The sequence below is a fragment of the Hemiscyllium ocellatum genome, chromosome 8, assembly GCF_020745735.1.
Source record: "Hemiscyllium ocellatum isolate sHemOce1 chromosome 8, sHemOce1.pat.X.cur, whole genome shotgun sequence".
In the NCBI taxonomy this organism is placed as follows: Eukaryota; Metazoa; Chordata; class Chondrichthyes; order Orectolobiformes; family Hemiscylliidae; genus Hemiscyllium; species Hemiscyllium ocellatum.
In genome coordinates this window covers 59,496,732-59,785,089 of record NC_083408.1, presented here as the reverse complement: position 1 = coordinate 59,785,089, position 288,358 = coordinate 59,496,732, and the positions used below count along the sequence as shown (strand labels likewise).

Below are 288,358 nucleotides of genomic sequence, written 5' to 3'. Positions count from 1 at the left end.
AACCACCTCAATTCAGAATGGTGTCCAATGCCCCCACACTACTGTTGCTTTGGAAAGGATGGCACAGACCCCTCTTAAATTCAATGATGTCAAAAATCCGGGGGTTGGGACTGAGATAAAGTGGGGGGAGGGGAAATGAGGAAGCTGGAGAAATGTACATTTATCCCGTGTGGTTGGAGGGTTCCTAGGCGGAAGATGAGGTGCTCTTCCTCCAGGTGTCGTGTGGCCAGGGTCTGGCGGAGATAAGGTGGGGGGAGGGGAAATGAGGAGCTCAGTCCCAACCACCGGACTCAGCTCCGCCCTCTTGACCTGCAATCTTCTTCCCGACCTCTCCGCCCCACCCCCTCTCCAGCCTATCACCTTCACCCTCACCTCCTTCCACCTATCATATTCCCAGCACCCCCCCCCACCTTTTATCTCAGCCCGCTTGGCACACCAGCCTCATTCCTGAAGAAGGGCTTATGCCTGAAACATTGATTCTCCTACTCCTCAGATGCTGCCTGGCCTGCTGCGCTTTTCCAGTGTCACACTTTTCAATTCTGGTCTTCAGCATCTGCAGTCCTCACTTTTTCCTAGTTGTTGTTATCACTGGACAAATCAGATGCCAAGTTGAAATCTGGGTTAATAGAACATATTTTGTTGAGAGTTTCTTATGCTTTTTAGGAGGTGGAATTTCATTGAAATACAAATGCACAATGCTTCAGATTTACATTTAATAATAAAATAGGTTATAATGCAAGACGTGAAGACAGGATGAAGCAAACTACGTAAAATGTGTGTGTAAAGATGTCACATGGTAAAACAAAACACCATTCCATTTATCCTAACAACATTCTATTAAAGTATTCAAATCCAGAGTGAATTCCCTTCTCTATCCCTCACAGGGTTTGATTTAGCTTTGGTTTCAATTCCAAGTGAGAATCAAAAAGTCTCTTTCTTGATTTGTCACGTAACTGAGGTTGGTCGTCTCAGCTTCAGCCTTTCCTGGTTTTAACCGAAGCTCCTCGCATGAGGTAACCTCTTTGTTAACAGCCCTAAACGATGCCCATTTCTCAGGAACAACTATTTAACACCTTCAGCTTCAGCCAGGATTTATGCAAAATGCTGATTGAAACTAAAAGACGTCCCCGAAACAAAATAATCAAACCTTATCTACCTAAACTAAAAACCTCATGCTCCACTGTTTACTTTATTTGTTCTTAAAACCTTCCTATTAGCTTCCCCAAACAACCTCTCTCAGGCTGTATAAAAATAAAGTCACCGTAGCTACAGAAATGTCTACAAGTTAATCATTAAACCTTTCAGACACACAGAAGACCCGTATAGCCACAAGTTCAAAATTCAAAAATCCAAAAAAGTTATTATAATATGTAAAAATCATGTGAAATTAACACAAGAAAGCCAGTCCCATAGAGTGGTTGAGTTACCTCCATCTAAGTATAATGTAATTGAGGAAGTATTGAGTTATTACATTCATATGCTAACTGAGCAGCATTCAGTAATAGAATTGTGAATTAAACTTAAACAGCATCTGTAAACTTGTTTGCAGTCCTTCATTCATTTCTATAGCCAAGCCTATTTGTCCATTTGATTCCTAAAGCTCCCTACTGAAAGAAACAATTGACAGATTACTCTTTAAATCCTTGGTACATGCTGACAAAATAGATTGCAATCTGGAATGCTCAACATCGAGTAGTCAGCCTGAACTCTGGTGCAGTATTATCCAGTATTATCATCATGATTTCTCCCCAGTTATCAAAAACTGCAAATGAAGTGTAAAAGTTTGCAACTGCAATCTTTTATGGTTTGAAACTAACATAGAGATATCAGGTGCATATTTGAATTGTTTAGATGGGCAGACAGGTTCCAAATGAGTATGAAATGAATGGACAAAATTAGCATTAGAAAAATCAGGGAGAAGCCTGAGGTGAATCTTGCATTGGAATAAGCTGAGAAGTTGATGTGCTATGACCCAAATGATTTGATTTGTTTTATTGCTATCACATGGGCAGCACAGTGGTCAACACTGCTGCCTCATAGCACCAGCGACCTGGGTTCAATTCCCACCTTAGGCAACTGTCTGTGTGGAGTTTGCACATTCTCCCCGTGTCAGCGCAGGTTTCCTCTGGGTGATCCGGTTTCTTCCCACAGACCAAAAGATGTGCAGGTTAGGTGAATTGGCCATGCTAAATTGCCCGTAGTGTTTGGTGTAGGGGAATGGGTCTGGGTGGGTTTCTCTTCGGAGGGTCGGTGTGGACTTGTTGGGCCGAAGGGCCTGTTTCCACACTGTAAGTAATCTAAAACAAAACATCATCTAATCTACATCTGTCTATGTTGACATGTACTGAAATACAGTAAAAGTTGTTTTGTGTGCTGACCAGAAAAGTCATACCTTATGTCAGTTTATCAATTTAATAGAACAGAATACAGAATATAATGTTACAGCTACAGAGAAGGTGCAGAGAAAGATCAACTCTAATATTTGAGAGGTCTGTTTATAATAATGGAATACAATCTAAATTTTGACTTCAGTTCTAATTGTCAAATTATAACAGGCGTGGAAGCACCAGATGGACAGCAAGCACGATGAATATGTTGATGATGTATTTCATAATGTATGTGATAACATAATTAACATCAACAGAATCATGTGGTCAGACAGTGAAAAGAGAGGAATGGAAGAACTGTGCGAGAGAGCTGTAAACTCTGTTCTACAGTATATATAGTATATGGTATTTATTCTACAGTAGTGTGTGAACAAAATAGTTTATTGGAACTTCTGACATCAGACAATATTCATTCTTAGGTTAGAAATGTTTCAGACTCAGAGTAGCAATAATCTTGTGTAATTGGGCAGCCTCAAGCGGTTAATCTTTGAAAAAAATTAATAAAGTAAGTTTCAGTAAAACCTGTTGCTTTTAAAGATCATACAGAGTTACAGTCATAGAGGTCCACAGCATGGAAAAACACCCTTTAGCCCATTAAGTCTGTGCCAGTCAAAAACTACCATGTAAATATTCTAAACACATTTTTCAGCTCTTGGCCCATAGCTTTGTATGCCTTGGCATCACAAGTGTATATATCAAACCTCTGGCCGAACATTTTTTAAGTAAAAAAGAAAGAATAATATAAAAAGGTTTCAGAGGGCAATGACAAAATGTTACAAAAATGGAAAGCTGTGTGTAGTTGCAGTTTTAATTCTCAAAATATAAAATATTTTTGTAAATCTTTACCATCCGAGACATGACTGTCAAATTATGTAACCATTTAGGAACCAGCACCTTTTTTTTGAGATCTCAGGTATTTCCTAAGAATAAAATCACAAGATTCCATGGTTTGAATGCACAAACTAAATACATGTACAACACACAGAACTCATACTCTGATATTCAGAATTAACATGAATTAAATATGTCAACAGACAAATTGTGATCGATCATCCCACACAGCAGATCAATTAGCAGATGTAGCCAAGATAGATCCAATAGATTTCTCTGTAATCCACCAAGGCAACAGTGACTGGGTCACAAAATTCTTATTAAAACCTTTGCTTGGATCTTCTGGTCTGCAGACAATTGGAGATTCAAAGGCCATGCAAAGTGTGAAAGATGCACATCATGAACTTCTGATGTATTGACAATGCAGTAATTGCCTGTGAAGATTTAGAAGTTTGATATATACACTTGTGATGTCAAGGCATACAAGGCTATGGGCCAAGTGCTGAAAAATAGGTTTAGAATAGTTAAATGCTAGTTTTTGATTGGCACAGGCTTAATGGGCTAAAGGGTGTTTTTCCATGCTGTGGACCTCTATGACTGTGACTCTGTATGATACTTTAAAAGCAACAAGTTCTATTGAAATTTACTTTATTAATTTTTTCAAAAGTTAATCTCTTGAGGCTGTTCTATTACACAAGATTATTACTACTCTGAGTCTGAAACATGTCTAACCTAAGAATGACTATTTGTCTGATGTCAGGAGTTCCAATAAACTATTTTGTTCACATATTATTGTAGAATAGAATAGAACATACTATACATAATATAGAACAAAATATTACAGAATACAGTTTACAGGGAATTTGCCTAGGAAGTTTAAACTCTGGTGGGCAATTACCCAGCACCTGGAACCCTCCAAAAAGTTCCCAACATCTAGAGCTAGCGACTTTGGAGATTTTGACTTACTGAATAGCTGCCTGGAAAAGTTAGCAGGAATTCCTGGCTAAGTATGAAGCTGACACCCCAATCACACACAACTGGCAGGAATACAAAACACTTCTATTTGTTTTTAAATGAGTAAATTCTCATTTTAAAACAACACAGTCAAAATGTCATATCACTTCTTTTCTTATTCATATCTCTTTTTGTTGTTTCAAGAATGATTTTTGTATGAGATATTTTTCATGTTCAAATAGAAGAGTTTATATTCTGGTTGGATTCAAGCTCTGCACAGTGAAATCTTTCATTTTCTCTTGAGCCTATTTTGAATTCTCTGGTTTAATTATTTCTGAGTGATGTTCACAACATTCTTGATTTGGACTTATATTTTCCATTCCAAATTTTTTTGTCTCTCCCACAATTCATAAACTTCATTTGTTCAATCATTTTTGGATTTTAAACAATCTTTTGGGAACTTGCTGACTTGTTTGGATTCCTGCTGTTGTGTCCTATATTTTACATTGGCAATCACTCTTTATTTGATGTTAGTTGTCATTGGCCTTTCAATCCCACTTTGTGGTCTCAGTCCTCACTAGTGAAAGGCCTTATTAGGCAACATAGCAAGCATTTATAAATCTTCCTTACTGTTAGGGCGGCACGGTGGCATAGTGGTTAGCACTGCTGCCTCACAGCGCCAGGGACCTGGGTTCAATTCCTGCCTCAGGCGACTGACTGTGTGGAGTTTGCACATTCTCCCCGTGTCTGCGTGGGTTTCCTCCGGGTGCTCCGGTTTCCTCCCACAGTCCAAAAGATGTGCGGGTCAGGTGAATTGGCCATGCTAAATTGCCCGTAGTGTTAGGTAAGGGGTATATGTAGAGGTATGGGTGGGTTGCGCTTCGGCGGGTCGGTGTGGACTTGTTGGGCCGAAGGGCCTGTTTCCACACTGTAAATAATCTAATCTAATCTAATCTATTACTGATGTGGACACTCATCAATGCTTTTGCATGAGTTTTTTTTTAAATCTGGATTACAAATCAGGAGAGTTTATACTCACAGAAATAACTTTCAGAATTGTGGAATGCCTTCCTAGATAATGGAAAATTGTACTGTTAGCTAAATCATTTCTCAATATACAATCAATATTTTTAACAGTTGATTTAGGAACAGTCTCAACTAGACAAGAGCCCTTTATCACAGCACAATTTAAATGCACTTTATGCAATTGGAAAGGCATATATTTTCTATAAAAACCCTATAATAATAATTTTGATTCCATGAACTTTCAGAAGGAAGGCCTAATCTTTGCTCACTGTAAGTTCAGAGCTGAATCAATATTTCTCAGGATAGCAATCTTTCTATTTCTAGGCTCTTTTGGATAAAGTTGGAGTGACATGCTCTTCAAATATAAACCAATCAATTACCCATGGTGAAAATACTAAATACAAAAGATTTCTCACAAGCTTCACTTTCTCCTGCAGATTTCTGTATGGAAATTATTATCATTTTCACCAGTGCTATTGATTCAACATGAATTTGCTTTCCCTCCTGGCGAATCAATAGCTACTAATGGAGGCCTTAGTAGCTGACCATATCTTGGTTGTGGTAGCAGCCCATGTGATGACAAGAGCTGATGTGTTGGGTCTGGGGATAGGACTTGGGAAAAAGTGTTGAGGCCTTACAATTATTGAACTTGACATTGAGTCCTGAAACTTCAGGGTCCCCAAATGGAAAATGAGATGCCGTTCTTGAACACTGCAGCAGCTCCAAGACAGAAATGTTGGCCAGGGGCCATGCAGGTGTGTTAAAGTGACAGGCAAACGGAAGCTCAGTGTCATTTTTACAGGCAGGATGCAAATAGCTTACATTTCGTCTCCCCGGTGTGGAGGCGATCACATTATAATCTGTGGATACAATGGTATCAGCCCTGATTTGCACCACGTACTGATGCTCCTCCCAGATCCATACTTGCCCAACCTGAATGTTCACAGGCAAGAACAAGAGTTCGAGACTCAGCCCTCCCCTGATTGGCTTATTCGCACAGGGCTAAAAGTCCACTTGAAAAATAGCATTCTCAACCGTGACGAGTAGAATCCAGCATAAACCATTGTCAAATATACTGAACAAGCTCATTTTCCAGGACTATCTTACTTTGTATGTTTGAATTTAAATCTCTCTATGAGAATAGTTGCAGGAACTGTTCAGAAAGTAAATGACTTGGAATAGATCAATAGATCAATGTTGCTGCTTACTGGAAACGTTCAGGTGTGTGTCTATTGTTAGCGTACAAACAATTTAACCAGGAGCTCTTTCAGGCACAGATTTCTCAATTTGGAAAGATAATTAATGGGCAGGCTAACGTGTGACTGGACAAGACGCAATTGCTGGGGCCAAGGTAATGGTTGATAGTTTTTCAGTAAATAACTATCTTTCCACCGTGAAAAACAATACTGGAAAGTCCACTGAGTCGATGGTGATGAGAAAGTTGTGCCTGCGAGTTAGTTTTTGATGCGGTTCTAAAAACCTTGTTTAACCTTGAGGCATTTAGTGACCGAATTAATGTTATTTTCTCTCAAATTTGCCCTCCGGCTTGTATTTTCACTTTAAAGTTGTGTAGATTCAGTTATGTGCGCTCAGCTTCCATCAGATTTGGGAAAATGGCAGCGAAACTGAAGAAAGCTTAACGTTGTGATTTTTAAAAATGATTTTTTTACAACCATTTTTGTAATCTGCAAGGTGGTAAGGAGAATATCCAAACAGTTTTGAAAAGCAAGAGCTAAGTGAAGAGCAGAATAAATCATGGGTCGTCAAGCGTTACTTTGAAGTGATGCGTAACCTCAGGACCAGGGCGCTGTTGAACTGGACAAACCACTCGGTGTATTTCTGCTTTCAGATACTCCATGTTCCAGGTTTGATGATTTACTTGATCAATTTCTACAGAGTTAATCATTAAGCTCTTTAGGGAGCTACAGTCCAAGGACACATCGCAATTTACGTTTCCAATTTGTTTTTTTTAAGAGAGCTCTCTATTTGAACGACATTAAGTGATAGCATTGTTGGGGGTACCCCGCTGTCTGTGGAAGAAAGTTTTCTTTTCCCGGTTTCAGTGCTGCTCAGTGATTTACCTCCAGCTCCTGCTGCCCGAATCCGGGAAAGAAGATTGGACAGACATGGCGCAATCTGCCGCATTCACCATCCTAGTCTTACTGCTCCTACAGTTCATCCCATATCTCAAGTGTTCAAAACTGTCTGACCTAAAAATATGTGGAGATCCTGAATGTGAAAGTAAGTGATCTACTGTACAGTCGATGTTAAATCAAAATAAGACGTTTGGTTTCCAAGATTGATAGAAATTTGAAAGCCACTAGATAAATTTTAGAAGCTTCCGGCAAGAAATAACCGCGTGACAGTTCGCGTCCATATTATAAAAGGGATGTTATGACAAAATTTCTGACCGACCTTCTCTTATATGTGTTCTATTTGAGTCAATAACGAAGCAGAAGGGTAAAAACAAGTTTAAAATTAAATTCCATAGCCACCAGGATGTTCATTTACAAGTATTATTGGCTTCTTCCTCATTAAATTTACCTTTTATTGATTTGAATTCAAATTGATTTGAATTTGTGCTTTGGTCTTTGCCCATTTTGTTTAGCTCAATTAGAAGTAGAGCTATCTTTTTATATACCACATATATAAGACAGTAAAAAGTAGGAACTGGAGTCCGCTGGTTGAGTCCTTCAAGCCTGCTCCACCATTCAACAAGATCAGGCCTGTTCTGACTTGCCTCACATGTACTTCCCAGCAGTTTTCCCATAACCCCTGATTAAAAATCAGCTTTAAATATACATCAGGCCGTTGCCCCCACAGCTCCCCATGGCAACGAGTTCCAAACACTCTCGACCCTCTAACAGAAGAAATTCCTACTGAGTCTTAAGTTGGTGCCCCTTTATTCTGAGACCATGTCCTCTTGTCTGAGACACTCCCAATGAGGGGAAACATTCTCTCAGCATTTACTTGGTCAAAAGCCCTTAGGAATCATTAATATGCCACTTTGCTGTCTCCTTTCAGTGTCTAAGACAGAGATTCCCATAATGTGGCTTGGGCCCCCCCCCCCAGTGGAGTCATGAGCTGAAATTTTGAGCTGTACTCTCATAACATGTCCCTGAACTCTCAAAGGTGTACTGAAGGGTCAAGACAAGTTTCATGCCTCAAACTGCAGTCATGTGGGACCAATTTAGAGGAGGACTCGTCTAAAAGTCAAAGACTTGACTATTTCTAATCAAAAACATGTTTTGTCCAAACTTTTCATCTTGTACTCATCAGGAAAATTCACAAGAAATGCAATGAAAAGGAAAACAACATTTTTTTTCATACTAAGAGAGTGCTAATTAGCAAGTGGACTCTGAAAGGTAACAGGTTGTCATGGAGAGTGTTCCTGTCAGATAATGACAATTAACTGCCGAGTTTTGTTTACATTTTGAACGTGTAGCTTTACTCTGATTGCAAGGCATTGCCCTTATAAATGATCCAAAGAATTACTGCCAACTGTTTGTTGAGTTGTCACATATACATTATGTGTACATGTTCTTTCTATCTGCAAATTTGGGGAGGCAATGGCGTAGTGGTATTGCCACTGAACTAGCAAGCCAGAGATATAGGTAATGTTTTAATACCCTGGGATAGAATCCCACCATGGTATCTGAATTCAATAAAATCTTGAATTAGAAGTCTAACAATGATCATAAAACCATAGTCAATTGTAAAAATGGGAAGGAAACTCCTATGCTTATTTGGTTTGGCCTATATGTGACTTCAGACCCACAGCAATGTGGTTAATTCTTAATTGCCCTCTAAACTGGCCTAAGAAGGCATTCAGTTGCGTCAAGCACTAAAATGATCTTAAAAAAGAAACAAACCTGGTCGGATCATCTGGCACTGACCTTGATACTGGAAATGACAATGGCAAACTCAATCTTGTCAACTCTGAATCACATCCTTACCAATATTTGAGGTCTTATGCCCAAACTTGGGTGATCTGACTCTTGGGTGATATGGTGATAAACAGTTAAGAGGGAATTGCCCTGAGAATCCTCAACATTGACTCTGGACCTCTATGAAGTCTCACAGCATCAGATCAAACATGGACCAGAAAATCTCCTGCTGATTACTACATATCACCTTTCTCATCTGACAAATCTGTACTTGACCATGTTGAGCACCATTGTGGTGTTCAATGTCCATTACCAAAAGTAGCTTGGCAGTAGCACTACTGAGTGAGCTGGTCAAGTCCTGAAAGACATAGCTGTTAAACTGGATCTATGACAGGTGGTCAGAGAGAACAACATACTTGACCTTATCCTCACCAGTTTGCCGACTGAAGAATCGTTTGTCCATCACTCAGGAGTGACAACCTCAGGGATCACCTCCACCTGCTTGTGGAGACAAAGTCCAACCCTTACATTGAGGACAACCTCCAATGTGTTGGGTGACATAACACTGTGCAAAATTGGATAGACTTTGATTGAGCAGCTGAAGACTGGACATCCATTTGGCACTGTGGGCCATCAGCCGCAAATCACACTCCGATACAACTTGAACCTCATGGCTCGGCATATTCCCTCACTCTACTATTACCAACAAGTCAAGGGATCAATCCTGATTAAATAAAGAAAGCTGGAGAGCATGACAGAAGCAGCACAAAGAATACCTAAAAATGAGAGGTCAACTTGATGAAGCTAAAAACAGGGCTACTTGCATGGCAAACAGTCCTGGCTGCAATTGATAGACAGAGTTAAGCCATTACACAATCATTGGATCAGATTACATTCTGCAGTCCTGCCACATCCAGTCATGAATAATGGTGAACAATTAAACAACTAACTAGAGGAAGAGACTCCACAAAAACCCCCATCCTCAATCATGGGGGAGCCCAGCACATCAATGCCAATTATAATGATGAATCTTCGGCCAGAAGTCCCAAGTGGATAATTCATCTCTGCCTCCTCCAGTGATCCCCAAAATCACTAGTGCCAGTCCTCAGCCAATTCAATTCACTCCACATGATATCAAGAATGTCTGGAGGCACTGGATATTGCAAAGGTATGGGTCCTGATAAAGCTTCAACAATAATACTGAAGACTAAGATGATTGACCTCAACAACCACAGCCATCTTTCTTTGTGTCAGGTATGACTCTAGCGAGAAGCAAGTTTTTCCTGAATTGTGGATATACCTACACCTTATGGACTGCAAAGGTTCAAGAAGGCAGCTCAGTCCCACCTTTTCAAGGAAACGATGGATGCACAGTAAATGGCCCAGCATGGCTCATGTCCCATGGATAAATTTTTAAAAAGAGAGAGCTCCCTTTTCCAAAATGCTTAGTTGAGAAATCTGGCTGTTGCAACCCAACCTTCTCTGCTCAATAAATGCATTGCAATTCCTAGAGTTCCATGTATGATAAGATTTCCTTTCTTAGCATCCTTATAAACATGATCTGAGTCATTTGGCCACTCTGCAAGCTTGATGCTAAAATAAGTTGCATCAGAGCCATCATGTTAGCTAATGCCCTTGATCAGCTTAGATTAGATTCCCTACAGAGTGGAAACAAGCCCTTCAGCCCAACATGTTCACACCGACCCTCCAAAGAGTAACCCACCCAGACCCATTTCCTTCCGACTAATGCACCTAACACCATTGGCAATTTATCATGGTCAATTCACCTGACTTGCACACCTTTGGACTCTGGGAGGAAACCCACCCAGACACAGGGAGAATGTGCAAACTCCACACAGATAGTTGCCCAAGGCTGGAATTGAACCTGGGATCCTAGTACTATGAGGCAGCAGTGCTAATCACTGAGCCACCGTACATTGTGCATTTGGTCTTGATCCTAAAAAGTATACAGTCTACTCTAAATAGGATATCTCAAAAGTTTCAGCACAGGATCCTGCAGTCAAGCCAAAAAGACAATCTACCTATCACACAAACATAGTAAGTCAATTTGAGCTCCAATACATGCAAATCCCAAAACGTCTTATCTAAATTTTGATTGGACCATTTTTGTGACGCAGTTCAAGCGTGCAAAAAATTATGCTGACAACCCAATTTAAGATTGTCAGTCAAGATTATAATGTGGCACGTCTGTGCATACTGAAAGCTACATACTTAATATACAGGGGCCTATTATTTGCAAACTGAAAGAACAAATGTGCATCACTACACCTGTTCCAATTCAACAATATAGATGATAGCCATTCTCTGTTACCTTGCTCAGGCACAGCCTAGACCAATCAATGTCAACGTGACTGTTTCAAAATTTAAATACCGTGTAGCAGTTAAATGTCAGTCGTCATCTAATTGGTGCATTCTCCATGGTAATGCCTTTACCAATCAGATTCCAATTGTGAAGTAATCGGCATATCCTATCATACAGTGTATATGTTGTTTCCCCTGTATATTGATTTTTCAAGTGAATTGCTTTGATCTGTGCAAGATTGAAACCTTCAACAAATGTGTCCATTATCTGCAACACTCAAGTTCAGAATTCCACAACACTGATGCTAGGGATTAGCTCCTAATATTTTCTCCACATCATGCCCATTATTGAATCTCTGCTTTTGTCCCTTGATGACTAAAACAGAAGGTCAGACTAAAGGTGTAAGAACTTCTTTCTCTTTCCAAGCAAGGGTGAGTTTCCTTGAAACTTCTCTTGCTATCTTGCTGTAATTTAGGACTAGAACCTGATTTTACAAATAAAGAGTTCACTGCAGTTAAGATAGCATTGAGAGAGAGAAATCAAATGAAAATGTATTATCTATGTGAGGGCTGATTCTAATACTCTGAGCTTGGTTACATCTAACTAATTTGGCTTTCGAGTTCAGTATACTATTTTAGTTGCTGCAATGTAGTGCTTAGATATGTTGACATTTAAGTTTATGAGAGATGAGTGGAAATGCTAGTGAATAAGTAATTTGGAGGCTCAGGCTACTACTCCGGAGACATTCATTCAAATTCTATCATGGTTCCTGGTGGAATATAAATTCATTCAATATATCTGCAATTTAAAGCTAGTCTTTATACTTGTGACAATGATTGACTGTAGCAAAATTCCGTCTGGTTCACTAATATCCTTTAGTGAAAGAAACTTCACTAAAGATCTAGATGAAGGAACTTAGCATTCTGGCTAAGTTTGCAGGTGATACAAAGATAGCTCGAGGCTCAGGTAGCATTTGGGATGCAGGAAGGCTGCAGAAGGACTTGGACAGGGTTAGGAGAGTCCACAAAGAAGGGACAGATGGAATACAATGTGGGAAAGTGTGATGCCATGCAGTTTAGTAAGAAGAATCGAAGCATGGACTATTTTCTAAGTGGGGAGAAAATTCAGAAGTCTGAAGTGCAAAGAGATTTGGGAGTTCTAGTCTAGGATTCTCTCAAGGTAAACTTGCAGGTTTAGTCAGTAGTTAGGAAGGCAAATGCAATGTTGGCATTTATTTTGAGAGGACTTGAATGTAAAAGCAGGGATGTAATGCTGAGGCTCTATAAAATTTAGAATATTATGCACACTTTTGGGTCCCACATCTCAAGAAGGATGCCTTGGCTCTGGAGTTGGTTCAGAGGAGGTTAACGGAAATGGTCCCAAGAATGATAAGTTTAACTTATGAGGAACATTTGAGTACTCTGGAACTATACTCGATGGAGTTTAGAAGGATGAGAGGGGGATCTATTTGAAACTTACAGAATACTGAATGGCCTGGACAGAGTAGATGTTGGGAAAATGTTTCCATTGGTAGGAGAGACTAGGACCCTTTGAGTAAAGGGGAGACCTTTTAGAATGGAGATAAGGAGAAATGTCTTCAGCCAGAGAGTGGTGAATCTATGGATTTCACTGCCACAGAAGCCTGTGGAGACCAGGTCATTGAGTGTATTTAAGACAAAATAGATAGGTTTTTGTTTGTCAAAGGCATCAAGGGTTTCAGGGAGAATGTGGGGTTGAGAAACATATCAACCATGATTGTTTGGCAGAGCAGACTCAATGGGCTGAATGGCCTAATTTTTGCTCCTATGTCTTGTGGTCTTATACATGGTCTGGCCTCCAAATGACTATGGACCACAGTAATGTGGTTGATTTGTAACTGCCCCCTGAAATATCTCAACTAAATTACTCCATTTAGGGATCGCCAAAAATTTCTGGCTTTATCAGTGATACGCACATTCCTGTGAAATAACTGAAGAATGGCCTGGACAGAATAGATGTTGGGAAGATGTTTCCATTGATAGGAGAGACGAGGCCCCGAGGGCCCACCCTTAGAGTAAAGGGAAGACCTTTAAAAAAGGAGATCAGGAGAAATTTCTTCAGCCAGAGAGTGGGCGGCATGTTGGCTCAGTGGTTAGCACTGTTGCCTCACAGCACCAGGGACCTGGGTTTGATTCCAGCCTCAGGGCAACTGTCTGTGTGAAGTTTGCACATTCTCCCAGTGTTTGTGTGGATTTCCTCTGGTTTCCTCCCACAATCCAAAGATATGCAGGTCAGGTGAATTGGCTGTGCTAAATTGTCTGTTGTGTTAGGTGCATTAGTCAGGGGTAAATATAGGGTAGGGGAATGGGTCTGGGTGGGTCACTCTTCGGAAGATCCATGTGGACTAGTTGGGCCGAAGGTCCTGTTTCCATAATGTAGGGAAACTAATCTATTAAAAGAAATGCTTCTCCCTGAACTTGGCTGTTGTGGGGCTATTTGTAATTTATTTTTTACCATGTTTTTTTCAAGTCTGTTTAATGCTTTACATTTGCATTCCCTCCATAATGTGCCTTTTTACTGTTACATATTTAGATTTGTCTATCCACCAATGCATCCCTAAATAACTTGTACTGCCAAAGTTGCATCTACAAGTTCAACTATGCTTACTAGTTTTGTACACCCACATGTACTGACAACACAAATTGACTACTTTCACTTCTCTATAAAGATTTCTTGTGTTAAGGTCTTTTACTTTAATTTTGTGATCATAGGCCATGTAATGGAATAAGTTTACTAAATTAATGACATGACCATTACAAAATTAACAATTTAAACAATGAGTTATCTTTAATATACCAAAAGAAACAACTATTTATGGTCTACAGGGGACTTTTGTGTCTTTTTAAGGTTTTGGTCTAATCTGCTCTTGATGTTATTACAGGATACCTTAGTCGAGTAAAGGCTACAGTGGACTACATTGGTCACGACTGTAGATTCCTTAGTTTCAAGTCTGGAGACTCAATATTTGTTTATTTTAAGTTGACTGGGAAAAAAGATGATTTATGGGCTGGAAGTGTAAGTATTGTCTTTTGTGGTGTAATACTTTGTTTCAAAATATATTCATGTTCCATTTTTGTAGAATTGATTTGTTTCATTATATTCCTACCTCATGGGACAATTGATAATAATTTGCGATATTGTGCATGCCTCACCACTTCCACGGTTAACCAACTCCAGACTGACAGCAACATTCATATATAAAGACATACTAAAATCTCCCAAGTAGTTCACGGAACTGACAAAATTGACACCGAGCCAAAGAGGTAAATAATAGGATAGATGAGAAAATATTCAGCTGAGGAGGTAGGTTTAAAGAACGGAGCGATGGAGAGGTTGGCAGTTCCATGGCAATGCATGTCTGCCAATGGTGGGGTAAAAGTAATGAGGATTGCTCAACAGGTCAGAACTCAACCAGGACATTGTTTGTAGAAAGCTGGAGAAGGTAACAAATATAGACAAAATGAGGTAATGCAATGATTTTTTAACAGGAATGACAAATTTAAAATCAAGGCAGTGTTGGATCCAATGGCTGGTAGGAAAGTAAGCTGTGAAGGAGATACAAAAAGTTATGAAGAGACACAAGAGGCAAACATGATCTTGTAAAGTGTGAGGTTGTTCACTTTGGCAAGAAGAATAAAAAAGAAAGATGTAATTTAAATTGAGCGAAACTGCAAATGCTTTAGCACAGCAGGATCTGGATGTCCTTGTACATGATTCACAAAAAGTTCACATGCAGGTACAGCAAGTAATTAGCTGAAAATGTGTTGCTGGTTAATGCACAGCGGGTTAGGCAGCATCCAAGGAACAGGAAATTCGACGTTTCGGGCCAGAGCCCTTCATCAAGCTCTGGCCCGAAATGTCAAATTTCCTGTTCCTTGGATGCTGCCTAACCTGCTGTGCTTTAACCAGCAACACATTTTCAGCTCTGATCTCCAGCATCTGCAGACCTCACTTTTTACAGCAAGTAATTAGGAAGGAAACTGTCATGTTGACTTTTATTGAAATGAGGTGGTGTTTAAAAATATGGAAGTCTTGCTAGAACTTGATGAGCATTGACATTGGTGATACCACACCGAGAGTACTGTGGTCTCTTCCTTAAGGAACAATTAAGAGTGTACTTGAAATGTACTTGAATGCATTTGAGATGTTTCAGAGAAGGTTCCCTGTGCTGATTTTTGGGGATGAGGGGCTTGTCTTATGGGCAAAGTTGAAAAAAATTGGACCTGTACTTGCTGGAATTCTAAAAAAAAAAGAGAAGTGATCTTATTTTAATAATATATTTGAAAAATTATAAGATTCTGAAATCACCTGACGGGGTAGTTGCTGAGAGGATGTTTTCCTTTGTGAGAATACCTAGAGCTAAGTAGCACAGATTCTGTAAAATCTTCCTTTAAGCCAGAAATGAGAAGAAAATCATCTGAGTTGTTAATCTTTGGATTATCTCCCCACTGAGTAGTGGAGGCTGGGTATTTGAGTTTAATCAAGACTGATCTTTGCTCAGGAAGAGAGTTGAGGATTGTGCGGCAGTGGGAAGTCAAGATTAATGTCACAATCGAATTAGCCATGATCTTACTAAACGGCCTCTTCCCCCTGCCATTTTCTTATGATTTTACAGAAAGATAGAAGACCATGAGGACAGTTTTATAACAGTCACCTATTGAAGATAACCTGATGGATGTGATTTTCAGGAACAGATATGTAGAGGAGCAATGGAAATAAGCTGTGTTACGTAGGTTGGCATCAGAAATCTCCAATACCTATTCCTCTGATTCAGTCCTCTTGTGCATTCCCTTCTTTGATGACCTTTCTGAAAGGAACCACCCCAGCCTCTGGAAAAAAGCCCGACACCTTCAGTTTCAACTTTACATTCTCCCACTCCAATTGTTTTGCAATGTACAGACCCTATTTTCACTCCCTTAAATCCAATGGATTCTTATTTGAACAAAGTCTATGATTGGTTTAGCCCTTGCATGACTAAATCTGATTAAACCTCATCAAACATTTGCACGCTCTGCTTTCCTCTACCAAAACTGCTCACTTGTGAAGTCTGTAATGCAAACAAAACTCTTGGCTTCTTGTCATCATGAAAAACTATCTCCTGAAAGCCCTCTCTCATGCTCCTTCAAGTACCATGGGCAGAATCTTACCAGGCCCTGAATAACATAGGTGATGACAAGAGATCTGGGAGGATTTCGTGAGACGTCAAGCAAAGCCTATCGTGACATTGGGAACAAAATGTTGCATTTTCCAACAGAGTTTGGGGTACCAAGACATGATTTTCATTAGGCATCAGTGAGGTGCCTTTTAAGAAGGAATTCTTGTTTATATTTACCTCATTAAATGCACATCTCACCTCATTAGTATACAGACGCTTACCATGAGAAAACAAGATGGTGAGAACTCTCGACAGTGATATCTGAGCATGTACCTGGTGATTTGACTGGCTGCCTTCTCCTCTGGATCTCCGTTGGACACCTGGCAACAGCAGCACAAGGCACTCTCCAGGGCATAAGCCCATCCACTGATACTAGCAACTGAGATCTCCCAGATCTGTTAGGACCCCTTGGGGCCTCTCCATATTTTTTAGATTAGTGTGGACACTAAGTCCACATCGATCCTCCAAAGAGCAACCCACCCAGACGCATTTCCCTCCGACTAATGCACCTAACACCATGGGCAATTTAGCATGACCAATTCACCTGCCTTGCACATCTTTGGACTGTGAGAGGAAACCCACACAGACAATGGGAGAACGTGCAAACTCCACACAGATAGTTGCCCGAGACTGGAATTGAACCTGGGATCCTGGTGCTCTGAGGCAGCAGTGCTAACCACTGAGCCATCGTGCCACTCCAATTCACTTAGAGTGATGCTTCTACACTTTAAAGCTTCGGAACTCACCAGCAGCTAGCACTGAAAGACTGCTCAAGGACACACTACCATAGCGACAGGCATCCCAACTCAGAGATTGGACCAGTCTGTAACTCAGAGTATCTTACTTACTCTTTGTGCTCGCTCACTTTGAAACTATTTAGATGTCCATGGCCTCCTTGCCTTGCCTTTTCTTGTGAAGAGAAATCCCAAAAATTGTCATTTGGCCAAAACATGGTACGGTTCCCCCAATCTTTTCTCATCCTCATGTTAAAATTCCTGCCTGGTTTTGCTCTGTAACCAATTCCAGCCCTTCAGGAACTCTGCATTTACACAATCCTGGCTATTGGTGTTTCATGTGCTTCTTTTGCCCACCATTGATGACCATGCCTTCAAAAAGTAAAACTGTGAGCTTTCAAATTCCACCACTGAATCTTGTCGCCTCTCTACCAGTCTGCCCTGCTTTAAGATGGTCCTTAATACATTTTGACAAAGACTTTAAACACCTGTTCCAATATCTCCTTTGGCTCATTGTCAATTTTTATTTGATCATGTTCCCCTGAAAGTATATTGCTTCATTAAAGACACTACATAACCCCAAGTTGTGTTTGTTAAACACAATGAACGTAATGGAATTAATTGTTGCATTGCTTGCCTATTCAGTGGATTTATATAGTCCCAAGACCATAAAAAAAAGTACTCCCTTCTTTATGCAATGCTTTCAGTAACTAGAAATGAGTTGCTTTGTGTTCATCAAGTTTGTTAAGTATGAACCTAAGTTTTTGTATGTAGTGCATCGTGGAAAAAGAGTTTCGTCAACATTGTTTAGTTTTTTTTATCACTCAGAGTACGTACAGTTTTCCAACAGTCAGGTGTTTAAAATTAAAAACAAAATATGCTTCGCAAACTCAGGCAGTCTTGCATTATCTATGGAGGGAGAAACAGAGTTGGTGTTTTGAATCCAATACAACTTCTTCAGAACTGGACTTGAAACATTAACCTCCACAGATGCTGCCATAGATGCTGAATTTCCCAGTACTTTCTGATTTTATTTCAGCACTTCAGCATCTGCAATGTTTTGCCTTTGTCTTAATGCAAACCTTTATGACTTTCTTCAGTTAACTTGTAATGACTTTCTTCTATTTTAGATAGGAAAACAGTTTGGGTATTTTCCAAAAGATGCAGTACAAGTTGAAGATGTATTAGTGTCAACTGAAATAGAACTACCAACCAAGGTAATCAGTGAATGAATGTACTCAAGTCTAGCTTTATGTTTGCTGCATTAAACATTTCATGACAATATCCTCCTGCAAAGTTTTCAAATGTTAATTTTTAGATCCACCCAAATGACACTGAATCATGCCAGAACATGGTTTAGTCCAGAGCAGAAATATTTGTAAAGTGAGTTTTGAGAAGATTTGTAGCTCAGGTCAAGATTTTAGATGTAGGTTTGCTCGCTGAGCTGAAAGTTTAATTTCCAGACGTTTTGTTATCTTACTAGGTAACATCTTCAGTGGACCTCATGTGAAGCAATGCTGAAAATTCCTGCTTTCTATTTATATGTTTGGGTTTTTTTTGGTTGGTAATGTCATTTCCTGTGGTGATGTTATTTCCTATGATGAAGTCACTTCCTGTTCCTTTTCTCGGGGGTGGTAGATGAGATCTAACTCGATGTGTTTGTTGATAGAGTTCCGGTTGGAATGCCATGCTTCTAGGAATTCTCGTGCATGTCTATGTTTGGCTTGTCCTAGGATGGATGTATTGTCCCAATCGAAGTGGTGTCCTTCCTCACCTGTTTCTGGATGTGTTTTAGAAACCCTAGCCACTCTCCCCTACATCAAAGACATCTCGGAAATGACTGCCAGACTACTTAGACCCCTTGGCATCATGGTAGCCCACAAACCCACCAACACACTAAAACAGCAGCTAATGAACTTGAAAGACCCTATACAGACAATGAGCTAAACTAATGTCATTTACAAAATACTGTGCAAGGACTATAACAAACACTACATTGGACAAACAGGCAGAAAACTAGCCACCAGGATATATGAACACCAACTAGCCGCAAAAAGACATTACCCTCTCTCACTAGTATCCTCACATACGGATGAGGAAGGACACCACTTCGACTGGGACAATACATCCATCCTAGGACAAGCAAAACAAAGACATGCACGAGAATTCCTAGAAGCATGGCATTCCAACCGGAACTCTACCAACAAACACATCAAGTTAGACCCCATCTACCACCCCCTGAGAAAAGGAACTGGAAGTGACTTCATTACAGGACGTAACATCACCACAGGAAATGACATCACCAACCAAAAAAACCCAGACATATAAATAGAAAGCTGGAATTTTCAGCACTGCGTCGCATGGGGTCCACTGAAGATGATACCTAGTAAGGTAACGAAACGTCTGGAAATTATACTTACAGCTCAGCGAGCAAACGTACATCCAATATTTGTAAAGTATTACGTTGGAATGAAAAAAAAGCTAATTCTGAACAGTCAATCTGAAAACTGTAGGCAGGACTTCCTCAGCGAACTCACAGTAACAAATGTGTTTCACATCAGATCTATCTTTTATTGTAATACAAACTAAAATGTATATTTTTTTTCTGATTATTGCTAACTTTCATTTTAACTTTCATTTTCAATTCTTTAATATAAGCTATAGTTAGAACTTTATTCAGAATATTCTTCTCAAAGTAAGCTTTCTATACTAGAATTTCTTAATCTTCTCTTTATCATCAAGGTATTTATTCCATTGTCAATGCCTACATCTAAATTAAAACAACCCACAGAATAAGCACAGAAGAACAAAACGTTATGCATGGATCCTAAATCAGGGTTATAAACCTAAGACTATGAATGTTTTGTTTTTCCCCAGGAAAGTGACTTCCTTTGTCTTGATGGTGGTGATTATTACATCGAAAGTGAAGAAATTGATTCAGTTAGTGATGAATATGGGGAAAATTCAAATTCAGAAGAAATAAAATCCATATTAGGACATGAGTCTGAGTTCAACATAAACAGCCAGGATTACAAAGGTAATTCTGCTAAAGATGAACTTGTGGACAATTTAATTAATCTTTATAAAGAGCAATTTCAAAGAAGGCATCATGCTGCAGATGATGCTGTTTTAGAGATGACACCTAGTAACGAACAAATTCAACCAAGTCTAGCAACTGATGTGATTGGACAAGTCAATGAGTTTCATTCACCAGCTGATAACCTGAATCAATTAAATGAAGCAAGTGCCTCCATACACACAGATAACAATGAATTAAAATCAGAAACAGGTCCTGAATCTGTGTACAGTGAACACATTGCCCCAGAAAGTGAATTTTCAGAGCAGGAGATCAGAGAAAAACCTGCTATCACATCTGAAAGAAACGAAGAATCTAAATTTCTGCAAGAAGCATCCAGTTGGTTTGGATCTAGAATTAGTGGGTGGTTTGGTTCAAAAAGCAATCTGGATAAAAAGCCTGTGGAACAGATAAACTCCTTTAAAAGTCGAAAAATTGCATTAGGCGATGCTGAAGATACTCCAGCATCTGAAGCAATGGATGATCGAATTAATGAGCATTTCAAGGACAAAGAAAACCTTGGTTCTGAAACGTCATCCTGGATTGGTGATTTGTCCAAATTGTTCAGCTTCACTAGTGATTCACCAAAAGATGCTTTATCCAGTGATGATGATAAAAGTAGAGAAGAGCTTGAAAATATAAATTCATTTTCTGTTGATGATTCAATAGTCCCAAGTAAAAGTGAGATACCTAACCTGGAAAACAAAATGCCTGACCTTTCAGTTCCAAGTGAAATAAAGCTACAATCTAGTAGTTCAGAGAAAGTATCAAAAGACACCAGCAGAGCTACTCACAATTTAATGGATAATGATCAGTTGATATTTAATTTTACGAACAAAGCATGGGCTGGTCAAACTGGTACAGCTGAGAATTCAGACATATCCAAAGAAACAGAAAATGTTGGAGTAAAGAATCCAACAGATAAAGATGGATCAAAAACATGGTGGTTTGACTTTAATACTGCAAGGAAAACATTTAGATTTAATGAAAACAATGGAGAGCAGACTTCCAAGACATCAGAAGGAACACAAGACAGTGCTGTTAACAAAGATTCTATAAGAGGCACTGATAGATCAAAAACATCACCATGGTATCATTTTGGTTTGAGTGAGACATTCGGTTTTGGTCAAGGCAATGAGGATCAGTTGGCTTCCAATTTGCAAGAAGAAACAAAGCAATGTATCACCGAAAGCAACAAACACACAATGAATAGTGAATCTGAAGTTTGTTCTCCCATACTTGTAGTGGATCAAGCTCCAAGAGAAGGAGAGGCATTGATTGCTGATTCATTAACAAATGAAGAACCAAGCCACTATCCAGAAATGAATCTCTGTAAAATGGAGAGTGGTATTAATTGCCACTCTGAAGGATTGCAGCAGACTGCAAAGGAACCTGGGGTAATAAAAAGTGAAAACACTCAAAAGGTACATTCTACAAATAGTTTAGAAAATAGTTTCAGATTTGATGGCACAGCATCAAAGCTTAAAGATATTTGGAAACTAGAAGTTCAAAATCTACAAGAGCAACATTCAATGATGGATTCAAAATTGGTAGGAGATAATAAACCTTTGACTCAGGAAAGTATCCATAAAGAACAATATCTGCAAGAACATTTAAAAATTCTTTCAGTAGTTAAACAATCTGACTCAGATTATATGAGGTCAATGACACATAAAGATCTACAAACTAAAGAAACGTCACACAGTAAACACAATTTTTTGCACAGCCAGGATCTAATTTCATCAATAGGAGAATTTGGTGTTGAAAGTAAAGATCAAGCTTTAGAATTTGGACTGCATAAGGAAGAACAACATTTAACATTGGATCCTGAATTGCCGCCTACTGGAGATCGAAGTTCAGAAAGTACAGTCACAAACTCCGCAAAACCTTCAGCACTGGACAAATTACAGGCTGAAGAAACTTTACAACATAATTTAGTTTCTGAATCGGAATCAAATTTACTTCTTTCAAATGCTGCTAATTCTGTGTCACAGAATACCTTACAGAATAAAGACAATTTTTCACAGGAAAACAAATTAGTAAAGTCGGCCTCCCAACAAATTACTGTGACTGATAGGGATCAATATCCAGAAAAAGAATTGCCTCATGAACAACTAATCTCACAACGGCAACATATTGAATCAACCATGGAACTGGAACAGCTTGGTATTCCAGATGAAAATAAGCTATTATCCCATACGCAAACTTTTAATGAACAGCAAACTTTAAATTCTGAATTTGATGAACTTACTACCTCTGGTCAAGATATTCCTTCTTCACAGAATGAATTGGGGAACAAAGAATGCATCACAGAAGGAAAGCATATAACATCAGCAAAGCAGGAAATTTTAGATAATTATAATCCTTTATCACAGAATGAAAAACAAGCTTTAGAGGAAAGGCATCCATCAAGTTTGGTTGATAAGAAGATCACAGTTATAAATACCTATGGACCTTCCTTAAAAGAACAAATGTGTGATGAAACCCAGAGAGTACTGTCTCTTCAGCCAGCTTCAGGTCCTACTCACACTTTGCCACAGGAAGAATTTTACAGTGGTAGCAACACCTTGCAACAACAAGCCCCAGTATCAGACTCTGAATCCAGTCAGTTTACTTTGGATCATGGTGAAGCTGAATTACAGCACTGTTTGCATGAAGAAGAGCATGTCTTCAAAGAGTGTCTGCCCGTAAAACCTGAATCTAATCAGGCTGCTCTAGATATTGAGAAATCCCTTTTACTGAAAAAATGTGATGGACAAGACTTGCAAGAATACCAAATAAGTTGTACTCCTGAATCTAACTGGCTTTCTGTCTCAGATCATAGTAAAAATGCATTGTCTGAAAAATTGCATGTGCATGAGGAAATTCTCCAGGCAAGCATTTTGACACTTCAACAGTCTGAAAAACATATTGATTCAGATAAAGATAGAGTTCTGTTAAATGAAAAAATGAATGATAAACACCATGCCTTACAGACACAATGTATAATTTCAGATTTAGCATTAAAACCGCTTACTACAATAGATAATACAGAATCCTTATTGCAAGACAAAAAACAAACTTTATCAGATCAGTTATCAAGTTCACAAGTTGAAGAGCTCACTGTTTCAAATGATGGCAAGACCTTGAAACAGGAAAACCCTTTCCATCAACAAAACAACATGGGAGATAAAATAACTTTAGAATCAGGAGAACAATCCGTTGTTTTACATTCCACAGAGGATTTGTCACAAGAAGAAACAGAAGTAACCAAAGTTAATAGTAACACAACCTTACATAGTGAAAAAAGAAACAAGATGCATAAAACTAATGTGGAACTTGTGAATTCACTGCTTTCTGAGAATATGAATCTCACTGGAGTAAGTTTCAGTAGGGCTAAGGACACTGATACTAAAGTTGAACCACAACTGATTATCAAGGAAACAAGGACAGTTGAAACAAATGACAACCATAGAGAGATTAAGAATACAATAAGTGAAAAAGCAACACAACCATTGATTGATCCTATAACCCCAAACTTGTGGGAAGAAAAAACATTGAGTGATTCTGAAGAGCTGTCAGATATCTCCACTTCTAAAAGTCTATATACAAGTCAGTTAAGCACAACAGTTATGCCTAATCCAGATGGTGACAATGAAAATATAAATCCAGCTATTTCTGCAAGTGCTGAAAATGAACATAGAACAAGACATGTGACTGATGAAGAAATAACAATAGTGAAAGATGTTGAATTCAGTGATGACCAAACCAGCAGTTCCTCATTCTGGGGAAGGCAGTCACCTTTAGAAGAAGTAAATAAACCATTTGAGAATCTCAGAGTAAAGCATACATCATCTGACATCTTAAACCTAAATAATAATCTTAAATTATTAAAACAGCAAATGGGTATTGCTCATCTGCAGCATTTGGAAAGATGTTTTGATAAAACAAAGCTCTTATGGTTGGAAGAAATTCTTGAACAGCTAGAGAATGAGAATTGCAATAATGGTTTTAATAACATTCTCCAAAAAGTAAACACTTTTGAAGATAGTTTCTGGCAAAACAAAGACTTCACATGTGACAAGAATGATGCAAACATTGAATATATAATGATTGAAAGACAACATGATGAAGATACAGGGATGTTTCAAAAGCTACAAGATATCCTAACTGCCATCAAAATGAAATGCACCTCAAATATCTCTAGTTCAAGCACCATTGAAGGTATTGGATAATAAGTTAATGGGAATGATGCAATTTCCAACATACATCTTTGTATGTTTTTTTTAAGGAAAAGAGATCAAATACTTTTCAAATGTATGTTTAATTTATATTTTGGAAAATTTTATTTGCACATTGTTAGCACTGTAAAAGGGCCACGCATCAATTCCAGTTGAGGAAAAACACAATCACGTGCAGTGTTCCATCACTGTGCCCTAACCACTGTATCACTCTCACCTACAATAGTGATTTTTCTTTTCAGTTTCTCAAATCAGGCATTCTTGCATCTTTTTGTGTAATTTACATTGCTAGGAAGGTGATGGTGTAATGGTTCTGTCACTGGACTAGTAAATTCAGAGCTCCAGTAATCCTCAGGGGATAATAAAGCTGTAGATGCTGGAGATCTGAAAACTAAAACAAAACCAGAAAGTGTTGGAGAAACACAGAAGGTCTGGCAATATCAGTGGAGAGAAAAACAGATTTAGCATTTAGAGTCTAGTAATCAGGTCACCAGTCCAGTGATGAAGAGTCATTGGACTTGAAGCATTAACTTTGTTTTTCTCCCCACAGATGCTGGCAGATGTGTTGAGTTTCTCCAACACTTTATCATTTTGTTTGTTTTAATCCTCTGGTGACATATATTGAATCTCATCATGGTGATGAAATTTGAATTCAGTAAAACAAAATCTGGAATTCAAAGCAAATTGAATGGTGATGATGTAACCATTAACCTAAAAACACATCTAATGCACTCAATTTCTTTATGAAAGGAAATTGATCTGGCCTATGGACCTTTAACAATGTGGTTGACTCTTCGCAAGCACTCATTGTATGTAAACACTACAATGGAACGGACCACCTGGCATTGACCTAGATACAGGAAAGAACAATAGCAAATCCAGCTGTCTTGACCGTGCAAAATTCTCCTTATTAATATCTTGGGCCCTGTTGACTTAGTCAAGCTACACCGTGACATGTCACATTCACGCAATGATACCTTACGGACATTATCAAAGACACCACCATCTCTGGTTATGCCCTGACACAGCAGAAAGATAGACTGACCAAAGGTAGTGGCACAGTCTGGAGGAAGTTATCCTGGAAGTTCTCAATGTTGACTATTGAAACCATGAAGTCTCATGACATCAGGTCAATAAACCATGGTCAGTTAATCTTCCTTCTGATTACCACGAACAAACCTCCTCCATGGATGAATCAATACTTCTCCATGTTGCACACCACTTTAGAGGAAACTGGGGGTGGCAATGGCACAAAATGCACTCTGGATGAGGGACTTCAGTGTCTATTGGTAGCTCAGTTGTCCCACTACACACTGAATTAACAGAGTCCCATACAATGTTGCAGCGAGACCAGGTATGCAGCTGTTGCTGACTAAACTTTCAAGAGGGAAAAACATACTTGACCTGATCCTCACCAATCTGCCACTGCAGATTGACAGTATCCTTGAAGTGTCAATCATAGAGTACTTGTGGAGATAGAGTCCCGTCCTCACATCAAGGATATTCTCTATTACATTAAAGTCAGAAGTACATGACACCAGGTTAGAGTCCATGTGATATCAAGAAATGGCTGAAGGCACTGGATACTGCAAGGGTTTGGGCCCTGACAACATTTGGATAATGCTACTGTACACTGGTGTTCCAGACCTAGCCAGGCCCCTAGCCAAGCAGTTCCAGTACCACTGAAACACTAACAATGTGGAAAATTGTCTAGGAATTGTCCATGTACATAAAAAGCAAGACAAATCCAACCCAGCCAATCACACAAGCACATTTTTAAGCATTAATCAGACACAGGAAATTTGAGAAGAAAATTCCCCTACCATTTTTCCAGGACTTGATGGGAATGCTGTCTTTGTAAGCACAACCAAGATTAGCTCGCTGAATCCAGGCTAGCAATTGGAACCTGGACGTTCATCCTTATTGCTTGCTAACACTACATCCTAAGCTTTGGGCATGACATGCTTAATGACTTACTGCAGTCCAAAGCTACCTGCAAATATTTGAGTTTTTATATTATTCATGAAATTCAAGTTGTTGTTCATTGCACTGTGAAAAGATTAATACATGGTCTCAGAACAAACAGCCATTCTATAAACAGTGTGAGTTACACTTGCCCATAGAAAAAGCAATAGGTACAACAAAATGCTTATTTTGAAATATATTACATTCCTTCTCTCTTAAATATATAATATATTAAATGTAAAGGTACATAAGTTCCCAGAATGCAGTATAACTAAATCATACCTGAACATTCAGCAGATTAGTTTGCGAACTCATTTTACTATAATTAAAATTACTGCCAGAGTAATTTACATGTTTGAAGAATGTTCTTTCCTAAACAACAGTATGTGTTTCACAAAATACTATTAATTGACAATCAATCATGGAAAGAACACTCTTTTATTCTTTCTTCTTATAAACTTTTTAAATTAGTATCCTTCCATTTCCATTAGCTTGTCTCTGCTCACTTAGCATCTCTGACTGTGCCAAGCCTGAACTTTGATTTTGACTATTAGTCTGCATAATAGTTGGGATTGTGACATTGATTGATTTTAATCAAAAACCCTGATGAACTTTGCTGTGCTGTTGGATTCTATTATCCCCACAACTCTCAGTTCCTTTGTGACTCATTTTCTTTTTGACTTTCCCTTAGAGCTTTTTGAGGAAATGGGATTTTTGGAGGTTTTCCATGCTCTCTTTTGTCAGTTTTCCTCTTTTAAGCAAAAGATCTACTGTCACTGACTCTGATGGAGTCTGTCTATAATATGAATGCTAGTCTCCTTACAACAATTCCAATCACAAACTTCTTATCATCTCAATTGCTTTTCACCACTACCTTCTGACCAAGCATTAGCTGTCTGTAAGTTTCACACCAGGCATATTATGACACATCTTCACTTCATCTTGCTTTTCTCTTATTTTGCTATGAGACTTAAACAAACTAAACTTGGTCCTGGAAATGTGTTTAAACACTCAGTCATAGTGAGCAATCTCTTGCAGATGCGGGGAATCGTTTTAAGAGATCAGAAAATTGTCCAGTCGGTGCTGAAGAGACACGTTGTCTAGTTGATCCTAGCAAATACTAGCAAATGCTTCTATTTGACTGAGCTGCTGACTGAAAATCTTTAATATTGTACTGATGGTTCATTTATTATTTTTACTCAAAAACCATTTTATACTCTTTTAGCACTTCCTCATTAATGATCATTCACTTACCAATGCTTACCATCACGAACATATATCAGTTTAAACATATTTTCTTAACTATTGCTGGAAAAAAACACTATGTGAGGATGGGGTATCTTAAACTTGAGCATATTCTGGAAACTACATGCAATATACAGGCTTCTGTTCTTTGCAAAAATAAAGCACACAACATGCACCTGTTTCCACTCACTGAAATAACTGATGGCCATTCTCTGGTCAATCAGAGTCAACCTGCCTGGTTTAAAAGTTAAACAAAACTTGGCAGTTAACTGTCATGTAGTCGTCTAACTGGGGCATTCCTCATATCAACACCTCTACCAATCAGAGTCCACTTGCCAACCAATCAGCATTCTTCTCTTATAAAAGATAAATCTTTCCACTCTACTTTGATATTTGTTGTGAATTGGCATGATAACTGCATGATGAAAACATTTGGGATTTTTTATATTATTTATTCAAGGGATGTGGAATTTACTATCTGGGTCAGCATTATTGCTCTTCTTTAGTTATCCTACAGTAGATCATGGTGAGTTGCATTTTGAACTGTTGTAGTCCACACAATACCCTTAGTATTGCTGCATTTTGGAAAGGCAAATCAGGTCTCGACTTTTATACTTATTGATATGGTCATGGGTGTGTTGCTGAAGAAAGAGACCTTGGAATGCAGGTTCGTAGTACCTTGAAAGTGAAGTCTCAGGTAGATAGAATAGTGAAGAAGGCTTTTGGTGTGTTGCCTTTATAGGTCAGTGCATTAAATATAGGAGTTGGGATGTCATGTTGTGGCTGTACAGGACATTGGTTAGGCCACTTTTGGAATACTGCATGCATTTCTAATCTGCTATAGGAAAGATACTGTGAAACTTGAACAGGTTTAGAAAAGAGTTACAAGTATGTTGCCAGGATTTGAGGGTTTGAGCTACAGGGAGAGGTTTAATAGGCTGGGGTTATTTTCCTTGGAACATTGGAGGATGAGAGGTGACCATACAGATGTTTATAAATTCACGTGAAGCATGGATAGGGTAAATAGACAAGGTCTTTTCCCCGGTGTGGGGGCATCCAAAACTAAAGGGATTGGTTTAAGGTGAGAGGGGAAGGATTTAAAAGGGACCTAAGGTGCAATGTTTTCATGCAGAGGGTGGTACATGTTTGGAATGATCTGCCAGAAGAAGTGGTGGAGGTTGGTACGATGACAACATTTAAAAGGCTTGGATTGGGTATATGAATAGGAAGGGTTTAGAGAGATTTGGGCCAAGTGCTGGCAAATGGGACTAGACTAATTTAGCATATCTGGTCAGCAGGGACAAGTTGGATCGCAGGGTCTGTTTCCATGCTGTACATCTCTAAGACTCTACTATGCTGCCTGACCTGCTGTGCTTTTCCAGCAACACATTTTTAAGCTCTGATCTCCAGCATCTGCAGTCCTCACTTTCTACTGTTGGGAAGACAGATTCAGGATTTTGATAGAGCAAAATTCAAGTAACAGCAATATATTTTTAACTCATGATGGTGACTCGCCTCTATTATTTCCAATGGCAAATAGCAGTAGGCATTATCGTATTTTACACTAACAGTAACTTGAACTAACACTAGAATAATATTATTGGAATAACCTCGTCGGTTTCACACAAGTTTTGATTAATGGACTATGAATTTTTATATTCTTCTGAGATAACAGACAGTGCTTCTGCTGTATCAATGAAGAAACAAGTTGTAAATCTCAGACTTTAAGTCTTATTGCCTACATTATTATTATGTGGAGGTGCTGGTGTTGGACTGGGGTGGACAGAGTTAAAAATCACACATCACCAGGTTAAAGTCCAACAGGTTTAATTGGAAGTACTAGCTTCCAGAGCATTGCTCCTTCACTAGTTGAGCAGGGTCATAAGACACAGAATTTATAGCAAAAGATCACAATGTCATGCTATTAAAATGATATATTGAATAATTTGAACAATTTGCAGGAAACATTGGTTAGATACACCGCAAAAGCATAGGCTTTACTGCGATGAGAAAAACATTTACTTTATTCTCATCTCCTATTTTATTCATTTTCTGCCAAATGTGAAACCTTGGCTTGGAATTACATCAGTCCTGTTTGTTAAGTTTGAATTCCCCTATTGCTCTTAATAACATAAGTCTCTTCAACTAAGTACAGAGAAGTTAAACGTGATGTGTACATTGTGCAATCTTTCAAATTGCTCAAACTTCCTCAGAATTAAGTTTAGGTATTCCAAAGATGCGTTACAATGTTCTCCAGTCCTTAATTTCTCAACTAAAATACAATAGAAAATTTCTACCCAGCCTCGTAATCATCTTTCTGTTGTGTATTGAACTGAGATAAGATTCATGAGGGGATTTACAGTAAGCAGTCGTGACACAAACAATTTCATTTACATTTTCCAACATAAAAGGCAATCTAGCAAGCTTAGAACTTGCAATATACCACACACATATTTTAAATAACACCATATTCAGGAGAATGTATTGGTCTCTTGTGGTTGTAAAATACAATGGAGCAGTGATGTGCAATGCAGTGGTGTCTCACAGGTCTAATTCTAAACGTACATGCATATCAATATTGCCAAGTAGACAATTGTTTCCTTGTTCGATGGGAGGCAAGTCAGAAATGGCATTTCCCAGTCTTTTCTAAAGCTGGGTTTGGTGTGGCTCAATGTCATACTTTGTGGTAATGCTCTTTGATGTGACTTGAGATGTTTTGTTATGCTAAAAGTGTCAATGAATTTACGTTGATTTTGCTGATGCAATGGTAAAAATCCAAAGTGCCCTGCTTGATCTCTCAGCCCAAAGATGATGCATCAATTTAGAGACAAACGGAGAGAAAATTCAAAGTATAGAGAATAAACAGTCTTTGAAAGAAAATGGAAATGTTATATTAGCATAATTAAGTTTTCATGAATTAAAATAGGAGTTTTTAGATGTCACTTTTATGTTATCATGCTTCCTACAATAATTGATCCTCCCCAATTTTCCAGTGTTTGAAAAACAATGCATTAATTTGAACTGTTTTGTTTGTCTCAACATTTCTAATCCAAAAATAATATTTATCCCTAATTCATGATGTGCATCACAATCTCTGCTAGCATTTTTGATATCAGTTTTCAGGCCTTCAAAATCAGAGTAATTTCTTCATACCACTACAAAATACTAGAGACAACAAGCACTTTAAATCTTTATTTTACAGATGCTTTCAGTTCTGGAGATATTTTGAAGGCTGGTGTTACAAATAATGAGCCAATTTCAGATATTCCTCGTGAGAATGGTCAAACTAACAAAAATATCCAGGAGCAGAAGACAACCAAAGATATTACTTCAGAAGTTACAGAGACACCAACATTGGAAATGCCTCTGTTAAACTTATCAGAAAAAATACCATATTTGGAGAAAGCAGCTGTCAAAACTATGATGGAAACTAAGTTAGGAAATAAAATACAGAAAAAGTCACATGATATTAAGACAGAGGAAAGAATTTATGACAAAATAGAAGAGAAAATGGTATCCTCATCTTTGAATAAAGATTTTGAGCTTAAAAAATCATCAGGAATCATCAATTCAAAAATCAAAGTTGCAAGTGAAAATAATAATGGTAAGCGTAAAGAATGAAACCTGTTGGTGTACATGATTTTATATGAAGTCTAAATACAATTTGAATTATTTTGCTTTATTATTTAATTTTGTTCTTAACAGAATATAAGCCGAGTGTCAAGAATATTGATTTCCACAAAGTAGCCAGTGTGTTTGACCTTGATTTCCAGGCTATCCAGATAGCAACTGACCAGTTCATCAACAATGTAAGTAACACTTCATATCGTGATGCACAAAGAGCTGGGGCTACAACTTCAGTGCTTCTGTTGCATATTGTTTCATTCAAATATATGTATATTTAATTTCCGTTAATTTTAGAACTTACAAGTTTTTGTTTTTTATTCCCCTCTCTCTACTCACCTTTCCTATTTTGCTTTATACTTGAGTAAGATGCTACTGACACAGTAACTTATTCAGTTGCTCACCTATCACATCTGAGCCTTGGCATTTACCAACAAAACCATTCAAATCTAATCTGTCCACACAACGTCCAAAAACATGGCAAATGTTAAAGGTTTGAGGAGCATCTGAAAACAAGGGATTCAAGAGAGGCAGTGATTTAGGGAGAAAATTCTAGTGTTTATGATCAAGGCATTCGACAGCATGGCTACTGAGGGTGGAACAATTAACATTAAGTTGTGCAAGAGACTAGAATTGAAGATATTTCCACATGTTTTTAGAGCTGAAGAGGTTTAAAATCAGTGTTTATGGATTGCAAAACAACCAGTCAAGAGAACATTGAAGTAGTCAAGTTTCAAGATGACAAAAGCATAAATCAGCGTTTTGACAGTAGATGTGCTGAAGGGGCAGGGAAATGCAATAAATTGGAGCTGTAGGTATTGCCTTTGCAATAGAGTATCATCTTATTTAACCCTGAGCACTTGTTCAATCTCATATCCATTCCATCACCAAGACCATAATTCTTAAAGGATTAGGGAAAATTTATTTATTTCAAGTATTGTGGACTTTGGAATTTGTTTTCAGCAAGTCTATCACATGACTGGTGATAACTACTGGCTTTGCTGTAAATTCCGGCTGAAGCTGTTTTCTTGTTCTTGTTTTATCTGGTTCAGTTGGAAGGAAGCATACTAAGAAGCAGTTACTCAGCTGGTCTTTCCAATTTCTGAAAAAAATACTCTTCAGTTAAGGGTGACACTTATTTGGCCTTTTGAAAGAGTGATTGAATAAACATCACAAGATTGAGTATAGCTGAAAAAAGACAATTTTTTGTCAAAGCATTGTGAATTAGTTATGTTGTGTGAGCACTGGTGGGTTGGCATGTAGTCTCTGTTCACCAGTTAGTAATGAATGACAGATAACTGTTAAGTTTTGTCTGAATTGTAAACAAGGCATTGACTGGTGAATTCTCCATGACAATGCCTCTACCAATAAGAGGCCACATGCCAACCTACCAGTGCTAATACAGCATAACACGTTTTTCCCTTGACTTTGGACAAATTTTTGAGGATTGGTGAATACTTCGCCCTGAGAAATAAGCTGGAGAATGGCTGTTGTTCTATTTTATTGAAATGGGCAGTGGCTTTCCATCTGTAAAGAATGTATGAAGCTTCCAATACACTCAAGTGAGGTCAAATGATAATTCTTAATAATAATTGGTTGTTAGCATTTTCAGCATTATGTAAAAAATGCTGTCCAGTTGCAGAGGTGTATCTAATATTAGGCACCTATTGCACACTCAGCTACCTTCTTCCAGCCCCAGCTCCCTCCCATTTATCTCTCCACCCCCGAGGCTTCCAGCCTCATTCCTGATGACCGGCTCCAGCCCAAAACGTCGATTTTCCTGCTCCTTGGATGCTGCCTGACCTGCTGTGTTTTTCCCTCAACACACTTTCGACTCTAATCTCCAGCATCTGCAGATCTCACTATCTCCTAGTATTGTGTTTACCAAGTGTAGGTGGCTGACTACGGTCATAACCCCGCTTATTGCAAACAGCCAAAGGGCTATGTTGCTTGATACGATTTGCCAGTCTTCAGGACACATAGCATAGCATCTCACCAGCACTGAAATTTACAAATTACTTATCTATGTGAATGGGCATAATACTTATTGGCTTGGCAGCAACATCCAGTTACCTTGCTACTATATAACAGCAATGTGTCAATATTAGTGCAGGTGTATCTAATATTAGGCAATATTGTGAGTTTGTTGCTGGAAAAGCACAGCAGGTCAGGCAGCATCCGAGGAGCAGGTAAAATCGACGCCTGGATAAAATTCCACCCTTTATCTTTTTCAAAATTAACCCACAGGCCAAAGTGTTTTTATTCCAGAAACCAATTACCACACAAAAATCTGTTTTTAATTTTTACCTGAGCTATTTTCCTAAACAATGTGGTCAGCGATGTTATTACACCCTTCTGGAGCAGGTGGGACTTGAACCTGCGCCTCGGTCCAGGGATAGGGACATTACCACCAAGGCACAAGCGGGCCTGCACTTCTACATTACTATGTATGTCAATTATCCATTCTAAATTCATTCATGGTACGTGAGCATCAACCAGCATTTATTGGCCATCCCCAATTCCCCACTGGGTAATTCAGAATCAACCATATCGCTGAGTCTGGAGTCACATGTAGGAAAGAAATCAACTGTCCTAGAATTAGATAGCATTTTAGAACAATTGACAGCATCCCGCTTCCTTCCTCCCCACCACCCTCCCATGCCCCCTTGGGTTGGTTCTAAATATCAAATTTTTTTATTGAATTCTCATTTCATTATCTGCCATTGTGGGATTTAAACTCATCTACTGTAACATTAATTTATTAATTCATATTTATGGCACCAATATTTGTTTGAACCATGACAGAGAAAATATATTTGTGTTAATCCTGGAAAAAAGTATTTTTATTTTATGTTATGGTGAATGGAGTATTTGGACTAGAGCACTGATGCATTCCTGTGACCTCACTCATGCATTTCTTCAACTTGCCCTCACTCATGCCCCTCCCTACTCTGCCTTTCCCCCTTTCGTAACCCCTCTCTCTGACCCCATCACTACCTACCTCAGCTACTCCCTCTCTAAACTCCCTCACTCTCCATCAAACTGCCTTCTCCTTTTCAACTGTCACCACCCCAACAATCCCACCCCTTTCTCCAAACACCTCTACCCCCTCTTCAAACTCCCTACCCTCTCTTTCTCCTTCCCTGCTATTACTCCCTCCAAATTCTCCTTCATCTGACCTTCTATCCTTCCCTGCCTGTCCCCTTCCTTTTCTCTTCAGAATCAACCATATTGCTGAGTCTGGAGTCACTCCCTTGATCCTTTCTCCTTCCCCTTTTCTCTCCCCTCCCCCTCCACTTTTAGCCCTTGTCTCCCTCCCAATTTTTCATCTTTCTTCCTCCCCAACCCCACTCACTTTACCCTATTTCCTCACTCCCTTTATACCCTTTCCTCCTTCTTTCCCCCACTCCATCTCCTCTCCCATCCCCTCTACTCCATCCATTCCCTCTACTCCATCCATTCCCTCCAGTTTTCCACCTCCCCAGCTTCCCTTGACCCCTTCCATCCTCTACCCTCCTCTTCTTTCACCCTTTTCCAGTATCACCTTCACTCACACTCCCCTTTCCTTATCCCTTTCTCACTTCGCTTTCCCGTTACTTCCACCTGCACCAATTTCTTCCCCTTCCCATTTTTTCCATCCCACTTCCGGATCCCCACCCTTTTCTTCCCTCTTCCCATCCCATCTCACTCACCACTCAACATTTCCTCCCCATCATATCCCCCGTCTCCTCATCCCCTTTTCCCTATCACCGCCACACCACACCTCCACTCTCCTGAGGAAGGATCACCGGACCCAAAACATTAACTCTGATTTCTCTCTAGAGGCTGATAGACCTGCTGAGCATTTCCAGTCATTTCTTTTTGATCAATGATTTACAGCATCTGCAGGTATTCAGTTTTTATTTCTCATCCCATCCCTATCATACGCTATCCTCCCCAACCAATGTTTTTTTTCAGATTCCCTACATTTCCGCTCCTCCTTCTCCTCCAGCTGAACCTTCTCCCTGTGCCCCCCTCACCATTCCCCATCCCCCTCTCTACAGTCTCCCTCCCCACACTCCCTCTTCTCTCCCACAGCCTTCTCCACCACTCCTACCCCACGCCCCCTCTTCTCTCTACAGTCCTCTCCTCCCCCTCACCCACATTGTCTCCCCTCCTGCCCCTCACAACCTCCTCTCCCCCACACCCCCTCCCCTCGCCGAATCCTTTCCCCAACACCCCTCTCCCGACATCTCTCCTCACTGTCCTTACCTCCCCACCCTCCGAAACCCTCCCACCTCCGCCTCCTCACCCCCAGCCCCACATCTGCCCCTCCCCCCTCCCTATATCCCATTCCCATCCTCTCCCTTACCCCCCTCCCTTCCCATGCCACCTACTCCTTCCTCCCCATCCACTGCCCCCTCACCCACCTTCCCTCATGCCCCCCTCCCTTCTATCTACACACCCCTAACACACCACACCCATGTCCCATCCCCTACTCACCACCATCCCATGCCCACACCCCCTACCCACACCCCTTACCCTTTACTCACCACCTCCAAATGCCCTCTCCACCCCACCCCTCCATGCTCACCAATCTCCCATGCCATTCCCCAACCTATCACACCCCCAGGCCGCCTCCACCCTCCCCACCCGCCCCCCACACCCCCTCATTCCCCTTACCCACACCATGCCCCCTTCCCCTACCTACCATCCCCATACCCACTACCCCATGCCCTCTACACACCACCCTCATTCCCCACATACCCCCTCCACCCCACCCCCATGCTCCTTCCCTCCTCCCCATCACCTTCCCATGCCCTCTTCACCCTTCCCACCACATCCCATGTTCTCTCCACAGCACCCGCATGCCCCCTCCCTTCCCCATGCTCCCTCCACCTCCTCTCCCTCACCCACCTACTTCCACATCCCCCACCTGCTATGCCAACACCCCTTCCCTGCATCCCCTCTCCTTCAAACTCCTCCATACCCCCCTCCACTGCCACACATTTTACCCCGCCCTCCTCTCCACTGCCACATCCCATCACTCTGCCCCCTTCACCATCACACCCCCTCGCCCTACCACCCCTCCACTGACACACCCTGCCCCCCTCCACCGCCACATCCCCTCGCCCGACCCCCTCTACCGCCACATACCCTTGCCCTGCCTCCCTTTCACTGCCACACCCTGCCCTTCCCACCGCCCCACCCCTTCACCTACCCCTCCCACAGCCACCACCCCACACCCACTCACTCCACCGCGCCCCCTCACCCACACCCCTCTCCGCCATCACCACCCCTCGCCCTGCCCCCCTCCGCCGCCACCCCCCCTCGACATGCCCCCCTTCACCGCCACCCCCCCGCCCTGCCCCCTCTCCACCCCCTCACCCACCCTCTTCTTCACCGCCAGCCCCCCGCCCTGCCCCCTCTCCACCCTCTCACCCACCCTCTTCTTCACCGCCAGCCCCCCGCCCCCTCCCCACCCCACCCCACCCCATCACCCACCCTCTCCTTCACAGCCACCCCCCCTGCCCTGCCCCCTCTCCACCCCCTCACCCACCCTCTTCTTCACCGCCAGCCACCCGCCCTGCCCCCTCCCCACCCCCTCCTTCACCGCCACCCCCGTCCTGCCCCCTCTCCATCCCCTCACCCGCCCCTCCTCCACTGCCACACCCCCTCACCCGCCCCCTCCTTCACTGCCACCCCCCCGCACTGCCTCCTCTCCACCCCCTCACCTCCTCCACCCCCACACCTCCTCACCCGCCCCCTACTCCACCCCCTCACCCGCCCCCTCCTCCACCGCCACCCCCCCCGCCCTGCCCCCTCTCCACCCCCTCACCCGCCCCCTCCTCTACCGCCACCCCCCCTGCCCTGCCCCCTCTTCACCTCCTCACCCACGCTCTCCTTCACCACCAACCCCCCGCCCTGCCCCCTCTCCACCCCCTCACCCGCCCCCTCCTCTACCGCCACCCCCCTGCCCTGCCCCCTCTTCACCTCCTCACCCACGCTCTCCTTCACCACCAACCCCTCGCCCTGCCCCCTCTCCACCCCCTCACCCACTCTCCTTCACCGCCACCCCTCCGCCCTGCCCCCTCTCCATCCTTCACCCGCCCCCTCACCCACCACCCCGCCGCCACACCCACCACCACACCCCCTCACCCGCCCCTTCACCCACCGCCACACCCCCTCACCCACTCCTTCACCCACCGCCACACCCCTTCACCCACCGCCACACCCCCACCCACACACTCCACCGCCACACCCCCACCCACACACCCTGTCCGCCGCCACCACCCATTGCCCTGCCTCTCCTTCACCGCCATCCCTCACCCTGCCACTCCTTCACCGCCACCCCCCCCGCCCTGCCCCCTCTCCATCACCGCCACCCCTCCGCCCTGCCCCCTCTCCATCACCGCCACCCCTCCGCCCTGCCCCCTCTCCATCACCGCCACCCCTCCGCCCTGCCCCCTCTCCATCACCGCCACCCCTCCGCCCTGCCCCCTCTCCATCACCGCCACCCCTCCGCCCTGCCCCCTCTCCATCACCGCCACCCCTCCACCCTGCCCCCTCTCCACCCCCTCACCCACCCCCTCCTCCACTGCCACAGCCCCTCACCCGCCCCCTCCTCCACCGCCACCCCCCCCACCCTGCTCCCTCTCCACCCCCTCACCCACACTCTCCTTCACCGTCAACCCCCCACCCTGCCCCCTCTCCACCCTTCACCTGCCCCCTCACCCGCCGCCACACCCCCCTCTCCCGCCCCCTCACCCGCCACCACACCCCCCTCTCCCGCCCCCTCACCCACCACACCCCCCTCTCCCGCCCCCTCACCCACCGCCACACCCCTTCACCCACCACCATGCCCCCTCACCCACCCACTCCACCGCCACCCCCCCACACCCTCTCCGCCGCCACCACCCATCGCCCTGCCACTCCTTCACTGCCACCCCCCCCGCCCCTCACCCACTTCCACACCCCCTCACACGTCCCCTCTCCCGCCCCCTCACCCACTGCCACACCCCCGGCCAGCCCCCTCTCCACCCCCTCACCCACCCTCTCCACCCCCTCACCCACCCTCTCCTTCACCGCCACAGCCCCCGCCCTTCACCCACCCCCCTCCACCGACATACCCCTTCCCGACCCACCCCCTTCTCCTCCACAACCACATTCCCCCCTCCCACTCTCTACCCCCATTCCCCCCCCCACACCTTCTAACCCCTCACTCACTCACTCACTCCCCCAATCTATTCTCATTCTCCATCATATCCTCCTGCTCTCCACGAGAGCGGAAGTTGTTTCCCAGTAATGACCTTCGACTCGGATATGTAAAGGGAGGCCGCTGTCTTTTAAAGATGGCGTTCGGCCCAGAGGGCCCGGCCTGACGGAGAGACAGAGAGAGTGCGCGCGCGAGGGACGGCAGTTGGAGGAGGCCGTGATTCCAGCAGCTGGCTGGGGAACGGACCCCGGTATTTATATTGTGATGTCATCCCGGCACAGGCCGTGTTTGGGAATTACAATAGTATTCTACCACCCCCCCCCCCCCCCCAACACAGTCTGGCTCACCTTGGGAATTACAGTAATATACTCCCCAGTTCAGTCAGTGTTACCCCCAAGGGTTACAATAACATCATCCGATGCCACCTTGGCAATTGCAGTAATACCTCAGCAGTATATCCGATCTTGTTCTTGGAATAATAATAATTCCCCAAGTACAGTCTGGTGTTCTTCAAGGAATTCCAGTAATGTGCAGTCATGTAACCTCAAATTGCAGTAATAACATCCAGTATGATCAGCACTATCCTAGGAATTGCAGTAATGCCTCTTGTTGGAGTCAGGGAAACCCAATTATATGTTCTGTTATATTCAGTGTCATCACAGGAGGTTATCATATCTTTGTTTATCTAGAGAAAAGAGTCTTGACCAGCTGAGTCTTTCCTGATAAGTATAACATCTCATTTCTACATTATCTTATTGATTCTTTACTTGCACCTTTTCTGACTTCTGCATGTCCTTTTTAATCGTACAGAAAGCAGAATTATTTAGTGGTCCAAAGTATTATGTGACCAGTTCTTTCTTTCTTCTCCCCTCGCCATATATAGTATAAAGCAATTACTCTTTTAAAATTCTGTCTTTTTTGAAATAAGTGGTTCAGTGCTTTGTTAAGTTCTTTGATGAGCCGATTAAAATGTGTTCCCATTTTTCGTGATTTGTTATCCCCTGATCCAAATCCCTCGCTTATATTTCGATAGTTATTTCCAAGTGGTATGGGATTCTTCTTGCACTCCTATGTATTGAAGTTTGTTGCAGCCGTCCTCACAGCTCACAAATTAATCTCACAGCTCAATTTGGTGTAAGCGTGCAAAGTTTTAAAACTCGTTTCTAATTCTTAAGTCCAGTACTTTTGGGTAAATGATGACCAACTATGGTCCCTCAGCCAAACCTTGTGGATATTATTTCCTGCCTTTTGCTTGACTGTGTAATTGCCTTTAACTCATTTGCAAGCATAATTGTGTATAGAGCAATGGTACCTTTCACAAGTGGGCTTGCTGCAGTCTGACATGGTTTATCCTATTTGGTCCTCATTTTACCAATTTCTCACCTGTGGCTCCCAAGTTGTTTTTAGCATGTGAGAGCAGCAACATCCCAGTAAACTACTTTGGTAGACCAAGACCTGGAGAGAGCACAGGTTTCCTAATCCTAGCTGTTTAGAATTTGTTTAGCCTGGTTTAACTCTGTAATGCATTTTCATGGTGTTCAAAAGAAGGTCACTTTAAACTTCTATTAAGAGTTCTGGGGAAACCAAATACTAATCTGGCACAACCAAATGAAAATCAACGCAGCTTCCTTTGAATGTAAGCAAACATCGAAAAGCAGAGAGAAAGCACAGAAAGAGCAACTCAACAGATTAGTCATTTGCATTGTCCAGTCATATACCTGTTGAACCACTGCCAAACCAGCATGTCACCATTGCCCTTAAAGGAAAATAAGGGTATTACCAACAGAATGTGACAACGATAATGTCATGCCTTCTGGTATTGTTGATAATATTATCCTGGCTGACATCTCTTCCACTGGTACATTTGATTACATCACTTTCTTTGTTGATGCATGTAACAGCTTGTCCATTAATTTTGTTCATATTGTTATTACTCTCAACTGTTAAGCTGACAAATATTTCTGGCAGTGATCTCTGGCTATGATTTGAGTAATGATACTGATTTGGGTATTACCAGTTGTGGGTGTTTGGTAATATTACTGCTACTATAGATCACATCATTGCTGTTACTTTTGTTAATATATTTGATTTGACTGTCAAATTGCTGTCACTATTATCTTCTCCATTTAGTATAGATAATATTATCCACAGTCTGGGTATTACTGTTACTGATGCTTACTTAAACCTTGCCCCGTCTCTGAGTGATACTTTTTTTTTCAGTTCTACCTGAAGGTGATGGATGCATTGTCTGAAGATGCTGAAGCTATTTTGAACCTTCATGGTACTTACACCGAGTTGTTCCTGATTCCAGCTCTGGTGGGGTTTGTTACCACATTGCTGTTTATACAAAGGATCTGCCGAGCAGTAAGTATGTTTGTTTCAAATTACAGTTACTTATTTTACAAAACTTACTTCACAAAATAAATGCATCAATATACTCTAGAGACGATGATGTTTGTGTGATGCTTGTATTGAACTACATATTAACTGATAGTATATTGCTTTCTTTTCAGATCAAAAGCAGAAGGTACTTCGGTAAGTCACGTCAGTTTTATATATTACATCCTGATGCTGTGAGTTTACATTTGTAATCTAATCAGTTTATCTTTAAGTTTCATTATATTTTGAATTTTTTTTAGGGAGAGAAAAACAACTTGCAGGGACAGTTTCTCAGCTGCTTGATGAAAAATGTAAATTTCTCGAAAGACTAAGTGATTGCACACAAAAGGTATGTGCAGTAGTTTCTACTACTTCAGTTGTCCTATTGTTTGTTACCAGCTGCTGAATTGTAACTTTCACTATTACTAATAAAAAAGCTGGTCAGTTGAAAATCTGCTCATTTTAGTGTAAAGTCTATTTGGAGAACTAATGCATTTTTAACCTAATTTATTACAATTTAATATCCAGAATTGATTGAACTGCCACGATTTTTTTTATTTGTACAAAAATAAATTAAGATCTATCTTTATTAATTATTTATCTATAGTTTAAAACAATTGTTCTCATTTTCAGTACAAAGAATTTGAATCATCTGTAAAGAATGCTGCTGACTTAAAAGAATCAACAGAAACAACAACTTTACAGCTTCAGGTAAGAATATTGTGAGTTAGAGTTTCAGGAAAAATATTTGAATAAGATGGCCAGAAGATTGAGGATGAGTGAAATTTAAAATTATCTTTAGAGCTATAATCCAAAAATATATTGTCAAGTATATGTGGATCTGTTCTATGTTCTACTGTATATGAGTCCAAAAGGATTGATTCTGAGGAGCACCCACTATATTGTCATATGGACTTGTGGGGAGAACAGCTTTGGGTTTTGGAGGAGTGAGATCTAACATCCAAGTTCTCCTCATAGTCACTGTAACTGACAGTTGTAAACTTCACCCTATTTTGTGAACACTAGCAAGGTATTAATGGCGCTGCCAGTGAAAGAAAAGACACAACCTGATCAAGATACCCAATATCAGGGTGTTCCACAGAGCTACCCTCCTGTTAGTAACCCCACCAAGTGAACTCCTCTCACCGTCACTCTCAAGTAGCCTGGATTCCTCGTCAATGCTAGAGATCTTCCAGTGTGCATTGTCAGCAACTACACTTCCAATGACAGCTGCATAACCCTGATTGGTTGGTGACTTGAGGGTAGGGGAGGAATGGTGGAATTTTTTCCCCCGGAGGGATCCTGTGGAAGACGTGGTGTTGCCTAGTTGAGCATTTGAGACTTTCCAAAGAGGGCAGTGTGTGTTTAACAGATCAACATCCATGTTTTGAATTAAACAGTAGAAGACTTTTCAGAGATTTACAAAAGCTTCATTGTAAATTTATAGTTTAACTCAAATACCAGTTTAATTATTCTCTTCTCTATTCTTTCTTCATCCAGAAGCCAATTCCACGAGAGAACAACTCAGCTCTATCTTTTTAAATAAATCAAACAACCAGATTAAGGAAAAAAAACAAACTACCCGCCAAGAATATTGTATTATTAATCAAAAACTGAAAACAGGGGTAAATCTGAGGGGGGGGGGGGGTAGGTGTTGGGAAACTAAATCAAAATACTGTTGGATAGGGGGGGAGCTAATATATCCCAGATCCCACAGTGGCCACTTTAGAATCCAGCTGTTTTTAAAGGCATTTTCTAATCAGCTCATTCAGGCATGTAATTACACACTTTTGGAGCAGGTTGAACTTGAATCTGGGTCTTCTGGCCTAGAGGCTGCAACACCCCCACTTTGTCTCACAAGTCTTCCCTAGCTGTAGATATTTATAATCAGCCTGGTCAGATGTGTAATGAGGGAACTCGGGATTTTTGGCTCAAAGGTAGAGACACTCCCACAGCACAACAAAAGCACCAACTCTCTTTTTCTGAAATAAAGAAACCCACCACCAAACTAGCCAATCACCAGTGAACTACCACGAGGGACTCTGTAAAAATAACAGGAAAAAAAAAAGGGGACGAAAGCAAAATAGTGTTGGAGGGGGAGATAATGCACCCCAGCCCCCTCAATGCCCAGTTAATAACCCAGTTTTCATTTTCCAAACTTAGCCCAACGTTAGAAATTCTATCCTAGTTTATAGATATTGTTACTGAATCTTGTGCAGATATTTAATGATATGCCTCTGGAGCGGGTGGGAATTGATCTTAGTCTACTACCACTGTGCCACAAGTACCCTAATTTTTCTTTTTTGTGTGACTATTGATTTATTTTGATCTACAAAGATTAATTTCATGTAGATATTTACTAATAACCCTGCTTGAAGATGTTATTGTACAGCTCTGGAGTAGGTGGGACTTGAATTCAGGCCATCTGATTCAGAGATAGGGATACTATCACTGCCCTTACGAACCAGCTCGTTTTTTTTTAAATCAGCCTGTTCAGATATGTTATGGCACAGCATTGGTGTAGATGGGACTTGAGCCCAATTCTTCTAACCCAGTGGTAGGAACATTATAATTACATTATTAGAGCCCTCCAGAACCCAGTTCTTTAGATATTTTATAATCAGCATGTTCACAGATGTTATTGCATCCCAGTGATGCCTTTCAATAACTGTGTTGACAATGTCAACTTTTGTCATCAGTGATGCAGCTCTTTCCCTTCAGTGTAATATTAGCATTAAACAGCTTTCATTATGCTCACCACTACAGTGTTCTAAACCAAACATTCTGACTTGATCATAATTTGAAGTATATCTCTTAGATTGTTTTGCATATTTAACATTATCACACCCTTCTGACTACTTAATTTTTTTTTCCTTTGTGTTTCTCATTTCACAATTGAACTATTTACTGCCAACTAATTCCCTTTTTCAAGAATCATGTATTTCAGACCATACCAATAATTATCAAAGAGAAAGATATAAAGTGGGAGTTGACCGTGATTAGTTTGTAATTTCAAATATTTGATTAGGAATTCCAGCATCAAGTGCAGATTTTTAATATGGGGATTTTAAAATAATCAGTCTTCCCTGTTGCCATTTTATAAAATTAATTTTACAACTGCTGATCCAGCTTAGAACAGACTCCGTTTTATGTGTTGGATGTTTGTATGAGGGGAAGAAGAAGGTTGCAATCTTGCTACATCAAAAGAAAATCTGATCCAATTAGAGTTTTTATGCTTTTCTAAATTAGGTTAAAATGTCCTTATTCTTGATTTCAGATGGTGGCAAAAGGGTGTTAAAATAGCTTTGAGGGGCTAAGTTTTTTTTTCGCAGTTGAATTTTTCTGTCCAGGTGAGATGGTGTTTAAGATCACTTCATTTGTAAAACTTTTTCTTAGGACGCATATGCTAAGTTGGATAAGTCAAATGGCAATCTTAGACAAACCATTGATCAGCTCACACAGGACCTAGAAGAAGAAAAGCAAACCAGATCCCAGTGCAGCAATTTGGTATGTAGTAACTGAGCAGTTCCACTTTTTTTTATTTTAATCTATTGTTAACTATTATAACTAGCTAACAGCTGCATAAAAGTGTTGTTAAATGTATGAAGAAAGCTGGAAGTATAGGTCCTCTCTAGTTTTAATTGCAAGTTTACTGATTGCAGATTACAGAAATCAGAGCAAATTTAACTACCCTAGAAAATGAAGCACAGAACCTTCAAGTCCAAATTGAAGAGGTAAGGCATACAACACACGATTGAGTAATGCTGATTTGTTTACAATGAGACAGAAAATAATTCAATGTCTGTTTGTATTTTAAGACTACAAATGAATTAAAAGCAATTCAGATTAACAACTCCAAGCATCAGGAATCCTTCCAAACTGCGCAAGAAGAGAATTATCATCTTAAACAAAGCAAAGAACAGGTATGGCTGAAATATTTCACTCAAACATTTTATATCCTGCAAAGTATAAAATGTATCTGTTTGACCTTCATTTCTTCAAGGATGCTAACTGATATTGTGTATAGAATAACAATGAGCTATGGCAGTGATAATCTAATGATGATTAACTAGAGATAAGTTTAATAATAATTAAAGAAGGTTTAGTATGATTTGTTTGAATATTTTTTACCCTTTTATGTTGTAATATTTTTATTTCTTTGACCATCTTGCAGCATAAACTGTGTTTCATACAAAATGAGAACCAATGAAGCGTTCTCCAAGCTTCTCACCATCTTATGCAGCATCTAATAGCTAAGAGATATTGAAGTTAACTTTTGCAAACCGTTTTCTTTCTCCCTTTCCATAGGACAGTGCCTAGTTTTCAATTTCCAGTTTTTGATAAGTGTCCTGATTTAAGATTCGGAATTTATTTTGTATAATCATGGCTATTCATTTGTAACTAAGTTCACTAGATTGTATTTTTGAATATCAAAAGTTACAATGTTTTCTTTCCAGCATTGTCTAATAACAGTTTGTCACTGTATATTTTATTTCTTCTCAGTTCAATTTTTTAAGCCTTTGTGCAGTTTTGTGCTGGACTTGTGGATCTGGATGCTAGTTCACTTTTATATTCTATTTTATAACTAAGTGGATAATTGTATTTGTTATAACTGAGATGCAGGTTCTTGATAGGATCAAATGTTTTGAATGTATTGATTATACCCCACTATGTAGCGGGTGTCTTACAAGCCATTCTCATAATTGTATTCTGTAGCTATTGCAAGAATCAGAAGGATGGGAGGAGCGGTACAGTGAACGTTCTGAACAAATTAAATTATGCGAGAAGACACAGAAGGATATTCGGAGAGTTTTTGCAAGTAAAGAGAATGAGGTGAAGGTAAGGTCTTGTTCCTATTAAATCAAGTAATAATGCAAGCAGTTCTTAAAAATATTCATTTCTGGTTTTTCTTTATTTACAGACTCTGACAAGCTGCCTTCTAAAGATGAAATTATGGAATGTGTCTGAGGAGGAAAGTCCTGCTGAAGGTAAAAGCTAGGGCAAAATGGATCTAAACCTGAAAGTGGGGAGCGCTTAGCTAGTGATTCAGTGAATTAATATTAGGTCTAATTGAAGAGGTTTTTTTAAAAAGAAAAGCTAAATCTAGTTGTTGGTGTGTTTGCTGGTACCAATAATAGTCTGGAAAAAGAAGATTTAAAAAAAAAGAACAGAAGACCATACAGCCCATTCAAGCCTGATCTGCCATTCAGACTTAGAACTTTGATTTCTCAGGTAATCAAGGGAGGCAGAGAAAATCAGCCTATCTCCAGTTTAAATATTTTCAATGATGGTGCATCTGTAGCTCTCAAGTTAGAGCCTTCCAAAGATTCACAACACTTTGGAAAATATTTCTCCACATCTCACTGTACTAGTTCTGCCATCTTTAGTGACTTATGCTCATAAATCTCTCTCTGCTCCTGCACATCTTTTACTATAGTGCCCTCTTTATAATGTATCCTTTTTGTTATTTATACCAAATGAATTACTTCATATGTATCTTCATTGAATTTTATTTGCTACCCACCCATCTGCCTAGTTCACCAACTTGTCCATGTTGTTTTGTAGCATTACACCACCCTCACAGTTTACAATGTTTCCAACTTCTGTACCATTGCAAACTTGGGTATTGACTTCAGCACATCAAGAGATATATTAACATAAAGCAGGAACATAAATGGTTCTGTAACCTGACCCTTGGGGAATGCCACCTCAAACCTTCCTCCAGCCTGAAAAATATCCTTTAACTCTGTCTTCCTTTCCTTCAACTGATTTTGTATCCACATTGCTATTGTCCCTTTACTCCACAAGCTATACTTTTTCTCACAACTCTGTATACTACTGTATTGAATACCTTTTGAAAGTCCATGTAATCACGTCAACAGCATTACCCTTATTGTGGGCTCCTCAAAAATCTGCAGAATTTCTTTATTGTTGAGATTGTTCTGATAATTCAGAAATTACCCTGGTACTAAACCCCCAGCCATTCATTGAAAGTAGCTATTTCTCAAAATATGGGGTAATAATTGTTTAGCTGTTTTATTTCTTTTGTAGTGTTATTTGCTTAGAGCATCAATTAATAAGTTTGTTTGTTTGTTTGTTTGTTTTAATACAAATGATGCAAATCTCTTGCTGAAGTTCAGGTGCTTTCCTACATATGTCCTTATTCGGAAGCAGTGATATTGACTGGAAAAATAGGGAGAAGTTTTGGGAGTTTGAACAGACCTCCAAAGTAGAGTTTAAAAATACATAAGGATTAATTGTGATTTACTTCTTCCAAAAAAAAATCTTGTTATATACAACGTGTGTCATAAAAAACACTTCAACACTTTAATAACTCATATTTAATAACTACTTACACAACCCTCTTTTGCCCACTGCTTTCCTTCTCCTTGCTAACCCTCTCACTTGCCACTGCACTCCACACTGATCTTACTCACTCCATTCTCCTGTTTGCTGAACCATCAGCTTACCATTTCCCTCACTGACCCTTTGGCGTGCTGCTTCCCTCTCTGAACCGTTGTGAGCAAGGGCTTAAGAGATGGATAACAAAAGCAAGGAAGTGCAAGTGGGAGGGAAGGAGAAAGTGGCACAGGCAGCTCGTGGGAAATTTGTGAGGGAAGTGGTGAGTAAAGAAGACAGGGAAGGCGAGTATAGGAAGGGCACTAAACATGAGGATGGTAGTGAGTAGGAGAATTAGTGAGCAGATTAATGGCAGCAAGCTGATAGCTCAGTGAAAGGCTACAGCAAAGCCACATTCAGGCCACAGATGACTCAAGGGCCAGATTCTGAATAGTACTGCTGAATAGAATAAAGTTATATCATTTTTATCTTTTGAACACTGTCCTAAGTTCTGATTGAAGGAGCTGGATCAACTAATTCTGGTTAAGGACCTTTCCACTAACATGTCACACTTTCACTTAGCATGTGTGCTTCCAGGTTGATTGGTGTTAAATTTCATGGCCCTTTTTATCCTAAGTTTTGGATTCTCTGAAGGCTAACTTGTTTGTCTAAAACATGTTTTTTTTTGTGTATTAGAAATGTCAGAAGAACAACAAAAGGAAAAAATTGAAAAATTGATTTATTTTGCGAAGGTAAGTTACAGTTTGCGGTATAATCTCTATGCTATGTCACTTGTTTTCATACTTTCTAATAAGATATTCCTGGGCAATATTCGATCTTTCTGATGCTCCACATAATGTACTTGCTTTGAAATGTGTGATTAAGCCTGTTAAGTTTTACAGTATGCCAACATATCCTAATATTCTTTGTACTACTGGAGAGATAGTGATTCTCGTGGAAAAATGAAACAGCTGGTACCATTGACTGTTTGTTCAATATACAGAACAACCTCAGTTAGCCGAACTTCAGTTATCCTGTAAAAACGTCATCTGCTATCTGAACTCTCAACTATCCAAACAAAATACTCCCCGCCCATCTTGTTCAGACAATCAAGGTTGTTCTGTGCTGTATTTTGGAGAAATGAACTGGAGTGCTACTGCACTGCTGCTTCCATTCAACAAAACATGGAAAAGAAAATTCGCATAACTTAGCTTAGCCCTTTCTTGTCCCTAGTTAATTTATAAAGTATTTTTAATATATAAAAAACATTGTCTTCGATATATCACCGAACCACAATTTTACACAAACGGAAGCAGAGTGAAATCTTGTGGAGATGTAAAGGGTCTCTGCCACTGGCTGAAGTGTTGCAAGAGCCCTGAGCACAGCTTTTCAGGAAGGTTTGCCACATTTTGTTCCATTCAGGCACTTGACAGGCCAGCAGCAGGCTCTGCGCAGAATCAGGAGCAAGTGGGGAATGATCTGTCTTCCAAGAGCAACAAGTCAATCAGCAGCAAGGTCCCCTCCCCACCCCAAAGCCCCTATGCTTAAATTCAAGAAAGATAAGAGTGTAGGCAGTTAGTCCAGGTGTCTTCTGTGGCTATCCCCATTTCAAACAGGTATGCTGTTTTGGAAAACGTAGGGGGTGATGGATTCTCAGGGGAACGTAGCACAAACAGCTACGTTTCTGGTATTGAGACTGGCTCTAATGCAACGAGGGGTATGTTGTGTTCCAAGAGATCAGTTGTGTTGGGGACTTTCTAGTCTGAGGTACAGACAGACGTTTCTGTGGCCAGCAGCGAAAAGTCAGAATGGTGTGTTGCGTCCTTTGTGCCAGGATCAAGGATGTCTCCGAGAGAGTGCAAAATGTCCTCACGGGGGAGAGGGGCCAGCAGGAGGTCATTGTACACATTGGAACCAACAACATGGGAAGGGAAAAGGTTGAGATTCTGAAGGGGGATTTCAGAGAGTTAGGCAGGAATTTAAAAAGGAGGTCTTCGAGAGTAGTAATATCTGGATTATTCCCGATGCTACGAGCTAGTGAGGGTAGGAATAGGAGGATAGAGCAAATGAATGCATGGCTGAGGAGCTGGTGTATGGGAGAAGGATTTGCATTTTTGGATCAATGGAATCTCTTTTGGGGTAGAAGTGACCTGTACAAGAAGGACGAATTTCACCTAAATTGGAAGGGGACTAATATACTGGCAAGGAGAGTTGCTTGAGCTGCTCGGGAGGATTTAAACTAGTAAGGTGGGGGGTGTGGGACTGTCCAAATCTGTCCACCATCCGCAAGGCACAAGTTGGGAATGTGATGGAATACTGTTAAATTGCCTTGAAGCACCAGCAGTAATCAGAAAAAACACACACATACCATCTGAAACAAAGCAGCCCACTTGATTCGCACCCATTCAGCACCTCAAACTTCATTCCCTTCACCACCAGAGTACTGTGGCAGCAGTGTGTGTACTATCTACAAAATGAGCTCACCAAAGCTCCTTTAACTGTGCCTTCAAAACATGTGATCTTGATCACCCAGAAGAAATATGGGGAATTCATCACCTGTAGGTGTCCCTTCCACTTACCATCCTGAGTTGGAAAAATCTCACTTTAATTTCTTCCACTGTGTCAAAAACCTGTGGCAAATCTCATCCGACTGCAGTGATTCAAAGTGATGTCTGATCATCATCTGAATAAGGACAGTCTAGAATGGGCAATAGCTGCTAGCCTTTATGGTCACACTGTCATTTCAAGAATGAATATAAAAAATATACCTAAAGTAATTGATCAAGCACAGGAGACCACCATTCAGCTCATCAGGCCCGTGAGAATGAAAATTCTCCCAATATAATTTGCTGATACCGATTTGCCAGAAATTAGCCACTTAAAATAAGATAAGCTTTAAAACTCCATTGTGGCAATGTGATGTTTGTAACTATTGTTTTGAAATACTTTTAAATCTCTTTTAGTTAAATGCTGATTTGAAGTCAGCGGAAGATGAAAGAAATCAGATTTACAGCAAGTTATCTGATGAAATCAAAGCCAAGCAAGAGCTGATGGGTAAATACAAGAACTTGAGACTTTCATCTATTCATTGTAGAATATTACTATATCATGCAATCTGCTTCTGAAAAACAGACACATCGGTACATGGTTGGAAAGTTCCATTCCAGTGTTTGGTTTTTATTTGAGGAATTTTCTTAAGCAACATTTTTATTTCCTTATAACCAGTTTGAGGTTTCCCCCATTCGAGGTTTAGTACATAGCACAGTACAAGCCATTCACCCCTCTATGTTGTGTTGACCTTTTATCCTACTCTAAGGCTAAACTAACCTATATGCTCTTCATTTTCCTATCATCCATGTGCCTATCCAAGTATCGCTTAAATGTTCCTCAAGTATCTGACCCTACTACCACTGCTGGCAGTGCATTCCACACACCCTCCTCTGCACCCTCTCTAATGCTTCCAAATCCTTCCTATAATGAGGTGACCAGAACTGAACACAATATTCCAGGTGTGGTCTAACCAGAGGTTTATTGACCTGCAGCATAGCCTTGCGGCTCTTAAGCTCAGTTCCCCTGCTGATGATATGCCTTCTTAACAACCTTTTCAACTTGGGTGGCAACTTTTGAGAGATCTGTGGATATGGACCCCCAGACCCCTTTATTTCTCCACACTGCAAAGAATCCTGCCTTTAACCCTCTAATCTGCATTCACATTTGACCTTCCAAAATGAATCCGTTCACACTTTTCCAGGTTGAACTCCATCTGCCACTTATTAGCCCAGTTCTGCATCCTGTCAATGTCCCGTTGCAACCTACAACAGCCCTCCATACTATCTATCACTCCCAACAACTTTCATGTCATTGGCAAGCTTACGAACCCACCCTCCACTTCCTCATCCAATTCATTTATAAAAATCACAGAGAGGACAGGACAGATTCCTGCAGAGCACCACTGGTCACCAAGCTCTAGGCTAAGTATTTTCCATCAAGTACTACTCTCTCTGTCTTCTATGGGCAAGCCAATTCTATATCCAGACAGACAGGTTTCCCTGTATCCCATGCCTCCTTACTTTCTGAATGAGCCTACCATGGGAAACCTTCTCAAACGCCTTGCTAAATACATATACACAATATCCACTGCTCCACCTTCATCAATGCATTTTGTCACATCCTCAAAGCATTCAATAAGGCCCTCACAAAGCCATGCTAACTATCTCTAATCAAGCTATGCTTTTCCAAATAATCATAAATTTTATCTGTAAGAATCCTCTCCAGTAATTTGCCCACGACCAATGTAAGACTGACTGGTCTGTAATTCCCGGAGTTATCCCAATTCCAGGTCGTTGAACCTCAAGCTGAGCTACACATCTTCTCTAAAATCGCTTATCCCTATTCCCTTTCTTGAACAAGGGAATAACATTTGCCACCCTCCAACAATCTGGCAGTACTGAAGTGGACAGTGAGGACACAAAGATCATTGCCAAAGGCGCAGCAGTCTCTCTCGTCGCATCCTATAGTAACCTTTGGTATCTCCTGTCTGTCCCAGGGATCTTATCTATTCTCATGTTTTTTAAAATTTCTAGCTCATCCTTCTTAACGTCAGCTTGTTTCACAACGTTCTCACAAATGATAAGGTCCCTCTCCTATTTGAATACTGAAGCAAGTATTCATTAAGGACCTCCCCTACCTCCTCTGACTCAATCCCACCCTCCTACACCAGCTCTGCAGCCACGTGTTCAGCTGCATTCGCTCTCTGTTCCCTCTACTTTCCTTGATTGGCCCTACCCTCACTGTGGCCATCCTCTTGTTCCTCACATAAATGTAGAACGCCTTAGGGTTTTCGTTAATCCTACCCACCAAGGCTTTTTCATACCCCCTTCTCGCTCTCCTAATTCCATTCTTCAGTTCCTTGTTGGCTACCTTGTAACCCTCTCGCGCCCTGTCTGATCCTTGCCTCCTCAACCTTAAGTTTCCTTCTTCCTCTTGACTAGATGTTCCACATCTCTTGTCATCCAAGGTTTTTCACCCTATCATCCCTTCCTTGCCTCAGTGGAACAAACCTATTTAGTACTTGCAGCAAGTGCTCCCTAAACAACCTCCACATTTCTGTCATGCATTTCCCTGTAACTCCCCCTCCCCCAGTTAAATATTTTCCCATCCCGTCTGCACCTGTCCCTCTCCATGATTATAGTAAAGGTCAGGCAGTTATGATCGCTATCACCGAAATGCTGACCCACCAAGAGATCTCACACCAGATCTGGTTTGTTGCCAAGCACCAGATCCAATGTGGCCTCCCCTCTAGTCGGCCCATCTACATATTGAGTCAGGAACCTTTTCTTGGCACACCTGACAAAGTCTGCTCCATCCAAACTATTGACCGTAAGGAGGTTCCAATCAATATTATGGAAGTTGAAGTCACCCATGACGACAACTCTGTTACTTCTGCACATTTCCAAAACTGCCTCCCAATCTGCTCCTCTGTGTCTCTGTTACTATTGGGGGGTTCTATAGAAAGCTCCCAATAAAGTAACTGCTCTTTCCCACCTATAATGACTCAGTAGACAAACCCCCTTTGACAACCTCCCTTTCTGCAGCTATTATGCAAAACTGATTAGCAATGCCACTCCCCCACACTTTAACTTCTCTCCTTATTCCTTTTGAAATACCTAAACCCCTGGACATCCAACAACCACTCCTGCCCCCGTGATATCCAAGTCTCCATTATGGCTACAGCATTGTAGCTCCAAGTACTGAACCATGCTCCAAGTTTATCACACTTATTCCTGCCACTTCTTGCCTTAAAATTGACAGACTTCAACCCATCACACTGACTGTGACTTTGCTCTATCAATTATCTATCCTTCCTCTCAGACTCTCCGCATATTGATTCTGCATGTTCACCAGATACTCCATCCTCTGATCCCTAGCTCTGGTTCCAATCCGCTTGCCAAACTAGTTTTAACCTTCCCAAAGTGCGCTAGCAAATTTCCCGCCCAGGATATTGGTGTCCCTCTAGTTCAGGTGCAACCTATCCTCCTTGTACAGGTCGCATTTTCCCCTGAAGATATCCCAACGATCCAAATATCGCAATCCCACCCTCCTACACCAGCTCTGCAGCCACGTGTTCAGCTGCACTCGCTCTCTGTTCCCAGCCTTACTAGTCCATGGCACTGGTAGCAATCTTGAGATTACTCCTCTTCTCGTCCTGCCGTTTTAGCTTCCAACATAACTCCCTATATTCACTTTTCAGGTCCTCATCCCTTTTCCTAGCTATGTCATTGGTACCGATGTGTACCACGACTTCCGGCTGCTCACGTTCCCCCTTAAGAATCCTGTAGACTCAGTCCGAGACATCTCTGACCCTGGCTCCCAGGAGGCAACGTACCATCTGGGAGTCTTGACAGGAGATTCTGTGGTCCTGTGCTATTCCTCTCACCGTTGAATCTCCTATCACTATCACTCTCGTATGCCCCCCGCTTCCCTTCTGAGCCACAGAGCCAGATTAGTGCTGCAGATGTGGCTGCTGTGGTTTTCCCCTGGTAGGTAAACCCCCTACATCTCCAAAAACAAAAGTGTCCAAAGCGGTATACTTATTATTGAGGGGAATGACCCCAGAGGATTCCTGCACTGACAGCCTATTCCCTTTCCCTCTATCATTTTTCAAGATTTCCATTTCTACGTGTATGGAATGAGCTACCAGAGGAAGTAGTGGAGGCTAGTACAATTGCAACATTTAAAAGGCATCTGGATAGGTATATGAATAGGAAGGGTTTGGAGGGATATGGGCCAGGTGCTGGCAGGTCGGACTAGATTGGGTTGGAATATCTGATCAGCACAGATATTGGACCGAAGGGTCTGTTTCCGTGCTGGACATCTCTATGACTCTAAATCTTACAGGTTTGTCAGGCGTGACAAAGCCAATCTGAATCAGCCCAATTTTACCATGCAGTTCCAAGTACTCTGCAATTTTATCCTCAATAATGGACTCTAAAATCTTAATAACAACTGAGGTCAGGCTAACTGGCCTCTAATTTGCCATCTTGTGCCTCCTTCACCTCTTAAACAAGGGTTCTGCATTAGCCATTTTTCAGTTCTCTGGGACCCTCCCTGACTCCAGTGATCCCTGAAAGACGGAAACACTTAGTAGAAAAAATAGTGAACGTTGTGAGGAACAGAGAAATTAAAGCGCTAAAATAAATTGAGGAGCCATAAAGGCCAATAGCATTTTGAGTTTTATAAATAGAGACATAGAGCAAAAAAGTGTAAGTTCTCTCATTGGTTAAACGGTTCTGTGCCTTACAGAAGGACTTTAGAGCAAGAGGTAGTGCACAGTGAAAATAATGGGACCAGGAGTGAGGAGGAACTTGATGTACTGAGACGGTTTCCCCATTTCTATGAAGATATTTAATCGAACTAATTAAAATAATGAACGTTTGAGTTATGGTGACTGAGAAAATATTGTTTTTGACCGGTGGAGTGTCAATGATTTGGATCATCACTTTAAGTTAGATTCTAATTTGGAAAAAGTTAGTAGAAATTTCCAAGAGCTATTGGAGTATATAACTTTTGCCACGGGTAGTAGTTGAGGCAGAAACCTGTGTGTTTTATGAGAGAAATGATTAAACACATGAAGCATGGATAGAATGTTAAGACAATTGGATTATTCTTGTTATAGCAAAGAGTCAGTGAATGGCCTGTTTCTGTGATTTTAAAATGTTATTGTTCTCTGGCTCGTCGTCTTTCAACAAACAACCAGTTTCACTTGGATGCCATGTACTGTTGCTTTACTGTCCCTTTGCTAGCAGTCTCTCTGCACGTTTCCAAAATACAAATTTCTAGTTTCAATGTGCTTACATTGGCACATGGTATGCTATTTTACATTGTGTTTCTTTTTGTTAATACCTTCACTCTTCCTATGCTTAATATTTTTCCTAATCCATAATTCTCCTGAAAATTCTCTTCTGTGACTATTTTGTGTTATGGCTGCTGTCAAACAAAATACAACTGAACTTATAATGTCATCAGGAAGCTTTTTCTTTCCATTTGGCAGAGCGAATTGAAAAACTTCAATTAGAACATACTTCTATACAAAATGAGACAACTCAGTTTGAGACTGAATACAAGACCATTCAGCAGAAGTTAAAGATCATGACAGAATTATACCATGAGAAAGAGATGGAACTTCAAAGGTACATAGTATGATTCAGGTAGAATTTAAATGAAAATGAGTCATGTAGAAATATAGTTACATTTGGGTATCAATTAGTCTCAGAAAATTTGGTTGTATTTAGTAATATGATGCTGATTTTGATGCTTACACTTGGTCCTGATCTTAACTTTGAGAAGAGAGGGGGAATAAGGTGAAATCCAGATCATTTATTAATGTGAGGGGAAAAACATGAGGAAACATTGCTTTCTATTCACAAGCATGTATGTTCAACAACAATAGTTATGGCCTGATAAAAGTTGTTTCTTCATGTAATGAGATCATGTCTGGTCAATTGAGGTGTGGAAAATAAGAAAATGCTGATTAAAAATGGAAGTTAATCGAGTTATTCTTCAACAATTTATGTTTGAATTTTGTTTTCGTAAGAACGCAAGTCCAGTTGTCATCAGTGCTTTCTAGCCCGTTATAATTTAGGAGGCAATATTCAATCTGTAAAGTTCTGTTTTTCATCTACTAAATATCCTGATGTTGTCTGGTTAGAGTTGATACTTAGAGAGACACCGTTTCCTTACACTTAATATAAACCCTTTCAGAAACTGAAAATCCCCAATGAAAATTCCTAAATCAATAAATTCCAAAATATTAACGCAGCTACTGATCGCACTAAGCCATCACCGTGAGGCATTTGTAATTGTTTTTATTCTTAAATGAACCGGTAGAAGGTTGTAAGCCTGTGAATAATTTCTCATGATTGTTTTGGGTTGCATTGTACATAGAAATCTGACATTAGAGGAGCATCAGCGTCTACAGAAGGAAGAGAAGCTTTCTGAAGTCGATGAAAAGATTAATCAAGCAACTGAGGAACTCAGTATTTATAGGTAATTGGCATTTTCAGTTGTTATTTAATACCTCATTTCAGTTTATTTCCCATACCAATACAGTTCTTGCTTTCTTTTCAGGCAACGTGCTAAAGATCTTGAAGAAGAATTAGTTAAAACTATACAGTCGTATAAAAATCAAGTACGTAAAACAAAATTATTGATCAATTTTCATTAGTTTCAGTTTTTTTTTAAAAATCTTCAATAATGTACCACCATTAAGATCCCCTGCTTCTAAAGCCCTCAGCACATATTTATAATTAATCCCATTCTGTATTCTTTATAATTCCAGTTCATCCAAAAGCCTGCTGGCTATATCCTATGTTGCACAAAGGAATAGATTCTTGGTTTGTGCCAAGGTAGAAGCCAAAGCAGGAGAGACTGGCTGAAGTGCTGTTTCTCATTCTCTTGGTTGTTTTGCTGAGATTGGATCAGGTGTTTGGCTGCCTGTTGGTAGCCAAGCATTCGGGCTCATTTAAAACCATTAGGTCATTTGGAATAGTCCCTCAGATGGCATTGCCAGGTACCAACATTCCAGACAAATCTTCAGACTCTTCCTGCAGTTGAAGAGAGCGCTTTCCCTCCATCCCCACAATGATAGTCTGGCTGGTAAAAGCCATTTTTAAGATTTTTAAAGATTGGGAAGAAGTACTGTTGTTTTGCAGAGTCTCTGTTTTACTTCTATGATCAACTGTTGTTCTATTCAAGCTGAACAACCTGAGATGGTTCTCCATCTTTGAGAGTTGTAAGGTCAGTGAACCTCAGTTTTGGTGCATGAGTCCACACTGCACTTTGCAAGGTAGATGGTCCTGATGTTTGTTCTCGTTCTTGCAAGGAATATTCAGCTCAAATCTCAGTTATCCATTACACTAGTGCTAACTGATTTTTATAGTTTCTAATGTTTAAAACCTGTTCTGGTTTTGTAGTCTCTATAACTGTAACATTTTCTACCTCTGCTTGAACTCTATTCCTCCAACTTTGGTCATGTACATCCTTCTTCCACCACCCTCCTGACTCCACCTTCCATTCAGCCCATGCCTTCAGTCATTTTGTACCTATTCTGTATAATTTAGTTTCAGATTCTCTATGCCTGTCCTACTTGCCTCACACACACTTGACACACTTTAAACAACACATCCCCTCCCATTCCACCTAATACTCATTCTTTGGCTTGATATTGACTAATCTGATTACACTTCTGAAAGATATTTGAGATACTTTTTCTATGTTTAAGGTGCTATATTAATGTGAACTGTGCATTAAAAATGTACATGATTTTCCTATTATCAAAAGCAAAGACATAATATTCAATGTTTTGCTTGTTAAATTGAAGTTTATGAAATCTTACCTGTTAATGTCAATGGATATAATCATGTTGTCACTTAGGGCTTCATCATTTTGTTGAACAGACTTCAATTAAACAATTTCATTTGTGTTTACAGATTGTATCTCATGAAAAGAAAGCACATGATAATTGGGTGAGTTTTGGATGCAAGATGGCGGTACTGATTGTTTAAATTTCAGATGTATCAGTTTGTCTGATACAATTTAAATATTTTGCATTGGTTGTAAGCTGACGTGTGACATCTTGGGTTTGTGAAAGATGTTAGATCAATGCAAGTTTCTTTATTCTTTTGTACTTTCTTTCCAGCTGTCACATTTTTTTTTAATCCTCCTTTTCTCCCAGCATAATTATCGTAACTGAATATATCAACATTTATCATTTAATGTTCCTGTCGCAAACTTCTCAGAGTAGTTGGTAGTTATGTGTAGTAGATGTCTTTGTGCAGCACATTCCTGAAATTCCTTTCCTGTTTTACCATTCCCTTATATAGGGAAAAAAGGGTTAAATTAATCAACTGATCATGGACAATTTATTTATTTTGGGAAAATATTCAATTGCCTATAAGTATACAAGTGAACCGAATGGCTTTCATGACAGTCGATAGTCCCTTACTGAGGCTAAATCCAGATTTATTGATTAAATTCAAATTCCACCAGTTGCCAAGGTAGGATTTAAATCTATGTTCCCAGACATTGGCCGGTGCCTTTAGATTATAATCCAGCGGCTTTACCATATGCTGTTGCCTCTGAGAATTATTATAGCTATTCTGTATCAAAGTGATTTCATCTATGCTGGTCAAAGCATAGATTTCATCTATGACCCATTCTAGGAACCTAGTTACAAGATGTTCTATGATTTTATTTTGATTGCTACTATATAATATTTCTCATTAAAAGTATGAAATCATTGTTGGAAGTGACATGCTTGTGAAATTACTTAGCATGCTTATCTGGGTTGGTCAGTGAGGCCAATATCCCAGTGGAATATAGAGAACCAATAAAGGCTAATATTTGCATTATCTATACTTGGAACATTTTAGAATAAATACTTTTATTTGTAGCTGTCCGCTCGTGAAGCAGATCGAGAGCTTGGCAATATTAAGAGAGAGAACATTCACCTTCGCCAAAAGTAAGTTGATATCTGTTCCAAAATATTTCAACATGATCCAAAATGAGTTGTTTAATTTTATGTGATAACAATATTTCTCTAATGTTTATGAATATTGCTATCTCAAGCTCAAAAATGAGATTTGTTTTGATAAATAGATGTTGCTGTTTTTTTAAAAAAAATTAATATAGATTACTACTGCAGGTACTTTCAATGTTATAACCCATATGGATACAAACAGATATCTTGTTTGAAAATGAATTTGCAAGACAGGAAACGACTGCAATATTTGAAAATTTATTGGGTCCGAGAGTACCTTCAGAGTTTATGGTTTTTATCCTTTTATTTTGGTGGGTAGAGGATATAGAAACTGATTCCATCAGTTAAAACATTTTTCCCCTAAACCTTTTAGGTCTACGAAAATGTATCTCCAGATTCTCTTTCCTAAGTCAGTTCTACTTCAGAAAACAAAATTGTAGTTCCAGGATTTTTCCTGCAGGCTTCTGAACCTAGCAGTCAGCTGAAATTGGGTCAGAAGTTTGCTTTGAAGAGGAAATGACCACCTGAGTGGTTGCCCTGAGGATAATTACACTCAGTGGCCAGTGAAAGACAGGGATCAGGCCTGTGAAACTGGAGGGCTAATGAGAGGTTCTTTGGCTTGAAAGGAACTGCAGGCTACATTGGAGGCAAATAAGGAAGCAAGCACTTTAAAATGGAGCTGTGCTCTCTACAACTTCTTTAAAGTTAAAGTTTTTGCAGCCAGATAATCACTGAGAGGTGCGGGGCAGTCTGAGCTGCTGTATTATAGACAGAGAACCCCTTACCTACCACTAGGTGACTGAATCCAAGTGGTTCAACCAACCCCCGTCACCTGCAGAAACCTGAAGGCAAACTTGAAAAGAAAATAGTTTGATCACATTATACTTGTTTGAAAGCTGTTTTTGCCAGTTATTTTGAAGAGAGAAGTATAGATTTTGGATTTTTTGCATAATCCTAAATATTGAAAACATTTGTATATTCATTCATCCCTTTTTGCAGTATTGATGTACTGACATGATGCAGTGTTCATTCTTTTCCTGGCTGTGGGTCACATTGCTGCAGATTATATTGCATTACTTATAGCTGACCATGTACTTGAAAGATCCTTAAATAATATATTGCCAGAAAAAACTGTTGTGCACAAAGTGTTTGCTCCCATATTGCCATAACAACGACAATCATAAACATTGGATACATTACTTCCTGACACTTAAGTAGGAGATCTGTTCTTGTAACAAACAAAGGAAAATGTCCCCAGCTTTTGGTGACTTCTCACACAGGAAGTTAGTCAGTAAAATTCGAGTGCATGCGATTGAGAATTAGTTCACAGACAGAAAGTAGGAATAAAAAGATCATTCTTAGAATGTTACTATTGGGGTACCACAGCTGTTCACAATCTGATTTGGATGTGGGAATCAATTGTAATATTTCTAGATTTCCTGATGACACCAAACGGGAGGGAATGAAAGATTTGAAGCGGATGCAAAGGGGCTTCAAGAGGACTTGGACAGGCTAAGTGAATAGACTAGAACATGGCAGATGGAATATAATGTAGATAAGTATGAAGTTATTCACTTGATAGAGAACATAAAGAATATTTCTTAAATGGTAAGAGTTTGGGAAGTGCTATGTCATAAGGGAGCTGAATGTCTTTGTCTGTAAATCACTAAAAGCTAGCAGGCAGGTGTAGCAAGTAATAGGAATGCAATCTGTATGTTTCCATTCATTTCAGGGGATTTAATTACAGATTTAAACAACATACACTTTTTGCAGTGTATTGAGCTTGGTAAGACCTCGCCTGGAATATTGTGTGGGGCTTTGAACTCCCTATTTAATAACTTGACTGGTGAATCTAGAACAGGCAATGTAATCTCAAGTTAACAGCCAGGCTCTTTAAGACAGATAGGAAATGTCTTCACTCAAAGTAGTGAATCTTTTGAATTCTTTACCACAAGAGGGTTGTGAAAGCAAAATCATTGGGCTTATTCAAATCAGAGACTGATAGGTGTCTGGAGCCGAAAGATATTAAGAGATCGAGAGATAATGTGGGAAAGTGGAAATTAAAGACCTGCCTTGACCTAATTGAATGGTAATGCTGGCTTGATGGGCTGAATAGACTATTCATTTTCTTGTGTTCTAAAAGTAGTACTTTGAAATAACCCCCCTGACCCCCGCCCCCCAATAGTTAATGCAGAAATGTGACCCAACTGATCTATGCAGGAATAAATGCTCTGCACAAGCATCTTCCCATCTTACTATTACTAGTATATCAGGATATGTGTTCCTTAGATTCCTTTCCACTTTGTATTTAGTTAGCCCACCTTTTAATATATTTGTTATTGATTTTCACATGGTAACAAGTTCCACATTATCACCACTCTGTAATTTTATTAGTAACTAATTTATATTTATGACCCTTAAATTTGCACTTCTCTGTCTTGTCTAATTCCATTGTAATTTTAAAGATTTCTATTATGTCACCAGTCTGCCGCCTTTATGCAAGTGAAGAGGGACTCTGCCTTTTCAAAGTTAAAAATCACACAACATCGGGTTATAGTCTAGCAGGTTTATGTGGATGTATTAGCTTTTGGAGCGCTGCTCACTGGGCAGGATTATAAGATACAGAATTTAAAGCAAAAGATCAGTGTCATGCAACTGATACACTATATTGCACAAATCTAGATTGCTGTTAAGATTTTCATCTTTTAGAATGGGTTGCAGGTTTTGATTCATTTAATATGTAAAATCCCAGAACTTCTTTCAAGTCACATTCCTGAGATAACTTAAGGTTTAATTTAAAAAATGACATCTCAGCTCAGACAATGCATTAGAGATGTGATGTTAGAATCTGTCAGAGCTCTGCTCAGAAAGCTAGTACATCCAAATAAACCTGTTGGACTATAACCTGGTGTTGTGATTTTTAACTTTCTCCAGTCCAACACCAGCACCACCTCATCGTGTCTGCCTGTTCAGTCATTTCAGATCATGATTCCCTCCGTTTTAGTTTCATCCTTGTGATTCTTTTGTATTTACAACCTCCCAAGGGAAAGTTCTTCAAAAAAAGTTATTTACAGATTCTAGAGTATAAAACATGGTCATCAAGTGGTGATTAGTATTGCTTGCAATTTAGTGGAAATTAGTGTAGGATCTAAAACACTTCTTTGGGGTCTGCATTTAATCTCTACAATCCTCTTGATGGTCTAATAGTAAAAATGATTTGGAGGTGCAGAAAATCAGAAGAAGCAGCACTTCAAAAGCTAGTGCTTCCAAATAAATCTGTTGGACTATAACCTGGTGTTGTGTGATTTTTAAGTTATTAAAAATGATGAATGGATGTATGTAGAAAAGAATAGACTTTACATTAGAATAAAAAGTTATCCCATAGGGTCTTGTCTTAGCTCTGGGCCAGAAGGTCCAGGTCCAGGTTCAAGCCCCAATTGTCACAGAGGTGTGGGACATGTTAAGACAAGTTGATTCAAATAACTAAAAGTCGATCTTTGTGCCAGCTTTAGGTGTAAAGTATGTTTTCATTTTACAGGATAACTGAAGCGGAATTCAAAATGGACATAGCATTGAAAGGTCCACTTGTCAATGATGCACCTGGAAGGCCAGCATTATTAAGTTCTTCAACACTTGTACCACCTTACAGAGGTACCTTTTAACTTTTTTTTCAGGACTAGTGAACATTACAAATTAGGAGAAGTTCAAAGCTGATCTAAATGTGGTCTCAACTTTCCTACATTCCAGTAATACATAAGTCATTACTCATACTCTGCCGTTTAAAAATATTCAACAGCCCTGACTCCACTGCTCTTTGAAGGGAAATCCAAAGTTTCATGACGTTCTGAGAAAAAAATATTTTTGTATCCCTCAAATCAGCAGTAACCTACACGTCCCAACACAAACACATGTTAGTGTGAGAGAGAAGGAGATTATGTGTATGTGCAGGAGTGGATGTATGAGAGGAAAGTCACTGACTAGGGAAGGGCACAAGGACGAGGGGTGCGAGGGTAGACAGAAGAGTGATGAGTGTGGGTGAGGGGTCAGAGTATAGGTGTTAGGGGAAGGGCAAATGTGATTGAGTTGAGCAAGAACAGGGACAAAAGAGGGGCAAGAGTGCAAGAGAGACTCTCAGCAAATAATGAGTTTAGCTGAGAGAGGGAGAGTATGAGAGTGCATTGATGTGATAGAGGGTATGGGAGGCAAGGCCATTGACTACTGTTGATTTATTCAGATTGTTGATTGACAAGTGTGTCAAAGTGTACTGAAGGTAGACAGAAAAATGGACGTGAAGCCTCAATCAGATAAGCCACAGTCTTCTTGCAGAATAAGCTCAAATGGCTGAATGGCCTCTGCTGCTACTAATTTGTACATTCTTCTGATGTATATTCAAGAGACGTCACTTCTGTGAGTTAGTTTATTTATTACACTGTTTTGATTTGTCTACGTCTTAATTAAAACCAGAACTCTCTTGATTTCATGAATGGAAATTAGCGGTGTTTAGTACTTTGCGTATTGCATTGCAGGAAGTTCTCCGTATGGTTCTTCTCCAGTGGGTCGACCTGGCTCTGATTCCGTGGGCTTTCTGTCACCTCCATTGATAGATGGACCTTTAAGGTTTTCACCTTTGTTTCCTGGAAGACCAGATTTCAAAAGTAATATTATCCATCATAATAGTTCAGACTAAGTACTGAGCACTCCAATTGTAATTTTTGTTTAGCTTTCTGAATAGTAAAGTAAATGTACAAGTACTCTCGTGAACAACAATATGTGTAAAGAAATTGTTTTGGAATGCAAATTAATTTACAAGATGCAATTCTATAGTGTGTACAGTGTTTTATTTGTTAAGAATTATTAGCCACAATATCTAAAATTTATTCTAATTCGTTTTGGTGTATCTTTTTGTCTATAGCACAAGGTCCATCAGTCCATGCCTCAAATGAAAATGCAGATTCAGTCTCTGACCAATTGTCTGATCACCATGGTCCGCAGTCAGATAGTGGTTCGCTGTCCCCTGTGTGGGAAAGAGAACGGAAGCTCTTGGAGATACCATCAGGTATATAAGGATTTTATAAAGAATTTTTGTCTTATAATCTGGGTAATATCAGGCATCAAACAAGGGATATATATTCTGGAAGTTTATGTGAACCAGTAGAATTACACACTTACACTTATCTATTCTAGTTATAAAATAATACTGAAGCCATCATTTTAGTATAACACAAATGAATTGAGGAAATAAAGTAAGTTATAAACAAACTGAGAAATTTGTGGGAAGAAAATATATTTATGATTGAAATCGATCAAAATCCAAAAACTCTCCATCATTAATACTTCTAAAATTTAAATTTCAATAGGCCTAAACAATTACTTTGACAAACGGATTCTTAACAGTGAAATAAAAACAGAGTGCGGTGGATGCTTGAGATTTGAAATAAGAATTGACAGTGCTGAAGAAACTCAGCACGTCTGGCAGCACCTGTGGAGACACAAACTGAGTTAACATTTCGAGCCCACGTGACATTTCTGACTTTTTACAACTTCTTTGTATTGGACTTGCAATGTTAACTTTTTGTGTTTCTCTCTCTGTAAATGTTGCAAGATCTGAGTTTCTCCAGCATTTTCTGTTTTTATTTCAGATTTCCAATATCAGCAATATTTTGCTTTTATTTAAATCCAATCTTCATTCCCCCAATGAAAAAAGTATTAGAGCAAACTGGCTGAAAAATGCAGGCATTACAAAGTCTAAATAACAGTGAAAGAAGATGTACTTTAATGTTTAAACCATATCATAAATTTATTAGTTAATTTTTAAAAATGTAAAATACTAAATCTAATTCTGGTATTTGTGCACTCATTTAATTTCTAAATTTAATCTTTGCATTCCATTTGTTCATTTTGGGAAGAAGATAATCATATTTTATAGGTTTTTTTTATTGTTTTCTAAACCTTTCCTATTTGGCAAGGTTAGTTGGTTCACACCTTCATCATTTCACTAATCCCTTAAAAGTTAAATGAAAGGTTAAGTTCTTTCAATCAGTCACATGGCAGTCTTGCTTTGATCATTCCACATCATGTTTTATCAAAGTTTATCAAACTATTGTACTGCTACAATAGGGTGCTGAATGTACTTTCTATCCTCTCCATGTGTATGTATGGTGTGTATTGTGTAGTGTTTGCAATTTGCTAATTTCTCTTAGTACTAAAGAGAAATAAATTAGTCACAGGAAAGAGTAGAAAATCAATGAGGATACCATTACATTTGTAATTGTCCTGATATAATAAAGTTATTTATAAATTAAGTTTTATCATAACTTTTCATTTTGAACAGGTGAATGCTCAACGCTGGAAAGTAGCATGGAAATTTCAAATTCTGCTCCAGGGAATCAGACACAAGTCCATGCAAGTCTACTTCATGTATTATTACTGTCTTACTTTTTATGCTCTTCTCTCCCCATTGCTTCTTACCTTTTAAATGTCACCAAGAGCACAAACCATGTATCCAACTGAGAAAATCCCACAACTTCCAACAAGCTTTGTATTTTTAACTTGATTACACAGCTCATTTTACTTCATTTTTAGATTTATTATTACAGATTAAATAAAGTGTGATCTTTTCTGCAGGGTACATCAAGTATATCTATAAACCAAACCCTTCCTACTGAACCTGACTTTGGAGTTAGACCTGGTTTTGCAGCTACTTCTGCTAAGCAAATACCTTCCTTACCTTTTGATCCACGGGGTCACTTCCTGCCCAGGGGAATTCCACTTCGTCCACGTATTGGAATCTATGGTCTTCCAGAACGTATCCCTCTAAGAGCATTTGGTTTACCACCTCATCCTGCCATGGGAAGTAAGTATACTCATCTATTTATCCATTTGGTGACAGTATAAAATAAAATTATTTGTAAACATTCATCTCGGGTGCTGAAAAATCATCTAAAAAGCAGGTGAACTATCTTTAGATGATTGTATTAATTTTATTTAAGTGGGACTAGTTTGGTTTTGGAACATGGTTGACGTTAACTAGTTGGACCAAAGGGTCTGTTTCCATACTGTATGACTCTATGACTATAACCATCTTCTGTAGGTGAGGCTTGAGTGGCAGAACAAACTCCATTATAGCCAAGACACATTTCCCCCTGTACGTACAGAAATTTATGATCCCGAGCCTCCAGATAAAAGTGCAGTGGAGATAACCATAATTTTGTTAATCCACAATTTACTCATGCTTTCCTGCAACAGATAATTGGGCCTTCATCTAAATTCCAGAGGTGAGGTAAAGTCATTGCCCTTGTCAACATGGTAATAGTTAATCTGAGTGCATCATCAAGGATCCTCAGAAAAAGATGATGATTGTGCTTACTAGAGCTCAATTATCCTATTTCCAGGATGTGACTGCTGAGTTTGTCAGGGTACAGTCCTAAGACAAAGTATCTTTGCTTCATCAATGATCTTCCTCAATCCATAAAGTCAGAAGTAGAAATGTTCTCTAATGATGGCAAGCTTTTCAGCACTGTTTGTGTCCATCTGCATTAAGACCTGGACAACATTCAAGCTTAAGCTGTTAAACAGCAAGCAACATTCATGCCACAACTGCCAGACAAAGACTGTCACTAGCAATAGAGAATCTAACTGTCTCTCCTTACCATTCAGTGACATGTTCATTGCTGAATCCCCCACCATCTATATCCTGCGGATTATCATTGACCAGAAGTTGAACTGCACTAACCATATAAATACTGTGGCTACAACAGCAAATCAGCATTCTAAGGTGTGTAACTCCGTTCCTGATTCCCCAAAGTCTGTTTGCCATATATAAAGGCACAAGTTAAGAGAATGATGGAATATTCCCTACTTTCCTGGATGAGTGTGTTTCCAACAATACTGAAAGCTTGCTTGATTGGTACCTTATTAACTACTTTAAACATTCATTCCTTCTACCACTGATACTCAGTAGCGATAATGTGTAACTCAAGGCTCTTTCAACAGCAGTTTCCAAAACCCATGACCTTTACCATGTAGAAGAATAAGTATAGGCAATGCATGGAAGTAACATCTAAGTTCAGTTTCAAATTACACACCATCCTGACCTGGAACAAATTACCATCCAATCACTGTCGCTCAGTCAAAATCCTAGAACTCCCTCTCTAACAGTACTGTGGATTTTTCTAAATGTCACAGACTTCAAAAAATGAGCTCACCATCACCTTCTCCAAAGCAGTTGAAGAGAAGAAAAAATATACTGGCCTAGTTAATAATGCTCGAACAAATAAAGAATCAAATTAAAAGCTGTAGAACACAAATTCTGTGTTCACAAAATAAATGAATTCCGTGTCAAATTTCTATAGACTTATTGGGTGCTTCATTAGAGGACCGCCTTCCTAAAGCTGGCAGTTGGACCTGTTATTGGAATCATAGAATCCCTACAGTGTGGAAACAGGCCTTTCGGTCCAACAAGTCCACACCGACCCTCCGAAGAGTAACCTACCCAGACCCATTTCCCCCTATCCTATGTTTACCCTGAACTAATGCACCTAACCTACACATCCCTGAACACTACGGGCAATGTAACACTGCCAATTCACCTAACACCCACATATTTGGACTGTGGGAGGAAGTCGGAGCACCCAGAGGAAGCCCACACAGACATGGGAAGATTTTGTTTGTGGATCAAAAGGTGTGTAAGGATCCTAGGGACAAATTAAAGGCAATCCAACAAAAATGGAGAATTACATATGGAAACTATTTCCTGAATGGAGCAAATTGCTAAAATCTAGAGTATTGTAACTTTGTTTATCAAAACTAAATTCAGTAAGTGCTGCTATTAATTTAAGTTGCAATCAAGTTGAACGTATTGTGAGAGCAAAATGGCCCACTTTATCTATCTTGGCCATGAATTTCAGCTGACAGTCTAGGACCTGACCTAATTGGCTGTTGTTAAATTTAGCATTGCTTGTTGATAATTTTGGACCACTATGATGATCATCCTTGGGCATATCGCTACAGCCAATGTGGATCTAAAGCTACATATTTTGAGGGTTTTAATGTTGGAATTGTCTTTGCCCAAAAAATTTGAATTGGAATTTATTTATTATAGTTTAACTCTTGTGTTGCCCATGTACATTTGGGCAATTTGAATAAAACATATATTCTGTTGGGATGCTGATCCCTTTTAAGAGCTATAGGTGAATTGTTTTAAAATTTTTAAAAAATCAGCTTATAGCTTTCAGCAAGTTATTATATGACCAAACTACCTCCTGAGATAAATAATAAGGTGGAGGGGGGGCAGGGGGGTGGAAATGACATAGAGGTTAATTATAGAGATTGTGATTATGGTTTTGTTTCAAGCAGAATTAAATTCTATCTGCAGAAACTAATAGTATTTCTGAGGGGACAGAACTAAGCTGGAATGCAACGAAACCCACTCTGGAGATGGAGAGTCCATAGACATGAGGTGCTCAAGGGACGCTGGAGAGAGTTGATTAGCTGAAAGTTAGTGGAAGGAGTCCAATAAAGTTCATAACCTGGAGGACAGCAGGAATGCTGAAAATTCTTGAGAGCTATAGCATTTTAGTCTCAGATGTAAAGGAACTTTCAACAACTTGATAAGTAACCAAATACACTCTGGGGAAATAATTAGGCTAAAGTTGAGGTTCTGTTGAGAATTTAAGTGTAAAGTATAAGCCTATTTCACATGTTTCTTATACAATAGAATTAATTTGTTTTGAAATGTGGAACCTGCTGGCTTCATTCCTTTAGTAAACATTTGACGTTTTTCAGATTCCCAAATGTACAACATTGCTGGTCTCAACTAAGGTGCTAACATTCTATCAGGCTTTGAACTGTACTGGGCCTTCCAGAGAATATCTTCTAAAGAATCCAAGCTGTTTTTGACATTTTTGGTCATCTTGATAAGAAGTGGTATACATCCTGTATGGAAAATTTGTTAAATGTTCAGGATAATTTTTATTGCCTCTTTTATGTTTTTTTTCCCAGAACATAAGGAATCTAGTGAGCAGATATATTTCCTTTCTGGATTTAATACACATGTGAACATTGTGCAAGCTTTAAGGGAGTGTTTTGCTTTGGGAAAGGGGTTTCTCCAGTTCTTCACTAGGTCTAGGGTGTTTCGATATAGCAAGCACTATTTTAATAAGCTGCTTCTTCTCTGCCACAATAACTTACCTCAATTGCATCTTGTTAATCAGTTTGCAGGTGACACCAAAATTGGTGGTACAGTGAGAAAGGTTATCTCAGAATATGTGACCCTGATCAAATGGGCCAAGGAGTTTGTTTCAAATAAATGTGAGGTGTTGCATTTTGTTAATTGTAGGGCCTTGGGGAATGTTACCAAACAAAGAGGTTTAGCGGTCCAGGTGCACAGTTCCTTGAAAGTGGAGCTACCTTCTTCATAACCCTGTTTAGTGGTGTTTGACATGCTTGCCTTCATTGCATCCCAACTTTTACACTTAATGTACTGACCAGTGTTGCAGCTGTATAGGACACTTGTGAGGCCACAAGCCAACATTCTTAATGTTCTGGTCTCCCAGCTATTGGAAAGACGTTGTTAAAATTGAAATGGTTCAGAAAAGATTTACAAGGATGTTGCCAGAATTGGAGAGTTTGAGGTATAGGAAGATGTTCAATAGGCTGGGGCTTTTTTACCCTTGGAATGTAAGAAGCTGAGGGCTGACCTTAGAGGTTTATAAAATCACAAGGGGAATGAATAGGATGAAGAGCCAGTCTTTCTCACAGGATAGAGGAGTCCAGAGGTTTAATGTGAGACTGGAAAGATTTTAAAAGGGACCTGAAAGGCAAGTTTTTCAGGGTGGCATGTGTATGGGGGTACAATTATAAAATGTAAAACATTTTAAAAACATCTGAATAGGGACATGATAGGAAGGGTTATCAGCTAAATATTTTGGATATCTGATCAGCACAGACATATTGGACTGATAAATTGATTGAAACACTCAACTGTTTTAGTCAAGGGTTGGATCAGTAAAAGTGAAAAGTTGTACAATCTTGAGTTTAATGAGGTATGATGACTTACATTAATATCTGGGAGTAGTTACTGAAATCTCTTGAATACTTCACAGCACAAATGCAATCACATTACCCATATTGAACAAGTTTTATTTTAGGCTGTCAAGTTATGTTCGCCTGAATGTAAAGTCTTTTGTCCAAGAAACTATAACATACTGTGGTTTTGTTCTCTTAGACAGTGAAATACAGGGGACTTACTAATTTCTCAAAAGATAGCACCCTATTAACAACTTTGATTTGGACTCATACTAGAACACTTCTCTGCACCTTAGAATTGTCATCTCTCATTTAAGGTGATTTTTTTTTAAACCTTGTTCTTTTTTTGCCAAGTGAACAACTTTATATTTTCCTACATTGCACTCAACTTGTACCTACTTGGTGTAGTCTGCAAATGTAGCTATTTGTGGCTTTGCTCCCTATGTAGGTTGTAATACTTCAATCAAGCAAAATCTGTTAATATACTAGAAATTAGATAGAAACGGTCTTCCTGGAGGAGAGTGTTCAACTTTCCCAATTGGTCATTGAAAGCAATAACCAGTTAACTGGCTGAATAAAATGCAAAACTAATTGAGAATAACTTATCTGTACTTTTTTTTTAGTGAGAGATCCAGTACAGGCAGGAGTAAATCATCTCCCACTGCCTCAGCCTACATTTCTTCCACCAAGACAACTTTTAGATGTACCAAGTGGTCTTCTCCCATCTCGACAGCCTGTACCCAAGTCTTCTGCACCAGAACACCCATCACAAAAATGAATTGGGTGAGGGAAATAAAAACCTCTAGCCATCTTGAGTCAAATGTACATTAAAGATGTGAATTATAAATAATTGGTTAATATTTAATATGGACTTTCCAATTTGGAATAAAGGCACATTCTGACATAAGTGCTGTTTACAAGTTGCACACCTCAGGAGACTTCATGAAATTTTAAACTTTTACTGTGCACTTAGCTTGCCATTGTACAGTAGTTTACCATGCATTATTAACAGCATTGTATGCTGTAGTTGTGTGGAATTTATAAGTGCTCTGATTTTTTTTTAAAGCAACAGTATTTGAAGTGCAAGAGATCTTAACCAGAAAATACCATGTGTTGAAAAGTGATGCTGTGCTTAGTTCCATTGATGTAAATGCAGATTTATACTCTTAATATAAGAAGGAATGTTTGAAGAACATTTAGAATATAAAAGTTTATTGTAAAATACTGAAAATAAGACAAGTGCTTGATTTAAACAACTTTTTAGATGTGTAATTTTTCATACAGACATCTATACATTGGAATGAAGGTAATCAGTTATGGGATTTTACAACTTTGACTAGTTCTACAAATCACCTTTTCTGCTTGAACTCGTTTGACATTTCAAAGCTACTTCACATTGAATGAAAATTTGTCACTTACTACAGTTTATCTAAAGCCAACTCTGGTATTCCTAGACAAATTCTAGAAGTTATAGCTAGTTTCCATCATAGCCATTTGAAGCACTTTCAACTATTGATTAGTTTGTTGAATGGCAAATAATGGAACATTTGTCTTTTTAAAGAGGTGATTTTTCACATCCTAGGAATAAAATATATAATAGGTTTTTGTGGCATAGTAGAATATCTACCTCTGGGCTAGAAGGTCTGGGTTCAAGTCCCACCTACCACCAGAAGTGGGTCATAGACTGACTGAACAAGTGAAGTCAAATGACTATAGGCAACATTGAAGAAACCCACCCTTGTGTGCCATTTCTGTGGCGGTCAAAATTTATATGCATGTATCACATCTTTGCACTGGGAGCGTCAGTGCAGGACATCAAATAGATTAAAAGTAAATTGTAAAGAGTGAAGTGGAAAAAGCAAGTTGTTTAATAATTTAGTTAGGTTAGTGCTATTTTCTTTATTGCCAATTCTAAAGATCACTTGTTTAAAACTCAGTGATATTGATAGACTAAAGGGCTAAATGTTAAAAACTCAATCTGAAATGGGTGGTGGAGAAACAGTAAGCAGTGCTTCAAGTCACTGCCTTTGCAACCTTTAAATCAATGTGCTATCCCACCTAGTTATACTCAGTCAGGTGGGAATATAAGAGTTCAATAATGGCCTGAAAAATGTCTGCTGAACAAAGCCATGTGGAGAGGGAAGAACAACTGTTGGATGAACTTAGGGTTCAGCTAACAAAAGCCAAAGTTCAAAAGCAAAAACAATTCTCCACCCCTAACTAAGACCTTAAATCTGCTTCAGTAGCAAGTATGAAGATATAGTAAACCTATCAAAAGTTACTTGTTAAACACCAATGCAATAGGTTAGATAAGAGTTAAGCAATCTCAAAGTTTGACAGTAAAACACATCTATTTTAGTGGTTAATCAGGAAGAGGATCCATGAATACTCAAACCATGGTGGAGGTGCAAAATGATTTTGTTCAAACAAAAAATTGCTCACTGGATTAACTTAACTGTAAATAGGACCTTACACCAGTTTGCAAATCAATGCAAGTTGCATTGTACAGCTGAAGTGTACTGGATATATCAGAGTCCCAACATCAATTTCTTCCCCCCACAAAGTTGTTAATTTGCACACAATGTGAGCATCACTAGGTCTGCCAACATTTGTGGCCATAATTGCTCTTAAAAAAGGTAGAGAGGGAGAGTCATGACTTCTGTAGTCCAGGTGGCATAGCTACACCAAAAAAGGCGCATTAGGAAAGGCTGTCCAATAGTTAATCTGGAATGAAGGAACAGTATCAAGTGGAACACAAAAGCAGGGAACAAAAGAATTAGCACCACTGGAACACCCCATCCAAATTCTAAATCCATGTTATTCTTGATTTAAAGAATTACCTCATTCCCCATGTTCTATGCTTAAAAAATGCATTTTACGTCCATACATACTCAAGTCCCTCAGTAGCTTCCAGTGCCATTTTTCCCCCTTTCCTTCACCTAGTTAAAAGGACTACACCACATTGTTTTCAAACTCAAAACAGGCAAGCTATTTAAAGAGTTTAAATGCTAGAAGTCTTCAAAAAGATGGAATTTTTTCCTATCAGCAAAATTTTAAAGTAATGGAATGTGTGGCATAATAGCTCATTAGTGATGGAGGGTGACACTAATAGCACAGGTTCAATTTACACTAAAGTCACCATGAAGGTCCTACCTTCATGACATGGTGACATTCAGGTTAAAATTCACTAGTCATCTCTCTCCCTATGGAGGTCATCTGGGACAAATTCAACTTTATCTTTATCTAGTTATGGTAAAAACCCACCAGGAATACAATTTTCTATTTGATGTGCAAATATTTCAGGAAGCATTAGAGATTTCCAGCAAAAAAAAACATGGTTTAAGGAATAGGAATCAATTGTTATAGCTTGTAACCATACATTTACTGTATTATTTGCAGTAAAGTATGCAAAAGGCTAAAAACATTTGAAAACCAAATGTATTTTACTGTCAGCACATGCATTTTTTGCCATGTGCACATGATATAGCTCAACTTTATTGTAAATTCCCAAAACTTTAGCACTAAACATTAAGTAATTTGAATGCTTTATTGATAGATTAAACAATAAACAGTCAACACAAACTTAAACATTAATTTAACATTCAACTGCTTTCCTCACATTTTCTGTCAGTATTTCATATGATCTCATTCAATGATAAAATCTCACCACATCTGGCATTTTCATACATTGCACCAGTGGATCCACTCTACAGATGTACATATAAAATCCGCATGGTAAGTGCATTAATCACTGGAGACATGCAACATAATGCACACCTGTCAAAATGCATCATTGACACAAGATGGTAAAACCATTTGAAACAACCACTCACACTTTCTTCATAAATAGAATCTTGACATATGTTGCATACAGTAAATTTGTTTTACAAGCTTATACAAAGCAGCCAGGTCACAGCACTGCTGGGCAGCATGATGGCCACACTGAGTAATACTGGCTGTCCTTACATTAAATGCACAACATTCGTACCACTTAAAACTGGGGTCAGGTGCTAGTCTCACAGAGACCACGACTGTACCCGCGGTTGCCCTGAACATTGCGGCTTTTAAAGCCTCTTGCTTTAACAAGATTTAAGTTATCCTAGTGGAATGTTCTCAAAATCATAGCAGCAGCTCATAGCTTTGTTAGAACTGATTTTTTTGTATTCACTATTCACAGTGAACCAGGTGCACGTTCGTTTAAGAGCTGTAAAGTTGTTGACTGAGCCACAGCACAGCTGTGTACCGCAGGTCGAAAATTCGACCTTTTAAACTCGTAGGTTCTGGCTGACCAGCCATTGGCCTGCCCCTGCCAGCATGTGGGCACTTCTTCATTCTGTTTTCTTTGGCAGTTGACACAGGCGCTGACAGAGAAAATCCAGTGACTCTTGCCACATCTACTTCTAAACCAATACCAACTACATTTACAGATTAAGCAGGATACACACTTTATATATAACTAATACTAATTAACAGCACATGTAAATGTTAAGTTATTGAAAATGCAGGGCCCTCTAATACACAAGTTTGAAATGCTAAATGCCTTCACTGAAGCGCTGCATTTCCTTGTAAAAATAACGAGCGGTCTCACTGAAAACATAAAGAATTTCATTTTTCATTACTGGATGCCACCGCTTTCCCAAACCTAAGGATACTTCTTCAATGAGATTATGCATAGGATCCCCATCCAGGGGAGTCATCGCAGCATCAAAATTAATGCTCTCCTCAGTGACTTCCAGGACATGCAGTCCTGGTCCACGAAGCCGAGCGATAGCAATGAGATTGTGGGCCCAAACAACATATCCTAGATTGTAAATTGAAAACAAAAAAGTTACTGAGTTTGAAAATGCAAAAAAGTTACAAGTTAAAGGCTGCAAGTTTATCCAAAAATTTACTGATTTCCAAAGAGAAACCCAAGTTGTAGTTTCAGAGTTCCAATATTCTTGAAACTAATTTACCTTACAAAAATACTGCTGCAAACATCCTTCCACAAGCTTTTACGGAGTTCAAATTCAAAGCAGTTACTAATGCACTACCCAACTGAAAAAGGTGTTCGACTCATTAATCCAGTTAATTGTGACCATATGGTTACAAAAATTCCATTATTCAGCATGACTGAGTTATGATAAAAGATGCTATGTGAAATGTCAATAGTGCAGTGTCCATAACATATAGGTAACATTAGGTAAAGTGTGAGTCAGGCAGAATGCTCAAAAGCCAGTGCTATAATCTCCAAGAATCTACATTACTTCATCTTAATGAGCAGTTATGAGTGCAGCATACATGACAATACTCAGATGTGACTTTACATTGAATTTGACATTGCTTTTGACTTTCCTTTCGTGGTTATGCATTCTATAACCTCAGCCTCAACATGCAAAATTGTTTGATTCCAACACCAAACATGCACATTCAAGTCAAAAAGGAAATGTATTCAATTCACTAATATTAATACAATGAAATAATCAAAAGGATTGCTTACCATGGATTGAGAGGTGAGAGAGTTTTCTACACTTCCATGCCAAAATTACCATGGGGTCTTCATTTCGGTCACTGCCGACATCTGGAAAACCATTGATGCCTTGCTCTACATCCTTTATTAGGAGGAGGTGGGTAAGGGATTTGTTATACTGCTGGGTTATGAGATCTACCACATCACCTGAAATACCATTAGTTGAGCTGTCAAAATGAATTCTCTCTAAAGGTATACTCGGCTTCAGAATTCTTAGTAAAATGTCATTCCTGACATTAAAAGCCATGATGTAAACATGAAGATTTGCACAGTGCCTGGTAAGCACCTTCCAATCTGCATCTTGTGGCATGTTATCTAAAACATGTACGTTGGACATCAAGAGAGACAACCTATGCAAAGGCACATGGTTGCTGTTGGCGAGTACTCGTGTCACATCAGCAGTAAAATCGCAGAAATCCAATGCAAGCGATCGCAGGTTTAAAAAGCGCTCCAGCTCAACTGCCTCAACAACTGGGGATTTGTTAATAAAATGGGTATCCAGGAGACTCAGGTGTTCAATGCAATTGGCACTGGACTGAGGCAAGGCTGCTAATGTTGTGGGAGTTACTACCTCCATCATAAACCCAAGGGAGAGCCATTTCAGATGTTTGGAATTTCCCAATAGCTCTTCAATCAATTGTTGGATTCTGCAATAAACAAAAGCATTACATTTGCTACATTTCTAGGTATTGCCAACAATTAGATTTGCAAATCCAAAGCCCCAGAACCATTTAAAAACTCTGTTCAAAAGAGGCTGTTTGGGACAGAATGCACATCATATTGGAAACAGCATGAACAAACAGGAAAGCCATGCAGCTCATAACTGGCGACTGTACATTTGCTTAATAAATGCCATTTAATACTAATTTGTAGCCAATTCTATTTAACTTTGGATTTTAAGACTACAGTTCAACATAAATGAACTTATTCTATTATTAATCTGATGGTCAGATTACTACACATTTAGGTTGTAGTTTCCAGATATGGAACTTTCCTGTGTCTCAGTAATCCAGTTTAAATTAATTGTTTTCCATTTTATGGAAAATAATCTGCAGTTATAAACTCACTATGTTTTAATGGCTTCTCTAAAGAGAAGAAGAATTGCCCCATTTGGGAACTCCCTTTGCTTTACCATTCACTTTAATGATGTTCCTTTGGAGAGTATATAAATAATAGAAATTTTAAAATATACTCTGGGCAAGTTAGAAATTGAGAAGCTTTAGTTAATCAAAAAAAAGTGTGACGTTAATTGAAACAATACCAGACAGTGCAAGAGCTGAGAATGCAGCTTCAAACTAGTCATTAAAAACTGTTTAAACAAAGATGAACAGGAAATTAAAAAGTCATAATATTTTAATTCAAAATTTCCCATGCATGGTTCTTATTCAAAACTCAAATTAAGTGATTTGTTGTTTTAAAAAATTCCCAGAATGCAATGTATGATTTCCTGAGACACTTCTTTGGAGTTGGACAATTTTCAGCTGCAATCTCAAAACAAAGTGATTCATTTATTTCCATTGTGATACTTACCAGTAGAAAGAAAATGGCAGTTACAGTTACAAAAATGTTAGCAGGGTCATCTTTTCAAACTGAAACCAGATCATACCTGGTTTTAGGGAGTTATTTCAAAAAAAGTATAGAGCACAGATCAATACTCTTCTCGGGGAATGAACTGCTTAAAACATACCATTAATTCTTGAATTGTTCTCCTTTCAAATCCACCCATGTTATCTTGTGACTAGATAAACTAATCTATCACTACCAAGTGCCTACAAAAGCTACCAATTTGCAGTTAAAGTTCTTACAAGGCACTAACAGCCCAAATACTGCTTCAGGTGCTTTTCCAACTACTTGGAGAAATGCCTTTTCTGCTCAAACACCAAAGCAAAAAAAAAGGCCACAGGAAGAATGGGTACAAATCCCACTATATTATTTGTCAAGTCAACAAGTTACATAAGGCAACCAACCAAGCCAGGCTTCCAATGAAATGCAAGTTCCCACAAAATCTTAAAACTACCAGGGTTAAATGCTCTGCTGTACTACACAATTGCCATCCATGTTACTTCTAATACAACCACTCACTGCAGACATGCAAATATGCAATTCAATCTATGCCACACACCCTGAAACTAACCATAGCAACAAAACTACACAATAGCCCTTTTGATCAAAGGTTTGCTTCTCAGCCTCTAAACTATTCCAAAATAATTACTCCACAATTCCCAACCAATTCTCTTTTACTTCAAGTCTATAATTTAAAATGCTGTGAAGTGAAACATCGCATGGTATCAAGCCCAAAACTAACATTTTAATTTGCAAACAATTTTGTCTGTACTTCCCAACCTGCATTTTTTTTTGAAACCATGCCAAAGAAATGATATTGCACTTGGGTATTTCATTCTTTCAAAATGACGTTTTGCTTCAATAGACACCTGAAAATATGCTAGCAAACTAATTTTCAAACCCCCTCCTTTCATGGAGGGGTAACTTTTAATATAGTAATAAATTTGTTTCTGTATCAATATCCCTTTAATACATTATATCCCAGCAAACCTTACCTTTAATAAAGGGACAAAAATTCCACTGGTATGAGAACTATATTTTTAATAAATATTGGACCAGCAGAATAGATTCTTTAGCATACCGAAGAACCTATGGCTGCAGATGGAAGGGGGTGGGGTGGAAAGAAGAGAAGAGGGGAAAAAATTATCTGCTCAGATTTTGAGTTAAGTATCGATCTAAAAAATATAGAGATGAGGAAAAAAAAAGAAATTTGAAGACAGAAAATGTTAAGAAAAAAACATGTTAAACATTAAACAGAGAGAAAGTGTAGGGAAGGGAAAAATATAAAAAAAATGTTATCCAGAAAGTCAAGTTCTTTCCATTAATTGCATATTAATATTTCTAAATTTAATCCAATCATTTTATATAAAATGCAAGTGATTTTGTGTTAAGCATAGAATTAACATTCATTTTATTATTTAAAATATTGGTTAAGTGGTTCTACTTGTGGTAAGAGTATAAATTGTTAATACTTTTGGCATTTTTCATGAGAAAATGTTTATTAGAAATAAAGCCATTGATACATTCACAATTTGGCAGAGAGGGTTTAATGGGAAACAAGATTTGATTCTACAGCATAGTCCAAGGTAATAAGAGGACCAGAGAGTAATTTCTTTTTTGTAATTTCATGTCTATTTGAAACCGAAAGAGTTACTAAAGACGCAAGTGCAAAAGCAAACCATCTTCCTATTTAAACCAAAAAAATCAGAACATTTGGACGACTGATACCAATACTTACTATGTATTTAGTTCCCACTAACTTTCAAATTTAATTGGCTATTCTTATAAAGAAAGGTTAATTACATGGCACAATGTATAAATTCCTGGGCAATAAAAATTGTTCAGTTCAGTGGCTTTAGGGAACTTAAAGTTAGTCAACCCAGAGGTAGAAACAGAAGATGTCAATTCAAATTCTTGGCTCAATAGTAGTCATTTGACATATTCCTATCTCATTCACCAAATACTAGATAAACGAAAGTATACTTTCGTTTCACTGTCCACTAAGAATTCAACCTATACTAAAAGCAACCCTTCCTCAGATTAAATCCACCTCATGATCCTGATCTGCCATGTAATAATCGCATCTAATTCTAAAAGTGAACAAAATCTGTCATCCACATCTTTGGAAATAAATAATGGCGCAATCTACTTTGATTGGCTTAAGTAGCCATTTGTCGGAGCTAAAAAGGAGCACGCACAACTGGAAGTCAATGCTAAATAACACTCTGCAAAAGGAAAAATCTTTATTTCAACCAAAGCTGTGACAAGTGACTACCTACCAAATTGAGTATTGTGGCAGTCAACAGTGCATGTTATCACCATTGAAGTTTGAAAAAAGTAATCTCCTTCCATTATACTCTGATCTACAAAACTTTCACCTTAACTATGCTTTCTACTTCTCATATTCCAGAATGTTTCTGATCTGTCTTGTTCATCCTGTGTGTAAAAGGGTGTTTCAGTTCAAGGAATATAGTTTAAGATTGATTACTAATTCAATGATCTATTTTTGGCCATATTACAGGACAAGTTGGTCATTAAATATTTAGTTTTCTTGTTAACTGATGAAACCAAGAGTATCATTTGAAGGTAAAATAAAAATCAGTCAAGCATGAACCATCTTTGATATTAAAAAAAAAATCGATCATAATCCAAATGAGATGACTTGTGGATTGTGGAGTTTCATTTCCAGCACACTATTCACAGCAGGGTGGTGATAAGCATTTGGACATAGGGTATTATGGAATCACTGACTGCATGTTTCTTAGAATTATGCACACAGGGTAGCTTGAGAAAGTTCAAAAGTTAAAGTTGTACTCCCAAGGCGTTCTCTAATCAATGGAGAATACAAGGTACTAACTACATTGAAAAAGGGAAGATGATGGCCTGGTGGTATTATTGCTGGACTGCTATTCCAGAGACCCAGAAGTGATTGGGGACCAGAGTTCAAATGTTGTCACAGATGGTGAAATTTGAATTCAATTTTTTTTTAAAATTGTGAAATTGGAGTCTAATGACCATGAATCCATTGTCAATCATTGGGAAAATCCATCTGATCCATAATGCCCTTTAAAAGGAAACTCTCATCCTTATATGGCCTGGCCTACACATGGCTCCAGATCCACAGCAATATGGTTAACTCAACTGCCCCTAAGACAATTCAAGATGGGCAATAAATGCTGCCTAGTCAGTCAGCAACATCTTCAGCCCATGAAGAAGAAAAAAAAAGACCAGCATGTATCTTTCAGTTTACCTGTACATTTACAGGAATTCTACTCAAAACAAGATTACCAGCTTAAAACATTGACCTTCTTTCTCTGCACAAATGCTACAAGATTTGCAGAGTATATCCTTGCATTGCTTTACTTCAGACTTCCAGCGGGCACAGCATTTGCTCATGACAATATTTATCTGTGGTGTACTATCATCTGGGAGGATCCTTGTATTGATTGTTTAGAGAAGACATTTCAAAACAAAATAGGCTGAAGCAAATCAATTCAGTGGCTCTCAATATAGAGTCCCAACCCTTGGAAAGGATTAGCAGTAGGAGATTCTTTTAAATAGAAAAAGAGATAGTCTAAGGTACAAGAATAGAAAGGGCAGTACAACTAGCCTAAATGACAATGGACAAAGTGTTAATATTTGAAAAAAAAGGACTTGACTCAATTACACAGGGAGAAAGTGAGGACTGCAGCTGCTGGAGATCAGAGTGGGGCCTAGGAAAGCACAGTAGGTCAAGGAATGAGCCCTATGAAGGGCTCTTACCCGAAACGTCGATTCTCCTGCCCCTTGGATGCTGCTTGACTTGCTGTGCTTTCCCAGACCCCACTCTCGGCTCAATTACTGAGAAAGCCTCATGGAAAGTGTCTGCGAGGGAATATTATTAAAATCGGGTTTACACAAAGCTTACAAAACCACTTGGGTTAAACTGTGGTCCTGGAACTTAGAACATTAAACTGGGCACGTGATAATGGGCGCAAAGAGGAAAACGTGTGTGGGGGTGGTGAGGGGTGAGTATTAACTTCAAAAGCATTACACTATCACTGTACACACTCCATTCACATCTTCAGCCCAATCTGTCCTGCTATAAGACCATAACACATCAAGTCCACTCCATTTAATAATGGCCGATGGGCATTTCAACTCCGCTTACCCGCATTCTCCCCGTAGTCCTTAATTCCTTGTGACATCAAGAATTTATCAATCTCGGCATTGAAGCCATTTAGCGTCCCGGCCTCCACTGCACTGCGCGGCAATGAATTCCACAGGCCCACCACTCTCTGGCTGAAGAAATGTCTCCGCATTTCTGTTCTGAATTCACTCCATCTAATTCTAAGGCTGTGCCCATAGGTCCTAGTCTCTTCACCTAACGGAAACAATTTCTGAACGTCCACACTTTCCAAGCCATGTATTATCTTGTAAGTTTCTATTAGATCTCTCCTTAACCTTCTAAGCTCCAAAGAATACAATCCCAGGATCCTCAGCTGTTCCTCGTACACTAGACCTGCCATTCCAGGGATCACCCATGTGAATCTCCGCGGGACGCGCTCTAGTGCCAGTATATCCCTCCTGAGGTGTGGGGCCCAAAACTGGACACAAATGGGTCCTAACCAGAGCTTTATAAAGGCTTTAAAAGCACGTCACTGCTTTTATATTCCAACCTTCTTGAGATAAATGACATCATTGCATTCGCTTTCTTAATCACAGATTCATCCTGTATGTTTAGCTTTAGAGAATCCTCGACTAGCACTGCCAGATCCCTTTGGACTTTGGCTTTATGAATTTTCTCACCATTTAGAAAGTAGTCCATGCTTGTATTCTTTTTTCCAAAGTGCAAGACCTCGCATTTGCTCACGTTGAATTTCATCAGCCATTTCCTGGACCACTCTCCCAAACTGTCTAAATCCTTCTGCAGCCTCCCCACTTCCTCAGTACTACCTGCCTGTCCACCTAACTTCACATCATCGACAAACTTCGCTAGAATGCCCCCACTCCCTTCATCCAGATCATCCATCAGGCTAAAAGGTTACATGCAATGAATCGAGCAACATTACTTGTGGGCAGCACAGTGGTTAGCACTGCTGCCTCACAGCGCCAGAGACCCGGGTTCAATTCCCACCTCAGGCGACTGTGTGGAGTTTGCACATTCTCCCAGTGTCTGCGGGGGTTTTCTCTGGGTACTCTGGTTTACTCCCATAGTCCAAAGATGTGCGGGTCAGGTGAATTGGCCATGCTAAATTGCCCCTAGTGTTAGGTAATGGGTAACGTGGGGGTATGGGTGGGTTGCGCTTCAGCGGGTTGGTGTGGACTTGTTGGGCCGAAGGGCCTGTTTCCACACTAAGTAATCTAATCTAAATAACTTCACAACGAATTCCTCTCTCTGGAATTATGCAAAGTAAAGATGACGGTGGAAAAGCAGAGGACCCACAAACTATCCCAGTGTTTGTTATAAATGGAGAAAAGCTTTTCGCAGGCGATGCCATTCCCTGGTCTTGAACTCTTTCCTCATTCCTGATGAAGGGCTTATGCCCGAAATGTCGAATCTCCTGTTCCTTGGATGCTGCCTGACCTGCTGCGCTTTTCCAGCATCACATTTTCAGCTCTGATCTCCAGCATCTGCAGACCTCACTGTCTCCTCTTTCCTAATTCCCCGACTACTCCCTTCCTCGTGTTTGACGGTTCGCTGGAATGACTGTGACCAACCCGACTCTGTTCCCTCACACATCCCCCACACCCCAAGCCCCAGAGTTTTGCCCGGACACCTACTCGTGCGGCTGCTTCTCCCCCTGCTCCTGCAGGTAGATGTCCCCGAAAACGCTCAGCTTTTGCAGGTTGCGATTGCTCCGGATACTCCTCAAGACGCACACCATCTCGTCCACGTAGGCCTTGAGGGTGACCAGCTCCCCGGCACCCAGCTCCGCCGCACTCTCAGAGCCGCTGCCCTCGAACTCCACCCGCAGCTCCCGCACGAACGAGCCGCACTTCTTCATGAGGAAGTCAAGGCGGCAGCGCTCGGCCTCTGAGCCGCGCAGGCGGAGCCGCAGCTCGGGCCACAGAGACGGGTAGAAGAGGCACTCTCGCCACCTGGAGCAGACGGACGAGGCCCGAAGCCGGTCCCAGGGGGGCAGGAAGGAGAAGATGTGAACGATGACTTCGCACGGCAGAATCTCGGCCACGGCCGCCGCCGCCCCGCACAGAGCCATCGCCCAGGCTGGATGCCTGCTTTAGTGCTGCAGTGGCTGCTGCCTCCGGCTGTGTCTGTCCCTGCGCTCAGCAGCCCAGGCCACAGAGCCGCCTCCTCTCATCCCTCTCGCTGCCGCAGGCCTCCAGCGCTGCCGCCGATGTTTTTATCTCCGCCCGCGGCTTTGGGCCTTCCACCGGAAGTGGGCCGGGAACTTCCACAGCGCGGGGAGGGCAGGGGGGGGGGGTGTTTGCCTGGTGGAGCCGGCCCTTCACACTTTGATCGTCAAAAAGTCGCGAAAGCCTATCGCAAATGTAAATAGTGTGTGTGTGTTTGACAGCTGCGTTCCCGGGGCTTCGATTCCAGGTGAAGGTGAAGCTGCAGTGATGTCGACGATGGGGGTTCCATCCCCTCCCGGTAAGAGAGTGATCTGGCCCGAACCTGTTTACAGCCTCCCGGCTGCGGCCCGGTGACGTCACCCCTCCTCCAGGGGCCCTCTGTTGTTGACATTTTTTTTGAAAAAGCCCAGAAGTTTCTGTCGGGCAGGAGGAGGGGGGGGGGGAAAGAAGAAGAAAACTCCCACCTTCATTCGAACACAAGGCGCTGCAAAAAAGGGGGAGAATTTTATTTTTGACGGGTCTGGAGTGGCGGAGAAGAGTCGATGTTTCGGTCCGTGCCCTGAGACACGAACGTTTGGACGGCAACTTCTAGCATTTTCTATTTTAATCTCAGGTTTCCAGCGGCCGCAGTATTTTCATTCTCTGTAACGCACCCCCCCCCCCTCTCGCAAATGTGTCCCCCTTGGTTACCGAATGCGTAGATAACCCCCTAATGTTTTACATCAGAATTATTTTTAGATTTTGATACACCTCAGCCCTAACAGTGTAGGGTTTAGCCAGACAGAGAGCTTCCACTTTTCAACACTGGACGTCCCGCCTCCCGGGGGGGGTGATGGACAATGGAAGAACTCCCCATCTCCAACACAACTCGGCTGTGATTCGGCCTGAAAGCCGAGGCGAACACTTTGGCCGCTGGTCAGCAACCCCACGGTGGGCAGTCCGGATGGACTGACTGTAAAAACACCCCATTAATTAAACCGCTCTCTGTCTCTTAAACTGTCCCGGGTGCCACATGATCACCTGGAAAACTGTAATTATTGTCTTCAGAAATAGTCAGGAAGGTGGAAAACTGGAGAAATAAACGTTTTGAAGAGTCAATTTTAAGAATTGATTAACAATTTAATTCATAAGTGGCCGACTGTCCCAAATTAATGGCCTGAGTAAAGAAGTTGTATTTGGCGTCTGTTATTTGAAGGACATATGTGTCTTCATTCTTGTTATTTTGCCCACTATTAATATCAGTAATGTGAGAAATGAAAAAAGTGCTTCTTACAAGTAAGAATATTAAATGACTTGCATCAAACTGTCCTATCTTCAAATTATGCTATATGTATGATTTATTGAAGATAATTGCTACCAGTGTAACAACATGGTATGCAGTTTGATGTTTAGACTTAAAGGGTAATGATATATTAACATGAAGCATACTTTTCCTATTCCATCATAGCAGTGTAGCATTTGTATGTAGATTTGTCCATCTACAGAAATGATAGTGCTAGTCTTCCATGCATTACTGCTTAAGTAACAAAAGCCACACAATGGCTAGCTGCCAATGTTTAGATGTTACAAGTTGGTACTTGTGCCATATTCATCAGAATATTCTTAGCAGTCCTTTTTAAAAAATAAAAGTTGTTCAGAAACACTGTTGAAAAGCTGGAGAGGGTGGAGATTCTGAATGTAGGTTTGCTTGCTGAGCTGGAAGGTTTGTTTTCGGACGTTTCGTCACCATACTAGGTAACATCATCAGTGAGCCTCCGGAAGAAGCACTGGTGACATGGCCTACTTGTGGAGATTTTCAGCTAAATAATTCTAACAAATAATTTGCAGAATTGCATCATCCTGTGCCTCAGGAGATTAAATTATTGTTAAATTTGTCAATTGATATTATTCAAGAAAAAAATTGAGGTGGCCAAAGGGACTGACAGAAGTGGATTTTGTGTGAGCTGAACTGAGAATAAGGAAAAATTTGAAAATCTTTCAGTCTATGTTTTAACTCTCTATTGAATATATACTACACTTGCAATCAAGTGCTGAAGCTATATCTACTAGACATAAGAATACAACAAATAGGAGCAGGCCATACAACTATTTTGCAATCAATTAAGATTTTGCACTTTAATAAAAAAAACATGTATATAGCTATTAAACTTTTATACAATGGATTAGCTACCTCTGTCAAATTGTTCAGGATAGTTTAATTAAAATGGTGTATGTAAATATGTAATGAAGATTTATAAAAAGATTATTTGGAATCTAAAGTAGAAGTAAATTTTTTAGTTCTGTGGATGTGGCTTTAAGGATCAGAAACCCTTTTTTTAGCAGTGAGTTCAAACAGCATATCCAAGAAATCATGTGACTTCAGGTAAATGACTAAAACTACATGGTGAAAAAAATGCTGCAGTGTTCACTTAGTTGAACTTTTGTGGCCATAGAGAGCCTAGAGGCCAGGTTATAGTGTATCCAGTGTTTTGTGATTTTTGACCTAGCCTAAAGGCTAGAAGTGAGTGAAGTTCAGAAGAAAAGATCCATATAAACAAATGGCAGTTTAGTTCTGGCAGTCTTCAGACTGTCAGCACTGGAAAGAGGTCACAAGGTGTTTTAGTAGTCCAAGTAGACAGGGCTGGAGAAAAGCCCATGGCTTTTCTTAGAGTTCAGTTAAAAAAAAATTACTGACTTAGCCAGTACCTACGGGTTTCTCGGAGAGAGGAAGAGAATCACATCTGGTGAATGTGCACATAGTCACCAAAATGAAAATGCTTGCAACCTCAACAATTGAGGAAAAAAATTAAAGTGAAGTTAGGAGTGAAACTTCATTGGCATTGAGTTCTTGTAAAGGATATTGCTGGGAGAAAGGGCTAGTTTTTTAAATGTTTATGGTAAGATATTTCCAAACTATCATATAGAAATATAGCTTTTCTATATTTTGTGAAATAAATTTGCATTCTTACACTAAATGCATAGTAGCAGCTTCATAAGAATATGATCAGGAGTAAAAGGAGGCAAACTTGAAATTTATATCACTGCTAGAATTAACTAAGATTCAGTTAAAAACATTTTTTTAAACTTTCAATTAGAAGCAAAAAGAGATGAAAGAAGAAACAGAAGAAAATGAAAGGAAAAGAACAAAGGAAGGGAAAGAGAATTACGAACAGGAAAGTTTGAATTGGAAATTGAGAAGAAAGAAATAAAAAGAGGAAATTAAATTTTAAAAAACTGGAATACCAAAAAGAGGAAATTAAGAGAACATGACTTGTCTCTCAAAAAACTTGGAGTTGAGTGCGATGCTGGAAAGCACAGCAGGTCAGGCAGCATCTGAGGAGCAGGAAAATTTATGTTTTGGGCAAAAGCCCTTCATCAAAAAGCTTGGACTAGAGTGAATTATGCTGAATGGGAAAGGTACAAAGACCAACAAAAGGACCACACAGCAGCTTCCATAGTAAAGATTTCACTCGTTCTCAAATTCTTTTCTTGCCTTTAGTGCTCAAAATCACTAATTCTACAACATTTCACCTTTATCTTGCAAACTCTCCACATATCTCTAATAGTTCTAAACTTGAGTTGATGAATTTAACCCTGAGATGCTAATGAGAAAATGCTAAGGAGAAAAATCCTGGATTTTCCTGATTCTGTTGTGACAGACCTCAGGTTCAAAGAATTTCACAGGAGAAGTATCTGCAAAAAAAAGGGAGATGAGTTAGAAATTCATTATTTGATACTATCTTTGTAAAATTAAGTAGAAAGGATAAAGGTAAAGAGAAGGCTAACATATTTAGCCTCACTTCTTTATTAGAAATGCAATATACATCCTGAAATAAGAGAGCTGGACGTACCAAACTGCCTGTTCAGAAATCAAAAGATCACCAATATCTGAGCGTTATTTTTAAAAGACAAAATGTTAAGGATATAGACTTTAAATATAAAGTCTATAAATGCCTGCTGATGAGAAATGTGCGGTAGTCCATCAGAATGTAATTTCATGAGTATCGAAATTCAGTTTTAGAGTGGCTCATCAAATTTCACGTCACTTAGTCATTAGGAAGATGCAGGTTAAAATACTAACATTTTTATTGGTCAGGTTTACTTAAAATTAAAGTTAACTTATGTCATACATATCACGCAGTCAAAACAACAATTAATTAAATCTGCACCTTTAATTATCATACCAGCTTTCAAAGAACCATTTAGCAGAACCTCTATCTGTGGCCCCAATTAGGAGTCAATATCTTTTCTTAATTATGGATGTTACAACAAGATTTCTTGAAGCAGTGACTTTGAAAACAATATTGCAAAAATGGCAGCAGAAAAGTTTGTCCAAATTTGTTTACAAAATGTGAATTACCCAATTAAATAAAATTTGAATACTGAACTGATTCCTTGTTTTATATATATATATTCAAACTGATAATGATTTGAGAATAAAACAATTTATGTCTCCAGCTTATCAGTCACAATTTCAAGGAGCATTGGAAATGTAGCATAAAATATAAAAGACCACGGTTAGAGCTTATTGAGAATGTTCTAGTAATTGGAATAAAGGAATTCCCCTGATAGAATTTACTATTAGGGATACTCCTAATGAGTCCAGAAAGTTAAGTTCTTTTGAATTGATATACATGATTGGAGATAAGAAAAGCTTATGAATAAGTTCAGAAACTACACTTCAGATCTATCCTTTTTCATTGGACCCAAAACGTTAACTTTGATTACTCTCCACAGGTGATGCCAGACCTGCAGAGATTTTCCCACAATTTATGTGTTTGTTTGTGATATCCAGCAGCTGCAGTTCTTTAAGTTTTTTTTGTCTCGGACCCAAAACTGTTTGATCAGTTTCAAAGAGCCAAACTGATCTTAAAGAAAGCTAAAGGTGAAGTTGCCGAAGCATGTGAAACATTTGGACCACCCCATAGGAAGACGGTCATGTAGCACTTAGAGAATCAAAAATAAGGGATATCTTCACTTTTCCTGTACCAGAGACAAAATGCAAAATTTTACAATATATTACGAGTGGATTTTATCAGAAGTTTGTTACAAATTTTAGCACTGTGGTGATTCTATTCATTTGTTTTAAAAAAGGCAGGAAATCTGAGATTTCATGAGGAAATTTGAGGAATGTCAGAATGCTTATGACAGTTTGAAAGTGATACTGACTACTCCATCAATTTTACCGGCACCAAAATAAGATATGTCATTCAAACTAGTTGTTGACACCAGCAACATTGGTGTTGGTGCAATGCTGTTATACAAGGATGAAATGGGGATCAAATCACCAGTCAGTTTTCTAGAAAATTAAATTTATGCCAACAGATTCAATGGTGGACAAAGAAATGTTGAACCTGGTTTTTACTCTGCAATATTTTGAAGTCTTCAAATCCAAAAACTTATTTATCTGGACCATAATCCTATAGTTTACTGAGATTTTATACCAAGATTTGAAACTGTTGTTGGAATTTAAAGTTGAAGCAGTATAATTTGAAAATAATCGGCATCTTAAGAAAAGGCAATATTGTAGTGGATGCTTGATCAAATGCAAATATAAAAGAAAATAATTCTCATTAAAAATGGTCTTGTGCAGAATATAATTGCTATGAAAGTACTGTGTAGTTCAATATAAATATATCATTACTGTCAGAAGTAAAATGCTAATAGCAAGAGTGAGTCTTAATACAAAATTAAAATGTTCCTTAAAGGTCCCTTTCCTTGTTTTTATGGAAGAGGTGTGACAATGGTTTGCAATACATTATTTGGTAACTTGGAATCTAAAGTAGAAATAAATGAGTTTCTGATTTTTAGTTCTGTGAATGTGACTTTTTAAGGGGAACATCCATTTTAAAAAGTGTATTAAAACAGCATTTTTCTTTTATTTGCTTGTAGGATATAGGCAACCTTGACAGGCCAGCATTTATTGCCCATCTCTAGTTGCCCTTGAGAAGATGGTAGTAGACCACCTTCTCGAACTGCCTCGGTCCATGTGTTGTAGGTACATCAACAGGAATGTTAGGGAGAGAATGCCAGGATTTTGACACAGCAACAGTAAAGAAATAGTGCTAAACTTTCAAGTCAAGATGGTGAGTGGCTTGAAGCGAACTTGCTGGTGGTAGTGTTCTCAGTGAATTATGCGACCTAAGCTAAATGATTAAACAAGTTACCGAGAGTAATAACTACTCAAATGTTCACTTAGTTAAGCTTTTGTGACCTATAGAAAGAGAGGTCGGGGGTAGAGTAACTGCAGTTTGGAAGAAAAGCTCCATATGAGCAAAACGTTAGTTATGTTTTGGCAGTGCTCAGGCAGTCAGAGCTGAAAATAAGACTTAAGCTGTTTCAATAGTCCAACTACATAGGCCTGGAAAATATTTTGAGTGCTTCATACAGTTCAGTGAGAAACGTTGGCGAGTTAGTCTGTTTCTGCGTGTCTTTTTAGGAAAAATGGAGAAAATCGCATCTGATGAATGTGCAGAAAGTCACCAAAAGGAAATACTTGTAACATCATCAGTTGAGTAGCAAACTTTCAATTGTATATAGGAGTAATATTTCACTTGAATTGAATATCTGTCAAGAATATTGCTGGGAAAAAAGGTTAAGCCTTTTTTAAAGGTATAAGATCTTTCTGATCTATGGCTTTTTATTTTCTTTTATGTAATCATAGATCACAGAATCCCTGCAGTATGGAAACAGGCCATGTGGCCCAACAAGTCCACACCAATCCTTCGAACAGTAACCCACCCAGATCCATTCCCCAACATTTCCCCTGGCTAATGCACCTAACCTACCCATAGCTGAATGCTATGGGCAATTTAGCATGGCCAATTCACCTAACCTGCACATCTTTGGACTGTGGGAGGAAACCAGAACACCCAGAGGAAACAAACACAAACACAGGAAGACTGCAAATTCCACACAGACAGTTGCCCGAGGCTGGAATCAAACCCAAGTCCCTAGCACTATGAGGTAATAATGCTAACCACTGAGCTACCATGACATATTATTCATAAGTGGATTCCAGGGTGTCTATATTTCTTCCTGCCTTGACCAAGACTATTAAACATACTGCAACCCCACTTCTTCAGCACAATCGAGAAATCATATGTAGAATCTTCTAGTGAGTACAGTTTTTTATGAAACCAGATAAACTATATTCAGAACACTTGTGAAGAAGGTTCACTGAACTTGAAACATTAAGTCTGCTTTCTGTCCACAGATGCTGCCAGATTTGTTGTGTTTTTCCAGCAATTTCTCTTTTTGTTTCTGTTCCAACATGCGCAGTTCTTTGTTTCTTTTTATCCATTATCAGATCAGTGTCTGATATCTCATAAATGGGACACTGAGCTATTTAAGAAAAAAAACTGGTTAAAGATGTAGGCTTTAAGAATCAACCGAGACAGAAGAAAGAACATTTATGAAGAGATTTCAAGAGCTGAAGGACGAGACAGCTTAAAGCACAGCCATTAATGAAAGGTTTAAAAAAAATTAGGGATAGCAAGAGGCCAGAAGAGGAGGATCACAGAGAGTTGTGGGGATGGTAGGGGTTAGAGAGATAGGGAGGTATGAGGAGATGGAATATTTTGAACATAACAACATGAAATTTAGATTTGAGGCTTTGCTGTTGAACCTATCAGTGGAAGCCAGTGAACTCAGGGATTTTGGTAAATAATACTTTAAGTTTTAAAATAAGCAGATGGAATGACAGTACAAGTTGGAGTGTCGAATTAATTTCATACCTTGGATCTACGATGACACATATCTAGATTAAGACTGGCAAATTATCCAGACATTTCTAAAGTTTAGTATTGAATTGGTAGTTTACAAATGCTGTGAAAGCAGCATGAATCTTCAGATTTTCTAGTGACAGCAGCACCACACTTAGCTGTCAACAACATCAACCAAATACATTACATCTCACATGGACTGTGATGACCTGCTTACTCATCATCATCTTTCATAAATCCCTCACTGTTTCAGATTTGTCACAATGCCTGTCTAAAATTGGTGAGCAGTCCCATCTTTCATCAAATATTGACAGGATTGAAGCCACTGTTTTCAGACTTTGCCACAAAATCTGTTCTCTGGCTAACTTCACCTTGACTGAAGAGAGTGAACAAGATTGTTAGCAACCTACTTAATTGTGGAATCATTCTTAACATTAAGATGGCTTCCACCTCCAATTCTATTAGCATTACTGCCTACTTCTGTAATTTCACTTCTGTTTCTCCATGCTTCAGCTCTTCAGCTGTTGAAACGTGCCTTTGTTACCAACAGACTTGACCATTTGCGTGCACTTCTGATTTCCCAAAATTACACACTCCATAATTTCTGCAACATACAAGTGGCATGGTGGCACTGCTGCTTCACAGTGCCAGAGACCTGGGTTCATTGCCCGCCTCTGGTGAATGTCTGTGGAGTTTGCACATTCTCCCCGTGTCTGCATGGGTTTCCTCTAGATGCTCCGGTTTCCTCCCACAGTCCAAAAATGTGCAGGTTAGGTGAATTGGCCAAGTTAAATTGCCCATAGTGTTAGATGAAGGGGTAAATGTAGGGGAATGGGTCTGGGTGGGTTGCGCTTTGGCGGGTCGGTGTGGACTTGTTGGGCCGAAGGGCCTGTTTCCACACTGTAAGTAATCTAATCTAATCTATCTAAATTTCTGTTGCATTAGGTTGCCTTATGCATCATCTCTGTACCTGCAGATTTTGTTAGCTCAAAATCAACATCATCATCCTTCTATTCAAACTCTTCTTTGGACTTGCCCCTCCATATTGTTGTATAAGGTAATGATTCTGGAAGTGTTCCTGTTGAAGTTGCCTTAGGTTCCGTCAATCTGATTATGTCATACAGTCTTTGTGTAGAGAAGAAGCATCTTAGAACGAGATAACAATGGAGACAGGTGAATCATCTCAGGTCCCTGTTTGCCTTTGACTAATTATGCGTAATTAGTTCACATAACACATATCTTTTGCAATTGTGTAACAAACTATATCTTGTGGAGTAAAACAAGTGTCTCTCTTTAAGATTAAATAGTTCCCACTGCGCATTAGGTAGGCACCTGGACTCAGTAGAAAAAATGATGTTCCCTTGAGATTTTGATTTTTGTTAGGGAAATCTATACTAATTCTGTTGTATTTGGTTTTGAATATCGTATATAGGAGGCTTGGTAGCTGTACTACACCCTAAGTACAAGCTACCAATATTTGACATGATGATCAGTAGCAGGAATAGTTGCATAAATACTTCAAGGTAACAAAAGAGGAAAAACAAAGTTAGCTTGGCAAGGAAGTGAGTAAAACACTAGTCACACTGGGAAGTTACAATGCCCTTATGGAAGAAGTATCTGTAGGAGCAGTTAAGAGCTGTGTGAATAATGCTTGAAATCCTTGCAGCAAGGGAGAAAACCTTTAAAATAACAGCACAAAGAACCAGGCTGGAGAAAAGGTTAAAAAGACAGACAACACTGTTCAAATTAAGCATCACCACCAATGTAAACAGGCACAAAAAGGCATGGTTCCATTAAATAATATGAGGGCCAGTGCTGGGTCCTCTACTTTTTGTCATTTACATAAATGATTTGGATGCGAGCATAAGAGGTACAGTTAGTAAGTTTGCAGATGACACCAAAATTGTAGGTGTAGTGGACACGAAGAGGGTTACCTCAGATTACAACAGGATCTTGACCAGATGGGCCAATGGGCTGAGAAGTGGCAGATGAAGTTTAATTCAGATAAATGCGAGGTGCTGCATTTTGGGAAAGCAAATCTTAGCAGGACTTATACACTTAATGGTAAGGTCCTAGGGTGTGTTGCTGAACAAAGAGACCTTGGAGTGCAGGTTTATAGCTCCTTGAAAGTGGAGTCACAGGAAGATAGGATAGTGAAGAAGGCATTTGGTATGCTTTCCTTTATTGATCAGAGTATTGAGTACAGGAGTTGGGAGGTCATGTTGTGGCTGTACAAGACATTGGTTAGGCCACTGTTGGAATATTGCGTGAAATTCTGGTCTCCTTCCTATTAGAAAGATATTGTGAAACATGAAAGGGTTCAGAAAAGATTTACAAGGGTGTTGCCATGGTTGGAGGATTTGAGCTATAGGAAGAGGTTGAACAGGCTGGGGCTATTTTCCCTCGAGCATCGGAGCCTCAGGGGTGACTTTATACAGGTTTACAAAATTATGAGGGGCATGGATAGGATAAATGTCTCTTCCCTGGGGTCAGCGAGTCCAGAACTAGAGGGCATAGGTTTGGGGTGAGAGGGGAAAGATATATAAGAGACCTAAGGGGCAACTTTTTCACGCAGAGAGTGGTACATGTATGGAATAAGCTGCCAGAGGATGTGGTGGAGGTTGGTACAATCGCAACATTTAAGAGGCATTTGGATGGGTATATGAATAGGAAGGGTTTGGAGGGATATGGGCCGGGTGCTGGCAGGTGGGACTAGATTGGGTTGGGATATCTGGTTGGCATGGATGGGTTGGACTGAAGGGTCTGTTTCCATGCTGTACATCTCTACGACTCTATTCCAAAGCTGTGCTATCAGGAAAGTTGCAGAGTACATTTAAGGCAACAAAAGTGCAATTTAAAAGATTTCAAACATGAATGAATGGAGATAGAATAATTTAAACAATGTGATAGACTCAGGAAACTCATAACTTAAAGTTTATTTTAAAAATTTTGCAAAGGGTCGTAAATTATGTTTTAAACTGTGAAAGATGGGATAATATCATTTTGCCCATGATAGAACCGAAAACTTTCATCTTGCCTCCATAAGATGAGAAAACCTCCAGAGGTTGGGACACCTCCATTTTTGTTATGGCCAGTAATCAGTAGAGATACAATAGTGCCCTATACGTAATTTTAAGCTATATTGGAAGAATATCACAAGCATTATCCCATAAAAGAATTCAAAATACTTACGGATAACGAAAGTATTATAAAATTTTCTATTATACAGAATTTATATGTTTGAAGAGACTTGAAGGTAAGCAAATTAAAACAACATTTAAAGTAAGATTACAAGCTAGAACACTATTATGAAGTATCTCCTGAAAATTTTATAACTTTGATGTAAACAGAATAAAGTAACATTTATATACCATAGAATTTAAAATGGCTTTAAAGTAATCCAAATAAATGGTCATATTAAAAAATGTTAGAAGAAATAATACTGCCATCAGGGTTAAATGTTGGATGGGCCAAATGGAACTCAGCTTTAGACAACCTGGAGAAAACAGTTATTACACAGAATTCCTTCAAAATTAAATACTAAATCTCAAGACGAACAGGTAAGTATACTATTGTCTTCTGCAGGTACTATATCAGATAATATTATGAATCGAGATGGGACACGCCTCATTTAGAAGAAGTTCGAACTGTTCTGATAACTTCTAACAGTTTCTAACAGCTCAATCTGAGAACAAATTGAAAGGGTGAGATATTGCAAAAGAGTATTGCATCCAGGTAGATCCATAAATAATTAATGCTCTCCAGATTAGTGGAGAACTGTGACTACTTTGAAATCAGAATTTATCAGAGGCAGAGTTATTGTTGGAATTACTGATGAGTGTTCGTCAGAATTACTATAGCTCAAAGAAGATTGTACTTTGGAGAACTCTATCCAAATTGTGCTAGAAGTTGAAACCTGGAAGACCAAAAGACAACCCCCGAGAGAAGAAGGACAATGTTACTACAGCAGGCCAACAGAGCCTATCCACTTTACAAGATATGAACATTCTACAGACACATTTGACAATTGTCATCATTAGTACTTGAAACAAATCCTTACAATAACAAGCAGTGCCCAACTGTGACAAACGAATATCACAGATGTAAACCTAGAAAAGATGTCTCACCTAGAAAAAGTGTAGTGGTAGGACAAAATTTCAGAGCAGCAGAAAGCCAAATGCTTACTCATATAAAAAAAGGTTAGAAAATTAAGAATATATTTCTCTGTGAGACTACATAGCTCCCTTTGAAAAGATACCCACAGCATTCCTAGGGGAAACTGGTGATCCAACTGATTCAAATTTGACATAACGGATGCATGTCAATGGACAACTATTAATTTTATGCTTGATAAAGGTACAATTTTGTTGTCCTATCAAATCAAATGCCATGACTAATGAAACCTTAGCTGCAGCCCTCACAGCAAAGGTTTAATAATTCTAAACAGTTAACGGTATGCCACAAAGAACACTGTAATGCAAAGATCATAGAATCTCAACAGTATGAAAGCAGACCATTAGGCACATCAAGACCACACTGACCCTCTAAGAGCATCCCACCCAAACTTGTTAAAACATTTTCTACTCCTATTAGCACTGAAGACAGAAGACAACACTTAGCATAGATTGGCAGAAGAAGCAAGTACTGAGAACAAGAGTGAGCAGCACAGGTCACAAGCTCATTGACAAATCTTGAATTGAAATTGTTTAGCCATCGTAATAGCCTATTGAAGGACCTGATACAACAGATTTAATTTTGATACTGTTGGAGCACTCGTTAATGTTTCATCATTTTCATTTTTTCTTTTATAAATTTTGGTTTGGATGTCTACATGAGTTCTGATTACAGATAGTAATAAGGTTTTAAATTCTTCTAAAAGAATAATTTCTCTGTATTCCTCAGCCTTTAATATTGTTATCCACCTATCAAATTTGTTTGTCCAAGTAGTTTTAAAGGTGGAGGTATGTTAAAGCCTTCGCTGATTTTTCGTTATTTTTATTCTTTTTTGTGTTTTGGTTTGGAGCTGTGAATTGTGAGCTAACGATGACTTTTGGACTGTGAGTAACAGCTTCTGTTAAAATGAAAACAGACCAATATTTGTTGATTCATGAGGCCATACCTAAAGTTAATTGCAGGTTGGTTCTGCAGACACTTCATCACCATGGAATAAAAACAGAGAACAAAATTTGGCTATTAATGAGATCAGGACCTGGGAATTGGTTGAAGCAAGTTTGGAAAAAACCTAAGATGGCTGATGTCAAATGGAAACTGGGTCCTCATGGAGGAGACAGACAGTCTGTCAGGGAGTGGTCAGCATTTAAATTGGGGTTTTCAGACTGCTTTCTTGATGCTACAACATGAAGATTTGAAAGTTCTCTGACTAACCTTCAATGAGCTATTCTTGGAAGCTCAGAGAATAGAAAACTAAGTTATAAGTATTAATGTCTTTATCTGAATGGACTGTTAAGGTTACTGACATATTCATAAAGTCAACCAAGAAATCATCATTTAATTCTGTGAAAACAAAGGTTTTGGGGTTTAAAGTATAGACCAGTTATATTACTCTGTTGCTTACTTTAGTTCCACTGAAGTTATTGTATTGTTAATAAGTAAGATACAAACTCATTTGAGAATTGATTATTCACAAAGTCTGGGAGTAGTTATTCAAAAATCTAGTTCGGAGCAATTAGGGTCAATTTTGAGGGTCATTGAAGGTTTTAATTTTACAGAGTTAAAAATCACACAACACCAGGTTATAGTCCAACAGATTTAATTGGAAACACTAGCTTTCGGAGTGCTGCTTTTTAATCAGGTGGTTAAAGGTGCAGCGCTCTGAAAGCTAATGCTTCCAATTAAACCTGTTGGACTACAACCTGGTGTTGTGTGATTTTTAACTTTGTACACCCCAATCCAACACTGGCATTTCCAAATCATTAATTTTACTGTGTTGCGAATACAGAGTTAGAAAGGTTGATGTGGGTCAGCAGTCTGTCTCTGTGTCATAATAATCTGGAAGGTTGAACTAACACCAGTTCAAGAGCAATATTTCAATTGTCCATCTTCCAAAGAATTATCAGTATCAGTCACAAAGGTAATGCTAAGTAATCAGCAATCCCCTAGTGACACAACTAAGGTTGGAAAATTGTTTAGTTCACCAGTAAGACATCTATGAGGCAAATGAATATATCCAACCTACTCAACAGGTAGTAGTATAGAGATTGGAGATTGAGAGATTACAAATTCATCAGACTGAGAGTAAAAATTTGCTTGAACACTCCATGAAACCAATTGTTCCTGGTTCAGGTGATGCGTATGAAGATATTACCTGGTCTAAAAATTCAGGATACTATCAGGAAGAAAATATTTGTTTCAACAGAGCATCAGTTTTCCATAATGGACACACATGAGATCAAAGCTTCCTCGTGGAAATTATGAGACAACAAAGAGAATTGTGAATCCTCTGGACCCTTTAATTTGTGGAGTTAGAAATATGTGGGAAGAACATAGGTTAATAGTAAGTGTAGAAGTATTTATAGACTTTAATGTACAACATTTAACCATGGGAGTAGAACAGCTCGGAGGAAGTGTTGTCTGAGGTAACGGCTCTGAAAGAGTTAACACTAAAGCTGCACAGTCTTTGGATAGAAAGAAGAGGGATCTTAGAGTGCTTGTCCACAGATCCATAAAGGTGGCTGGACAGATTAACAGAGTGGTTAAGGAGGGAGATGGTACATTTGTCTTTATCAATCCTGACACAGATTATAAGAGCGGGGGAGTTATGTTACAGCTGCACAAACCTTTGGTTGACCACGGCTGGAGAACTCTGTGCAGTTCTAGGAAGACATGATTACATTGGAGAGGGTGCAGAGGGGATTTACCAGAATCTTGTCCATTTGAAGCATTTTAGCTGCAAAGAGACTAGATAAACTTGGGTTGTTTTCTTTAGAACAGACAAGGTTGAGGGGGGGCATGATTGAGATATAAGATTATGAGGAGCATGGACAAGGTGGAGAGGAAGCAGCTGTTCCCCTGAGTTGAAGGTTTAACAGGGATTTCAGGAAGGTTTTGTTTTCCACCCAGAGGGTGGTGAGAATCAGAAATTTATTGCCAACGAGGGCAGTGGAGGGAAACCTCATAACTTTTAAAGTATGTGGATGAGCATGTGACATGTTACAACATTTAAGTCAAGTGCTGGAAAATGGCAATAGTGGAGATTGAATCTGTGCCAACCTATCAGCTGAAGGGCCTCTTTACTGTATGACTCCATGCATCTCTCTCTCCGACTCTATGAGGTTGCAATGAGGACAGCTATGCCATCTCTTGCTCCTGATAGTCCTTATAATTATGCCAGGTTAGGAAATGCAACATGAATCTATTCCTATCTTCCAATAAACTATATTTTGTTAAGACAGTTGTCTTTTCTGATTGAGACACAATCATGGTTTATCATCTGGTGTGAGTTTGCCTCCAACAACAGTGCACCAAACCACATCTATTGCAGATTTTGTTTGGTGTACTTTGCTGACACTGGCAACAGTGCTGGCTGCATCTAAAGCATGTTATTGCTGTGGCCTGCACTATACCTTCATACTGGTGTCCATCCTTATGTATCATGTCAATGGTATGGCCCTTTTTCTTGTCCAAAAGGTCTTTCCTAAAGACTTTAATTGGGGTAGAGATGGTGTCTAATGTAATGAGTCTTTCCTTTGAAACGATTATACTCATGCACTTTGCTACAACATCTTCCAATAAATTGATCAATAAACTCTTAGGGTTTCTATCTGTATGATATGAGTTAGATTTTCTAATTCTCAAGTTAATTCTTACCTTGACTAGTCTTCAAGAACTTTCCAAATCTGTCCCGGGTCTTTCTTGTAGTCTTTGGAACGACCAGATGCCTTAAGCTAAAGGCAATCAATATTTTAAAAGTTTTTTTTCCTCAGGATCATCTGTCACTTGATCTGTAAAGTGGAACTACATTTGTTGTTTGCACAGTTACAATTCAGTAAAGGTGTTACTGGATGTCCATCCATAATTAGATTTTTGCAATCCATGATTCAGCTTTTAAAAGGATAGACTATATCTTTAAGTCAATAAAAGTAAAAACAAATGCTCCTTGCCTTTGTGTCAGCAGAAATTAAAAGTGATTTTTCTATAAGAGCCAAATTCTGCAGTTGCAACAGTTGATCAATATTACTTTTGTATCATCTTTCAGGAAAAAAAAGGTGTTCTAGGTTTGCAGCTTTCTGGAGTGTATAACACTGCCTCCACTCAAACATGAACTAGAGCTTCTTAAAAGTGTTTAATTGAGGCTTGATTAAACTTGAAAGATTTAATTAAACTTTAAAGAATTTACATCCCAACCAATGCAAGTAATCTGTCTTTCTTGGCAATCGATACCTTAACTACAGTTCTGTGTTATTGACTATACTCATACAAACTAATACTGCTGAAGTATGAGGAACTATCCCCCCTTTGTCCAAATTCTCCATTGTAGTCCGTTTGGTCTTCATTAGTTTCCCAAATAGCTACCACCAAGATACTGGAGTCCTGTATGGACAAACCTCTGCTGCTGGTGTGAGTTCACATCCAACAAGGTATTTCATCAATGCAGTAATGTTTAGGTTAGTTCATGTAACACAAGCACCTGGGCGGGGATAATGTTTTTGAAGAATCTAACAGACATTTATTACAACTATTATATTAGAAATATTATTCTTACAATACACAAGGGTCTGGTCTAACATTAAACTGGTAGAATACAGCAGGAAACTATGCTTCCTATCACTCTATCACAACCACAAATGATCGATTATGATCAATAATAGAAGCCTCCCTCTGTAATTCCCTCCAAACCTATAACCCTCTGAGGTACCAATGTTGGTTCATTAGCTCTAGAACAGAACTTTTAATGGCCACTTTACCGAGCAGATGCGGTGGCCTTCAAGGATTTTATCCAATAATCAGAGATTTCAGGACCAGCTACCGTCTTTTCAATTTAAAGTCTGGAACTGATTTATTTGGATTTTTGGGCCAGTTTTCTACTCAGTGTTGGACCTACAGTTCCTTTTCAGTTGGGTTTGTTATTTGAGCAGTGTACTCAAGCAAGTTTTAAGGTTCATGAATAAATAATAAATTATTAATTTGCTAACGAGCGAACTGCTGCAGTCAGTAGTAAACATTCTGTTTTTGTTTACTCTCAGGCTAATCAAGATTACGCTGACAGACGTAGTTTCGACAGTTCCTGTATAGCCTTGTAGAGAGTACAGGCGGGCGGGGTAAGAGGGGGCTCGGCCTCATGCGGGCGGTGCTTCCTGTCGGGCTCCCGGCTGTTGTGCGTTCATAGGGAATGGCGGAGAAGTTACCGGGTCTCGGCCTCTACCTTAGTCCCGGCAATATGCTGCTGGCCGGCGGTAACACGGACGCAGAGAAGGTGAGGTTAGGACCGAGCATCGAGCGGCTGAGGTTCGACCTCCGGCAATAGTGGGCGGGCGGCTGGGCCGGGCCCCAAGCCCCTTGTTTAAATTCAAGCCTGACTTGCAACGATAGGACAGAAAAAAATTTAATCACATGACCCAGTCTTTCCAAGTAAAATACTGCATGATTTGTATGTACCCAATAAGCACTGACTTAGATTGTTTTCCTCCCTTTAAAGTTGCAGGCAAATGGAAAATCATTTGAAAATGTAGAACTTGGGGACGTGAATATGAAAAAGCAAAAGCTTCCTCGAAGGATCATTCACTTTGCTAGTGGCGAAACTATGGAGGAGTACAGCACGGATGAGGAGGACCAGGAAGATGAAAAGAAAGACTTATTGCCTATGATTGATACTGTAAGGTTGAAGTTAATTGAGTTCCTAATCTAATTCACAAACGACTTCAGCGTCTAATGCTTAATGTGAAACATTTTATTCACAGAGCACACTTCCTTGGGGTCCATTTCTGTGGTTTTACATGCTAAGATTTGCTACAGGTACACTGTCAGGTATGATCTACATCTATGTTATAACGGACTACAATGTTGATTTGTTTGAACAATACATACAAGTTTCACTATTTGAAATCCACATTTACAACTTCCTCAATTTAAGGATTACAAAAAAACCCTTGCGAGTGATTTACTTAGCTAATCAAAAATTATGACACAGGAGGAAGTAATGTAACATAAATATAACTTTTTAAAAAATTTGCGGTTCAACTGCAAACAAACTTTCCAGTAGACTTACTAATTGACTCTGGGTTTAAGTTTGCATTTCTACACTCAACTCCTGATGTTCAATGCTAGAGTGAGGTGGCAAGCTGATTCATTACCTCAGTTGAACAAGGGAGATGTTAATAGGATCACTTTACGTGCAAGTCATTGATGGTATGTAGGTTTGTTTTGTATTTCAATACCTTTTGCTATATTCAGTGCACGTGAACCGACTGTAAAATTGGTCAGTGTTCTGGTGGCTCGCCACAACTCAAGCAGTATTAGAGATTGAGCATACCTTATCTGTATCTCTATGTATTGCTCTTCAAGCTTTGTTTATTAGACTTAGGGAGGGGGCAAGGTAAATCAGTATCTTTTTAAAAGGTATTGTTTTATAAAAATTATGAAAGGACTTAAGTGACCAAGAAGAAAAATGGAATTAATGACAATACCTTGCGAGTACCAATGCTGCAAAATTGATAGGTTAATTTTTAAACAAAAATGTTCTTTTTTGTAGTACTTGCTTTTATCTTCTCTCCAGAGTTTTTACAAGTGCAAGTCTAAGCTGTTTTGTCAGGGAGAGTAAAGCAGTCAAGCCTTATAGCAGAAGTCATTGGTATTCAATGGGAAAGGGAATGGTAATTAATATTATTCCACCTTCTCTAGAAGCACCAAAGGCAAATGCAGAGCCTGGAGGTCAGGAAGGGAAGGAATACAAATAGAACAATGATTCTGCAGAATGTTAGGCATTGTTAGCATCCAGGCAGGTTTTATTGTTTGGAGGAAAAGTTGACTAAAATGAAAAAAAAAACCTAGGCAAGTATTATGGATAGAAAAATTAAACATCCATAGAGAAAGAAAGAACTACATAAACCAGCTTCTTAAAAGATGTTCCTACATGCCAAGGTTTGCAGTTTAACAAAGCAGCTCACCCCATCTTCTAAAAGGTATTTGGGGATAGACAGTAAACGTTGGCCCAGTCATTAATTCTCATTCCCTTGAACAAATTAAAAACAAACTGACTGAAGCAGTAGGAGACTCTGCAAGATTCATTGTATGCTGGTAGGGAAAATAAAGTTAGTTGGACAGGATCAGGCTGCAACAGTGTATCAACTTTGACATTCTTCATTGAGTATTAATGCCATGACCTCCAAAATCCCTTAAGTTCTTCAGAGATGAGATAAATGACAATCTTTGAAATAATGGCTGAAGGTTCAAGATTAAATGGTGGAGAAACATGAAATCTAGACTTCAATCATAGCAAAATAGTGGAAGCAAGATTAGTTGAAAAGATAATGGGCTTTTGGCACTATCTTGTTCACCATAAATTAAGCTATTACTAACAGGCTTCTTTTTTTTTATATAAAGTTTGTGACTTCTTGGGAGAAAAGTTAGCTTCACTTTTTGGTATAAATGCTCCAAAGTACCAATATGCTATTGACGAGTACTACAGGATAAAAAAGGAGGTAAGTGGATTGCATATGTTTGTTCAATAAGTTAAATTCAGCAAGCCATTTCACTTGTTTTATAAATGAACAATAGGCAAATTAATTCTTTATAAACTCAGGAAATTATCTTAGACTAGACTCTTTGATTTCTAATATTTAGTGTGCTTTGTCAACTAGACCATTTAATATATTGACTTAAATTTTACAAGGATAATTGAATTTGCTTTCTAGTGCGAGTATGCTGTGATTCAAATCTCTTTAAATATGCAAGAGCCAGATGTTTGAAAAAATTGAATCATCATTCGACCATTAATACCTACAGACAGGAAAGCAGGAATAGTACACTGATGTAATGAAACATCCATCTTATCCAATTTTGTGAAATCATTGCTTTTCCAAGTGATCCTTTATCATGGAAGCAGCATATTTTCCACAAACTATTTGCAAATTAAAATATCTCTGCCATGTAATTGAGATTGATGTTTCATGCATTGTCAGAGGAAGATCAATACATAAGCAAGCATGTATGACATGTATTTCTGCCCAGTTACTGCAGTTGCCAAGTCAGGAATTGGAAGTGATTTGTGTAGATGCCATAAAATCAGACTGACTGTGGGCTTTGCAAGCTGATGTGGTGAACAAGTTCATGAGGTCAGCTATGAGAAGTTTTTTTTTGTGTGGAGTTAACAAAGTTCGCAAGTGTTTGTGCAATAGGCAATTAAATTAGTCAGTACCCAGTTCTTTAGATGCATTTATAGATGTCAAAAGAATACAGAGTATCCCCTGTAGTAGAACAGCATGCTAGACCTGCTATTAAAGTTCAGCAACATGAAATTGACCCACAGGTAATCGTGCCTGTAACAGGAGAGGATAGCATGGAACTGGCATAAAAGTATAGAAGTTAGAAAGTTATTTATAGGATAAGTTTGTAAAAGGATCTTCTTTAGTTAGGCAAATTACTTCTTCAGCTAGTCTTGTTAATGCATGTAAATGTTACAGGAGGAGGAGGAAGAGGAAGAAAATAAAATGTCAGAAGAAGCTGAAAAGAATTACCAAGAGCAAATGGAACAGCAGCAAGAGATGGTTAGTGCACATGATGGTCTGCCAGTAGTTAATGCATCATTTGTGAATGTCAGCTTTGAAATGGAAAGCGATCCTACCATTATAACAGAAACTAAACAAAAAAGTGATCCTATTCCAACCTAGAGGAAATTATCCTACAGAAGATGATGCAAGGGTTCAGCGCTGACTTATCCTGAAAAGCAGCTATGCCTTAATTCACTGAAAATGCAGTTGTGCCTTGCGATCTTTCTTCTAATTTTGGTTTTCATATCATGCATCTGCTGTAATTAACTGTTAATACTAGAAACAATATTGTATTGTTTAACCTACATAATTGCATTATTTATTTTAGTTCTTTATAAATAAGGAAAGATCACTTTTGTATACTACACAACTTTAATAAAAATTTGACTATTTATCATTTACAAACTCAGTACAAGAGTCAGTTGTATTAATAGAATCATGAATCATCCAGATCAGCACTACCATCATTGTCATTTGCAACAAGAACTTCTCTGTTTTCATAAGTCCAAAAACCATTCAGATCAATTAGAATACTGCTGACGGTGTCTCCTTGTCCACTGCTTATTAAATCTTGAAGGGTGATTTTATATGGATCTTTGGGTTTAACCATGTCAAAGATTTCATCCTGTAAAAACAAAGTTTTCAGTATAACCTTTTGCTTTTATGATAGATATTTTAGTTTTATTTGTTTTCTGAAAAAATCTTGACAATCTAGGCATAAGAAATAAAGCCATTTGACCTTCCAAGTTTGCTACCCTTCAAGAGGAACATAGCTAATTACGTATCTAGCCCCATTGCTGTTAGTACCTTTTTAAAGGGGGAAGATTATGGCCTAGTGATATTATTGCGAGACAAGTAATCCACAGATCCAGATCGTGGTCTGGGTACAAAGTTGGAATTCCACAAAAATCTAGAATTAGGAATCTAATAATGACCATTAAATCATTGTCAACGGTGGGACAAACCTATTTGGTTTAGTGATGTCCTTTAGGGAAGGAAACTGCCATACACACCTGGTCTGGCCGATCTGTGGATGAGTTTAAAAAAATGCTTTCAGGATAGAACATTTCAAAGATTCAACCCTATCAAAGAAAAAATGTATTTATCTCAGGCCTGAATGATCAATGTTATTATTTTAGGTATGAAAGCCCATGTTCTAGATTACCAAGCTAGGGTAACTTTTCCTATCTATCCCAGTCACTTTACATGCTTAACTCAAGGCAAGTAAGCATAGTCAATTTAATCTCTCCTCCGGACAATCCATTCATCTCAAACTAAGCTAGTGAACTTTTGCCGCAGCTTGGATATTAGCACAAAAGTGTCACACTTGTGTGGAGACAAGCAAAAGACTTCTTCCTGCTGCAGAGGGGCCTGGAGCCATTGACTGATTAGTGTGCTTCAGGAGGCTCTCTACCTTCCTGAATTGGGCAATAGGTCAAAAGGGGCCACTCTAGGAAAACAGCTCACGCTTGTAGCTCATTGTGAATGGAGATTTAGAACCTCCCCTACAAAAACGGTCATGACATAGGTCCCAAAACCTATAGAAAAAATTAATTTCTTCCTTTTGTGCTATTTTACAATGGAGGATTGGGAAAGAGACATTGCAACAAAATATTTAATGTTTTGGAATCCAATATTTCTTAATGCACTAAGAGACATAAGCTATATTGAAGAGATACTTTTGCAGATAAAAAAAGTACTACTTTAACTTAAGCATTATAAACAAACCATCTACTCCTGCCTTCTTCTTTAATGCTGAATCAAAAAGGACAAATTAAGATGAGCTGGAAACTTGTTCCTTGAACAATGTTTGGAGTTTTCAGCATTTTTGATTATTTTTTAAATCCAGGCCAGAATATACAGATGTGCCTTCTCCACAATGTGTCTTAAGACAAAAACTGAAATAGGTAACCTCAATTTATTACTCATGGCCTTTGTTCGATTATTATTTCTTGTTCTATTTTGTCCTATCTCTGCAGTAGGTTTAACTCCACAGCATCATAGCTGCAATCATTATTTAACTTGGAAAGGGGTTTGCACAGTTCTGTTGGATCAGAAATTCATATCCAGAGAATCAGAATAATGAAAATAATGGGATTTTATGCTGTAGTGCAAGATTAAGTTAGCTGTACTATTTACTTGGAAATGCCATAAAGTACTGGCTGTACAGCAGCAGCAAGAATAATTTATTCCAGTCACATTTCAATATTATAGCAGAACTGAAATTTTGTTACACACACAACACAGGACATCCTCTGCTATAACTTTTGTCTACAAACTATATAGCATAAAATCGATCACACTTCTTTGATAATAGACAATAGGTGCAGGAGTAGGCCATTCTGCCCTTCGAGCTTGCACCACCATTCAATATGATCATGGCCGATCATCCTTAATCAGTATCCTGTTCCTGCCTTATCTCCATAACCTTAGATTCCATAATCCTTAAGCGCTCTATCCAACTCTTTCTTAAATGAATCCAGAGACTGGGCCTCCACTGCCCTCTGGGGCAGAGCATTCCACACAGCCACCACTCTCTGGGTGAAGAAGTTTCTCCTCATCTCTGTCCTAAATGGTCTACCCTGTATTTCTAAGCTGTATCCTCTGGTTCGGCACTCACCCATCAGCGGAAACATGTTTCCAGCCTCCAGAGTGTCCAATCCTTTAATAATCTTATATGTCTCAATCATGTTTCCCCTTTAGTCTTCTAAACTCAAGGGTATACAAGCCCAGTCGCTCCAGTCTTTCAGTGTAAGGTAATCTCGCCATTCCAGAAATTGACCTAGTGAACCTCTGCTGCACTCCCTCAATAGCCAGAATGTCTGTCCTCAAATTTGGAGACCAAAACTGCACACAGTACTCCAGGTGTGATCTCACCAGGGCCCTGTACAGCTGCAGAAGAACCTCTTTGCTTCTATACTCAATTCCTCTTGTTGTGAAGGCCAGCATGCTATTAGCCTTTATTCACTACATGCTGCACCTGCGTGCTTACCTTCATTGACTGGTGTACAAGAACACCCAGATCTCTCTGTACTGCTCCTTTACCTAAATTGATTCCATTTTAGGTAGTAATCTGCCTTCCTGTTCTTGCCACCAAAGTGGATAACCATACATTTATCCACATTAAATTTGGAAATCAAGTAGAACAGTAATATTGGACTCCGATAACTTCACCTCATGCCTATTGATGCTGTCAGACCTGCTGAGATTTTACAGCACTTTGTTTTTATTATAGACTATACGTGGCTGTACAATGGAAACTCAACATTTTCCCTCCAAAGTAGCTGTATTTGTAAAGTATTCCTAAACATCAAAATGTCTTCTGATGTTGCAAGATACCTTAACATCCTGAAAGGAAACTGGCTCCTGCCCATGAAGTTTCATTTGCTCTTGTATAGCCTGTATAAACAAAAAATACAGAACTACAGTAAGATTTAATTGAATTACAAAGAATTAGTGCTTGCCTGTATGTTAAGATTAGGTTAGCAAATGAACAAAATATCCTGTCTTAACAGAACATTCCACCTTTCAGGAAAGTCCTATTACAGCATGCTAGAATACACTTCAGTGGATAGTTGATAGATAATATGGGTAAAAGTTCCAAGCAAACTTTTATAATTGATGGGTTGCCATTCCAGCCCTCCTTCACAAATGCAGAATCATAAGATAACTTTACCCTTCTCAATGGTATCATACTTACAAACATAAGTTTGGAAAAGACTGAATTAAACTGGGACTTTCTTGGTCTTAGTTCAATATTATCAAAATTAAAATTGTGTTTTTAAAAAAATTCACATGCACAGCTGATATTAACGAAAAAAACAGATCAAAAATTGTAAACGAGTAATTGCAGAAGCATGATTACATGTTTGATTATTTTAGATATCCAAGTATTAGATAGTGAAAACTACCGTATATACTTACGAGTTGATCTCATGAAAAAAATCAACTCTCTATAAATTTTCAAATTTTCCAGATATCTTGTATAAAAGTTGACCTTAGTTCTTCACTGTTAACAGATCAACATGAGAGCCAAGGTATTGTTCTGGACATAAACATTATGAGGAAATTGATTTTTTATGCAATTGTTTTGATGTACAATTCATACCAACAGTAGGCTACGGATTTCTTCAGTCCATTACTGAACAAGCGCTATAATAGTATAATACAAAGTTTATCACACCATTTCTTCCACAGACAAGTCTATATGCATTTACTTCACTATAATTACCGTGCAGCTACCAACAATTTCTCAGGCTACAATGATGAGACTGTATGAGAGTTATATGTCTAATTTTTAAAAAAATCAGAAATAACAGCTTAAAATGTTAATTGAAAAACTAAAACAGTAAACAAGAGAAAATGGAGGGACATGGAAGAAGTTGGCACAAAAGTTTAAGAAACAACAGCCAGAGTCAGGTGACAACCTTCCTTTGTGTGAAGTTCAGCTGAATTCAGTTCCCCTGTATTACTCGTGGAATTACTGTAATTCATCATGCTTTTTTTCTTTATTCGTTTAGAGATCAATTGGGCTTTGCAAATTACAAGTATGTAGTATTTTCAGCCCCTCAAAAGTAGTATCCATGTAACAGTCAACCCCATAAATTTAAGCTTAAAAGTAGTCTAAAAAAAACCGACTCTTACACAAGTATATACAGCATATTAACGAGATATCATTGGACCACACAAAATCTGTTACATTAATTAGCAGGACACAATTGAGAAACTGGATGACTGCATCTTTTTTTAAACCTCAAAAAGAACTTGAGTGTTGAAATGTACACAAGATTGATGGAATAAAAGTACATTGTCTGCTGGTTGCAAGGATCCTCTATGCTACTGCTACTATTACTGCAACACCATCAGTGTAATGCCTTTAGCATACTAAAAGTGTACAAATGCTTTCAAACAGAAAATGGATAGCAAGCTATATGAGGCGATATTAGGGCTAGTACAGTAGATTTTCAGAAGCATCTTATGGAGGAAGAGGGATAGAAGTGTTTAGAGGGGAATTCCAGAACTGGGGTGCTTGTTATTTGAAGCCATAGGTATCAATTAAAATCAGGAGGTAACTAATAGGCCAGAATTGGAGAAGTGCAGCTTTTTTAGAGGGTTGTAGGGCTGGACCAGATTAAAAAGAGGGCTTTGAAAACAATTTCAAAATTAATATGTGACTTAACCAGGAGTTTAAGTAGAGCAGCAAGTACAGCAGTGATGGGTGAACAAAATTTGCTGTGTTTTAACACCGGTTTTGAATGGCCCAAGTTTTAGAGAGGGTAGAATGTTGGGGAAGAAGTGAAGCTGATAAGGAGAGCATTGGACTAGTTAACTTTAGACCGGCAAAGGCACTGATATAATTTCAGCAGCATTTGAGCCAAAGCATGGTTGGAATCAGGTGGTATTATAGAGTCAGTGCTCAGCAGGGCCAGTAAATGGTGCAGTAATTGTTCAGAATCACAAAAATCTGATCCAAGTTTGTAAACAGTTTGGTTCTGCCTCCGTCAGTTGTCAGGCAGACAGCTGGTGCCAGTAGTTATGGAACAGATTTTGCAGCAAAAACAAAGTGATCTTACCTACATTTCATTCAAGGAAATTTCAGCTTATCACATATGAATGTCAAACACGTAATGACAATTTAAAGACAACACAGAGTGGTCATGTGAAGTGGTAAAATGAGTTGAAGTAATTTTAATCTAATTCCCAGTAAGCATATGCCGACAATACATATGCTTGTTCCTAACAGGATACTAGTAAATGATGTTCATTAAGCCCACAGAATGGCTGAAACAGTAAACAGAAATAGCATTATGCCAGTATGGCACACAGTTTGAGCTTTTCAAGATACTGCAGAGACATTTTTTTTGGAAGAGTTTTGTTATGCATCAGCACTTGATAGGGCAATGCTCGATACAGACATGCCTGAAATAAAAGCTCCAATTCTAGCACTAACATCTTTCACCTTGATAAAGAATTCACCAATATTCAAGCAGAAAATCTAACGATTTTGAAATATGCACATTGAATTCAATAAAACTTCAAAACTAGAACTAATACTCACCCTGAAGAAGAAGTTTAGGGAAAAAACATTAAGGTAACCCTTATTTTCCATATCTAGTAATTTAAAGATATATTGGAGAGCAGCAGGTTCCTTTCGGTTTTCCAAAGCAAGAACAAAATCCAAATAGGTCTTGTAATCCTTAAGACAAGATGTCAGAAAAATCAATTTCAAAAGAATGGATGTGTTTTTATTTCAAAATGTTCTTGACATTCTAGATTGCTAAAATAATGAATGACCAGTTTTTTAAATTCACAAAATAAAACACTACTAGCAATATTGGTGTTTATGTGGAGAGCAATAATCAGTCACTTCTTGCCATATACATTTTATTCTCTGTTTATAATTACCACTGTGGAACATGAAAGGGAACCATTTTAAAACCAGTTTTTGAAAGGATTGCTGCATGTTTTGAAAAGCAAATAACACAGCACTCACAGTGATAGAAGAAATGTAAAGTCTCCTAATACACAAAGCATTTGGAGTAAGGTAGACAAACTGACGGCACAAATCAAAGTCAGAAGGACTTTAACCCAGGGAGGATTTGCTGGGGTGGGGTGGGCCTCAACGAGAGGTTATTAAAATTTCCAAAACCAGTATAAGACAAAGTGTCAAAAGGGTCAGGAATCTAACTTCAGGCACATCAGATAAGGAAACATCTATGAGAGGGTGCAGTCAACATAGGACTGAGGGTGTTGTACTGAATGCACACAGTACACAAAACAAGATAAATCTGCTTGCAAAACAGATTGAAATTGGCAGATATGTTGTTGTGGGTATCACAGATGTGGTTGCAAGGGGATTAGGGCTAGGAACTAAATATCCAAGGATACATGTTCTATTGAAAGGATAAGCAGATCGGCAGAGGAGTGGAATTGCCTTGTTAATAAGAAAGGAAATTAAATCGATATCAAGAAGTGATATTGAATAAGAGGGCACAGAATCTGTAAGGGAATTTCACAAATGAAGAGCTTGATGGTTATGTACAGGCCTTCTAGCAGTATTCAGGATGTGGGGAAGAAAACAAATGATTTGAAAAAGGTATGTAAAAAAGGCACTATTATATTAATTATGGAGGACTTCAATAGGAAAACCAAGTAAACAGAGTCAAGAAAAGGAATTTGTGGAATGTCTACAAGATGTCTTTTTGGAGCAGCTTGTAGTCGAGCCCATAAGGGAAAAAAGGTATTTCTGGATTTGTAAAGATGCAGATTTGATTAGGGAGCTGAAAGTGAAGGAAACCTTAGGGCACAATGACCATAATATGATATAATTCACTTTGCAGTCTGAGAGAGAGAAGCTGTCATGAAATTACAGTTGAATAAAAATCACTACAAAGACATGGAGGAGCTGGCTAAAGTTGATTTGAAAGGAAGCCTAACTCGAGAAGACATGGCAGGGGTTTCTGCAGGTAGTTCTGGAGGCACACCAGAAATTCAATCCAAGGAAGAACAAACATATTATTGATTTGATTTATGACTGTTAGGTGTACTGAGGTACAGTGACAAGTGTGGCCTTACATGCTATTTAGGTAAATCGTACTGTACGAGTGCATCAGGATAACAGAACAGAGTACAGGATACAATGTTACAATGCCAAGAAGGTGCAGAAGAGATCACTATTAACATTAAAGAGGTCCTCAAAAGTCTGATAACAGCAGTGAAGAAGCTGTTCTTGAATCAGTTTGTACGCATATATAAACCTTTTTATCCTCGGCCCAACAGAAGAGGGTGGAAAAGTATATAACCAGGGTGGGAGGGGTCTTTGATTACTTTGGTTGCTTTCCCGATGCAGCACGAAGTATAGATAAAGTCAGTGGATGGGAGATTGGTTTGCATGATGGATTGGGCTGTGATCACAACTCTGTGGTTTCCCTTGGTCTTGGGAAGAGCAGTTGCTATGCTATGCTGTGCCCCCTGAGGAAGTAGAGGCATTGCTATATTTGCTTGACCGTACTGTCAATGTGGGTGGACCAGGACAGATTGTTGGTGATAGTCATGAACATTAAGTTCTAAAGAGTGACAATCTCCACCTCAGCACTGCTAATGCAAATAGGGGCATGCCCTCCACTCTGGTTCCTGAAGTCATTGACCAGTTCTTTCATTTTGCTGATGTTGACAGTCATCTTTACAGCATGCTGTTAAGCAGTCACCCAATATCTTTCCTGTACATAGTTTCATCATTGACATCTGAACTACAAATGGAGTTGGTGCAGAATTTGGCCACACAGTCATGTGTATAAAGAGTTCAGTAGGGGGCTGTGTATGTAGCCTTGCAGAACATCAGTGCTGAGGACGATCATGGAGAAGATGTTGTCACCAATCCTTATTACTGTGGTCTGTTGATCAGAAAGTCGAGAATCCATTTACAGAGTGAGGAACAGAGACCTAGATCCCCAAGTTTGGAGAGGAGTTTGTTTGGAATTATGGTGTTGAAGGCAGAGTTGTAGTCAATCAGTAGGAGCCTAATATTGGTATCCTTGTTGTCCAAATGTTCCAGGGATGGTCAAGGAGATGGTGTCTGCTGTGGATCTGTTGTGCCAGGAGGCGATTTGCAAGGGAACAGACAATCTCAGAGGCTGGAGTTGATGTGAGCCAAGGGGAGGACGAGGCAACCATGGCTGACAAGGGCAGTCAGGGACAGCATAAAAGCAAAAGAAAAAGCAAACACTACAGTGAAGATTACTGCAAAGCCAGAGGAATAGGAAGCTTTTAAAAAAGCAATTGAGAATAACTAAAAAAAAACAATAAAAGGACAGAAGATGAAATATGAGAGTATGCTAGCTAGTGATATAAAAGATGATTGCAAGAGTGTTTTTAGATATGTAAACGGCAAGAACGAGGCAAGGAAATTGGACCACTACAAAACGAGAGCTGGAGAAGTAACAATGGGGAACAAAGAAGTGATAGAGGAACTGAATAGGTCATTCACATTAGTTTACACAGTGGAAGACACCAGGAACATACCAGAACTTCAAGAGTCAGGGGACAGAGGTGAGGGTAGTGACCATACTAAGGAGAAAGTGCTACAGAAACTGAAAAGTCTGAAAGGTGGATAAATCAGCTGAACTGGATGAACTACACCACAGAGTTCTGAAGGAGATAGCTAAGGAGATTGTAAAGGCACTGGTGGTGATCTTGCAGAAATCAGCAGAGTCAGGCTCCTGGAGGACTGGAAAATGGCTAATGTAACACTTCTGTTTAAGAAGGGAGGGTGGCTGGGGGGTCTGACCTCAGTCAGATTTGCATCCATTATTAAGGAGGAGATTGCAGAGTATTTGGAAGTTCACAGTAAAATAGACCGAGTCAGCATAGTTTCGTCAAGGGGAGGTCATGTCTGACAAATTTGTTAAAATTCTTCGAGGAGGTGACAAGTTCGACAAAGGATGTTCAATGGATATGGTCTATTTGAATTTTCAGAAGGCCTTTGACAAGGTGCCACACAGGAGGCTGTTAAATAAGATAAGAATCCATGATATTACGGTCAAGGTACTCACATGGATACAGGATTGGCTGACTGTCAGAGGGCAGTGAATAGGGATAAAGGGGTCTTTTTCAGGATGGCATCCAGTGACTGGGGAATTTTGTGTCCTTATTTAAAAATCTTTAACTAGTGACAACTCCAAGAAGTTCCAGTGTACTACCCCAGTTACACTTCAAACAAACCTTTTTTCTTATTCGAGCATAAAACAGGCAAAGATGAATCAGTATTGGCACAATAAAACTTGTATGATAATATTAAAATACTACATAGGAGGGAATTTAACCAGCTGCACATTCTTTGCTCCACAGGGCAAGACTATCATTTGTTTATAATTATTTATCTTCTACCAGTTCAGTCAACAAAATTACTTGGCTTAAAGCAAGAGTAGAGTTTAATTAATATTTCCTAAGAAATGAACAAAGAGCTTTATATGAGAATTTACTAAATTAAGTCTTGGCTAAGCAGTTAAAACTGCACAGCAAGTCTAATCCTTAATCTGATGTGCCCAAAATCACTAATATAGCCATGAGAAAACATTTAGACTTTGATTGCCACAAAAACTCTTTCAAAAATAGTATCTCAATTGATTGAACAGAACATTTAGTTAAAAGAAGGTAAAATTAAATTCCAATACAGTTTCTTAACTTTACAAGAGATTGATTGTTGCAGGTGAATTATTTGTAGGCAATTACCATTTCTCCATCATACGTTAGGCACTCCTGAAAAACCCTATCCAAAAACACACCCGTAAGAGTTCCAGTACCATAACGCGATAACTCTTCTTTGCTGAGCATTCCATTGTGATCTTTATCTAGATTTAAGTACTGACCTAAGAAATAAAAATGATCACACTGTAAACCATGCACCATAACGGATATGCCACACAAGTTATGAAGGATCATAATAGTATGCATTCAACACATACCATATACTCTCAATGCAGAAGGTGCAGAAAACCAATTTGATTCTTGACTTTCCTTAGACAGCTCCTCATCTCTGAGCTACAAATATAAACACACACAGGCAAAATCACTTTTGTTCCATTGCTATCGGTGGATCATAGTTAAACATTCAAAAACTTTCTCCGATGGCCAATTACCTCCAACAAATCATCCAAGAAGCTGCAGGCCAAAATATCTTGGATTTTTATCTTACCTAGAGTAGTATCAAAGATATGAAAGTCAGGTTAGTTTGAATCATCATGCCAGCACAAATACAGGGAGATACAGTCCTCTATTGTAAAAGGTGAAGTGCAAGTCACATTTTCTGGCAACTTCAAATCCGATTAAATCAATCTGATGGTTCAGACTGCCACATCTGAATTAAGTTCAGGTAGTCTCAACCCAATTTCCAGCAGTGTGGAACTTGTGCTGATAATTCAACATAAACTGGTAATTTTTTTTTAAAAATGACTAAAGGGAAAAAAGGTAGAAATGTATTCAGTTCCTTTAGCTCTTTAGAAGCTGAATTACATTACTGGAAATTTTGCTTGATGATCACTGAACCATATCTTAAAAATTGCTCACTGCCAGCAATATATATCAAAAGCATTTCCCATAACATATAGTCTTACTCCTGAAAAACAAAATGGCAAATTTTTATGAATAAAATCTTTATATTCTGATAAATGATACAAAACCCGTTTATTTAAGATTAAATCTTATGGAAATATCGAGTAGGATGTTAAAACTTAATTAAGATTTATATAGGTAAAAACAATGACTGCAGATGCTGGAAACCAGATTCTGGATCAGTGGTGCTGGAAGAGCACAGCAGTTCAGGCAGCATCTGAGGAGCAGTAAAATCGACGTTTCAGGCAAAAGCCCTTCATCAGGAATACAGGCAGAGAACCTGAAAGGTGGAGAGATAAGTAAGAGGAGGGTGGGGGTGGGGAGGAAGTAGCATAGAGTCTTCAGGGAAGAGGAAATGACCTGGGAGTTGCAATGGGAGAGGGACTCCCTGAGATAAGATTTATTTATGACGCTTTGTGTAACAACAATCTTTCTTAAAAATAAGTACTTCACTTTTCTCCATAATCAGTGGAAATCATTTTACCAGTCGCTTGAAAACTGAAATAAGTTGCTAACTTGTTTTTAAAAAAATTACATGAAACTCCATTTCCCAATATTAAAAATTAGTAATTAGTTATCTTATGAATAAACAAATGAATTATTAAAACAAATGACATTCAGGTAACAACACAACTATCAAAACATTAAATTATTAATTTATGTATAAAACCTACAGACTGAATTTAGGAGAATGTTAATTTCAGCAATTCAATAGCTCCGAACTTTCATTCAAAAGCTTTTCACTTGAATTATCAATCGGGATTGATGTGAATCCCATATGCTCTTGACAAGTAGGTTTCAGCAGATTTTACTCAACAGGGCATTGCTGTAACAGCTTGGAGCTTTATCTCCCCATCAGGAATAAGAAAATAAGACACACACTCTCAACTAATCACAACAACCAAACAGAAGCCAGCTGCTATCTAAAATACATAAGACTAGAAGCATAGCCATAAAGAACAAAATGTTTATATTGCCAAGACATGATAAAATGTTACAGGGTTTATGACTTGGTGAGGAAATATCCACTTGCCTGTTCGGAGTGGGTCGAGAAAGAAAAAGAACTTTCTAACAGCAGTGCACACATAGAATGAATAGAAGGACTTTTCTAAGCCATCAAGCTGTGGTAAAGTTGGAATCAACTCCAAAATGTAATTTTCCAAATCCTGTTGACATAATTTAATGTGAAGTTAAGGTATCACAGAACACAACAAGATGGAAGTGTGATAGAAATTGTCAGATTTGAACGTAAGGTAGGATACTTACAGATTCACGAAGATATCCTTGACCAGCTACATCATATAAACTCAGACCTATCCTTGTTTGATGCAGCCAAACTAAAATTTAAATAGATTTAGTATGGTTGTTTTATAACTAAGATTATGTAAAAACAATATAAATTTATCTATTAGTTTGCATAAGATTCCGCTACCTTTTCTCATGACATAGTTGAAGAACTGCATTATGGAGATCCTTCCATATGCATCATTGTGCAAGAGTTTTGCGAAGATCTTAGCTGCAAAAAACTGCCTATTGGATAACATTAAAATGCAAGTAGTGATAGCAAAAATATCACGTAAAAATGTTCACTAAAATTGTATTGAAAGGGAACACCACAGAATCAACATTTAAAATAGTTTTTAATAAAATACATGATTAAGCAATGCCAAGCAATTGACAATGTTTTTTCTTTCCTGAATTACTGCTGTAACTTGGCACAAAGATTGTTATTTTTAGTCTGACAACACAGTGCCAAGAGACATTTTGGGGACTTACATGAGCAATCCAAATCAAGAACAACATAGGAATTAGAAGCAGGTGTAAGCAATCCAGCCCTTCAAGCCCACTCTGGTATTTAACATGATCATGGCTGATCTTATCCTGATCATAGCTCCACTTTCCTGCCTGCTCCCTATAGCTCTTTATCCTGCTTTTCATCAGAAACATATTTATTTATTTCTTGAATTGATTGATTCTGCCCTTATTCAGCACAAGTATGGTTGGGGAAGGGAACAAAATATCAATTACACACAATAAAATTGCACACATCTTCAAAATAATCAGGCAGAAATCTTGGGCTACTGAAAACATGAAGCGAGATGATACTGTTGAGGGAATTCTGCTATATAGATATAATTACTGTTTAGCAAACTTGTTAATTCACTTATGTTCTTAATATAGGTTAAGATGGGCCAATTTTGAGAACAGTTCAATGATCTACATTGTTCATCAAAGAAACACACCAGAATAGTTTTTATTGCATAATTCATTACATGCATTGGATTTAACAATCAGTAAGAAAATGGTCTTATTAATATGAAGAGATTTTCTTCAACTTCATCGGAAATGATGCTAATAAATGGCACTTACTTGCATTTCTGTCCAGCTTTCTCTTTGACCTCCAGAAAGTTTTCATAATTTATCATTGCTTCCTCTCCTATCAGGGGAGGGGTTTGATGTTTGTCTAGCAAAAACCACAAATTCTATAAAACAAAATAAGAAAGGAATATTATGCATACAGATTGACATTGGACTAAATAACTGAGACTCAAAGTGTCCTTTAGAAATCCATAGTAGAAGTAGAAGAAGAACTAACAAGCTCCTTGTTGCATTAGGCAGATTTCACTGCCAAAATAATGTTGGTGTGCATCATTGTCCCTAAAACACATCACAATGATAAAATACTTGGCAGAGTTTATGTCAGCAATTTAAATGATGATTCTCACATCTGCTGTGGCTTGAACACGTTCAGAAACCAATTGGTTCAAAGATTCACGCACCTTGCACAATGTATCAGAAATTGCTTTGGCTCCTCTCAGCTTGAAACACAAAATTAAGGCACAGGAGAGTAACCAATGATTTGAGTCCTGATATAACAATCACACAAAAGCAAAATGAAAACGAAATTAAAATTGCAATTTGTAAGCCAGCTTATGACAGCTAGGGGTGAAAGATAGTGCTAACCAGTTTGAGGTTCAGTGGTATTCTTGATTCTTGTTTGGTCTGTTCCCTATCTCTACTTGGTTGCCTGTATCCGCAATAACTTTAGATTTCACGGAGTTTCTGCTGTTGCATTCAGAAGCAAAATGTTTTATTAATTTTTATTTCAAATATATGTTAAAGAAATAAAACTGCTTTGACATTTGTTTTAATAACACAAGGTGTCATGAAGACTCAGATTTCACCTCATGAATACTGTCAAAGTGGCTTCCTTTTCAAAAGGACAATTCACTACTTTGGACACCCAATAAAATCTTTCATATAAGAGAAATAGCAAACCTTGTTTTAACCTGCACCGTATGAATTGGCACTCTCTATAAACTGGCATAAACTATATACCTCAAATTCCATAAAGTATATTGTATTATTCTGTCAAGTTATTAAACTTGTGAAAAATTATTTACCTCAATGTAAATATACTGTACTTTTTGTTCATTCAAGTTGCCACACAAAATCTAAACAGTTGATTCAGTTTCGAGTCAATTTCGCCTTAAACACTGCAATCTACCTGGATGGCCAAGTACTCAGATGAGGTTGTGATTAAGAAGGCTCTCTCCACTCAGTTTTATTGAAGGCAAAGTTGCATTATCATTTAAGTGATTTATGTTGTAAATAAAAGTAAAACAGTGAGTGTACACACCCGGCCTTACTTTTTTTTATTACTTAATGCATGTTTTGACAGTGTGTGTGGACCTCTTGATTGTCCGAAATATTTGATCAACTGGCACACCTCTGGTTCCTTAGGTGCCGGTTAATAAAAAGTTTGCTGTATTTTCTTTCCAAAATTTTCTCTTCCTACCCAATTGAACAACAGGATGCAGATAAAGCAGATTTATAGTTGCTATTAAAGAATACACCAGTCTATTTTGTAAATAATTCTCCCTTCTTCCAAGACTCCATACATTCCCATCCATCTACGGATATAACTGCTGAAATCGAAGTTGTAAGAAAGTCAGATCATTTTAATCTTTTTTTCTTAAATGCAAGGAATTTACCCATTCCTCAAAAAAAGTCTCAACTTGATATTAGTTTTCATTTAATAAATTATCTAATTTACATTTTTATTTTAATTTTACAAAATTCCATTGATGCTTCATTAATAACAACATTTATTTACAAAATCATCATTAACATAAAATATCCCAAGGGAATTACAAAGGAATTATAAAACAATAGCACCAGGGAGATAAGAGGACAGGTGACTAAAAACTTGTCAAACATTTGGTCAGAGACAGATTTTAAAGTGCACCTTAATGAGCAAAAGTGAGATAGAGCAGCAAAAGAGCTGAAACAGAATCAAATAAATCCAGATATCTTGCAAGGTTGTGGGGACTCAAGGAAATTATAGAAAAAAGGTTAGCCATAGAAAACAAGGATGAGAATTTTAACATCAATGCCTTACTTAAATGGGATCCAGTTTGGGAGTGGTCCAATATGGGAGTGATATCTGAAAATCTTATCAAGCAATAGTCATGTCCCTACCTCTGGACCAGAAGGGTAAATGTTCAAGTCTCACTTCAGGATGCCATAGCCACAGAATGGTGACATAACACATCAAACTGGTTAATAAAAAAAAAGTCATTATGTTAGGGTTTTAGGCACAGTGGTAGTGTCCCTGCTTATGATCTGAAGACGTAGGTTCAGGTCCCACCTGCCCCAGAGTGTGTCATAACACGTTTACTAAAAATAAATACAGTAGTAATGTTCGACGAGCACTGGTGGGAGTTATGACAAGGACAAGGTTTTAGTTTGTGTTTTGCAGAGGTTAGAACATGGGAGCTGGCTGGAATTGCATTAGAGGAGTTAAGTTTTGACATTCTGAAAGAATAGATAACATTTCTGCACATGAGAAAGTAAGGCAGAGGTAAGGTCTAAGGGAAAACTGGGCAGTCTTTGTGATAGAACAGATGCATGATTAGAAGCTGATCTCGGGCAAAAAATATGACATTAAGACTGCCAATTGTCTGGTTTAGCCTCAAAGTTGTCAGGGAGAGGGACAATCAGTGACAATTAGGAGGATAAGAAAGGAACCTGGCAAGTACAGTCCTGTCCAGCTGGATGATAATGAAAATACATTAGAAAAGATGCAAGGTTTGTGAAGCACTACGCAGGACAAACAGGAAGTTAGCCACCAGGAAACACGAACACCAGCTAGCCACAAAAAGACACGACCCTCTCTCCCTCATAGCCCTACACACGGATGAAAAAAAAACACTATTTCGACTTGGACAACACATCCATCCTGAGTCAGGCTAAGCAAAGACATGCCAGAGAATTCCTAGAGGCCTGGCACTCCAACCACAACGCCATAAACAAACACACAAATCTAGATGCCATCTATCAACCCCTCAGAAAACAAACAGGAAGTGACATCACCACAAACCCCAGGAACCCCATCCAGGACAAACACAAATAGAAAGCAGGAGACAACAGCTTCGCTTCACTTGGAGGTCGCCACTGATGATGTTACCTAGCCAGGTAATGAAACGTCTGGATATCAAATCTACACCCTATTAGAAAAGATGGTATGATCAATAGTGTCAAAGGCTGCACACAAAACAAGAAGGACGATGGGGTTGGATTACTTTCGCTAGTCATATAGAACATCTGTTGACTTTAATAGGAACTGCTCAAATCCTATGGCATGGCAGAAACTCAATTGGAGGGATGCAACAGATCTGTGAAAAATAGGTGTGGAGTTGGAAGATAGCAACAATTTAAGGAGTGTGGAGAGGAAAGGTTACTTAGAAACAGGGCACTAATTAAGATGGATGTAGGGACTGAGTTTAATTTTTTTGAGCCAAAATGTGATGATGGCAAAGTTAAAAGAGAGAGGAACCGCACTTGAGGAGTAAGAAGAGTAAACAACAATTAAGGAGGGGTTGGGAAGGGAAGTTGGGAAGTAGTTCTAGTAGAGTAAGGTCAATACAGTAGAACAGGTGTCTAACGGACAAGATGAACCTTGAACGACCGTGATGGGAAATTGCCAAGAAATTACAGAAAGATACATGTTAGGATATAGGTGAAAACCTTCCAGGAAATTTGTCCTTTTGGACTTTGGGAAGGAAGAAAGTAGCAGTGGGAAGTGATAAGATACTCTCAATGCTAGCAAAAAAACATTCATGAACTTATTGTATGTACTGGAGGCAAGAGTGAAGGAGACAAAGGAAAGGGGTTTAAGAATACAGTTTGCAGTTGAAGAAAGGAGCCAAAAAACGTGGTGCTGGAAAAGCACAGCTAATGAGGCAGCATCCGAGGAGCAGGAGAGTTGACATCTTGAGCATAAGCTCTTCATCAGGAGTGAGGAAAGAAGCCAAGGGATTACCTTTGTAATCCTGCAGTTTACACAGCAATACATGATTGTTCTTTATATGGTCTTGTCAAGTATGGTCATGAATGGCTAAAGCAGTTATCAATTGCCATATTCATTCAAGTTTGTATGTATTATACTTAAGGGTGAAAATGGCCAAGATAAAAAATTAGTAATGGTGTTAGTGAAGCATTGAAGACAGAGATGGGAGCAAGTGAGCAGATCAGTGCCTACTGAAATGTTATGGTGAACAAAAGGTCATATGATTGAGAATTTGAAAGTACAGCTTAGAGATATTTCTTCCAAGGCACAGACACCAAAATAAGTAGGATTTAGGGGAAAAAGGAGGAGGTGAATAGATAGCAATTCAAGGAATTGATCAGAATTGCCTTATGAAAGGTAGGTATTATGGGAGCAGCAGGATCATGATATAACAAAGTAAAGAGGATTGCCATAAATACAGACTGAGGATGAATGTGAATAGAGCTAAGGGACGATAAGAAGGGAGGGAGCAGGATTAATTACGATCGAAGTTGAAATCACCAAGGATGAGTGGTTGCTCAGCACAAAAGCTGCTGGAGGAAAGTAATGAAGATAGCTTGGTGACAAAATTGGTATGGTATTTAGGTAGGTAGTAGAAAACAATGATCTAAAGATCGGTCTGAAAAAACACAGCATGTCTGGCAGCATCTTTGGAGAGAGACCCAGCGCTAATGTTTTGACTCCAGTATGACAATTTTACAGGTATTAAGAAGGGTGTGATCATCCCTCAGCTCTATTTTAGTCAATGGTATGATGTTGTTGCCATTGTCCACAATAAGTTCATGATTCTGAGGGCCTTGATCACCAGTGAAAACACATTTTACAGAGAGATACAGAAAGAGGCAGTCATAACAGATAGGTTCGCAGGATCAAAAGTGAGAGTCATAGCTTGGATGAGGGAGAAGATGGACAGGCTGCAACAATGGGCTGGGCAGAAAGATCATCAAGAGAATGGGATGGACTGATGGAGTACATAAATGGGCCACTTCTGTGGATTGGTAGAGAAACAGAGGGAAGATGTTCGCTTGTATAAGAGGGGAGTGTCAATCCTGGGAATAGAGACAAGATATGACAAGGTTAAAAGTACTGAAGGGTTACTACAGAAATATGGATGGAAAAAAGTAGACCTATAAAAAGAGAAAAACGAAAGGAATGACAAATTACAGGAGGGAAGGGTGTTGGAGAGGTAAGAAAATAAAGTTAAAAAAGGAGAGAAAATGAAACATAGGAAGTGAGCTTAGGTGCAGAGTGGAAAGCAAAACTTGCATATAAATGGATACTGGGGAAAACTCAGTTATGTAGCTCTGGTTACATAATCAACCTGATGATTGCTCTGTCCTAGTAAAATGAAAAGAGTCAAGTCCAATGTTAAAATCAGAAGTCCCATCACGTAGAAACACACACCCACAGGTAACACTGGTTAGCCAATAAACAAATAAAGCAAGTAACTACACCATCTGTCAGTTGTTTAAGTGAAGATTTCCACCCATTTCCTTGCTTTCTTGTTGATAAAATACACTTAATATTGTTGAATAGCGAAAACAAATGCAGAGATCAGATAACGATCACATTACAGACACAATCCCACTAGCTAGTTATTGAGGTAACATGCAGCAGCATACAATGTTACTGCAACACCAGAGTTAAAATTTTCAATAGTTTTTTATGATAGTCCAACCAGATAAAAACTTGGGTTTTCAGACCTGTAGCTCTTCATTATCCAACAATTCTCTACTCTTCCTTTGAAGAAATACTGCCCTGGATTCTTCCCTTAATTTCTGCAACAGAATTTCATCTTCTGCTGGAAGCTGATACAGAATTGAAAGAAAAGTTTATTAAAATACCTACAGACAGCAATAGGTTGTTTAATTATAATTTTTTTATCCTACAAAACATCAGCAGATAAAATACCAAAGGCAGAGTAAAACACAATTAAAGTTACCAATTCTGATGCATTCTAAAAGAACATTGCTATTTTTGCAGGAATTTACCCTGCATATTGTGGCTGTTCATTAATAAAATTTAACATCATTCTGATCCAGATTTTGATTTAACTCAATACATTTGAGTATGTATTTTGACTAACTGCAGAACATAATTATTTGATTTTGCCTTTTGAGATGACTCTTCATTTTCTTTTTGTCCATTTTCTTTCTTGGTTCAAAATCATTCACTGATCAAATAAAGTGCCAGGATAATTAATTCCCTTTATCCCTTCTCTGAAGATCCTTACTCAACTGCAAGGATGCTAATTTATTTTGGGAACCATTGCAGGGCTATCCACATATTGTTATAATAGATGACAAGCCACCATTGATGTTTGATGGATATGTGCCTTTCAAATAAAACCCTGTAGGTAGCACAGTGGCTCCCTTACAACACCAGGGACCTGGGTTTGATTTCAGCGTTTCAGCCTTGGGTGACTGTCTTTCTGGAGTTTGCATATTTTCCCCATTTCTGCCTGGTTTGGGGGGCGGGGGGGGAAGAAGAGGTAGAGGTGGAGGTGGTTTCAACCAGGTGTTTTAGTTTCCTCCCACCGTCCAATGATGTGCAGATTAGATGGACTGACAATGATTAATGTAGGGTCACGGGGATAGGTTAGGGTCTGTACAAATTTAATGGGCCAAATAAAATCCCTACAGTTCAGAAAGATGCTATGATTCTATTTAACAAGAGCTGACAATTCAAAAGGTTATTGAATATTAAGCAGGCTATGGAATATAAAAAACTACTGCTGAGTTCATTATGCACTTAAAACCACAAAAGAATTGTAGTGCTGATTTTGAGTTTACATTGGCATCCACGATCAACAATACAAATTAATTGTTAATTAATCTTTGCTGAGAAACTGGATAGAATCTACATTCACAGCGATGCTGAACAACAATTTGAAAACAAAATATGGAGTGTGTTGGGGAAAATTAAATCTTATGCCAAATCATTTAAAGCAAAGTCGTCAGGCGAGAAGACCTTGAGCAATTAACTAGCTTTTACTCAGTCATGGGGAAATTACATCTTCATTCGGAGAAGAAGTCTGACGCAATTCCAGTGAAATACAGAATGTTAGAAGTTGTATAGTAAAATACAAACCCACTGCCCATCAATTATGCAACCCACGGGCAGTTGTAAAGTTCACATATATTATGCAGACCTACATTTCTTAATGTCTACAAAACTGAATGTTATCTTACACCGCAGGTTCAGCAAGGCAAGAACAACCAATACGGGACATAGAGAAGCAATACATCATTCTATGAAGCAGAACTATCTAATGTCCAGAGCAGCAGAAACAGTTTGCAGCTGCAAGGTCAAGTTTAAAAAAAAATGAGCAAGCAACATTTTACTGCAAAAATTGCTTTGTGACAAAAATGGCTTCCATACAATTTTGGTCAAATTCTTCCACAGAGTGGAATATACAGCCACATCTGTATCAAGGTAATTTATTCTTATTAGGTCTTCTTACTTCAATTCATACATGAGGAGGAGACTGGAAATGCTGTTTTAAAAACTAATGCATCCCTTGAAGATTCCACATGGAACCACATAATTCAATGCGTTATTGAATCATGAAACTCAGGTAAATTGTAGATTTATCTTTGGCGGATTTGGAGGTATTTTACCACATTTGGGGAAAAAAAAAGTCAAAGCACCAGCAGTTTTAGGAAGCACATGGTAAAGGGAGTGAGGGGGGGTGGAAAGAGGGACAGAGAGAGGGACACAGAGAGAACCTGCACAGTTACTGCCTTTGCTGTTTTTGAATTCATGTATCACTGGACATAAGAGTGCATCTGGGAAAATTAACAGAGTGAATTTCACAATTAATCTTGGAGGAACCTGTTTGGCAAAGTTCACAACACAAAATCAGATAAGTTAATCGTTGTTTTAAGTCTGTCCAATAGTAAGGCTGCAGTAGTGAGTACAGTGGGTTATTTCTTGATTATATGTTTTGTGGAGATAAGTCTCTTGATTAAACTTAAAATATAAGCCATAACTATTAATTTAACTTGGTGCAGCGTTATGTAGAGGAATAAGACAGTGTTATTTTCTGGGTTTGTAGATTGTGAAGGAGCAAAAATGGCCTTTGCAGTGATATGTACTTCTTGTCAGATGTGGGAGTTTAAAGAGTGTTTAAGGGTTACTGGATTATATCTGCCATAAATACTGTTGGATGCGAAACTTATCAGACCGAATGGATCAGTTGGAGAAACAGTTAGAAGCGATGAGGAACTTGCAACAGCAACAGTATGTGATGGATGGCAGGTATAGGAAGGGGGGAAAGTCTCAGATACAGTCACATAGATGGGTTAACTCCAGGAAGGGTAAGAGAGGTAGGCACCTAAGGCAGGAGTCTTTTGTGGATATACCCATTTCAAACAGGTATGCTGTTTTGGAAAATGTAGGGGGTGATGGATTCTCAGGGGAACGTAGCACTAACAACTAAGTTTCTGGTATTGAGACTGGCTCTAATGCAACGAGGGGTACGTCGGCTTCCAAGAGATCAATTGTGTTAGGGGATTCTATAGTCCGAGGAACAGACAGACATTTCTGTGGCCAGCAAAGAAAAAGCAGAATGGTGTGTTGTTTCCCTGATGCCAGGATAAAGGATGTCTCAGAGAGGGTGCAGAATGTTCTCATGGGGGAAGAGGTGCCAGCAAGAGGTCATTGTCCACATTAGAGCCAACGATATAAGAAGGGAATTCTGAAGGGAGATTACAGAGAGTTAAGTAGAAATTTAAAAAGGAGGTCCTCAAGGGTAGTAATATTTGGATTACTCCCAGTGCTACGAGCTAGTGAGGGCAGGAATAGGAGGATAGAGCAGATGAACGTATGGCTGAGGAGCTGGTGTATGGGAGAAAGAATCACATTTTTGGATCATTGGAATCTCTTTTGGGGTAGAAGTGACCTGTACAAGTAGGATGGATTGCACCTAAATTAGAAGTGAACTAATATACTGGCAGGAATTTGCTCGAACCGCTCAGGAGGATTTAAACTAGTAAGGTTGGGTGGTGGTGGTGGGACCCAGGGAGATAGTGAAGAAAGAGATCAATCTGACACTGGTACAGTTGAGAACAGAAATGAGTCAAACAGTCAGGGCAGGCAGGGACAAGGTAGAACGAATAAATTAAACTGCATTTATTTCAATGCAAGGGGTCTAACAGGGAAGACAGATGAACTCAGAGCATGGTTAGGAACATGGGACTGGAATATCATAGCAATTACAGAAACACGGCTTAGGGATGGGCAGGACTGGCAGCTTAACGTTACTGGATACAAATGCTACAGGAAGGATAGAAAGGGAGGCAAGAGAGGAGGGGTGAGGCATTTTTAATAAGGGATAGTATTACAGCTGTGTTGAGTGAGGATATTCCCGGAAATTCATCCAGGGAAGTTATTTGGGTGGAACAGAGAAATAAGAAAGGGATGATCACCTTATTGGGATTGTATTATAGAGGAATTTCTTAAGAGCGTACAAGACAATTTTCTGATTCAGTATGAAAAGGTACTACTAGAGGAGGTGCAAAACTTGACCTACTCTTGGGAAATAAGGCAGGGCAGGTGACGGAGGTGTCAGTGGGGAGCACTTTGGGGCCAGCGACCATAATTCTATTCGTTTTAAAATCGTGATGGAAAAGGATAGACCAGATCTAAAAGTTGAACTTCTAAATTGGAGAAAGACCAATTTTGATGGTATTAGGCAAGAACTTTCAAAGCTGATTGGAGGCAGATGTTCGCAGGTAAAGGGACGGCTGGAAAACGTGAAGCCTTCAGAAATGAGATAACAAGAATCCAGAGAAGGTATATTCCTGTCAGGGTGAAAAGGAAGGCTGGTAAGTATAGAGAATGCTGGATGACTAAAGAAATTGAGGGTTTGGTTAAGAAAAAGAAGGAAGCATATGTCAGGTGTGGACAGGATAGATCGAGTGAATCCTTAGAAGAGTATAAATGAAGTAAGAATATACTTAAGAAGGAAATCAGGAGGGCAAAAAGGGGACATGAGATAGCTTTGGCAAACAGAATTAAGGAGAATCCAAAGGGTATTAAAGGACAAAAGGTTAACTAGGGAGAGAATAGGGCCCCTCAAAGATCAGCAAGGTGGCCTTTGCGTGGAGCCACAGAAATAGGGGAGATACTAAATGGATATTTTGCATCAGCATTTACTGTGGAAAAGGATATGGAAAACATAGACTGTAGGGAAATAGATGATGACATCTTGCAAAATGCCCAGATTACAGAGGAGGAAGCGTTGGATGTCTTGAAAAGGGTAAAGGTGGATAAATCTCCTGGACCTGATCAGGTGTACCCCAGAACTCTGTGGGAAGCCAGAGAAGTGATTGCTGGGCCTCTTGCTGAGATATTTGTATCATCAATACTCACAGGTGAGGTGCCCGAAGACTGGAGGTTGGCAAACGTGGTGCCACTGTTTAAGAAGGGCGGAAAAGACAAGCCAGAGAATGATAGACCGATGAGCCTGACATCGGTGGTGGGCAAGTTGTTGGAGGGAATCTTGAGGGATAGAATGTACATGTACTTGGAAAGGCAAGGACGATTAAGGAGAGTCAACATGGCTTTGTGCGTGGGAAATCATGTCTCACAAACTTGATTGAGTTTTTTGAAGAAGTAACAAAGTGGATTGATGAGGGCAGAGCAGTAAATGTGATCTATGTGGACTTCAGTAAGGTTCCCCATGGGAGACTGATTAGCAAGGTTAGATCTCATGGAATACAGGGAGAACTAGCCATTTGGATACAGAACTGGATCAAAGGTAAAGACAGAGGGTGGTGGTGGAGAGTTGTCTTTCAGACTGGAGGCCTGTGACCAGTGGAGTGCCACAAGGATCCGTGCTGGGTCCTCTACTTTTCGCCATTTACATAAATGATTTGGATGTGAGCTTAAGAGGTACAGTTAGTAAGTTTGCAGATGACACCAAAATTGGAGGTGTAGTGGACAGCAAAGAGGGTTACAACAGGATCTTAACCAGATGGGCCAATGGGCTGGGAAGTGGCAGATGGAGTTTAATTCAGATAAATGCGAGGTGCTGCATTTTTGGAAAGCAAATCTTAGCAGGACTTATATACTTAATGGTAAGGTCTTAGGGAGTGTTGCTGAACAAAGAGACCTTGGAGTGCAGGTTCATAGCTCCTTGAAAGTCGAGTCGCAGGTAGATATGATAGTGAAGAAGGCGTTTAGTATGCTTTCCTTTATTGGTCAGAGTATTGAATACAGGAGTTGGGAGGTCACGTTGCGGTTGTACAGGACATTGGTTAGGCCACTGCTGGAATATTGCATGCAATTCTGGTCTCCTTCCTATTGGAAAGATGTTGTGAAACTCGAAAGGGTTCAGAAAAGATTTACAAGGATGTTGCCAGGGTTGGAGGATTTGAGCTATAGGGAGAGGTTGAACAGGCTGGGGCTGTTTTCCCTGGAGCGTCGGAGGCTGAGGGGTGACCTTATAGAGGTTTACAAAATTATGAGGGGCATGGATAGGATAAATAGGCAAAGTCTTATTTCCTGGGATCAGGGAGTCCAGAACTAGAGGGCATAGGTTTAGGATGAGAGGGGAAAGATGTAAAAAAAGAGACCTAAGGGACAACTTTTTCATGCAGAGGGTGGGACGTGTATGGAATGAGCTGCCAGAGGAAGTGGTGGAGGTTGCGACAATTACAACATTTAAGAGGCATTTGGATGGGTATATGAAGAGGAAGGGTTTGGAGGGATATGGGCCAGGTGCTGGCAGGTGGGGCTAGATTGGGTTGGGATATCTGGTCGGCATAGATAGGTTGGACCGAAGGGTCTGTTTTCTGTTTTCTCTATGACTCTATGACTTCAACCAATTGTCTCTCCAGAGGAGGAAATGAGGTAAACAATTTTACCATGTTGTCTGATTTTGACTGCTGTGCAGTGACACCTGCTGGAAACCAAGTAGAGCATTAGCCAAAACAAGGACCGATTGGGATATCGTCCGCAGTTGAGTAGTCAACACAAACCGTTCAGGTCACACATCAGTAATGACCACTTGAGAAGACCACAGATGGAAACTGATTGGCACTCTTGAAATTTTACCCTTAGAGTCCCGCTTTGAGAAAATAAATGGGAAATTAAAGTTTTCTAGAGAATTAAAAACTTCACCAGAATAAAAAGGCTTTCAGTTATTACTAGAACCATAAAATGGAATTAAAGGAAACCTTAAAATTTATTTTTGAGACCACCAGAGATTTAACAAATGAGATTAATTTTACAGCTTTTACATAGTAAAAAGTGTTATTTATTTGTCAATTGAAAAAAAAAGAGACCTACCCTATAATAAAATCTCGGGATGCTTTTGTAAGATAGGTTGTTCTTTTTCCTGCCCCCTCTCCATTCAACATAATACTTGGTGAAGAGATCCATCTCATTGTCCTTTGGTTCTTGGTCAGATGTTTTAGCTGTTTTATTTGAAATTGGATAGAACCATTAATATCTTTTCCAGGAAGGATCATGTCATGAACTTCAAAACGTTTTGCTTTATCAACAATCATTTTCAATGCATCCAAGAAGCAGCAAGATATAGCTCTTGGGGTGAAAGGGATCAAGGGTTATGGAGAGAAAGCAGAATTAGGTTATTGAGTTGGATGATCAGCCATGATAGTGATAAATGGCGGAGCAGACTTGAAGGGCCGAATGGCCTCCCCCGCCTCTATCTTCTATATTTCTATGTTGCTATGTTTTTAATGTCATATCTAACTGTAGAGTCATACAGCACAGAAACAGACCCTTTGGTCCAGTTCATCCATGCCGACCAAGTTTGCCAAACTAGTCCCATTTACCTGGATATGGCCCACATGCCTGCAAACCTTTCTATTCACATACCTGTCTACATACCTTTTAAGTGTTGTGAATATACCTGCGTCTACCACTTCCTCTGACAGTTCATTCCACATATGAACCACTTATGTATGAAAATGTTGGCCCTAAAGGTCTCTTAAATCTTTCTCCTCTCACTTTAAAATTATGCCCTCTAGTTTTTAAACCCCGCTATCCTACGGAAAAGACCTTTAGTGTTCACCTCACTCCAGTGAAAAATGTCCCAGCCGATCTAGCCTCTGTTCAACTCAAACCGTCCAGTCCCAGCAACTTCCTTGTAAATGTTTCTGCATCCTCTTTCATTTAATGCTTCCTATAGCAAGGCAACCAGAAAAGGACACAGTACTCCAGGTGAGGTCACACCAATGTCCTGTACAACCTCATCAATACATCCCAACTCCTATACTTAAAGGTCTGAGCAATGAAGGCAAGCACTCCAAAAGCCTTCTTTACCACCCAAATTATCTATGACACACTTTGTTCTTTAAAAATTATCTAAATTCTTAGGTCTCTCTGTTCGGCAACACTCCCCAGCATCCTACCATTAACTGTGTCAGTCCTGCCCTTGTTCATCTTATCAAAATGCAACCCTCACACTTCTCCAAATTAAATTCCATCTGCCATTTCTCAGCCCATTGGCCCAATTGATCACGATCCCTTTGTCATCTTACATAACCTTCTTCATTGTCTAGCATCCCACCAACTTTGGTGTCATCCATAAACTTGCTAACCATGCTTCCTAAATTCTCATCCAAATCATTCATACAAAATGATGAACAATAGTGGACCCAGTTCTAATCCCGACAGAACACCACTGGTTACATGTCCCCGCCCAAAAAAAACACCCCACCACCACCACCCTCTGTCTCCTACCTTCAAGCCAATTTTGCATCCAATTGACAAGCTCTCCATGAACCTCATGTGATCTAATTTTATTAGTTAGCCTACCATGCAGAACCTTGTCAAAGGCTTCACTAATGTCCACACACTTAACATTTACCACTCTGCCCTCATCTATCTTCTTGAGCACATCCTCAAAAAAAAAGACAGACGATTTGCTAAAAAACAGCAAGCAAACCAGAGAGTACTGTCCCTCAGGGATCAGTAAGAGAACCACTGCTTCATTTTATATATCATTGCATTGCAACTACACAGACCCATTCCCTAACCAATATTTACCCCAAAAATGCACCTAACCTACACATCCTTGAACACTATGGGCAATTTAGCACATCCAATTCACCTAACCTGCAAATCGTTGGACTGTGGGAGGAAACCTGAGCACCCAGAGGAAACCCACACAGACACAGGGAGAATGTGCAAACTCCACATTAACAGTCGCCCGAGGCTGGAATTTAACCCGGGTCCCTGGCACTGTGAGGCAGTAGTGCTAACCACTGAGCCATTGTGCTGCACCATATCTAGAAGGACAAGAGCAGCAGATTCATGGGAACACCACAAGCTTCATGTTCCCCTTTAAGCCACTCACTATTCTCACTTAAAAATATCTCATCATTCCTTCACTGTTGCTGGATCAAAGTCTTGGAATGTCCTCTCTAATGGCATTGTGGGTCAACCCACAGCAGGTGGACTGCAGCGGTTCAAGAAGGCAGCTCACCACCACCTTCTCAAGGGCAACTAGGAACATGGAATAAATGCTGGCCAGCCAACGATGCTCACATCCCACAAGTGAATAAAAAAAAAATCTTCACACAGTTGTGCAATTGTTCCTTCAGTCAGGATCTAGCTGCAGTGTTTATCCTCCATGTATTCTGAGGGGAGATTTAGTAGAGGTAATCAAAAATCACAGAGTTTAGGTAATGCAAATAAAGAAAAACTTTTTTTTACAGTGACAGAAGGTTTCATAACTAGAGAACAAACATTTCATGTAATTGCCAAACAAATCAGAGGTGAGGTAAGTGAAGTTTTGTTTTGCTGTGAGCTATAATGATATGGAATGCACTGCCTAAAAGGGTCTTGGACGTAGGTTCAACAACATCTTTCGAAGGAGAATTGGATAAATACTACAAGAGGGTGAACAATGTCGCTTCTTCCTCAGGCAGCTGAGGACGTTTGACACGACGGCAAATACTCTTGCCAACTTTTATAGGTGCACCATCAAGAGCACTCTGTCTGGATGTATCACTACCCAGCATGGCAACTGTACCATTCAAGATCGGAAATGGTTACAGAGAGTGATGAACTCGGCCCGGACAATCACAAAGGCCAACCTCCCATCAATAGAATCCATCTAGGCCTGCGACAAGGAAAGGCCGCCAGCATTCGCAAAGATCCATCCCACCCTGGCAACGTTTTTCTACAATCTCTCCCATCGGGGAGAAGATACAGAAGCCTGAACACACGCACCAGCCGGTTTCGAAACAGTTTCTACCCTATTGTTGTTAGAATACTGAATGGACTCACGAACTCTTGACATGTACGTGTGTTTTTGTTTTATCTTATCTATGCTACTTAACTCTGTGATCCGCCTGTACTGCTCGCAAGGCAAAGCTTTTTACTGTCCCTTGGTACATGTGACAATAAATTCAATTCAATTCAATGGAGATAATTTCAAGGATAGGAGAAAGAACACAAGGATGGGATTAATTGAATAGCCTAAGCAGTAGACATAAGCACAATGTCTTTCCTTCCAGGATTTATGATTATACACAATGTCCTGTCAGCCTGATCAGAAGATTAGACCAGCTAAAATAACAGGATTTGTGCTTTTTAACCAGAAGAAACTAGTATTAGCTTGAATGATTATCTTCAAGCAAACAGAATTCCAACTCCCAATGCACTGTAGTGTCCTGTTGATGATTCAGAACAATTGCACAATCATCTGCAGCATCCTGAATTCTGGACAACTACTTGCCTTGAATCACCTCTGTTTAAATTCTGGAGCCTTGATTTTAAACTAATATGTGTCTCCTTTAGTATCAATGGAAGTGTGTAAATACTGTGGACGTTGATGACGAGAGAGAGAAAATATTAAGTCATTAATTTAGCAGCAACTGGATTAGCCAGCAGCTAAAAATTACATTCAAAAGCTTTCAGATGGCTCAAAGGAGACCTGACTGGGGTCAGATGCAAGTATAGTTACTCCCTAAAGGAGATTAAGTTACTTCAGTAAAATGTCTAAACCAGGACTGTTCCAGTTACAACACAGCAGAATCAAAAACTGAGAAAGTCAAATATCTTAACAGTATGAATTGACAAAGCCAAAAGTTTCATAGTCCAAAGATTGGAACTAAGAATATAGGTAAAGGGCTTCTCTGGATTTTGATTAACAGTAAATCTACAATGCTGGGGATTAAGTAGGACTTTTATTTAACCATGTGTTTTGAAGGCTTTCAAACGGTTTTATATGTAGATAAATTGTTTTTATTTATTTGATTTATTTTGTGTGCAACTTCTGTTGTATTGTTAAAACCAAATCTGCAGTCTTTTTGTACTATGTTTCTATGGAAGACCACCATTTAGAAGACAGAATCAAAATATTATCTATCATGGCATACTTCATTCTGGAATCACCATGATAACATTAGTTATGTTCATAACAATAAGCGGATAACAGGCCTGTTCATCAACTGATGCTGCTTGAAGTATTATGAGACTTTACAGAGGTGATTCTGTTTCAAAGTCAATATGAATTTGAACTAGGATTTCCAATTCTGATTGTATGCAAAGACTGGGTAAATTCCATAAGGAGAAAAGATAAAGTTACCAAAAAGAGCGCAAGTTTAAGAACAGAGATAGAGAAACAATTGGAATTGGAGGAATAGAATTAAATTCTGCTTAGTGTTGCAAAGTTGGTATGTAGACTTGTAAAATGGGGGGTGGGGGGAAAATAAAGTGCTTGTTCCCTTTAAAAGATGATGCCCACACCAATTTCCATGCATAGTGATTTAAGAAAAAAAATGAATGTTTAAACACAAGTTTAAAATTCAGGTACAGAGAGCTCCTGAATTCAAACATTTTGTATCAAACAGCCAAGAAGCATTTTTAGCAAGCCAACAAGTCTTTTCAAAATTAGCCAATTTAAACCAAGTTCTTAGATGTTAAAAATATATCAAAAATTTAAATCTGACGGTGTTGACAATCTTGAACCAAAGTGATTGTAAAGAATAAGGTTATCAAGACTATAAAGGGGAGTCCAAAGCTTAAAAATCACACAACACCAGGTTATAGTCCAGCGGGTTGAATTGGAAGCACTAGCTATCTGAGCACTGCTCCTTCATCAGGTGGTTGCTAGCGCTTCCAATTCAACCCGCTGGACTATAACCTGGTGTTGTGTGATTTTTAACTTTCTGCACCCCAGTCCAACACTGGCATCTCCAAATCATTATAAAGAAGAGGGTATTTTTGAAAATCGGTGGGAGCCAACTGAAGAGATAATAACTTCCAGCTCTCATAAAATGCACTATCTTTCCATAACAGACACCATGGCATGTTTAGCTACTATTCCAGACAACAGAATTGACAGAGTACAGTCCTGTCACAAGAATTCGACAGAGAGAGGAGTTTCAGAAAAAGTATCAGCAAAGAGGGTGAGAAGCGTTTTGGAAGACACACTGTGTGTGAACTTTGAGAAACTAAGTTTTAATTTATTGTTTTCTTATTACTTGGATTTATATAAGTGGGACCTGTGTTATTGAAACAGCTTACCAGTAGAATTCAGTTCAGTTCAGGAATAGATAGAGAGGAATTGCTCAGTTGTTAGTGGTTCCATTCATTTGTTCATTGTTGTAGTTAGATAAATAAGTTCTTATTAGCTGATTGTAGAGTGAGTGAAAGGATTTCATTTCATTTAACCTCTTCTTTATAACAGATTGCGGGAGGAATGAGAGGGAGGTTATACCTCTTGTCACACTTCTTTTAGATTACGAGGTAAGGCAATCTTCTCTGGCTGTTTCGGTTTAATTATCAGAGGGGCTCGACCTTTTCCCCTTCGTAACATTAGAGGGGCGTGGATTAATAAAGGATAGTCAGCATAGCTTTGTCAGAGAGAGAGATCATGTCTAACAAATTTGCTTGAATTTTTCAAGGTGACTAGGTGTGTAGCTAAGGGTAATGCAGTTGCTGTAGTCCACATAAAACTTACTGATCATCTTCTACATTCATGATCCAGACATGAATGTAGAAGAATGATCAGTAAGTTTGTAGATAATAAAAAATAGTGTAAATAGTAAGGATGAAAGTCTTAGATTACAGGATGATATAAACAGGTTGGTCAGATGGGCTGAGCAAGTGGAGTCTAATCCTGGAAAGTATGAAGTGTCACATTTTGGGAAGACTAACAAGACAAGGAAGTATAATAGTAGGACAACATGAAGTACAGAGAATCAGAGGGATCTTGGTGTGCATGTCCAACAATCTTTCAAGGCAGTAGAACAGGTAGATGGGGCAGTTAAGAAGGTATATGAGATATTTGCCTTTATTAGTCAAGGCACTGAATGCAAGAGCAAGGAAATTATGATGACCTGTGTGTATCATTAGTTAAGTCACATCTTGACTACTGTGCACTGCTCTGTTCATTTCTCTATAGGAAGAATGTGACTGCAATAGGAAGTGGGCAAAGGAGATTCACCAAGATGTTGCCTGGTTTGGAGTGTTTCAGCCATGACGAGAAACTAGATGTGCTGGGGTTGTTTTCCTTGGAGCAGAAAAAGATGAAGGGGTGGGCGGCGAAGACCTGATCGGGTTGTACAAAGTTATGAGCAGAATACATAGCGCAGAAGACGTTAGAACTCGGGCTACAAAAGGAGCAGCAGGTACGTACCTGAAAGTCACCCCTTAAAAGGGTGACAGAGGCAGGAACCATCAAGCGATTTAAAGTGTGTTTAAAATATCATCTTATTCAAGCCTAGAGGGAAATGGGATTACAGTAGATATATGTTTGATCACCTACGCGGACACGATAGGCTGAAGGGTTTCTTTCCATGATGCAAATTTAACATTTTATCTGAACATGCAGCTCCCCAAAAGGAACTCCGAATCTATTTAACAGAACTTGCTGGAAATATTCAACAGTATTCCTGGAGAGAGACACAGAGCTAACATTTCGGATCTGTGGAGTTGGGGACGGACTCACGTTTCTGGGAGGCCACAACAGCCAAGCTATCCTTCAGCGTCCGTTTCCAGTCGCGAGACGGTGCCTCGGAATCGACCCCAGCAACCGCCATCCTGGCTCCAGCGTCTCCCTCCGCCCGTCACACCATTCTTCCCGATTCCCTGATCCCTGACCCCTGACCCTATCAGCCCGACCAATCCACGTCCTTGTGCTGTCACGGGGAGGGCGGGGCCTGGGGAAGGGGGGAACGATTGAGAAGTGGGCGCGTGGCCTGGCGGTTTGTGGCTTGAGCAGCGTTTTCAGGTTTTTGTATGGCCTTCAAGACGATACATTTGGACACTAATTAGCCCCGAAGGGCAACTGGTTGGGAGAGCACCATTTCCTTTTATATTGAAGCCATGCCGCAGAACGGAAGTGTCCTTTAGTCTGAGATTGCAGTGAGAAGCCCTTTGCCTTTACTGCTCAGCATGTTGGTTCAGCCTCTCGGCAGCTTGGCACCCCGTTTGCAGCGGGTCCTCTGCTCTCCCCGGGCACACCAAGCTGTGTGCAGCCTCTTCCCATCTTGTGGTGTCCCGCAGCTACACACTTCAAAGAGTTTAATGTCGTCTGAGTTCAAACAGAGTGATGCGAACCAGAGGAAAACATCAAAAGCTCAACTAGAAAGAATTCACCGTGCTGACACCGGCTCTTCGTTTTCTGTATTTACAGCTGGGGCAGCCAGAAAAAGAGCAGAGTCCGCAAAAAGCCAAATGGGCCTCGAATTGGCCGAGACCTCAACAGTGACAAAAGTTGGGAAGTCGTTAGTTCCACTGAAGCCTTTAAATGTAGATGATTGGAAGAAATTGAAAACGGAATCGCCCAATAAAACTCGTTTTGAAGTAAGCATGATGGAAAAACTGCTGTCTGCTCGTGCTGATATTGATGTGGCTAAATCGCTTTTAGTTTTTGTTACAATGGAAAATGGTACTGTTGAGTATGAACTCCTTCTGAAGTATTTGGCACTGTGTGTCCAACAGCAGCAGCTGACTGAGATACTTGATTTGTATGGCATGATGAAAACTAGATTCAAAATATTAGACATTGGAGCTTACAGCCTCTTCATCAGTGGTTTTAGCAAGACAGATCGCTGGAGGGAGGCTGTGATGTTTTTAGATTCAATTAAAAAAATGGTTACCCCATCACCAAGAAATTATGGGGATATTGTTATTTCTGCACTCGAGCATAAAGAAGTAGAAACTGCATGGATGTTGTTTAAAGAAATGGAAAACAAAAACTTAAAACCAACTGAGAACACATTGCAAACATTTTTTGATTATGGCAAGTCATTCTGTGATGATCAGTATGAAAATAAGATTATGTATATCCTCTTCTACCTGAGAGATAATCAGATATACCCTGGGAAAGGTTTAATGCAAAGTATCCATTCATGGTTTGAAAGGTAAATATTTATTTACTATGTATGCCATTTGATAAATTTTGATTTATGTTTAACACAATGCTATGAATTACCTATCTAGGTTACATTTTTCTCGCCAACACTTATGGTTGTGAGATTTCAACAGATAATTAGGACGTGTTTGCTTATTTATAGGATCCCTCGTGTGCCATGTGTTGAATTTTGTTAGTTTCCTGGATTTCATGTCTTAAATATTATTTTTAACAATTGGATCATATGGAATATCTTCACAATTAATTGTTACTGTTGCCTTTTTGTAAGAATAGGTGTCTGTTGTATCTTTTAGCTTACCAACCTATTTCAAAATTAGATCAACAACTTTGGTCAAGATAGCATTGTGGTTATGAAAAGAAACTCTATCAACCTGTTTGTCTCCAGAGGCCTGTATACTAACACTACTCACAAGATCCTAACATTGTGATTATGCATCTGTGTGATAGTGGCGCACGAATGTGATCATTGAATCTGAGGTGGAACTCGAGCCTAAACCAGTTTGTAACACCATCTAGCCTTGCAATTATATATTGGTACTGAAAAGTTGTTGTTCTCATTGATTCATTCCATTAATTGGTTTGTTTGATTTACTGTGTAAAACTTTTTTTTTGTGGGATGTTCGGCACTTAACTAATTGTTTATACTAATTAATCCTAAAACATCAAAATAAAATGTTGAAGCTCCATCAATATTGCTCAATTGGTGTCTGATGAAATGGCTCCATTTAAAAATCACTGCCTATTCGTTACTGCAAGTCCCCAATCTCAATAGTATTGTATCTGAATGCTTTCATATCGATTACCATAAAATGGCTTGACACAATTACATTGCTTGAAATGTGATTATTTGGTTGACTATAAAGTGTAAGATATGTGCATCAGAGAATATCGCATAGAGATATCAATTTCAATTGCATCGGTAATCGGTATATCAACTTCGTTTGTATTGCAATGATCATTGTCATTTAAGCAAATGTTAGGATAGTGCGAGCAAAATCTTTCTTGAGATGGCTACTTTGCAATAAAAATCACTTTAAATTTAACCCTTTTGATTTTGCTGTTAATACTTGTTACATCTTGATTTCAGCATCCCAGGCAAACAATGGGAAGGGCATGAAACGGCTATATTGCACAGGTATGTTTTTGTATTTGAAAATATTCAAAATATTCTTTTACCTCAACTGTTTAAATTAAACATCTCAAGTATGTGCTGCTTATTCTTGTGAATTTTGTTTTTAAAAAAATACAATTAAAATAAAATTCCCAATATTTATGTAGTCTCTCAACTCTTTTTTAATGAGTTATGACCTCAGCTGAGGTGAACCTGGATATTGTCATAATTACAAGGTCGGTAGTCTTATGTGGACCCAGGGAACTTTACTTGTACAGGGTGTACAGCTAGAAAGATTAAAAAGGAAGTAGCAACAATAGACAGCATACCCATTCTCTCTCAGCAGAAAGTCATCTCCTGCAGTCGCCTTTTGTTTTACCATTCCAGTGATTTTTATACAAACCAAAAGGTTAAAAACAAACTGCAGTACTGGTCTTGGTGTGTGAACTAATGTTTCATGAAGATCACAGCTTGGGAAAGCCACCAAACGCCCTAAACAGTAGATAAAGAGCAGAAAATAATTTTCTCACTCTCACTTACTCATTCACTCACACTCTGGATGCAACTGGCTAGCCACCATCCTATTCACTGTAGCATAGGAGGTTGAGGGGTGACCTTTATAGAGATGCTTAAAATCATGAGGGACATTGAAATAACTGCACAGAGGCTGATATCCCATCACCAAGTCACCCTTTATTTACTTGTGCACAATACACTGGTTAAGCCAACCAGCTCGGAGTTAGTTGCCTAAATCTCTTGGTTATATCTCTTGTAGGCAGGTGCAACATACAGTGAAAAACCCCAAGTGAAAATAACTTTATTAAAATTCGGCCACCAGGAAAGAAACCCATGTTGCTAATGAACCAGTGACAAACAAAGTCCACAACAAGCTATGCTTACATAGGGGGGTGGCTACAGACTAAATCAAAATAGAATTGGAGGGGGAAATAAACTTCATTCCCCATGTTGCCCACCTCTCCAAGTGTATTGGTAGACACGGTGTGTTCCATCTCCAGGGCCACCCAGACCTGAACATAAATGTGGTAGACAGGAAGGTGGTCCGCCATACCAACCCACCATTTCCCCCTCCCCACTCCATGGCCTGCTGCTCTGGACATGTTAATGGCCAGCCTGGCCAGACCTCTGAGCAGACCCACAAGTAGATCCTTGACCTGCCCTCTCCCCCCTGTAGCAGGTGATCTCTTGGTTATATATTTTTTTTCCTTTTTTCTCTTGTTGTTTCTTCACTGCATGAAAAAACACAAGTGCAGAAAATGTTACTCATGTTCTGACACCAGGAAGAGAAAGCACCTAAGTGGCCAGTGACAAGTAGTGCTCTTTAGCGGCAATGTCCATATGATCAGAAAAGTAAAGGGTAGGGATTAAATCAAAATAGAGTCAGAGGGGGAAATAAAACACTTCACGCCTCATGGTGCTCACCTCTCCATGAAGACCTCCAAGGGTATTGATAGACACCACGTGCTCCTTCTCTAGGGACACTTTGGCTCAAACCGAACCATAGAATAAGGGCAGGCAATCGGCCATAACGACTCCCTCCACGGCCCGCTGCCTGGACCTGTTTATGGCCAGGCCCAGGAGCAGACCCACCAGGAGATCCTCTGACCTGCTCTCTTCCCTCTGCACTGGGTGATCTCTTGAGGGGTTTTTTTTTGAGGAGATTCTAATCTCCTGTTTATTCTTAAATTCTATTTTTTTTTCTCCACACTACCACTAACAGCAGTATTGCTTGCTTTTCCCCAGCACCCATGTTGTGTGTGTGTGTGTGTGTGTGTAGGTGTAAGACACAGTGAATGAATGAGTGCATAAAACTTTTCATATTCCACCAGTAGGAAGAAGGAAACACCCAAATGGCCAGTGATGAGCATTGCCCTTCTCAACACGGGCAATGCTGGGTGTTCAAAAATGTGGAGGGGTGGGGGTGCAGGGATTACAGCAAAATAGAGTTGGAGGGGGAAATAGAACACTTCACCGTGCGGTGCCTACCTTTACCTGAAAATCTCAAGGTTGTTGGTAGATGCTGTGCGCTCCTTCTCCAGGGCCATCTGGGCCCAAGCATAACTGTGGAATAGGGGTAGGCAATCAGCCATAACAATTCTGTCCACTGCCCACTGCCTGGACCTGTTTATGGCCAGCCTGCCCAGGCTGAGGACCAGACCCACGAGAAGATCCTCTGACCTGCCCTCTCCACTCTAAACCGGGTGATCACTTTGGTTATATATTGTTAACCATAACAAATGATAAACAGTTAACATGAACAGCCATATACGAGAAACAGCAATATACAGGGAAACAGACGGCAAAGCCAGACCCCCAAACCCCACCATACAACCAGTTCACAGTGAAATGAGATAACCTTGAGTCTCACCTTACATTATCAAGAACGAAACAATGATCATGATCACATACAGACAGTCCGATAAACCGAACAATAAAACCGTATATCCATCATAGACACTGTACATCTATCATAGGCAACTCAGCAACCCCCTGTCCTTCCCACCTTCAGGCTGATCTCTTGGTTTTTTTTTACTTTATTAACCAGTACAAGTTACAACCAAACAGTTAACAATGAACAGCAGTTTAGAAGAAACAGCAATTTACAAGGGAAAAGGGTGACAAAGCCGGACCCCAAACCCCACTGTATGACCAGTTCATAGGGAAAAGAGGACGAACCTTGAGTCCCACCTTATGTAAAAAAGGAAACCATAAATGCAATCACACAGACAATCTGAGAAACCGAACAATAAAACAGTGCATATATTCACAGACACCCCTGGCAATCCTGCCTCCTAAACCCCCAAAAAACCTTCAGGCGGATCTCTTGGGGTTTCTTTTTCTTTTTTAAATATTTTGTTAAATGGGTACAAGTTACAAACAAGCAATTCACATTAACAGCCCTATATAGGAAACCGGAGAAAGTGAGGACTGCAAATGTTGGAGATCAGAATCGAGAGTGTGGTGCTGGCACAGTAGGCCGTGCAGCATCCAAGGAGTGGGAGTTTCGATGTTTCGGGCGTAAGCCCTTCATAAGGAATGAGGCTTGTGGGCCGGGGGGCTGAGAGATAAATGGAAGAAGGGTAGGGTTGGAGGGGGGAAGGTAGCTGAGAATGCTAGGTAGATGAAGGTGTTAGGTCGGAGAGGAGGATGGAGTGGATAGATGGGAAAGGTGATGGACAGGTCGAGAGGATGGTGCCAAGTTGGAGGCTTGGGACTGGGATAATGTGGGGGCAAGGGGAAGTGAGGAATGAGGTGAAATCAACATTGATCCCTTGTGGTTCCAGGGTCCCAAAGCAACACGCATTGTGACCGTGAACATTTCTTCTGTTGCCTCTGGGCTCACTTTTTCAATCAAGACTCCTGCCCACCCATCAAGGACCCCTTCTCCCACCTCCAACACACCCCATCCACCCAGGGCCACTTCCTTGAGCACTCTGGAATGTAGATTATCAGCCTTCAATCCCATCAATTTCTTCAAAACAATTTCTCGACTAACATGGATTTGCTTCAGTTCTTGCCTCTCAGCAAACGCTGTGATCCCCATAATTTCTAATATGTTATTCATAATTTTGCTTTGTAAAAGCAAAGAATGAATTGAATTTGTCAGCCATTTCTTTGTTCCCCATTATAAATTCCCCATTTCCATTTGTAAGGGACCTCAGTAGTTTTCATCAATCTCTTTCTCTTTACATACCTATAGAAATGTTGAAAATCAGATTTTTTTCTTTCCTGCAAGCTCACTCTCGTACTCCCTTTTTCCCTTTTTAGTCAATCCTATGGTCTTCTTTTGCTTAATTCTAACTTATTCTCAATCCTCAGATATAATTTTTTTCTTGCTAATTTGTATGCCACTTATTTTTTTGCTTCTAATAATCTCTCATCATCAGCTTCCCTCAAAATCCATGGTTTGACCACTATTCTCTTTGCAGCCTTGCACTAGAAAGGAATAAAAAAAGGTTCTCATTCACCCATTCACTCTTAGTGGATAGGCAATAGCAAATACTCAGTCATTCATTTCTGTTTCATTTCCCAGTCCATCATAGCTAACTCATGCCTTATACCATTTTAAGATTCAGGACCCTAGTCTCAGAATCAACTATCTCACTGTCAGTTTTGATGAAGAATTCTGTTATGGTCACTCAACCCAAGGAGTCCCTTGATAACTACATTACCAATTATTTCTTTCTCCTTGCATGATACTCCATCCAAGATGGCTTGTTTTCTAGTTGATTCCTCAATGTATTGGTCCAAAAAAAATCTCTCATCCATTTCAGGAATTTCTCCTCTACAGTATTTGATTTTAATTTGAAAATAGATTAAACAAGTCACCCATAATTAGAGATTTTCCTTTACTGTATGCATCAGTGATTTTCTGTTTAGTGGCATTCCCAAAATCACCAGTACAGGTTGGTCTATATCCTACTCCATTAATTACTTATTTTGCCCCTTAAATTTCTCAGTTCTGTCCACACAAATTCTAAATTGTCTGAGCTAATATCTTTCTTCAACATTATGTTCATATCCTCTTTAAACAGTAATGTAATTCCACTGCCTTTTTCCCTTTTTGTCTGTGTTTCATAAATAGTGAATATCGCTGTTGTTCAGTTCCCATTCCTGGTCACTTTATGGCTGTGTTGAATTGAATTGGCTTTATTGTCACATACTTAAATGAGTATAGTGAAAAGTTTACAAGTCACTATTTACAGATTCTCGAGTACAAATTGTTAGGAAAAAAATTAGAAAAATAAAGAAATAAAAAGTGCAGCATTACAGATCTTCAAAGGCACAATATCATAAGAATAAATTTAAAAAGTAAAGAAATAAAAAAAGCTCAAAAACAATCCTTCTATTATAATATAATAAATAAAATTTTAAGAAGAGAGAATTTAAGACAGAGTCCACTTTAACCATTTTGTGGCTGTGGGTTTGAGGACCCACCCCTCCTGTTGAAATCCTGGCTGGACTCACCACAATGCTGAAGCAAATGCAGCATAGAGTCATAACCTGACTGAAGTCACCATATGGAGACCCATGCTGGCGATGACAAAAACAGCCACCAAAGCTGCTGAAAGGATGCTCAGGCCAGTGGTGCCGTGAGACCCAGACCAATCATGCCACCGCAAGGGTGATACAGAAGCCCGACGAAAATCTAAGCCATTGGAACCCCAGGCCCAGTCACGAGGAACAGCTGGATCCAAACCACATCCACTGCAGCAGCCTCCTAGAACCTCCTTCCTTAACAGAAGCCGCCAAAAGAAGGCGAGTTAAACTTCCTGGTGGGGGGGAAAGAAAATTACAAAGTGGGGGAAAAAAATGGAGAATAGATTAGGCCAGGAGCCTGAATACTTCCTACTCCCATATCCTACACAGTGTTTCCATAATCCTGACTGTCATACCTGTTTTTATTTATTTGTGTAACTAGTTTATCCATTTCATGTTGAATGCTCCATGTGTCCAGGTGCAAAACCTTAAAACTTGTCTTTTTAACATTATTTGATCCATTCCCTTCATTTTCATTGTGTCTCATTTGATCCTGGCTTTTGATTTCTTTGCCAACCACATTTCTTATATCTTTTTGTTCTTGTTCTTGATTTCCCTTTTTTTGACTCCTTGCAGTAGTTCCCATTTCCCTGCCAGTTTAGCTTGAACTCTCCCCAACCACTTTAGCAAATACTCACCCAGGGCATAAGTCCTGATCCCACCCATGTGTAACCTGTCCAGCTTGTACTTGTCTTACCTCCCCCACAACTGTTCTCTGTAGACAAAATGACATTAACAAGAGCACGTAATTTTAAAGTGAAAGACACGAAAATGTTGTTCACCCAGAGAATGGTGGGGATTTGGAATATACTGCCTGAAAGGTAAATGAGATGTGAAACCTCAACTGTTTCAAAAGTAGTTGGATGAGCACTTGAAATGTAATAACATTCAAGGCTGTGGGCCAAGTGCAGGAAGTTGGGACTAGTGTGGTAGAAGTATATTTTTGGCAGTACAAACTGCCAAAGGGTCTCTTCCAGACTGTAGGCTTCTGTGGTATGATTTCAATGTGGCAAAGACTCACCAAAATTGAAGCAAACTTCTTGTTTTGAGAGAGCCCATAGTCAGAGAGAGTTGTTCTCTCTTTAGTGACTTTATTAATTACATTGCCAAAAAGTATGGCAAAACATCGCACGAAATGAAAAGCTTTGAAATGTCGACTCTCCTGCTCCTTGGATGCTGCCTGACCTTGCCAGACTTTTTGACTCTGATCTCCAGCATTTACAGTCCTCACTTTCTCCTTATTAATTACATGGCCAATCCATCTCCATTTAAGTGAATCAACATTGTAGGCGTGTTAGGTAAAAACAATGACTGCAGATGCTGGAAACCAGATTCTGGATTAGTGGTGCTGGAAAAGCACAGCAGTTCAGGCAGCATCCGAGGAGCAGTAAAATCGACATTTCGGGCAAAAGCCCTTCATCAGAAATACATGCAGAGGGCCTGAAGGGTGGAGAGATAAATGAGAGGGGGGTGGGGGTGGGGAGAAAGTAGCATTGAGTACAATGGGTGAGTGGGGGAGTGGATGAAGGTGGTAGGTCAGGGAGGAGGACCTCCTTCTTTAGAATCTGCAACTTCCCTTCCCATGTGGTTAAAGATGCCCTCCAATGCATCTCGTCCACATCCCGCACCTCAGACCCCACCCCTCCAACCGTAACAAGGACAGAACACCCCTGGTGCTCACCTTCCACCCTACCAACCTTCACATAAACCAAATCATCCGACGACATTTCCGTCACCTCCAAATGGACCCCACCACCAGGGATATATTTCCCTTCCCACTCCTTTCCGCCTCCCGTAAAGACCGTTCCTTCCGTGACTACCTGGTCAGGTCCACGCTCCACGCCCCCCCCCCCCCCACAACCCACCCTTCCATCCTGGCACCTTCCCCTGTCACTGCAGGAATTACAAAACCTGCGCCCTTACCTCCTCCCTCATCTCCATCCAAGGCCCTAAAGAAGCCTTCCACATCCATCAAAGTTTTACCTGCACATCCACCAATATTATTTATTGTATCTGTTGCTCTCGATGCAGTCTCCTCTACACTGGGGAGACTGGACGCCTCCTAGCAGAGCGCTTTAGGGAACATCTCCGGGACAACCGCACCAATCAACCACACCACCCTGTGGCCCAACATTTCAACTCCTCCTCCCACTCTGCCGAGAATGTGGTGGTCCTGGGCCTCCTTCACTGCCGCTCCCTCGCCACCCGACGCCTGGAGGAAGAACGCCTCATCTTCTGCCTCGGTACACTTCAATCCCAGGGCATCAATGTGGACTTCAACTGTTTCCTCATTTTCCCTTCCCCCACCTCACCCCAGTCCCAAACTTCCAGCTCAGCACTGTCCCCATGACTTGTCCTACCTGCCTATCTTCTTTTCCACCTATCCACTCCACCCTCCTCCCTGACCTATCACCTTCATCACCTCCCCCACTCACCTACTCTATGCTATTTTCTCCCCACCCCCACCCTCCTTTCATTTATCTCTTCACCCTTCAGGCACTTCTGTAGAATTGCTGTGGACAGCTCTGCCTAACAGCAAAGGCATACTGGAGTTTTTTGCCATCCCTGCCCAATTTATGTGGTGGAATTATTAGTTTGAAACCTTAGAGAACACACATTTGTTAATATTTGGGAGTGGGAAGGATGCCAAAGGTGCGGGACTGGCAAGACAATATCGATGAACTCGAAAATCGTGGTTGGAGGATAAATCTCCAAATTGTCGGACTCCCTGAAGGTGAGGAAGGTGAGCAGCCAGTCAACTTCTTTGAAAGCTGGCTGTGGAAGTTTTTGGGTCTTCACATCGAGTCCAGCTGGCTGCAAATTGAAAGGGCTTATTGGGTTACAGTGCACAGGTCAGGGCCAGTGCAGAGCCCACACTTCCATTCATATAAGGACAAGCAAAAGGTGATAAAAGCTACTAGATTACTTGGAAATGATCCGCAGGCACTACTGTACAAAGGGTCAAAAATCATGTTTTTCCAGGATTTCTCGGCAGCTTTAATTCGAAAGAGGAATTCCTTCGATGAAGTTAAAAAGACGCTGAGGAACCTGGGCATCCAGTGCTCCATGAGGTACCCCGCAGTGCTCCATTTCAGGACTCAGTTTATACGCTTGATTCAGCGAAAAAAGCTAAAAATATTGTAGACACTTTAAAATAGACGGACTGGCCTGAAGAATACGGTTAATGTTTGTTCTCTTTTCCTTCTTTCCCCATGTTTTCCCTTTTTTTATTCCTTTCTTTCTCCTTAACAATTTCTTTTTTGGAAAGGGGGAAAAAATCTTGAATAAGTTGTTCCTTTTTTTTAATAACTGGATTTTCTGATGGGAATTTTTGTGGATGTTCTTTGTTGTCTCCCCTTTTTAGTTTGTTCCGTTTCTCTTTTAGTCATAAGTAGGGGTGACATGAAGCCAGGGATGGGTGGATTGTTCATCCTGACTTTGTCTTTTTTCTATTGATATAAGGATCGTCTCCTTGTTTTTTTTTTCTGGCCTAAGGCTGGGGCGCAGTCCAGGTTTGAAGGAGCTGTGAAGGAGGGGATGGGTAGGGTGAGTGCCCCCTATGGGCAGAGGGAAGAGCCTTCCATTCAAGGTTTTTTAGTTGGTTTTCTTTGTAGTAATAGTTGTTTATAATTATGATAGAGTAGTTTTTGTATATATAATTCTTCTACTCTGAGTCTTTATTTACTTGTGCTCGGCGCTTTGTAAGCAAGGTTCTCCCTCCCAAGGGTTCAAGGGTCTCTGAAAGGGGATACAGCTAAGTGTCTTGGTAAATTATGCACCTGGAACATCAAGGGAAGTCATTTACCTGTTAAAAGGAAAAAAAGTGCTTTCTATCCTTAAGAGGGAAAGGGTTGATATCACTTTGTTGCAGGAAATCCATCTTGATGATGGGGAACACCTGAAATTACAACAGGGGGGTTATGACTGAGTATTCTTTCATCCTTTACTACTAAAAGTAGGGAAGTGGCAGTACTTATCCAGAAAAATCTTCCTTTCACATTATTAGAGCAGGTGCAAAATGAGCAGGGACGGTATGTATACTGAAAGCCCTGATACATGGGGAGGAATATATCTACTGTCTTCCGGCACATCCCCTCAAATTTTTGATTAGTGTCTTCTCTAAGCTGTGTGCTTTTTGAACATAGCACATTTTTTAAGGGGGGGAGCGGATTTTAATTGTCTTTTGGATCCAACAGTGGACAGGTTGCCTTGTGGGCCCCCAACTATTTCTTAACAGGCCAAGCAGGTGGCTGACTTATGCGAGGAGTTAGGGTTGGTGGATATTTGGAAATGTCTCCACCCTACCAGCAGGGACTTCATCATTTTTTCAAACCCACATAAATGTCACGCAAGGATTAATCTTTTTCTGGCTCCTTTGGCCCTTCTGGATTCGATTATGGGTTGTAAAATTGGGAATATAGCTATCTTTGATCACGCGGCAGTATATTTGGAGGTTAAGGCCAAGAATGAGGGGCTAGATTTGCAACACTAATGTTTTCTCCTTAATGTTTCCAAATTTTTGGAATACATTTTGAAGGAGTTTCATGAACTCCTGACTATCAACTCAGGCATGGCTAGTAATCCCTCTGTGCTATGGGAGACCGCTACAGGCCTTTGCTACAGGATTAGCTATTTCCTGTTCGGCTAGCTGGAGACAACAGAAGGAGAAACAGTAGTGTCTACTTGATATGTGGTAGAAAGCCGCCGAGGCAGCACATTTTGCGCGGCCTCTGGTGACTAAGCTACAGTGGATCACGGCCCTCCGGGCTGCCTTGAATTCAATACTGACACAAACCGCAAAGAAAGAATTTGCTTTTGCAAGACAAAGGCTGTTCGAATATGTGGATAGGCCAGGGAAGTATGCTCCCCAATCCATTACTACAATCAGAGACAGCGTTGGGGTCCTTACATACAATGCTAAGAAGATTAATGAGGCTTTTCAGATCTTTTACTCTGAATTGTATTGGTCTGAAGTTTGCGAGGACAGGAGGGCTAAAATGAAGAACCTGGATCTCCCAGGGCTAACCTTGGAACAGGCCTCTCTCCTTAATGCCCCGTTGACAATTCAGGAAATACAGGAGGCAGCTAAGCAACTTCATAGTGTGAAAGCGCCTGGCCCTGATGCTCTCCCGGGTGAGTTTTATAAGGAGTTTATAGGGATTCTGTCAGGGTCGATGTTGGAGATGCTCAATCACTCCAATATGCATGAATGTCTACCACCATCTTTGAGAGAAGCTAATATTTCCTCAATTCTTAAGAAGGGGAAGTTTCTTGAGACCAATCTCTCTATTAAATTCAGATTTCAAGATCCTGATGCTGAGATTAGAAAAGGTGTTCCCCATATTGTTAAAGAGGACCAGACAGGCTTTATGAGGGGCCGTAGGTCCTCTCGTTATATTAAAAGGTTGCTGAATATGGCCCAAGTTTGTCACCAACGATTAATTCAGGGGTTGGTAATTTCCTTAGATGCAGAGAAAGCATTTGACCGGGTGGAATGGCCGTATCTTTTTTATGTCTTAGAACAGTTTGGGTTGGGTGGGGTCTTTGCTAGGTGGGTGGAGATTTTATATCGCCACACTCTGACCACAGTCATCACCAATAGGGTGAAGTCTGGGAATTTTAGGATTGGTAGATGTAGTCGGCAAGGCTGCCCCCTCTCACCATTGTTGTTTATGTTGGTGATAGAGCCGCTAGCAGAGGCTATTCGTCAGAACGTCCACATAATCATTCTGGAAGTGGGAGCGAGGGCACTCAAGATTACATTGTATGTCCTTCTATTTGATACAATGTAGCAATTCATTTGGGGCTATTTCAGGATATAAGATTAACTTCGCAAAATCGGAGGCTATGCCTTTGGGGAACCTTAAGGATGTGCCAGAAGTGGAATGTGGCCCTAAGTTCCCTTTTAAGTGGTCACGGGCAGGGTTCCAATACCTAGGCATTTTTATTACCCCCAAGTTTAATCTGATATTTTGGACTAACTTTGCTCACTTGCTCGACAATATTAGGCAAGATCTCCAGAGATGGGAGGCTGTTCCAATTTTATGGCTGGGCCAAATATCTCTCACTAAGATGAATGTTCTTCCTTGCTTGCTTTATCCCATGCATATGCTCCCTATAATGTTTCCCAAGCCAATGGTGCGGAAGCTTATGGATGATTTGGTTCCTTTGTCTGGCATTGTGGGCGGTCCCTCATCAAACTTACTAAATTGCAATTGCCTCAAGGAGGGGGAGGAGTTGATTTCCCAGACATCAGGAGGTATCAGTTGAGTTACCTGCTGTCCTTTGTCTGCAATTGGGTAGGTAACGATCCGGGTTCAATATGGCTGGATATCGAGGCCTCCCAGGCAAAGTGCCCTCTTATTAACCTGTTGTTCATGGATAAAATGAGGATAAGATAAGATATGGACCACTGCCAGAACCCCATTGTAATTAGTACAGTCAAGGCATGGAGGGTGATGCGGCAGAGTGAGGGTTGCTTAACCAAGACTTCGTCACTTACGCCTTTAGTTGGCATGCCAGGGTTCTGACCAGGGATGATGGGTTCAAACTATGGGCAGCGAGAGGAATTTCTAGTTTGGGAGACTTGTTTGAGGGGGAGGTTATGATGTCTTTCGAGCAAGTGAGCTGCAAATATGGGTTGCCCAACAGAGATTTTTTCCGTTTTTTTCAGGTTAGGGATTTCATCCAGAAGAAAATTACGCTTCTCACTAAGCCCAATAAAGAGAGGTTGCTGCTACATTCCACAAGCACCCTTTTGGTTAGTGCCCTCTATCACCTACTGGGTGGCAAGGCCTGGCAGGATATTAACCGGTTATGTGAGGTCTGGGAGCAACAGCTAGCATTGAGATCTCCTCTGAAACATGGGAGAACGTATGGGAGAATGCTCGACAGATCTCAATCTGTAATAGGACATGCACTATGCATTTAAAAGTTCTGTACAGAGTTAATCTGGCACCAGACCATCTGGTGAAATTTAAAAAAGGGGCATCTTCAGTGTGCCCCAAATGTAAAATAAGTGTAGGTACTCTTATCCATTGCTACGTTTGCTAATAAATATATTTACAAAAAAAAATCAAAAAAATGAAAGAAATTTCCATATCTCAGATGAAACTCAATAGAGGGCACTGCGTAAGTTAACAACTCCATTTCCAGTCAGATTCAAACTCCTCTCACTCATTTGTGGGCCTCTGTCTCATTTCTATATTATTCAACATTTAGAACTGAAAACTATCACATCCTTAATTTTTAACACACTCTTGGAGAAATTCAGTCTAATTACCTATTACTAACTTGCCTGTGAAGTGAACAGTATTGTTCATATCCCAGATCTGATCTTGTATTTTCATGTCAAGGTATGCAAATAGGTATAGAACTTGAATAATGTTGGAAACAAAATGACACATTTGGCCAAAGCTTTTCAGCTTGTGCTCATCGGGATATTTTGTGAAAATACCCAGTGTGAGGGGGACCACATTTACCATATGAGAAGAACATCCGAATTGATTGGGAGAGGTGTTGCCATAGAAAAAGTGATGGATTCTCAGGGGAATGTAGCACGAACAGCCAAGTTTCTGGTATTAAGACTGGCTCTAATGTAATGAGGGATATGTCGGGTTCCAAGAGATTGATTGTGTTAGGGGACTCACTAGTCCGAGGTACAGACAGATGTTTCTGTGGCCAGCAGAGAAAAATCAAAGTGGTGTGTTGCTTCCCTGGGCCAGGATCAAGGATGTCTCAGAGAGGGTGCTCAAGGGGGAGAGGGGCCAGCAGGAGGTCATTGTACACATTGGAACCAATGACATAGGAAGGGAAAAGGTTGAGATTCTGAAAGGAGATTACAGAGAGTTAGGCAGGAATTTAAAAAGGGAGTCCTCGAGAATAGTAGTATCTGGATTACTCTCGATGCTACGAGCTAGTGAGGGCAGAAATAGAAGGATAGAACAGATGAATGCATGGCTGAGGAGCTGGTATGGGGGAGAAGGATTCACATATTTGGATCATTGGAATCTCTTTTGGGGTAGAAGTGACCTGTACAAGAAGAACGGATTGCAGCTCAATTGGAAGGGGACTAATATAGTGGCAGAGAGATGTGCTCAAGCTGCTCAGGAGGATTTAAACTAATAAGTTGGAGGATTGGGATCCAGGGATATAGTGAGGAAAGAGATCAATCTGAGACTGGTACAGTTGAGAACAGAAGCGAATCAAACAGTCAGGACAGGCAGGGACAAAGCAGGGAACAAGGTAGGACTCATGAGCTAATCTGTATTTATTTCAATGCAAGGGGCCTAACAGGGAAGGCAGATGAACTCAGGGCATGGATAGGAACATGGGACTGGGATATCATAGCAGTTACAGAAACATGGCTCAGGGATGGGCAGGACTGGCAGCTTAATGTTCCAGGATACAAATGTTTCAGGAAGGATAGAAAGGGAGGCAAGACAGGAGGGGGAGTGGCGTTTTTGATAAGGGATGGCATTACAGCTGTACTGAGGGAGGATATTCTCAGAAATACATCCAGGGAAGTTATTTGGGTGGAACTGAGAAATAAGAAAGGGATGATCACCATATTGGGATTGTATTATAGACCCCCTAATAGTCAGAGGGAAATTGAGAAACAAATTTGTAAGGAGAACTCAGTTATCTGTAAGAATAATAGGATGGTTATGATTGGGGATTGTAACTTTCCAAACATAGACTGGGACTGCCATAGTGTTAAGGGTTTAAATGGAGAATAATTTAAGTGTGTAGAAGAAAAATTTCCCTAGTTATGAATGAACCACTAGGGAAGGTGCAAAACTTGACCTACTCTTAGGAAATAAGGCAGTGCAGGTGACTGAGGTGTCAGTGGGAGGGCACTTTGGGGCTAGCGACCATAATTCTATTAATTTTAAAATAGTGATCGAAAAGGATAGACCAGATCTAAAAGTTGAAGTTCTAAATTGGTGGAAGGCCAATTTTGATGGTATTAGGCAAGAACTTTCAAAAGCTGATTGGGGGCAGATGTTCACAGGTAAAGGGACGGCTGGAAAATGGGAAGCCTTCAGAAATGAGATAACGAGAGTCCAGAGAAAGTAAATTCCTGTTTGGGTGAAAGGGAAGGCAAGTAGATATGGGGAATGCTGGATGACTAAAGAAATTGAGGATTTGGTTAAGAAAAAGAAGGCAGCATATGTCAGGTATAGACAGGATAGATTGAATTAATCCTTAGAAGATTATAAAGGAAGTAGGAGTATACTTAAGAGGGAAATCAGGAGGGCAAAAAAAGGGACATGAAATAGCTTTGGCAAATAGAGTTAAGGAGAATCCAAAGGGTTTTTACAAATACATTAAGGTCAAAAGGATAACTAGGGAGAGAATAGGGCCCCTCAAAGATCAGATTTTGTGTGGAGCCGCAGAAAATGGGGGAGATACTAATTGAGTGTTTTACCTGGTTTTACTTGTTTTATTCAGTTAAAACAGTTGCAGTGTGTGTATATGGTCTTTCTATTTGTGAATAAGATATTATTGTAGTGGTGGTCTGAAAACCATCTCCGCTTTACTTTGAGATATGTAACTCCATCTGAATAAGCAGATGAACTTCTCTTTGACGTCTCGTCTGAAAGATAAAATTAAATGAAAAAATGTAAGGATCGAGTCTCCAGTTTAACATAGTTGAAATTCACTATATAGTAACTCTTTATCATTTGAGTTACTTCTGAAACTATCTGCCAATTACAGCCATCAATGCAATCTGACAACGGCTTTTGAATCAACATTTCCCACTGTGTTCAGTTCGTAATCTAAATTTATGAAGAAGAAACAGCAATGTACTGTCATGATAATGCCTTGTGATTTCTCATGATCAAATAGTAAAGCATATTCACAGAGAACTTGAAACAGGCACTTTGTTTGTCTTTTTGTTAAAAGAGATGTGTCCATGTGAAATAAGGTAGGTAGAAATCCCCCATTTCTATGCATTCCACTGCACCAAATATTCTGCATTTTGCTCTAAGGATTTCTGTATCTATCGAATTGTAATGTTGCCTCTTTGCAGAAGTCTACACAAAGTTGTTTTCATATACTGCAATTAAGCCTGTTGCAGAAGACAATTTGGCAAGTTATGAAATCCTGAGCATATGTAGAATTGCTACACAGACCAATTGTTGCATTATAGTTTTCTGTAAATTCTACAACTGGTAGTGAAAATGCTAGGAACTAAACAATGATGCACCTCTTACTACAAATTGTGACTTTTCCCAATATTTTATTATAGTTTTGTAACTCGTTTCTTAGTGACTGCATATGAAACTGATTTGATTTGAATTCTTTTTCCAGTGGAAAATGCCCTGTATGCAACACATTACTGGAATCAATTCAGCTGAGTGTGGAAGAATATCACTTATTAAGAGAGTGTGTGATGAATGAAATTATTCAAGGGACAGATACATTTAAAAAGACAACTCCTCAGGTAAGCAGTGTCATTTGCTTCATACAATCATAGAATGCCACAGTGTGGTACAGGCCATTTGGCCCAACAACTCCACACTAACTCTTCAAAGAATAATCCACCCCAAACCATTCCCCTACCCTATTATTCTACATTTACCCCTGACCAATGCACCTAAACTACACATCCCTGAACACTGGGCAATTTAGCATGGCCAATTCACTTAACCTGTACATCTTTTGGGAGGAAACCCAGGAAACACAGGGAGAATGTGCAAACTCCACACAGACAGTCGCCCAAGGCTGGAATCGAAACTGGGTCTTTGGTGCTGTGAGGCAGCATGCTAACCACTGAGCCACCTGGTTTCAAGGTTGTGTTTGCAAGCTATAAGCATTTACAGATGCTGTCTGTTCAGTTAAAGAATTATTTGGCTCGGCTTAAGTTTTAATTATTGTAAGATTGATTTTGTGCTTTGGCAGAGCTGCAAATAACTTCAGATATTTGCTTCACTCTCAATCACCAAAAGATGCGCAGAGAGGTTTGACACGTACATTTCTGGGTGCTTTATTAGTGCTCCCTAAAAGTTTGGTTGGAGTAAGTAGCATGTTCAGCATAGTTTTCACCATCCCATAACTTGCATCACAAATATTAAGAGTTTCAAAATAATAATTTACACTATTTTTGCCTGCTTTGAATAAAGTTTACTTCCCAAATGTATTACAAAGCCAGTATAGTTTGAATGGAATTACTATTTAAGTGTGTCATAGAGGTAGGACTTAAGTAATATCTTCAAGGAGTTTTCATAGAGTCTTAGTAAAATAACTCCAGAGGTTATGGCTTAGATGGCTGAAGTGGAGCACTAAAATTGTGGATTCACAGGAGTCCACAATAGGAAGAGTGCAGACGGTTTGGAGGAGTTACAGAAATAGGGAGAATCAGGACAATGGATGAATTGAAAACAAGGATGATTATTATAAAATCAATATTGGTAGTCCAATAAATCAGTATGTATGGGTGATGGGTTGGATAAGACTTGGTCTAAGTTAAGATATGGGTAGCAGATTTATAACAGCGGAATGGGAAGCTGGCCAGAGAGAAACAAGTGGATAGCCAGAGACTTCTACCCCTGACGGAAATGTCTATCATGAGGGGGCAGAATTTTAAGGTTTTGGGGAGATATCAGAGGTAGGTTCTTTACTCAGAGTGGTGGGTGAGTGAAAGTGGGTGTAGAATCAGATACATTAGGGACATGTAAGCCATTCTTGGATAGGTACATGGAAGTTAGTAAAATGAAAGGTATGTAGGTTAGTCTGATCTTAGAGTAGGATAGAAGAATGGTACAACATAAAGGGTCGAAGGGCCTGTACTGTGCTGATCATCAAATCTAGAGATAGCGTAGGCAAGCCTACATTTCAGAAATATGTGGACTGGAATATAGTTGGAAACAGGTGATGAAAATAGGCAGTCTTGGTAAAGGAATAGAAATGCGAATTCAGTCAGTTACAATATGTTCAGTTATAACAAGAATCATTCCCACCTCTGACCTAGTATTAACAAAGCTCCCCTGCAAGTGACATTATCATTTGTCCACATATCCGATACAGCTGCAACCTATGTACTGGTACCCCTAGTTTGTAAAATTTTTAAATTGGCAGTCAAATCTATTTTTTAAGAGCATTATTATGTCACCAATCTTAGAAGCTGCCAAACTAACTCCGAGCAAAGTCTGTTTGCCTCTGTTGAGCAAATGCTATCTTTTCCTGTTTTGTACCTGCAATAATTTATCAGCAAAAGGATGGGCCAATGGGCTGAGAAGTGGCAGATGGAGTTTAATTCAGATAAATGCGAGGTGCTGCATTTTGGGAAAGCAAATCTTAGCAGGACTTATATACTTAATGGTAAGGTCCGAGGGAGTGTTGCTGAACAAAGAGACCTTGGAGTGTAGGTTCATCGCTCCTTGAAAGTGGAGTCACAGATAGATCAGATTGTGAAGAAGGCATTTGGTATGCTTTCCTTTATTGGTCAGAGTATTGAGTACAGGAATTGAGAGGTCATGTAGTGGCTGTACAGGACATTGGTTAGGCCACTGTTGGAATATTGTGTGCAATTCTGGTCTCCTTCCTATCAGAAAGATGTTGTGAATCTCGAAAGGGTTCAGAAATGATTTACAAGGATGTAGACAGGGTTGGAGGATTTGAGCTATAGGGAGAGGCTGTTTTCCCTGGAGCGTCGGAGGCTGAGGGGTGACCTTATAGAGGTTTACAAAATTATGAGGGGCATGCATAGGAGAAAATAGACAAAGTCTTTTCCCTGGGATGGGGGAGTCCAGAACTAGAGGGCATAGGTTTAGGGTAAGGGGGAAAAGATATAAAAGAGACCTAAGGGGCAACATTTTCACACAGAGGGTGGTACGTGTATGGAATGAGCTGCCAGAGGAAGTGGTGGAGGCTAGTACAATTGCAACATTTAAAAGGCATCTGGATGGTTATATGAATAGGAAGGGTTTGGAGGGATATGGGCCGGGTGCTGGCAGGTGGGACTAGATTGGGTTGGGATATCTAATCGGCATGGACAAGTTGGACTGAAGGGTCAGTTTCTCTGCTGTACATCTCTATGACTCTACTTTCGTTTATAGTTTAAACAGATCTTCTAACAGAAGATTACTTAACAAATCTAAGCAGATATTAATATTACAATATTTTAAAAATTATTTTAAAATATTGACTTTTTGGAGAAAATGGTTTCAATTAACACTAAAGACTTCAGTGAAGACTTGTAGCTCCCCCAATGAAAGGCAACCTCGATATGAAATTGAGGGTTTGGTTAAGAAAATGAAGGAAGCAAATGTCAAGTATAGACAGGATAGATCGAGTGAATCCTTTGAAGACTATAAAGGCAGTATAAGTATACTTAAGAGGGAAATCAGGAGGGCAAAAAGGGGACATGAGATAGTTTTGGCAAATAGAATTAAGGAGAATCCAAAGGGTTTTTACAAATATATTAAGGACAAAAGGGTAACTAGGGACAGAATAGGGCCCCTCAAAGACGGCCTTTGTGTGGAGCCGCAGAAAATGGGGGAGATACTAAATGAGTATTTTGCATCAGTATTTACTGTGGAAAAGGATATACAAAATATAGAATATAGGGAAATAGATGGTGACAGCTTGAAAGATATCCATTTTACAGAGGAGGAAGTGCTGGATGTCTTGAAACGCATAAACATGGATAAAACCCCAGGACCTGATCAGGTGTACCTAGAACTCTGTGGGAAGCTAGAGAAGTGATTGCTGAGCCTCTTGCTGAGATATTTGTATCATTGATAGTCAGAGGTGAGGTGCCGGAAGACTGGATGTTGGCGAACGTGGTGCCATTGTTTAAGAAGGGTGGTAAGGACAAGCCTGGGAACTATAGACCAGTCAGCCTGACGTCGGTGGTGGGCATCTATTTGCAAAGGCAAGGACTGAGTAGGGGTAGTCAACATGGCTTTGTGCATGGGAAATCATGTCTTACAACCTTGATTGAGTTTTTTGGAGAAGTAACAAAGTGGATTGATGAGGGCAGAGCAGTAGATGTGATCTATATGGACTTCAGTAAGGCGTTCGACAAGGTTCCCCATGGGAGATTGATTAGTAAGGTTCGATCTCATGGAATACAGGGAGAACTAGCCATTTGGATACAAAACTGGCTCAAAGGTAGAAGACAGAGGGTGGTGGTGGAGGGTTGTTTTTCATACTGGAGGCCTGTGACCAGTGGAGTGCCACAAGGTTCGGTGCTGGGTCTACTACTTTTGTTAATTTACATAAATGATTTGGATACGAGCATAAGAAGTACAGTTAGTAAGTTTGCAGATGACGCCAAAATTGGAGGTGTAGTGGACAGCGAAGAAGGTTACCTCCGATTACAACAGGATCTTGATCAGATTGGCCAATGGACTGAGAAGTGGCAAATGGAGTTTAATTCAGATAAATGCGAGGTGCTGCATTTTGGGAAAGCAAATCTTAGCAGGACTTATACACTTAATGGTAAGGTCCTAGGGAGTGTTGCTGAACAAAGAGACCTTGGAGTGCAGGTTCATAGCTCCTTGAAAGTGGCATTGCAGGTAGATAGGATAGTGAGGAAGGCGGTTAGTTTGCTTTCCTTTATTGGTCGGAGTATTGAGTACAGGAGTTGGGAGGTCATGTTGTGGCTGTGCAGGACATTAGTTAGGCCACTATTGGAATATTGCATGCAATTCTGATCTCCTTTTTATCGGAAAGATGTTATGAAACTTGAAAGGGTTCAGAAAAGATTTACAAGGATGTTACAAGGGTTGGAGGATTTGAGCTATATGGAAAGGCTGAACAGGCTGGGGCTGTTTTCCCTGGAGCGTCGGAGGCTGAGGGGTGACCTTATAGAGGTTTACAAAATTATGAGGGGCATGAATAGGATAAATTGACAAAGTCTTTTCCTTGGGTTGGGGATGTCCAGAACTAGAGGGCATAGGTTTAGGGTGAGAGGGGCAAGATATAAAAGAGACCTAAGGGGCAACTTTTTCATGCAGAGGGTGGTTCGTGTATGGAATGAGCTGCCAGAGGAAGTAGTGGAGGCTGGTATAATTGCAACATTTGAAAGACATTTGGATGGGAATATGAATAGGAAGGGTTTGGAGGGATATGGGCCGGGTGCTGGCAGGTGGGACTAGATTGGGTTGGGATATCTGGTCGGCATGGATGGGTTGGACTGAAGGGCCTGTTTCTATGCTGTACATCTCTATGACTCTAATTTTGCAGATAACTCAGATTTTTTTTTATATTTCAAAAATATACTTTATTCATAAAATAATTTGATGGTCTGTACAGTTGGACATGCTATACATATATAAACATTCCATTTCTTTGCATACCGAAACAGAGTAATCATTCCTATTTACAGGTCTGTACGATTACATTTTTAGCTGAGGCATCAGCTGAGCCCAAATGACTGCATGGGCCCCCTGTTCTTCTTTAGGCAGGCAGATGTTACACTGTGATCTTTCACCACTGCGCCTTGGCGGCAGCTGCCCCAAGCTTCAGCGCGTCCCTCAACAACTCTTTGAAATAAGAGAAACTAAGTTTTGTTTTCTTATTTATGTGGCTGGGATCTTGTCACCCTTTGATTACCTGTGCACAGTACAGTAGCTGTGACCAACCAGCTCAGAGTCTGCCACATGAACAGAGGAGATGTTAATCTCCTGGTTATTTTGGTCAGCCAAGACTTTCCTGTTTGGGTTGTTAACCTGGACCAATCAATGACCTTGTAATCAATGAAGTCAACCTGATTCCAATTACTACAGCTACTTTATGTACCCAAAGGATAAGTGAAGTGAGGAAGGAGTTTGGAGATAAAATGAGTGTGTATGTTTTTTTTGGCTTTATATCCTTTTCAGACTGTAGTAACTGAGCCTTACTCTGATATCAGAGCAGAGGTTGATTGTCAAGAAATGAGTGAGTGCTTTGTCCTAATTTGAATAAGTTTATTTAAAGTCTTTGTATGGTAGGTCAGTTTGATCTTATGGAACATATGCCCTGCAGAATGTGGTAGATTGTGGATTTGCTTGGCATGAATGCATCTGTGGTAAGTGTCATGCGCTGCACAAACTTGAACTCTGAGTTTTGCACTCTAAGAACTTGAGTTGAATCATTGGGATGCCTTGGTGAGTCAGACAGCTTTGTGAATAGTTCATTAAGGGAGGTGATCACACTGCAGGTTAGGAGTGTACAGGTAGGGAGAAGAAATGGCGGGCCACCTAGCAGTTTTCGAGATCTCTGCAAGCGGAGCAGGAATTTGCTGAGTCTATCTTGCTTGCTAATCAGCTTCCTATTTTGGATCCCAGTGATGGTTTCTCAGATGAGTGCAGGGAAATCTCAGGCACCAAGAATAATGCAACTGTAAAGGAGGGGAGGGGGCTGAGTGAAAGAGAAACGGTGAGAGGAGATTGCATGGGCAGGGGATCAAATGACTAGTAAATATGACTCCAGACAGAATGTTTCCTTTCTGGTGTCAGGGTCACAAATTACAGAGCAGCTATAGGACATCCTTCTGGGGGAGTGTGAACCACCAAAAGGTTGTGGTTCACACTCCGTACCAAAAACATAGCTGGAAAAGGGGATGAGATCTTGAAAAATATAGAATGTCCAGAAAAGAAATCTCAGAATTATACTCAGTGGTGAGTACAAAAACAGAAAGTTGATTTGAACATGTGGCTGTAGAATTGGTATTGGAAGGAAGCCATCAGATATCTGAGGCATTTGGGTCTGGTTTAGAGGTAGGTAGGATGTGTGCAAGCTGGAAGGGTTACACTTTGACAGGACCCCTATTAATATTTAACAGGAAGATTTGCTGGGGTTCAAAAGATTTGGGAAGTTGAGAACCAAAGGGGTAACTCCAAATTGGAACGAAGTAAAGATAACAACCAAAAGTAACCATCAAGTGAATCTAAAACTTATAAAAAGTATGTATGTAAGTTGGAAGTTTGAATAATGTCCATAAAACAAAGTTAAGGGAATCCAACTGGTACTACTGCAACTTTAAAAATACAATTTTTAATGAGTATGATTTAATTTCCATTACAGAAACAAGGCTGCAGAGTGAGTAAGACAAGGAACTAAATATTCAAGGCCTTTTTAACATTTCAGAAGGACTGGCAAAAAGGAGGAGGAGGTGATATTATGTTGATAATAAGGGATGGGATCAGTATGTAAATAAGGAAGGATCATCAATGGAATGAAAAAAATGTGGAATCTTTTTAAGTGAAATTAAGACATAGTGATTGGCAGCAAACACTTGTAGGAATGGTTTATTTGTTATTGCATGGTGTTAATCAGGAAATTAAAGAATCGTGCTGTTATCATCCCAGCTATTGGGTGAGTCCTGAATTAAATCCTGAATGAAATCTGGATGATAGGCTGTATTTTGTTTTCTTATATTATGTGGTGGTCTTCCACTGAAACATGAACACAAGGCTTCAGATTCTATTATAGAAACAAAATAGAAGTTTATTACACAAAATAAATAAATATGAAAATGAACCAAATTGTTACATATTACACACAAGTTGTGAATGAAACTCAACATTGGCAGCAGCTGTTTGGAGAACAGAGTTAGGTTTTCGAGTTCAGGGATCCTTCCTCAATGTTAACTCTGCTTTCTCTCCACAACTGTCACCAGACTTGCTGAGTTTCAGAAGCAATTTCTGTTTATATTTCAGATCTCCAGCTTCTACAGTTCATTGTTTTATTTATTTACAGGTATATTTTGAAGTCTATCAAACCGTTATATCAGAAAAAAATCTCATCCACACCTTCCAAACCATTATTTCACAATTACTCAAAAGTCCAGAGAAATGACTTGCCTATAAAAATCTGTAGATTTGAGTTAACTGTTTTCTCCATATTATTCCCATGATCTGAGACCTTTTCTCTGGACCACACTCTCAACTGAGAGCTTAGACTTTAGTCTTGTAATAATACACAACATGCTACCCAAACATTCCTGGCTTAAAAGCTTCATAAAGTAACTGCTCTGAACACACTCCTTTTTTTCCAGGAGAAACTATATTTATCTTGGATTTTGAACTGCCCAAAAGCTTTTTGTGCTATATTTGTAAATTTGCTCCCCTATCTTCTGTAAAGTTAATGGCTTCATGTTTTCTCTCCTTTCATAAACTAGTAAAGTACTGGGGGGGGGGAAGAAAACAAAACATTCATTAACATTCCAGGAGACAGTTGTTTAAATATGGTGTTTCTGGAAATACTGACAGAGTTGATATTTAATAAAAGTTAATGAAAATGTATAAGCCTCGTTGTAAATATCAATCTGTAACCTTATCTTCAAATGAAGATCTCACAATATTTAAGCCAGCTTAATAAGCAATTAAAATTAAAATTGCTATTGACAAAGACGACCTCAGGACAATAAAATACGCCAGGTCAGACCAATGAACTTTTCGAGAAATCTTGATAAACTAGTCAAGACTCAAATCAATTATGAGTGAAACACAAGATCAGAATATAATTTGGAATTTGTCTTTAAGCAAAAATTTAAAATGCAATTCATTACTTCTTAAGTAGATACAGGGTCCAGAAAAGTTAGCAGTAGATAACAACAATATTAAAATGTCGTTGATGACCATCTCTCACCAGCTCTGATTTTCAGTTCTCATTCAGCTATTGAGATATAGGAGGCTGAGGGGTGAACTTACAGAGGTTTACAAAATTATGAGGGGTATGGATAGGATAAATAGACAAAATCTTTTCCCTGGGGCTGGGGAGTCCAGGACTAGAGGTTTTGGGTTTACGGTGAGAGGGAAAAGATATAAAAGAAACCTAAGGGGCAACTTTTTCACACAAAGGGTGGTACATGTATGGAATGAGCTGCCAGAAGAAGTGGTGGAGGCTGGTACAATTGCCACATTTAAAAGGCATTTGGATGGGTATATGAATAGGAAGGGTATGGAGGGATATAGGTTGAGTGCTGGCAAGTGGGACTAGATTGGGTTGGGATAGGTGGTCGGCATGGACAGGTTGGACCGAAGTGATTGCTGGGCCTCTTGCTGAGATATTTGTATCATCAATAGTCACAGATGAGGTGCTGGAAGACTGGAGGTTGGCGAACGTGGTGCCAATGTTTAAGAAGGGTGGTAAGGACAAGCCAGGGAACTATAGACCAGTGAGCCTGACGTCGTTGGTAGGCAAGTTGTTGGAGGGAATCCTGAGGGACAGGATGTGCATGTACTTGGAAAGGCTAAGACAGATTAGGGATAGTCAACATGTCTTTATGCTTGGGAAACCATGTCCCACAAACTTGAATGAGTTTTTTGAAGAAGTAACAAAGAGGATTGATGAGGTCCGAGCAGTAGATGTGATCTATATGGACTTAAATAAGGCGTTCTGTGACTCTGAAACATCAACTCTATTTCTGTATGGCAGCTGAGTCAACACTTTTTATTTCAATTTTACTTGACTATCAACTTGTAGCCAGCAGATGGTGCTTTTGTCACAAACTTCCCATGTATCTTCTGATTTGTTTATCAGTCTTGACTCCAGCACACAAACTAATTTTTTAAAAAATTAGCATTTTAATCTTCAACTTTCTATATAAGATTTATTCGTTTTGATTTTGGACTCAGTCATTTGCATAGTGTTATGAGATGATATGAAGTGCATTGCCTGAAAGGGTAGGTTGAAGCAGATTCAATGAAAACTTTGAAAAGACAATTGAGTAAACACTTTAAAAAGAAACAAATCGCAGTATTTTGGGAAAAGAGCAGGTGAGCAGCTTTAATTGACCAAATTAAAGCAAGGCATAGACACAATGGACAGAATGGTCTCCAGTGCTGTGTGATTATGTGTTCCCAAAGTTTTGAATAATAGCATTCTGGATACAGCTGCAGCGATATATGCAAGGGAAATGTTGGCAGCTGTAAATATGATTACTTTTTCGCCTCTGCTTGCTCCCATCATTCTGTGCCAAAGTATGTATAGTAGAAATGAATCTGGATTTTATCTAGAATGTTAATTTCCTTGGATCGGCACAGATCACATTTTAACTGTCTGTACTAGCACAATTTCAGTTCAAAATATGGCATTTGTATTATTTGAAATAAACAAAAGAAAAGCCTATTTTAATCTCATGGTTCTGATATGCAGCAACTCAGGTTGCTTCATTAAAAAAGATCGTTCTCCTTCAGTAATAAAGTTAAGAGACATTGAAATAAATTGTAATGTCAACCTGAACTAAATTTGTTTCAAGTCCAGCAGTCTTTCTATGCTTAGTTCCTCCTAGCGTGTTTTACTCACCGAATCATCTAGAAACTTAGTATCTGTTAAAATACATAAATTAAATGTATCCCTGACAGCTTGTGTATATTATGTGTCTGTCAGACAGATCAGGAAGGCCTTAATGTTAATTCTCAATTTCCAGGATAAGCTTAACTAATCTAATTTTTGGCCTGAATATTTCATTTCAGTACAATTACTGTATAACTTCACCGTTTATTCTGCCCAGCCCTGGCCCTGTTTTGAGAAATATCATCAGATTTCTAATACAGTCTCTAGGAAAGTGTATATTTGGGAAAGAGGTGATGGTGTGCTGCATCTGAAAATCGCATACTTGTGGCAGCTTAAATGGCCACTCGTATATTCAGAATCTCTAGAGGAGATGTCAGTTGGGAGGAAGAGACTTACTTGAATATCCTTATCAAAAAAATGGAAGCAAAGCTTTTACTACAAAACACTGAAACATTCACAACAACCTTTGATCAGTAGTGCCAAGTGAACCTTCTTGGTTTCCTCATGAGATTTCAACCAATGCAAATTTCTAGTTGTCAATTTGTTGTCTCCAAGTTATATCAAAAAAGTGGTTGAACTTCTTGAATATAATAAAGTCTTAGGTCCTGTACACAAGATCTAGCTACATTGCTCACAAAGCTGTTCCAACATATCTATAACACTTACATCCATAACAGTGTGGAAATTTGCCTGCATATGTTCTTTCCATTAACTATTTGTACCTTTTTCTTCATCTATCGAATGTGGTGTCACTGGCTCTGAATCTCATTACAGTTTGGTCCAAACATAGTCAAGAGCTGAATTGCGGAGGTGAGGTGACTTATTTTGGCATCAAGGCAACTTTTGACTGAATGTGGCACTGTGGAGCCCTGGCTAAATTGAGATGAATAGAATTCGGGGGAAGTTTTCCATTGATTGGTGTCATACCTAACACAAAGGAAGACCACTATGGTTGTTAGACAGTAAGCATCTGACCCACAGGATGTTGCTGCATGGTTCTTCAGGGTAGACACAACCATCTGCTTCATCAATCCATCACAAGATCAGAAGTGGGGATTTTTGCAGATAGTTGTAATATTCAGTGCTTCTTATAACTCTTAAGGTACTGAAGCAGTTTCTGCAGGTATGCAGCAGCTGGAGTAGAGTGGTGCTGGAAAATCACAGCGGTTCAGGCAGCATCCGAGGAGCAGGAAAATCGACGTTTCGGGCAAAAGTCCTTCATCAGGAATACAGACAGAGTGCCTGAAGGGTGGAGAGATAGGTGAGAGGAGGGTGGGGGTTGGGAGAAAATAGCATAGAGTACAAGAGGTGAGTGGGGGTGGGGATGAAGATGATAGGTCAGGGAGGAGGGTGGGAGAAGGTAGCAAAGAGTACAGTGGATGGATGGGGGTGGATGAAGGTGATAGGTTAGAGAGGAGGGTGGAGTGGATAGGTGGAATGGTAGATAGGCTAATAGGACAGGTCATGGGGACGGTGCTGAGCTGGAAGTTTGGAACTGGGGTGAGGTGGGGGAAGAGGAAATGAGGAAACTGGTGAAGTCCACATTGATGCCATGGGGTTGAAGACATATGTATGCAGCAGCACCTAGGCAACATTCAAGGTTGATAAGTAGGAGATAATATGCATAGCACACAGATGCCAGAAAATAGCCTCTGCAACAAAAGAGAAATTTAACCATCCCTGCTTGGTAATCATTAGTGAAATCCCATTCATATCCCTAGAGGTTCTCAGTGACTAGAAACTGAACTGCATAAGCCATATAATTATTGTGGCTACAAGAGTAGGACAGAGGCTTGGAATTCTGTCATGAGCAACTTGACTTTTGATTCCCAAGGCCTGTCCACTATCTACAAGGCACCAGGCATGAGTGTGATGGAATTCCTGAAGGATGGCTCATGCCCGAAACGTCGATTCTCCTGTTCCTTGGATGCTGCCTGACCTGCTGCGCCTTTCCAGCAACACATTTTCAGTGTGATGGAATACCCTCCACTTGCCTGGATAAGTAATGCTCTAACAGCATTCAAATAAAATTATCTGGACCATCCAAGTCAAAGCAATCCGCTTGATTAATAATCCAACTAGCCTCTTAAATATGCACCTTTTACAGCCTCAGTGAGCCATTGCAACAGTGTATATCATCTATAAGGCATACTGCACTTAACTTCCTTTGGCAGCATTTTCCAATTGCAACTTCTGCCACTTGGAAGAACAAGGATGGTAGGTTCATTAAAACACCACCTCTTGCAAGTTTCTCTCCAAGTCGTACAGCATCTTAATTTGGCACTAAATTGCCATTGCCTCACAGTTTCGAGTTAGTATCTGAGACCTCCTTTTCTATCATCGCCTGCAACACATGGACTGTAGTGGATGAAGAAAGCAGCTTAATACCACTATTTCAAGGCAAGAGTGCCATGAAATGGTTCGTTCTTATTTACAGATGCTTTATTTAGGTTCTGACAGGATCTCTTCCCTCCAGATTTCCTTACAGTGCTGGCCCAAGTATGAACAGAAGTGTGGAGGAAAGAATGACTTTCCTTGACTTGAAAGCTGCATTTTATCAAGGTGGGAACCAACAAATTCTCATAAAACATGAGCCACTAACATCAGTGGAGAAAGCTTGCAGCAGACTAGAGCACAGGAATATAGTTGTTTGTTAGAGGCAAGGACAGTGGTCAGTGGACCTGCTTGTGGATCATTGCACAGTGTTCAATTCCATTTGCAATTCCTCTAAAGTAGTCTCTGCCTACTTAAAGCAAGATCTGCTCAACATTTCAGTCCAATATATGTGGCATAATATTTAATAATTGTGCCTGTTGACAATCTTCCCCAATAACATAATTAAATTATCTCCTTATTGCATTCAATGACAATACTATCACTGGAATCCATAAGGTGATTTGATCTAGATACTGCTGACATTTGGAAGTGACTTTGTGGTGGCACAAGAATGAAAGTTAGTCTGTGCAGAAAATATATTATTTTATGTAATAGTTTAGAGATTGAGCCATGCCTATTTTTGGGAACAGAGGGTACATAGTTTGTGCCCTTTAGTAACTGAATGGTGAAATCAGAGATTCTCCAGATAATGAGTATCTAGTCTCATTTGAGTATCGCTAACAAAATGTGAAGAACATATTAAATGAGGATGACTCCCAAGTTTATCCCATTATCACAGATGCAGTGGCATTTGGGAAGTGTTGTCAGGGATCAGGAGAGTATCCCAGAATGTGAGGCTGTTTGGAGCATTTAGACAGGTAAAACAGTGGATTGAGCAGGGGTTTTGGGATTGAGAGAATCAAAGTTTGAGTGAGGCAGGCTGGGATGTGCATCAGAGGACGCCTGAAGAGGAGTAATCTGAACCCATTTTGGGTAAGAGAGCTAGCAAGGGTTGAGGTGAGTCAGATGGACATGAAATATCAGGTGAGTTCAATTGTGTTAAGCTAGACAGCTGGAGGAGACCATCCAGTTTCAGGAGAGGCATAGTTGAGGCACGGGAGTTACAGTCAGAAGTTAGCAGAGGCATAAGGGGGCCATCATGAGTTGAGAAGGAAATAGGACTTGGGGAGAATTCTGGGATTTGGTAGCTTTAGTGATTTATATTTGAGAGAAGCATGAGTGCTCTTGCTTATGTCTCTGTGTTTAAAGGTCATCTATAAGACTAGTTTCCCTGAGTACAATAAGTGCTGCAATTGAAATAAAAACAGAAAATGCTGGAAAAACTCAGGCCTAAAAGCATCTGCAGGAAGTTAGAAGTAGAGTTAATATTTTGAGTTCAATCTGACAACTCTTTAGAGCAACGGTGGATTGTGGTAGAATGGGCTGCCAGTAGTATATAGGAGTTATACTTCATTTTTATTTGCGTTGTACAGCCTCTTTATTCTCACCAAGTTGGCATTATACTTGCAGTTGGAAACGTGCACGTTTCTATCTGTTCTGTTGGGACTTTAGTTTCGGTAAACCCAGAAAATGGGTATTTGTAGATAAATTTCTGTGTTTACGGAAATTGCTTTGGCTGTTTTCCAAAAATACACTGTCTCCTCATTGTCAGCCAGTATTTGGAGTTTTATTTTTTAACCAGAAGAAGAGGTATCATTTCACTCTCACTAAACATTTTTGCTTATTAAGTCATTTTTTACATATTGTATGCTTTTTCTTGATCTGTTGTCAGTAAAACAATGCAGCATTATTAAACATGTTATTTTAAATTCTGTTAACTGTCACAAAAGAATTTTTGTGGAAGTATTTTTAACAGCAAAAATATAATTCTAGAGGCATTGATTTTGTGATCCTCTCGCTTTATTTATTTGTGTTGTGCTTAATTACTTAGTTGCATTTGTGTTTTGAGTTCCTTTTGACATGTTTGTAGATATTGTGAAACTAGGGATTGGTTAAGGCATAGAAGGTGTGGTTTCTTTTAGCTTGCATTCAAGGATTGTGCTGAATTGCCTGAGATAATTGCCAAATAACTAAACTCAAATGAAAACATCAAGTTGAATAGTAATAGAATCCTTCATGCAATCAGATTTGCTCTAAGCATATTAATCCTATAATTATGGACATTTCCAAAAACTGCTCATCATTATCAGGGATGGAATGGAACAGGAAATTTCAATTTGTTGAATGTTTGCTAATAATAAAATATTACTAGAGTAAGGAGCAACTTAATGACATAGAATCCTATTCTACTTTTGCTTAATAGCAGAAAGTAGGTGAAAAACAAACTTTAACCACAGTATTAGTAGGATCAGACATGGGGGTAAAAAAGGGGGAGGCGTGGCATTACTTGTCAAAGACAGTATCACAGCAGTGGAATGGACGATGGAAGAGGACTTGCCATCTGAGGTAGTTTGGGCTGAGGTTAGAAATAGGAAAGGTGAGGTCACCCTGTTAGGTGTTTTCTACAGGCCTCCTAATAGTCCTAGAGAAGTAGAGGATAATATTGCGAGGATGATTCAGGAAAAGAGTGAAGGTAGCAGGGTAGTTGTTATGGGGGACTTTAACTTCCCAGATATTGACTGGGAGAGCTATAGCTCGAGTTCATTAGATGGGTCGGTGTTTGTACAATGTGTGCAGGAGGGTTTCCTGACACAATATGTCGACAGGCCAACAAGAGGGGAGGCTATATTGGATTTGGTTCTAGGTAATGAACCAGGCCAGGTGTTAGACTTGGAGGTAGGTGAGCACTTCGGGGACAGTGACCACAACTCGGTGACTTTTACTTTAGTGATGGAGAGGGATAATCGTGCGCCGCAGGGCAAGAGCTATAGCTGGGGGCAGGGAAATTATGATGCAGTGAGGCATGACTTAGGATGTGTGGATTGGAAAAACAGGCTTCAAGAGAAGAACACTAATGAGATGTGGGGATTGTTCAAGGAGCAGCTACTGCGTGTCCTCGATAGGTATGTACCAGTCAGGCATGGTGTAAAGGGCCTTGTGAGGCAGCCGTGGTTTAGTAAGGAATTGGAGTCCCTTGTGAAAGGGAAGAAGGCGGCATATGTAAAGATGAGGCGTGAAGGTTCAGTTGGGGCGATTGAGAGTTATAAGGTAGCCAGGAAGGAGCTAAAGAGGGAGCTAAGAGAAGCGAGAAGGGGACATGAAAAGTCTTTAGCTGGTAGGATTAGGGAAAACCCAAAGGCTTTCTATAGGTATGTCAAGAATAAAAGGATGACTAGGGTAGGTATCGGTCCAGTCAAGGATAGTAGTGGGAAGTTGTGTGTGGAGGCGGAGGAGATTGGAGAGACATTAAATCAATACTTTTCATCAGTATTCACACAGGAACAGGACACTGTTGCTGATGTGAATATGGAATCACAAATAATTAGAATGGATGCCCTGGAAATATGCAGGGAAGAGGTTTTGGGAATATTGGAAAGGATGAATATAGATAAGTCTCCTGGGCCTGATGGCATTTACCCCAGGATCCTATGGGAAGCTAGGGAGGAGATAGCAGAGCCATTGGCCTGGATTTTTATGTCGTCATTGTCAACGGGAATAGTACCAGAGGACTGGAGGATAGCGAATGTGGTCCCATTGTTCAAGAAAGGGAGTAGGGATAGCCCTAGTAACTATAGGCCAGTGAGTCTGACTTCAGTGGTGGGCAAAGTCTTAGAGAGAATGGTAAGGGATAAGATTTATGAACATCTGGGTAGGAATAACGTGATCAGGGATAGCCAGCATGGTTTTGTGAAGGGCAGGTCGTGCCTCACAAACCTTATTGAGTTCTTTGAGAAGGTGACTATGGAAGTGGATGAGGGTAAAGCAGTAGATGTTGTGTATATGGATTTTAGTAAGGCGTTCGATAAGGTTCCCCATGGTAGGCTAATGCTAAAACTTCGGAGGTATGGCATTGAGGATACATTAGAGGTTTGGATTAGGAATTGGCTGGCTGGAAGGAGACAGAGGGTAGTAGTTGATGGATTATGTTCATCTTGGAGCACAGTTACTAGCGGTGTACCACAAGGATCTGTTTTGGGACCATTGCTTTTTGTTATCTTTATAAATGATCTAGAGGAAGGACTTGAAAGCTGGGTAAGCAAGTTTGCGGATGACACAAAAGTCGGTGGAGTTGTGGATAGTGAGGAAGGAAGTGGTAGGTTACAGCAGGATATAGATAAGTTGCAGAGCTGGGCGGAAATGTGGCAAATGGAATTCAATGTAGCTAAGTGCGAAGTCGTTCACTTTGGTAGGAATAACAAGATGATGGATTACTGGGCTAATGGTAGGCTACTTGGTAGTGTGGATGAGCAGAGGGATCTTGGTGTCTATGTACACAGATCTCTGAAAGTTGCCACCCAGGTAAATAGTGCTGTGAGGAAGGCATATGGTGTACTGGGCTTTATTGGCAGAGGAATTGAGTTCCGGAGTCCTGAGGTCATGTTGCAGTTGTATAAGACTCTGGTGAGGCCTCATCTGGAGTATTGTGTGCAGTTTTGGTCGCCATACTATAGGAAGGATGTGGAAGCTTTAGAACGAGTGCAGAGGAGGTTTACCAGGATGTTGCCTGGAATGGTAGGAAAATCTTATGAGGAAAGGCTGAGGCACTTGGGGCTCTTCTCATTGGAGAAGAGAAGGTTTAGGGGAGATCTGATAGAAGTGTATAAGATGATTAGGGGTTTAGATAGGGTATTTACTAAGAACCTTTTACCGCTAATGGAGTCAGGTATTACTAGGGGACATAGCTTTAAATTAAGGGGTGGTAGGTATAGGACAGATGTTAGGGGTAGATTCTTCACACAGCGGGTTGTGAGTTCATGGAATGCCCTGCCCGTATCAGTGGTGAACTCTCCTTCTTTATGGTCATTTAAGCGGGCATTGGATAGGCATTTGGAAGTTATTGGGCTAGTATAGGTTAGGTAGGATTCGGTCGGCGCAACATCGAGGGCCGAAGGGCCTGTACTGTGCTGTATCCTTCTATGTTCTATGTTCTATTAAAAATACTAACTTTAAATGCCAATAACATGAGTGACATGTAAAAAGCAATGGTCTGTTCAATAAGTAGCTCTTTCAGAGCATATTTAAATGTCAGAAATAGAATTAAGGTAGATAAAAAGAATTCCATGTTTCACAGCCTGAAGATTAAAAAGAACTGGCTGCTGCATACGCACAGAGGGGTGGATTTCATCCTGAGATTCTATGTTATTTCAATGAACTTCTCAGTAAGCTTTTGCTACAAGCTTATACATCTGGTAATAAACATTTAATGTTTCTGGAGATGGTGAGCTATTGCTCTTTGTTAACAATTCTTAGAATTTCACTGCCTGCTTTTCTCCAATTTTCCTTGGGCACAAAACGATCATTTATGATACAATTGTAAAACATTTCAGAAAGACAAGCTTACTTACTTTTTCCTTTGGGTATGTTTATATATTACTGTGAAGGAAAGCATTAAAAATAGTGAAAGAAGCGTAGGCATTTAAATAGCATGGCAAAGCATACTCTGCAAATTTCTTTGATAGAATAGCAATGTTATATTTTCCCCACTAGGCATAAAATTATCATCAATCAGACCAAGTAAAGAAATTAGAAATAGATGAGGTTAATATACAAAATAAAAATGAGCAAAAGGTAAAAGTTGAATCCCAAAGCAAATGGGTATAAGCTGAAAAAATGGCTGGAATAACAGGAACAGATTTGGATAAAATAATTCCAAGAGAAAGGAGTAATGTTAACTATGAACGAAAGACAAAATGCATGTTTGGCGTGCTCAGTTTGGGAAATTAACTGGGAGCAAACCTGTCACAAGATGATATAGACTTGGCCATAAATTAAGCAACAGCAGACACAAACCTTTACCCACTGAGCATGCGAAGAAATATTCCAGCTTTTCCATTAAAGTGTAAGTGAATTTTTAAAGATCATAATTACTGAGACAACAGTTCTGACACTGAATTTACTTTTGTAATGTTACCTCGTTTCCTGCAGGTGATTGCTAGATAACTGTAAACCTGCAACCCTTGTTCACAAAAATCTGTGAAGATGAGCCCAGCAACTCCAGCCAGTTTATTTAATGTGGGGAAACCTGTAGAAACAGTCACTTTGAACAGAATTAATGGTTACTTGAGCAAGTACAGATTCATTTGAGGAAAGCCAGCGTGAGTTTTCTGGCAGGAAATTATGTTTGATCAGCTTGCTGGAGTTTGTTTTTGAAGAGGTATGGTAGGGGCAGTACTGTTGATTTGACGTTAATGGACTCCCAAAAGGTACCTGATGCAGTGCAGCAAAACAGACATAGGAATAAAGTTTTAGTTGGTGAATTTAAAGGGACAGTAGACATGGATAAAGAATTGACTGAGTGACAGGCAACAGATCATTTAATGGATATTTTTGGGTTTGGAGGAATGTTTGTAGTGGATTTCCCCAGGGATCAGTGTTGAGAATTTGGTTTTCCTGATCTATATAAACAACCTAGACCTGGGTAAAGTTTTGATTTTTGTGAATAGTACAATAGTTGGAGGCATAGTGAATTGTGAAGATATTAGTGGAGAACTTCAAACGACATGGACATTCCAGTTTATGGATAGGGCTTATGGGTATCAAATGAAGTGAAATGTAGAGAATTGTGAAGTGATACGTTTTGCTATAAGAAAAATAATAAAAATAAAAGGTGCTACTCAAAAGAGGGTGCAGGAGCAGAGAGACCTGGGTCATTAAAGGTAGCAGAATGATTTGACTGAGCAATTAATAAAGCCATTAATAAATAATATTTCAGATGTTAACTTGTTTGATCACTTGATATAAAATCAATTTCTCACTTGTGGGATTTGCCAAGATTCATGTTAGAAAAATCAAAAATGCATTTGCAGATTCTGTATAAATTGGAATCCATAGATTTTCATAATATATTCATGAAATATATTTAATACATTTTGACAATTGTTTTAATTGCCTTTTTTAAGGAACTGCAACATTTCCAAACTTTTGTGAAAAAACGTCCGCCTTATGATATTGTAATTGATGGATTAAATGTCGCTAACATCGCACCCAAGGGTAATCAGTCCAAAATTGTGAGTATTGGGGAGCTCAAAAAATTTGTTTATACTTTTACCTATTAATATTTGTGGAATTATCAATGTCACAATTATGCAAAATAGGAAAATATTAACCTACTGAAATGGAATGGCACCAGGTATGGTGTTTATGTGGGAAATATTCTGACACACAAGTTACTATCATTTGGAATTTTGAGGTGGTTTCATGAGATATAAAATTTGTTGGCCATATTAAGATGTTATCCATTTTAATACCTATTCTGTTTATTTCAAAACTGTAGATTAGCTACAGACAAAAGTAGTACACTGCAAATAGAAGGGTAGGAATTCTAATTGTACAAAAGGTCAGACTGTGAGAAATGCAGAATTGTGAGAGTTGGTACAAGCCAATGGAGGAATTAAATCCATCCAAAGCCAGCAAGTTGCACATTTAATTTCTTTACTACTGTTCAGTTAAGTATCAGTGTCCTGAGTTAGCAAAATTAAAACTGGTCGCAATTTGAATCACTATCCAGAGACTGTTGCTCAGAATATCAAATTTGGGATAATTTTCATAATTCTACAAGAATGTTTTCATACCGTCATTTCTGTTCCATCATATTCTGTCTGTTTACACATGGTGACTGTTTAGATTTTTTTTTACAATGAATAATCTCCCATTTTTTAATTTTAGATTTTCACTTGTCAGTCCTTCATCAGTTAGGCAAATCTTTGATTTGCAGGGGAGTCGCAGATTATGGTGGCAGGCAAGAAAGCGGAGTTGATGCTTTGGTTGGAGGTGTCATGATCTTGCTGAATGACGGTGCAGGCTTGAAAGGCCAAATTAACTGCTGCTCCTTGTTTTAAGTTCTTAAAGAATTAGGCTGTTAACTGAAAATGTAAGTAACTAGTATTGGGCTTAAAAACTATGTCTTCAAATCAGATCATTAAGGGTAAATTAGACAAGACAACGAGCAATTGAAGTGGAATAGTACATGAAAAACAGGCCTTATGCAAAAATAACCTAATTTGAGTGCGGAGTGTATCTGCCTGACCTTGAGCGTCGGTGGGAGCTGTCTGCTTGTATGGTCTATATAGGGCCACCTGGATTTTGTTTTCCGCCTATTTTTGGGGATTGGAAAAGTATGATGAAATGGGATTCAGCACATGACCTAAGATTCATGATAGTGTTAATATTGTGAACTTTGCCCTGCTCACTGGACTTCATACCACTATGCTGGCATTAGTATGACTGATGCCGTGGAATCTGATATGGAACTCCAAGTTCCACTGTTCCCACAGTCCCTGACAGATAGAAAGGCAGTGCGAGACTCATTTGTTTATCTCAGTTATTTAACTAAGTTATTTAACTTAGTTGTATGAGTAGTGTAAACTAACTATTATCAATTCATAAATGTACTGTATTAGGTATATTAACCCAATAAATTAGTTACGTATTGAAGTGCCCAGGTCGTCTTGCAATGATTTTGATCAAACCTTAAAGAACTTGTTAGGTATTTTTTGCCTAGCAATGCTGTAACTTAGAGGTACCTGAGGGAATTGGATTTGTATTGCTCCTATCTAGTCACCAAACGTAGCCCACCTTTAACAGCATAGTTAAGGTCAAAAAATCAACATCTTTGCTCAACCACGTGCAATAAAGCTGTACTGTTAAATACTTTTTTTTAAAAATGTGCAGTGTAAGTTACAGGAAGGAAAATGTAGTGACAGCTGTGGTACCTCTTGCACATCAGAAGTTGTGGGTTTAACTTTCACTTCAAGACTTCAGAAATGTTCAAGTTCCAATGGTGTACTATTTTTCAAATGTGATGCTAAATTTTGGTCCTATTTCCGTTCTTCTGTAGAACTGAAACTCCCATAACATTATTTTGACCTGAAGCATTAACTGAAGCGCCTTGCTTAATACTTATTCCTCAATGAACGTCACAGAAAAACAAAATACCTGGTGAAATTTGTCAGAAGACAAACCCATGTCATTTCAAATAAATCTGGCAAATCCATAAGACCTATTTTTCTTTAATTCATTCACAAAATGTGGACATTGACTGAGGCTGTATTTATTGCCTATGTCTAATTGTCCTTGAGAAGATGGCAGTGAGTTACCTTTCATTTACTGCAGTCTCAGGAGTAGGGATATCCACAGAGTTATCAGGAAGGGAGACTTTTTACACAAGGCAATATCGGACTTGGATATGAAGTTGTATATATTCTATCATCCAAGTTCTACTCTTCTTGGATTATTTTTGTTCTATCATAAATATCACACAGTTCAGATTCCAATGTCAAAGGTTTTGTTGTAGAGTTTAAGTTGACAACAATATCACTTGCAGGCAGTTTCTGAAAAGCACTTCTTTAGACCATTTCATCAAGCCCTCCTCCCCTAAACTGAGTGTTTGGGACTTTTCCATCAGGGTATGGTCCACAAACCATGTCCCATAGGCCGTATTGTGTGTCAGTTGCCTATAAAATAATGTTTGGCCGCTGCGGATTTTATTCTTTTCTTTGCGGTTAAGTTTTATAGTATGAAATTCTTGCTTCGATCTGTTTTTAAACACTAGCTAACTCTATGGTGTTTACAAGAATGATCATGTTACTGTTTATTTTAGTTTGTGATCTGCAAGTGCTGTAGATCCTACATTATGATAGTGATACTTCATAAGTACTTAATTGGTTGGAAAGCAATTTGAGGCAGCCTGGAGTTATGAAAAGTGGTATATTAATGCAAAGTTTTTTTTCTTTAAGAGAGTTAGGCAGTATTTCGATCTTGGGTAATACTCAGCAATGCAAAATAAACTCACCGTAAATCAAGGATACTATAAGCTATCTGATCCACGTCTTACATTTTTATGGTACTCTAACTCCCCAAAATATAAAATCTATTCATATCTGAAGTATCTGTCGTTTTTGCCTCCATGACCTGTCTAGTAGTTATTCTTTCTATTCATCTCCTTTTAGGGAGGATGGTGCATGGTGGTAAAGTCAGTGAACTAGCAATCTAAAGATCCAGATATGAGGTTGCTGGTTCAGTTTCCACCATGACAATTGAATTAGCATAGAATTTAAATCAACAATCAGGAATATATAACTGGCCTGGTAATGATGGCCATTGTAATTGTGTACAATTATTGTAAAAGCCCCACTGATCTGTAAGGGAAAAGGAAATCCTCAAATGGTTTGGCCTAAGTGTGGCTCCAGACTCCTAGTAATTCGGTTTACTGTTAACTGCCCCCTGAGGTTCCCCTGCAAGCATTCAGTTTAAGGGCAATAAGAATGGACAATGAATCCTGTGAAAGAACAAAGAAGAGAAAATAAGTTAAGAGGATTGTCCTGATAAGTGGTTTAAACTAACACTTCTCTAATTGAAATGCGAATTCTCTCACTATATTCTCCTTTATTTTTAAATTTAAAATAACACTTGTGGTTTACAAATCACTCTATGGGTGGGATCCTCTTTTGTGGATTAGAGGTAATAGGTATAGTTGTTAACTCTAGCAGACTTGAGTCAACTTTATTTTCTTATTTTATTTTCCTCATTATGCTAGTTTTTATGCTGTCCGTTGTGCAGATTGCCATCAACCTAAGATTGCTATTGTTATAATTTTGAATGGATTAATTGGCTATCTTCTACTTGGTCATTTATCAATCTTGTTAAATGTTTAGCCAACCTATCAAATTAAGCTCTAATATTTGCCTTATCAGCATAGTTACCAAATATGTTGAGCAGAGATTGTAGGACTGATTCCAATGCACCCAGTGACTTTGCTAGATTCTTTATCTGACATAATATTTAGAACAGTTTCTATTATTTTGCTATCCTTCATAGCATTGAATATACAAAATGGTATCATTCAGCAACTTATGAAAACCATGCTAGTCACGAATGCGTGTGAATTATAAATAGCTACAATCATGTTGCATAAATTGGTTTCAGTGTGATTAATTTATACATGAATAATTTAGTTGGTAGCTTGTCTGAGGACTTGTGTTAACGTCATTGAAATGCATTGCAAATACAATTGAATTTGTCTTGCTTTCAAAATGTTGAATGATGAGTCATTTTAGATGTGTTTCCTTGGTAACAGTCCACCCATTTCATGTACATAGTAAACATGTATAATAGACGTAAAGCACCAGCATGACTCACTTTTATCAGTAATTAGGAATCATGGTTTAGAAAATTCCAGTAAGACAGAAATCTAACAATATACAAGCATTCAATGCATGCCCTATTCATGTGGGGGTAAATTAATGTTTGCATACAGTTTAAAATATAGTTGAAAATCACACAACACCAATTTGATTCTGTGTCCTTCAATCCTGCCCCACTAGCTATCTGACAAAGCAGTAGCGTTCTGAAGGCTTGTACCTCCAAGTAAACCTGTTGGACTATAGGAGAAAATGAGGTCTGCTGGAGATCAGAGCTGAAAATGTGTTGCTGGAAAAGCGCAGCAGGTCAGGCAGCATCCAAGCTCCTTGGATGCTGCCTGACCTGCTGCGCTTTTCCAGCAACACATTTTCAGCTGTTGGACTATAACCCAGTGTGTGAATTTTGGCTTTGTCCACCCCAGTCCAACACCGGCACCTCCACATCAAATTTAAAATAATGCATTGAAGCCAAGTATTGTTGCACAATCCATTTGACATTTTGCTACTATTCTAACTAATTTTTAAGGAGCATTAAAAAAAAAACTTTTGTTAGCTTCAAAATATTATTATATGTTTGACATTTTCCCAGCCAGGTTTCCACACTGTCCTAATACTGAAATGAACAATCAAAAGAATAGACAGGTGAATCTCTGGTCACACACGAGACTCCAAGACATTATTGTGTCTCTTTTGGGGTCTGTCTTCATTTGTCATTTTCACCCCACCCTCCCCTACTTCAAAAAACACACACAGTCTTTATCTTCATAATAAAGCAACTTTTTCCCAGCTACCATCAGTTCTCAGGATTGCTTGTACAGCAGGATATATCAGATGAATATTTGGCTAAGAGATGGCGCAAAGGGGAGTGTTTCAAATTCTTGCAGCATTACAGCAAGAGGTGTGACCAGTATAAACTAAACATGTTACACCTGGGCAAGACCAGGACTGACATTTTAAGGAGAATATTCACTAGACCGGTTGAGGAGACTTTAAAATAAATGGCAGGGGATAGTAACCTATGCAAGGAGTCAGAGGAATGGGGATCCAGGACAAGAACAAAAGATAAAAGGAGAATAAGAAGAGTGATAGGCAGCGAAATCAAAGGCCAAGATCAAACAGGCATACTGAAAAATAATGGGAACTGGACAAATAATGTTAAAAAGACAAGCCTTAAGGCTTTGTGCCTTAATGTGCAGAGCATTCGAAATAAAGTAGATGAATTAACTGCGCAAATAAATAAGAACAGATATTACATAGTTAGGATTATAGAGACATGGTTGCAAGGTGACCAGGGAAGGGAACTGAATATCAGTCAAAAAGGCAAAGGCCACTACCTTTGCATTGCTGGTTAAAAAGGAAATTCACACCATAGTGAGGAAGGATTTTAGCTCTGACAATGTGGAATCTATATGGGAATCAGCTAGCACATTCTGCAGGTGTGACATTAATATGGAGCAGTGCCATAAAGTAATATATCTGCCTTTTTATCTGATCATTGTGGCAAACGTGTCTGGCTTTATGATTGTTAAAGAGTCAAGGCAAGACAGAAGTACAGTGAGTCTGTAAATTCAGAATGACGCAGCAATGTACAACAAAGCAAGATAGAGATGTTGTGAAATCCATGTATGGTGTGGAGGTGCCAGTGTTGGAGTGGGGTGGACAAAGCCAGAAGTCACACAACACCAAGTTATAGTCCATCAGCCTTATTTGAAATCACAAGCTTTTGAAGTGCTGCTGGAGGAGGAAGCAGTGAACTACAGCTACTCTGACTTTTGAGGCAGTTTCAAGCCATCTAGTTTCTGCCATGTGAAAGTATAGGAAATTACATATAAATTACATAAGTTCTAATGTAAGTGCATGGAAATCAGCCTGTTGCCACTCAAGCCTTAGATTCTCACCATTCAAGCCTAGGATGGAAAATCAAACTTTTCTTCTCAAGATTAACAACCTTGCCACATTCTCCCTTCTGACTCGTCATTGTGCATGTTGTTTGGGACCTGGAAAAAGATCAATCCAAAATGTAGAATCTTCCATATTCGAGACGAGAAGGAATCAACCCAGAAAAGATATTGAGTCTGTAAGACAAGCATTTTTGAATGATATGTACATGCTGTCAAAGGCATCAACCCAGAAAAGATATTGAGTCTGTAAGACAAGCATTTTTGAATGATATGTACATGGTGAATAATACAAATTGGAGAACTTGAATAGTCTGTAATTAAAAATGATAATACTTTTTCTTATGAAAGGAGGGACATTTGGAGAAAACCAATTGTATTTGGTGTATTGTTAGTCATGTGACCTCTACTGCTGTATGTAACTTGGTACATTGTTTGTGGGAGCTTCACTTGAAGGAGGTTTAATCCCACTACCGCTTGTGTGAACCCAACTGTGGATGTGCCTGTCAATGTGTCATGTGAATGACAAGTAAACCCATGCAGGCTGGTTGTTTTCTCATGGAAAGGAAGTGGATGAGGAAAGGAAATTCCCCCTCCTTCAAAATACTCAATGCCTGATTGAGGAACCAAGTATCAGGAACAGAGAAGCCTGAGAGAGCGATATCCCTCACCCAACCCCCTCCCCCACTCTCTTTTCCCCCGCCCCCCGCACCACCACCACCACCGAACATTGCTGCTGACATCTACACCACAAACCCCACCTGTTCTACAGTGTTACACAGAGCATGAACATAAGTATGTAAGTTAGCTCACTAAGCTTGAAGGTTTGTTTTCAGATGTTTCGTCACCATACTAGGTAACATCATCAGTGCAAGTCTCTGGTGAAGCATTGGTAGTATATCCCGTCTCTCTATTTACAGGTCTTGGTTTCTTAAGGTGGGTAATGTCACTTTTGGCTCTTTGAATATGTTAAAATAAAATTGATAAGATGATGGTTGACTTGTGAGGAAGTGTTGAACTTGCTGTCATCAGGGGCTGTAAGAATGGGAGTTGACCTGATTGAAGTTTATAGGATCCTGGTAGAGCTTGACAATATTGGAAGGATGTTTCTCTTGAGATAGGATCTCAAATTAATTGAGGAAGAGTTTGTTCTTCTCAGGTTCTTTCTTCTGCAGAATTCTCTTTCCAGAACGCTATGGAGGCTAGGTCATTGAATGTATTCATGGCTGAGTTAGGTAGACTTTTGATCAAAAGGAGTTAAGGGTTATAGATAGATCTTGGCGTATAGGGATAATTTCAGAGTTTGTAGATTATACGAAACTTGACATCAATGTAAACAGCAAAGAGTGGGTGTTTAGGTGGCAGATGACGTTCAATGCTGAGAAGTGGAAGGTGATATATTTTGGTAAGGACAGAAAATTTAAATATGGAGTACAATTGTAATGAAGGTGCAGGAGTAGAGAGACCTGGATGTTTGCGTACAATTGAAGGATGCAGGGAACACTTATGGTATTGCTGATGCTTGGGCAGCTGCTGTCAAGGCAAAGTGTCTGAGGTCTTGCTGCTGAAGCTAATTTAGTTATCGGACCCTTGCAATGCCTCAAATGCGTGCTCTGTGTGTAAGAGATATCTTTGATTTGTTAGGTTAGAGTCAAACTCAAATGTTTGTTTGTTTATTCAATATCCTACTGTACAGAACTGAACTGCAATTGTAACAATGTACAAATGCAAAGTTTTTTTATGAATAAAGTATATTTTTGAAATAAAAAGATGCTGAACTTGTATATGACACTAGTTAGATTTCAGCTGGTGTATTGCTTACAGTTCTGGGTGCCACACTAGGAGGGATGTGAATGCATTGGAGAGAGTGCATAAGAAATTTTCAAAAATTGTTCTACATTTGAGAAAGTCTAGCATTGAGATAGAATGGAGAGTTTGGGACTATTCTCCTTGTTGAAGAATAAGAGGATATATGATAGAAGTTTTCAAAATCATGAGCTATTGTTTTCACAGAATATATAGAAAGTATTTGCACTCATTAAAGGATTGACAATAAATGCACACAAGCAGATTCAATTGAAACATTTCAAGAGGACATTGGATGATGATTAATTAAACAGAAAAAAATGTGAATGGGTGTGAGGAAAAGGCAGAAGAATGGTCCTTTTATTGTTTTTGAAAACCTCTTGTTTGTTAGAACAGCATGGTCAAAAAGTAAAGTTACATTGGAGTCGATTTTTTGTTTCACATACATTCTACTGAAACTAAACCTTCTCAACAAAGGAAATGATCATAGAGACAAATCTGAACGCTAGATATAGAACAATAAGAAGGGAGGGAGACAGAGAGTGGTGAAATAAGCATTACCTTGTTGCTCCTTCCCAACCATCCAACTCAGGAACCACACTGCACGTTGCTGACAAATAGTTTATATCACTACATTTGCAGACACAGTGGTGGTTTTCAAGCTTTTCCATATGTTGTTTCGTGATGTTGAACATTGCCAGGCACTCTGAGCAACTTTTTTGAAAGACAATGATAGTTAAACAGAGTCTCTATTGCACAAGATATTTAGTCATATAAATGTAGAAATGTAGGAGGTAGGAGCAAGAGTAGGCCCTCGAGCTTTTTCCGCCATTCGATATGATCATGGCTGATAATCAAGCTCAATATCCCAATTCCCGCCCTGGCATGGTCTTTGATCCCTTTAGCCACACAAGTTACATCTACCTCATCCTTGAAAAAACGTTTTGGCCTCCATTACTTTCTGTGGTAGTAAATGCCATAAGCTCACCACTTTCTGGGCAAAGAAATTTCTTCTCATTTCAGTCCTTTTAACTATGACTCTTGGTTCTGGACTCCCCCACTATTAGAAACGTCCTTCCTGGACCTAACCTGTCTAGTCTTGTTGGAATTTTGTAGGTTTCTGAAATTACTCTTCATTCTTCTTCAGTCCAGTGAATACAATCCTAATCATCTCAATCTCTTCTCAAATGTCAATCCTGTCATCCCAGGAAATCAATTTAGTAAACCTTTTCTGCACTCCCTCTGTAGCAGGATCATAGTTTAAAACCTTTTATTGTGAAGGACTTGTCCTCAAACAAAAAATCCAAGCAGGAACACTTTCTCCTAATTTATGGTCCTTCGTTAAAAAGATGTCTGCATTTTTCTTCAAATTATGCAGGCAAATTATCAGTCAACTATGAAATGAGTTACCTTCACTCTTTATTTTTTCTCAACTATATAGGTACAATAAGAGAAATATAACTATTTCCAATCTTTTGCTTTATGTCCATGTCTTCTCTCATTTTTTATTTGTGACATCTAATTTCCAGTTGTTACAGTGTTATAAAGCAGATGTTGACTCCCTGCTGAGAACTAAAACCGAAACAACCAAAGAGGAACATCTTGCCCGATTAATCTGTAAAAGGAGTGTCAAAAGTAGTGTAACCTGCTTTTCAGCGACTTCTAGTGGTTAAATAAAATATATCCTTGACACACTCATTAAAGTCAGCAAGTAACAATTTATTTATCTAACTCTAATGGTGAACAAATTCATTATTAACAAACTAAATAAATCCCTTCAAACTACTATTCTCAAATAAAGCAAGATTCTAATGGTATGCTATTCCAATAACTAAGAATCCCACTCATATAAAAAGAAATTAGAATTTACTTTCTCGAAATTACAGCCAGGTTGTGCATCTTCCGGAATGTTCTGTGCCTTCTTCGACTGGGAAAATATCAAACATATAATAATTTGAAGATTCTTCTGTTAGGAATATTAACTGGAATCATTATTATTTAGCTGGTGCTTTCTTTAAGACATAGACGAGGTTAAGAGAGCCAGCAATTTTCTCTCCAGAGCTGAGGGCTGTTAGCTCTGGCAGATGGCAGCTAACTCTGGGGTCTTTGTCCAACTGCCCCCTTCTTTTATACCCTTGATGACATCAATATTTGTTACAATAGGATTGGTCCCATGCTGTCAAAACCATCAGACTTAAATTTAATAGGTTTTAGGTCTCTAAGTATCTGATTCAAATTGATTAGCTAAATTCAAAAGTCTCTTGGCTTTATAAAAACTGTTCCTTGATCTGCTAATTATACAGCCTTTTGATACACCTATTTCAATTCAGGTGCTTTCTGTGTACTTGCAAAGTTTCAAGGTGTAGCTCATTCATTTGAAATCTTCAAAAAGCTTAAGAACTTTTAGAGGCACCATGAAATGCCCTCCTCAACCCCCCCCCGCACTTTACAAGCACCAAATTCTAACTTCCTGCCTCTCAATCTACATGTATGCTACCCAACTTCACAACAAGAGGTATGATGATCTGAGGCAGCTGACAGAAAATGATGGACACTTAGAATGCTTAACAAGAAAGGTTATCAGAAACTTCTGAGATTAGGACAATCGGGATAGTGTGAGTAGAGATGAGATATGTAAGCAAGCTTAGAAACCAGACCAAGAATGCTTTGTTATTCTTCAAGCACAAGGTGGCAGAATTGTCCAATAACCTTGTGTACTGTCGTGTGGATTTGTCTCTATGATCCCTCTTAAGCGAATGATCTCTGGAGTATTTTCTGTTTGCTCGAGAATAACTGATTTCACATGATCACTGGCATGAAAGCTGCATGGTTTGGAAGATTCATTTGAAATAAAACAGTATAATTTTTGTGAACCAGCATGAGTTCTGAATGCACTGTACAGCCATGGAACAAAATGTCCAATATCTTCTATTTATCATTTTCAATGAAAAATAATTCTTACTATTGACTTTTTATGTACTTATTTATAATGAATTGGATATGAAAAGTGAGAAAAAGTCAAAACCTGTGAATTTCAATCAAAGTGGGGATGTAAGGCAAGGGGTGGAAAGCATGAGGCAAATGAGGAAACCTTTATTTCCTCTCCTTAATTAATGTTTTGTGACACTGCATCATACGGGTGTTGGTCTAAGGGGAGGTTGTCCTACATCTGGTTTTGGGTCTCCAGAACTAAAACATCAGAGCTACTCTTCTTCTAGATTCTATAAAATTACTTAAATGCTTACCCAATTACTGCATCTCATTAAGTTTGTGAGAATAATGGAGGAGAAATTACCACCAATCGAAACATACAAGGATTCATTTTCTGAAGGCTGTATGATGTTCTGAATATAAAGTGAATCATATTTTAAATTATCTTAATTGCATTCACATTCAAAAGATAAATACCCAGTTCTGACAAGGGGGAAACCATTTCTGACACTAATTCAAAATTACCAGCATTTAGGATATAAAATTTGAAAACCAAAAGAATGATGGGATGCTTTCTTAATTAGGAAGGTAAAAATGTATACTGAATAAAAAGTAAGTTGTATAGCAAGCATTTTCACCTTTCATTGTAAAGGAATTTCTGGGCCTCTTCAATTTCTTGAAATTGTGAGAAACCGAACTCACTCACAAATCAATCAGCCTGAGACAAAGCCTTGGAAACAAGAACAATTTATTGCAGTCTTGCAAGAACTGGACGTCTCTGCAAACAAGCAGAAATGCATGCGAAAGCAGAGCATATTAACTTTCTTATTTAGTTTACAAGTTGTGGAATCACGATTCCCTTTTTCCCATCCTGTCATAAGCCGATTACCTCACTTGTTAGTTATTTTCTTATCGAGCCATCCTGCTGTCCTTGTCTGCATTCTTTGTTCCTTGTTTGTTACAGCTTGTTCTTTTATCCAGTTTCTCTTATCATACTATAAGCTTTATTGTGAAATACCCCTGCTGCTTCTTTTTGTGGTCAACTACAACACTTTAAAGTTATTTCCTAGCTTAAAACTATTTTCTTTAAAAGACCCTCTATATTCATTAAAGTCTTAGCCTTACATATGCTACATGCTACAAGAATTCCGCGACCGCTTGTATAATGTTCCCCTTCCCCTCCCCCCACACTACACCCCCTCACCCATCTGCAAAAACATTTCTAATCTCCCACAATTCCCCCTTTTTCTTTTTCTCTAACTGTTTTTGCACTTAAGTCTCCTTTAATTCATTTTCTTATGTTCTGCCCTCTTACGCCTTTTGGCGATGAAGTTCACAATCTTACATTTTATATTTGTGTTGTTCATCCCTCAAACTCTAAAAGCATTCTTTGACTTCTCTTTGTTGCATATCACCTGCTGATTGTAAAAGCATCTGATGATTTATTTGGGTTCCCTCCCCAAGGGATGTCATCAGTCGGCTCATTACCCATTTTAGGACATTGAACCCTACCACCAGACCCGCTAATATCAATAATCCACAGATAGCTAGATTGACTAACCACCTTCCTCAACCAGTCAATCCCCAATTTCCCCCATTCCCATCCTTTTTCGTTCTGGTACCGATTACCGGCCTCCCTTTTCTTGGCGATTTTGTCTCGCACATGTTTGGAGTTATCAGTAATGTTAGAGGAGACCTCAGGTATGTACGTACAACATTCCTCTCCAATTAGTGCACAGGTACCACCCTTCTCTGCTAGAATATAATCCAAGCCATCCTAAGGTCGTTAGCCTAGTGGCAACCATTTCGGTCGTTATGGCTGCTATTTGAGATTGGGTTTCGGCCAACGCATCAGCAGTATTGTTGGCTAACTCTTCCAGGGAAGCCGCCAACCTTTGTACTTTTACTCCTGCTCGAGCGGTCCCATTACATAGATACCAAAGTCCAGAGGAGGCGATCTCCTTCGGTTACTTTCTGGGTTACTCGCCTTCCTCCCTGTTTATTCCCAGGTATTTTTGGGGCTCTCTTTAATAGCCGCAAGTTGGGAATTATATAGGCGAGGTAGCAGCAGCCACTCCAGCCTTTCTGGCTTTGAGGCAGTGTTTGAACTGGACGGTCCCAGCACCCATTCCCGTTACATCTGCCACTCCATACATACTTCTCGCCGGGGACAAATGGGTAGGCTTTTAAGCCACCCACCCAATATGTCCCATTCAATACTTGGGGAATGGTCGTGGCAGTGGCTTGGCTGGTGTAGACACAAGATGATCGTCCTAATCAGAAGGGTGCGATATCATTCTGATTACAGAAACAAGTGGTATTTACTGCTTCTTTCGGTGGGGAAACTAAGGCTTTCGATAGCACCCAGAGTTTTCGGGCTGGTCGAGGGAACCATCCCGCAAAGTTACAATTACCCCTTTCAAATCTCCAAGTTGTATCATTTGAGCCCGAGTCAAATTGTTATACGTTGTACACTTCTTTGGTAAGTGGTATTACCGTGAACGGAATTCCGGATTCCCCATGGTGTGGGATCTCAGCACATACCCAACAGTCGGTATGCCCCTTTAGTTTAGCAAAATTCTGACATAAAGCGGTAAAATGATTTTTCCCACCTCCCCGCGCGCCCCCCCCCGGCAGCTAGCACCAATATTATCATGACAATACAAAGCTGACCACTCATTTCAGCTCACAATCCTTTCTGTCTATTCCCTAACCCTTTGTATGCCAGGGAGGAGAGAGTCCATGCAACACTTACAATTGTTTTGGGATACAGTTTTTTTTGTAACCAATACTTAATAGTCTCTTATCTCAGTCCATTCTTTTTGCTCAGCTTGATTTTCAGAGGGTTGTCTGTAAGATGTGCTTGCCACTCTGCTGGAGGGGTAGGAGCGTCCACCGGGCCCTTAACATGAGTGTGATGACTCCACACTTTTTCAGCAGTTCGGACAGCTGTTTCAGTAGTCAGGAGGATTAGGAACGGTCCCTCCCAGCTTGGGTGCAGTTTGGTATTTTTCCAGGTCTTTATCAGGACCCAATCACCTGGTTGTATCCGATGTACTGCGAACTCAAGTGGAGGTGTCTGGGTCAACAGACCCTTCTTCCTAAGGACAGACAAAGAAGAGCCAAGCGCCACAATTTAGTTTTTTAAAAAACTTATCATTGAACTCCTACAGTTGGTTATTCCCCTCTTCCACCCAAGAAAAATAATCTAAACATCATCTCATAAGGAGAGAGGCCTATATCACATCTAGGCGCAGTCCTAATGTGTAGCAACGCTATAGGTAAACATTTTGTCCATGGTAATCGAGTCTCTAGGACTAGCTTAGACAATTGCTTCTTTAAGGTTTGATTCATTCGTTCCACCCGTCCAGAGGAAGGCGGGTGTCAAGGAGTGTGGAATTCCCAAGAGATCTCTAATCCCGCCATTACTTCTTGTAGGATCCTAGAGGTAAAATGGCTACCTTTGTCTGAATCTATACTTTCCACCATTCCATAGCGAGGAATTATATGCTCTAAAAGAGTTTTCACTACTCCCTTCGATGTAGCTGAGGACATTGGAAATGCCTCCACCCACCCAGCTAGGTGATCCATTAGGACTAATAAGTACTTTTGTTTCCCTACGGAGGTAATTCTGTGTAATCTACCTGTATTCTTTGAAAAGGTCTTACCCCAGGGTTTCTTCCACCTTTGCCCCCCCCCCCCCCCCCCCCCCCGTTACTTTCTTATTAATCTTTTGGCAAGTTGGGCATCCTGCGCATACCTGTTTGGCTAATGTGTATATCCCTTTACATCCTTAACACTATGTCACACATGGCTTGGGAGCCCCAGTGACAGCCTTGGTGCAAGGTGGTTAGGATGTTTCTCATAACTGGTTTACTTAATAACTCCCTTCCATGCGGGAGGATCCATCTTCCTTGGGTTGACTTAGCCATTGTTACAGCTGCTGCACTATCCTCCACCCCAATTTTTAAACCCAGCAATATAATCAAATCCCTACCTAATAGATTACTTCCAATGTCAGGAATATATCGTAATTGTCCTATTACTTCCCCATCATTTCTTCTAATTAGGGTTGGTTCAAAAATAGGCACCAAGAATTCTTTGCCTTTTACTCCGGAAACCTTAAGATACTCCTTAGTCAATTTAACACCGGTAGGTCTAAAACTTAGAGATGACCATGCCGCTTCCGTGTCCACCAAAAATACTGCCTCTTCCCCTTCAGGTCCCACCTTTAAATTTATCAAGGGTTCCTGGTGGGTCTCAGGAGGAAGGAACCCCTGACTCCCCTAATCTTCATCTAAGGTCATTAGGGAAGCGGCTTCCCTTTCTCGTTTAAAATGCCCCACTTTCCTGCAATGGTAACACCCTGCCTGTTGCCTCCTTTCTCGGGTATCTGACCCATGTCTTTCGTGTCCTCCCCTACCCTTCCTGTTATCCCCTGATCCCATTCTCCTTTTTGTTATTTCTTCTACAGCCTCCGTTTTGGCTTTCTGTTTCTGCTTTTTGTCTTCCCTTTTCACATACACTTTCTGTGCCTCACATAACAGTTCTTCCATCTGTCTTTCACTCCATCCATCGGATTTCTGTAATTTCTATTGTATGTCCGGCCATGATTTAGTTACAAACTTAACCTTTAAGAGTCCTTGTGCTATCGGATTATTGGGATCCATTCCCAAATACTTCCTTATGGCTTCCTTGAGCCTTTTAAGAAATGCAGAATCTTTCTCTTGTTTTATTTCAAAGGCCTTAACAAAGTTTTGTGATCTAGGTGCCGCCTCTTTAATTCCTAATATTACCATTTCTCGTAGATCCCGCATTGACTCCCTATCTTCGCTGTCATTATTTTCCCAATGAGGGTCAACATTTGGGAATTTCTGTTCAGCTGGGGCCCCTTCTTCCCCAACTGGGTGCTTCTTTTCCCATTCCTGTAAAGCCGCTCTCCTAATCATACCTCCTTCTTCCCCTGAAAATAACGTTCCTAAAATTGCCATCAGTTCTCCCCAGGTATATAAATTAGGCTCTAGGAATTGCTCTAATTGTTCGGCTAGTCCAACCAGATCCTCTATTAAACTTTTCATTTCCTTTTTAAAGACCCTAACTTCACTGCTAGTTAAGGGAGCGTTTACGTATCCGATTGTACCTTCCCCAATCGGAACCTCTCGTAAGGGACATAATTTTCCATTATCTCCGCCTGTCCTTTACATGTGGTGGCTCGAGTGACTCTGCGCCCCCCCCCGACAGGTTCTGCATCTTTTAGTTCAGAGTCCGTTCCCCTTTCTCTGTCTAGACTCGGTTCTACTTCGGGAGCTGTAGGCTCGTTCCGGGGAGTAGAATTTGTGGGCGGCAAACATGTTAAGGGATCCCATTGTGGCTTCCCTTTTTCATTCTTTTTTTCTTGATTCCTCAGTATTCATGGGACATAATTTTACTCCCGCACTCCCTATCCAACAAGCCGCATATTCTGACCCTTTTTGACTGTATGTTTCTTTCCGATTGATGCATATATTTAGATCTTGGCACAGCCAATCCTCATCGGACCCATATTTGGGCCAAAGAAAATACCAGACGCCATAATACTTTCTCTAGTCCAAACGAAACAACAATAGTTTATCTTTGCAGTTTATCATTGTAGCCTTATCTTTCTCCCACGTCCGGGAGTTGTCTTCCCAATTCCCCAACATTTTCCCCAAAGGACTGTCCGGCGAAATATATTCCCCTTTAACGTTATTTACAGATCAATCGTTACCCAGTCAACTCCCCGGCCTCCCATTGTTGCTAATTTACTTAATCTTAACAAGGTCTGGTTCACCTTCTTCCACACCCCCTTCAGGGTCCTGACTAGACACCTTACTTGTCCGATTAATCTGAACAATTATATGCTTTTTGAGACTTCAACTGTTCTCCGTAAATCACTTTGATATAAGGAAAAAGAGATTGGTTAGAAACTGCTAGTAAGGTAGTTATGACCTGTAAAAAGAACAGGAGTTGACATTTTATTTCATAATCTATAAAATCCTCAACCTTAAAAGAAATCATGTTAAAATTTCCATAGTAGAAGTCAGATTCAAAACAGTCCTGGATCTCAAGCTCCAGGGACCAAAGCACAAACATTCAATCACCAACAAACAAATGTGCATTCAAACTGAATCACAAAGGGTTAAATTTTCTACTTGGTGTACAGCTCTTTCTCTCTCTCTCTCTCTCACACACACACATACACAGGCACCCTGTCTCACAGACATTTTGAGCTTCCCGCAATGACTCCTCTAGCTTTTGAATATTTTTCTGGACACCTAGCCATAAGTTAGTTACGATGTGCACCCTCAGGAGCCCTTCAGCTACTAGTCCTTCTGACATGGGCTGTTTTCCATTGCCATATGCTTAATTTTATATATCGGGTAAAAAATGAGGTCTGTAGATGCTGGAGATCACAGCTGAAAATGTGTTGCTGGTTAAAGCACAGCAGGTTAGGCAGCATCCAAGGAATAGGAAATTCGACGTTTCGGGCATAAGCCCTTCATCAGGAAATCCTGATGAAGGGCTTATGCCCGAAACGTCGAATTTCCTATTCCTTGGATGCTGCCTAACCTGCTGTGCTTTAAACAGCAACACATTTTCAGCTAATTTTATATATCGCCAATTCCCCGTACTTTCGTACGCCCGACAACCAAGGTAATACTTAAAGGTCTCTTTTCTTACCTTGGTCTGTGCACAGAGTTACCTGGTCATTTCGGTGCACCCCGCCCCGTGGCAATTCCTGCAGCAAATACCGCTGCCCCCCGGTCGCCCTTTAAGACCTTTCCCTACCTGGGTGTTGTGCACAAGAGTTGCCTGACTGAACCCGTCGCGTCTGCCTGCCTTGTTTCCTGGTCTCCCAGTCCGGATCGTACTCGTCCAAACCACGAATGACCAGCAAGGGAGTTGGAGATCACCGCAATTGGCGAGGTGCACCTCCCCCGTCGTCCCAAGAGTGTCGAGCGGTCGGAGTTTTGGATCTCGGAATGAGGCCCCAAAATTGTGAGAAACAGAACTCACTCACAAATCAATCAGCCTGAGACAAAGCCTTGGAAACAAGAACAATTTATTACAGTCTTGCAAGAACTGGACACCACTGCAATCAAGCAGAAATGCGTGCGAAAACAGAGCCTGTTTGCATTCTTATTTAATTTACAAGTTGCGGAATCACGCCTCTCTTTTCCCATCCTATCATAAGCTGATTACCTCACTTGTTAGTTATTTTCTTATCTGGCCATCCCGCTGCATTCTTTGTTCCTTGTTTGTTACGGCTTGTTCTTTTATCCAGTTTCTCTTATCAGATTATCAGCTTTATTGTGAAATACCCCTGCTGCTTCTTTTTGTGGTCAACTACAATACTTTAAAGTTATTTCCTAGCTTAAAACTATTTTCTTTATATTCATTAAAGTCTTAGCCTTACCCATGCTACAAGAATTCCGCGACCGTTTGTATAATGTTCCCCTTCCCTTCCCCCCACACTACACCCCCTCACCCATCTGCAAAAAGATTTCTAATCTCCCACAAAATTGCGCTATGTTTTTGAATACTTTACATGCTACAAATCATTTAGTTTTTCCAGAGTAATTTGAATTATTTCATATATTAAAAAAAACTAGAGTATTTCTACTGTGTACAAGTTAGTCTGTTAACAAAGAAATGATGCAATTTTGTGAAGTAAGTTTAGACAAATTCAGTACACTTTAATATTATATGGTAATATCACATTGGTGACTTGGGTGCAATGCTCACACTACAAATTTTATCTTTTGAGTTTCACCAGAGATAATTGCACAGCTTCAAATGGGAGTTTCTTATTCACACGGTCATCATGTAGCTATAGATAATCTGCACATGGCTTTTCCAAGTCAGTATTCAAGCTGAATTTGTCTTGTTTTCACTACACCCATTTTTTCAAACTCATTTGCAGCTTTGTGCGATGCATTTCTCTGAAGCAGAAATGGTTCCTGGCTGTGGCAGCTTTCTGGAATATGCATCTCTGACCATGTGCTGCTGCAAGTACGTAATTGAATAGTACAGCTAGACGTTTTCAAAACCTACAAAATTTTATTAACAAAATTATGCTGCTATATCTGCATGGAAATAAATGAATTTGTTGATTACATTAAAATTGCTGTCTGGAAATTATTGGAATTACTTTCTTTTGGCCTTCATCAAAGCTTGATACATCAATAATTTTCTTTCGAGATTATGAGGCTTCATATAATAGCAGAAGAAAAGTATTTTATGTTGGTGAACATCAGCTGAATCCAATTTGTAGATTTAAGGCTCATTTGACATAGTTTGGGTTGAAATGAGAACACAGTATTCATAGCTTCAGGTCAACGTTAAAGATCCCGCAGCATCTTTTAAAAGAAGGAGAGAATTTCTCAAGTATTCTAGCCATTTGTCTTTTCTCAAACAGCATGAAAAACAGCCAGATGAATCACCTATTCCAAGTCTACATAGATAACAGTAACTATAGCAGTGTTAACAGGAAAAGTATACCAAGGTGCTACAAAACTAATCAAAATGAAATGGATTACAACAAAATGAAGTAAATATTAACAAAGGCGCCTAAAAGTTTGGTTGAGAAGATTCATTTTCACAAAAGACTTTAAAGGAGAAGTGGAAGTATAAGACAGAAATGATTTGAATGATAATTCCAGATTATGGGTTTAGGCATCACCAGTGTTGGGAAGAAAATGGGATGTGGCGAAACAATTTTGCCAGAACTTTCAATACAGTTGAAGATTGAAAGACTGACAAAATGTCCTGACGGTTGACAAAATGGCATGGAAAGAATTTGTATGGTATAACTGATGTCTTGCTGCTGCAAAATCATTTTGCCAGCTGTAGAAAAGCTGACAGAATAGCTAACTGCTCAGAATCCAAATGAACCTGTTTGGTGGACCATTAAAGGCCTAATTCTTCACAGGCATTTTTCCAATGTTGGAAGAACCTATGGCCACTACCAGTTTAAAGACTGGACGTCTCCCTTCGCGCTCTCGGGAACAGGCTTCCGATGTAGGCCACTCCAAGGCACACTGAGGTGCTACCCCAATCCCCTTTCACCCCAACCTATGGCTACCCTCAGTAAGCTGTCAATCTCCACTCCACACATTTTTTTGATGGAACTCACTAGTGTAACCTTTCCCTGAACACACTGCATCCTCATCGTACAGGTGCAGTTTCAGCAATGGCACTGCTGAGTTTCTCGTTCTCTTAATTGCACTGGCAACTCATTGAGCTGTTTACTTTTGTAAAACAGCCAGCAACAAAAATGTAGCTGTGGGTCCCACAACTGGCAAAAGTAGAGATGGAAGGAAGGTATGCTGTATCTCAGGAGAAAGATCTTGTCCATATCAATGCCTGCAAATGATTGTGTGACCTTTCTATACCATCATTCAGGACACCCAGTCATGGCTGAAAGCAGCAAATATTGTCAATATAATTGTCTCCACAGAAGGCGGACACACACACTCACAGGGCAGATGAAGCAATGACAGACCTACATTTCTAACATTAGTTGCGGTTTTCAGAGATTTTTAAAGGTCTCAAGTCTTTTGGTGGATGATTGGATACTTGAGTGAGAGGGTAGTTAGATGATGGGGTGGTTGGTTCAGGTCAGTTGGGCAGGAATGGCAGTTGTCTTTTGGGGTGCTGTTTAGGTCAATTCACGGGTATAGTCATACGGGGTTGCTGCTTGGAAGAGGTAATCATGCAGGCAGTTGTCAGGTCAGGTAAGGACAGTAATCAGGTAAGGTCAGTGGATAGTTATTTGCAGTGGGGTATGGTCAGATGGGGTTATTTCTGAAGGGAGGAAGGATAGTTGGATTAGTCAAGGGTTTTTGGTTTGATGGGTTAATTGGTTGGGGTATGATCTTTTTGGCACCCTGTAAACTAGAGTCTACCAAATCTGAAAAAAACTTTTTTTAATCCTGAATTTGTTTCCTCCTCATGAGCTTAACCTCTTTCCTTATTAATATTATTATCTAAAACCTGAATCTTTGCAGCATTGTATACCTTTTCTTTCAATTTAATACCTTCTTAATTTCTGTAAACAGTCAAGAATGGTTCATTGCTCTCAGTCTTTACAGTCTGTTCTTTTCTCCCTTTCTAAAGATAATAAAAAAGGTCTGTTCAATAAAGAATGACAGAAGAGATGCATGTTCGGGGCTAAGACAGGGAAATCGTGCTGGAGGTTTATCTAGGTGGGAAGGACAAATTCTGTGAAACCAAAATAAATTTCAATGATATTCTTTGTAAATCGTGCCTTCAGACATGTTAGAGATTCAATAAGAGGTTAGTTTTTATATGATGTTAGAACTATCTATCTCAGTCTTAAACTTGTACTCTTGAAATCCTCTAGATAAATAACAAGACAATCAGTGTATGCATGGTGTCCCGTAGCTTTAATGTGCAAATATCTCACGTGACATTTCTGAAATATGAGAGAAGCCAATTGTGTATAAATACCTGAGTTGTTTTTCATTTAATAATGAATATTGGGTATCTCAGCCAATATCAAAGTTTTTATATTGTTTAGAAGTTTCACAGTAATGATTAGTGTACTCAGTGTAACCACAATTCAGGTTTCCAAACAGTTGGAAAATTTTTCAAACAATTTTCTTTTTGAGATTTACTTCTCCAATGACGAGTTGCACTTCACACTACAATGAAGAGTTTACTTCCCATCTCTGCTATTTGAAGATCATACTTTCTCTTAAGTATTTTAATATGTAATTAATGTTGAAGGGAGTCAATTTTGACTTGAAGCAACTAACCAGGAAAACACAAACGTAGCTTAAGCTATGATTTTGAGGTTTTTATGTTGGGCAGGAAAGTTGTGGGATGCTGTGTGGGCGACCTGATGCAGCTTACCCATGAGGTAGACCGATATCAGCTGTTAGCAAGAATGGATATGGGTGTAGAATTTTGTGATTTATTGAGTTGAGGTTCCTCTTGCTGCTGTGACACATTCCAATTCACATATTAAATGAGGCCTACAATTTGAAACACACAAGTGTTCAATGACAGTATCCTTTCAAAATGTCAATAGCCACTTCCTAGTATGCAACTGAGCCTGTTGCTGTCCTGTTACTGCCAATTCTTGCAGGGCCACATAGCTCAGAACTTGATTTCACAAATTTATGGGAGTCCATCCACATTTTATATGTGTATTCATATCTTTATGCTGCAGCAATGGTGCAGCACAATTCTTTCTTGTAGTATTGATGCAAAGTCAGTTATTACATTTTGATAATTTGGTGAAAATTGGCAGTTTGTATTGTGGTGAGAACAAGTTAACACAGTCATCTTGTACATTTATCGTTTATTTATACAAAATGAATAGACATTCTTGGAAAAATAATCTTCAAATGAGTTAAAGTGGATTGTTAGCAGAACTTGGCAGACTAGGAAAGTCCAAAATTTAGTTCTAGATAGTATGTCTATTGTTCTACTTTATATTAATTGATGGGACTGGGTCAGGATTCAATGCCCATCTGTAATTGCCATTGAGAAGATGGTGGTGAGCTGCCTTTTTGAATCACCCCAGAATATTCAAAAGTAAGTTACATAACATTGGCCCAGCAACAATATAGAAATTGTGACCTAATTTCAAGACAGAATGATGTGTGGTTTTAGAAGGGAACTTGTAGGAGGTAGTCTTCTCATGGATCTGTTGTCCTTTTCAAATAATGGGGACTTAAACCCAAATGCAGAGGAGATGTGTTTTTGTTTTCCACAGTGTAGAAACATTGCTTGGTTGCTGAATAATATCACAGGCATTTTTTGTGCAACTTAAGCATTATGAGCTGCTTAACTCCTCCATAATGAAGGAGAACATGACAAACTACTGCAAGTCTTAGATGTGGGGAGGCGATGGCCTAGCAGTATTATCGCTGGACTGTAAATCCAGCGACCCAGGTAATTTTCAACCCAGGTCCTAATACTGCCAAAACAAATGTTGGAATTTGAACATAGTAAAAAATCTGGAATAAAGAGTCTAATTATAACATTGCCAATTGTCATAACAACCCATCTGAGTTCACTAATGTCTAAGGAAACTGCTATTCTCACCTGGTCCACATGCAATTCCAGGTATGTACAATAAATACTGGCCTAGACAGCGATACCCTCATCCTGTGAATGACTTGAACTAATATTCACATCAAACAAGTGCTAGTGGTGGTTATTACTAAAAATAAAAATGTTGATTACCTTCTTCCAATTTTAACCTCACTCACTGCTGATCAGACCCTTAGCGAGATTAGTCATGTCAATATAGGAAAAGAATGAGTATTCTAAGGGCTTATGTAACAGTGAATGCAACATCACACACCAACTCGGCATCATTCCGTAAAAGATACATTGCATGATTGTGAACCCTTCCCCAAATTTGTACTCAACATCGTACCCCTTCTATCACCCACACAAGACGGCAGTACATGAACATTTACATATACATTGCAAGACCTCATTAAAGGTAATTTGACTGCAATTGCCTTGCCAAGAAAGTCAGAATAATAATGATATGAGACTTAGACAAACATCTATCATCATCTTAGGGCAACATCCTGAGGCAAAATAAATGTTATAAACACTAAGTCTTTGACTTTGATTCAGGCTCTGTTACAAGGTGTAGTTGCACTGCAGCTAAGAGGGCTGATTACAACAGTTGAAAGAAAAGTAAAAGAAAAATGTATTTCATATTGGAATGCAATCATATTTTCTCCTGTGTGCACTATCCCAAAACCAATGAACATATGTGTGATAAAGCGTTTAGCAGTGTTAAATGAAAAAAAAAGCATGAGCTGTTTGTTACCAGTGGGCGTATAAACGTTCGACGTTCAGTACTTTCCAGATGCTGCCTTTGCAAGTTTCATAACTTCCTAAGTAACATTGCAATAGTGCACAGATCAATTCAAAAGAATAGAAGTAATTCTACATCTGTGATGGGGATTGACAATGCTTTGTGTATAATATGACAAACTACCTTGAAAGTGTGTAACATGTTTTTCAATTCAGCTTCTTGATGTAGTTTCTTACCTTGCAAATCGAAACATGAGACTTCTCGTACTTGGACGTAAGCATATGCTGAGAGGAACACGTAGCTGGAACAAAGCTCATATGGCTGACATACAGAAGTATGCTGACTGCTTTTTCACAGAAAATATGTAAGTTAAAGGAGGATTTTTCATGTAATAAGCAAACAAGAAAGCTCACGTCAATGTTTTCATTGCCATTCTTTGAAAAAATGAATACTTTTGACAGGAAAGGATAGAGAATAATCGTTTGGATCCTTCAAGCCTACCTCACCTGGATATGATACAGGTTTACAGGATCATCACATGGGAGAGGAAGAGACCATAGTAAAACTACTCCAGTTGTACATTGTGACTTAGTGTGATTCTCCTGCCTTTTTCTCATACACATGTACATTATTTCTATTCAAATAATTATCAAATGCCCACATGAATGCCTCAATTGAACTTAATTACCCTTAATAATATACCTAATAGCAAATGTACAATACTGTGTTGATGTGATATAAATTACATTGCAATTTTTTCTTAATCTAAAAGTTAATTATGCCCTCCTATGGCAGCATGGTGACACAGTGGTTAGCACTGCTGCCTCACAGTGCCAGAAACCCGGGTTCAGTTCCCACCTTGGGCAACTGTGTGTGGAGTTTGCACATTCTCCCCGTGTCTGCGTGGGTTTACTCCCACAGTCCAAAGATGTGCAGGTCAGGTGAATTGGCCATGCTAAATTGCCTGTAGTGTTAGATGAAGGGGTAAATGTGGGAGAATGGGTCTGGGTGGGTTGCTCTTCGGAGGATCGGTGTGGACTTGTTGGGCCAAAGGGCCTGTTTCCACACTGTAAGTAATCTAATCTAATGTGCAGCATCAGTCATAACACAGCCTTACCAAATTCTACCTGTGACTAGGCACAGTTCGCCCACTCCCACGCAATGTTTGCAATCCTTTAACAACAAGATTTCCGCCAATTTTATCTCCCACCTGTAAAGTCAGCATAATTTTTTATAACTAATATCTAAAAAGAGACATGAGTTACTGCACCATTGAGGCAGCTAAGTAATTTGAATTCAATGAAATTAAATAAAGTCTGTAATGAAAGGTTAGTATCAATAATGGCGATAACAAGCTATCATTATCAAAAAATTCCATTTAGTTGACCTGAGGAAAGAAAACCCACCATCCTTATCTGGTCTGGGATGATTCGAAATCTACAGCGATCAGTTGACTCTTAACTGCCCTTTGAAGTAACATAGCAAGCCACTGGCTGATATTCAGAATGCTGACTCACCATCATTATCTAAGAGTAATTAAGATGAAGAGAATGTGCTGGCTTTTTCAGTGATGTTAAAATGTGATTTTGTTTTAAATATACTGAATAATTTTCTTGAGTGCTTTCCTTAATATGTTTAATAAGGAAATAATTGCAAACAGTGTTACTAAATAATTTTGTCTTCCCACCCTCGAAACTTGGCATCCCATTATCAAAACAAATATTGAGTGGGCACTTACCAACTGCTATGATTAAAAAAGAAATCATAGTCTGATTTTCTTGCATTCTGATTGGAGTTGGTCATTTCATAACAGATGACATAAACCAATTTTCCATCAAGCAGTATTTCCAATTTTGCTGTAGTTATATTTTTAGCAACAAATACGATCAAGGATGGAGTGTATGCAAAATTAATAGCTCTTAAGTTAAATATGCTTATAAGTTGGAACAAAATAAATGTATTAATGACACAGTATTGGTTGGTGAGTAAGATTTTTATCGCCATTAGGGAGATATGTCTACAAGGAGGTCAAAACTAAAAATTAAATATTCAGGATGATGTGACTTTTCAAAATGACAAGGAGAAAGGAAAGTATGTTGGGTGGCTGTGTTAATACAGTCGTCCCTCCGTATCCACAAGGTTTCTGTTCCTAAGTACTCACTCAAATGATAAAATTCACAATTGCGAAGCTCATTAAAAGTAGGTTAAAATTGTTAAAAGATTCATAGATATGTGATTTTTGCCCACGGGTGTTGATTTTGTTAATACTTTGGTATTTATTCTTGGAGGAGATAGGCAAATTCGTGATTTTGCAGATACAGAGGATTTATTATCCAAGATGGAATAAGTACAAAAGCAAGAAATTATCTTGGATCGGATGATGTAGTATCCACATGGATATAGTAAGAATGGGGAAGAAGACATTGGTGGGAGTGATCGATAGGCCTTCTAACAGAAACTGTACTGTAGGACAGAGAATGAAGCATGAGATAATGATGACATGTAAAATAAGTCAGTACACGAATCATGGGTGATTTTAATTTTTATTTAGATTAGGCAAAGGTATCAACGGGAAAGAACTCAGAGTGTATTTGGGGCAGTTTCCTGGAACAAATTGTTGTGGATTCAACCAGAGATCAGGCTATTTACACAATACAAGATCCTAACAAGGCAGTTTTAATAAATGGTCTCAGAGTAAGAGAATTGAATTGAATTTATTGTCACGTGTACCAAGGCACAGTGAAAAGCTTTGTCTTGTGAGCAATATAGGCAGATCACAGAGTTAAGTAGATAGTAAATAATAGGTAGACAGCAGCAAAAGCAAAAACATAGGTACATGCGAATGTTAAGAGTTTGTGAGTCCATTCAGTATTCTAACAACAGTAGGACAGAAACTGTTATGAAACTGGCTGGTGCATGTGTTTAGGCTTCTGTACCTTCTCTCCGAAAGTAGAGATTGTAGAAAGGCATTGCCAGGATGGGATGGATCTTTGAGAATGCTGGCGGCCTTTCCTTGATAGTAGGCCTGGTGGATGGATTCTATAGATAGGAGGTTGGCCTTTGTGATTGTCCAGGCCAAGTTCACCACTCTCTGTAACCGTTTCTAATCTTGAATGGTACAGTTGCCATGCCAGGTAGTGATACATCCAGACAGAATGCTCTCAATGGTGCTCCTATAAAAGTTGGCAAGAGTATGCGCTGTCATGCCAAATTTCCTCAGCAGCCTGAGGAAGAAGAGACGTTGTAACTAGTCCGTCCACATGAAGAGTCCAAGAAAGCTTGTTGTGGATGACCACTCCCGGGAGCTTTACACTCTCCACTCGTTCCACCTATGTGCTGTAAATGTGTGGGGGGGCATGAGTAACATCCCACTGAAAATCAGTAATGAGTTCCTTGGTTTTGCCGGCATTGAGAGCTAGGTTGTTCTCAGTGCACCATATTTCCAGGTCTTCCACCTTCCATCTGTAGTCTGTTTTGTTGCCATCTGAGATTCAACAGACTATGGTGGTGTCATCAACGAACTTGTAAATGACATTAGTCGGGTATTTGGAGATTCCCTGGGAACAGTTACCATAGCATGATAGAATTTGCATTCAGTTTGATAGTGAGAAATTTGGGTCAGAAACAACTGTGCTAAACTGAAATAAAAGTAATTATGTAGGATTGAATGCTAAGTTGACTGAAGTAGACTCTAAAAGGACAAAACTATTTAGGGTCAATGGCATACATTTAAGAAAATAGTTCATGTTTCACCCTAAAGGTGTATCCTCGTGAGAAATAAAGCACTCTCAAAAGAGGACAAACTGACCACAGTTAACCAAGGAAGTTAAGTATACTATCAAATGGACAAAATGGCAAAAACATTAGGTAAGAATGCAATTGGTGAGAATGACACAAGAGTCTATAGAGGGATATAGACAGTTTAAGTGAGTGGATAAAAACCTGGCAGTTGCAATATAATGTGGGAAATATACATTTTAGCAGGAAGAATGTAAGAGCTGCTGAATATTATTTAAATAGGGAAAGAATACAGAACGCTGCAGCACACAGGGATTTGTGGCTGCTTGTGCATGAAGAACAAAAAGCTAGCATACAAGTTCGGCAGATAACAGAATGCAAATCAGGTATCACCCTTTATTTCAAAGGGAGTGAAGCATTAAAATATGGAGGTCGTGCCAATAAAAGGCATGAATCGGACAATATCTGGAATACAGTGAGCAATTTTGGCCTCCTGAGCTAAAACATATATACCGCATTGGAGGCAGTCCAGGAAAGGTTGAAAAGTGTGTTGCTGGAAAAGCACAGCAGGTCAGGCAGCATCCAAGGAGCAGGAGAATCGACGTTTCGGGCATAAGCCCTACTTCAGGAATCTTCAGGGCTTATGCCTGAAACGTCGATTCTCCTGCTCCTTGGATGCTGCCTGACCTGCTGCGCTTTTCCAGCAACATATTTTTCAGCTCTGATCTCCAGCATCTGCAGTCCTCACTTTCTCCTAGTCCAAGAAAGATTCACAGGGTTGATTTGTTTATGTAGAGATTTTCTTATGAGGACAGATTGAGTTGGTTGGGCTTGTTCTTAATGGAGTTTAGAATGAGATTATTGAAATATATTAGATTGACAAGGTAGATGCAAATAGTTTGTTTCTCCTTTTGGGAGAGTGTAGAAACAGAGGGCATAATCTCAGAGTAAGGGATCACCCATTTAAGACTGAGATCAGGAGTATTCTTTCCTCTGAGGGAATCTGTGGAATTCTTTGCTGGCCAATGGTATCAAAACTGAGTTGTTAAGTATATTAAAGGCTAAGGGAGACAGATTTTTAATCAGGGAGAGAATTGAGAATTATGGGAGTAAGGCAGGAAATTTGACGCTTATCAGATTAGCCGTGATCTCATTGAATAGTGAAGCAGACTCCACTGGCCAAATAGTCTGCTTGTGCTCCTATGTCTTATGATATTCTCTTCTCTGTAACGTCCTCCTTTAACAAATAAAGGGATGTTTTTTCTCTTTTGTGACACAACCTCCTCTTCCTCCTCCTTATCACTTTGTTATCTTTTTTCCATTTTATTTGGAGTCACCACAATGTTAGATGATCACACTTTGCCACCTCTTCCTGTCAGCCATTCATTCTTTTTTCAGTTCTGATGATTTTTTTTTGCCAGTACATTCTTCATTGGGTCTTAAATCATCCTCATCCTCTTCCTGTCACTTGCCTTACCATATGTCCTGTCTCTAAAATATTTGACCACACCATTTCAATCCCTTCATGTCGACTGTCTTCACTGCTGCCACAATGTTCATTAATCTCCTGATTTTGTTCTTTCTCATCACTCCACACTACCTCACTATTCAATATCTCATTAGTATCCCGTCATTGTTCCTCTCTCCTTAATGTTCCCCAGATATACAACAGTTCCAAAACTGGAGATTCTTCCTTTCTTTTACTTTTACTTTCTATTACTTTTTTAATATGCTTTCTTATTTCATAATACCCCATTGCATTACTTCCAATTACTGCAACCACATTTAATCTGTTGCCTAATTTCCACTTTCATCCTGTGGCACCACTGACTCTAGGTACTTTACTGATTTTCTCTAAATCTTCTTCCATAATCTTATATCTTCACCCTAATCTTTTTCTCTAAGCTTTTATGATAAAACATATTCTTTTAAATCATCTGAATTCTTTTAACTACACTTGCATCCAACTAAGTTTTAAGAGATATTTATCATATTTTATTAAGGAATTATGTGCTTCTGTCCACTATTTATTTCTGATACTCTCTTCAATAGTATAAAAATATTTCAAAGAAATTTGTTAGCATTGGGCAAGGGACCAGTAACTTTAATTTTATAGTTGACAAAGTGAGAGATCCAGGAGATATACCAACAGAATAAAGCCACAAGGTTTCATGGATTTGAACAAATCACAACAGACTTTAATTGACAATGTGAAAACACAAATACGATATACGGCATCTATTTGAGTACCCAGAATTAAGCGTCTTATTTATGTGGGTAACAAAGTGATCAAATACCCCACCGCATACATCAAATTGCAGATATACTCAAGACAGATCCCACGGACTTCTCAGCAATTCCCCTAGTTTTTAATGGTGTGATAAGTCAGCAAGTTGTAACTTTAGATTAGATTACTTCCAGTGTGGAAACAGGCCCTTCGGCCCAACAAGTCCACACCGACCCGCCGAAGCGCAACCCACCCATACCCCTACATATACCCCTTACCTAACACTACGGGCAATTTTAGCATGGCCAATTCACCTGACCCGCACATCTTTGGACTGTGGGAGGAAACCGGAGCACCCGGAGGAAACCCACGCAGACACGGGGAGAACGTGCAAACTCCACACAGTCAGTCGCCTGAGGCGGGAATTGAACCCAGGTCCCTGGCGCTGTGAGGCAGCAGTGCTAACCACTGTGCCACCGTGCCGCCCTAGCATTAGATTAGATTAGATTAGACTTACAGTGTGGAAACAGGCCCTTCAGCCCAACAAGTCCACACCGACCCGCCGAAGCGCAACCCACCCATACCCCTACATTTACCCCTTACCTAACACTACGGGCAATTTAGCTTGGCCAATTCACCTGACCCGCACATCTTTGGACTGTGGGAGGAAACCGGAGCACCCGGAGGAAACCCACGCAGACACGGGGAGAACGTGCAAACTCCACACAGTCAGTTGCCCGAGTCGGGAATTGAACCCGGGTCTACAGGCGCTGTGAGGCAGCAGTGCTAACCACTGTGCCACCGTGCCGCCCTAAAGACATTACAAGAGTTCATCATTTTTCACTTTTACCAATCTGGTTTTGATCCTCCCTATCAAGAACTTCTCAACTAATAGATTGAGGAAAGGGAGTTCATTTGATTCTATTTCAATGATAAATTTGAGCACAGGATAGAGTTTATTGAGGTTTGCAAGCAAATTATTTGATCTGTCACGGACTTCCTCAATACCTGCTGCATTCTGGTTAATTTTTTGAGACTGTTTCCCATGGACTGTGAAACTGCATCTCTATACTTACTCACAAATATGATTCATGTTCTTCCCTAATGGCTTGCTTCACTGAGTCAGATCTGAACCTGGGTTTTTCCCCACCAAACTCTAATCTTATTCTGTTTCATCAGCAAATATTGCTTTCAATACCCACCCTCTCAGCTGAACAGAAATATGCAGAAATTGATAGACAGCTGATGTCCAACAGCACAAAGCCACCATTTGCTGTTGTGTCCTCACTGAGACCCCTAGACTGAATGTCTGTATTTCAAATACCTTCCTGGCAGTGTAGAGTCATAGAGATGTACAGCATGGAAACAGACCCTTCGGTCCAACCTGTCCGTGCCGACCAGATATCCCAACCCAACCTAGTCCCAGCTGCCTGCACCCAGCCCATATCCCTCCAAACCCTTCCTATTCAAATACCCATCCAGATGCCTTTTAAATGTTGCAAGTGTACTAGCCTCCACTACTTCCTCTGGCAGCTCATTCCATACACATACCACCCTCTGCGTGAAAATGTTGCCCCTTAGGTCACTTTTATATCTTTCCCCTCTCATCCTAAACCTATGCCCTCTAGTTCTGGACTCCTTCACCCCAGGGAAAAGAGTTTGCCTATTTATCCTATCCATGCCCCTCATAATTTTGTAAACCTGTATAAGGTCACCCCTCAGCCTCCGACACTTCAGGGAAGCCTATTCAGCCTCTCCATATAGCTCAAATCCTCCAACCCTGGCAACATACTTGTAAATCTTTTTTGCATCCTTTCAAGTTTCACAACATCTTTCCGATAAAAAGGAGACCAGAATTGCGCGCAATATTCCAACAGTGCCTAACCAATGTCCTGTACAGCCACAACATGACCTCCCGATTCCTGTACTCAATACTCTGACCAATAAAAGAAAGCAAACCAAACGCCTTCTTCACTATTTTATCTACCTGCGACTCCACTTTCAAGGAGCTATGAACCTGCACTCCAAGGTCTCTTTGTTCAGCAACACTCCCTAGGACCTTACCATTAAGTGTATAAGTGCTGCTAAGATTTGCTTTTCCAAAATGCAGCACCTCACATTTATCTGAATTTCACCTTGAGTGTTTGGAGTGAGGACTCAAAAGTAGTCCTAAAAAAATGAAGTTCTCCGGGCTGGGGAATACCAGAAGAGACTCAGAGGAAGCCTGCAAGTATTGTTATTTCAGTTCAGCTGAGAAGGTGGATATTGAAAGCCATATTTGCTGATGAAATAGAGCAAGATTAGAGTTTGATGAGGGAAACACTCGGGGGCAGGACTGGCTCAGTAAAGCCCCACCTGCTCGAGAGATTGTAGTCACATCATGGAAACAGACACTTCAGCCCAACTACTCCATGCCGACCATGTTCCCAAATTAAAATAGTCTCAATTGCCTGCTTTTAGCCCATATCTCTCCAAATCATTCATTTTCATGTACTTATCCAAATGTCTTTTAAATGTTGTAATTGTGCCTACATCCATCACTTCCTCTGGCAGTTCATTCCACATATGAACCTCTGTGAAAAAATATTGCACCTCATGTGCTTTTTAAAACCTTTTCCTCTCACCTTAAAAATATGCTCCCTAGTTTTTAACTGCCCCTCCCTAGGGAAAAGACACTTGCAATTCATCTCATCCTTGCTCCTCATGATTTTATAAATCTCTATAAGTTCACCACTTAACCTCCTGTTCTCCAGTGAAAAAAGTCCCAGCATAGTTTTATAACTCAAACTTTCCATTCCCAGCAATATCCTGGTAAATCTTTTCTGAACCTTCTCTGGTTTAATAATATCCTTAATTTGTCAAGGCGATCAGAATTACACACAGTATATTCCAGAAGAGGGCTCACCAACATCCTGTACAACCACAACATGACTTCTCAACTCCTATACTCCAAAAGTCTGAGCAATGAAGGCAAGTTTGCTAAATGCCTTCTTAATTTCCTTGTCTACCTGTAATGCAAATCTCAAAAATTAATGTACCTGAATCATTAGGTCTCTCTGTTAAACGTAGAAAGTAGAACAATGCAGCCCAGAACAGGCCCTTCAGCCCTCGATGTTGCTCCTACCAGTGAACTAATCTAAGCCCATCCCCCTAACTATCCCATCATCATCCATATGCTTATCCAAGTACTTTTTAAATGCCCCTAAAGTGACTGAGTTAACTACATTGGCAGGCAGGGCATTCCACGCCTTTACCATTGTCTGAGTAAAGAACCTGCCTCTGACATTTGTCTTAAATCTATCAACAACATGTCACAGGGCTTAATCAACATACAATACCTCGCATTTATCCAAATTAAATGCCATATGCCACTCCTCAGCATATTTATCCAGTTAACTAAGACCTCTTTGTACTCTTAAATAACCTTCTTCACTGTCCACAAGACCTCAAATTTTGGTGTTATCAGCAAACTTACTAACCATGTCTCCTATATTCTCATCCAAACTATTTATATAAATAACAAACAAAAGTGGAACCAGCACCAATTCCTGTAGAACACCACTGGGCAGAAGACTCCAGTCCAAAATACAACCCTCCACCATCACTCTTTGTCTCCTACCATGTAGCCAATTTTGTATCCAGTTGGTAAGCTCACTCTGAATCCCATGTGATCTAAATTTACCAATTTGTCTACTTTGTCAAAGGCTTTACTAAAGTCCATGTAACCATGTCTAACACTCTGCCCTCAACACCCTTTTTGGTTACTTCCTCAAAAAAAAACTCATCCAAGTTTATGAGAGACAATTTTCCTCACACAGAACTATCCTGACGACCTGTAATCAGTCGTTGCCGCTCCAAAAGCATTTAAATCCTATCTTTCAGAATCACCTCTAGCAACGTACCCGTCATCGATGTCAGGTTCATATATCTGCAGTTCCCAGGCTTCTCCTTTCTTAAATAAAGGATCAACGTTAGCCACCCTCCAGTCCTCTAGCACCTCACTTATTGTTTATAGGCACTTCACCCATTGTTAAAGGTAATCCAAATATTTCTGTTGGGGCCCTGCAATTTCTTCTCCAACTTCCCCTGGGATACACTTGTTCATGGAGGTCCTGGAGATTTATCTGCCTTTATGGCTCCCAAGGCGTTCAATACTTCCTTTTCTGTAATGTGAACTGTTTCAAAATATTAAGATTTATTTTCTTGCATTCTCTAGCCTTCATTTCTTTCTCTTAACAGGCTGATTAGGAAATATCTAAAAGGTATCATTTGCTATAAATGGTTCAACTTCTGTTTATGTAGCATTATACACACTTAAGCTAATCCTTACAAAATGGGGCCGGGGAACTGTTTTACTGGATAAATGTATATTTACTCGGAAATCTTTCCTGAAAGTTATTTCTCTTTATATTTTTTTCGCTGCTTTACTCTCTTACACATTTTCTGCTGTCTTAATTAAATCCCTGTATTATCATTGTTTACCTTGGGTGTTTACATGAATTCTGAAAAAAATTTCTCTTCAAAGAATTATAAATCAATTGCAGCTAATCAAATTCTGGTCACCCTGTTATAGGAAGGATATTAATGAGCTGGAGAGGGTTCAGAAGAGATTTACCAGGATGTTGCCAGGAGGGTTTGAATTATAAGGAGAGGCTAGATATGCTGGGACCTTCAGTAGAGCATAAGAGGTTGAGGAGGTGACCTTATAGAGATTTATAAAACCATGAGGGGTATAGATAAGGTCAGTAGAAGGTGTCTTCTCACTGGCACAGAGCATTTGAAGACAAAGGGGCATATTTTTAAGGTAAGAGGGGAAAATTTTACAAAAGACATAAGGGTCAATTTTTTTTAAAACTAAAAATAGTTCATGAGTGGAATGAACTTTCAGAGGAACTGGTGGATGTGGATACAGCTACATTCAAAAGATATTTAGGAAAGTACATGAATAAGAAATATATGGAAGGATATGGTCCAGGCATGGTCAAGTGGGACTAGTTTAGTTTGGAATTATGGTTGGCACTGTTGAGTTGGACCAAAGGCTCTGTTTCCATGCTGTATGACTCTATGATTCTGTAAATAAATTTGAAATACCAAGGTGCTAAATGTCACCACACAGATTAAACTGTGTTCAGATTAGTAGATTTAGTGGCCTTTAGGCTAATCAGGTACAGCAAAGAATTAGTACAAGAAAACACAACCGGGACTGAAAATTGACAAGAATTTCAAGAACCAACTAAATTTCTGTCCTCATTGTCATTTAGTTATTCAGGAAGTGCTACTGCAGAAATATTTGCTTATATATTTATATTAGTTGATTAATCTAATCAAGATTTCTTCTCCTTTTACTTGATCTAGTTCTGAAGATGATCCCTTTTTGTTATACGCAACTATGCATTCAGGCAATCATTGTAAATTCCTTAGTAGAGACCTCATGCGGGATCACAAAGCTTGTTTGTCTGACCAGAATACCCGAAGACTGTTTTTCAAGTGGCAACGTGGACACCAGCTTGTGTTGTCAAGGTACAATCCAGGGAACAGAATGAAATTTGAGGTGAGAGAGGCACACTGAACAGCATTTGAGAGAATAAAAAAATCCCTCTAATCCACCTGACAGAACATGTTTGTGTGTTTCTTTTAAGAAGCAAAGCTTAATAAATGATTCTGGTTCAGAGGTGTAAATTTCATGTTTTGAGTTGTAATGCCTATCCTGAGAAGGAACTCTTGTGTTCTCAAAGTTGATGTGAAGTGAGAATTATCCTGATCTAAGCTCTGACCATACGCTTTTTTTCACATCTAACACCAAGTTAGATTAACTCACATAGATAAGAACTTCTATTTCCTGAAAAGTAGTCTAGAAATGTATGTCTGAAACAAACAATAGACCTATTTTATGATTCCTGGACTTTTGTGAAACGTTTTCACTATGTACCAATGTTGCTTCTATTGTTATTTTTATCAGTCAGAGCAAATTCTTTCCCATCTACTAGTATGACCAAATATATTTATTCATAAAGCGCTAAAGGAAATTACCATGTCTATTAAAATTTTTGAAATGAGAAAAAAAAAATTTGGAGAGGCTCTCAGATCTGGCAGCTGTAGAAAGAGAAGATGAGTTGAAATTTTGGATGGAAAATTAAAGAGGGGAAAACATGATTTCTGTCTCCCAACCCCAGAAATAAGTCTACCAACAGTCAACTGGGTGGTCTAGGCAAACTCCTAGTAGAAGTTCAAAACTTCTCAGAGCTCCAAAGTGCAACGTTTCAAGACAGATGGAATCCAGATCAAGCTAAATCTAGGGGCCCTGGGCTGAAAAATGTTCATCCGCTTTTTATTTTATTATATCCATTTATTCAACCATAGACCTTTTGAATATCTCACCTGCCAAATGAGTCATTTCACACCTTTCTTTCATCAAAAGATTATCTTTTCATAGGTAATGTATGGCTTTGACTGAAATCTGTATCATTTTGGTGTCCTTAATTATCCAAAAAAATTTAAGCTGTGGAAAACTTTCAAATTCTTCTGACAGTAACAGATACACGATCTCTCAACAATACATAGAATTCTAAAAACAATTTATGGAATGTTATTCTTTGCAGATTGCTTACGTTTTCTAAACATTGGTTATACTTAATTGCTTACATGGACTTTCAAATAACAATTTTTGGTGTGAGGAACATTATCTATTTTTAGTTGTAATTATCAGTTTCCTTTGACATTGATAGTTTTAAAAATGCACATATTTCCCTGCAGATCATATCAAAATATGACACCATAGTACAGACTACACAAGATACTTGGCACATACCATATGATGAAGAAGGTGTTGAGAGATGTTCCTACGAAGTTCCACGTAAATGGTTGTGTCTTCGAAAACATAACTGAAGAGAAGCAGTGAATAAAAATTTTGATGCTGCCTGTTCTTTGTTTAAAGGAGTTGTTGTATTCTGTTTTTATGTTTGATATTTATTTAGTCAATATTTTGTTTTATTTCTCAAATTTCTTCAACATTTTCCACTTTTTCTTTTCTAGCACTTGTAGTTCAGTACAAATTTCCAGGTGTCAATAGTCTTCTACTACCTCAGCCAAATGACTATTCTTCCTGTTGCTGTCTAGATGGTATCAGCTGTGTTTTTGAACCTAGTGATATTGTCACCAAAACTAATATGACTCCCACGTAGCATTTTTTAAAATATTTCCTACATAGCATAATGGGTAGTTATCATGATATATAGCAAAACAACAAAAGTTGTTTTCTCCTTCCCTTGATTCCCACACCCCCATCAATTTCTGTCAGTCAATCAAGCAATTTAATCAATGACTTTTAAAAATTCAATGAAAATGCTGATTGACTTAACTTAGTTAATGTAATGGCTTATTAGATTCCCGGGCAAGTTATCCTGATCGAGTTCCACTAACTCAGTTCAGATAAAGAATTCAGACTTATTGATCTTTATACGACCTAATCATCACATCATGTACCAATATTTAACAAACAAAAACAGAGAATGCTGGAGAGACTCAGCAAGTCTGGCAGCATCTGTGAAGAGAAAACAAAGTGAACGTTTTGAGTCTGGTGACTGTTCTTCAGAACTGCCAGCAATTTCCCTCCAGCAATTTGTTTTCATTTGTTTCAGATCTACAGCGTTCCTTGCTTTGTTATTATGTACCAGTATGTCACTGGTAAAATCTGGACATTATTTTGTCATTTTGTTGCATTTTTAAATTAAGCATTCAGTATTATTTGCCTCTTAGACTACCAAAGGGCTTCTGTGATGTAGATGATTGGCTTGGGTATGTAAAATTGCATTATGTCTGCTCAGTCAGTCCATATTCAAATTAAAGTAGTATTTCTTGTTATCTCTTGGTGAGAAAACAGGAATGTTCCATTAAAAAAAAAGTTCCATTCTTAAAAAGAATGTTTTTGGATGTTTTTTAATTGACGAGTCGTGTTAATATTTTTCAGATTAGCATGGAAAATTTAGTTTTGTATAACCTAATAGCCACATCGTGTACCAATATGTAACAAACAGAGATTGCTGGAAAGATTCAGCGAGTCAGGCAGTATCTGTGAAAAAAAGAGTAAATGTTTTGAGTTCAATAGTTTCTTCAAATAGGTTTGATTTCTAGCCTCTAACAAAATGATTTTTCAAGCTTCATCAAAATCAGCTGAAACGCTTTCTTAATTTTCTCAATGTTGCTAGTGCCTAACTTAAAATCCAAAGTATTGAATTCTACAACATAACACAGAACATTGGGCTTATAAGGCATATACCATATATTTTGCTGTATTGAAGTCTTCGCCTCTACTTACCTTCCCTTGTTTATTTCCCCATACAGGTCATTCTTCTATAACACAACAGTTGTGTTCCTCTAAATCCTCCCACTATAGAAAATTATGCTATGGAAAACCTCTTCTAAAACATGTTCAGAAGATTGCCAATACAAAATCACTTTACTCATTGAGTAGAAAATTCCCTTTATCCAAACAACATCTACAATTCATAATCCCGTTATAGCTAATTCACACTTGCGAAACATGCTTTATAGCAGAACGACCTGTACCCAGATACTTCATTATTCCTGTTCTTGCAGTTATTTCATTTTATATCAAAATGACTGTGTTTCAACAGTTTTGGTTTCTATCTTAATTTTTACTTTCAGGAGACCAACTGTTAGAGCATATCATCTGGTTGGGAGATGTAGAGGTGGGACCTATTTTTAGTACCTGAGCTCATTCAAGTAGAACCAGCAAGTTGTGGGCAACAAATGGCACAGATTGTCTAATATCTGGTGGCCTGGAAGCCTTTGGGTTTGAAGCATACACTTAATTTGGGGACCAGGAAGGGGAGAAACCTGGTTTGGCATTGGGCCAAACTATCTTTGTGAAGGCTACAAGAATAATTCTGCTACTGCTTAGTCCCGCAAAAGCAATTTACAACTTGAAGGCCTTTCTGTTCTATCAGCAGTGGAATCGGTTAAATAACTAGTTCCAGCATAAGAATACATCCTCGACTCCAGTATGTATATTAAGAGAGGCTTATCTGTGAAATAGATTATGCTGTGTCCACCCAAAGATGTCAGTGCTTTCAACAATGTTGATAATCTGATCATCAGTGTGGTAAGTTGACTGACTTCATTCTGATACCATTGCCACGTATGGTAACATTAATTCTGGCAAATTAATATTTATTTCACAGAACATCCATTTCCTATTACATCATAGATACTATCACATTGAATCCAACCGTGTCTTCATCTAGAACTCATAAGTAAACTTTCCAGCAATACAGTTGCAAAAGCCTGGCATATATTTACATCTATGAATAAGGAATGCTAAAAGTCGTAATTCTAACTGCAACAATCAATACCAGAATATGACCAGTATGCCAAGGATACTAACAGAAGGATCTAATATGAGTCCCAGATTGCACAAGTGAATGTGGGACTGTGGATGAAATTGTACCAGCCGTAGTTAATTAATAAGCTACAGCCAGGACCACCACTCTGTTAATGATGGTGAGCTGCCAATACAATTAAAGGAGTGGTAATATGGTAGTTTCAGCAGTGGGCAATGAATGAGGTGTCCACTGTTAAGACAAAGTATAAGGAGATGTCTCAAATTTGAGATGCCCTTGGAAGAGTTTAGAAGAAAGTCTTCATATAGGTAGGTAGGCCCAAGTGATCAGAGAAGCAAACCCTGTGGCGATGGTATTGAAGCTATAGTAGGACCATTGCTGCCTGCGACTGATCCATAGACCGTGGAGCATCCAGAATGGAAGCCATCCCTGAGAAGTCATAAGAAGCTGCATTATCATGCCTAACAATTGACCAGTGCAGTGAAGGGTACATTGTAACCATGATAAATGTGACTGTTTATATGCCGGGAGCTGCAGAATTGCTTCTTTAGTACACACAAATAATCTGGTTTTACAAATTTCTGGGAGCTGCTCTTTGAGAGTCAGCTTGAATAAGTTTTAATTTCCTTGACAATCATGCAATTTTGGATAGCTTACAATCAATCAAAATGATTGTGCAATGTGTTCTAAAATGGCTGAATATTATATGAGTGATCTGGAGGAAAGTGTAGGAAGTCTGATTAGTACTTTTGTGGATGACACTAAAATTGGCAGAGTGAGGATTGTCAAGGGATAAAGTGGAATAAGGATAGATTGCAGCTTTGGGCAGAAATGGCAGGTGGAGTTTAATCCAAAACAAATGTGAGGTGATGCATTTTGGAAGATCAAATTCCGGTTCAAATTATACAATAAATGGCAGAACCCATTGACATATAGAGAGATCTGGACATACAAGTGTACAGATCCCTAAAAGAGGCAACATAGATGGATAAGATGGTCAAGAAAATATATAGCACACTTGCTTTTATCGGCTGGGGCAATAAATATAAACATTGGCAAGCTATGTTATAGCTATTTAAAACTTTAGTCAGGCCACATTTGGAATATTGCATACAGTTCTGATCACCACACTACTAAAAGGTGAGGCAATCTCCCAAGACATCGAGGTCTGTTTGTAGTAAATTAGCATCCTGTAGTTATAATTTTTATGCACACTTTATATCAATCACAAATTTGTAGATCACATGTCAACAGATACATCGTGTTACATTTTTTGTACTTTATTGATGATCATCAATTTCTATTAGATATCACTAAGTTTATCCAAATATGTTGATAATAGCTGTTTCTATCTACAGCTACTCAGTTCATTCTAAATCCAACATAGCAAATTATCACAAAATTCTATTTTATAGTGGGTTCATTTTCCAGGTGGCTCTTATTCAGTGTGTTCATACTGAACCATTTTTCACCATGAAATTGTAACTACAATTGTAGAATTCTCAGTTTAATTTCTAATGAATGTTTTACATTGTCATGGGTAAAACAGGGAGGTTTTTTTTTGTGTTCTGATCATAAGAGTTGATTTTATTTTCTTATTTCAGTTCCACTTCAAAATTTGTTGAATTTAAATAATGAGCAATAAACTCTCTTTTGGATAAAAATCAAAAGGATGATTTATTCAAATAGTCATCCCAGGAATAAGCACACACAAGCATTAAAGAAGTGACAATTGTAAATGACTGTATGAGCATTAATTCACGTGAATCAGAAATCAGTGAGCACGGTGGCTCAGTGGTTAGCACTGCTGCCTCACAGCACCAGGGACCTGGGTTCGATTCCCACCTCAGGCAATTGTCTGTGTGGAGTTTGCACAATCTCCCCCTATCTGCGTGGGTTTCCTCCAGGTGCTCTGGTTTCCTCCCATAAGCCAAAGATGTGCAGGTCAGGTGAATTATCCATGGTGTTAGGTGTGTTAGTCAGGGGTAAATATAGGGTAGGGGAATGGGTTTGGGTGGGTTACTCTGCAGAGGGGTGGTAAGGACTTGTTGGGCCGAAGAGCCTGTTTCCACACTGTAGAGAATAATTTTTGAATTGGTTTGGATTACTTACAGTGTGAAAATAGGCCCTTCGACCCAACAAGTCCACTCCGACATGCCAAAGCGCGATCCATTACCCTACATTTACCCCTTCTACTAACACTATGGGCAATTTAGCAAGGCCAATTCACCTAACCTGCACATTTTTGGACTGTGGGAGGAAATCAGAGCACCCGCTAATCTAATTTCAACAGAATTTGCTGTTCCAGCAGAATCCCATTTCATAGAAACTTGGATACAGATTAATTCAGTCAAAAGCATAGCAGTATAGCTTTTATAGACTGGGAGTTAGTTCACTTTTTAAATAGTATACAAGATTCTTCCTATAAATCAAGCTTGGAGAGGTTGCGGTGAGAAGTAGGCTTTAGGTTAGACTGGAACTGTTAGTTATGTGTCTCAATATTGAAAATGCTTAGAAAGTTCAGAGTTATATATTTAAATCAGGATTTTCAGTCCTGGATGGAATAATTCAACCTAAAGAGGTAATTTTGTTATGTCTTGCAGGATATAACTGTTGAGTTATTAGCCAAAATGGGTTTGAATATGTTGAGAACTAGTTTTGACTAGTGTTTGTGATCCTTTGTGAGCGTTTTACTGATTTGCTCATACAGATGGGAGATGTGAAAATTCAGCAGGATGAATTAGCTTTTTCTCCTGGTAATTGATGTATATTTCAAGAAGCAACTGACTTCCTTATGCTTTGTTTAAAACAAGCAAGAGTTCATTTTTAAAAAAACATTAAAAATAACTTAATTACTTCAGATCTCTCCATGACTTATGAGCATAACATTCTTCAACACTAATCACTTATTTTCAATATATATATTCTCAAAAAGAATAAATTAAACAACACTACAATCTATGTTGACTGACGTATTCTGCAAACGGTGCAAAGTTTTAACTATAAACAATACATTAGAATGCTCAAGAAGGATCACTGGACTTGAAACCTTAACACTGCTTTCTCTCACAGAAGCTGCCAACCTGCTGAGCTTCACCAGCAATTTCTGTTTTTGTTTCATTGTTTTCTCTTGTTACGTTTAGAGCACAAGTGGAACATTCTGATACTACAAAGGAAATTGCTAGAGAAATTCATCAGGTCTGACGGCATCTGTGAAGAGAAAACTGAGTTAACAGTTCGGGGGTCTAGTGATTCTTCTTCAGAATTGATGGTAGCTAGGAGCCAGTGGTATGTACGCTGAAGACAGGGAGAGGTGTATGCAATACAGGTGCAAAGAGAGAAAGACAATTGGACAGAGAAAGAGATGGATAATGACAAGTGGGGGAGAAAGAGAAGCTATAATGGAGATCCTAACTAGATGAAAACGGATTGGCTGTGCTGAAAGTAGCCATGTCATGACAGGACCTGGGATGTGGAGTTTGGCAAAGGATATCAGAAAAGGTGTTCATACTCTATTGAACTTGATATTGAGTTCTGAAGGCTGTTGAGTCTCCAAGTGGAAAATGAGATGCTGTTTTTTTCCAGCTTGCACTGATCCTCACAAGAAGCTTTTATATATGACTGTAGATGCTGGTAAAATTGAAAGGGAAATGTGGTGGCGGTGGAAAAGAGATGAGTCAGTGTAAATTAAGGAAAGTCATTAAACACAGGTGTGCTCTTCAAGTTCATACAGGAATACATCTATTCAGTTGATGGCCAGGGAAGGAACAAATATCAGACTGGATTTTAATGAATTACTAAAATATTTCTAATATTCCTATTGCCATGATCATTGTCCTAAATGTTGTGCTAAATGCATGCTATTAAATACATCAGGAGAGAGAGAGTTTTGTGCAGAGGGAAGCAGTGTGATTACATTAAGAGAATCTACACATTCAAAATGAAAGAAACAGGTCACAAACAATGTAGACTGGCCCGTCCAGCATGGCATTTGGCCTTGAGTATGAATGCATTGCCACTCCACTGAAATTTCTTGTTAAAGAGAAAATGAAAACTACAAATTATTGTAGAAATTATTGTCAGTTATGAATAACGGAAGGATGCAGTGTTCAAGTGCTTTCCCTTGAGCTTGCTTTGAGGTTGGAAAAGAGTAGAAAGCCAAAAAAAAGCAAGGTCAGCCAGGGTCAATGAATTGAACTAATTGGAATGCCAAAATTAAGAGGTTCATTGAAGTTGCCAACAAATCTGCATATAACTTTCTAATCCAGTGAAGTGAAGCCAGTATGCAAGACTTACCCTGAGAATGGAAGAGAGTCATCCGTGTCTGCGAGGGACTGACGATGATGATGCAAGACTAACAGATGCACTTAGAAATTTCTGTCTTTTTCTTTCATTTGTTCATTGGATATGAGCATTGCGAGCAAGGCCAGTGTTTATTTTTCCCTAATTCTCATTTACTTCAATTTGTAGAGCCCCTCTGAGTCAAAGGCATTGGAGCAACTTGACAAGGGATACATAGAACATTACAGTGCAGTACGGGCCCTTCGGCCCTCGATACTGCATCTACCTGTGGAACCAATCTGAAGGCCATCTAACCTACACTATTCCATTTTCATCCATATGTTTATCCAATGTCCATTTAAATGCCCTTAAAGTTGGCAAGTCTATTACTATTGAAGGAAGGGTGCTCCACATCCTTACTACTCACTGAGTAAAGAAACTACCTCTGACATTTGTCCGATATCTATCACCCTCAATTTAAAGCTATGTCCCCTTGTGTTAGCCATCACCATCTGAGGAAAAAGGCATTCACAATCCATCATAACTAACCTTCTGATTATCTTATATGTCTTAATTTAGTCACCTGTCAACCTTCTCTCTAACAAAAACAGCCTCAAGTCCCTCAGCCTTTCCTATAAGACTTTCCCTCCATATGAGACAACATCCTAGTAAAGTTCCTCTGAACCCTTTCCAAAGCTTCCACATCCTTCCCATAATGTGGTGACCAAAACTGTACACAATACTCCAAGTGTAGCTGCACCAGCATTTTGTACAGCTGCAACATGACCTCATGGCTCCAAAACACAATCCGTCTACCAGTAAAATATACCACACCATATGCCTTTTTAACAACCCTATCAACCTGGGTGGGAACTTTCAGGGATCTATGTACATGGACACAGATCTCTCTGCTCATCTACACTACCAAGAATCTTACCATTAGTCCATTACTCTTCATTCCTGTTGCTCCTTTCAAAGTATCATCTCACACTTCTCCGCATTAAACTCCATTTGCCACTTCTCAGCCCAGCTCTGCAGCTTACTTATGTCCCTCTGTAAACTGCAACATCCTTCGGTTCTATCCACAACTCCACCTACCTTAGTGTCATCCACAAATTTACTAACCCATCATTCTACGCCCTCATCTAGCTCATTTGTAAAAATGACAAGCAGCAGTGGCCCCAAACAAATTCTTGTGGTACACTACTAGTAACTGAATTCCAGGATGAACATTTTCCGTCAACCACCACCTTCTGTCTTCTTTCAGCTAGCCAATTTCTGAACCAAACCACTAAATCACCCTTAATCCCATGCCTCCATATTTTGTGCCATTGCCTACCATAGGGAACTTTATCAAATGCCTTACTGAAATCCATATACACTACATCAACCCCTTTACCCGCAGCCACCTGTTTGGTCACCTTCTCAAAGAACTTGATAAGGTTTGTGAGGCACAACCTACCCTTCACAAAACGGTGTTGACTATCCCTAATCAACTTATTCCTTTCTAGATGATTATACATCGTAGCTCTTATAACCATTTCCAACACTTTACTCACAACCAAAGTAGGGCTCATTGATCTATAATTACCAGCATTGTCTCTACTCCCCTTTTTGAACAAGGGAACATTTGCTATCCTCCAGTCTTCCGGCACTATTCCTGTTGACAAGGATGACATAAAGATCAAAGGCTCTAATACCTGGCCTGGTTCATTACTCAGTACCAAATCCAATGAGGACTCGCCCCTTTGTTGGCTTGTCTACATACTGTGTCAAGACATTCTCCTGCACATGTTGGACAAAAACTGACCCATCTAAAGTTCTCAACTACAATATTTCCGGTCAATATTTGGAAAGTTATAGTCCCCCATAACAACTATCCTGCTACTTTCGTTCTTATCCAGAATCATCTTTGCTATCCTTTCCTCTACATCTCTGGAACTATTTGGAGGCCTATAGAAAACTCCCAACAAGATGACTTCTCCTTGCCTGTCTCTAAACTCAGTCCATACTACCTCAGTAGATGAGTCCTCAAATGTCCTTTCTGCTGCCATAATGCTGTTCCTGATTAAGAATGCCATACCTCCCCCTCTTTTACCATCTTCTGTGTTTCTACTGAAACATTTAAATCCTGGAACCTGCAACAACCATTCCTGTCACTGCTCTATCCATGTCTCTGAAATGGCCACATGTACCAACCCATGCTGCAAGTTCACCCACCTTATTCTGGATGCTCCTGGCATTGAAGCAGATACACTTAAAACCACTTTCCTGCTTGCCAATGCATTCTTGCAACCTTGAAACTTTATTTCTGACCTCATGACAGGGCAACTTAGAACAATTTTCATTGTATTTTTATTGTTAAAATATATATGACAATAAATTCTAATTTGCTACTCTCAACTTCCTGGACACTGGAACTACAATTTAGGTTTCCACCCCCTTGCTGAATTAGTTTAAATCCTCCCATACAGCATTAGCAAATATCCCCCCGGTTCAGGTGTAGACTATTCTGTTTGTAGAGGTCTTACCTACCCCAGAATGAGCCCCAATTATCCAGATTTTTGAAACCATCCCTCCTGCACCATCCCTGTAGCCATGTGTTCAACTCCTCCCTCTCTCTCTCTATTCCTCACACTGCTAGAATGTGGCACGGTAACAAACCAGAGGTAACAGCTCTGTTTGTTCTAGCTCTAAGCTTCCACCCTCACTCCCTGAATTTCTGCCTTAAATACTCATCCCTTTTCCTACCTATGTCGATGATGCCTATGTGGACCATGACTTGGGACTCCTCCCCCTCCCCCTCACGGATCCCGAAAACACAATCCGAGACATCACTAACCCTGGCATCTAGGAGGCAGCACACCGACCGTGAGTCTCTTGTTCCCACAGAACCTCCTATATGTCCCCCTAATTATGGAGTCCCCAATGACTAATGCTCTGCTACTCACCCCCCACCTTCCTTCTGAGCAACTGGAACAGGCTCTGTGCAAGAGACCTGATCCCCATGGCTTATCCTGGTAAGTCATCATCCCCCAGCAGTATCCAAAAAAGTATACTTTTTTATTGAGGGGAACGGCCACAGGGGAAACCATGCACTATCTGTCGGTTCCTTTTCCGTCCCCTGACTGTAACCCATCTGCCTTTTTCTTCTACCTGACGACCACCCTGTAACTCCTCTCAATAACCCTCTCCACCTTCCAAATGATCTGAAATTCACCCAGCTCTAGTTCCCTAACGTGGTTTTCGAGGAGCTACAGTTAGATTAGACGCACTTAGATTAGATTCCCTCCAGGATGGAAAAAGGCCATTGGCCCAACAAGTCTGCACCGACCCTCCAAAGAGTAACCCACCCAGACCCATTCCCCTACCCTATATTTACTCCTCACTAATGCACCTAACACAATGGGCAATTTATCATGACTAATTCACTCAACCTGAACATCTTTGGATTGTGGGAGGAAACCCACACAGATTTGGGGAGAACAAGCAAACTCCACACACAGTCACCTGAAGCCAGGACCCTGGCGTTATGAGGCAGCAGTGCTAACCACTGAGCCATCGTGCTGCCCGCAGATGAAGTCAGCAGGGACACTAGTGGTGACCTTTACCTCCCACATTTTGCAGGTGGAACATTCAATACCCTAAACTCCATTCTCACTATTCTAAATTCCCAAAGAGACTGATGAAAAATAAAGAACAAAAATAAAAAGTCAGTTACCTTACCAATTCCAAGCACAAAACTCTTTTTTTTTGGTTAGAGAGGCGGGTGGGTAGGAGAGCTGAAAATGTGTTGCTGGAAAAGCGCAGCAGGTCAGGCAGCATCCAAGGAACAGGAGATTCAACGTTTCGGGCATAAGCCCTTCTTCAGGGTGGGTGGGAGACACTACTTAAGTAGTGTTTCAGGTAATACAACCACCCAAATATATTACTGCACTTAATCAGCAGTCCCATGTCAGCTCCTGCTCAGTGTGCGCTCCACCTATTCACAAGGTAAGTTCTTAAAGCAGTGATTTACCTTCCTGGCAGCCCACAGTCATTGTTCCCATTCTTCCTGCTGCTAAGCAAAAATGGAGGGCCCCAGTTAAAAATGGATACAGCCAGTTCTAGAGCACAAGTCGTCAGTATAATGGATGCAGGGCCCATAGATTTGCTGTATCCTGTGCTTTGAGTCTTTTCTTGATATCAAATGGTGTATGAAGTAAACTGAATTGGCGAGAGACTGGAATCTGTGATGCTGGGATCTTCACAAAGTGGATAAGCTGGAATAACTACTATTTATTTCTGGTTGAAGATGCTTCTGCCTTGTATTTTGCACTGAAGTGATGGAAGCCGTCATCACTGAGTTGGAGGAACCGGTGTTGAACTGGGGTGGACAAAGGGCTCCGGCCCAAAACATTGCTTTTCCTGCTCCTCGGATGCTGCCTGACCTACTATGCTTTTCCAGCAACACACTCTCACCTCTGATTAGATTCCCTACAGTGTGGAAACAGGCCCTTCGGCCCAACCAGTCCACACAGACCCTCTGAAGAGTAACCCATCCAAACCCGTTTCCCTAACAGTATGGGCAATTTAGCATGGCCAATTCACCTGACCTGCACATCTTTGGATTGTGGGAGGAAACCGGAGCACATGGAGGAAACCCACGCAGACACAGGGAGAATGTGCAAGCTCCACACAGACAGTTGTCCAAGGCTGGAATTGAACCTGGGACCCTGGTGCTGTGAGGCAGCAGTGCTTCATGATGAAGAAGCAGCGCTTCGAAATCTAGTGCTTCCAAATAAACCTGTTGGACTATAACTTGGTGTTGTGTGATTTTTAACTTTGACCATCATTGAGGATAGAGATGTTTGGAGAGTGACCTCCCTCAGTTAATTATTTAACTGTCCACTCTCAATTTTGCTCGTACTCTCTTTTAGTGAAACGACTGAGTCAGAGATATGGTGGCAGGATGGCATGGATTGATACCTGAATATTGAATGGAACAGGATATTTAGGAAGGCATATCCAAGCGCCTGCTGTGTCTGCTGCTCTCGATGTGGTCTCCCCTACGTTGGAGAGACAGGACAACAACTTGTCTGTAGGACACAAACCAAACAACACCATTGCCCTGTGGCAGACCAATTCCACCCCGAATTAATAGAATGGAGATGGATCACCCACTTTTAGGAAAAAAAATGGAATGGAAACAGATTGGTTAAAGATGAATAATGATAAGAACAATGAGTATTTTTTTAAGAGAAGGTGGCATATTTTTGAGGTAAGGGGAGAGATTTAAAAAGGCATGAGGGACAAATTTTTACATGGAGGGTGGTTTGTGTGTGGATTGAAATTCCTGAGGAAGTGATAGACAGGGGCACAGTTACAACATTTAAAAGTTGCTTAGGTAAGTACACGAATAGGAACAATTTGGGAGGCGATATGGGCTAGGAACGGGCAGGTAGAACTCACTTAGTTTGGGATTATGTTCAACATGGACTGATTGGATCGAAGGGTCTGTTTTCATGCTCTATGCTCTATGACCCTATGACTTGTAGAAGCGATATACAGATTCTCTGATAGTAACCACACAGTAGAAAGAATAATGGAAGAAATAGTGGGAGATTGTTAGAAAGCTACAGTGATAATCGTGGGAGATTTTAATGTATATGCATACTAGAAAAATCAAATGGGTAAAAATAACCTAGATGAGGTATCCCTGGAATGTTTTTTGAATAGTTTCTCAGAACAGCATGTCGGGAGCCAGCCAGAGAATACGCTAATAAAAACAATTAATTCTGAAGTGCTGTTATATTTTGCTTTAAACAGAAGGCACACCATATGAGTCTTGGTATTGTAGAATAAGATAGGACTGATTAACATTTTCATTGTGAATATGCCATGAGGAGCAGCAACCATAAAAGGATGGAATTTTACATTCAGGTTGAGGGAGAGAAGACATGCATTCAGATACTTACAATGGGATATTTCAGAATGTCCAGAATAGACACACTTCAACAAATAAGAAAAAAATTCAAGGGATGGCCCCACATCAGGCTTCACTGTGGAGGATACAAGCATCCCCCCAGAAGCATCTATAAATTAAGAAATAAGGTCTCATTGCATAGTAGTTGTGTTCCTATCTCTGAACCAGGAGCATTTCTGAACAGGTTGATTAGGAAATATCTAAATCAGGAAATGGAAGGGAGAGAGGAACACAGGCGAATTATAATCACCAGAGAAATGACACTGAGTAAATTATTGTAGCTGCAGCTGAAAAATGGAGGTTATGCTTCCACAGAATCCCAACAGCGTTGAAACAGACCCTTCGGCACTACAGGTCCACATCAACCCTCCAAAGATTATCCCCAAAAACTATGGGCAAATTAGCATGGCCAATTCACTTGACCTGCACAGGATTGTGGGAGAAAACCAGAGCACCTGGAAGAAACTCACACAGACACGGGGAGAATATGTAAACTCCACACAGACAGTCGCTTGAGGCTGGACTTGAACTCAGGTCCCTGGCACTGTGAGGCTGTAGTGCTGACCACTGAGCCACCATTAAATAGGGTATATTGCGACTACATATAGACTCTAAAGTGCAGTATGGTTCACCTTATTTAAAAAAGGATGTAAGTTTCTTGAAAGCAGTTCAGAAAAGAATTATTAGAATTGGTGAATTGTCTTATGAGGAAAGGTTGAACAGGCTAGGCCTTGTATCTCTGGATTTTTTAAAAAAAATCATTTAGGAGATGTGCACTTTGCTGGCTAGGCCAACATTTATTAAATTACTAGACCCTTGAGAAATTGGTGGTGAGCTGCCTTCTTGAACCCTGCAGATCTATGCTCACTCACAATGCCATTTGCAATGGAGTTCCAGGATTTTGATGCAGTGACCACACAGGAATGGTGATTTGTTTCCAAGTCAGGTTGGTGAGAGACTTGGAGAGGATGTGTCGCCTTTCCATGTATCTGTTGCCCTTCTCCTTCTAGATGATCTTAGGTATGAAAAGTGTTGTAGAAGGAACCTTGTTGAAAGTGCATCTTGTAAATAGCGCACATTGCTGCTATTGTGCACTAGTAGTGGCTGGAGTAAATATTATTGGATGTGGTGTCGATCACGCATACTGCTTTGTCTTAGATGATGCCAGGCACATTGAGTGTTGTTGGAACTGCACCCATCCAAGAAAGTGGTGTAGACAGTAGATACTTTGGGGAGATAGGAACCAAGTGCTTCACAACTGCGTTGCTAGCCTATGACGTGCTCTTGTAGCCATGGTATTTGTATAGCTAGTCAGTTCAATTTCTGATCAATAGTAATATACAGTATGTTGATAGTGGAGGATTCAGTGATGCCAATCTTTCTTAATGTCAAGGGACAATGGTTAGATTCTCTCCTGTTAAAGATGGTCCAAACATGAATATTGTTCAGATTTTGCTGCCTTTGGACATGGACTGCTACAGTAACTGAGAAGTCATGAATGGTGCTGAATATTGTGCAATGATCAGCAAACATCCTCACTTTTGACCTTGTGATGAAAGAAACATCATTATGAAGCATGTTTGGATCATTACGCTGAGGAACCACACCATCATCTTTTGTGCTTAGTATGACTCTAACTAAGGTTCCCCCAATGCTACACTCAACCTTGATGTCAAAGGCAGTCATTCTCACCTGACCTTTGGAATTTAGCTCCTTGTTCCTTGTTTGAACTAAGACTGTAATAGATGAGTTGCCCTGGGAGAGACAAACTGGACATCAGTAAACATGTAATTGCTAAGCAAGTGCTGTTTGAAAGCACTGTTGATGACTCATTTCAACATTTCACTGATGATCGAGAGTAAACTGATGGGATGGATTTATTCTGCTTTTTGTTTTCATGATTTTATATATTGTGAAGGAGATGCCTGTGTAGCAGTAAGGTTGAAACAGCTTCACTAGGAGCACAACAAGAGACAAATTGATTTAAACATATAAGACCTGAGGGGTCTTGACAACATAGATGTGGAGAGGATGTTTCCCATAGAATCTAGAACGCAGGGTCACCCATTCAAATCAGAGATGATGCCATTTTTGTTTTCTCACAGAGGATCTTGAATAATTTGCACTTTTCTTCTTAACATGCTTTCAATATCTTTAAGGCAGAAGTGGATAGATTATCAGAGATAGGAGGGAATGTAAATTTGGGGTTACATTCAATCAGCCATGAACAAATTAAATAGTGGAACATGTTCAAGGAGCCAAATGGCCTATGCTTGATCCTGTTCAGAGTTTGAGAGTTGAAAATCCACTGGAAGACCTCACCACAAGTGGAGGCTTCTTAAAAAAGTCTCACTGAGCAATTTTTGAAAAGATTTGTAGCTCAGTTGAGGTTCTGGATGTAGGTTTGCTCGCTGAGCTGGAAGGTTCGTTTTCAGATGTTTCATCACCATACTAGGTAACATCATCAGTGAGCCTTCGGTGAAGCACTGGTGGTATGGGCCACTTTCCATTTATGTGTTTAGATTTCTTTGGGTGGGTGATGTCATTTTCTGTTCTTTTGCTCAGAGGATGCTGGATGGGGTCCAAATCAATGCGTTTTTTGTTAGAATTCCTATTGGAATGCCATGCTTCAAGGAAGTCTCATGCATATCTCTGTTTGGCCTGTCCTAGGATGGATGTGTTGTCCCGGTCAAAGTAGAGTCCTTCTTAGTCTATATGTAAGGATACTAGTGATAGTGGGTCATGTCTTTTTGTGGCTAGTTGATGTTCATGTATCCTGGTGGATAGTTTTCTGCCTATATGTCCAAGGTAGTGTTTGTTACAGTCCTTGCAAGGTATTTTGCAAATGAAATTTGTTTTGCTTGTTGTTTGTATAAGGTCTTCTAAGTGGATTAGCCACTGTTTTAGTGTGTTTATAGGTTTGCGGGCTACCATGATGCCAAGAGGTCTGAGTAGTCTGGAAGTTATTTTCGAGAAGTCTTTGATGTAGGGTAAATTGGTAGGCACATTGTGTTTGCTTGTTTGGGTTTGTAATGTGTTTATTGGGTACCCGTTCTTCTTGAATACTCTGTATAGGTATTTCTCTTCTGCTCTTTGTAGTTCCTCGATGCTGCAGTGTGTGGTGTCTCGCTGAAATAATGTCCTAATGCAGCTTCGATTTTGGGTGTTGGGGTGATTGCTTCTGTAGTTAAGTATTTGGTCCATGTGTGTTGTTTTCATGTAGATGAGAGTTGAGCTTCCCCTTGAGTGTTTGCTTTAATGTGACAGGTACAGCTGGCAGGTTGTTGTTGTTCTCCTCCTATTTTGTGAATTTTATGCCAGTGAGGATATTATTGATGGTGTTATAGGTTTCATCTAATTTGTTTCATTTGGTGATGACAAAGATGTCATCCATATAGCGTAACCAAAGTTTGGGTTGGATGGTTGGGAGAACTGTTTTTTTCTAGTCTCTGCATAACTGCTTCTGCTAGGAATCCTGATATTGGTGATCCCATGGGTGTTTCATTGATTTGTTTGTAATATGACAAACCATGAATGAGCCATAAGCATCAAACAGCAGCAAAAAGAAAACAAAAAAAAACAGCCCTCCAGCAAAAAACTAGACAAGCTCACATAAAAGAAAAGCACAGAGGTTTGGATAAGCCTCTAATAGATACAGAAAAAAACCATCCTAATAAGAGGATTGAACTACAATTACAGAGACATGGACAAAAAGGACTTCCGAGCAGCATTAGAATCAATACTGAAAGACAACTGACTTACAGAAGAAACCCATCAGACAGACAGTTGCACCAAATTAAGCAAGAAAAAGCAAGGAAACACAGTCAATACACAAGAAAGGAAAGCACTAGAGGGACTCAGAAAAGACAAAGATATTGTAATCCTACCTGTCGACAAATGACGCATGAAAATAATTTTAAACAGAGCAGACTGCTGTGAGAAAGCAAGTGCGCTGCTTGCAGACACTGACACTTACCAACAGATGGCGATAGACCCAACCCCACAACTAGAGAACTGAATCACAGCCTTACTCAAAAAAACTTCAGAAATCAGGAGAACTAACCAAGACAGACTTCCAAAAAATGAAACCAGATGGATCCAACACACCATGCTTCTATAGATTACCCAATGTACGCAAAGCAGAAACTCCCCTCAGACCCATCGATTTTCCTGCTCCTCAGATGCTGCCTGCCTGCTGTGTTTTTCCAGCACCACTCTGATCTAAACTCTGGTTTCCACCATCTGCAGTCCTCACTTTTGCCTCACTACCTGGAACACCAACATACAGTCTAGCCAAGGAACTCCACCGAAGACTAAAACACTGAGTGGAAAACTCACACCACTCCATTCACTCCACCCAAGAATTCCTGAAGACCATCAAAGACACCAAGATAGAAGAGGATGAAATAATGGTCTCCTTTGACATAACAGCCCTGTTCACATCCATTAACATCAACCTGGCCAAAGAAACACTTCTAGAAGAACCGAAGATACAAACACCAGACAGCGCCAACTTCATCAGCAAGGACAACATTGCCAAGCTAGTGGACCTGTGCCTTACCGCCCACTTCATATTTAATAACAAGACCTACAAACAAATCAACAAAACATCCACGGGATCACCAATATCAGGGCTCATAGCAGAAGCAGTTGTGCAGAGACTAGAACAAACAGCTCTCCCAACCATCCAACCCAAACTTTAATATTTTTAAGATGATAGTTGAGACTGTTTTATATTTTTCTGGGTTTGTTGGTTATGTATGTGTTATTTTTCGCAAAATGGATAGTTGAAGCAATTTTCACATTTGATACCATTTGTTAATAATATTTTCTTGTTTACAATTTATTGCAATAGTCTAATTCTTTAATGTTTAACTTAAGGAAGTTGAATACATTTTTCTAATACTTAGCTATATACAATCTAACTTCTATATATGTACATAACTGGGAATATATCTTCTGTTGTAAGTTCAAATTTTGTTTTGCTGACAGTGGACAAGGAGTCAGTCCACCCTGCTAAGTTAGAAAGAATCAAGCATTCTTATTGTATGCATTCTTCATAAACATACGTGTGTTGAAACAACTGCAGCTTGTGGAATGGGAAGAGTGCTGCAACTAGTCCTCTTTTCTATACTGGATATTATGCCTCACTGGGGTAGTGCACTGGAAATCAAGCCCCGTTATTCCCAGAGTCACCATAAAAGTTAAACATTTTATGAAAGTGCACAGGATTCCCCAATTTACCTTTTTTTAGACCCAGTTTGACAGGAAGCATCAAGCTTTCTGCACTTAACAAAAAATACTATTTATTACAGATAAATATTGTAACTAAAGGTAAATAATTATGAATCTTAGAAATTTAACTCTACTTGTTAAGACTCTAACCCCTTCTCTAACTCCTCCCTCTCACACGCACAAGTAAACATTGGTGTTATTTATAGAGGGAAAAACTGGGAAGGCTGTTCAATGCTTCATATTCACATATCATAGATAATTCTTTTGGCTTGCCAGGACTTGCTATTTGGTGATCTCTGTCCGGATACTTGCACTTGCTTGTAGAAGGCACAGAATGACTAATTTACAATGTGTAAAATCTCTTTTGTTTAAAAGCAACTGGCGAGGAAAGAAAAGCTAGCTTTCTTTAGGGTTTCTTTTACTACGGAGAAAAGGACAGGATCTTCCTTTCCAGAGGTCCAAAAGCTTCTGCCTATCCCATTCACACCCTTCTGAAAGTACATGGACTACAGGAGTTCAAGTAGGCAATCACCTCCACTTTCTTCAGGGCAACTAGGAATGGCAGTAATCGCTGGACAGTCAGCATTGCCTTCATCCCACAAGAGAATTTTTAAAAACCCACAAACTATTCATGATGTGGAGGTGCTGCTGTTGCATTGAGGTGGACAAGATCACAAGTTAGATGAAACCAGGTTATAGTCAAACAGGTTTATTTGACATCACAAGCATTCAGAGCATTGTCCCTTCATCACCTGACTCCTATTCCCATAGGTTCCAGTTGATAAAAGATTTGGTGTACTTTTTTTTCTTGGATTTTCATACCAGGTGGGTATTAACAATAACGAACAAAGATATAGTTTATTATATGTACAAGTAAATGTACATATGTTATATGTACAAGTAAAATTGACCATTTGGATGTAATTACAAAGTCCAAAGGTGTGCAGATTAGGTGAATTGGCTATGCCAAATTGCCCACAGTGTTCAAAGGTTGTGTAGGTTAGGTGTATTAGTCAGAGTAAATAAAGGATAATAGGGTAGGGGAATGGGTCTGGGATTTCTGTTTGGAGGGTTGGTATGGACTTGTTTGGGCTGAAGGGCCTGTTTCCACACAGTAGAGATTCTATCAAGAGCCAGAGATGATATGTCTATCCTTATTGTGAGCTAGAGTTGAACTGTTCATTTTCCACCTGCTGGTGTGAGGAATCAGAACGAATGGACCCTAATGTAGTCTTCAACGCTCACCCTTTCTGAACAATTACATTACACCAGACTATCAGGCTTTTAAAATGAAGAGAAAATTTTGGAAATGCTCAGGTCAGATATTACAAAACCACAGAGAGTTTAAATCTGAACTTTATTTTGTATTTGATGGTTTGAGAATCCACAACATTTCACTCTCCAGCTGATGATATTGTTTATTTATGGATGTTGTGGGTGACAGTGCCCACAGCCAGGCCTCTGGCAGTACTGCCGGGTCAGAGGTCTGTGAAACCGGATATCCGGTCGGGCTGAGGATCAGTTCCGGCTGTGGCGCTGCATGTTGTTGGTCTCCGGTTCGGTTTCTTTGTCACAATGTCCCGGGGATCGAGCGCCGGCTTTGACCGTCACATCACCATCTTCTCCCCGGAGGGAAGGTTATACCAAGTAGGTGAGTCTCACCCACACACACACAGTCACACACAGACCCGGCCCCGGCCCGAGCCGGCTCACAACTGCCCCGTCATCCCGGGCCCAACCCACAGCCGGAGGAGGGCGGCCTGAACTACCCCACCACTGGGGGAGGGGGTCCCCACCACTGGGGGAGGGGGTCCCCACCACTGGGGGAGGGGACGGGGACCCCACCACTGGGGGAGGGGGAGGGGACGGGGACGGGGACCCCACCACTGGGGGAGGGGGGGTGAGGGGAGGGGGAGGGGAGCCCACCACTGGGGGAGGTGAGGGGAGGGGGAGGTCACCCCATCACTGGGGGAGTCGGTGGGGGGTGAGAGGAGCGGGAGGTCACCCCATCACTGCGGGAGGGGGAGGGGGAGGTGAGCCCACCACTGGGGGAGGGGGAGGTGACCCCACCACTGGGGGAGGTGAGGGGAGGGGGAGGTCACCCCATCACTGGGGGAGTGGGGGGGTGAGGGGAGGGGGAGGTCACCCCATCACTGGGGGAGTGGGGGGGGAGGTTGTGAGAAGAGGTCACCCCATCACTGGGGGAGGGGGTTGGGTGAGAGGAGGTCACCCCATCACTGGGGGAGTCAGTGGGGGGTGAGAGGAGCGGGAGGTCACCCCATTTTTGCGGGAGGGGGAGGGGGGGTCAACCCATCACTAGGGGTGGGGAGGGATAGGTCACCCCATCACTGGGGGAGGGGAGGGATAGGTGGGTGAGAGGAGGGGGAGGTCACTCCATCGTTGGTTGGTTGGTGGGTGGGTGGGTGAGAGGAATCGCCCTGACACTGGGAGGGGGGCAGGTAGAGAAGTTGTCCTGTCATTGGTGGGGAAGGCCAGGGGGAGAAATTGCCCTATCACTGGGTGGAGGGCTCAGGGGGAGAAATCACTCTGTCACTGCAGGGGGTGGGGCAAAAGGGGGGAGAAATCACGCCGTCACTGTGGGAATGGCTGGGGGAGACAGCCTGTCATGAGGGGTGTTTTACCCTGTCATGGGGGGAGCTGTAGAAATCACCCCATTGAGGGGGTGGGCAGAAATCACCCCAGTATTAGTGGGGTTTGGGGGGGATATCACCCTGTCACCAGAGGTTAGAACTCAGTTTGCCACTGGGGAGAGGGGGGTAGTGGGGAGTGAACTCACCCTTGTCACTGGGGGGGGGGGGGGGGGGGGGTTTGTGGGGAGAGAAATCACCCCAAGTGTGGAAGATGAGAAATCACCCTGTTATTGGGGGAGGGGAGAGGAGGAGAAATCACCCCGTTAGTTGGGGAGGGGAAGAGGAAATTCAGCCTGTTACTGAGGGGTAGGTTAGGAGAGAATCATCCCTTCACGGGAGGAAGTGGTGGCGACGGGAGTGAGTAACTCCATCACTAGGGGGAAGGGAGGGAGCCACCCTGTCACTTGGGGGATGGGGGAAGGGAGTGTGTCACCCTGTCACTTGGGGGATGGGGGAAGGGAGTGTGTCAGCCCGTCACTGAGGGGGATGTGGGGAGGGTGTCACCCCATCACTGGGGGAGGTGGAGTGTGTCACCCCGTCCCTTGGTGGAGAGGGGAAGAGAGAGTGTCACCCTGTCACTTTGGGGGGAGAGCACAGAGGAAGAGAATCACCCCATCACTTTGGGGGTTGGGGGAAGGGAGGGAATCACCCTGTCACTTGGGGGGGGGTGCGGGGAGAGGGGAGTGAGAGCCATCCTGTCACTGGGGGAGGATGGGGGGAGGGAGAGAGTCACCCCGTCAGTGGGTCAGACCTAACAGGGGTCAGGGATGGGGGTGGGGGGGGGGGGGGGGCGCGGGGGGGGTTTGCCACTCTGTCAATGAGAGAGGTGAGGGGGTAGGGAGTCACCCTGTCACTGGGAGGCATGGGAAGGGAGAGTCACCCCATGACTGTGCGCAGAGGTTGGAGGTGAGATGGGTGGAGTAATAACTCCATCAGTGAAAATAATCCCATCACAGTGAAGCAGGTGGGTAAATAACCACATTACAGCAACATAGGCCATTACTGGTAAGCAACCCCCATCACTTGGGGTTGGGGTGGCTGTTAAATAACCACATCGGCGGTGGGGGTGCTGCTGTGGATATGGGGATGGTAAAGGTAAATAACTGTTACTGGGGGCGGCAATGGTAAATAACCTTTTCATGGTGAAGGTTGGAATATAAACAATGCGATGGGGTGATTGGGGTAAATATCTCCTTCACTGGAATGGATGTGGCCTACCATGATGGTATAAATGATCCCAACACTGAGGAGAGGGGTAAGAAACCTCAGCACTAAACGATCCATCACAGAACAGGGGGATCAATAATCCTGGTGCAGAGAGAGGTGGAGTAGCTGACCCCAGCAATCCTGGGTCATAACACAGATGCAGAGTATTGACTCAGTCATTACACAGATGTAATCCCGGCTCAGATGACAGTGTGGTAGGAGATCCCTGAACGGATTGGAGGGGGTGGGGTGAGAAAGGGTGAATCCCAGTGTAGAAATGTTAGGGGAAGAGCTGTTAATCTCAGTGGAATGAGCCTGGGATTTTTTAAAAATAAAATCACCACAAAGTGGAAACAGGCCATTCAGCCCAACAAGTTCCCATCAACCCTTCGAAGAGCATTCCACCCAGACCCATTCCCTTACCCTATCACTGTAATCCTGTATTTCCCATGGCTACCCCATGTAACATCCACCTCCTTGAACACTATGGGTAATTTAGCACAGCCAATCCAACTAATTAGCACATCTTTGGACTGTGGGAGATACCCAGAGGAACCCATACAGACACAGGGAGAACATGCAAACTCCACACAGTCGTTAGAGGTTGGAATCGGTGGGACTCGGTGCTAACCACTAAGCCACTGTGCTGTCCTAAGTGTTGGGTGGGATTGGGGGAGGGAGTGGTGGTCATGGGCAGCTTAGATGTTGCTGTTGATGTGTGAATGATGATTTGTTAAAATAATCATGGTCTAATAAATATTAGCAGTGGTTTTGTGATGATTCAAATTTATGGAATGAGATCTGCCACTGCAAAATGAATTGGGCTTGTATTTCAGTGTCATCAATGCCTTGGTGAATTTATGGGTTTATTTTGCAGAATATGCTTTTAAGGCTATAAACCAAGGTGGCCTCACTTCAGTCGCTGTTCGTGGAAAGGACTGTGCTGTAGTTGTTACACAAAAGAAAGTGCCGGTGAGTGCAAACTGAAGTATTGCTTTTAAGTAGCAGCATTTGAAATGTGTACTGGAAGGAATTGAGATGGTGTTGGCAACCAAGTACCAGTTAAAATAAAGAACTGTTGCTAAATTATAATGTTCGAGTATTGCAGTAGCCACATGGTTCAAATCGAAGCTCAGAAATTTGCATTCAGATGGCAAAATTGAGAAATGAAAGGATGACTGCTGTAAAAAGTGAATTTGAAATTGTCACAGACTCAAGTGAATGAATTGTGTGCTTTAGGAAAGGAAACCTCTGTTTCTATTCAGTTTGACTGTTCCAACAACATGTTCATGCCTAACTGCTCTTTGGAGTGGCCGAGCAAGCTACCCAGTTAGCCCATCACCCATTGGCTGATGACAACTGCTGGGTAATAAATGCTGGCCTTGATAATGCTGCTTACATTCCAAGGATGAGTTTGGTTTTTTTTTTAAACAGACAATGTGTGTTCCTAGCCAATAACTAATTTAAATGAATAATCAAACTCTCTTGATGGATCAGATATTTGAACATACTATATGGAATTTCCTGTTCCTTGGATGCTGCCTGACCTGCTGCGCTTTTCCAGCAACACATTTTCAGCTATGTTGATTTACTGCCAAGTTGTACACTATAGATTTAGCTGCCCTCAGATGGAGCAGAAATTGATGTGGTCCAACTCACCTCAGTTAGTTAAGGCCTTGTAAGTTATCAAGGGTCAGTAGTAAATTGCCCATTTCTGATCTCTGCCCAAGATTCCATTTGGGAGAGACATGTATGTAGACATAAGTCACAAATGGGATCTGACCTGACTGTAAATGTCTGAATGGTTCTAGCAGTCATTATCCATTCTTTACCAACCATCACTATTCAGGAAAGGAGCAAGAAATTTGCAAATGCCAGTGGGCTGTCAGTCTGCTAGACTATCATGCAGTACAATTAGAGCACACAAATATTCTAATTTAAAATCTACCTGAAATAAAAGCATCCTGTATATGTTGGACAGTAGTATTTTTATATTATCACTTTGACTTCAACATTGAATTAATCTTAATATTATCGACCTAGTGGACAATGTAAACAATATATGGTGACAAATGTATGAACATATGTTTAAATAAAATTTGAGTAGAGAGGGAACTGAGTTAATCTGTCTGAGCGGAAAATAATTATTATATCTCACTAATGATCTTTTCTTGCTACATCACTGACAAATGAAATTTAGTATGGAAAAGAGTTAAGTGAGACAGTTGGAGTGAGTAAACAAAGCCAAGGGAATCCAAAATAAATGGTAGTAGACTCGGTAATATAGAAGAGCAGAAGGACTTTGAGTCCATGTCTTTATTACCCTGAACGTAGCAGCATAAATAGGTAAGATGTTTAAGAAGGCATTTGTCTTTATTAGCTAACGCAGGGAGCATAAGAAATAGGGACAGCAGTTAACCAAATAACTCTCTTCCCAATGCCTCTTGATTTCCTGAGTGACCAAAAGTCTGTCTACATCAATCTTTAATTATGTTCAATGATAGAGTATCCACAATCTTCTGAACTACAGACTTAAGAGATAAGAGATTCTTCCTCCTCTCAGTCCTAAATAATCCAAATGCACTCGCTTAATCTGGCTGTTTGGTCTCTTATAGCCTGTTCACAGTTTGTGTCTCCACCTGGCTCTGGAAAGCCAGAGTGCATAGATCCATTACCCTTGGTCTCATCTAAGTGATTAATATAGATTTCTAGTAGCTGAGGATAGTCTTTGATCTTTGCAAAACCTAATTAACCGTGGCCTGCCAACAGAGAATGCACATTCTGGATCAGTGGTGCTGGAAGAGCACAGCAGTTCAGGCAGCATCCAAAGTGCAGCGAAATCGACGTTTCGGGCAAAAGCCCCTCATCAGGAATGCACAGTTCTTCCCTATTTCCTGCTCTCTGTTAACCAGTCCTCCAGCCACATTAATATATTACCTAAAACTTAATGACTTCTTATCTTGTGCATTTTACTTCATGTGCACCTTACCAAATGACTTTTAAAAATCCAGCCATAATACATTCACTGTACCCCATTTATCTCCTGTTTTAGTTAGGTGCTAAATATAAAACTGAAGTTTTTGAATACAATTTGAATGGAAGGACAGGGTGGTTATACTGGAACTGTATAATTCACTAGGCTACAGCTAGATGATCATAAGATTGCAGGATGGACATGATTGCATTAGAGGGGATAAAGAAAAGGTTTTGAGAAAGTTAGCAGTGATGAAAAATTTGACTATATGGAGCTTTTTTTAAACCGATGAGGCTGAGGGAAGATTTAATTGAGGCACATAAAATTGAGGGGTCTCAATAGTTTTCCCCTATTCTTGCTTGCTTAGCAGAGACGTCAATAGCCCAAGAATTGTAGATTTATTGATACGAGTTTATAATAAGAGCTGAGATTTGTTTTTACTGATAAGAACTTGCTGCCTGAAAAGCTGATGGAGTCTTTGAAAACTAGTTGGATATGTACTGGAAATGCTGAAACTTGCAAACTACTGACCATGATATTGGCTAGCTGTTTATTGGCAAGCACAGAGATAGTGCGCTGATGAGCCACCTCATGTCATACATTAATAAAGTCTGTGATTCCGTGGTTGGTGTTGTTTGTATTGTTTGTATTTTGTCTGATAGCTCAAATAAAGTTCTGAATTTGTAATTACTTTTTAACACTGACTAACATGTTTCATCTGTGTGTCAACTTGACTCAATGGCAGGAGTCTTTTCTTTGAGGTATTAGTGTATGAAAGCAGTAGGTCAGCACTTAGTGTATTTAAGGACTCAGTTCAGGGCAAGAAGTTGTCAATTACTGAGATGTTAATCCATATGGTCAACAAGGCGCCTTCAGCTTTCTCAGCTCAAAACTCCGGAATTCTCTTTCTATTCCTCTTTCTTCCTTTCAACCTCACCTTTAAAACCTAATTGGTGACCTAATGTCTTTTGTATCCTTGCTTGGTTTCCATATTTGAGATAGTTTAGTTTGTAATATCATACAGTGTTTAGAGGAAATATTACTTTTTTAAACTTGGAGACATTGTTTACTTTTCTTCGGTTAATTGTCTGATAATATTGTTTGCAATGTACAATTTGCAGTTATAAAAGCAAAAATGAGCTGGATATCTGAAAGAAAACAGAAAATGCTGGAGACCCTCAACAGGCCAGGCAACAACTGGAATAGAAATAGAATGAATGTGTTTTGGGATGATCTTTCATCAGATCTTGATATGTAGAGTCTCTAAAAAGACTCCTTACCAGTTTTTTTTAAAATTGCTTTTTCAATAAAGCTTGTGGTGATTAAATTGAGGCCAGCAGTAATTAGTTTATGTAGAGAGACAATTACACCCCGCAGTGGCCAGTGTGCCGACCTCTGAACCATCAGGGCTAAGTTCAAGTCCCACCTGCTACAGAGGTGTGTAATACTATCTCTGAACAGGCTGATTAGAAAATATAATTACATGCCAATGAGGGCCCCTTGTGGTACAGTGGTAGTGTCCCTGAGCCAGGGGATGCTTAGCCATGGTTGGCATGGCTGCCTCACAGCACCAGGGACACTGAATCGATTCCAGCCTCGGGTGACTGTCTGTGTGGAGTTTGCACATTCTCCCCATGGCTTCCTCTGGGTGCTCCAGTTTCCTTCCACAGTCCAAAGATATGCAGCTTAGGTGAATTGGCCACACTAAATTGCCCATAGTGTTCAAGGATGTGTTGTTTAGATGCATTAGTTAGGAGAAATGTAGAGTAATACGGTAGGGGAATGGGTCTGAGTGGGTTACTCATCGGAGTGTTGGTGTGGACCTGTTGGGTGAAATGGCCTGTTTCCGCACTAGACATTCTAAATATTGGAGAAGTAGTGATTAGAAATTATCTTGGATCATAAAGTATTATACATAAACCCTAGATTCTTGAGATAATTGCCTTTCAGTGTTATTGGTCTTCAAAAGTGTTCTATAGTTTATTTAGACTATCAAGTGATCTGTTAAAGTTCACTTGGGATTAATCAGAGAATGAGAAGCCACAGAGCAGAAGGTCTACTGAGGTCCATGATTATAGAGACAGAGATTGTAGCCAGCTTGGAGTTCTATAATGAGTTGACTGATATTCCTGTATTCACACTCTGTGATTTTCCTAGCAATAGTGCCCCTGTTTAAACTAATATGCAGTCTGTAGTTCTTTGTGTACTATCCTTAATCCAGTCATTTAATTTGTTTTTCAGGATAAGCTATTGGATGCCAACACAGTCACTCACCTATTCAGAATAACTGAAAACATAGGATGTGTAATGACAGGAATGACAGGTAACAACCTGAAAAACTGATTCCAATTAAGTTTTTTTTCCCTTTTGAGTTATCTGGCTTTGATACAAAATAACTCCATGTTTAAAAGTAATGTGGCAAAGTAGGAATAATATTATTGACACTCATGCAAAAGTAAACACAGCAAATTGCTAAAAGAGCAGAAAATGCTGGAAATACTGATTAGGTCAAACAATCAGTGGAGAAAAAAACAGTTAATGTCTCAGGCTAATAATGAAACATATTTTGAGCATTTTCAAAAACCATCTCAATTTTAACCAAGCCCTGTACCTGATAACTTAGCATTACCATATTCAACAAGTACGTAGTTATAATTGAAAATGAGAACATAGTTAAAGGAGAGCTATAAAATACCACAGGATGAGATATAAATTCCACATACTCTTCCTTTCCAATCCATAGGATTTCAAATCCCACATTCAATGTGACCTTTACCTTTACTATTTGATTTATATTTCTCCTGTCTGTTTCATCTTGGTATCCTCTTTTGTTATGGTACATGCCAGATTTCTAAAATACTTTTCAAAGTCTCAGCCCAAAAACAGATTCCATCCACGGTCAACTTCCATCGCAGGCAGGGCAATGTATCAGGTCCCAAAACAACCCCAACTGGAATGGGGGCCATAAGTTATTACTGCCAGTTGTAACCACCAAGTTCAACCAACTGGAGTTGCAGTAGTGGCATGAACCTTTACATGTATGTTGTAGTCTGGAACTATGAGTAGTAATGATGGTGCCTACAACTTGCATTTCGTCACATAGCTGAGCTGCCTACTGTTTAGATTAGATTAGATTAGACTTACAGTGTGGAAACAGGCCCTTCGGTCCAACAAGTCCACACCGACCCGCCGAAGCGCAACCCACCCATACCCCTACATTTACTCCTTACCTAACACTACGGGCAATTTAGCTTGGCCAATTCACCTGACCCGCACATCTTTGGACTGTGGGAGGAAACCGGAGCACCCGGAGGAAACCCACGCAGACACGGGGAGAATGTGCAAACTCCACACAGTCAGTCGCCTGAGTCGGGAATTGAACCCGTGTCTACAGGCGCTGTGAGGCAGCAGTGCTAACCACTGTGCCACCGTGCTGCCCACAAATTGTGATGGAAAGATTAATGACTTAATACCCAACCACTTTGGCTGCGTTATGAATGTACCTTGTGACTATCAGGTCCAGGAATGGGACTTGAACCTGAAACTTCTGGATCAGAGGCAAGGATAATACCCACTGTGCAACAAGGCCCCTTTTTTCTAAAGCTAACAGTGAAATTAAATCAGTATCAAGAACATTAGTTTGCACATTTCTTGTAAGTCCATCTTTAAATCTTTTTTCCTATTTCTTTACAGCGGACAGCAGATCCCAGGTACAGAGAGCTCGATATGAAGCTGCAAATTGGAAGTACAAATATGGCTATGATATCCCAGTGGACATGTTGTGCAAACGGATTGCAGATATTTCCCAAGTATATACACAGAATGCTGAAATGAGACCTCTGGGATGCTGTAAGCAACTTCTTTTTGCATTACAGATAGAAGTTTGATTACTCTGGATCACGTTGACATAAGTAAGTGTTGGGTAGGCTAGAAGTTATTAAGGTGTACAAATCCCCAGGACCAGATGTGATCTATCCCAGGATGCTGAGGGAGGCGAGAGAGGAAATAGCTGGGGCGCTGGCAGATATCTTTGTGGCATCCTTAAATACAGGTGAGGTGCTGGAGGACTGGAGGGTTGTTCATGTTGTCCCCCTGTACAAGAAGGGTAGTAGGGATATTCCGGGTTACTAGAGTGAGCCTGATGTCAGTGATGGGAAAGTTGCTGGTGAAGGTACTGGTGAATAAAATCTACTTCTATTTGGAAAAGAATGGGCTTATCAGAGATAGGCAACATACCTTACCAACTCAGTAGAGTTCTTTGAGGAAGTGACCAGGTTGGTAGATGAAGGAAGAGCTGTAGATGTCATATACATGGACTTTAGTAAGATGTTTGATAAGGTTCCCCATGGTAAGCCAATAGAGAAAGTGAAGTCACATGGTGTGCAGGGTGTTCCAGCTAGGTGGATAAAGAACTAGTTGAGCAACAGGAAATAGAGTGTAGTAGTTGAAGGGACTTCCTCGAAATGGAGAGGGGAGACCAGTGATTTTCCACAGGGGTCGGTGCTGGGGCCACTGTTGTTTATGATATACATAAATGATCTGGAAGAGGGCACTGTTGGTATGATCAGCAAGTTTGCAGATGATACAAAGATTGGTGAAGTAGCAGAAAGCATAAGGGACTGTTGAAGAATCCAAGAGAATATAGATAGACTGGATAAAGATAGACTGGGTGGAGAAATGGCAGATGGAGTTCAATCCAGGTAAATGTAAGTTTAGTTCTAGAGCGAGTTATATATATATTAAATGGAAGAGCCTTAGGAAAAGTTGATGAGCAGAGAGATCTGGCAGTTCAGGTCCATTGTACCCTGAAGGTTGCTGCACAGGTGGATAGAGTGGTCAAGAAGGCATATAGTATGCTTGCCTTCATTGGATGGGGTATTGAGCATAAGAGCTGGCAAGTCATATTAAAATTGTACTCTACATTGGTTGGGCTGCATTTAGAATACTGTATACAGTTCTGGTTGCCACATTACCAAAATGTCTCCACATTACCTTGGGAGAGGGTACAGAGAAAGTTTACAGGGTTGTTGCCTGGTATGGAAGGTGCTATCTATGAAGAGAGGTTGAGTAGGTTAGGTTTGCTTTCATTAGAAAAAAAAGGAGATTGAGGGGGGACCTAATTTGAGGTTTACAAATCATGAAGGGTATAGACACAGTAGATAGAGATAAGCTTATTTCCCAGGGTGAAGGATTCGATAACGAGAGATCACGCTTTAAGGTGAGAGGTGAAAAGTTTAAGGGGGATACGTGCGGCAAGTACTTTACACAGGGTGGTGGATGTCTAGAATGCATGGCCAGCAGACATAGTAGAGGCAGGTGCGACAGATTCATTTAAGATGCATCTGGACAGATGCATGAGTAGGTGGGGAGCAGAGGGATACGGATGCTTAGGAATTGGGTGACAGGTTTAGATACTGGATTTGGATTGGCCCAGGCTTGGAAGGCCAAAGGGCCTGTTCCTGGACTGTAAATTTTCTTTGTTCTTTGTTCTCTTTGTATTATAAGATTAATGCAGTGTTATGCATGTACATCCATACTGTAATGTCCCAGTCAATATTTGGCTGGGTCCCTCCATTGTGACTTCCCAAATTATTTTCTTAATTAGAAAAAGGTCAACTGATTAAACTTGGTAATCCATCATTTCTGCAAGGTGTGTTATCTTATTGTGATTTTAAAAAAGTAGTGACTTTCCCGATCAGTTGGCAGAATCTAGTAACTAAGTCACAGAAAGCAAGAAATTCTCTGCGTTGCTTCTGTATTAAGTTAAACAAAGAGGAAATTACACTATGTAATCCCTTTAGCATCCCAATGTAACTAATTGAGTAGTTCGAATTGTTTGGTCTTATCGAGAAATGCAACAACCAATTTGCTGACAGTGTGGTCCCATGTACAGAAATGATGTACTGATCAGATATCTGGGTTTAGTGGTGTTAGTGTGGGGAAAAATGTTGGACAGAACTCCCATCCTGAATTATTTTTCAATGACCCATGATGCAATCCTTTATAAACTTGATTGTGGACAAGATGGAAATGTTTGTGATGCTCCACAATTAAATAGTCTGTGACCTGCTTGAATAATACCTACTTGTGCCAGCACTAGATACCGGTTTGAAGAAGATGGTGTAGGAGTAGGCCTCCTGAGCTGGAGCTTCTCCGCTCCGACTGCTTTTCTTTTTCCCTATTGTTTTTTTCTCTATACCTTTACTTACGTCTTGTCCTCTTCGGGTGGCAACAAGAACCCAGGGGAGGATCTTCAGTGAGCCTAGCACAGATCTTCAGTGGACCCTTTGTTACTTTTCCGGAATGAGCACAGGACCTGGAATTGGCGGCTGCTAATCGGCAGAGGCAGCGTCGGCATGGTAGGCCCAATGACAAAAGGTGGAGCCTGGGGATCAGCAACTTAGTCTTTGGTTGGGTCGGCAGCTGGCGGCAGCAAAGCAGTGGCAGAAAGGCATCAAAGCAAAATCAAGGTGGGCCCAGTGGTGAGTGAAGCAACTCTGACATTGGTTGGTGTAGCACAGCTGGCAGGAAGGCTGTGGCGAAGCAGAATCGGCCCAGCAGCAAAAGTTGGAGCCTGAGGATTGGCAACATCGACTTTCATTGGGTTCAGTGTAGACATTGGGAAAGCGCTAGAGGAGGAATGGCAGCGCAAACGTCATTTATGATGACAATCTGGCTCAGGACTGATGGACTCTTTTTCAAGCTGTGTCGTTTCTCTCTTTATTCTTAAATTATTCAAAATGGCACTAAATTATGGTAACAAATCAAGGCTTTTCACTATATTTTATTTTATTCTTACTGTAAAATACACATGGCAATAAACATTAATTCATTCAAAAATAAATCTTTTCAGAATTAGTCTCGTATGCATAAATTATCTGCAATGTTTTTATTAATTTTAACTAAAGTAATGAATGATGTAAATGCAGATGTTTTGCATCTCTTGTTCCCCAAATTGAGCAAGTCGTAGAATTCATCGAGAAATATGGTTTGTTACTCTTTTTATATATTTTCCAATCTTTAATTTATAGTTAAAAAAGAAAGAAGGGTAGTGAATATGTACACCCTGAATGAGCTGAGCCACTTCAGGTTCTTAGGAATATTCTCTGAAATATTCCTGCTAAAATTTGGGAATATTGACTTTATGTCATTCATATTTCTATTGGATGACAAGGACATTAGATAACAATTCGCAGCTCAGCGACAAAGATTGAATTGTTAAAAATCACACACCACCAGGTTATAGTCCAACAGGTTTACTTGGAAGCACTAGCTTTCAGAGCACTGCTCCTTCAGGTGATTCTGGAGTATAAGATTGTAAGACACAGAATTTATAGCAAACATTTACAGTATGATGTAACTGAAATTATGTATTGAAAAGACCTGCATTATTTGTTAAGTCTCTCCCCTTTTAGAATGAACACGTTGGTTTCAGTTCTTAGGCAAAACTTTTTTAAAGTTACATTCTCAAGTGAACTTTAACAATTGGTGTCATATTGGCCCAGCTCATGCATTGAAGGTTTGAGGTGACCTGTGTGAGACTGTGCCACAATGTTCAGACTGATTCTAATCTAAAAAACGAATTTACAGAATCTTACATGGATTCATGCAGTTCTTGAGCAAAATAAAATGTAATTCTGCAAGTACAAATTCAGCCCACAAACGTTTGTATTTTTTGGGGAGTGGGGGTGTATGTTGTGTGTATGTGTGAGTGTAATGGGGTAAAAATCTGTGAAAGGGTGAGAGACAGTGTGGGAGTGTATAAGAGCTTGTTTATAAGAGAGTGTGTGTGTAGTGCACTGGGGTCACCTGCAGTGTGACATGAACCCAAGGTCCTAGTCGCGGCCATCCCCATGGGTACCGAACTTGGCTATCAGCTTCTGCTCGGCCTCTTTGCATTGTTGCCTGTCCTGAAGTACGCCCTGGAAACGGTCACCCGATGGTACGAGGTCAAATGTCCCAGACTGCTGAAGTGTTCTCCGACTGGGAGGGAACACTCCTGTCTGTCAATTGTTATGCGGTGTCCATTCATCCATTGCTGTAGCCTCTGCTTGTTCTCGCCAATATACCATGCCTCAGGGCATCTTTGCCTGCAGAATATGAGATAGACTATGTTGGCTGAGTCACATGAGTAATCGAATTGTGTTTTGGCAGCGGGGAAGTTGATGAGAGAAAGTTTTAATCATATGTTTTGGTTTACTTTTCGTAAATACTTTAGTTTATAATATAAGGAACTTTTGTAGGGTTGTGGATAAGACACAAGGTGGAATTAATTATAACTAATCTCTCAAAGAACCAGCAAGTGTGTGATGAGCTGAATGCCCTTACTGTGAGTTTCTATGTTTCTGTTAAATACCAAGCATAAGTGCAGTGCATTAAACGTTCCAGTTTCATTGTTGTGTTTTACAGGTATGATACTGGTGGGTGTTGATGAAGAACTTGGTGCTCAAGTTTACAAGTGTGACCCTGCTGGTTATTATTGTGGGTTCAAGGCCACTGCTGCAGGAGTCAAACAGACAGAAGCCACCAGCTTCTTGGAAAAGAAAGTTAAGAAAAAGCTTGACTGGGTATATGCACAAACTGTCGAGGTATGAAACTATTGAGTCTATCACTGTTAATAAAGTTGAATTTTCTTAACTTTTTCTGGTCCTTTAGTTTAACATGCTAAAAGTTCATTTCTATTGCTTGTGATCAGAAAAGTGATTCTTAGAAACTAATTCTGCTATGTTTTGAAATAACGTGATTTGTTTTTTGTAGACAGCAATAACCTGCCTGTCCACAGTGCTGTCCATTGACTTCAAGCCATCTGAAATTGAAGTTGGGGTAGTGACAGTGGATAACCCTAAATTTAGGTATTTTAAAATAATCTTGTTTTACGCCTATTATTTATTGTCTAAATTTCTGTTCAACTTTTTAAAATCCTTAGCTACATTATCTTCTATTATGTGTTCCTTGAGAGTTATTAATTGTTAGGAGAATTTGAAAATACCTTCACAAAAATGTGGCCAAGCCATTTTATTGAAGTATATTTTGTCATCAGCATTTATTGCTGATTTTTTAATTACCTCGAGGGTGATTAAAAGACAACTACATGGCTGTATGTCTGGAATCCCACTTGGATTAATCCAGGCAAGGATAGCAGATTTCCTTCCTTAAAGGACATTAGTGAATCAGATTTGTTTTAACAATAATTGTCATTTGACTTGCTTTTTATTCCAGATTTATTTTAATGGAATTGAGTTTCACCATCTTCCACAGTGGGAGGTTAAACCATGTCCTCAGAATATTAGCTCAGCTTCTTGATTACTAATCCAGTGATATTACTGCTATGCCACCACCTACCCTCATGTCCCCATTAACATGTGCTGGACAATTACTGATGCTGAGCTTAGATGCTTGGACCTACAAAGGTGTTACATTTTTAACACTGACATAAGATTTATTTTTAAAAGTTGCTTTTGATGCAGATGGTGACATGGCAGTTGACAAATGGCTGCAGAGCTCAAGTCTTCCTGATTTGACTTCATTATACTGGCATGGTTGGCAGAGGGTTTAACAGGCAGCTAGAGCACAACAGCCAGTCTACAACTTCAGAATGAAAATTGACCCAAGGAAAATCAGTTCCTGAATAGTGCCTTTTGTTTGTACAATGTATGATATTTAGGCCAGTACTCAGCGCTTGAGCAAACATGGACTCTTATGGTACAGTGGCAATGTCCCTATCTCTGAACTAGAAGGCCTGAGTTTAGGTCTCACTTGCTCTTGGAGTGTCATAACGTATTTGGACAGCATAATTAAAAATATATACAACAAACATTAGCAATTGGCAGCATCAGGATGGTTGAGTGGTCTAATGCACCAGATTTGAGTATTGTACCTTGCTTTGCTGAAGCCTGGTAAATTCTGATCCCTCTCTACAGGGGGAGGGCTCCTGTATTGCATTGGTACCATCCCTACCTCCAAACAGGAGGTCTGGGTTCATGTCTTGCTTGCTCCAGGGGTGTGTAATAACATCCCTGAACCAGTTGATTAGAAAATATCAGCACTTGGGTAAACCACACTCCAGAAGTCAAATTTTAAACAAATGCTGTTTCATTATTATATCAAAACAGTTTCCCTTATTGTGTAAATTTTCAAAAAAATTATTCTTGAAATATATTTAATTTCATTTTGAGCAATTTAGAAATTTTAAAGTATCACAAATTAATTAGTTGCATTTAATTTTGCAATTAATTTTTTATCTTCTTAAATGTACCTGTGCATGAACATCTTTATTCTTTTTTCCTCCTAGGATTCTTTCAGAAGCTGAAATTGATGCACATCTGGTTGCTCTAGCAGAGAGGGACTGAAATTCCATATAGTTCTGTATTTGTTACAAAGAAAATGTTAATGAAAAACTAGATTGCTGTAACAGAATGCCATCTACACTGTATTTTAATCTGTACAAATAAAGCTGAGGTTTTGGAACATGGTATTGATTAAAGTTATGTTTACATGTGCTCACATCTGATCTGTAGAGATGGCTATGATCCCAATTTTACAACCCATAATCGAATCCAGAAGGGCCAAGGGAGCCAGGAAGAGATCAATCCTCGTGTGACATTTATGTGGGTTTGAAAAAAAGGTGAAGTCCCTGCTGGTAGGGTGAAGACATCTCCAGATGTCCACCTGCCCCAGCTCCTCGCATAAGTCAGTCACCTGCTTGGCCTGCAAAGAAATAGTCGGGGGCCCACAAGGCAACCTGTCCTCTGTTGGATCCAAAAGACAATTAAAATCCCCCCCCCTATAATAATGTGCTGTGTTTCAAAAGCACTCAACTTAGAGAAGGTACTAATCAAAAATTTGAGGGGATGTGCTGGAGGACAGTAGACATTTAAAATGTTATATTCCTCCCCATGTATCAGGGCCTTAAGTATCACAAACTGTCCCTGTTCATCTTTCACCTGCTCTAATAATGTGAACAGAAGATTTTTTTAAAAAAAGTACTGTCACTTCCCTACTTTGAATAGTAAAGGATGAAAAGAATACCCAGTCATAACCTCCCTGTTGTAATTTCAGGTGTTGCCCATCATCAAGATGGATTTTCTGCAACAAAGCGATATCAACCCTTTCCCTCTTAACAGGTAAATGACTTCCCTTGATGTTCCAGGAGCACCATATAACAAGACACTTAACCATATCCCCTTTCAGACACCCTTGAACCCCTGGGAGGGAGAACCCTGCTTAAAAGCACTGAGCACAAGTAAATAAAGATTCATAGAGTCGAAGAATTGTGTATACAAAAATTACTCTATTGTAACTACTAACAACTATTACTATCAAAAACTACAAAGAAAACCAACTATAAACCAGAAGACTCTTCACCCCTGCTCATAGGGGGCACTCACTCTACCCATTCCCTCCTTTACCCATTCCCTCCTTCACAGCTCCTTCAAGCCTGGACTGTACCTCAGCCTTAGGTGAAAACAAAAACAAGGTGATCCTTAAATCCACAAAAAAAAGACAGTCAGGTTGAGCACTCTGCCCATTCCCGGCTTCATGTTGCCCCCTACGTGTGACTAAAAAAAAAGAGAACAAACAAAAAAAGGGGACGACAAAGGACATCCACAAAATTTCCCATAATAAAATCCAGTTATAAAAAACATCGGAACAAGAGACCTTGGAGTGCAGGTTGATAGCTCCTTGAAAGTGGAGTCATAGGTAGATAGGATAGTGAAGAAGGCATTTGGTATGCTTTCCTTTATTGGTCAGAGTATTGAGTACAGGAGTTGGGAGGTCATGTTGCAGCTGTACAGGACATTGGTCAGGCCACCATTGGAGTATTGCATGCAATTCTGGTCTCCTTCCTATTGGAAAGATGTTGCGAAACTTGAAAGGCTTCAGAAAAGATTTACAAGGATGTTGCCAGGGTTGGAGGATTTGAGCTATAGGGAGAGGCTGAACAGACTGGGGCTGTTTTCCCTGGAGTGCCGGAGGCTGAGGGGTGACCTTAGAGAGGTTTACAAAATTATGAGGGGCATGGATAGGATAAATAGGCAAAGTCTGGGGTCAGGGAGTCTAGAACTAGAGGGCATAGGTTTAGGGTGAGGTGGGGGGAAGATATAAAAGAGACCTAAGGGGCAACATTTTCACGCAGAAGGTGGTACGTGTATGGAATGAGCTGCCAGAGGATGTGGTGGAGCCTGGTACAATTGCAACATTTAAGAGGCATTTGGATGGGTATATGAAGAGGTAGGGTTTGGAGGGATATGGGCCGGGTGTTGGCAGGTGGGACTAGATTGGGTTGGGAAATCTGGTCGTCGTGGACAGATTGGACTAAAGGGTCTGTTTCCATACTGTACATCTCTGACTATGACTATGATAACATATTCCAAGCTTTTTAAAATATTAGGGAGAGAGAAAAAAAGTGAAAGAAGGAAAAGAGGACAAACATTAACTGTATTCTTCAGGCCAGTCCATCTATTTTAAAGTGTCTACAAAGTTATTAGCTTTATCCACTGAGTCAAATCTATAAACTGAGTCCTTGTGGCTGAAACAGCACTGCAGGGTACTGCATGGAGTACTGGATACCCAGTTTCCTCAGCCTCTTTTTAACTTAATCGAAGGACTTCCTCTTATGAATTAAAGTTGCTGAGAAATCCTGGAAAAACAGCATTTTGACTCCTGGTGCAGCAGCACCTGTGGGTCTTTTCCCAATAATCTGGAGGCTTCTATTACTTTTTGCTTGTCCTCGTATGAGTGGACATGCGCTAGGACCAGGTGGGGCACTGAACCAGCCCAGACCTGTGCACTGTGATCCGATAGGCCCTTTCAGTCCACAGCCTGCTGGACTTTTTGAAGGCCCAGGAAGTGCAGCAGCCAGCTTTCAAAGAAGCTGACCGGCTGCCCACCTCCTTCACCCTCCGGGAGTCCGACAATCCGCAGATTCACCCTTCGACCTGGTCTCGTAAAGCCAGATCTTCCGCTCCAGCACCTGGATGTGACCAGGTGAGAACTCCCTCACTACTTCCGAGGCCTTGGTTCAACCCTCCATCTCCTATAGCCGCTCCCTGTGGCCTTGGATCTCCTGGTCACGCTTCTGCAGCATGGGCGCAATGGGTTAGATCTGGGCACGAATCTCCTCAATCGCAGCCCCAACCTTCGAGGTAAGTCTCTCCATTGCCGCTGCCAATTCTTGAGAGTCTGTCAGATCCCCGGGGGGTTCGGGAGAGGCTGCTGCTGCTGCTGTGGTCTCTGGTGTGCCAGGTGCTGCAGGGGAGTGTCCTCCCTACTGCTGTTTACTCGCTCCTTTTCTCTTTGGCATCCTTCCCACTCCTAAATATTAACAAATATGTGTTCTGTCAGGTTTTAAGCTAATAATTCCTTCACGTTAGTTGACCAGGGATGGCAAAAAACACCAAAATGCCTTGGCTGTTAGGCAGAGGCATCCACGACAGTTCTACAGAATCGCCACCATCTTGCCGAGTTTTCAGTAAGGTATGTTAACAAGAAGATTGTAATGGAGAAATTAATGGAGCTGAAAGTTGAAATGCACCTGACCTGACAACCCACAATGTTGAAGAAGATGGCTATAGAAATAGTTGATATATTGGTGATCATCTTCCAGACTTGCGTAGAATCCTGCAGATTAGAAATTGCCAAGTGTCACTCCAAAATTTATGAAAGAAGCAAGAGGGAAAGTAATGCATTACTAACCTATTAGATCTTACTATTTTCCCTATTACTGATGTAAACCTATAATAAAAGATATGATTGTTGGACATCTGTATGGAAACGATCTGATTGGGCAGAGTCAGCATTGAGTTACAAATGGGAAGTTGTGTTTGATGGAATTATTTGAGGATGTTGCTGACAAACTTGAAAAAGGGGAATTAAAAGATATAGCTTACTTGGATTTTCAGAAGATTATTGATGAAGTCCCCTGCAGGAGTTGGTTAGTAAAATTATAGTGCGTGAGAGAAGTAGTAGTGCACTGATATGGATTAATGATTAGCTAACAGTCAAAAAAAGGAGACTAGGAATAAATGGATCATTTTTGTGTTGACAAGCTGTGACTAGTGAGGTACTGCAAAAGGCTTGGGTTCCAGCTGTTCATAATGTATATCAATGTATATTTGATGTGGAGAGTAATTGTAATACTTTCAATCTTGCAGAAGATACACAGCTAAGCAGGAATATATTTTGTGAGGAAGATGTAAAGCAGTTGGGTTTGAACAGGCTTAGTGAGTGGGCAAAAACATGGCAGATTGAACATTACATGGAAGAATGTAAGGTTATCCAGTTGGAAAGTGTAAATGTTATTCAATACCTAGATTAGATTTACAGTGTGGAAACAGGCCCTTCGGCCCAACAAGTCCACACCGACCCGGTGAAGCGAAACCCACCCATACCCCTACATTTACCCCTTACCTAACACTATGGGCAATTTAGCATGGTCAATTCACCTGACCCACACATCTTTGGACTGTGGGAGGAAACCGGAGCACCCGGAGGAAACCCACGCTGACACGGGGAGAACGTGCAAACTCCACACAGTCAGTTGCCTGAGTCGGGAATTGAACCCAGGTCTCCGGTGCTGTGAGGCAGCAGTGCTAACCACTGTGCCACCGTGCCGCCGTGAATTTGATTCACCCAAAGGGATGTAAATCTTAGAATTTTTCTACCCCAAAGAACTATGGGAGCTCAGTATTTAAGTATATTTAAAATGAAAATTGGTAAATTTCTGATTACAAATGGCATAAAGCATTATTATAACAGTGGGGGTAAAAGGCACAGAAGTGTTCGGTCAGCCATGATTATTAAATGGCAGAGCAGCCTTGCTGAGCTGAAAGGCTTACTTTTCCTAATCTTTAGATATCAATGCACGACAGCGAGATTTTCCTTTCACCACCAGTTTTAATGCTAACTTGTTCAAGTGAAGGCCTTTAATATTCGCATACTCAGCATTTTCCATGTTTACATGCATCATGGCCCTCATCATAATTTGAACTTAGGTAGGAAATGAAAGCACAAGACCAGCATGAGAAGGGGAAAAAAATCTAGTGAAAGAACTTGGCTTATTACAGATTGCCAGTTTGATACAAAAGAGGACAGAGTACATTTGACAGATAAGGGGATATTTTAGAAAATAACTTGATTAACACTGAATTTAAAAGCCAGTATTGGAGTGTATTGCTTCATGATAGTGGATTCAGGAAACCACAAAAGAAATAAGTTTGAGTTGACAATTTCTGTGAGTCTTCTAACATAGCATCTGTTCACGATAGTTTTGCGTAGCCAATTTTGAATATTTGCAATTATTAATGGCATTGCGACCTTTACTGTCCTATTTACCACCCAGTCAAGCTTATTGTCAGCTTGAAACCTCAGTTAAAAAATTTCAGATCATAGAATGAGAGACACACAGCATGGAAACAGATCCTTCAGTCCAACCAAGGATGCTGACCACATTCCTAACCTAAACTAGTATTACCTGCCTGCACTTGGCCCATTTCTCTCTAAACCTTTCTTATTCATTAACTTATCAAAAGCATTTTAAACATTGTAACTGTGCCAATATCCACCACTTTCTCCAGCAGTTCCTCCTCCACATGAACTCCTCTGTGTCAAACAGTTGCCCCAATGCCCTTTTTAAATCTTCCTCCTCTCACTTTAAAAATATGCTCCCCAAATTTTGAACTTCCCAATCTTAGGGAAAAGACCCTTGTCAATTACTTTATTTATGCCCCTTGTAGTTTTATAAACCTCAATAAGGTCACCCCTCAATTTCCTATGCTCGAGTGAAACAAAATCCTAGTCTTTCCAATCTATTTTTATATCTCAAACCCTCCATTTACAGTAACATTCTTATAAATCTTAACTGAACCTTCTCCAGTTTAATAATACCCTTCCTATGACCAGAATTGCACTCTGTACTCCAGAAAAGGCCTCACCAATGTTCTGTTCAAACTCAATATGATGTCCTAACTCTATACAGAGGAACCTCAATTATCCGAAGGACACGGGAGGGCAGTATTTCGGTCGGTTATTCAAATTCTAGATAATCGAATGCCGGATAACATAGTTTAGCCAAACGTTGGGACCTTGCAATCTTGTCAGAAAATCTGACATTCAGATAATCGAATGCTGGATAATTGAGGTTCCCCTGTACTCAAAAGGTCAAATGAAGTCAACAGTTTTATATCTCTCACCTGCTCAAAGGAAAACTCACTGTGTTCATTCTTATTCTCTTCTTTATCCAGGATCAGGTTCCAACGTCTGATTGAAATGGCATCTGGACTGCTACAGCAAGATCCAGGTCACCATCACCACAACTTATGGGGTCTATGTCACAGAAATAGAAATAGTATTGTGCACATAAGTTATTAAGCTAAGAAAAACAAAAGAAAAATCTCAAACTATCATCAAGTTCCAGTTACTCACTTCCACTTTCATCTAGTTGTGCTTTCTCACTATGGGAAATAGAACATAAATAGTGAACAAAAATGATAAACTAATGAATACAATATACATATATAGTAATGTAAATAGAACTGATAAATTCCAAGACAAATCTGTAAACAAAGTATGGCACACTATAAAATGGTACACAAATTACAGACCCAAGTTTCTAGAGGAAGTATGAATTCATTACTATCTGCTGGCATTTACCAGTTAACAGTTCCAGGAGAACTAATGTGCCTTAACTGTGGATTTGTTCTTTAGTTACATCAGAAGTGACACCAGTGTCACCAACAACAGCCATTGAGCCTGACCCATTCCAGGAAGAGAAAGGGGGTGCAATGCATGGAAGTGTTCTACAGGGACATTGCTGAACCAGCAAGGTTATTTTTTGTCTGATAAGATTAGATTACTTACAGTGTGGAAACAGGCCCTTCGGCCCAACAAGTCCACACCGACCTGCCGAAGCGCAACCCACCCATAACCCTACATTTACCCCTTACCTAATACTACAGGCAATTTAGAATGGCCAATTCACCTGACCCGCACATCTTTGGACTGTGGGAGGAAACCGGAGCACCCAAAGGAAACCCACGCAGACACAGGTAGAACGTGCAAACTCCACACAGTCAGTCGCCTGAGTCGGGAATTGAACCCGGGTCTCAGGCGCTGTGAGACAGCAGTGCTAACCACTGTGCCACCATGCCGCCCACGGTGATGATGAACGTTTTCATAACACCAATCACCTTTCTGCTCACCATATGTTAGGCAGGCCTAGAAAAGTTACATTTCAGTCCCCCTACTGATTCAGTCACGAACCTTATATTCCAAAAGGTAAGCCTGCAAGTAATTTGTATTATTTTAATTTAGATTGGAGGATAGGGTATAGATCAACACTTATTAATCCATTTGAAAATGGGTCTTTGAACCCGAAGGTCCGAGGCCGAATGTTCCGGACTGCTGAAGTGTTCCCTGACTGGGAGGGAACACTTCTGCCTGGTGATTGTTGTGCGGTGTCCATTCATCCATTGCCGTAGCATCTTCTCATTCTCGCCAATATACCATGTCTCAAAGCATCCTTGCCTGCAGCATATGAGATAGATAATGTTGGCAGAGTCACTTGCAGAATTACATTTTATTTTGCTCAAAAACTGCATAAATCCATGCAAGATTCTGTAACTCTTACCTTAGAAATAGAATTATTCTGACCGGACATTGGGATATAGACAGACTTTAACTTCACCTCTTCAATTATCTGGGCTGAGATAAAGCTATCTTGAGAATCTAACTTTGAAAAAGCTCTGGGATTTACAAATGAAGGAACCGAAACTAACATGTTCATTCTAAAAGATGAAAGACTTAAGCTAAATTTGTTTAATATTACACTTCATGACACTGCAATCCTGTTGCTATAAAAGTCTGTGTCTTATGATTTTGCTTTACAACCACCTGAGGAAGAAGCAGTGCTTCAAAAGCTAGTGGCTCTAAATAAACCTGTTGGACTATAACCTGGTGTTGTGTGATTTTTAACTATCATTTTATAGACCTTTCAAACTTAAGGGGACATGAGCCAAATTTATACATTGTTTCCTCACCTTTTGACATTTAAATTCAACTGAATCTATATTAATTCCAAGGTTACTTAAATAAAGGGAATTGCAATGAAATGAGGATAGAATAGAATAGACATAAGTTTAGCAGGAAAGACAGTAAGGAGAAAGTGGCAGACATTTAAGGAAGTAATTCATGACTCTCATCAAAAGTATATCCCAGTAAGGCAGGATGATTTGATGAGTGGGATAAACCAACCTTGCCTAAACAAATAAGTTAAAGATTGTATAAATTTGAAAGAAGAAGCATAAAAGGAAACAAAAGTCAGTGACCGTCTTGACGCCTGGGATAAATTCAGAATCCAACAAAGGAGAACTAAATAGAGAAGTAGCGAAGAAATAAAAATTAATAAGAGGAGCTTCTTTAAATAAATAAGTAGGAAGAGAGAGGTCAAAGTGAACCTTGGTCCCCTAGAAAATGATAGTTATAGGGTGTAGGTTTGCTCGCTGAGCTGTAGGTTTGATATCCAGATGTTTCATTACCTGGCTAGGTAACATCATCAGTGGTGACCTCCAAGTGAAGCGAAGCTGTTGTCTCCTGCTTTCTATTTATGTGTTTGTCCTGGATGGGGTTCCTGGGGTTTGTGGTGACATCATTTCCTGTTCGTTTTCTGAGGGGTTGATAGATGGTATCTAGATCTATGTGTTTGTTTATGGCATTGTGATTGGAGTGCCAGGCCTCTAGGAATTCTCTGGCATGTCTTTGCTTAGCCTGTCCAAGGATAGATGTGTTGGCCCAGTCGAAGTGGTGGTTTTTTTCATCTGTGTGTAGGGCTACGAGGGAGAGACCAAACGAAGCCAGAAACCCTAACCACTTTACCATACATCAATAAAGTTTCAGAAATGACAGCCAGACTACTAAGACCTCTCAGAATCCTAGTAGCACACAAACCCACCAACACACTCAAACAAAAACTAACAAACTTAAAAGACCCAGTACAACCCATGGACAAAACCAACGTCATCTACAAAATTCCATGCAAAGACTGCCACAAACACTGCGTAGGACAAACAGGAAGAAAGTTAGCCACCAGGATACACGAACATCAGCTAGCCACAAAAAGACACGACCCTCTCTCCCTCGTAGCCCTACACACGGATGAAAAAAACCCACCATTTCGACTAGTGGTTTCGACTCAGAAAACGAACAGGAAATGACATCACCACAAACCCCAGGAACCTCATCCAAGACAAACATAAATAGAAAGCAGGAGACAACAGCTTCGCTTCACTTGGAGGTCGCCACTGATGATATTACCTAGCCAGGTAATGAAACGTCTGGATATCAAACCTACAGCTCAGCGAGCAAACCTACACCCTAAACCTCAACCTTCACAATGATAGTTATCCGAAGACAATTATAGGAAGCAAGGAAATAGCAAAGGAGTTCAACAGAGATATTGTGTCTGTCTTTATGGTTGAAGATACTTCAAACATCCCATCGATACTAAAGAATATGGGGGAGGAATTAAGTACTATCGCCATTACTAGAGAAATACTGTTAGACAAACTAATGGGGCTAAAGGCAGATATGCCCTTTGGCTCTGATTACTCGGATCCTAAAAGAAGTAGCTACAGAAATAGTGAATACATTAATTATAATTTTCCAAAGATCCTTGGAATCTGGAGATGTTCCAGACAATTGGAAAATTGCCAATATGACACCCTTGTTCAAAAAGGGAGGGAGGCACAATGTGGGTAAATTAGTCAAGCATATTGTTGCAATATATTATATAGGAACTGATAGTAGTAGGAAATAATAGCAATAGGAGGAAGTAACATTTGGAAAATTATAATCTAATCATACGGAGTCAACATGGATTCATGAAAGGGAAATTATGTCCAATTAATTCATGGAGTCTTTCAAGGAAATCTCAACCAGAGTGACTAGAGAGGAACCAGTACTCATGTTGTACTTGAAATTCCACAAGGCATTCGACAAAGTACTCAGAAAAGGTAGGTCATAAAATAAGAGTCCATGGTGTTGGGAGATAGTACATGAGTGTGAATAGAGAGTGGGCTAATGGACTGGAAACAGCGAGTGGAATCGAGGTATTATTATTTCAGGTTGGTGATCTGTAACCTGTGGGGTTCCACAAGAATCAATGCTAGGTTTGCAACATTTTACAATGTATCATCAAGACTTGGATGAAGGAAGTCAATGTATTGTAGCCAAATTTGCAAATTACAAAAATAGGTAGAAAGGCAAGTTGTGAGTGGGGAGCAAGCCATAAGACTATACAATATAGCAGCAGATTTAGGCCATCCAACCTGTCGAGACCACTCCGCCATTCGATCATGTCTGTTATGTTTCTTAACCCCATTCTCCTGCCTTCTCCCTGTAACCTTTGAACCTATTGCTAATCAAGAACCTATCTATCTCCATCTTAAAGCCATTCAATGTGAGTTGGCCTTCACAGCCTTCCACAGCAATGAGTTTCACAGATTCATCACCATCTGGCTGAAGAAATTCCTCCTCATCTCAGTTCTAAAGGGTTATTCCTTCATGCTGAGGATATGCCCTCAGATCCTAGTCTCTTTTACTGCTGAAAGTGTCTTCTTCATGTGTATTCTATCCAGGCCTCTCAGTATTCTGTAAGGGTCAATGAGATCCCCCTCATCCTTCTAAACTCCATTGGATACAGATGCAGAGTCCTCAACCACTGTCATATGACAAGCCATTGATTCTTATATATGGCGCCCAAAACTGTTCACAATATTCCAAATGCAGTCTAAAGAGAGCCTTATAGAGCCACATCTCTGCTAATGTATTATAGCTATCTTGAAATGAATGCTAATATTATATTTACCTTCCCAACTGGCAACTGAACCTGTATGTTAACGTTAAAGGAATCCTGAATTAATACTCCTAAATCCCTTTATGCTTCAGATTTCCAAAGCCTTTCCCAATTAGAAAATAATCCATAAGCTCAAACCTTGTATTCCATCTGCCACTTCTTTGCCCATTTGCCAACTTGTCCTAGTCCTTCTACATCCTCCCCGCATCTTCAACATTACGTGTCCCTCCATCTACCTTTGTGTCATCTGCAAACTTGACAACAATTCCCTCAGTTCCCTTGTCCAGATTGTTAATTTATTACATGAATAGTTGTGGTCCCAACACTGACCCCTGCGAAACCCCAACAGTCATCAGCTAACTCCTTTATCCCTACTCTGCATTCTGCTGGTTAGCCAATCATCTAACCAAGCCAGTACTTCACCCGTAACACCTTGGGCTTTTGTCTTATTCAGCAGCTTCTTAACAGCAATTTGTGAAGGACTTTCTGGAAATCCAATTAGATCATGTAGGTTAGGTGCATTAGCCATGGGAAATGCAGGGTTACAGGGATAGAATAGGTGCAGACTTGTTGGGCCGAATGGCTTGTTCCATACTGTAGTGATTCTTAGGTGATGTCTATTGGCTCTCCTTTACAATTTACAGAAAGATATTGAGAGATTAAATAAATGAGCAAAATCTTGGAGTATAATGTGGGAAAGTATTAAGTTCTTTATTTTTGCAAAAGAGAACAAAAGAACAGAGTATTATTTAAATGACAAAAACTGTAGAGTATTGCAGAAAGCTGCAACACAAGGGACTGGAGTACTTGTGCATGAAACACAGGAAGCTAGCACACAAGTGCTGCACGTAATCAGGATGCTAATTGAATTAGATTAGATTAGATTACTTACAGTGTGGAAACAGGCCCTTCGGCCCAACAAGTCCACACCGGTCCTTTGAAGAGCAACCCACCCAGAACCCATTCCCCTACATTTACCCCTTCACCTAACACTACGGGCAATTTACCATGGCCAATTCACCTGACCTGCGCATCTTTGGACTGTGGGAGGAAACCGGAGCACCTGGAGGAAACCCACGCAGACACGGGGAGAATGTGCAAACGCCACACAGACAGTTGAGAATTGAACCCAGGTCTCTGGCGCTGTGAGGCAGCAGTGCCACCGTGTCGCCCTAATGTTGGCCCTTATTTCAAGGAGATTGGAGTGTAAGAGTAGGGTAGTCTCACTGTGACTGTACAAGGTGCTGGTGGGATCATATCTGGAGTACTGTCAGCAGTTTTGGTCCCCTTATTTAAGGAAAGATATTGGAGGCATTTCAGAGGAAGATGATCCCCAGAATGGAGCAATTGTTTTATGAGAAAAAGCTAAATAGGTTGGGACTCTACTCACTGGAGTTTGGAAGAATGAGAGTGATTTCATGGAAACATCTAGCCTTTTTAAAGGGCTTGAAAAGGTAAATGCTGATAGCATGTTTCCCCATCATGAGAGAGTCTAGGACCAGAGGGTTCAGTCTCAGAATAAAGGAGTGCCAATTTAATCTCCTTCAGAGATGAAGAGGAATTTCTTCTCTCAGAGGGTTGGGAGTTTTTGGAACTCCTTGCCACAGAGAACTGTGGAACAAAGTCCCTGTGTTTATTTAAAGCTAAGATAAATAGGTTCTTGATCAGTTGGAGAATAAAATGTTATGGAGAAAACACAGGAAAGTGAATGTGAGAATCTTGACTGAGCCATGACCCTACTGAATTGGGGAGCAGGTTGGAAGGGCTACTCTGCTTCCTACTTCTTAAGATCTTATGGTTAGTATCTTTCCCACTTTTAAACTCCATCTGCCGTAGTTTCACCTATTCATAACCTATACGTATTTTATGGTAAAATTCTGCACAAATAATGTCAGCTGGTACTTATTTGGTAATATTCTCATTTCAGAAGATTATGGGTTCAACTTGCATTCCCAAATATGAGCCTGTATTTCAGCGTCGTGATCCCATTGTCCGCCTGGAGAGTGCTGCAAAGTTGGAAGTGGTAAATTTTGAATGAAATGACCAGCTTCCTGTTTCCTCTTTTGGGTGATGTAATTACTTTGCTCAAATCTGCGACTAGTTTTCCAACATTAAATCATTGGCCACTTCAAAAAATGTTTCATTGGCTCCAAAGTGGTTTTAGAAATCCTTAAGTCTTGAAAAGTGACTGCTGCTGATTCTTTTTCCTATAATGTTATCAAAAGTGGAGTGCTTTCCCTTTAAAAGCTCAACCTGCAAATGAGCCAGGTACCCACATGCAGAGCGAACCTTTTAATGAAGTGAACTCATTGCCCACAAGGGTAGAAGAAACGGAAATAGATTTCAAAAGTAAATTGGATGGAGGCTGAAGGAAATAAATCTGCAGGACTGGAAAGATAGAGTGAGGTAGCAGGACTGAGGGGATCGGTTTGGGGAGTGCTAGCTTGGAGTCAATAGATCAAATGAACACCTCTCATGGTGCAAATATGAGTGACTGTCAGAGACTAGACTGGTTGTTTTTGTTTGCATTACAGGAAAACAAAGACTATCCTTCATATATCACAGATGCTTTAAAAATAAATAAGGGTTATGCAGAAAATGACATTGGTGTGTTCAACAGATGACGGGCTAACATTTTTGTCTTTTAATAGCTATATATGCTATTTAACAGGGTATAACAAACCAGAGTAATGTCGCATCTGTAACATTGGGTGTTCAAAACTTTTGCATCTTGGTATACATTGAATTGGTGCACAGATTCCCCATCTGAAGAATGTGGGAGTTACATTGTAATATTCAAATCATGTGTGGGTGACCTAATATCCTACACAATTTCCATAACCGTTGAGTCACAGGCAATGAGCAAGTTTTTTTTTCAAAACAAAACTCCTTTGGAAAAAATGTAGAACATAAACTCTAGCCATAGGGATAGAGTTATCTGGAGTGGAAGTGATCTCAAAGAGGAGCCATAACACTTAGGGGAAGAGTGTACTAATTTTATTAATTGATGTGAGGTAAATGTGCATGTAACGAGTAATACTTTAGTTATGAATCATGTAATTATCATGGTATCCAGGCAGGAATAGTCTGACACAATTTTCAATTTCTTTAACGACTAGAACTTTAGCCTTCATATCTTATTATGTTACTGATCTGCAGATGTGTGGCACTTTAAGGCCACAGAAGTCGAATAAACACTGAACGAGTTTATTTAGGTTTAGTTGGGATAGAGGATTCCTCATTGTGGTAAGTATAGTGAATATGCCCAGTTACTGACGGGTTTGTGTATTTATTCCAAGAGAGTTTTTGTTTTCCTTACTTTTCTCCAATATCACAGCAAAGATTACATAATAGTATGTTATATCTCAGATCATAGAGTCATAAAGATGTACAGCACGGAAACAGGCTCTTCGGTTCAACTCAACTATGTCGACCAGATATCCTAACCTAATCTAGTGCCTTTTGCTAGCACTTGGCCCATATCCCTCCAAACCCTTCCTATTCATATACCCATCCAGATGCCTTTTAAATGCTGTAATTGTGCCAGCCTTCACCACTTCTTCTGGCAGCTCATTCCATACACGCACCACCCTCTGTGTGAGAAAGTTGCCCCTTAGGTCCCTTATATATCTTTCCCCTCTCACCCTAAACCTATGCCCTCGAGTTCTGGACTCCCCCACCCCAAGGAAGAGACCTTGCCTATTTATCCTATCCATGCCACTCATGATTTTATAAACCTCTGTAAGGTCACCCCTCAGCCTCCGATGCTCCAGGGAAAACAGCCCCAGCCTATTCAACCTCTCCCTGAATCTCTCAAATCCTCCAATCCTGGCAACATCCTTGTAAGTCTTTTCTGAACCCTTTCAAGTTACACACCATCTTTCTGATAGGAAGGAGACCAGAATTGCATGCAATATTCCAACAGTGGCCTAACTAATGTCCTGTAGAGTCACAACATGACCTCCCAGCTCCTGTACGCGATGTTCTGACCAAAAAACGAAACCATACCAAATGCCGCGTCACTATCCTATCTACCTACAACTCTACTTTCAAGGAACTATGAACTTGCACTCCAAGGTCTCTTTCTTTGGCAACACTACCCAGGACCTTAACATTAAGTGTATAATTCCCGCTAAGATTTGCTTTTCCAAAATGCACCTCACATTTATCTAAATTAAACTCCACCTGCCACTCCTCAGCTCATTGGCTCATCTAATCAAGATCCTGTTGTAATCTGAGGTAACCTTCTTTGCTGTCCACCATAACTCCAATTTTGGTGTCATCTGCAAACTTACTAACTATATCTCCAATGTTCACATCCAAATCATTTACATAGAACAATACAGCACATGACAGGCCCCTCGGCCCACGATGTTGTGCCGAACATTTGTCCTAGCTTACGCACATGTCCATGTACCTATCCAATTGCCGCTTAAAGGTCAGCAATTATTCTGACTCTGCCACTCCCACAGGCAGCACATTCCATGCCCCCACCACTCTCTGGGTAAAGAACTTACCCCTGACATCCCCCCTATACCTTCCACCCTTCACATTAAGTTTATGTCCCCTTGTAACACTCTGTTGTACCTGGGGAAAAGTCTCTGACTCTCTACTCTATCTATTCCCCTGATCATCTTATAAACCTCTAATAAGTCACCCCTCACCCTTAGCCGTACCAAAGAGAAAAGGCCTAGCACTCTCAACCTATCCTCATACGACCTAGTCTCCATTCCAGGCAACATCCTGGTAAATCTCCTCTGCACCCTCTCCAAAGCTTCCACATCATTCCGAAAGTGAGGCGACCAGAACTGCACACAGTTCATTCATTCATATGAATGACGAACCACTTGTCACAGGGATCCAGTCTGAAAAGTAACCCTCCACCACCAGCCTCTGTCTTCTACCTTCGAGCCAGTTCTGTATCCATATGACTAGTTCTCCCTGTATCCCATGAGATCTAATCTTGCTAACCAGTCTCCCATGAGGAACCTTGTTGAATGCCTTACCGAAGTCCATATAGATCACGTCTATCACTCTGCCCTCTTCAATCCTCTTTGTTACTTCAAAAAACTCACTCAAGGATACAATGCTTGATGTAATTGAAGTCTGCAAGCTATTTGAAGATGCCACTAAGATAGTGGTGAAGTCAAATAATCGAGAAGTATCCAACAGGAATGTTTGTTGGATACGAGTGGAAAAATTGTCACTACTACGCTGTGGGATGAGGATGTAAGCATTTTTTTTTCAGAATTTGTTTTTAACATCAAATTAATCAATTGTTTGCAATACTTGAAGTTGACTAAATTTTCTTGTTGGAGTGTTTATTTTGGTTCTTGTCTGAATCCATGGTCACAATGGATAGGCCTGTGCAGTACCTTTGGTAGGGAAGCAGTCAGCACCAGTCATCTGACCATGACCTACACTGATATGGCATGTTACTTCAAGATACAGTTGTATCAGTGTGGCTAGAACTAACAGTTTCTTATTCTTAATCTTTCTCTTCCTTGGGTCTTTGTTACATTTTAGTGATACTAATTCAGGCCGTGTCTTCCAGCTTATACTCATCAAAGTTGAGTTCTAAGACTCAGTTCTTAGCTAAGAAATAGCAGTTGGTTTCTATATGTGTAATGCTTCTGGAGAGTATGCAATCTGCACTCTCATTGCCCTGCTATATCAGTAGCTATATTGGATGCTGTTGTCTCACCCCACCTTCCTGAAGATGTGCGAAGTGAGTGGAAAGTATTTAAATTGTTGTTAATCTTTAGAAGTTGGTTTTTGTAAGCTAAATTAATCAAAAATATAAAAAAGACATTTATACAATTTCACTCCCCACCACATCTGCAGCAAGTGTTGGTTGCTGGAAGAACTCTGGATCAGAATTGATGGTCTGGAATCTGAGCTTCAAACACTGCGGCATATCCGGGAGGGGGAGACTTACCTAGACATTTTGGTTCAGGAGACAGTCACACCGGGTAGATAAAGTAATTCAAATTCAGTTAGTGATCAGGGACAACAGGGTGTTACAGTAAGTGAGGCAGGTAGGGGGATTCTGAGTTCAGGAGTGGAGGAGCCTCAGCCCTTGACCTTGTCCAACAGATAGGAGATTGTTGCTCCCTATATAGATGAGGAAAAGGGCTGTGGACAGGATGAGCCAGCTGACCACGACATCATGGTGCAGAAGGCCATTCAAGAGGGGGGAGCAAAAAGACAAGTAGTTGTTCTCGGGGATTCTATAATTAGGGGGACAGATAGTATCCTTTGAGAGTGAGATCGGGAGTCTCTCATGGTGTGTTGCCTGCGCGGTGTCAGGGTGCAGGACATCTCTGAACAGCTTGAAAGGACATTGGAGGGAGAAGGTCCAGTTGTTGTGGTCCTCGTTGACATTAACAACATCAGCAAGGCTAGGAAGGAGAACACTGTTTGGGGATTATCAAGCACTCGGAAGGAAATTGAACAACAGGTTCTTGCAGGTTATAATCTCTGGATTACTGCTCAGGCCATGTACTATTTGGCATAGGATAAGGAAATTAGGGAAGTAAACACGTGGCCAAAAGATTGTTGTGGGAAAGAAGGATTGCATTTCATGAGACATTGTCATCAGTTTTGGAACCAGGGGTATCTGTTAAGATGGGACAGTCTCCAACTGAACCAAACTGGAACCAGTGTTCTGGGGAAAAGGATAAATAGGGTGGTCACTAGGACTTTAAACTTATGAGTCGGGGGAAGGGAAAGGGAAAACAGCAGGGAGTATGGAGTCAAGTAGAAAGATAAGCAGCAGGTTAGCATGTGTGTAGGGTTTAAGTTCAATGCAAACTAGGAACGAAGCATAAAGGAAGGATAACTTAGGATATATCACTAGAGATGTTGGAAATCATGTGGATAAGAAAATTAGCATTAAGGCACTTTACCTGAATGCTCGTAGTATTCATAACAAAGTAGATGAGATAACAGCACAAATCATCGTCAATGATTGTGATGTGGTAGGCATTACAGTGACGTGGTTGCAGGGGGTTCAGGACTGGCAGTTAAACATTCAAGGATTTACAACTTATCGAAAAGACAGGGAGGTGGGCAGCGGATGTGGGGTTGCCTTGTTAGTTAAGAATGAAATTAAATCTATGGCACTGAATGTCATAGGGTCAGATGATGTGGAGTCTGTGTGGGTGGAGTTGAGGAACCACAAAGGCAAAAAAACCTTAACGGGAGTTATGTACAGACCTCCTAACAGTGGTCAGGACCACGAAGTAGATAGGGCATGTCAGAAAGGCAAGATTACGGTGATCATGGGGGACTTCAATGTGCAGGTGGACTGGGTGAATAATGTTGCTGGTGGATCCAAAAAAAAGGGAATTTGTGGAATGCTTACAGAATGGATTTTTGGAACAGCTTGTGATGGAGCCCACAAGGGAGCAGGCTATTCTGGATTTAGTGCAATGTAATGAGCCAGACTTTATAAAAGATCTTAAAGTAAGGGAACACTTAGGAAGCAGCAATCATAATATGGTAGAGTTCAGTCCGCAGTTTGAAAGAGAGAAGGCAAAATTGGATGTAATGGTGTTACAATTAAATAAAGATAATTACAGGGGTATGAGAGAGGAACTGACGAAAATTAACTGGAAGCAGAGCCTAGTGGGGAAGACAGTAGGGCAACAATGGCAGGTGTTTCTGGGTGTAACTGAGGACATAGTATCAAGGTTCATCCCAAAGAAAAGAAAGATTATCCGGGGTGAGAGGGAATTAGACAGCCATAGCTGACAAAGAAAGTCAGGAAATGTATCGAAGAAAAAGAGAGTATATAAAGTGGCCCAGAGCACTGGGAAATCAGAAAATTGGGAAGGCTACAAAAACGAACAGAGGACAACAAAGAGAGAAATAAGGAATGAGAGGATCAAATATGAAGGTAGGCTAATTAGTAATATTAGAAATGATAGTAAAAGTTTCTTTCAATACACAAAAAAAAAAGTAGAGGCAAAAGTAGACAATGGGCCGCTCCAAATTGATGCAGGAAGGCTAGTGCTGGGAGACAAGGAAGTAGCTGAAGAACTTAATAAATACTTTGCATCAGTCTTCACAGTGGAAGACATGAGTAATATCCCAACAATTAAGGAGAGTCGGGGGAGAGTTGAGTATAGTTGCCATTACAAAAGGGAAAGTGCTAGAAAAACTAAAAGGTCTAAAAATTGATAAATCTCCTGGCCCCGATGGGCTGCATCCTCAAGTTCTGAGGGAGGTAACTCAGGAAATAGTGAAGGTATTAGTTGTGATCTTTCAAAAGTCACTGGAGTCAGATGATTGGAAAATTGCTGTTGTAACCCCCTTGTTCAAGAAAGGATCAAGACAAAAGATGGAAAGTTATAGGCCGATTAGCCTAATCTCGGCTGTTAGTAAAATTGTAGAATCCATCGTTAAGGATGAGATTTCTAAATTCTTGGAAGTGCAGGGTCGGATTAGAACAAGTCAGCATGGACTTAGTAAGAGAGGTTATGCCTGACAAATCTGTTAGAAGTCTTTGCAGAGGTAAGTAGGTTAGACCAGGGAAACCCAGTGGATGTTTTATATCTAGACTTCCAAAATGCCTTTGAAAAGGCGCCTCATGGGAGGCTGCTGAATAAGGTGAGAGCCCATGGTGTTCAAGGTGAGCTACTGGCATGGATTGAGGATTGGCTGTCTGATAGAAGGCAGAGAGTTGGGATAAAAGGTTCTTTTTTGGAATGGCAGCCAATGACAAGTGGTGTCCCACAGGGTTCAGTGTTGGGGCCGCAGCTGTTCACTTTATATATTAATGATCTGGATGTAGGGACTGGGGCACTCTGGTGAAGTTTGTCAATGATATGAAGTTAGGTGCACAGGCAGGTAACACTGAGGAGGTGGGGAAGCTGCATAAAGATTTAGATAGTTTAGGAGAGTGGTCTAGGAAATGGCTGATGAAATTCAACATGAGCAAATGTGAGGTCTTTCACTTTGGAAAAAAGATTACAGGCATAGACTGTTTTCTAAACAGTGAGAAAATTCATAAAGCCAAAGTACAAAGGGACCTAGGAGTGCTAGCCCAGGATTGTCTAAAGGTTGACTTGCAGGTTGAGTCCATGGTTAAGAAAGCAAATGTAATATTGTCATTTATCTCAAGAGGATTGGAATATAAAAGCAGCGATGTACTTCTGAGACTTTATAAAGCTCTAGTTAGGCCCCATTTCGAAAACTGTGTCTAGTTTTGAGTTCCACACCTCAGGAAGGACATAGTAGCACTAGAGCATGTCCAGCAGAGATTCATACAGATGATTGCTGGAATAGTAGGCCCAACACACAATGAATGGCTCAGGAAGCTGGGATTATATTCATTAGAGTTTAGAAGGTTGAGGGGAGATCTCATATAAACTTACAAGATAATGCATGGCTTAGAAAGGGTAGAAGCTGGGAAGTTGTTTCCGTTAGGCAGGGACACTAGGACCTGTGGGCATAGCCTTAGAATTAGAGGCGGTCAATTTAGAATGGAAATGAGGAGACATTTCTTCAGCCAAAGAGTGGTGGGCCTAAGGAATTCATTGTCAGAGAACGCAGTAGAAGCCGGGACTTCAAATGTCTTCATTCAGAGATTGACAAATTCTTGATCTCGCAAGGAATTAAGGGCTGCAGGGAGAGTGCGGGTAAGTGGAGTTGAAATATCCATCAGCCACGATTAAATGGTGGAGTGGACTAGATGGGCCGAATGGCCTTACTTCGACTCTTATGTGTTATGGTCTTATGGTCTTATTCATGACAAATGTATCCCACAAATTTTCTTCAAAGGATGTTGTCAGGGTTGGAGGATTTGAGCTATAGGGAGAGGTTGGATAGGCTGGACCTGTTTTCGCTGGACCATTGGAGGCTGAGGGGTGACCTTACAGAGGTTTATAAAGTAATGAGGGGTATGGATAGGATAAATAGACAAAGTATCTTCCCTGTGGTGGGGGAGTCCAGAACTAGAGGGCATAGGTTTAGGGTGAAAGGAGAAAGATATAAAAGAGACCTAAGGGATAACTTTTTCATGCAGAGGGTGGTATGTGTATGGAATGAGCTGCCAGAGGAAGTGGTGGAGGCTAGCATGATTGCAACATTTAAAAGGCATTTGGATGGGTATATGAATAGGAAGGGTTTGGAGGGATAGGGGTCAGGTGCTGGCAGGTGGGACTAGATTGGGTTGGGATATTTGGTCATCATGAACGAATTGGACTGAAGGGTCTGTTTCTGTACTGTACATCTCTATGACTCTATGAACTAGTGAAATATGATTTCTCATGCACAAAGCTATGCTGACTATCCCTAATCAGTCCTTGCCTTTCCAAATATGTAGTATGATGGGTGGCAAAGCAGTGCACGTGTCGAGTTAGAGTTATTATAATAATTTAGATAGATATATTGTACATTTTCTTTGATGGTTTGATTAAAGTTTAGCTACAGTAGTGCATGAGCTTGTCATTGAAGCACAATGCATTACTGAAGAATTTACACCTTTGTGATAGTAACATGATAACTAAAGAAATAACGTGAATCTGGTTATCTGGCTTTTTGAAAATTCTGTGCCTGCTGTGCATCTGTTTCCTCGCAATTTTTCAGAACACTGTGATTTGATTTTTCAGAAAATCCTTGTTCACCACTATTGTTCAGGCCAGCAATAAGAGCAACTATGGGTTGCAGTTGATAACTTTGGCATTTAAGTAGATATTAATAGAAAATCTTCCAAGTTGTAAAGTTAATGCTTTAACCATGGTTGAAACTAAGGAATTCATAAATGCTGATGCTCAGCTTCTAATGTAGGTTATAAATGGTTTGTATTCTATCTCAGTTTGCTGCATACAGTCATGTGAAGCAATGGATTAATCAAATATTGTGTTATTATACATTTGACAGCAATTAGTATATCCTGCTTAGGGGATTGGGAAGCACACTGAATTCTGAGTCTTCTTTATTTGGGTCTCTTGGACTGTGAGTAGCATGTTAATATCACTGTGAAGCAGACTGGGAGAGCAGATCTGTGCGAGAACGGCAATGGTGGCAGGAGGTAAAAACAGGTAGCAGAGAGCTCCTTTAACCTGCTTTTAGCTGTGACAATATAATGTCACAGGAAACCAAGTAGGTGATTGGTGAGCATTTCCTCTATGTCTCTTTTGATTGTCTAAAATGTTATTACAGCTGAAGTATGCAGTTGGAAAATTCACTTTTAAAACAGTTAACATCCAAATTAATCAACCATGAAGATTAAGATGGCCAGGAAGGCAATGTGCTGGCACTGGTTGGATGGTGAATTAGTCAGTCAAGGAAGATCCTGTGCTAACCAGCCAATCACAGAGGACATTGATTGAAAAGAAAAAAAGGAGATAATTGGTTCTGACTGGGTTTGCCAGGAGATGATGTGATGCTGAAAGCTTTTGGAGACTCTCTTTTTATGTTTTGCTTTCTCTCTAGTTTTTCTGCAGTTGTTGAATTGTTGAATAGCCTGAGGAATGAATCCCAGTTTGTAAGAAATAAACATATTTTTCTGGAAGTCTGTTGAAACTGTTTGCATTCACTGATGACTTTGTAATTCCACAAAGATAAACAGTTCCTCTTTCCAGTGAAGAACTCATTGTCCAAGATTTTCATGAAGGCCTGGTATCCATCATTTGAACTGCAATTCTTTTAGTTTCATTTTTGATTGATCCTTTAACTGCATCTGTCTATTTTTCTGTGTGAATAGGGATTATGACCAAAGAAGATTGGGCTTTAGATTGTAGATATTAATTAGATTTACTTATTGTTTATTTGTGTTCTGCTAAACTTACCACATTAATAGTAAGTTGTTAATTTTGGAAAGTTATAAATTGTGTGTCCAAGATCTCTTATTCATGAAATCTGGTTAGGAACGATTGGACAATTTTTGTGTTGAATTGAATGTTTTAAGTTCACAGTGTTCCAAATCCAAAGATAGTGAGGCTAATTTGGTTTGGCTTGCTATCCTGTATTGTAACAAGGTGCAACAAATAATTAAGAAGGCAAATAGAATTTTGGTGATTGGAGTTTAAAAATAGAGAAATGTTGTATTAGGGTATTAGTGAGAAGAGATTAGAGTGGTCCTGGAAAAGCAAAGCAGGTCAGCTCATCACCATTCCTGATGAGGAGCTCCTGTCCAAAGCATCGATTTTCCTGCTCCTTGGATGGTGCCTGACCTGCTGTGCTTTTCCAGCAACACTCTAATCTTGTCTCTAATCTCCAGCATCTGCAGTCCTTACTTTTGCCTAGGGTATTAGTGAGGCCATACATGGAGTTCTGTGGGGTTTTGGTTCCCATATTTAAAAAAGCATTGGAAACAGTTCAAAAGAGAATCACTAGGCTGATTCCTGGGATGAATGGGTTGACTTATCAAGAATAGTAAACAAGTTAAACTTTTATTCATTAGAGTTCAGAAGAATGAGGGGTAATTCTATTGAAATGTGCAGGATTCTGAGGGGGTTTGACAGATTAGATGTTGCAAAAATGTTTTCATTCATGGGAGAATCTCGAACTCGGGGATGTGGTTACACAATAACGGAACAGTTATTTAAAACTGAGATATGAAGGAATTTCTTCTCCAAGAGGATTGTGAATATCTAGAATTTTCTATCCAGACAGTGGCAGAGGCTAGATTACTGAAAGTTTTAAAGAGGAGGTGAATAAACTTTTGAAATTTTGAAAAGTTGAGGGCTATGAGGAGCTGGCATGAAAGAAGAGTTGTGACCTGTGGCAGATCAGCAAATATCTTGTTGAATAACAAGGTAGGTGTGGGGTGTGAATGGCCTTCTGCTCCTACTACTCCTATTTCTTATGTTCATATGTTCATATTCAGTCCAGACTAAAGAGACCAAATATGTTGGCTGTAGGGAATACATATGAATGCAGCCTCAGTCCAGTACTTGTAAACATAAATCCACAACAGAAAAGTGAAACTAGTTCATCTGTAGCTCACACATTCACTAACAAAAACCACAGGATGTCAGGTGTGGGCAAAGAGAGAGAGATTTCATGTTGATGCAGTAGGTGTTGTTCTTGGGGATATTGTTAGAGTGTAACTTTGCATCAGAGTAGGTTATACCATTGCTGTGCCCAAGGAGACAATATCATAATCACCCACAAGTTGCCTTGGTGTATCTTTTCTGTTTATATTTTAAACCTTGATAATCAGAAACATTTCTTTTAGATTAGTGTATTTAGACATATAAATAACATTTTGCGCCTATCAAAGAAGCCTTGCGAAGAAGTTTAGAAAAATTAAGAGAGTTCCATGAAAAAAAACTGCACTGAAGAAGGGTCACTGGGCTCAAAATATTAACTCTGAATTCTCTCCACAGATGCTGCCAGACAATTTCTTGTTTTTCTTTCAGATACAGGTGGCACTGTTGCCTCACAGCACCAGGGACCTGGGTTCAATTTGTTGAGTGCTAGTTTGTGCAGAGTTTGCTTGTTCTTGCTATGTCTGCATGGGTTTTCTTTCAGTGCTCTGGTTTCCTTCTACAGTCCAAAGATGTGCCGGTTAGGTGGATTGGCCATAGTGTCCAGGAATGTGTAGGTTATGTGGATTAGCCATGGGAAATGCAGGGGTTAGGGAGTGTTCTGGGTGGGATGCTCTTCAGAGGGTCAGTGTGGACTTGATCAGCTGCTTGCACACTTAGAGATTCTACATTCGGCATCTGCCCTTCTTTGGTTTTACTCTTTCACTTTGTACCCGCTCAACCCCCTTTCTATCCTTCCTAGTGTGTGCTACTCAGAATTGGCACAATTTACCTTTAACATGTCCTTTCTAATTTTAATTTATCCCCCCATAGTTTTTAATAACAAAAGTGACCTGCATTGATATAATACATTTAGCATAATAAAACATTTCGAAGCACTCAACAGAGACATTGTAAAACTGTAATGAAACTAAGTCACTTTAGATATTTGGACAAGTGATCTAAAGTTGATCAGAGGCAGGTTTTATCACTATCTTAAAGGAGAAAAACAAAGAGATTTATAAAAGGAATTCAAGAACATAAGGCCTAGGGAACTGAAGGCATGGCCACTAATTGGGAAGCATGTATAATTGGGGGCAGTAAAGTATTAAGAATTCAAACCCTCTGGAATGGGCTGAAGGAGATTACAGAAATACGAGGCATCAGGCCATGGAAGGATTTGAAAACAAGAGTGAACATCTTAAGAAACTGTTTAACGAGGAAGCAGTATGGCTAAGCTCAGAGATAATAGGTGAATGGCACTTGGTGTGAGTTTCAGATAATGCCAAGTTTAAAGAGTGAAGAATTGGGAGGCCACAAGGTGTCTGTTACATTAGTTAAATCCGAAGGTAACAATGGATGAAGATATCAGCAGTAAAGGAACTGAGACAGGATTAGATTATGGCAATATTGCAGAGATAAAAACAGTTTCAGTGTTGATGTAGATATATCGTTGAAACCTTATCTAAAGGTAGGATATGATTCCATAGTTCTGAATGGTCTCGGTCAAGTGCAGACAGAGGCAAAAAGATAGTATCTATTTGTGGTGAGAAAGTACAGTGTGTGTTAAGAACACAATAGCTTCAGTTTTTCCAGTATTTAATTGGAGCAAATGCCTTAGTCAGCAAAGATATTTTAAATGTCTTTATTGCAACCTACATTCTACTGAGAAAAGTCAATATGTTTTGACACTTTATGACAGGATGACCCTTATTGATGCTTCTTGATTATTTGATATTTGTCAAGACTCATTAACATTTCTGGTTAGTTCTTAGCAAGTTGTAAAGTTCCAAGGTGTACTTGTGCTCCAATGCTTCACCTCTCCAATGAACAGTCCCTAAGAGCCCCTGAACAACTCCCTGCACAGAATTGCTGATGTGCATCTCTAAAAGAAATGCACTGAGAACAGACCTACTGTCACTTGGTTTAATCTCCACACTCCAGACACAGGCGAGGAGATTTGCGCAGGGGTAGAGTCAGTCACTCTTCCTTACATCATTTTGGCTAAGTGTCAATTGAGTCATGGATGGTTTCTCTCTGGATGGCCTAGTGAGAGCTCTTGCTGAATCGTACCAAACTCACCTCATTAATACATACACTGCTCCAATTATGCCACTCTCACCCAATTCTAGCCCCATTTTACTGTGCACTGTTCCTAGAAGAACTCACCACTGCTCTGATGTCCTGGTATCTCTGGCACCACAACTGATATAGAATCCCATAGTGTACCTGGCCAAGCACTGTCAATTGAGAGCTGCCCTGCAAGATATCTGCCATTTGCCCTGGACAATGCACATTTCCAAGGATGTTACCAAGACTGGAGAGTTTGAGTTATAAGGAGAGGCTTGACAGCTGTGATTTTTTTTCATGGAGTGCAGGAGGTTGAGGGCTGACCTTATACAGTAGAGGTTTACAAAATCATGAGGAGCACAGATATGGTGAATAGCGAAGATTTTTTTCCCCTGGGACGGAAGAGTTCAAAATGAGGGGGCATAGTTTTAAGGTGAGAGAATTGAATTGAATTTGAATTTATTGTCATGAGTACTGAGGCACAGCGAAAAGCTTTGTCTTGCGAGCAATACGGGCAGATCAGAATTAAGTAGCATAGATAAGTAAATAATAGGCAAACAGCGTCAAACAAAACACAGGCACAGGCAAATATTAAGAGTTTGTGAGTCCATTTAGCATTCTAACAGTAGGGTAGAAACCTTTTCGAAACCAGCTGGTGCATGTGTTCAGGCTTCTGTACCTTCACTCTGATGGGAGAAAGTGAGGACTGCAGATTTGGAGATCAGAGTCGAGAGTGTAATGCTGGAAAAGCACAGCCGATCAGGCAGTATCCGAGGAGTGGCAGAATCGACATTTCGGCAATAAGCCCTTCATCAGAAATCTGAATTCCTGATGAAGGACTTATGCCCAAAATTTCGATTCTCCTGCTCTTTGAGAATGCTGCCTGGCCGGCTGTGCTTTTCCAGAACCACACTCTTCTCCCCAATGGTAGAGGTTGTAGAAAAAAATTGCCAGGTCGGATGGATCTTTGAGAATGCTGGCGGCCTTCCCTTGACAGTGGGCCTGGTAGATGACAGTGTAAATGCCACCATCTTCTCTTACATTCACTCTAGACCTACAGCTGCTCCCCATCCCACCTCCCACCAAGGTCAAAAACTACTCCCTGCAGTATCTTTCCTCATCCAAACCCAACCCACAACACCACAAACTCTGCATGCCCTCTGCACCATCTACTGACTCACTGGGACACCTCTCCACCCACAACAAATGTGAAAGCTGTGCCATCCACTTTTATCTCCTTCCTGCCTTTCTCTCATTGCAGAGAGAAACAGCCCAGAGCAGGGCAGAAAGAATCAAGATGGGTGTGGGGCTGCCCGACATATTGCTCCTCACCCCCTAATGTGGAGAGAATCCTGATTCTGACTGCCTCTTACAACTGACTGACCGTATCTAAGCCTCTGACAGGCTGCCCCTGACGTACTATGCCAGGACACCTATTTCCCTTTACTTGACTGAGGCCTACTGACAAGCTTCCTGGCTATGTGTGTGTGTGCTGAATGAGCATGGCATGGCAAGACAGCAATACTGTGAGTCTGATATCTCTGGCTGAGGGGGGAAAGCACAAAAATACATGGTAAGGCAATGCAAGGCAGGGATGCTGTGACACCCAAATAGGTTCAGAGTGAATGAGCACCATCACATTGAGCAAAGAGCGCAGAGATGCAGCCTGATCCAGTCCCTGAGCAGGATACATGTCCCTGAGTGCACAGTGTTCCTGCAGCAGCCCTGTATCCAACATCGAAGTCCCATGGAACAAGCTGTAAGTTCCCAAAATTCTGAGTCCTCCCCACCCCAAACAAAGCATTTCTCATTTTTGAGAGGGCAATGTTGTCAGTTTGCACATATGAAAATCCTGGAACTCCCTTCCTAATAGCACTGTGTGTGTTCCCTTCACTCCAAGAAATGCCAATGGTTCAAGAAGGCAGCTCTTTGTCAGCTTTGAGGGCAATTAGGAATGTGCATTCTGACCTAACTAGGGACACCCATGCCTCATGTGGATAAAATAAAAGTCTCTGTCAAACACCTTGGGACATTTTATGCTGTTTAAGTTGCTACACAAACATAAGTTGTTGTAGTCATTATTGAACATAAGATGAAGCTACTCTGTCACTCTTAGGTGAGCTTTTATATGTAATATGGAAGGGGTGGAGCCAAGAATGTGGGAGTCATAAAAATTGCTGCCAATGACGAGAAAGGAAATTTCAAACTCTTGACATTCAATAGATTAGAAATCATACTCATTAGAAACCAGATATAACTTTGCAGTTCTGCAAGTGGAAAAAACAACCTTTATGACTGTCTCTCTGAATTTAGTGCAATTCAGAATAAGGAAAAGCCAAAAATCATTTACTTAAGAAAATTGTATTTCTGCCTGAATTGATTATGTGGACAGTACAGAAGCTTTCATGTGATGCCTCTGTTAACTTGTAACTATTGCTTTTATTTTTGATGTGCTTAGTTACTTCCTCTGAGCTGGTAGTCACGGAAGTATGAGGCTGATCACTTGAAAGGCTGGTGATCTTTACAAAGGTATATCTGAGAGGAAATTTATTTGAGTGGAAATTTTGATGGTACTTTCTACATAGATTAGTTTACTCATTTCTATTCGAGCATTTGGAAAGAATGGGGCTACAGTCTCTGTACAGAAACTGCTCAGATGTAGAGAGAATTACCAGGCTAATATTTTGCATAGTGTAGGTTTGCTGATGAAGATCGAAATGGGGACATTTTTCTACATTTGGTGTGTAACTGATGGTCGGAACTTAACATTTTAAAAAATGTTTACACACCGAAATGAATCCATGGCTAACTTAAAGGAATTTGAAGAGTTTAAGACATTGAACCGTAACTTGCTTACCAGTTTTGTCTGGCATTTTCCATCCAACAGTAATAGTGTGAATTAGTGAATGAATAAAAAGATATTGTTTCCATGGTCTGCATAAACAATGTACAAAACAATTCCCCATATACAAAGGGGACATAATATTAATACTAATATTAACAAAATATTATACACAGTCTAGGAGTAAAAAGTGAGGTCTGCAGATGCTGGAGATCAGAGCTGAAAATGTGTTGCTGGTTAAAGCACAGCAGGTTAGGCAGCATCCAAGGAACAGGAAATTCGACGTTTCGGGCCAGAGCCCTTCATCAGGAATCCTGATGAAGGGCTCTGGCCCGAAACGTCGAATTTCCTGTTCCTTGGATGCTGCCTAACCTGCTGTGCTTTAACCAGCAACACATTTTCTACACAGTCTAGGAGTCAGGAATGGGGATTCAAGGAGATTTCTTCTCCTCAGAGTGGTAGATTTGTTACTTCAGGCTGCTAACTAGATTGGTCTCAGGCTTAACACCAAGCCTATGATAAGTTAATCAACTTTAGCAATGGTTTCTCATGATTGTTGTACATTCAGTTCTGTTGACATGAGCATGGGGGCAACATTTGACAAGAGCAAAGTCAGGTTTACCACTGATGCCCCCAGAGTGACCAATCCCCAGCATCTATGATGGTCACATATAAATAATGATTCTGTGTATGATCTTCTGCAAAGTAGAAGTGTCAGTGGAATTAAGCTAGATAAATCCTTTATTAGGAAATACTATAATGACCAAAAATCTGATATTCCATTGAATAGACAGGAAGTGCCAAACTCAACATTATATTTGGAAGTATTGAATAATGAAGCATTTCCTTGAATTGTTTCAGAGCACAGGAATGTAACTGATACTGTCTAAAGTAGTACATTGGGCACTTTAGGCCTGCTCCAACACAAACTCTGATGATGACTGATCTACTAACTCAACCCCACCTTACCAATTTTTCCTATATTCATTCATTTTCTTGGTATTCCAAAATAATTCTCATCTCAATCTAGTATGTCAACCAACCCCCCAACTCTAATGACTAACCCAATGACAACTCTCGCATCCCAAAATCTTTTCTGTGGAGTCACAGTTTCAGAATGAGGGATCTTCATTCTGAGACTGTGACTCCACAGAGAAGGTTTTGGGATGCAGGAGCTGTCTTTGGGTTAACTCAGTTGGCTGGATGAATGGTTTACCACACAGGGATACAAACAGAGGGGGTTCAATTCCTGTACTATCTGAGTTTAACATGAAGAACTCTCCTTCTCAACCTTTCTACTCAAATGAGTCATGGTGACCTCTCAGGTTAAACCACCATCAATCATCTCTTTCCAATACAGGAGCAGCCCAACATTCCCATAGGCCAATGGTGACTTTAATGTAGAGACCCAAGTTAATGCCCCTGAGGACATTGCTTCAGATCCCAGCATTGCAACTAGTGCAATTTAAATTTAATTAATAATTGTAATGGTGTCATGTAATCATTGTCAATTGTTGTAAAAAGCCTCATGTGTCCTTCACAACTGTCCTTTAGGAAAATAAGCCTGCTGTTGTTACCTGACTCACACGTGAGTCCAGATGATACCATAACAATGCAGTTGACTCAAATTGACCTCTAAACTGGGCAAACTACTTGAGGAGAATTAAGCACGGGCAACAAATGGAGCCTTGCCAGTGACACCATGTCCCATGAAAGAATTTTTAAGAAGTTTTATGTTGCCCAATCAGAAGAAACCACCATCTTGGCAAGCCTGTAAAGAATATTTTATATTTCAATTAGATTACTTCACTTTCTTCTAACGTCCAGGAAATAGAGCCCTAATCTCCTCAGAAAAGAGTCCCTTCATTTCAGAAACTGGTTTGTATTTGTTGCACTTCCTCATGGGTGAATGTTCCTTCCTTGTAAAGAGAAAAAAGACTGCTCATAACATTCCAGATGTGAACTCACCAATATCCAGTATCTTGTTACTTTTATGCTGCAATCCTTTTATAATGAAAGTTAACAGACTAGTGCATTCCTAATTGTTTACTGTACCTGTATATTAACTTCATGTGATTCATATATAAGGACACTCAGATCCAGATAAATGCAGACACTACCCAATTACTCAACATTGAAAGAATATTCTGCTATTGTATTTTTTTACCAAAATGGATGACTTCACTCATCCACATTTTATTGCATCTGTTGGCGCTTGTGAACTCACGCAATTTATCTTTATCCCTCTGCAATCATTTTATGTATTCGTCACCAGAAGCCATTTCCCATTGAACTTTATATCACCTGCCAAGGACAAGCTCTTGATTTGGTTCGCTAATGTAAATTATGAATAAAGATTGCAAATAGCTGAAGGCCAAGTATTGATCAATGTGACGCTCATTAGATATAATCTGCCAACCCAAAAATGTACTTTCTAAGATGGCAGTGGTGGAGTGGGCAGTGTATGGGCTCCTGTGCCCAGGCTTGTCTTCTTTGTCTTAATTTTTTTTTCTTTTTCTTTTTACGTTTACCCTTGTTTTCCCTCAAACATACCTCATAAAGAGAGCTTTTCGGCAGAAGGCAGTTTTAATGGGCTGAGGGTTGGCGTAACCAGAGCCAGTGTGACTACAGAGTTGGTTGGCCTACCCGTGAAGCCTGGAAAAGTACTCTCGTGGAGTGGGCCCCAATGGTGGCATGGTATGGGCTGGTGTAGCCTGGAGTGGGACACTCTCAGGGGTATAGTGTGGGCTGGTGTAGCCTGGAGCGGGACACTCTCAGGGGTATAGTGTGGGCTGGTGTAGCCTGGAGCGGGACACTCTCAGGGGTATAGTGTGGGCTGGTGTAGCCTGGAGCGGGACACTCTCAGTGTCATGGTGTGGGCTGGTGTAGCCTGGAGCGGGACACTCTCAGTGGCATAGTGTGGGCTGGTGTAGTCTGGAGCAGGACACTCTCAGCGGCACAGTGTGGGCTGGTGTAGCCTGGAGTGGGACACTCTCAGGGGTATAGTGTGGGCTGGTGTAGCCTGGAGCGGGACACTCTCAGTGTCATGGTGTGGGCTGGTGTAGCCTGGAGCGGGACACTCTCAGTGGCATAGTGTGGGCTGGTGTAGTCTGGAGCAGGACACTCTCAGCGGCACAGTGTGGGCTGGTGTAGCCTGGAGTAGGACACTCTCAGTGGCATGGTGTGGGCTGGTGTAGCCTGGAGCGGGACACTCTCAGCGGCACGGTGAGGGCTGGGAAACCCGGAGTGGGACACTCTCAGCAGCGTGTCTGGGAAGCCTGGCGTGGGACACTCTCAGCAGCGTGTCTGGGAAGCCTGGTGTGGGACACTGGCAGCAGCGTGTCTGGGAAGCCCGGTGTGGGACACTGGCAGCAGCGTGTCTGGGAAGCACGGTGTGGGACACTGGCAGCAGCGTGTCTGGGAAGCCTGGCGTGGGACACTCTCAGCAGCGTGTCTGGGAAGCCCGGTGTGGGACACTGGCAGCAGCGTGTCTGGGAAGCCCGGTGTGGGACACTGGCAGCAGCGTGTCTGGGAAGCCCGGTGTGGGACACTGGCAGCAGCGTGTCTGGGAAGCCCGGTGTGGGACACTGGCAGCAGCGTGTCTGGGAAGCACGGTGTGGGACACTGGCAGCAGCGTGTCTGGGAAGCCCGGTGTGGGACACTGGCAGCAGCGTGTCTGGGAAGCCCGGTGTGGGACACTGGCAGCAGCGTGTCTGGGAAGCCTGGCGTGGGACACTGGCAGCAGCGTGTCTGGGAAGCCCGGTGTGGGACACTGGCAGCAGCGTGTCTGGGAAGCCCGGTGTGGGACACTGGCAGCAGCATGGTATAACATTGGAGAAGGAGAAGTTAATGTGAATGGTACCTATGCACACATGATGGCATACACATTTCACTGCATTTTATATTGAATACATATAACTATAAAAGGATATTCTAATATTCTTTGGGTTGAATTTTACCCAAAATCAACAGTGTGCTAATCTTGGCAAGTTTGGGGAGAGTTTCTGTGAGTTTCTTCCCACCATCTTCCCAAACCTGCCTCATTTCCTTTGCACTATATCTTTATAGTACGCCACTTGCCATGTTCACCTACTTGCCACAAGTCGAATCTCCCGGGATCCCTGGTATTAATTTCTTTTTTATTCAGCCATTGGATGCTGGATAGGCCAGCATTTATTGCCTATCCCTAGTTGCCTAGAGGACAGTTAAGAGTTAACCACATTGCTGTGGGTCTGGAGGTGGGCGGCACGGTGGCACAGTGGTTAGCACTGCTGCCTCACAGCGCCAGAGACCCACGTTCAATTCCCGCCTCAGGCGACTGACTGTGTGAAGTTTGCACGTTCTCCCCGTGTCTGCGTAGGTTTCCTCCGGGTGCTCCGGTTTCCTCCCACAATCCAAAGGTGTGCGGGTCAGGTGAATTGGCCATGCTAAATTGCCCCTAGTGCTAGGGGTAATGTAGGGGTATGGGTGGGTTGCGCTTCGGCAGGTTGGTGTGGACTTGTTGGGCCAAAGGGCCTGTTTCCACACTGTAAGTAATCTAATCTAATCTCATGTAAGGACAACAGTTTTCCTCAAAGGATATTAACAAATCCGATTGAGTTTTCTGACAATCCTGCAGGATTTTTAATAAAGATCCTTTATTTGCTTTTGCTAACAATTGAATCAAGTTGACTTAATTTCCACGACAGTAAACTTGGGGGCTCGTCCCGGGACTCTGCAACTGGGTGAGATTCTGAAGATTCCCAGGAGGTGCAGGTGCCAGCGCCTTGAAGGTCTTTCACTTCATCTCGAGCGCTGAATTGGCCCTTTTGTGTGAGAGGACTGGGAATCTGGATCGCCCCAGCGCCAGGGGTTCGAATTGAATAGGCTCAGGGTAAGAGTCGTGGCTTAAGTAATCCTACATTGAGAATCATTCTAAGAGAATAAATGCAGCAGGAAAAGAATTCAGTGAACTCTCGCGTGGTATTAGAGTAAAACCCCAGGGAAGGGGATTGCCATATCTAGAGTGTTTAGGAGACAGCAAGTTTAAGTGTGGTTTTAGACTTGGAACCACCGCTGGCTGAGTTGGAATCGCCAAAGACGTACCGGGTATGTGGTTTCTTGGTTTATGAAAACCAAGGCATTGAGGCGGATGCATCCAATGCGAGAGGGGACCTCCGGAGGTAAAAAGCAAGTCTAAACGGAAAAGGTAACGGTACCGCGAGTGAGAGAGAGAGAGTTGAACACTTTTCCAGTTACACTAAAAATGGGCTCCAGCAAAAGCAAACAAAGGGAGAGTCCACACAGGACTTGGAATGGCCAACCGAAAATACAATACATGCTAAATAATTACGGCCCAGAGTCTGTGCAGCAGTTAGAATTGTGGATTAAGGAATGTGGTTTTCCAGAGAGAGGAAGTTTTAGTAAAAGACAGCTGGAGATATTGAGGTCGAGGTTGGAGGAGAGAGAGAAGGAGAAAAGGAAGGGAAAAATAGAACCTGTGAATTGGAGTGCTTATAACATGTGGAAGGCTGAGGCTGATATCAGGGAAAGGATAGATCAAATACACATACAAACACCAGCGCACATGCAGACGTGCGCGGAAAACAACTTAACAAAGCTGTACGGTGTCTTAAGTCTGTTTCAGATCCGGACCTTGATGACTGCCCTCCGTGACCTACAGCCCCTCCCTACGAGATCCGCCTGGCGAAAGTTCCACGTCAGCGGCTGCAGCATCAGGGTCCGCTGGATCACCGATAGCATTTCGTACCCGCAACCAATTGAAGCAAGAAGGCCAAGAGAAGGATGACCACTCCAAGATGGAAAGGCATCCAAGGCCGGTTCGTGATCACCCACCGACGGATGATGAGTCAGACAGTGAGGGTACGGGCGCACGATCATCTAACCAGGTAGTTCTGCAAGACCCAATGGTTGAAGTTGCAGGTCTAGAAGGCTATCCAGTGTTGGTCCACCGGCCATGGATGAAAAATCTGGAAAGTGCCTATTGGCAGTTGCCTGACCCACGCGAGGTTGGAGGTAATAAGTTCGCTGAAGAAGTGGCAGGTTCTGTGCTGAATGCTGTCCCACTTCACATGAGATGAGACATCTCCTGGGATGAAAGCTAAGTGCCGACATCACCAAAATCAAGTATACCTGGCCAGCTGCAAATGTCCATGCCAGAGTAGCCAACTCCCAGCGGAGCAGAACGGAGACTTTATTGCTTTTGTTGCAGTGCTGGCAACTGCCTGTAGGGAGGCATTCCCAGTGCAAATGGACATGACCAAAATAGCAATGTGTAAACAACAGGAAGGTGAGACCGTGTCCCAGTACCTTACCCTCCTCACTGAAGTCCGTAATGCCCATAGTGGACTGAGACCACCTGACGACATAAAGGCAGCAGACATCTAGCTGTATGAGGCACACCTGAGGAACAGCTTCATCAATGGAATGAAGGACAAAATAGCAAAAAAGGTAAAAGACACATGTATTACCTGGGACATGAGAAAGCTGAATTTGATAGAACAACATGCGATACATGCTGAAAAATTGCTTATCCAAGAGAAGGATAAGCGGTAACTAAAGATGGAACAGCATGCACATAAAGCCCAGCTTACTATGATGCAAATGGTCGCCCAGCCGTTGGAGGGACGTGCTGCAGGAAGAGAGAGAGGCAGAGGTGGAGCTCGCGGATGAGGAAGATGTCATGGAAGAGGCGCGGGCAGAGGTAGATCTGGCAGGTGATTTGTTTGTGGAGCAATGGACCACTAGGCGAGACAGTGCCCACACAGACAGCCTCAATCGGCCCTGGAGGCTGAGCGACAGGGGGGACTGACAGGGGAAGGCTGAGGTGGAGGTGGGCAGCCCACAAGGTACAGACTCAAGTGAAAGTAGCACTACCCCGACCAGCAGAAGGGAAGCTGCACAATCTAGAACCTGGAGACTGGATAGTGGTGAAAGACTTCAAGAGGAAATACTGGAAGGCAAAGAGGTGGCTTGGACTGTTTCCAGTGCTCCTTGCAACATAGACAGCAGTTAAGGTGGCAGAAAGAGCCACGTGGATACATGCCAGCTATTGCAAGTGTGTAGCTGGGCCTGAGGAGACGTCGGACAGCACCGGAACCAATTAAGTGCAAGTAATGATTAGAAGCCTCATACAAATATGGGGTTGCCCCAGCTCACACTTTTAGCAAGTGCCCTGATAGAATTATTCGTAAGGTCAGGAGCATTGCGTGGACCCCATCGTATCATGGCGTTGACGAGTGTGACATGTGAACATGGGATGTGTACAGGGCACACCAGAACAAGTGACGATACCACCACACAGCTGTGTTTCAGGGAGGTGGTGTCTGAGGAAAGGCCTGGTCTTTCCTAAACATTTTCCGATGTATAGCTATTCTGGCTCTGTTTTTTGTTGTTGTTGTTGCTGTAGTTGTCCCTGTTGTCATAAAATGACAAAAAGGGGGAATATTATCCATTTACTCTGAAATTTAAAGAGAATGCTTTTCTTTAATTCAATGCTGTACTTTAATTCAATGCTGTACTGAGCTCTGTAAACGATGCTTTAATGAAGGTTTGCAGTTAGCTTATCTCTGTTTGAATTCTGTAAACATTCAACTTGACTGTGCGATAGTCGAACTCAGTGAAAGCTGAGTTATGTCTAGGACCAGGGGATGAGAGGATAACAACTTGAGTTTCCCTCAGTCTTTGCCCTTGAGAGTGTGATAAGGAACACTATAAGGCAGGTGTCTGTACAATGTTTCATTACTCTTTGCACTGAGGCATCTGACTTAGTGTAATGAGTCAAAATCCTGCAGGATTTTTAATAAAGGTCCTTTCTTTGCTCTTGCTAATAATTGAGTCAAGTCGATTTAATTTCCACAACATGGTTCACGGCCACCAGAAGATTCTTAATTCCAAATTTTTATTGAATTCAAGTTCCATCATCTGCAATGGTGGGATTCGAACCTTGCTCCCCAGAACATTACCTGGGTCTCTGATTAACAGTCTAGTGACAATACTAGGTCATTGCCTCCCCATGCTACCTTTAAATCCCAACTGTGGACCCTGACAGACACTGGCAGTCCACAGCTCCCTCTCTGGTTTCTGCCAATTGTCCCAGACATGTCAGATAGAGGAAAATTGGCACCCTATTTTGCTGACAGAAATCTGAACATCCTGGTGGACAGGGGTGTGTGGACGCAGTCAATGTCCATGGAATGTGTCCTGAGATGGCGGTGCCTGCTGTTCAAGATGGAGGACCAGAGGGATAATTGGTGAGCTGGAGTCACCAGGCTACTTCTCTGACTTTCATGTTGGGAATTGTCACTGTCTGGTTTCTATTCAGAGGTGAGGGATTGCGGAACTGCATATGGTGATGAGCTGATATGGTGTCATAATGTGATATTAATGCATGCTAATTGGCCTCTTGTCACTCACTTGCAAGAATCTTGTCTTGCCATCTAACACTTGGATGGAAAATTGAACTTTCTGGTGACCAGGACTTCCTCCTGCCAATCTCACACAATTCTCCTAACTTCCTGGCCAATTTCTATGTCGCTCGGTGGATGAGAAGATTTAACCTTTTTTTATACATTAACCAAACCTGATCTGTGTTAAAATGCAACCCCTAAATCTCACGAATCCTAATTTTCTGCAATAATCTATGTGCAGCATTTCATCAACTATTTTTGAATATTAAAATAGACAAAACCCACTGGTTTTCTCTTATATACCTTACTTCTGACATCCTTAATAAGCTCAAACAGCAGCCATCAAGCCAACTATAAAGTTGGAAACTACATTCCCATAATTTGCATGTAATGCAAGCTGTTTATAATAACACATGTCGCAATACAGAATTTATCCATCAGTGAGTTAATTGCACTGAGAAGTTCTGCTCTTTCCAATTTGCCTTTTACATAACATTCTAACACAGCAAAAAAAAAACTGAATATATACAAAATATCAGCATGAAACCCAATTTTTTGAACTTCAAAGACAATACACTGGGTCTTGGCCATAATTGGAAAACCTCTTGCTGTACTGAAGGACTGCAGTCATGTTGTGATTTAAACTCTCTTCACTCTTAGGCAGAATTTGATTAATAAGATTTGAGTTTCCTTTTTGTGTGATTAATAGAACAATTATCCAAACTGACTATGTCTAATCTATAATTTTCATTCCAAGAAAGACTTAAAATTACTTCTGAGTAATCTTGCACAGGAAATAGCATTTTTCACCAGAATGAATAGGTGCTACGTCATAATGTCAAGGTAATCATTTCAGTAGACGGTGGTTTCTTGAGGCACTGCATTGAGTTCCGTTTCAAAAATGAGAAATGGGACAGGACATGTTCCATTTCATTTAACAAAATAATAGGACAATGTAAAGCTGGAGAAAGATGCAATGGCTTTTGTCAAGGTTCATCCCAAGCAGCTCTGTGATGCAGGACTCTCCGGTCTGTTCTCTTGGACACACACTGAGACAAACATTGACTGCGCCTGGAGGACCATCAACTCATTGAAAGACACTCTTTGGTTGGCCCAAGACCTGTTGGTCTTCCAGAACAAGGAGCTGACCTCAGCTGAGTGTTGCAGCCCAGCACATTCCAAGGTAAAGGACTATGTGCTGAGGGACGCACTAAAGCTTGAGATAGCTGCCACCAAGTGCAATGGGGAAAGACCATTGGACTTTCTGGACTCTAAGGACTACCTGCAGAAGTCAAATGGGGGTCTGTTCAGTTATTGGACCCTCTTGGTGCCTCAAATATAGGTAAATATCATCATGTACAATTAAGAAATGTCTTTGGTTTGTTTGCTGGCTACAGTCAAACTCCATTGTTTGTTTCTTTCTCCATATGCTACTGTACAGAATCGAACTGCATTAGTGACTATGTGTATGTATAAAAGGTGTTTTCATGAATAAATTATATATTTGAAATAAAAAAGGAACAAAAAAGCAGACAGAAAAAGCGAATATTAACTTGAATAATGAATAATGAAAACAAGGTTAATTTATTTTATGAGGAGATTTCAAACAAAAATATCCCCTCATTCATTTCCCTTGTTAATTCTGAATGTTCTTTAAGGTTAATGATCTTAGGTACACAGCATTTAAGTGATAACAGTGTGGGTGCTCAAGTTAACAGTTTCAGCACTGGGTAATAGTCTGCACATTCCATATATGGTAAAACAGAGGACTGAATTTTCCCTGTCTCTGAGTGAATGGGCAATGCTGAGTCAATTGTGAAAATATAGCAAGATTAGAAAAACACGATTCTCAAAATCGAGAAATAAAATTCTGATTTTCCACCCAGTCTTTTAATGGTGAGATGAGAATCTCACTGGTGAGCAGGAGGAGACCCATTTGCAAGAATTTCCATCTCATTATTTCTCTTTCTCGCCTCATTTGTTTGCAGTTTGCTATTCTCCCACCCAGTGGAGAGAAACTGGACAGTAACAATTTGTGGGTAACCTGGTAGATCCAGCTTGCTGCTTGCTCTTCTGGACCTCTATCTTGAGCAGCAATTGCCAACACCTCCACGGGGCACTCTCCATCATCAGTTTCCAGCATATCCTTTTGAACCCCATCATGTCCATGTAGGTTGGCATTGGATTATGCACTAGTTGTAGCACAGTATCCTGCAATGCGAATGGTTTGTAGTGACCCACAATATCAAATACAAATCCTGGTAACAAGGAATTTTGACTGTATTACTGGTCACTACAGAGTAATCATAGTCATCTCTGTGAAGCAAAAGTCATCACAGTGGATCTTAAAGGTGTTCACCTGCAGGTCAAGACAGTGCAAGGTCTCATTGGCTGCAGAATGCTAGTTTCATGTCACTGTGAACTATAAGTCTTTGTTAACATGCTCTTATATTCAAAGCTTGCTTTCTTCAGTGATGTGGAGTGGGGTGAGCTTCTTGGTGGTAGAGGGAGGCAAAGTTTCAGTAATCCAATCACATTTACAATCTCCTACTGTATTTGTGGATCATGGCTTGTGCCGCATATATCAGAATATGATCCACTATGTCAAAGGTCCATATATGGGATTTCTACAACGCTCAAGTGGAATCCTGCATGTCCCACTTTATCAAGGACTGTGCTAAACTATCACTTGTGTGTAATGTAAATGCTGTTTATTCACATAACCAAGGACCTTTCAATTTTGATATTCCCAACACGGGTTCACTAGAACTGTGACCAATGGATTCAACCACATCAGAATTTATCTTCATTATGGTCATGGTGCAATAAAGGTGCAGAAAAATTGAGGAAGAAGAAATGCATCAGCAACTCATGACCAGCAGCAACCTGTTCTGCCCAGCAGCGTCCACAGAAGAGGCCACACCTGAAGGTCCCTGTGGATGCAGAGGAGGTACGAGAGGTCCAGAGCCTACTTCCTCAATGCCATTTCCTCCAGATCAGCAAGGCTGATTGTCACTACAAACTGTGATGTCCCTCCACACTCTGTGAGCTGAGGATTGAGTGGTCATCCTATCCTGGTGCCTAACAAGGTGGCAGCTGAATTAAGCTTTTCTGCAACTGGCTGTTTCCAAGGGTCCAGTGGGAATCTGTGTGGAATCTCTCATTTCTCAACAGATGTTGTTACTTTTGCAATTTGTGCCAGATCACATCGCTTCATCTCATTTCCCAAAGACAAGGTCAGTGCTGCTGCCCAGGCAATAGGCTTTGCCACCATAGCTGGCTTTTCTGGATGCAAAGTCCTATATGCTATAAAGGTGTTGCATTGAAAGCACCATATCATAACACAATAGACTTCACCAATAGCAAATAGTTTGATTTCTTCAATGTACAAACAACTTGTCATTAACAGTAACATATCCCAGAACTTTGCACAGGTACCCTGAGAGCTGTCATGATACTTATATTCTTGAGAACTCTCATGCTCCTACTTGATGCCATGGACTAGATGCCTTGTATGGATGGTTGTTGGGAGAAAAGGGCTACCTTCAGTAACTATGGCTGATAACTATTACATGATCCCCTGATAGAAGTTCAGTGTAGATGAAATGCAGCCCAGTTTTCCACCATAACAGTCATGGAACAGTCAATAGGCCTCCTGAAGCTGAGGTTCCTATGGCCTACAGGCAGATGGAGTATATGTTAAACAGTGTCCACTGTGGAATCCCAGCCTGCTGTGCCTTGCACAACAGGAGCATGCAAAGAAGAGACAAGATAGATACTGAACAGTTAGGAGAATGCCAGCAGTCTTCTGAGGAGAATGACAAGGATATGGGCAGGCGCCTTCAGTATAAAGCAGCAGTGCAGTGAGCTGGGCACAATGAGCTGGACAGGGCTTCATTGGTAATTGGTTCCGTTAGATACAAGCTGGGTAAAGTGACCAGACATTGACTGTAGATCGATTGCTGCTCAGAATACAAGCGGTCCTCATTGTTCCGAGAAGCAAATATACCTTTTTTTAGTTTGTTTTTTAAATTACTTTTCCAGTTGTTGAATAAAAGTTAATGCTTTCAAGTGTTTAAAGATTTTTTATGATGCAATGCTCCCCAAACTAGAGGGCATAGATTTAGGGTGAGAGGGGAAAGATATAAATGAGACCTAAGGGGTAATTTTTTCATGCAGAGGGTGGTACATGTATGGAATGAGCTGCCAGATGAAGTGGTGGAGGCTGGTACAATTGCAACATTTAAAAGGCATTTGGATGGGTATATGAATAGGAAGGGTTTGGAGGGATATGGGCCAGCTGCTGGCAGGTGGGACTAGATTGGGTTGGGATATCTGATTGGCATGGACGGATCTGTTTCCATGTTGTTCATCTCTATGACTCTATGAGAAGATATTTTGCTATGTTGATTGATAGGGAAAGAGCAGCATTCCCTCAGATAAGGTTCAAACATGGTTTGGTGCTAAGAATGGGTAGCCATTGTGATTTGATTCTTGTAGCTGCAATTACAATTACAGTTGATCAGATAGATGATATTGTAGCATAGCAGCACATTTGCAAATGTGAACTTTCATCTCCAATGAAGAGTCTGTTCTGTGATCTATATCCCCTATGTTCTTTTCTATTTCTCTCCTATAATATGGACTGTGAAAGGTTATTATTAGTGGGCAGCAATTGACCTGGTGCATAGCTGATCTTTAAATATTGCTGTACTGGCAGAGACCCTAGAAAGTTCAGGCAGCAGCAGGTACTTGTTCCACTGGTGAGCAAAAGATAACAAGAGAACAGTGCCATAGAAATTTGATGCATACATAATAAGGTGAGCAGCCGACAATTGTGTACAAGAACTTGATAGAGCTCATGGAGAGAATCCCTTCATGAAATTCCCTGAAATTGACACTTAAGACAATATGTGGCAATATTCAGCCCTTACTTAACAAACTTACAGTCTCAGCAAAAATGTTCTGACTAAAATAAGATACGCCAGGTGCCAGTTCAATACCAGCGAGTGGAATTTGGCAAAACTAATCCTACTGTAAAATGATTGCCTGTGAGAATCTCAAAGATTCCCCGTTCTGGGTCAATAATATGCTCTAAGAAAGGGAATCTCCGGGGGGACCCAAGATGGCGGCGACCCAGCAAGTTTGAGTCTACAGTGCTCCTCCCAAGACTTGGGCAAAGTATGTCACCCACACCCCCCACACTCACCAAATCATTTTAAATAGCTTTAACTTAATCTAATTAGTTGTTTAATATTGAATTTAAACAAATTAATCTCCAGTAAAAATGACTAAAGGAAAGGGAGCCCGCAGCTCTCAACAGGCAGGAACCCCTCCCCCACCCTCTCCAGCTGCAGCAGAGGTGTCCACAGCCGCCCCAGGGGACTTACCTATGGTGGCGAGCCTCGTGGAAATCATCTCCAAACTGGATGCGAAGATCGATGCTTTTATTGAAGAATCCCGAAGCCGATGGGACTCACTCTCGGCCTTGCTGCGAAAGCACGACCGAGACATTAAGGAAATCGGGCACCGAGTTGGAGGGGCAGAGCTAAAATCCGTGACCTCCGAAACTAAAGCACAATCGGCCGTGGATCGGGTCCGGACTCTCGAACAGCGTGTCCGGACCTTAGAGAACCACATTGACGACCTTGAGAATTGAGGTCGTCGAAAAAATATTTGTTTGCTGGGCCTTCCCGAACGAGAAGAGGAAGGCCAGCTTATAGCGTTCCTTCCACAGCTTTTAAATCTACAGGCTGGATCAGGCCAGGCCAGGCCAGGTAAGGGTAGAATGGGCCTACTGGGTCGCAATACATGGGCCGGGCTCAAACCAGCACCCACGCCCGGTCCTGTTCCAGCTGCAGAGCTATAAGGAGTGGCAGATACTCTTAGAAGCCTCCAGAAATCTTGGAAAAGATCCCTAAGCCATGATCTATAAAGGATCCAAGATCATGTTATTCCAGGACTTTTCCCCAACTCTGGTCCGAAAGAGGAAGATGTTTGCTGAGGCGAAGAAGTGTTTAAGGGAATTAAATATTCAGTATTCCTTGTGCTACCCAGCGACGCTACGCTTTAACCATGAAGGGTCTGTGTATAACTTTGGATCGCCGGAAAAGGCCAAGGAATTTTTGGACCCTCTTAGATAAATGTAAGAGATAATTGATGTTGGTTTGCTTTCCCCCCACTCCGGTTTACATCCCCCCCTCCCTTTTCTTTTATATATTCATCCCCTTTTTTTTAACCTTACTGTTTAATATAATATTGAGCGGGTGGGGAGAGGGACTTATTTATTTGTTCTCTACTTAATGATTTTCTCCCCCCCTTTTTTAAATTATTCTATATATATATATATATATATATATATATATAGGCCGGGGGATCTAGTTAATGTTGGTGGGGGGAGGTGGTTACCTGATCTTATTTTTTTTCTGTCTTTAGGAGTGGGGTTATTTTCCCCTGTTATTTTGTATTATTATATTTAATTATGACTTGTTGAGGTTGTAATTTTATAGTT

General features: G+C 40.2%; 6 protein-coding genes across 9 annotated transcripts; 4 read left to right on the top strand and 2 right to left on the bottom strand.

Annotated features, from left to right (window-relative positions):
• Positions 1-31,343: 31,343 nt before the first annotated feature.
• Positions 31,344-71,190, top strand: mia2 (MIA SH3 domain ER export factor 2). Of its 4 annotated transcripts, none has more exons than XM_060829092.1 (24): positions 31,344-31,446; positions 31,548-31,651; positions 40,882-41,025; positions 41,175-41,196; positions 41,301-41,389; positions 41,674-41,751; positions 44,437-44,547; positions 44,703-44,774; positions 44,859-44,963; positions 45,757-45,879; positions 45,962-46,028; positions 48,076-48,131; positions 50,343-50,433; positions 55,430-55,568; positions 56,323-56,424; positions 56,506-56,566; positions 57,867-57,902; positions 58,830-58,897; positions 62,454-62,566; positions 63,442-63,570; positions 63,828-63,971; positions 65,247-65,317; positions 65,540-65,768; positions 70,564-71,189. In XM_060829092.1, exons 1-24 carry the CDS (start codon positions 31,353-31,355, stop codon positions 70,716-70,718), a joined length of 2,403 nt encoding a protein of 800 aa, XP_060685075.1. In that variant the 5' UTR covers positions 31,344-31,352; the 3' UTR covers positions 70,719-71,189. The 4 variants fall into 4 exon arrangements, with proteins under 4 accessions (XP_060685075.1, XP_060685076.1, XP_060685077.1 ...); XM_060829093.1 differs by lacking the exon at positions 70,564-71,189 and adding an exon at positions 66,572-66,669; XM_060829094.1 differs by lacking the exon at positions 63,442-63,570 and having other exon boundaries at positions 70,564-71,190.
• Positions 71,187-83,616, bottom strand: LOC132818271 (F-box only protein 33). Its single transcript, XM_060829097.1, has 3 exons — positions 82,776-83,616; positions 75,420-76,096; positions 71,187-74,741 (listed from the first exon to the last, which is right to left on the bottom strand). The coding sequence occupies exons 1-3, from the start codon at positions 83,210-83,212 to the stop codon at positions 74,473-74,475; spliced, it is 1,383 nt and encodes a 460-aa protein (XP_060685080.1). The 5' UTR covers positions 83,213-83,616; the 3' UTR covers positions 71,187-74,472.
• Positions 83,617-100,267: 16,651 nt separating this feature from the next.
• fam177a1 (family with sequence similarity 177 member A1) lies at positions 100,268-104,119 on the top strand. The gene is made up of 5 exons (XM_060829091.1): positions 100,268-100,445; positions 100,668-100,844; positions 100,930-100,996; positions 102,572-102,669; positions 103,651-104,119. The coding sequence occupies exons 1-5, from the start codon at positions 100,362-100,364 to the stop codon at positions 103,855-103,857; spliced, it is 633 nt and encodes a 210-aa protein (XP_060685074.1). The 5' UTR covers positions 100,268-100,361; the 3' UTR covers positions 103,858-104,119.
• Positions 104,091-136,278, bottom strand: ppp2r3c (protein phosphatase 2, regulatory subunit B'', gamma). Its single transcript, XM_060829090.1, has 13 exons — positions 136,134-136,278; positions 129,494-129,621; positions 122,902-123,006; positions 117,217-117,329; positions 116,279-116,376; positions 116,113-116,183; positions 115,880-116,012; positions 114,375-114,430; positions 114,201-114,276; positions 113,968-114,104; positions 109,796-109,933; positions 107,077-107,136; positions 104,091-104,362 (listed from the first exon to the last, which is right to left on the bottom strand). Exons 1-13 carry the CDS (start codon positions 136,222-136,224, stop codon positions 104,174-104,176), a joined length of 1,395 nt encoding a protein of 464 aa, XP_060685073.1. The 5' UTR covers positions 136,225-136,278; the 3' UTR covers positions 104,091-104,173.
• Positions 136,279-136,340: 62 nt separating this feature from the next.
• Positions 136,341-210,927, top strand: prorp (protein only RNase P catalytic subunit). The gene is made up of 7 exons (XM_060829089.1): positions 136,341-137,550; positions 138,649-138,696; positions 154,048-154,180; positions 173,361-173,468; positions 197,279-197,427; positions 208,384-208,579; positions 209,782-210,927. The coding sequence occupies exons 1-7, from the start codon at positions 136,580-136,582 to the stop codon at positions 209,911-209,913; spliced, it is 1,737 nt and encodes a 578-aa protein (XP_060685072.1). The 5' UTR covers positions 136,341-136,579; the 3' UTR covers positions 209,914-210,927.
• Positions 210,928-229,367: 18,440 nt separating this feature from the next.
• Positions 229,368-245,166, top strand: psma6a (proteasome 20S subunit alpha 6a). Its single transcript, XM_060828403.1, has 7 exons — positions 229,368-229,519; positions 232,603-232,697; positions 236,941-237,022; positions 238,393-238,548; positions 243,109-243,287; positions 243,457-243,551; positions 244,991-245,166. Exons 1-7 carry the CDS (start codon positions 229,444-229,446, stop codon positions 245,046-245,048), a joined length of 741 nt encoding a protein of 246 aa, XP_060684386.1. The 5' UTR covers positions 229,368-229,443; the 3' UTR covers positions 245,049-245,166.
• The last annotated feature ends 43,192 nt before the right edge of the window (positions 245,167-288,358 follow it).

What these genes read in the sequence shown, in the direction of transcription:
- mia2 (XM_060829092.1), top strand. Translation starts at nt 31,353, where the DNA reads ATGGTATCCTCATCTTTGAATAAAGATTTTGAGCTTAAAAAATCATCA. An exon ending in CAAAAGCAGAAGGTACTTCG is followed by an intron (nt 41,197 to 41,300) that starts GTAAGTCACGTC and finishes AATTTTTTTTAG; the next exon opens with GGAGAGAAAAACAACTTGCA. An exon ending in GGAATCAGACACAAGTCCAT is followed by an intron (nt 65,318 to 65,539) that starts GCAAGTCTACTT and finishes TCTTTTCTGCAG; the next exon opens with GGTACATCAAGTATATCTAT.
- LOC132818271 (XM_060829097.1), bottom strand. Translation starts at nt 83,212, where the DNA reads ATGGCTCTGTGCGGGGCGGCGGCGGCCGTGGCCGAGATTCTGCCGTGC. An exon ending in GGGGAGAAGCAGCCGCACGA is followed by an intron (nt 76,097 to 82,775) that starts GTAGGTGTCCGG and finishes TGTTTATTGCAG; the next exon opens with AATCCAACAATTGATTGAAG. An exon ending in CTCTCACCTCTCAATCCATG is followed by an intron (nt 74,742 to 75,419) that starts GTAAGCAATCCT and finishes TTTACAATCTAG; the next exon opens with GATATGTTGTTTGGGCCCAC.
- fam177a1 (XM_060829091.1), top strand. Translation starts at nt 100,362, where the DNA reads ATGGCGGAGAAGTTACCGGGTCTCGGCCTCTACCTTAGTCCCGGCAAT. An exon ending in TGCTACAGGTACACTGTCAG is followed by an intron (nt 100,997 to 102,571) that starts GTATGATCTACA and finishes TTTTATATAAAG; the next exon opens with TTTGTGACTTCTTGGGAGAA. An exon ending in ACTACAGGATAAAAAAGGAG is followed by an intron (nt 102,670 to 103,650) that starts GTAAGTGGATTG and finishes TAAATGTTACAG; the next exon opens with GAGGAGGAGGAAGAGGAAGA.
- ppp2r3c (XM_060829090.1), bottom strand. Translation starts at nt 136,224, where the DNA reads ATGGCGGTTGCTGGGGTCGATTCCGAGGCACCGTCTCGCGACTGGAAA. An exon ending in TCTCGACCCACTCCGAACAG is followed by an intron (nt 114,431 to 115,879) that starts GCAAGTGGATAT and finishes ATACTACTCTAG; the next exon opens with GTAAGATAAAAATCCAAGAT. An exon ending in TTTCCTTTCAGGATGTTAAG is followed by an intron (nt 104,363 to 107,076) that starts GTATCTTGCAAC and finishes TTGTTTTTACAG; the next exon opens with GATGAAATCTTTGACATGGT.
- prorp (XM_060829089.1), top strand. Translation starts at nt 136,580, where the DNA reads ATGTTGGTTCAGCCTCTCGGCAGCTTGGCACCCCGTTTGCAGCGGGTC. An exon ending in ATCCATTCATGGTTTGAAAG is followed by an intron (nt 137,551 to 138,648) that starts GTAAATATTTAT and finishes TCTTGATTTCAG; the next exon opens with CATCCCAGGCAAACAATGGG. An exon ending in GGAACAGAATGAAATTTGAG is followed by an intron (nt 208,580 to 209,781) that starts GTGAGAGAGGCA and finishes ATTTCCCTGCAG; the next exon opens with ATCATATCAAAATATGACAC.
- psma6a (XM_060828403.1), top strand. Translation starts at nt 229,444, where the DNA reads ATGTCCCGGGGATCGAGCGCCGGCTTTGACCGTCACATCACCATCTTC. An exon ending in GGGAAGGTTATACCAAGTAG is followed by an intron (nt 229,520 to 232,602) that starts GTGAGTCTCACC and finishes TTTATTTTGCAG; the next exon opens with AATATGCTTTTAAGGCTATA. An exon ending in TGTAATGACAGGAATGACAG is followed by an intron (nt 237,023 to 238,392) that starts GTAACAACCTGA and finishes ATTTCTTTACAG; the next exon opens with CGGACAGCAGATCCCAGGTA.